The sequence below is a fragment of the Esox lucius genome, chromosome 18, assembly GCF_011004845.1.
Source record: "Esox lucius isolate fEsoLuc1 chromosome 18, fEsoLuc1.pri, whole genome shotgun sequence".
Taxonomy (NCBI): domain Eukaryota; kingdom Metazoa; phylum Chordata; class Actinopteri; order Esociformes; family Esocidae; genus Esox; species Esox lucius.
In genome coordinates this window covers 24,435,746-24,680,462 of record NC_047586.1, presented here as the reverse complement: position 1 = coordinate 24,680,462, position 244,717 = coordinate 24,435,746, and the positions used below count along the sequence as shown (strand labels likewise).

Here is a 244,717-nt window from a genome sequence, read left to right as displayed (position 1 = left end):
AGTGCAGTCAGGCAAGGCAATCATACTCAACACTAATCCCTCAAACGAACGATGCAGGCCAATGGCGCTGCATCGCCACGGGAAACTTATAGGCTAATCCATGAGCAGGATGCAAACTCTGGCCTCGCAATGACATCACTAAGTGTGACGCAGACTTTGCCAATGCTTCATTCAGTGGCCCAAAGGGTGTTATTTTTGTTGCGGAAAGAGCAGTGGGCTGGATTTGACCGCCGGAGCACCCTGGGACACTTAAGTGTCACGTTTTGAAACCGTAAGATATGTTGAGCAGAGATAGACATGGATCTCCCAAGCGTAGAGCAGAACAGACCAGGAGGGATCAGGTGGAGATCTGTAAACAACCATTACTTCCGCTTCAGCGTTTCGGTTTGTCTGCTACCCACCATTCACTGTCTACCTCCGGTGAGTGTGTGCGAGTGTTTATGTGTGTGCGCCACCTGGTGTGAGTGTGCCAACAGACAGTTCACAGGTGCCCACGTCACTCCTGCATAAAAGACAGCCCCACCCCCCAAAGCTTATGAGGATCATCCTTTATTGACTACTTGTACTAATGAAGTGAAAACAAATCTGTCCGGGTGTCCCTGAGCAAGGCAGATAACCCAAATTGCTCCACAGGTCGCTGCTTTGAATGGGAATGTGTTCCCAGTCAATCTACTCTGGATAAATAAAAATATAAAAAAATAAAATAAATGTCAAGCAGTGAAAATGAATTAAGAATTTTGGATTGCATCTGCTTCCCATAGTCAAGCATGGTGCAAATCAAATCAACAGTGATCACAATCAGTGGCATTGGACCAGGGGAAAGGGGTACTAATTAAGCATATAGGGCCATAAAGTGTAGAGGGGCCCTCGAAAATGTTCAAAAATTAATCTTGAATAAAGAGGGGCCCTCAGAAACCACAGGGCTCAGAATTTTGTGCTACACCCTTGATCACAACGGATAATGGATGAAACGTTGGGTGGGGTGTTTGAATATTAATGTGCTGTGTGGGCAACAACGGGAACAAGGTTACATGGCTGGCAGGCATTCTGCCAGTCTCACGGTGCCTGTCCTGATGCTACAGCTGCATTTTATCACCAGGTGCTGTTCACCCTGCCCTCGCTGTGTGCGCGCGTCCGTCTCATACAACGTGAGACGGGTGCGTGTGAGACGGGTGAGTGAGATGGAACGAGGGATCCTGTGATACAGGTGGGACAGAAAATAAGGCAAAAAGACATCCCCTCCAAAAAAAAAGCAGAGAGGTGGATTGAACGAGAGATTAAGAGATCTTGCCTCTGTGGCAGGCGCAGAGGAGCGGTATAATGACAGTCCGCGGTGACGCTTCAATGAAATATCCGGGTGCTGAAATGCGCAGAAGCACCGCTGCAACTGCGTTTCCGCGTTGACTGAATAGAAAAAGGGGAGGGGAGGAAGAACGGAGAGCGAGCAGCGGAGACGCAGTGGGACACGGAGTCCGAGAAAATTACACCGACGCACCACAGCCACACAATAAATAGAGAATTGACTCAAAAATTGCGCGTCAACGAGCCCGACCCAAACGGGGCACGGCTGAAACCCTTTTTACCATGGAGACAGCTGTGAAAACACAATTTAAAATGTGAAATTTACGGAGGAAACCTCAATAGAGCGAGAGAGTGGCTTTACCCCATTATCTTGAGCGGGTGATCTCAGTTGGTTGGTCCGTCGTCATTGCAGTGTTTCTGGGGTAAAATGAAGAAGTTTAACATCAGGAAGGTGCTAGACGGCCTAAAGGAGCAGGCGTCTTCCTCGGCTTCGTCTGTCCAGTCGGGCGCCCCGGAGAACAATTTGATGCAGGAGACCCTCCAATCCGAGAATTTTCAGCTCTGCAAGGTGGGCGAGTCATATCAATTGAATTTAATTATGCAGCTTTATACAACATACGTCTTTAAATTAGGTGTTGTGGCGTGTGTGGACAGTTTTTTTCCCTCATCGCATTTTGGCTGTCCTTTCTCTCAATATTGATGCAGGACCAAGTTAACGCGCGGCCAACTGTTATCGATAGCGTAGCCTCCAGTGTTACAGTTATCTGATGAACGTTTACCCACTGCATTGGCCAGGTCTTTTTCGTTAAGATCTGTTTTGACCATTTAATGTTGGTTCATATGCTTTACTCTTTCTATTCCCATGGTTTGGTACCACAGCCTGCAAAATGCGCATATGGCGAATGCGCTTTAGAGGTGCCAAAATATAATATAGACTTCCAGTCATGGTTTTACGTTTTTTTCGACCAGGCCTATGTGTATCCCAGTATTTGCTATACATTTATTACAATAAATAAAATCAAAGCCTACACGATATAGCCTGTCCCTGTGGCTAAAATGTACTGCTTAAATCGGCTCCTGGACTTCGCCTAAACTGTCACACGAAGAGGTTGGGCTATAACAACCAGTTTCTTGCATAATCTTCTCAATTTGTATTTGCTTGTCAATCGCTGGGTGCCTGGCCTGTTGATACATTATTAAGAATCTGCCTCCTTTAAACAAACTCCTTTTAGTTCACACACCCGAAAGTGGTGTGAAAGTAGTTACTGACTCACCTTCCTCATTGGCCGAAGAATGCATACACACTCAAATTTGATTCACACGCATTTTCCTATAAAACGGACCAACCATTTAGGCCGTGGGATGGCAAAGCAACATTATTTCATAGTTTATACTAACTTTATAGTGAAATTGATAACTATTAAATTGTCGCCGATTTCTTGCTTTTTAGTTCTGCACACGCGTGAGCTCGAATGTTAGTATAATTAAATTGTCATGTTTGGGCCAGGCTACGATGCCCTTAACGCGAGATTAAATTCAACAGGCGTATAGGCTATTTTATTACACGTGGTAATGTAATTCTTATGCAGCCACAGCGTCAAGTTCACAATACGTTAGCCCCTTCACATGTCAGATGACACAGCCTATGGTTGTTGCGTCTTTTATGGCAATGGCACTTTGGGGATAGCGTACTGTAGGTTTTTACGTGGCACCGTGTAACGCGCTTTAACATTAGTGAATGCTCTTGGGCAAGCTTAATATAATTTGAGCTATCATTTATACAAATATTAGCAGCCTATACGCCAACGTTTTTATTTGTAACGCGTTCTCATTGTTTAATTTAAATATATATTTTAGACGCTCTTTATCAAAAGCAAATTACCGTGAGCGCATGCATTTTTCGTTTCAACATTTGCGCGTAGTTAGACCTGTGTCATAGTTGGAATGGTTGGATAGAACCACAACGTAAAATACAATATGCTGCATGTCTCCAATAATTTCGGTGAAAATACGTCTTGCAGGTTTGATCGAGCCAGGTCCTTGGGTGTCATAATTTGTTTGGCCTTCCAGGCGCATTTGGTCAAAATAAATTATCCAAAAGGTGTCAGGGCAGGTGTCAGCTATAGTTGAGCGGGTCTTACATAATTTGCTTTAGCCCTCTGCTCTTCCTTAAAGCAAACTGTCGTCGACTGACTGATACAATACGCTCCTTATTGCAGCTTATTGTGGTTGACTTCTCATGCGCCAAAGTGATGGCTTTTATTGCGGCGTTTTATTACTGTGTTTTATTTCTACAGTAGCATGTAATCACGACTAACTGCTATGTAGGAGGCGCAATCTAACGAGATGGTGTTGTTGCTAGAGTCTGAAAACGGGCTCATGCACACCCTTTGTATGATTGAACTCAACCGTTTTGATAGTCTGTGTCTGTGGGCTGTGGAGGACCAGCATTGGACAACCTGCCTCCATGTACAGGTGCCGCATGGGTTCAAATTAGGCGCAATGTTCTTTTAGCAGAAACACACTCTTCTCACTTTCTCAGTCCAGGCAAGCACTACAATGTCTTAAAGATGTTTACAAAATGAACATCCCAAAGTTACTATTTCCAGCGCAAATGCCATTGCACTCATTGTCCTATATAATTTATTTATTATGCATGTCATTTAAAATTATTCTCCATTATTCTCATTATTTTCCATTATTCTCCACGCTTTAAGTAAGTATTGTGATAGCTAATACTTATGCAGACACAAAACTACTCTATTGTGAGAAGATGAAAATTCCTTCTAACCCTGATTCTTACCTCATTTCCTGACTGCCCTACTCTGATGCCCTCTCATTGGATGTCCAGACTGTCCGTCATGGCTTCCCCTACCAGCCGTCGGCAATGGCCCATGACCCTGTCCAGAAGATCCTGGCCATTGGAACCCAGAGCGGGGCCCTCCGACTGTATCCTTTCTGCTGTGTTCAGTTCATTGATCTGTTGTTGTTTTCCTGGGAGAGGCTCTGGATGGGGTAGCTCTCAGGCCTGAACAGCAGCAGGTAGGTGGATGAATGGATGTATATGGACTGACAGCTGGATGTGTTTGGATACATGGAAAGATGGATGGAAATACTGCTGCACGGAAGAGCGGTGACGATTCTGTGATTATTTATGTCCGTTCTATCCATGCGTAATAACATGTGTTACAGTATAATTGCATGTTCTATTGTAAACTCCCCCCAAAAAAGGCTTGTTTGGTCTCATTCTCTGATAAGGAGCTAGCAGGCTGTTTACAGGGACAACAGCTTGCTGTGCTTCACAACACAGACCATTGGAATGGCACCACAGGGAGCCATAGCTACAGAGAGCATCCACCCGCTAGCTCGCCTCTCGCATGCCTGCATCAAGCCCCTTTACTGTTCCAATGGGTCTTCTCCTGGAGAAGCAGCTAATTATGGAGGGACCAAGGTGGGGGCGGCAACATCGCTCTGTCTTTCTGGTCATCACTCTCTCTGTCTTCTGTCCCTCCCTTCCTGTCCTATGTCTGTCTGTGTCTGTCTGCCAGTCTGTACCTCCCTGCTTTCTGTCTGTCTCTCCCTGCCTTCTCTCTGTCTGTCCCTCCCTACTGCCTGTCTGTCTCTCCCTGCCTTCTGTCTGTCTGTCTGTCTCTTCCTGCCTTCTGTCTGTCTGTCCCTCCCTGCTATCTGTATTTATGTCTCACCCAGCTGTCTGTCTTACTGTCTATCCCTACTGTCTTTCTTCCTGTCTTTCCCTGCTGTCTGTCTTTTTGTCTATCCATACTGTCTGTCTTTTTGTCTATCCATACTGTCTGTCATTCTGTCCATCCCTAATGTCTGTCTTCTTGTTTATCCATACTGTCTGTCTTCCTGTAAATGCATGCTGTCTGTCTTTTTTCCCTGCCAGCTGTCTGTCCTGTTTGCCCTCCTTGGCCTTCTTATGGCCTCCTTCTATCTCTGTCCTTCTCCCTGCCTGCTGTCCAGCTGTCTGTCTGTATTTCCCTGATGTCTGTTTTCCACCTGTCTGAATGAAAAGCTGGGGCTGTAAATCTTGTCATTTCTGTAGGTGCAGGATGACAGTGCCCATATGATACGCATCCAAGGTCAGTGTTGCAAACTATTGATTAGATTGGTGTCAGTCATGATAGAATCATAGAGTTGTTGACCTGCGGGCTAACCTGGTCAATTTAAACTGATGTGTGCTTTATTTGACCACCTTCTATGAAGTTGAAGTGCCAGTGAACGGTTCAGGCTTTGGTCATTCTTCCTCCTCACAGACGTTGCCACAGCTTTGAGTTTGAGAAAGTATCAATTCATTCAGATTGTCTCTTTGCACGATCCCATGCAGATATGCTCTTATCTGTCAAGGTAAGTGGGGGACTGCTGTGCTTTTTCAGTCTCAAATCATTTCTTAAGGTGACAACTCGGCTTGCCTTTGCCTAATCTGTTGGCGAAGATGAGGAAGATTTTGTTTGGTGTCGTGTTATGGGCGTTTGTTGTAGCTGTTTTGTAGCCCTGTTTGCAGTGTGTCTGTAGTGTTCTCCTGTTGCAGTAGTTTTAGGCTCTGTGGCATCTAGCCTGGTTGGAACTCCTGATTTCATTCATCAAAGGTTCAGTGATTGGTTGACTGATTGAATTAGGTGTGCTAGTTTAGGGTTCAAACCAAAAGGTCAAATGTATAGGGGGCCCCAGCAGAGGTTTTGGAAAGCCTGCCTTAGCTCTAATTCTGTAGATATCTTTTTATGTATATCTCTGTAGATCTCTTTTTATGTCTCTCGTTTTATGTATGCAGCTCTACCTCTGTCATCTAGTTCTATGTATGTTATGTAGCTGCAGGCCGCTCTGTCTGTTCTGTAGCTCTATATCTGTCCATTAGTTTTACATTTGCAGATCTTTGTCTGTCCTGCAGTTCTATATCTGTCCTTTAGTTTTACATTTGCAGCTCTATGTCTGTCCTTTAGTTCTATGTTTATAGATCTATGTCTGTCTTGTAGTTCTGATTGTATTTCTATGTCTCTCCTGGAGCTCCATGTGGGTCGCTCAATGCCTCCTCTGTAGTTCTACGTTTTTGGAGCTCTATGTGTACCGTTTAGCTCTGTGTGTCGGTTGCTATCAGTCTGCCTTTGGCGAGGCTGCTGGCGGCGCTCTCCTCTCCTTTCCCCCCTCAGAGGATTACAGGATGTGGCAGATCAAGGGCCTTAGCCTGGCAGCGGGTGGAGCCCAGCGTGTTGCTGAACTACAGCCGGGGAAGAGGAGAGGACAGGAGAGGGTCCCCATGTCTGCCAGCCTAACTGAATGGCTGTGATCCTGAAAACTGTCCTGTGTGTCATGCCGGCCAGGGTTAGCATGCGCTGCCTACATTCCCTTTGGTGTTGTCCAAATGAACGAGTGGCTGTGGGATGACAGGGAGGGACACACACAGAGACAGACACGCGTAGACACACACACGGAAAGAAGCCTAGTTTTAACTTGGTGGACATATCTTGGGATATTTTCCTCATCCTAATTGTGCCTACATTGTGACCATAGCATTAAAATGTTTGTCCACTTTTCCTACATTTTGAACAGATATCTGAGCTCTTCACAATTTATTCCATGGACATCTTTCAAATAAATATGTATTCATTTACGTATTGATGCTTTGTTACTCGTCAACGATTTTAGCAGACAGGTTAGTGACATTTGATATGGTTTCAATGTGTCAATCTTTTGTAAGATATCCAGATGCAATGTGTGTCTACCTACATCACAATCATATCCCTACGTTTTCAAATTTTCTGCCCAATTTGGTCACATGTGGACCGGAAGGACAAAGGACTAAGAGAGAGAGAGAGAGAGAGAAAGAAAGCAAGAGAAGGATGGAGGAGGAAAGTACAACAGAGTGGGAGGTCTTCTGTCTTTCTGTTTGTTTGTCTGTCTGTTGATGTCATGCTCCACCTAGCTGCTCAGCTCGTGTTCATATTGATCTCTGTGTTGTAATGTGCTGAGGCAGATATGCCTTACTACACACACACACACACACCCACACACTCTGTTGTGTTTCAGTTGTTTGGGACAAACCTGCATAAGCATGGCTCTGCAGCAATATTTATTTGTTCTCAAAATACGTACCGAGCAATTGAAAGATGCCTCAGCAGTTTAGCTGTATTAAAAGGTCTTGCTCATTGGTGTGTGATAGGAAAACGATAGAGAGAAGGAACTATGTTCCTAATCCTGAAGGCAGAACGACCATATTACAGATGGGATGAGAGCTATAGCCTCACCTTGGGAACCCCTTTGAGCAGAGTTGTGTGATAACATTAGAAATCCATATTGCAATAAATGGCCTGGATCGCTACTATAACTATGAATAGAAGAATGCATTTTAACATCGGTATTCCCTAGTGTATTATCATTTCAACTACCACTATTTTTGATTGCTGTAGCTGTCAATTGGCTTGCCAGTAATCTCCCATATCAGCATACCTGTTTGAATTCGGTTGTCAGATTTCTCTAGTAGCATTGCTTTTTATAGTGAGAAAGGACATTACAAAATGCCTGTGAAAAGTGATCTTCCCAGCTCTACGAATGACCCACAAAATCTGATGCAAGCTAACACCTCACTGACAGTACCTCATGCTTTAACGTAATCACTGCTCAAGCATGACCGGGTCAATGAAATGTTTCCAGCGGCCTCTGTGCTTCCCATTCATCCGCACTAGATCCGAAATGGCACCATGAAGGAGAAATTTGTTTCAACAGTATCGAACCAAAGCCTGTTGTCTGTCAGCGTGTGTGTGTGTGTGTGTGTGGGTGTTTTGCGTGGCCTGTGGGTGTTCTTTTGCAGCAGTGCCTGGCGACACTAGAGAGATGACTCCTTCACAGCCAGGGCGGGCAAGCAGGGAAAATGGCAGCCCTATAACTCAGCGCTGCTCGCACACCTCTGATCTGCTCCAGCCGGCCAGACACGGATCAATGGATCAAATTGTTGCTCGGCACAACGACAGATTAGCTCATCGCCTGGGCAGAAGGTGTTGGGGGAAAATGCATGCAGGGTTAGGGTTAGGTGTGGGCATGGGTTAGGGTTAGGGTTAGGTGTGGGCATGGGTTAGGGTTAGGGTTAGGTGTGGGCATGGGTTAGGGTTAGGGTTAGGTGTGGGCATGGGTTAGGGTTAGGGTTAGGTGTGGGCATGGGTTAGGGTTAGGGTTAGGTGTGGGCATGGGTTAGGGTTAGGGTTAGGTGTGGGCATGGGTTAGGGTTAGGGTTAGGTGTGGGCATGGGTTAGGGTTAGGGTTAGGTGTGGGCATGGGTTAGGTGTGGGCATGGGCTGACACACACACACACACACACTGTCAGAGCGTACATGCCACATCTGTACACGCCAATGAATTGATTACACTTTGGCAGAGTTGATTGTTTAGCAAATGACCCGTCTGTAGTTTGACTATTACAATGCAAATAGTATCTCACAGTCCCTCCCTTGACCCCTTTCGGGGAAAGATCGGTTGTAAAGATCAGTCTGTAGATCTCTTAGAGAATACAGCAGCTCTGTTAGAGACACATGACACAGTTTACTTCACAGAGGAGAGAAGCAGCATTTTCCAGGTCAGAAGCCACTGCATTTATTTATTTATTCATTTGTTTATTCATTCTTGTTTTTGCAATCAGATTTTCTATGGCATCCCTCCCTGGCCAGCATCTCTGGTCTTCCCTGACCTGGCGTCTCTGGTTGAGAGCTAACCATTTTAGATGGCTCTTCACCATACAGAGCTGGCCTGGGGGTGGGTGTATGTGTTTGTGTGTGTGTTTGTTAGGACTTACGTAATGTGCTGTAGCTGCAGGGAAGGCAAGTCTGAATAAGACAGCGACAGTGTCATTAAAGTAGCCTTGCTGCTGCTGTTTGTGTTTTAGTTTGATGTGTGTGTGTGTTTGATGTGTAGGCCTATGCATATATTTGCAAGTCTTTTGTATGCGCAAGCATTATGTGCTTCTATGTATGTCAATGGTGAGCGATTGCTATAGTTTATCTGCTCTTTACGACATTCAATGATGCAGGTAAAGGCTTTTTGGTAGCTCTGTTAGCGACGGTGTCGATGACCTCCAGGTGATCCGGCCAAGTCCCCGAGGGAGAACGTTCTGGAAAGAGAACAGGCGTCTAAGGAACAGCAGTGGTACTTATTTTACTCTGTCAACTGGGACGTTAGAGATTCGGGAAGAGGGTGATTGGAAAATGAAAGCAGATTTGAGGCATGGGTTTTTGTGTTGACGCGTGTTCACGCACAGGTATCGGCATTGCGCGTTTGTGAGCGTCTGCCTGCGTTTCTGTTTGTGTGATGGTAGATGGCTTGTTTTAACCAGATGGCGTGTCTCGATGATTAACAGCGTTTCGGATAGGGAGAACGGTGGAGCTAAGGAGACGTGCCACGTAAGCCTAGATGCCAACTGCCATATACATTTGACTCAAGCCGGCCTGGCTACAGCCCAGCCCTTTGTCGTGTAGCCAGTGCAACATTAATGTGTTGTAGAATAGCTTAGGATTGTGAGCAATTTTCTTAAACGTTTCTGTTAATAACAGTCTTGGAAATCTGTTTCTGTTCATGTGTTTGAAAAAGGACAAATAAGCACTCCGTATTGATCATTTTTGGTTAACCCGAAGTCTCTTAGACATGAAACACTTGCGATGGCTTGTTAGAGTTAGGAAAGGTTGTCATAGAAATCCGAAGTGTGTGACGTCTTTCCAAATCCTATTAAATATTATACTGTACAGTTGCCTCTTGCTTTTACTCTCCTTGTTCGTGGTCCCCCCCCAAATGACTACTCCTTATCTCTCTGTTGCTAAGCCTCTGTCCTGCATGGAATCAGATGGGCAGTAATTATGTTAATGTATTTGAAATACATAGTTCAATTACCTTTGAGCAATTTCTCATTTGAATTTCATCTTCAGAAACCATAATTCAATGTCATTTTGTTACATGATTCGTTTGAGTAGTTGAGCAGTAATTTGTATTTTTATAATCATTTCTGTATCCTTGTTTTAAAACCGGTCAATGTTTTGTTGTTGCTTTACAGCCAAAATTAATTTCAAAAGTGATGCTTTGGCCAGCGTCTGGAAAATTAAGTGTCAATGTGAAAAAATGTCAGTCCTTTAAGGTAGATTTAAAACAAATGTGTAACTAAAACGTTTCTATTAATAGTAGACAGTGTTGTTATTGTTGTTAAATGGGGTATGGGTTCATGTATTTTTTTTTATCAATTTATTTTGACATGTTGGTCTTTGGGATATTTTTGTAGTGATTTGTCATAGTGTTATGTAATTGTACTCTATTTTCAAAATCTGTGTGTGTGCGTGTGTGCGTGTGTGCGTGTGTGCGTGTGTGCGTGTGTGCGTGCCATTCTTCACAGGTCAGGAGAAAGGGCACATGTGATTCACCGATTTCGCTAATGGAGAAGTTTTAGCCAGAGATGTAACATTGTGTTCACTCAGCAAATGCTGCCCCCCCCCCCCACCACCATCTCCTCATTCCTCATCAACTGTAAGCGAGTTGCCGCAATAAAAAGGCTAAGCGGTTTCTCTATAAACTTGGATACCACTGTTATTGGATGTAACACATCTTAACGCATCTAGATGGCCTAGTCAATGCCTAACAGGTGTTAAAGGAGTGGTGTATCATAATAGAAATGGTGGGGACAGTTTATCAGGCTGACAGTGTGGAAACTGTAAAATGGATCGATCCACAATTCAGGACTGGAGTGGCACACATTGGTCCTGCCGATCAGAGTCTGTGATCCAATCCAGGTTAAGTGTCCAGGATTGGAACTGAATCAAAATCCCAATGAGGAATTCCAGGTGTGATTAGCTAGGAGAAATTTAAATGGAGTTGACCCTACCGGATATTGATTTGCTGACCCTCCATCATGCAATACTGTCTTTCACTCCCTCTGCTAGCTTTCTCTCACTCGCTCTCTATCTCTGTCTCTCTGTCTCTCTGTCTCTCTCTCTTTGGTTCTGCCACTGCAGATGGTTGTGTTGGTTGTGTGTTTGCCAGATGAGGTTAGAGCCATGCTTTGCTGTGTCCCGGTACCAGCAGGGCCTCATAGACACAGAGAGAATAGAAATAAAGTAATAAAATACACACACACGTAGAAAACATGAAGGCTAGCAATGCAGACACATGTTGAACCTACCTACAGTGTACAAATAGGGACATCACAATTTATTGAAAAAAATAAAATCCTACACCTAATTTAACCTTAAGAGGGAGAGAAAACTTATTAATTTATTGCAGCTTTTTTTTATTTAAACATGCTTGTGTCTGTCCTCATTACAGTATGTAGTGGAACCTACACATTAGGTTTTTGTCATTTAGCAGACGAACATATCCAGTGGGACTAACACACGCACACCGACATACACCCCCCCCCCGTCGTTACATTAAGGGGGGACAAGCCAGCGGGATGTCTAAAGGCTGCAGAGCGGTTGACAGAGTGCCATTCAGTCAGTAGATCGTTCCATCAAAGGAGGTCTAGGGTCCATTGATCCAGCTCAACACCCGCACGCTTCAAAGAAAGCCCTCCAGTGATGCGTGCCGAGGTCGATGGATGCCCCCTAGCGAGGCACCCTTAGGGGGCACATATCTGAAGATGTCCCCCCTCTCTCCCACCAATTACCTCCTGGTCTCCATGATAGCCCGGGAATAGCTAATGCCGGAGATGGAAGGTGTGTCATTATACAGGCTAATATAAGCCTGATAAGTGAAAGCCACAGCCAGGTAAGACTTACTGCAGAAAAATGCACCAGTAGTTTTTCCTAGAAAGAGGTGTTTGGCTACATTTTGTTCAGGGGTTAATCAGCTTTCGGAGGCAACCATGTTACACCAGGGATTTGAACCAACAACCTTTTGGCTATTGTCTCTACCCTGTAAGGCCTTCTTCCTGCACTATGTGCCTGACTCATAGATAACAAACCCCCCAATGGCAGTTCTTAGCATTCATGGTAAACATTCTTAATCATCATGCCATAGTTGTGTTATATAAATGTCACATTGTAGCTAATGAATTATCCTAATGTCACAGTTTTACCATTAAAGAGAGCAAATAAGGAGTGGCAGTTAGAGGCTGGGGTCTGTTTAGATGCTAGTTCTATTTATTAGAATTTTCAGATTGTTTAGCTTTAGTGTAGTGGATGGTGAACACATGTTAACGCATATTAGCCAACTTTTCGTGCATTAATAGAGTTTCATAAATATTATGTATAGTAGTGGTTCTCAAATCTCTCCTCTGACCAGCTGACGTTTCACAGTTTTTTTACAGGACTAAACTAGCTCTTCTGAATCATCTAATTTAGGACCATTTTAATCAGGTGTCCTAACCCTAACCCAGCTCTGGAATAGATCAAATACAAAGAACAGCTTTTGGACCGCAGTGAGAGGTTTGAGAACCCCCCATTTTGCACCCCCACTCACCTTTTGCTAATCTTATCCTGTCATTTTGCAACTGTTAGCATTCACCCACATACTGACTCTTTTCAAACTTGACATCCCCACCTTTTTTCCTCCGTGAAAGCGTGATGACATGAGAGAGCGCTAACAAAAAGCTTTATACTAGGAGTCGAGTCATTTGATTTGGTGCTGATTTTGGTAGTGTTGGGTTCAGGTTAAGATAGCAACATGCAGGCTCCATCTCATCTCCCAAAGTAATGTGATGTTTCTTGGCTGTCCCAAAGAGCAACCCTTTGAAGGAACCTTTTTAGTTCCAGGTAGACCCCTTTTGGATTCAGTGTAAAACTCTTTACAAAAAAAATTCTATTTGGAACCAAAAATATGGTTATCCTCTGGGGACAGCTGATGAACCCTACAGTAACCTGTCTTTGTCTGACCCCATCGTTGGGTTCTGTGTAGGGATCGGCTCAGGGGATATGGTTGTTAATTACAGGGTTTTGTTCACTCACCTAATGCAATGACCTTGATCTGACCTCTGGCTCTTCATCCACCTTCAGCACTAATAGCATAGCTTTCTCCTACACGTTCACTGTGTGCGTGTGTATCTGTGCGTGTGTGTGGGCGTGTGTGTCATTTTCTGTCTGTCTCTCTCTCCTCTCCCTCTGCCACTCCAGTCGCCTCTCAATGCCCTTTCTCAATCACTTTATCTGTTTTATTGTTCTTCTCTCATTTCTCCTCCCACTCCTTTTCACATTCTTGCTCTCTTTTTTCCTCTTTCCCCCATCATTCTGTCCTTTTCTTTGGATTGCTGTAGAACGATCAAGACGTTGACACACCGAGGCGATGCATGCGTAAATGTGTGTGTGTGTGCGGGAGGGGGGTTGCAGCTTGAGCGCGTGATGCCAGCTCCCCCGCCCACACTGGTGCTCGCCAGCCTGCTGTTCCTGGAAAGCCAGCAGCCAGCCACTCGTGCCAACCGCTAACAGTACTGTAACGGTGTAGCGGACGAACGCTTGCATGCGCCACACAGCAAATCACTAAGCAAATCACATTGCACGTCCCCAGCACCGCCTCCCGGCCGTGATGTATAGTGTATTCTTGGAGTGCCCGCCTGCAGGGTGATAAGCTTCTTTTGGAAAACAGAGAGAACCACACGGGCAGCTATGCTGGGTAACATTAACTATAACTGGGTTCACAGCATGGGTAGGCCCATTGAAACAACAGCCATGGATTCGGACTCTGCAGACTACCAGCTTTTTATAGCTGTCAATTCTCCCCATTTTATGGTGTTAATATAACAGTCTTGTTGGGTAAATGAGTGCGCATTACTGTAGTGTTACGGGTACTATAATGTCGATTTATGGATTCACTGTCGCGGTAACCTTACCAATATGGCCGTCAATCTGTCATAAGGGGGTAATAGACATCCTTTTACATGCTTCTGTTACCCGACCCGATCAAAAGGCTGTCACTTTAACAGAGACGGGCTTTGGAGCTCTAAAGCTAATTGTCGTCGATGGCCGTTTGTTCTGCGAGCTAGCGTGGACACCTGAAGGACGGGGTATGTATATTAATGTCAAAGATGTGACCTCGCTCACTCTCTGTCTGCCAGGGGCCTTGGCTCGGGCTTTATGGATGACACATACACCCACACAAGCAACACAGGCAGACGGACGAACACACAAGCACACACCGGCCAAAGACCTTGTTACTTTTAAATGTGTTTCCAGACCTTGTCTGTCATACTAATGTGCCAGTGGTCTGTAGCCAGGTCTCTCTGCTACACTGCATCTGCCAATTCCCGGCTATATTCCTCTACTTGTAAAAGTAGAGGCTGTACTTTCAGCATTGCTAGGGATGCTTGTTTCTACGGATGGTACATTCGCTAAAGTAAGAGGTACAGCCTCTCAAGCAGAGTAGCTAGCACAACAATGGCCATTTACCGTTTCACCATTTCAAATCAGATTCAGTGTTAAAATTTGACAAAAATGCACAGCTATGACATACAGTTGGAAACATTCAGTTTTATACGAGCAATAAAAAAGAGTGTAAACACGGCTCTAAGACGAATCAATAAATGTTCCTTTTTTGTGGTTACCAGTTAAATGAGATTTTCACACATGGCTCAGTGTGAGTGATCCCAGATTTGGTAGGAAACTGGTGGAGATTCTCTACTCACCCTTGCTACACTGTGACCGGGAATTGTGATCACAATCGAAGCTTGGCGTCTGCTAGTCACATGGCGTCTTCCCCATTTGGTTGCATGGCACAGCTTTATCATTTGGCTTTCATCTTCAGTTCACTCTCTTTCAATAGCACGAAAATTGTTCCTGTTAGCTAGACAGGAGCTTTTATAGCCTGCTCTTTCTTAAGCTATACTGTTTTGGTGTAGCTGGGTTCGCCTTTTATATAACATCTTCTAAAAACACAACAGTTTATTAATAAAACATGTTCTCTTCCTTCTTACAGGCCCTAAATAGAAGTACAGTAGAAGTGAGAGTGTTGTTGATCCTGCCTTAATGTTCTAAAAAAACGATTCTTTCAAATTAAGCAAAAAGGCATAAACTATTTCAATGAATTGCTGTAATCAGCATTCTGCTATTGCAGTAAAAGCATGTTCCTGCAAACTTCATCGGGATGTCCCCGGGAAGGTCAGAGGGTTGCGCCATAGTTCCCTATGTGCTGAATTTCCTCGCTGCTTTGGTAGAAATATAGCCATGATGGGAATACCGGGTTTGAGCTCAATAGATTAAGACTTTCGTAAGGAGCAGAGATGAAACAGGTTTGATGTTCCATTGGACCAGGTTTAAAAAAGGTTAAGGTGTGTTTAAATATAGAACTCAAGGAAGTTTACGTTGTGTAGTGTGTTTGGATATAGGATTGAAGCAAGTTTAAGTTGTGTAGTGTGCTTGGATATAATATCTAAGTAAGGTCAAGGTGTGTAGTGAGTTTAGAATTAGAATCTATGCAAGGTTGAAGTGTGTGGTGAGTTTTGGATATAGGATCTGAGCATGGTTGAAGTGTGTAGTGAGTTTTGGATATAGGATCTAAGCACGGTTAAGTTGTGCAAGGCACTGAGATATAGAGTTCCATTGTAAGGAAAGTGTTTGGTCTGGATTTCCGAGTTTTTGGTAGATATGTTTTGATGTATGGCAGAACCTGCAATTCTTTCCTCCAGTGTTTGAAGCTGAGAAAGCTTCATGGTGCCTGTCCAATACTGGAAATACCAAATCGTTTTACATCCCCCCTTTATTATTCTTGGTATTTTCTCTCTTTCCTTTGGTATTACTTATTTTTCCCTTCTGTGTTAGCCCTGCTTAGATTTTTGGTTATCACTCTTTTCTTATCCTCCTCTTTCCATCTTTCTCTGATCGAGTTACTCCACTTGCACGTCTCTCATCCTTTGCGGATGATGAAGGATCCCTATCACTCTGACTGTGCTCCTCCAGTAACTCCATTTGATCCCCGGGATCTGCCAATCACATTGGCTGATGCTAAACTGTTCCGTAGCGCCTGTCTCCGTGACAGACTGTATGGCGGCATTAAGAAAAGGTTGGAATTTGCTCCGTCAGAAACCTCCAATCATCCTAATCTGTACCTCAACCCCAAGAGCATCGGCGTCAAAGGAACTGTTCCCTTCCAGATAATCAGCCTTTGTACGCTGAAACAGAAAACTGAAACGGAATACGTTGACTGCTGTTTTGTGAGGCCAAGGAATGAAACAGAGGTCGGTCCGCCATTGGCTGTTGAAGACGGTGTCATGCTGTCATTGGTGCCTAAGAGAAACACATGTTGGACACAATAATGGGATGATTCAGGCTTCAGTGTCTAAAGTCAGGGCCCGGGGATGTTTGTGCTTTCCGTTTGATTATGTTAGATTGAGCTAGGATGCAGATTATCTGAACGAGGGAGTGGCAAATAGAGACATGGCACAAGAGGACATTAAGGGAATACTAGTGTGTGCTTAGTAGCAGGGAGGGACGGAACAACTGGAGGTTTAAACAAATTGTTGTAAAACACAACAACTGGAATCAGAAAGACAGAAATACAGTGAATATGCAGTGTATTGTCACCCCTATTGCAATGACATCCAGTTGCACAGTTATGACCAGCGGCTTTAGGAGAGGCGAAGATAAACACGACACACCAAGCCATGCTTTACGATGTTGCTAGTTAACCCATACTAAGCTGAACCAATGAAAACCCTTTCCTACGAACAACCGGCTTGCAGGTGCCGTCAGATGGAGAAGAGTCCTGGCTTTCCAGAATACACACAATTGCAAATTACATAATTGATTTTGATTTGTTGCTAGCACTACTATTCTACAGCAGTAGAGGTGCTATGGGGGGGTCAAATGATCCAAGGGCAGTGAGATGACCACAGTCAACATAAAGCTAGAATTAACAGTAGGGATAACCAGTAGTAGTAGAAATTAACCAGGAGAATCTGAGACATGCTTGGTCTCGGTCCAGGCTTTGAGGTAGACTGTGGTTTGTATTGTCCTCTGTGAGCGTAGGACCACTCACCTGGCCAATTGGCAGGGGTGATTGTAGGATTACAAGACACTGGGTCTTATCCTGGACCTGGCGCAAACGAAGGTCTCGATGTCCAATGCTTAAGCCCCAGGAGGAAAGGCCTAGCAATCCCAGCGCTCGCGCTCCAATGCCCACACTCCTTAGCCCAGTTAAAAGGCTGAGCTTCCCCCCTTCTGTTTTGGGGCCTGGAATGAGGGGGAATGGAGGAAGAGGAGGAAAGCACAGAGAAGTGTCCCAGCGTGGAGAGCAGTTGGTGTCAGTCACAGTCACACCTTGGTGAGTCAGAGTCGTGGGCGGGGTTTCTGTCTTTTGGCTTTCCAAACTTCGCCCCCACCCAGTCCTCTATCAGCAGGGATGGAGGTACTTCTGGCCCTTGGGTGTAAGGGAGGGCGAGCACTAGCATTTACCTGTCTAAGAGTTCACCTCAGCAGGGCAGAGCGGCTCTCACACCTTCCCTCTCACCTTCCCTCCACCATATGCCAGATGCTGGAACTAAAGATAACTATGTGAAGGAAGGAACATTAACTATCTGAACAAATCCCACTTGACTGAAGCATTTCTCTCCCAATTTACAAGATTAGATTGAAAGATTATCTCATTTTCAAGTTATTATTAATAGGAAGGATTGGCACTGCACAGATTCTTTGAAAATAGGACATTTGCAATTTTTCATTTCAAGATTGGTGCCTTTTAACCACAATGCCAGCTAGGCCGGTCCAATTCTGATGACATTCATTAAAGTTCTAATCTCTCAGTGTGAGATAGGATCCTTATTCATCCGTATTATCCATGAAACATGCTGGTCAGTCTTCACACACGGGTGAAGGATGGACCCATGCTGTGAAAATGCTCAGCTAGCCATGCCACGAAGCTGCCATTATGGCTCATTTGGGGTATATTGCCCTGATTTCTCTTCCTGTCTTGCACTTGGCAACGCTTTTACTTTCACATTAGGAGAGGAGGCATTGATTGCTGATATGGAACATCCAGAAACATTGAACGCCACAAGCTGCACAGGACTACATGGTGCTGCCAGGCAGCTTACAATAATATTACCTCTTTCTTACCTCTTTCTTTCTACCTGGTTGAATGTATGAATGAATGAATACCCTTCGAGTATTGCCTGCTAGCTATAGGCTGCTATAGAGTGGGGGGGGATCTCATTTTCAAGGTCATCTGTTCTTAGAGCAGATAGTCTGCCCACTGTTGACGAGTTGCTGGGATCACAAAGGAGATGGGTCAAATACATTAACAATGAAAACAATCTTATTCATGTTTCTTTAGATGGAAACCCATAGCAGCGTATTTTAATGCTTTAGAAGACAGATTACATCAATAAGTTTATGTGAGGTAAATAAATTGACACGTGAGGTAAATATAGGTTTATGTGCCAGGTAAATGAGTTGACGGGGACGACTGCGGTCTCTCTCTTTTAAATGAAGGATTTTTGTCTCTTAGCGGGTAGTCCTCTGTGGAGCGATCAATGGCTGGGCTCTGGTGCTCACTTTCAAAAACTGTTGCTGCAGTGCAATGCATATTTAATGGGGGATGCCATTGTAATGCGCGGTGTGTGTGTGCGTATATGAAGGTGTGTGTGCATAGATAATGTTTTCCTTAATGCAGATAGCCCTCTCTAGAATAGATCGGTGTGTGTTTATTTAATATTTTGGAACTGCGTATTTGGTGGCAACAGTATCTGTGTATTTGAGGGGAGAAGCCAACTGATAAGAACTCTCTCTCTCTGTCTTTCACTGTGTGAGGAGGATTCTGCGCTCTCCTGCTACACGGCCATCTGTGTCGTTTGTTTACCTGGCCCTGTCGGTACTCCTCACCACCTGGCGGGAACGTGGCCCTGGGAGTATACACGTGTTTGTGTGTGCGCGTGTGCAGTGTTTCACCATGTGTGACCCAACCACCCTGCGTGCTCCGACATATGATTCCACAACCTACTGTGTTGATATATGTGACATGATGTGTGCGTGTACGCGAGTACAACAATTCCTATCAAAGTGAGGGCCGATTTGTTAACTCCATTTTAGTGAGGACCTTCTGGGGAAGTGAGGAGTTTTTGGCCAGTCTTCAGTCATAAAAGACATTTTTCTTTTAGGCTTGGGGCTAAGGTTAGGGTAAGGTTTAGAGTTAGGGTAAGGTTTTTGGGGCTAGGTTAGGATAATTGTTAGTGTTATGGTTGGCGGTCTTCACTTAGGAAAACTTTTTTTGTGTCTGTGCATTTTAATTCAAATGTATTTATATGTATTTCTCACATGCTTAACTAACAAATGGTTTAGACTAACAGTGAAATGCCTTTTCAAAAATGCAGTTTGGAATGCATGAAATCATTGTTCTTTTGCCCAATTTCTGTGAAATCTAAATTTGTGATTAAAGCCCTACCTCATTGCCACAACTCCCTGTGTACTCCAAAGCACATTCAAAGCCGTTCTGATGGTATCATGCTGCTTGCTCAATCTGGAAGTTTAATCCGTAATCTTTATACTCCAGAGGGAACACAGTCATCAGTCTTCTACCTTGACTGAGCTCACAGGTGCCCAAATGCCAGAGTCTATAGAGTGTTACAAGGCAAAGCAACCATATTTGAGTCCAAACCCCCAAACACAGATGGTGCTGGGCTAATCCTGGAACACAATGTCACAGCTAACTGGCAGGCTGTGACTTTACTCCTGCCCCATTCAGGAGTCCAAATAAAGATAATATTAATGTTGTTACTACGTAACCGTGTAACACAAGGTTGTGATTGAATTATATCATTGCAACACCTCAATCTAGTGCTGACCTGGCTCCATGTGAAATCAACCTGTTTAAAGTTAGCCAAAATAGTGGAATTATCATTTGACCTTTAAAATAAAAGCCCACCAATGGAAGTTGTGCAAACAATTATAAACAGCGCATCATGAAACATTTGGGACTAGATAATGTTTAACAAGATAGTCAGAAAACAATAGAAATGTGGAATGATTACACTCTTAAATTTTTTTAAAATCTTCCACTGTTTGAATTTTAATTTGAAGGCCTGGAGAGCTACAGTGAGGAGAACAAGTATTTGATACACTGCCGATTTTGCAGGTTTTCCTACTTACAAACCATGTAGAAGTCTATAATTTTTATCAGAGGTACTCTTCAACTGTGAGTGACGGAATTTAGAACAAAAATCCAGAAAATCACATTGTATGATTTTTAAGTAATTAATTTGCATTTTATTACAGTGTCCTGTAAGTGAGGAGGCCCATACATCTTTTCAGTAGGCCTATGATTCCTAGTGATGGCCCTCTTTGGAGAAATTCTCGACCTTAAACCACACCTCCAAGACAGAGTTTGCTGCTGCATTGAACAAACTCTACAACACACTAAATCAGACACAACCCATCGAACATATTCACAGTGACACAATGAATATTTACGTAATAATATACAACCCTGTTTCCAAAACAGTTGGGATGCTGCATAACATTTTTATAAAAACAGAATGCAATGATGTGATTCTCATTTAAACCCTGTATTCAATAGAAAAAGACAACATGTAAAATGTTGAAACTGTGACATTTTATTGTTTCTTGGAAAATATATGCCCACTTTCTGTGTAATGCTAAAAAACGAAACCTGGTGGAATATTACACAACTAATTAGGTCAATTGGCAACTGGTCAGTAACTTGATTGGGTGTTTACAAGATCAATCCAGAGATGATGGATCAGTCAGAATTGAGGATGGGGAGGGGTTCACCAATCTATGAAAGACTGCGCCGGCAAATATTGCAATAAATTAAGAATAATGTTTCTCAATGTAAAATTGCAAAGAGTTTGGGGATCTCATCATCTACGGTACATAATATCATTAAAAGATTCAGAGAATTCAGAGTAGTCTCTGTATGCAAGGGACAAGGCCGAAACCCAATACATGATGGCCATGATCTTTGGGCCCTCAGACGGCACTGCATTAAAAACAAACACGATTCTGTAGTGGACATAACTGCATGGGCTCATGAACATTTTCGAAAATCATTGTCTGTGAACACAGTATGTCGCTGCATTCACAATGCATGTTAAAAGACTACCATACAAAGAAGAAACCATATATAAACCAAGTTATGCAGTCTGATTATTTTTAGGAATCATGGACGCTGTGTTCTCTGGAATAAAAAGCAGAGGGACCATCCGGCTTCTTATGAGCGCACAGTTCAATAACCAGCATTCGTGATGGTATGGGGGTGCATTAGTGCACATGGCATGGTTGACTTGCACATCTGTGAAGGAACCATTAATGCTTAACAATACATACAGGTTTTGGAGCAACATATGCATATGCTTGGAGCAACAATGTCTTTTTCAGGGAAGTTCTTGCTTATTTTAGCAAGACAATGCCAAACCACATTCTATTAAAACAGTATGGCTCCGTAGTTACAAAGTCTGGGTGCAAAATTGTCCTGCTTACAGTCCAGACCTATCACCAGTTGAAAACATTCGGGTGCGTTATGAAATTGAAATGAAATTGTTGAGCAGCCGAAATCGTACATCAAGCAAAAATGAAAAATTTTGAAAATTTGAAATGGGCTTGTATTTTTCCAAAAGCAACATTTCTCAGTTTCAACATTTGATATGTTGTCTTTGTATTATTTTCAATTAAATATAGGGATAAATTATTTGCATATTATCCCAATTTACTGGAAAGAAACGGGGTTATACAACATACACCGATCAGCCATAACATTATGACCACCTGCCTATTATTGTGTAGGTCCCCCTTTTGCCACCAAAACAGCCCTGATCTGTCGAGGCATGGACTCCACTAGACCTCTGAAGGTGTGCTGTGCTATCGGGCATCACAACGTTATCAGCAGATCCTGTAAGTCCTGTAAGTCGTGAGCTGGGGCCTCCATGGATTGGACCTGTTTGTCCAGCACATCCCACAGATGCTCAATTGGTATGATATCTGGAGAATTTGGAGGCCAATTCAACACATTGAACTCATTGTTGTGAAAGATTTTTGCTTTGGGGCAGGGCGCATTACACTGCTGAAAGAGGCCAATGCCATCACGATATGCCGTTGCCATGAAAGGGTGCACATGGTCTGCAACAATGCTCAGGTAGGTGGTACGTGTCAAAGAAACATCCACATAAATGGCAGGACCCAAGGTTTCCCAGCAGAACATTGCCCAAAGCATCACACTGCCTCCGCTGGCTTGCCTCCTTCCCATAGTGCATCCTGGTGCCATGTGCAACGCACACAGACCCAGCCATCTACATGATGTAAAAGGAAGCATGATTCATCAGACCAGGCCACTTTCTTCCATTGCTCTGTGGTCCAATTCATTTTTATATTCTCACATGCCCATTCTAGGTGATTTCTGCAGTGCACAGGGGTCAGCATGAGCACACTGACTGGTCTGCGGCTACACAGCCTAATATGCAACAAACTTTGATGCACTGTGTGTTCTGACACCTTTCTATCAGTACCAGCATTAACCATTTCAGCAGTTTGACCTACAGTAGAATCGGAACAACGGGCCAGCCTTCGCTCCCCATGTGCATCGATGAGCCTTGGTCACTCATGACCTTGTCACCGGTTCTCAGTTTTTCCTTCCTTTGACTACTTTTGATAGGTACTGAGCACTGCAGACTGGGAACACCCCACAAGCGCTGTAGTTTTGGAGATGCTCTGACCCAGTCGTCTAGCCATCACAATTTGGCTCTTGTCAGAGGCACTCAGATCCTTACCCTTGTCCATGTTTCCGCCTTCTGACACATCAACTTTGAGGAGAGAATGTTCACTTGCTACCTAATATATACTACCCACTGACAGGTGCTATGATAATGAGATTATCAATGGTATTCACTTCACCTATCAGTGGTCTTAATGTTATGGCTAACTGGTGTATGTGTCTTTAATGCTTGGATGCTAAACCATCAATGATCCAATGTGATTCATCTACACGGTTTGACACCATGGGAGCAGCAGTGTAATAATTAGAGCATCTAACCAGTAACCAAAAACTTTCTAATTCAAATCCCTTAGCCAGCAAGGTAAAAGATAAGTTGTTCTGTTCCAGAGCAAGGTAATTAACCGTAAATTCTCTAAGGACGGTTGGGGAAGGGTCGGGAAGGGTTGGGATTAAATGAGGAACAGAAATCTCAGTTGGAACATGTGTGTGAACTGACAAATATCCCCTTTTCCTTTTGGGATGTTGTCTGTTCTTGTTACATCATTTGTGTAAGCGACGTGGAAGTGAACAAGTCGTTTGTGTTTGGACTTTTCCCTCAGACCACTTCCTGGTCCCTGGTGTGGAGTACACATCCGCACCCCCTGCCTACTGCTCTGGTTACACTGATGTGAGGGTTGATGTGATGTGACGGCTTGGGCAGTGGACACACTGTGAGTCATGTAGAATAAGCTGCCAGCTCTAGGCTACTCCCCACCCCCACCCGTGGTCCTCTAAGTTCATGAGCGAACAGCAAAGTGGCAGGTTTTGCCCTCCCCCTTCACTCGGTCTCCCCCCCAGGACAGCAAGCCAATCGAACTGTCAGGACAGAGTTTTCTTTTTGCCAGGCCAGGGTATGAGGAAGGGGCATTCTGGGAATTTTGTTGGGCTTGGGGGAATGCAGGGTGTAGGGCCCGGGCACACACTCGGACCGATACCGTATGCATGCATTCACACGCACTCAAACACACACACTCACAGATTAGGAGAAAATCCTGGTGGCAGTATTGACTTTAAAAGAACTGTTAACACTATGAAAGAGTTAGATGGCTGACAAAACAGTAGCCATAGAGGCAAAGAGAGAGGGTGGAGGAAAAGGTAAGGAGAGGAAAGGGATGTTTTTTTTTAACATTTGTACTTCTTATAATGTTCACTGGCCACCCCTCAGAGCCTGGGTCCTCTCTAGGTTTTTTCCTGGGTTTTGACCCTTTTAGGAATGTTTTTCCCAGCCACTGTGCATCAACCCTGTTGTTGCTTGCTCAATGGGGTTTCAGGCTGGATGTTTTGTAAAAGCACTTTGTGAAAACTGCTGATGTAAAATGGGCTTTATAAAATAAATTTTGATTGATTGATTGAAGGAGAGGGGGAGAGCTAGGTAAAGGGAAGTGTGTGTGAGTGTGTATAACAGTCAGCCAGAGTGAAAGAAAGATGAGTGGAAGAGAGAAAGTGACTTTGTGCATGTAAAAGAGAGAGAGGGATTACTAGCAGACAGAGCTAGAGGGGGTTTGGTCTCTGTGCTCTAGACTGGCCTGTCAGAGCTGACCACATTTACCCATGACTTATAGGCTCTTCTCACATCATACACACAGACACAAACAAACAAACAAAAACCAAACAGAGACACATACAAACACACACAAGGCAAGTGCAATCCTCTTGTCTAGTGTAACCACAGTGAAGGATATGCTACATGTGCTTACTTCACCTCCAGATGATTGGCTGTGGCAGGAAGGGGCGGGTCATATCTTTGTTGGCGTGTGTGTAATGTCTAAGGCCTCTTTTATACTCCCCATGGTGCTCAAACATCGCTGTTAGCGCCGCACGGTAGTGACAATGGAGAATGGCGTAACAAAAGTCCCGCAAAGTACATCTGTCCAGAAAAGCACTGGGGGTTGAACGCAGTCCTTTGGTTCCTAAGCCAGACATCTAACCCTAATTGCTATCAAGTCATTGCCATAAGTAAGAATGTGTTCTTGGTATACTTGCCTGGTAAAATACAAAAAAAACAACATGGAAATCAATAAAATCAATAAAAGCTAATTTTGTCTTAGAAGTTTGTGAGATTAGTAGCTTGCTAACAGATTAGTCATCTTTTCTTTGCAGGAGCTGTTTGCTTTACGAACTGTGTTTTCCCCAGCAATTGTATTTGAAACATTTTTAATAGCCTGAATAAGTGGCATGCCATTCTGGCTAAAAGGAAATGTATAAAGTGGCAACAATGTTGCGTAGCCTTCAGGCCCAACCAATAGCCTAACAAGTGTGAGGTAAACATTTACGTTTCCCTATGTTTTCACATTACATTTTCTAAGTGAAATTTTAAGTGAAATTCAATTTTTTTGGTAGTGCTAGTGGGGTAAATAGTTTTTCATGCCATGAGAGGATCTGTCTGAAATATACTGGCAGCTAGAATGTGCAAATGCTAATTAGCAATGGTATCCACAAGTTCATCTGACTGGATTTAGATAAAGGCCCTCATTCGCAAAATCCTGAACTATCCTCTCAATGACACTGTATCTTCAATTCAACATCATCTAATGTCTCTCTTGTAGCACCTCAGTAAACTCACACACATTTACACACATGCATGTGGAGGAGCGTCGTGGAAACGTGTGAGGTGTTTTGACCATGCAAGGGTGTGTCGTTTAATTGTATCAATGTTTTTATGCGTGTGTGTTTCTAATTGTGTGCTCTCTATTAAAGCCCTATATAGGCAGTAGGACTTCCTCTCCAGGGTATTTAGAGTACTGATTATTGTCTCACTTAATCCATTCTAATGGATCACCTGAGTTAATCCACACACACACACACGTGCACACACACACGCGCAAACACACAATTCCTTTCTCTCTTCCTCTTTCTTTGTGGTTCTTAGAATCTGTTGTGCTAACATCAGAACCCCTGGTATATACAGCCTAAACAAATGAAACATTAATAAAAAAGCAGATAAATCCCATCATTCATAGGATCATGTATAAAATGCTGGGCAGGACAGTTACTCATTATTTTGGCTACTATGGCTAGAAGAGATCTCAGTGATTTTGAAAACATGGTCACAGGCGGTGTTTAAGTCATGTCATGATAGGAAGCAAAACATGAGGAAACATGCACCAATCTTTGACGGTCCTGCACTTGCTTCGGAGTTTCTGCGATGAGATAAGGCTGAAGTCTAGAATTGGAGATCATGATATTGGGAGAGGAGAAAAACAAGGTAAACAATTGGGTATAAAATAATTTGAAATTAGATGAGAATGTGGGGTGATTGTTTCTGCATTTTTAGCAGGAGCTATACTGACAAATACTGCTCACCTTTATGATATTTCAGAATATGCCAAAATTGTCACAAGATCTCACTGACATTGACCACTTGAGGTTTCTGGTGTTTTTATACCGCCATCAAAACACCAACTAATGTAATGCTGTCGCATCACTCCAGTAAAGTTCTGGATGCTTCTAGTGTCCATGCTAAAGCTCTTCTGGCAGCTTGGTTTTTGTGCTTATCTTTGGAATGCTGGATTTCTGAGAGTTGCTTTCCTGATGAGCAACATTGGTTCTTCTTTGTTGTTGTGTTTGTTTGCGCGCGTGTGTGTGTGTGTGTGTGTGTGTGTGTGGGGGGGGGGGGGGGGGGGCAGAGCGGGCTCAGTTGTGATTGTTGGCTGACGGATGCTTTCTACAAGCCCTTCTGTCTGTTCCAAACAAATGGGTTTCAAGGTGCACTTGTCTGATAAAACCAAATCCATCCCTCCCCCACAAAAAACCCTTGTCTCTACAGCTGTCTACCACTAAACAGTGATACTAGTCACTATTTCAAATGGCTGACCAGTATCACATTTTAGTGGTAAACCACTGTTGTCTTCATATACCGTGTTTGTCTTTGTCGGATACTTGTGTAAGGTTACAAGCTGACTTACAGGAGGGGAATAGGATATCATTTCTGAATCATTTTTATATAGTATTCACACTGTTAGTAGAACGGTTTTGAAGTGTTTCTCGCCTCATCGTAGTGGGTTGTTGTGGGAGCAGGTCTAGCACCAGTCATAGCTGAGTCATCCAGCCTGCCTAGCTTTTTCCTCTCTCTCTTTAGCTCTCTCTGTCTGTCCTTGAAACATGCCTTATGTTGTGTCGGAAGGGAGCGCTGAAAGGGATTATGGGTCAGCGGCCGCCCCCCTCCTGTGGCGCTACCTGTGGAAGAAAGTGTTTGATGCCAGGGCTAGGGAGACGAAAGGAAAGGAGAGGGAGAAAAAGACGGGGGGTGGGGGGAGAAGGAGAGGGGGATTTAGCAGAGGACACAGACCTGCTGTCTGCTGTCTGCGCTGTACAAGATTACTCTGTATGCCGGCAACCTTCATCTGTTACTTTGATTCTTACTGTTCCTGGGGAAAAGCACATGATACGGCGTCGTGGTGTATGGACAGTGTACAGGGCTGGGGGTAGTAAATGATGCAATGTGGGGGGGGGATTGGAGCTAGAGGGTCTCGTCACAAATAGTCCTAGTCCTCCTTTCACTTGACATGACTTAGTTCATGCGTTCCACAATGTGCAGCCGTGGACATGCTGTACATGTGGGGAAACCTTTCAGATGAGCTTTATTTGGTTTTAGGTTACTTAGTTCTTTTGTTTCCAGTTTGGCTTGTTTGTAGAAGCATATCTACAGATGCCCGAAAAATGGGACCCAAAAAACTATTATATCTCGAAAAACAAAGGGTTATACTTGGAAACAAATCAAGTTCCCCATTGGGAGTTTTTGTGAAAACTTTTGGAACTCTGGGTTTTTTTCAAGTGTCTGATATGCTGGATAACCTAGGCAAGTGGATGCAGGAATATGCAGTATGGCTGCTTTGTCTCCCCTGTACTAATAAAAGGCTCTGCTCCTTCTCTTCCTGTCCTTCTCTTTTGCCTTCTCCTCCCTATCTTATTCTGCTCCTACTCATGATATTTCTGCCCCTGCACCTCCTCTTCATCCTGCCTGTCCTCCAGTTGAATAGAGTTAAATATTAACCCAGTTAAATGCATGTGCTGGCTGCCCGTTTGCTACATGCATTATTTAGCATCCAGGCAGAGAGCCAGTCACATTCATTTAGTCAAACTGAGTCCTGTGTCTCTCTATCCCTCCATTGCTTTCTTTTTTCACCCCACCCTTCTCTATTTTGTTCTGTCATTTTTTGGTGTTCTTTTGCCTTTCTTTGTCTCCTTTTCCCCTCCTGACTGACTCTCTTGTTTTTCCGGTGAGCCTTCGCTTCCTTTTTTCTTTCTCGCTCGGGCGCACGGTGTGAAAACAGACGAGGATATAAAAGGGTTGTCTGGGATAAGATGTGTGCATAATTGAACAGCACCTCCGCACAGTAAGCGTTTCATCGGGACGGTATTTACACTCGTCTCCTCGCTGCTAGTCGTCGATCCATAACGGCATGCCTTCGTGTTTAAATATTGCGATCGATCCAATGTTCAGACGAGTTCGTCGCTCACTCCTTCTCCGCTACAGTTAGTCCCTTCAGGCTTTAGCGCTGGGCAGGCAGGTATTATCACATTGCTCCATTCTATCCGAAGGCTGGGCCCGGTCGGGTTTTTGATTGATTGCATTTATTTGCTGCAAGTGAGTTCATTCGATATGGGAAATCCAACAGGCGCTGCAGAGGGAGGAGGTGGGAAAGTCTCTTAATAACTAAGAGACTTTGTTGAGCTTCACAATACATTTCAAATACTTTTGGATGATTTGGATATGATGCTTGAGAAATGCTAACATGCAGCTCTGGTAAAAATTTAGAGACCACTGCACCTTTTTCTTTCCAAAAAATTTGAAAAGGAAAGTTTTGAGTGAGGAACAGAAGTGTTCAATTTGCAGTGGTCTCTTAATTTTAACCCTTCTGTTCCTCACTCAAAACCTTCCTTTTCGACTTTTTTGGGAAGGAAAGAAAAAGGTGCAGTGGTCTCATAATTTTTTCCGATGGAGCATTACATTATTTGAGTAAACTATCTTTTACATGGTAGAAAAAATATATTGCTTTTTTGCAAAAAAAGCTATTTCCCAAGCAAGAATGTTTATAGGACCTTCTGGGGGTAGACTGACAGGATGAAAAAACTGAAATCTAACAGCTAATAGCTGAGAGGAGTGAAACTTGTTTTTTATTGGTCTATGAACTTTAGTGTCCATTCAACTGAAAATGTACCTATGCAAAATCCTGCTGAACAGAACTACTGATGAAGAATGTAGGTTACTGCAACCAGTAACTAATATTAAGGGCTAAGAGTGCATTTTTTCACACTTGATGTTTATTTGATCTGCAGGTGCAAAACACATGCCCTTTAATAGATCACAGCAAAACCTTCGCGTAAATCTAGTGGGACCAACTTCATAGTGGGTGTCAGCTGTTGATGTGTTGGAGGATTGCATGTTATAGGCTGAGCATTCTACTGTTGTTCCTGGGAAATCTAGTGAAGTGTACTGTGACATGCACAGTTTGAGGTGAACGCGAGATGTTGCTTTGTTGCACAGGTTAGACTGCGTCTAAAGCAAAGCTGGTCGTGTGTTCAAGATGTTACTGAGGCAGGAAGAAAAAGCCAGCGACCAGCGCTGTACCATACTATCTACCGTTACGGTGCCGAGATTCCAATTACTTGCCCGCATTATAAATCACATGTGTCAGTGGAGGTTATGTATACAGCTACCGTATGAACACCACTCTCTGTGTGTATTCGTGACCTTGCTCTGACTGACCATTGTGACCAACGCATACACATTTTGTGTGTGCTTGAGTTTGTGCGCACAAGCGCATGGGCGTGTATATATAATGTTTGTGTTCGATGTTAAAGAGGGCATTATGAGTGCCATAGTGATTATTGTCTTTTCTCACATGGGATCAGGTTAAGAAGCTTTTCTCTCAGATAGAGGGAGACCAGGAGTTCACTGCTGCAGTAGATCAGGACTATTTAACTATCTTCTTGAGGGGCCAGATTCTTCAAATATTTATTTACAGGAGTTCTAGGTATCTTCTGCGTGGGATTGCTCTTCCTGTAACCGGTTTAAGAAGAAAACACAAACATTTTATTGTTATTAAACAGCTTTATAAAATGCCTAGAAGTGACTCATATTTTCAAGTGGTTAAAAAGAAATTCAGTGTATCAACAGTAATAGCGTATCTTAGAACTCAGACAACACAGGACTCTTCTATAGTAATGATGACTGACTATATTGGAATTGTTCAATGTAGGGACATTTAGGTTTCACTTTGGGCTCAATCAGAGAAGAAAATTACCAATTTATTTTCGGAAAGCAGTCCGTTTTGGAATAATGACAATAGTTTTTTAATCCCATCCTCTTAATCAATAAAGAGATTTAAAATGTCAGTCAAAAAACAAACCTCTGCTATGAACTCACTTCATTTTTTGGCTTTCTTTGGGTTTGTTATCTTGTCAACTATTGGTATCTAATGCACATACATTGAACTAAAATAGTATTTTGAGAATGGTTTTGTTGGCTCGGTATTCCAGCACTTTAAATGTGAAATGATACAATGACTGGTGGTAAAGGGCAGCGTTTCAGCTTTAATTTCAGGGCATTTTCATTCATATTGGATAAACCATTAAGAAATGACAGCACCTTTTGTACATATTCTCTCCATTTTAAGAAACTTTAAGTATTTAGAGAGAGATTAACATTATGTACAATAAAGTAGTCGTTTTAAATAATCAGTTACATAACCTTTCATTTCTGGAAGTCTGCGATTCATAGACATTCATGCAGGTTAATCTTTGTCTCAACTGTCCATAAGGCTGTTCCAGAACTCTGCAGGGACTTTTAGGTCTTTAAGGCTTTCAAGTGGGTTGGATCTTTTGGTGTTCCCTCTGAGGTTCGGCCCGTGTACTCTTCTACATATGGTAGTCTTTGACACATCTATGCCTACTTCTTGTAGATCCTGATCTAATGCACTGTTATGTTATTTTCTTCACCATTGGAAGTATTCTTTGGTCATACACTATGGGCTAATGGAGATTTCCATTGAGTTTGCTATTTCTTGTATTCTAGGACTCGGCTTAATCTGGGTCTGTGAAACTGGCCCTGTATTGTTTGCCATTACTCACCAGATCCTTAATGTTTTGGCTGTGTCTCTGATTAATCCAGGTTTACCTGCCTTGACATGCATTGAGATTTCTTTAATCCTTATGTTATCAGGCACCAGCAACAGACTGCAAAAGCAAGAGTAGAATCAAGACCAGACATTGACATATTTTTTGTTGCTCTAACGATGCCAACAGCACAGTCTGCCCTTTAACTCCATAGTCATTGTATAGTTTCAAATCATCAAGTGCTGGAATACAGAGCAAAAAAAAAAAAACTCAATGTGTGGATATTATAATTTTTGGGAATTCACTACAGGCTGATCTCTTGCGAGCATTATCCTTGCTTAGCCACCAAAGATCATGTAAACATAGATCATGATTCTCAGTGGAAATGGCTTGTATCAGGCTACAAAACAAATTAAATATTGATCTGATTTATAATAATCATAACTGAGGGCATAGTCAAAAAACATGTTTCTTATATCTGGTGAACCAATAGGTGGGCAGACAGACAGACCCTGTCCATTTTAGCAGCTCAGATTGACTGTAACTAAACATTAAGTGATTTTGATTAACAGCATTAAAAATCTTTATCACCTTTAGTCACTTAGTATATATAACACAACCAGAATTATAGTTAATATATATACACATAACCAGAATGATACTTAGTATATATATATGCATAACCAGCATTATTCTTAGTATATATAATACATAACCAGCATTATACTTTATATACACATAACCAGAATTATACTAAGTATACATACACATAACCAGAATTATTCTTAGTATATATACGAATAACCAGAATTATACTTAGTATATATAACACATAACCAGAATTATACTTAGTATAAATACGAATAACCAGAATTATACTTAGTATATATACACATAACCAGAATTATACTTAGTATATATACGAATAACCAGGATTATACTTAGTATATATACACATAACCAGAATTATACTTAGTATATATAACACATAACCAGCATTATACTTAGTATATATACACATAACCAGAATTATACTTAGTATATATAACACATAACCAGAATTATACTTAGTATATATACACATAACTAGCATTATACTTAGTATATATACGCATAACCAGAATTATACTTAGTATATATACACATAACCAGCATTATACTTCGTATATATACACATAACCAGAATTATACTTAGTATATATACACATAACCAGCATTATACTTAGTATATATATATAATACATAACCAGAATTATACTTAGTATATATACACATAACCAGCTTTACTTGGTGTAAAGGTGCTGCTTGTAGTAAGATTGCACCCTGGGACTTACATCTATGCAAAGTTGACATACAATTGTAGACAATTGGCAGTGGGCATACAGACAAATTAAGTACTCCCTCTGTAAAGTTTCCATTTTCTTTGACATTTTTGGAAATATGGATATGTCATCTTCATTTCTACACCTGATAGATAAAGATAATGTAATATAACAAATTAAAAGATTATACTTTGCAATAAAAAATCAACAGAAATGCAATTTCATAGTGTGATGAATAAATGAACACCACTAGCTTTAAAAGCTGGTGTTGCCCCCTTAACTTCTTGTAGACAACTCTTGTAACTGTCTGTCAGTCTTTAATATCGACTTGGAATTATGTTGGGCCACTTTTCTCAACAGAACTGCTTTAACTGTATCATATTCAAGAGCTTTATTGGTCCACTTCAAGTCCTCTTATTCTGATAGTATTGAGATCTAGGCTTTCACTTTGCCATCATTTATCCAACTTTTTTTAAGCATTCTGTTGTAGCTTTTCTTGTATGTTTTGGATTATTGTTCTACTGAAATATCCATGTTTGGTTCAGCTTCAGCTTTCTGCCAGATGGCCTCACATTGTCACATTTTTTTTTTTATGCATGCATTTACAGATGTACAGGTCCTAAATATGCAATGCTATCTAGATGCAATGAGATGGGCAGAGTTTTGAGTGTGAGACAGTGCAGCTAGCTACGTTTGGAGGTGGCTTGAGCATAGCCTTCTGAGACAGATGGCTGGTTGATAGGAACATCAATGGAAAATAAACTGGTCAGGTGGCAGGATTTTTTGGTCATGATTGACCTGTACTGGCTGCCTGCCTCCTTCTGCTGGCATCACAGGATGACAGATTCTCCCATTGGGGAATATTGAACAAGGACACTTTTTGGCATCAACAGTTCCATTTTTCAACTGCCTCCCTTCATCACTCTCTTTGTCTCCTCGCTCTCTGTTTCTGTCCTCTCTCTGTCTGCCTCCCTCGCTCCTTCTTCATACTTTACTTCCTATTGCACTCTCTCACTTAGTCCTTGGCTCTGTAATTCTTGACCAGCCTTCCTCCCATCCTCTCTCTCTCATCACTGGGACATGTGTCTGACTCTCCCTGGCAGAGTGACGTTTGACTGAACATGTTTGACGTCAGTCCTGGACCAGCGTCAGACCTCCACGCTCACAGCCTCGCTTTCTCATTCTTACATTGCCCTCTCCCTCACAATCTTTTTCTGTCTTTCTCTCTCATTCCCTCTTGTTCTTTCCCTCTCTGGCTGTCATTATCCTACTCAGTTCTCTCTGGCTGATTTTTTTATTTTCATCTAGATATATAGATATTTTTTTTCGGTTGTCTGCATTTTTTCCCTCACTCTTGTTCCCTCTCTTCCTGTGCTCCATCTCTCTCTAAAATGTTCTCTCTAACCACTGGCTTAAACGCACACACCTATGCATTGATGACCTCACACACACACACTCTGTCTCTTTCTCTCTCACACACCCACACACGCACACACCTATGCATTGATGACCTCACACACACACACTCTGTCTCTCTCTCTCTCACACACACACACACACACATACACTCACATGCACACACATTCACTCCTCCATAGGGTGGTATATTTCTGAAACAAACAAACCATCTGGAAAATGCATCTTACTTCGTAAATAAAAGCCTGCTCGCAATTTGATTACATCCACTGGGGCCAACCCTGTCCTGTCCTTTGGTTTGTATTGACAGGGAGTGACCACGACTTGTCCCCAGGTTGGCATAGTCTCTGCAAGCGGGGCCGAGTTCCAGCTCTCCTGACAAGTTCACTTGGTTTGATGTACTATGCATGTGCTTGGGCCTTCATAAGAGTCCCTTCTGGCTAGCAACACTTAAATGTGGGGGACTATGTGGAACCATGGAAAAGTAGATCTGTTTACTTTAAGGGGCCAAAATTGCTTTTTAAAGTTTCATTGGACATGACAAGATGAGGCGTTGACCCAGTTTTTCTTCCTTCCCACTTTGCCTCTATCCATCTCTCTCTACCTCCATCTTGCTCGCTCTTTCTCTCTCACTCCTTCTATTTCTTTTTCTCCCTCCCTCTTTCTTTCCTGCAGCCAGTCGGTCTATCATGTAAATGATGGTGACAAGGACAGTGTCAAACTGTGGAAAGATAACACAAAGAAGCATGTGCCTGGATTTTGGGTTCAACCTCAGGTTTTGCAGTGGTCATCCTAGGTTAAACAATATGACTTTTATCCCTAACCAGAGTGGATCCCCTGATCGCTTGAGGCAATTGTACAATTCATATTGATTTTAATAGACAATGATCTGATGATGCAACACCATGTATGTTTAGCTTTGTTATCGTTTTCTGACCAAACCTCTCTATGGTAAATCTGAGGGAATGCTTTCAGGGGAAAACCCTTAATCCTCCATTTAACCAATGTTAAATGTCCAATATTCCCAGAAGGACCTGTATCTAATATATACGCATTATGAATAAGCATGTATGCCAAAGGTTTCTGTATACCATATTATTATAAACCAAGTGTATGAATCACCCTTAGCCGTGGTTTATTGGTCATATGACACCCCGCCTTATTGGTCATTTTATAATACATATAGTACTATTTCCTTTCTTTAACCAGGATTTGATGTTGTACAGCAAATCCATGCAGCAGTTTGTCTGTTTATGGATAATATTATTGTGGGGCACATGCCTACCTTTAAAGATCATAGCAAAGAAGTTGAAGAAGACCAGACTTACATACTGCTTTTTCTTTTAGGCCTGGAAGATTGCGAAACAACCTCTGAATCTTTGTTCCATTTGAATCACTTCCGGTTCCTGTCCGAGACTAAGACATGCATATCTTTTCACTCTACAAGGCAGGGGTCACTCTATCTCTCTGTCTCCCTCAGTCTCCTCCCATTTTCCATCCTTCTCTCAAGTTTTTTTGAGAAAGTCCATATGAGAGGGAAAAGTGTGGATATGGTAATCTTGTATGTCCTTTGTGCACGTATGATTTAGGCCTAAATGATTGTTAATAGTGAACCAGATAGATAATGCGTGCCCACGTGTGTGTTTGTGCACGTATGATTTAGGCCTAAATGATTGTTAATAGTGAACCAGATAGATAATGCGTGCCCACGTGTGTGTTTGTGCACGCTCATATGATGTTCTATTGCATGCTGTTTTTTATAGTCCTGATCAGTCTATACAATTCTATTCTTGTCCCTAGGAGCCAAAAGGAAGATCATAGCAGGCTATTTTTGCAGCAGGCATTAGCAGCTCTGTTTGCTTGGTTCTCTCTTCTCTCACTCAAAGGACGAGGAATGGCGTCATCTCTCTTGCTGTCGTGAGTTACGGCTAACTGATTCCCCCATGAAAGGTTCCATCCCAGCATCTCATCTCTTCCCATCTTCCTCTCTTTCATTTGGTCGACACCCGTCCCACTCTGTCCCTCTCTCTCTTTCTCCCTCTCTCTCTCTGTCTCTTTCCATCTCTGTGTATCTGTTTGGCCGTCTCATTCCCTGTCTTTGTCTCCCTCTCTGTCTCTTTCCGTTTCCTGTCGCTCTGTCTCACTCTTTCACTCTCTACTGCCATGACCTCAGTTTAAGGTCATAAGAAGATGTTGTTCTGTTGTGTTGTTTGTTTTCTCTACAGCTCTAGATTATCTTCCTGTGCCATTAATTCAAATGTTTATATTAATAAACCGAGGATTTCAGCCCTGAATGCTAATTGACTAAAATCAGTGGGATACAACGTGAGGCCGTAAACCACAGGTATGAATACTATTCACTTTTCTAATTGCCTTGATAACATATTTAAAATGGCAATACGGTGCCTAGGGTGTTAGGTGTTGCATGGGCATAAGAACATCCCTTTATACCACACCTCCTTTGGCCTTATAGCATAAATACCGTATATTCTTTTTTTTATTGTGCCATATCTCCATGTTCCCCATAACCACATCATATTACCTAAAAGCAACTCTTAGAGGGTAGAAAAGTAGCGTATTATATTATGAAGTATGAATTAACTCCAAAAGTTATTAAAGATTAAGAGACCACTGCACCTTTTTCTTTCCTTTCCAAAATAGTCTGTTATTGAAATTTTGATCTAAGGTCCATTTGAGAAATGTCTGTCTTTCTATTGCCTGGTATGTAAAATCTTTACTTTGATTGTGACACACATGTCTGTATAATATCAGAGGATTATTGGGTACTCTGACCATGTTCCTCTGCCTAGACCAAGAAGGGTATCAGTCCTTTGCTCCTTAGGAGAGGGAGATCTGGTATTTGCCTAGGGGGCATCATTGACTGGTATCGACAGATTATAAGGTTACTCATTAATCTCTGCATCTGTATAACTCATCAGGGCATCTATCGTCTGTCCGGATTCTGTTAGACCTCTTAGTTGAAGAAGTTACCCATGTGGGGAAGGACAGCCTGCCCCTTGTGTGAAGGCTAGGTATTGACAGATCAAAGGTAATGTGTTTTATTGACAAGAAAGATGGGCAGCATCTTACTACACCCCTTTTTCCACAAAAGTACTGATGATTGGTCATGTATTAAGTTAGAGACTCCTCATATGATTATTCGGTAAGCATTTGACGCGTCCCTCTATTTGCAAAAAAACTATTAAATTGTGGAAGAGAATTTTGTCTCTGTCCTTACTCCTTCTAGAGCTGTATATATATGTGTGTGTGTGTAGGTATTTATTTTTGTCTTGCCTTCCACTAGAATTGAAATAATGGTGACAGCTTTAATTTCAGGATTTGTCCATTTATACAGTACATTTTGAACCTTATTTTAGGATGCCTAAATAAATTCAAACAAATGTACAGTAAAGTAGTCCTCTTTAATAGTTGGTTGTGTATCTGTTGTATGAGATATTTTCCTGAATTCTGTGACCCATAGACATCCCATAGACATCCCATAGACATCAGCAGCCACTGGGTATTTGTTCTGGTGATGCTCTGCCAAGCCTTTGCTGCAGTCATATTCAGTTTCTGCCATTTTTGGGCTCTTTGGGACTTTTTTGTCATCAGTCTTCTGCATGTGAAATGCATTCTAAATTGGATTCAGATGTGGTGATTGACTTGGCAAGTCAAGACCTTTTCACTTTTTGGCCCTGAAAAACGTCTTGGTGGCTTTTGCAGTGTGTTTGGGGTTATCAGCCTACTGCACGATGAAGCACTGTCAAATGAATTTGGAGGCATTTGGTTGTATCTGAGCAAAGAATATGTCTTGGTACTCAAATGTATCTTGCTAATGCCATAAACAGTAATTTCATCAATATGTGAGTGAGTCAGTTTCAGTATATTGTAGATGGAACCATCTGACATCTCCATACCTACTGTATCTCCTGATTACATTTTTACCGTTATTTGATGCTAAGAACAGATTTTTATTTAGTGACCTGGGTGCAATTAGAATTAACGGTCAAGCTCAACATTGGTACGCATAATGTTGGCTGTCTCTGATGTAATTATTGCGCCTCATAATTGCCAGCTTGACTTGCAGTCAACACACTTCTTTGGTCTTCATCTTGTCAGAGACCAGTGAAAGATTGTAAATGCAAATGCAAAGCCTAGACATTGACATGCACTGAGGATGCAAACAAATACACCTGCCTGATCAGAAGCCAATTGTGAAAATACATTTGGTACCCTTGCATTTACTGTGTACCAAACCTTGCTGTACAGTAGTTAATAAATGGTTCAATTAACATGGATGAAAATACCCTCAAATTCAAGCTAGCAGTGTCTTAAAGTCTTTCACTCGGATGCTTTTAGAGTTAACTGTATTTTTAAGGGGAAACAATTATTTCTCCTCATTCCAGTGTTTGTAAATGACAGAAATGAAAAGCCAAACGCATGTTGTTCTGTTCGCTATTAGTTGATCTAATGACTGAAACAGGTGCATAGTGTCTTAAGTGTCTCTGCACAGCAGGAAATGTAAAAAAAAAATTTAGTTATCCCCTCCCACCTCCATCTCCATTGGTTGATTCCTTGACGGGGGCCTATCAGGTTTGGTCGTCCAGGTGTGGAGTGCTACTGCCAACATGAGAGCGGAGCCGCGGTGATCTCTCTACAGTTCCTCATAAACGAGGTGAGTGATAAGGATGGGAGCACACATCTCACCCACCACCAGAACTCCTCCAATGATACCATGCCTCACTTGCCCTTTACCCATCTAAACCTCTGTCGATGTACCTCCCTGTCCACCCATCCAAAACCTCTCACCGTGGTTTCTATAGATGACAATGCTATTACAAACACGTGTGTGCATTCTCTTGCCTACATTCGCTGCCTACTGTGTAAAAACATTGTTTTCACCTTCCCTACCACAGGGGGCGCTGGTGAGTGCTTTGGCTGATGACAGCGTGCACCTGTGGAACCTGAGGCAGAAGCGGCCCGCCATCCTCCACTCACTGAAATTCAACAGAGAGAGGTGAGGTTTATAGCCTTCTTATTTTTTTCTGCGTTTAGTGCAGCATGCAGCAGTTTATAACTGTGAGAGACAGTTTGTTTATTTGGTTTCTTTATTTGGATCCCCATTACATCCTGCCGGAGAAGATTTTCTTGTTGAGGGTTATTCCAAAAAGCCGGATTAGTAAGTTAGCGATGTCTGTCAAAGCAGAATACAATAACAACTCTGGATGTCTGGTTCTAGAAAAATAACTTGACATTTAGCATGGTAAAAAAAACTGAGGAACAAACGCTCATAATCAAAGCTACTTCCTACTAGGTTCTCAACTCAAACATATTCTGTCCGGGGTAATGACAGGGCTCCTCTGCCAATCAGAGTCTTGTCCACCGCTGTCATGTGCATTGGTGGAAAATTCCATCCATTGACATCAAACTTTAAATAGTTTGGATTATTTAAAAAAGGACATTTTTTAAATGTAAATTTTTCTGTACAGTCAGTTTTCTTTGTTGGCAGTTTACCCAAAGTGGTTTACCAATGACAACGCCTCTGTTACTAAATAAACTGGACGTTGCAAGTTCATTGTACTGCAGGCCATGCTGATTCTGTGTTTGGAAAGGCCACCATGGACAGAGAGGTAGGAAGAGTCTGTCTCACGTTCAAGAGATTGAATATCTTTTGTGACATTTTCTGGTCATCAAGCTGTGACAGAATTGAAGGGACAGTCGGCTGCGGTCAGTTGAATGCCAGATTTGCTAGTGTCAAATTTATAAACCTTGGCAGAATGTGAATTATGATAAATAGCCAAAATCATGTTGCAGATATTCCAAACGTCATGAGGGATGTGTAGACGGGACACATCTCCCCCTTCTTAGACTATCAAGAACAATAGAAGACAACTACAGGTGAAAAGAAAACATTTTCACCTTGCGAACATAGTTTGTTTTTGAATACGGTTTCAAAACCAAAACATTTTCTAAACTCTATGATCAGTAGCCAGGGGAAACCGTTGGTTACAGTTTGTGCTAGTCCAGGGGCTACTTGCTGGGCCAGGAGCTATCTAGTTACCATCAAATCTACCTAACTAAGAACTGAATGCCCATACCCACAGCAGTTTCTTGAAGTTCTTGATGTGCTTGATTTGGATTCAGTCTGCAGCCAAGGTTCATTCTGCTCTTATGGGCTCTCTACTATAAAACATACTGTGGCTCTTGTCATAAAAAGCACTAAATGAATGAAATAAATTATTGTTTGTGCGGAACGGAACACAACTTGGAACACAGCTTGTGTTCAGTTATAGCCCTGATCCATAACATTACCGTTGTTGCAGTAAATGTGCTCTATAATGTGACAACATTGACACTAATCACCCCTCTGTGTCTGCTAGACCTATCAGATGAATTGGAATAGTGTCATTTCATGCATTTTACCAGTTCATTCATTACTTTTGCAGTAATTGGCTGTGTTACTTTGGTGAATACAGTATGTGTTTGCTCAAAGATTGGGGTCACAGCCAGGGATAAACAAATAATGACAACGACCTCTGACCTGTATGGGTAAGGTGCCTTGCTCAAGGGCACGCCGATATGTTTGATCCAGCAACCTTTCGGAATCTTTCCCAAACACTAACCACTAGGCATGCAGTCGCCATTCAAGGGGGGAACTCATTTTGCAATTTAAAATATTTAGGACAATTACAATTTCCACATGTTTTCTGTCTAGTTGTAGACGTTTGGCACCTGCCAAATCGGCCCCACCTGGAGTATTTGGAAAGAGAATGGTCTGATGGATATTGAAGGCGCATCATAATGGTTTATGTATAAAGGGTATCTGTCAGCTGTTATCCGCCCCAGGGTAAAGGAAGTGACACATACACCTGCGGTCCATCCTTCATCCTCTTTCCATCAATTCTTACCCTGTACCTTCTTTCCAACCCATTGACTAGATTATTCCGGTCAATTGCTCGCTGATTTCCAGCCCTAACTGGGGTGTAGATGTGACCACACACAAGCACACCCACAGACTCATGCCATTAGGTGAAACAATGCCAAAAATACATATTCCTATTATGGTTGATTCATTCCATTATTAGAAAGCATTTAGACTCAAGTCAAGTGGTAAATTGATGGAGTGCAACCTCATCTCAAGTGAGTGGGTTCTACTGTCTGCTCCAATGATGGAAGCAGGGCTTACCCCTCAGAGCCAATAACGGTGTTCTTTCTATGATTCATCCAACTGATAAGCGAAGGGGTTAACCGTCAGAGCCAATCAGAAACATTGCAGCTGATGTGAAGGACAGGTGGCCGGTGGCATCTTCAGTCTGTGACCGTGTGTGACATTTAGCGAACCCTGACCCCTAGCACTGACCCCGGGAGACAACAAAACAATGTCGCACAGAACCAAGGGGAGGAATATTTCAAATGACAATAAAACTCCAAGTATCTTCCTTTTCACAGGTACAGCTTCTAACGTAGCTTACCATGAATGTGTCTCCCAGGTGTGTAGGCAGGATGAACAATGCCAATGAGTGTACTGCAGGTCAAGATGGAGACAGCGAACATGATTATCCGCGCCTTCCCTCCCTTCCTGCTTCCCTCAGTTTGTCTTCCCACAGCGTTTCCTGTTAAATACAGCAACACTTTTGCCTCGCTGTGTGAAGACAGGGTGGCCATTTTAACTGTCAACAAAACTGAGAAAGATCTCACCAGGATTGTCACAACATTCTAGAACACTCTGAACAGGCTGTGAGACCAAACCAAACCAATTCCTTATTTACTCCTGCAACTCTCTTGGTCACCAAAACTGTGAAGGAACTGTTTGATATTCTGTGCGACTGAAAGGCTTGGGATGTTGTTGAAAAGGTGCAGCTGAGTCCATTTAGAGCACCTCCAAGTGCTACAATTTTGGCAGAGATTTTATTTTCTGTTATATTCATTTGAAACATATTGCTACAGTCTATTGTATTTGGTGACAAAAGATATTAAAAGATTTGTGATTTGTATTTTTAAATACTTCAAATGTTTCTATAGTGGCATACAATTTTGTAGTAAGAAAATCTAATTGAGAAAGTACAAAATGACTTCATGCAGTTACAATACTTGATTTTGTATTTCAGTTTGATATCTTGTAACACATTTTATCTTTTGTCAATCTGTGGTTGTAGCAATGCCTGAAAACACAGAAGACAGTCTATGGTTACAGTATTACCATAATCAAAATGTAGCTGGCTCCAAGAACAGAGCATCCAATGTATGAGATATGTTGGAGCCCTTGATGTCTTTCTTCTCTGCAGTAAATTTGGTATTGATTACCCCAAAGACTTTTTCTAGATTGCCATAAAAGATCTAACTGTGCTGAAATCAGTGGGTTGGGCCAAATTTCATTTCAAAATATTCATGTTTGACATTATAATATTATTGGTTCAAGATTATACAATAATATTTTTTGTACATCCCTTATTGTGATGTCACCACAAACAACTCCAATGATAACAGTCTCAGACTGAATGTATGTAGCAAAGGCGATAAGGCAGGGCGATAGGGCAGGGCGATAGGGCAGTGCAATAGGGCAGTGCAATAGGGCAGGGCGATAGGGCAGTGCAATAGGGCAGGGCAATAGGGCAGTCCGATAGGGCAGGGCGATAGGGCAGGGCGATAAGGCAGTGCTATAGGGCAGTGCTATAGGGCAGGGCTATAGGGCAGGGCGATATGGCAGTCCGATAGTGCACGGCGATAGGGCAGTGAAAGATTTCAATTAAAAGAATCAGCCAAGTAGGTTGGTGCCTGCTCAGCTAAGGTACAAAGTCCGATAGTTATTGTGTGTTAGCCTCACCCGATTTTATAATGCAAGAAATGGACAATGTCCCCCAAGCTCTTAAGCATATGCTCACCACCTCTTTCCTCGTATCCTTTCAGCGCTGATCAGAAAGCAGTAGATGTGTTGCAGCAGAAGCGACTGAGTCAGTGTGTTGAGGAGAGGGGGCTAGAAGAGGGGAGATGAGATGAGAAATATTGCCAAGTCACTGTGGCTTGGGGGGACTCTGTCGCCTCCTAGCTGCAGATACAGGCTTTCCTTTTTTATGCATTTCTTTTATTTTTTTTACTTTCCCAGTTAGGTAATGACAATGTGATGCCCACACAGACATACACACCCACAAACACATCCCCAACTAGAAGATGTACTGTATATTGGAGGAAAGATTAATGTGTAACTAAAATGTGGTTGCCCACATATGTTTGGCTTCTGGGTCAATTTCCTACCTGGAACTGTCATTTATGTCTCATATTATGACTCAATTAGCCCACATCTCAGGGAGCGGCTTATTATTAATTCATCCTTCACCTGCAAGTGTGCGCGCACGCACAAACACATGCGCGCACACACACACACACACACACCTCTGTATGGGAATGTATATGTGTGTGCTTGTGTGGTGCACTTTCACAAAAAATTTAACTTCAACTGGATGTCTGCCAAGTGGCTATCATGTTTCCTCTAATTTCCTTTGCTGTTTTTTCATTCTTTCTTTCATGGGAGGAAATGAAGTGGGGGACACTGAGATTGAATGACTTATTTCAAAGGAGGACAGGGGCAATTCTTTTTGATTTGTGTTCCCCTTTTCCAGACTTAATTCCCTACTGTTGTTTCATCACAGGAAATGATATCACACAGTTGGTAACCAGTGACACGTGAATACACAGAAAGTGCAGTGGGTGCATGTTTCATTTATTCTCTCTCATTCAGTTAATTAAATATCAACCCGTTTGCCACAGTAAGATATTTGATCAATGCTGAGGAAATGTGTTCAGCCTGAGGCCTTGATGCTTGTCACATGAGCAGTGACCAATTAAAAAAGGAGTAGCGATTTTAATTTGTTGAAGGTATTCCTGGAAAAGCGACTTCTGTTGAAGATATGATGGTTCCGGTGAGGTGTGAAAGAACTCATGTCCAATTATTTTTGTACTTTTCCTTGTCTAACCTAACCTCTTACCGTGAGTTGTTCTCATGTCAAGCGTGTGCCGTTGAAACACTTGATTAGTTGTCATACTTGCACTTACATATGCACGCACACACACACACATACAAACAAATAAGCACATCTGTTAATCCAGATGGGTCTATGGCATAACACATTAAATCAATTACCTCCTAGCTACAAGCTATTTGATAATGCTACTAGCTGTCAGAACTAAATATGCATGTATGTGTCTGTGGTCTGCAGTGTGTGTTTATTAACGTGTGTGTGGGTGTTACCAAGTGTGTATGGATGACTGGACGTTTGGGTTTCGGTATGTGTATTGGGTGAATGCGATGGTTTGCATGCTTTATGATTGTAGTTTTTGTGTGTTTTTGTGCGCGCGCTCGTGTGATGCATGTCAAACAGCCTGACTGACGCCTCTTCTGAAAGCCATGAATAAATGGATGATACTGCAGAGCAGCGGAGCGGACACAGGAACCAGCTCTATCCAGGTGTGTGTGTGTGAGCGTGGGTAGTGTTAGACAGTATCCCTTGCTTCTCTGTACAGCCCTGTAGCCAGAGAGGTATGACAGGGGAGAGAGAAAGAGAGGTAGAGGGAGAACAACATAAAGAGAGATGGAATGGGGGGCAGAGATGGAGGAGCCAATCCCCCTTGGGGAACAAGTAAAAAAGAAATCTGAAAGATAGACATGAGAGAGACAGAGTGAGCGGAAGATTGGAGAAGAGGAAAATGAGAGAGAGAGAGAGATGTGTGTACAGCAGGGCAACATGACCGTGTTTGTGCGTGGGTGTATGTATGCGTCTCTGTGTGTCCAGTCCAACAGAACCAGATGAAAAATGATGTGTTCTTGAGCTGTGTGTCATGCGTCACCAGGGAACGACAGGGATGAGCAGATCCTATGGGACAGGAGCGCTTTAGGGGCTCTTAGACCCAGCTCTGAAGCCAACAGAGCAGAACGAGACTGTGCCTGACAGTGAGGGGAGAGACGGAGCGAGAGATGGGGGGAGGGAGTGTGAGGGAGAGAGAGAGAGAGAGAGAGAGAGAGAGAGAAAGCAACAGGAGCGAGAAGGAGAAAGAAAGAGAGGGAGACAGAGAGAATGGGAGGGAGGGATGAGGGGTGACGTGGAAGATGCGGGACATGGATGATGATGGATGATCCAGGCATGACCGGATGAGCCATGCATGCAGCTCCTGGTTCTCATGTAGAAACCGGCTGAAGGGGGCATTTTTGAAGGGCACTTTTTGATCCGATCTAGGCTTGAATCCTAAACAGCGGTTAACCATCCCTGGTCCCCAGGCTGTTGGGGACAGCTCATATAAGCCCTGGATATCAGCCATTCAACGGTGGCCTTAAAGGGAAGGGCGACTTAGCTGGAGTGACCATTCTATGGGTGTGACCTTACTGAGGAAAGTATTTATCATCCCTCAATTTGAGCGACTCACATGACCGCAAGGCTGGACTTCCAATCGAGACAGAGCAGTGAGGCGTCAAGGTAGCCTACAGGTTAGAACATCTGACCAGTAAGAGAAGGGTCACTCCTCCCAGTCTTAATTTCTTGCAAACAAAAGCCACGTATGACTCAGGGGTTAACTAAGTCTTTAAGTCTCACCACGAGACACCGGACCACAAGCTTACTCTACAGCGATGCTTAGTTCCCCTCCCTGCTCCCCTCTCTCCTCCTCCCCTCTCCCCTCCTCCCCTCTCTCCTCCTCCCCTTTCACCTCCTCCCCTCTCTCCTCCTCCCCTCTCTCCTCCTCCCCTCTCTCCCTTCTTCCCTGAGGGAGCGCGGTTCTGGTCGGATGACCAGTTCGACCTACGTTGGCCTATGTTTTATTCATGAAGCACCATTAGGACTTGAGAAGGGCTTGTTTTAAAAGATAGTGCTGATTCCAGATAAAACATTTATAGTGAGGTTGGAGGAGGGTCAGGCCACAGGTAGAGACTGATGTAGGTTTCAAAAGGCTTTTGACCATTCATTAAACTTCCTCCAGAGAGACGGATGGCTGGCTAAAGGACAAGTGGAATGACTGGACAAATTGATGAAGGAAGTAAGCAGAAACTGATTGTTTAAACAAGGGGGAAAGGAAGAGCACTATTGTCCTTTTCTCAAAACCAGAATGACCTTTAATCTCTAAATTAATGAACACATACTTTGAATTTCTCTTTGTATAATGATGTTGTTAATGGATATAAGGTCAGAATCAAAAAATCTATGCAGTTGACTTGCGGTTATACTTTGTTTACAATGGGTGAAGGACATAAGATAATTTGATGCACATTTAAAGTACCTGTATATTATATTTTAAAGATATTTTACTCTATGATCTATTGATGGACAGGGGTAAGTACAGCAGTCTTTTTTTGGGCTGAAAGAGCAGTGTGCTGGATTCAAACCCATGCTGCTGCACTACATGTGCGCCAGAGGGGGCGGCTTAGACCGCTGCACCCCCCCAGGCCACCAGTATCAGCAGATTGTATGTTCTGGCTGGGAGTTGAGTACAGTTTTGGAGGTGTCTTGATGTGGTGAGACTTAAGTAGTCTTATATTTCTCTATGGGACAGATGGCCAGTTGCTCAGGGCCACCGCATGAGAAAAGAAACTCTGTGGTATCAGTCCGGTAATTAGGAGCTCAATAAAGTTTAAAACACCTCCACTGTCCGTGTCTTAAGTCTGAGCTCAGCGTTATTGCGCTCACTATAGAAAACAATGGACTCTGAGGACAATTTTAAACTGCACAGTTGTAAAATGCTAATAGAATTTCACCACCAATTCTTTATTCTGTCTTTCTCGTATCCCTCTCTCTTCCTTCTCTTACTGGAACTACCTTTCTGTGTCTCTGTCTCTCCGTTTGGTGCCTTACCTCCCTCTACCCTCTCTCTGCATGTCTTGCAGGATTACATTTGTCCACCTGCCCTTCCAGAGTAAATGGCTGTACATCGGCACGGAGAAAGGAAACATCCACATCGTCAACGTGGAGTCCTTCACCCTCTCAGGCTATGTCATCATGTGGAACAAAGCCATCGAACTGTGAGTGCCACCACCACGCCCAACACACCCGGGCAACAGATTCGGGGACTGAGATAGAATATACCAACAATAAGAGTATTCCTCAAGATACTTACAAGAAATTACACTACAAGATAACTATCAAACAGAGTCTCAATCATTTCTAGGCTTTATTTTGTAAGGATCCCGTTAGCTATTGTACATGCAACAACTACTCATTTGAAATGATAAGCTGTACCAAGCTAAGCATGAACCATCCCGCTCAACTTTTAATAGCTTAACTTAATTAACATTATTATAATACCATGTAATTTGATTGAAAATACTATGGCAGTCATAATGGCACTGAAGCAGTCATAATCTCAGAGTTGCCGAGGTGAAAAAAAACGTGTTTTTCTCCCAGAAAAAGGCAGTTTACCCTAATAGACCTCCAGATATTCATGAGCAGCTCCCCCGCAAATGTTGTGAATAATCATTTTCAAATGTATGGTCACCAGTGTTTGTTATAAAAAAAAAAAATTCTGATTGTAATTCTGAGCAGAGGTCGAAATTATCATATCAGAACTAAAATTGAGAAGAGGGAAGGACAAGAGGGAATGAGAGGGGAGGTGAGAGTGGGGAGGAAGAAAGAGGGAGAGGGAGAGGGGTGTAAATAGGTGACAGTATGGGTCTCGGCGGGGTAGTCGTTTTTGAACTACTGCCATGGTCTTTTCTTACTAAAGTGACGTGTCAATGCCCATTATATACGCACCAGTGAACACAGAGTGCACTCCTCCGCTTCACTCATTTGTTCCATCTCCCATGTTCCCACTGCCTGAAAGCGAGCCGACTTCCAAATATCAGGCCCCTTAACCCATACGAAGAAGGACGTGTATGAGAGTTACCCACGTCAGTTTGTGATGACAACGGTTTATATTCACACAAAGGCTTTTTGAAATGGAAAGATCTGATGTTGCTTCGGATGGCACTTTCCTCTCTCTCCCTTCTGCCTCTCCTGTCTTATTGTGGGCTGCCGGTACCCCGGGAGATACCTCTTCTGCCTTTATCGCTTGTTTGATGCTGTCATCAGAGGGGGACAGTAAGTGGGCGGCTCGTAGAACAATGGGGACGACACTCTGTATTTTGCCCTTTTAGTGTTGCACTGCATAGAGAGAAATTCACCAGAGTGCGGAGATTTACTGAGTGGAACTGAAGACTGTCAAGCCGGTTACTTGGAAATACTGTAACACAGTATTGGAGCTGCAAAAGTGCATTCCAGTTCTGATGTAGTAATATGGGGAGCAGGGATTTAATTTACCTTCCCAGTGTTTCAATGTTTCTATCAAACAGGACTTAGAAATATTTACTCTGGGGATGTCGTTTTAAAATGCTTGATAATTTTTTATTCAGTTTGTTGAGAAGCAGCAATATTCTAACACATTCTTCTGTGATAGAGAAGTTCTGGGCATTGCCCAACAACTGAGTAGTTTTGCGAATACTACTCATTTCCACTAGAGTTGTCTTCTGAATTAAGGCGAAGAATACCGCCACCAGTTTACTACATTAAGGGTTTGTGACGTACCTGCCAGCATATGAATGTTGCATTTGATTACCACTGATCTCATCCCCAGACTACTGCAGAGTGCATATTAGCCTGGGGCATCCACCATTCAATGTTGGCCTTAGAGAAGTAGCCTTATCATTCCATTTGGAGTAAACATACTAAATATTTCTCATCTCTGGCTTTTAGCAAATCAGGATACTGTGTTTCCATACGGAGTGGTATTTCTGATGTTTGGTTGTAGTTAACAAACACTTGTCCTTGACATCCATTAACAGTATTAGTAAGGCACATGTAACAGAAGAGAAGCCAAAAGCAATTTAGCCTACAGTATCTAATCCAGTTGTCCTTCATTTAGCTAAAATCCCAATTTCAATGACTCGTTGACTACCTTGTTCAGCCCAGAGTTAGTGGACTGTGAAGTCAGCCCTACTGAAAGAGGCTATGATATTGTGCTAGAGTATGGCAAAAAGGCCATGTTTCACACATTGTCCATCTAGGCATTTATGTAGTGTCTTTGTCTGGGAACTTCCATTATCTAGAGAAGAGACTGGCTGCAGATGAGCTCTGTGAAGCCCGATGCACTGTGAAGCCCGGGGAACTCTGAGGCCTTGGGCACTGGGAAGCCTGAGGAACTGTGAAGACTGGGGAACTGTGAGGCCTTGGGCACTGTGAAGCCTGGGGCACTGTGGGTGTGATTCATAACTTCTAGTGATTTCTTTGACTCTTTCTCTGTTTCTGAAAGGTTATAAGTTTAAAAAATTAACACAGCGATATGGGTTTCCCAACCAACACAGAAATGTAATTAGTTTGCAATCTCTGATGAAAGAAGAACCTACATACATTTGTTTGGGGTTTATTGACGACAATAATAATACTATACGCTCTTCCTCCGTCTGTATTAAGTATTCCGTGAATTGATTAATAAGATCACATGCTAGGAATCTAGGCTCTTCTTCCCCGTAATTATTTGTCTTCATTGAATTAAGGATGGTGATCCCCGACAGAGGATGAGTTTACGTATATTTGATTTGATTTAAAGCTACTCATAATAATAGTTGAAGTCATTGCATATTCAAGTGAAAAATTAACAAAAACATCTCAAATTCATTCAAATGAAAACCGTAAAATACCTTTTTGGTAGGTGAACACCCACCTTAGAATTGCAATTGCAAACTAGCTGAGGTATAACCAACAATTTTCCATATGACAAATCAAGCAACTTCAATCTGTGATCAACTGTAGAGACTTTGATTTGTTCAGTATAAAGGCAGCTGTTCATTGAGGACTCCTCTGCTTAGTTGTACAATTCAATGCAAAGAATCCACTATAGGCCACAGTGTACTTTCAAAAGATCTACGAGTTTAAGTTGTGGCGTTAAACTCAGTTAAGACCATTATTAAGATGTGGAAGGCGTATGGCCCCCCCAGACCTTGTGGGGGTGTTTGTGTTCAGTGGGGACTGAAGGATTGAAGGGAAAATGGACAGTGCAAATTAATGTCCGATTCTTGAGGAGAACCTGCAGCCCTCTGCCAGGAAGTTGAAAATGGGAAGATGGCTCTTGTTTCAACATGGCAATGACCCAAAGTACACCGCCAAAGCAACCGTATAGTGGCTAAAGGACAAGAAGGGGAATGTCCTTGAGTGGCTTAGTCAGAGCCATGAAATTACTATCAAACGGTGTTAGTCAATAGCAGATATCTATTAGCTCTTTTTCTTTTTCTTACTCTCTTTCTCCCCCTCTATCCCTTTCCCTCTCAGTCTGTTTCTCCCCCTCTCCCTCTCTCAGTCTATTTCTCCCCCTCTCCCTCTCAGTCTGTTTCTCCCACTCTCCCTCTCAGTCTGTTTCTCCCACTCTCCCTCTCAGTCTGTTTCTCCCACTCTCCCTCTCAGTCTGTTTCTCCCACTCTCCCTCTCAGTCTGTTTCTCCCACTCTCCCTCTCAGTCTGTTTCTCCCCCTCTCCCTCTCTGTCTGTTTCTCCCACTCTCCCTCTCTCAGTCTGTTTCTCCCCCTCTCCCTCTCAGTCTGTTTCTCCCCCTCTCCCTCTCTCAGTCTATTTCTCCCCCTCTCCCTCTCAGTCTGTTTCTCCCCCTCTCCCTCTCTCAGTCTATTTCTCCCACTCTCCCTCTCTCAGTCTGTTTCTCCCACTCTCCCTCTCAGTCTGTTTCTCCCACTCTCCCTCTCAGTCTGTTTCTCCCCCTCTCCCTCTCTGTCTGTTTCTCCCCCTCTCCCTCTCTGTCTGTTTCTCCCCCTCTCCCTCTCAGTCTGTTTCTCCCACTCTCCCTCTCAGTCTGTTTCTCCCCCTCTCCCTCTCAGTCTGTTTCTCCCACTCTCTCTCTCTGTCTGTTTCTCCCACTCTCCCTCTCTGTCTGTTTCTCCCACTCTCCCTCTCAGTCTGTTTCTCCCCCTCTCCCTCTCAGTCTGTTTCTCCCACTCTCTCTCTCTGTCTGTTTCTCCCACTCTCCCTCTCTGTCTGTTTCTCCCACTCTCCCTCTCAGTCTGTTTCTCCCACTCTCCCTCTCTGTCTGTTTCTCCCACTCTCCCTCTCTGTCTGTTTCTCCCCCTCTCCCTCTCAGTCTGTTTCTCCCACTCTCTCTCTCTGTCTGTTTCTCCCACTCTCCCTCTCAGTCTGTTTCTCCCACTCTCCCTCTCAGTCTGTTTCTCCCACTCTCTCTCTCTGTCTGTTTCTCCCACTCTCCCTCTCAGTCTGTTTCTCCCACTCTCCCTCTCAGTCTGTTTCTCCCACTCTCTCTCTCTGTCTGTTTCTCCCACTCTCCCTCTCAGTCTGTTTCTCCCCCTCTCCCTCTCAGTCTGTTTCTCCCCCTCTCCCTCTCAGTCTGTTTCTCCCACTCTCTCTCTCTGTCTGTTTCTCCCACTCTCCCTCTCTGTCTGTTTCTCCCACTCTCCCTCTCAGTCTGTTTCTCCCCCTCTCCCTCTCAGTCTGTTTCTCCCCCTCTCCCTCTCAGTCTGTTTCTCCCACTCTCCCTCTCAGTCTGTTTCTCCCCCTCTCCCTCTCTGTCTATTTCTCCCACTCTCCCTCTCAGTCTGTTTCTCCCACTCTCCCTCTCTGTCTGTTTCTCCCACTCTCCCTCTCTGTCTGTTTCTCCCACTCTCCCTCTCTGTCTGTTTCTCCCACTCTCCCTCTCTCAGTCTGTTTCTCCCACTCTCCCTCTCCGTCTGTTTCTCCCCCTCTCCCTCTCAGTCTGTTTCTCCCACTCTCTCTCTCTGTCTGTTTCTCCCACTCTCCCTCTCTGTCTGTTTCTCCCACTCTCCCTCTCAGTCTGTTTCTCCCCCTCTCCCTCTCAGTCTGTTTCTCCCACTCTCTCTCTCTGTCTGTTTCTCCCACTCTCCCTCTCTGTCTGTTTCTCCCACTCTCCCTCTCAGTCTGTTTCTCCCCCTCTCCCTCTCAGTCTGTTTCTCCCCCTCTCCCTCTCTGTCTATTTCTCCCCCTCTCCCTCTCAGTCTGTTTCTCCCACTCTCTCTCTCTGTCTGTTTCTCCCACTCTCCCTCTCTGTCTGTTTCTCCCACTCTCCCTCTCAGTCTGTTTCTCCCCCTCTCCCTCTCAGTCTGTTTCTCCCACTCTCTCTCTCTGTCTGTTTCTCCCACTCTCCCTCTCTGTCTGTTTCTCCCACTCTCCCTCTCAGTCTGTTTCTCCCCCTCTCCCTCTCAGTCTGTTTCTCCCCCTCTCCCTCTCTGTCTATTTCTCCCACTCTCCCTCTCAGTCTGTTTCTCCCACTCTCCCTCAAAAGTACGGCATCCCAGCTAGGTTGTGGTAAATTGGGTATAGTAAACATCCCTAGGGAAGACTTCTGCTATTTAAAGTCTTTAGTAACAGTACCTCTAGCTCTGGGCCTAGCTTAAAACTACACTGTGTGTTTGTGTGTGTGTGTGAGAGAGAGACTCTTCCCTGTGCTGAGCTACTGTCTTCCAGAAACATTCCTTTCACACAAACACACAGCACTATTACTGTACGTATCACCAAAAGCACAATGGCCAGGTCATGTGTAAATTCAGTGAAGGTGTTTGTGTGTGTGTGTATGAGTCATGGATGTGGTCAGGGAGAAGTGGAATAGAAGCCAGGGACCAGCCTAAGGCCCACTATGTCATGGAGATCCCGTTAACACTGGAGGGTCTCTCTCTCTCTCTCTCTACACAACCTCCACTTTATTTCTCTCTCTTGCTCTTTCTGTGGCCTTTGTTTATCAGCCAGTCTCTTCTCTAAACTTGTGGGGGTCTTCAATCCAAATCTAATGTCTTCACAGGGATAAAAAAAAAAAAACATGGAGCGTTTGCCCTAACGGACATTTTGAAGTACCCCAAAGGCTATTTTAGGCATAGGTGTTTGGGTAAATGGTGAGGTTTACAATTAGGGTTATGCTTTTGGTTAAGATTAAGGATGGGGTTTGGGGGTTTAGGTACATTTTTGGGTGGAGGCTTGGGTAATCTGTTCAGAATCTCTGACACTCCTAGGATCAGCAGGTTCGATAGAAAGTCCCAGAGGATAAAGTAAAGTTAAACGCAATGCCTTCTGGGAGTGCAGGACTATAAAAGGTAAAATAGAGCTTGCATGTTCATATGTTCCACCAAAGTATCTTTATTAACAAGAAACCAGTTCACCCGGCTCATGATTAGAAGGAATGAATGTTGTTGCTCTGGCTAAAATATATTAAACTTTGTAAAACTGAAACAAGGATTGTGGTGATGCCTATAATTGTGTGAAATGTATGATGCAAATCGGCTAGCAATTTCGCCAGTCAAATATCAAGAAATATTGCAGCAGTTTGTCTTTCGAATACACATGAGAAATCCGCAATGGGACTGAGCGCAAAATAGCTTCAGTGACTTCTGATAGTACAGACCGCTGTCAGTCAAAAGGAGATGCAGTTTGACAGATCGTCAGATCCTCCAATCATCACACGGAAGCCCGGAGTCCGGGCCAGTCCACTCCTCATTCAGAGACGCTGAGCGTCCGTGGGCGGGACATAATCGCAGCATTTATCCAATCACCATCTACTTTCGGAGCACTGAAACAAACTGTTCTTAGCAGCCCCATGAAGTCAATGGACGCTCGGCTTCAACAGGGAAGTGACGCTGCAGGATTGTATGAGAAGAAAATCGAGTCAACCGACCTGTAGCTGATTCTGGTTTTAGAGATGAACGTGTTTTAACACATTTTTTGTCAATAAAATGTTTACACAATAGTACATATTTGACCATAATTTTTTTTTACATTAAAAGGGAAGCCGAGCTTCCCTTGAAGTTTTAAAGATATCCACACTGGTATAGATGTGGTGTACCACTTACGAATTGGCTATAAGCTACATACTTTCAGCATACACTTGTGCTCAAAGGTTTGCATACCCTTGGATAATTGGTAATATACAGGTGCTGGTCATAAAATTAGAATATCATCAAAAAGTTTATTTATTTCAGTAATTCCATTCAAAATGTGAAACTTGTATAATTTATACATTCATTCCACACAGACTGATATATTTCAAGTGTTTATTTCTTTTAATTTTGATGATTATACCTGACAACTAATGAAAACCCCAAATTCAGTATTTCAGAAAATTAGAATATTGTGAAAAGGTTCAATATTGAAGACACCTGGTGCCACACTCTAATCAGCTAATTAACCCAAAACACCTGCAAAGGCCTTTAAATGGTCTCTCAGTCTAGTTCTGTAGGCAACACAATCATGGGGAACACTGTTGACCTGACAGCTGTCCAAAAGACAACCATTGACACCTTGCACTAGGAGGGCAAGACACAAAAGGTCATAGCTAAAGAGGCTGGCTGTTCACAGAGCTATGTGTCCAAGCACATTAATAGAGAGGCGAAGGGAAGGAAAAGATGTGGTAGAAAAAAGTATACAAGCAATAGGGATAACCGCACCCTGGAGAGGATGGTCAAACAAAACCCATTCAAAAATGTGGGGGAGATTCACAAAGAGTGGACTGCAGCTGGAGTCAGTGGTTCAAGAACCACCACGCACAGACGTATGCAAGACATGGGTTTCAGCTGTCGCATTCCTTGTGTCAAGCCACTCTTGAACAAGAGAAGCGTCTCGCCTGGGCAAAAGACAAAAAGGACTGGACTGCTGCTGAGTTATGTTCAGAATCCACGTTGCTTGAAGTCCAGTGTAAAGTTTCCACAGTCAGTGATGGTTTGGGGTGCCATGTCATCTGCTGGTGTTGGTCCACAGTGCTTTTTGAGGTCCAAGGTCAACGCAGCCATCTACCAGGACGTTTTGGAGCACTTCATGCTTCCTGCTGCTGACCAACTTTATGGAGATGCAGATTTCCTTTTCCAACAGCACTTGGTACCTGCACACAGTGCCAAAGCTACCAGTACCTGTTTTAAGGACCATGGTATGCCTGTTTTTAACTGGCCAGCAAACTCACCTGACCTTAACCCTATAGAAAATCTATGGAGTATTGTGAAGAGGAAGATGCGATACGCCAGACCCAACAATGCAGAAGAGCTGAAGGCCACTATCAGAGCAACCTGGGCTCTCATAACACCTGAGCAGTGCCACAGACTGATCGACTCCATTCCACGCCGCATTGCTGCAGTAATTCAGGCAAAAGGAGCCCCAACTAAGTATTGAATGCTGTACATGCTCATACTTTCATGTTCATACTTTTCAGTTGGCCAACATTTCTAGAAATCCTTTTTTTGTATTGGTCTTAAGTAATATTCAAATTTTCAGAGATACTGAATTTGGGATTTTCATTAATTGTTAGTTATAATCAACACAATTGAAAGAAATATATATAACATTTGAAATATATCAGTCTGTGTGTAATGAATGAATATAATATACAGCTTTCACATTTTGAATGGAATTACTCAAATAAATAAACTTTTTGATGATATTCTAATTTTATGACCAGCACCTGTATGTACCATTTGTAAAGAAAACATGAGTGAGCAGGCAAAACACCTTTTATTTCTTATGGGACTCATATTCAACTGTAGTTCATAACAGAATGGCACAATCATATAACAAAACAAGGCAACAAAGAAAAACATTGACTGACCCCTGTTCAAAAGTCTGCATACCCTTAGTTTTTATTACAGTGTATTGCCCCCTTTAGCATCAATGACAGCGTGCAGTCTTTTGTAATAGTTGTCTATGAGGCCCCAAACTCTTGCAGGTGGTATAGCTGCCCATTTGTCTTGGCAAAATGCCTCCAGGTCATGCAAAGTCCTTGGTTGTCTTGTATGAACCGCACGTTTGAGATCTCCCCAGAGTGGCTCGATGATATTAAGGTCAGGAGGCCTGTGATGGTCACTCCAGAACCTTCACCTTTTTCTGCTGTAACCTCTGGAGGGTCAACTTGGCTTTGTGCTTAGGGTCATTGTCGTGCTGGAAAGTCTAAGAGCATCCCATGCACATCTTTGTGCAAAATAATGCAAATTGCCAGTATTTTCTGATAACATGCTGCATTCATCTTGCCATTAATTTTGACAATGCTTCACAAGGGGGATGGTATTCTGTTCACTATAGGCCTTGTTGACCCCTCTCCAAATATAGCGCTTACGGTTGTGACCATAAAGCTCTATTTTGGTTTCGTCACTCTAAATTACAGTGTGCCAGAAGCTGTGAGGCATGTCAAGGTGTTGTCAGGCATATTGTAACTAGGTTTTTTGTGGCACTGGCACCATAAAGGCTTCTTTCTGGCAACTCGACCATGCAGCTCATTTTTGTTCAACTATTGTCGTATCGTGCTCCTTGACTTTTTCCAGAGAAGCCTGTATTTCTCCTAAGGTTACCTGTAGGTTTTTCTTTGTATCCCGAATAATTCTTATGGCACTTTTGGCTGGCACTTGGTCTACCTGACCTTGGCTTGGAATCAAGAGATCCCTGAATGTTCCACTTCTTAATAAGTGATGGAACAGAACTGACTGGCATTTGCAATGTTTTGGATGTCTTTTTATATTCCATCTTAATAAAGTTCTATTACCTTGTTGCGCAGGTCTTTTGACAGTTATGTTCTGCTCCCCATGGCTCAGTATCTAGCCTGCTCAGTGCATCCACTTGAGAGTTAACAAACTCATTGATTTTTTATACAAAGACACTAATTGAAATTTAAAAAGCCACAGGTGTGGTAAATTCACCTTTCATTGCCATTTTCACCTGTGTGTCAACTTGTGTGGCCAACCATTCAAATGTAAACTTTTGATCAGGGCCATTTGGGTGATTTCTGTTGTCATTAAGATTTAAAAAGAAGCCAAACAACTATGTAATAATACATGTCTTCATATGATCACTATCCTTAAAAACAATTAAAAAATGTTGTATGATCAGTCATATTTTCAAAATCAATGCCAAAATGTCCCAATTTCTGCCAGAGTATGCAAACGTATGGGCACAACTGTACATAGTAAGTTGCATACTGTTTTTCTGAAGGGTGGAACCAAACACATTACTTAATTGTCTCCGAAGTTACGAAGTGCGCATCCCCCCACGAAATCCCACAGAGCAATATTCAGTGGAAGCCCAGCTGTCATCGGTGGCCTGCTGTGCAGCGTCAGTTAACTTACAAATCTGAAGATATCGATGGGAGGACTATGGTGTGGTACCATGGCCAGTCCTTCAGTATATATTCTTTCTCACGATCTGAAGAGACCAGCCTCTGCTGACAAATCAATATTATGTGAATCCTGGCAGGGTAGAGAAGTATTGGATCGCAATCCAAAGTTGTCAAATCTGTCCATAACTTGATGAAACGCAGTCTACCCTTTGGCCATCTCAGGAGAGAAATCCTCAAAATAGATTTGCTGTGGCTGCAAAACCTTCAGGGAACCTCCAGAATGTGGCACCCAGAGGCCCAGCACGCTGTTTGGAGGTCATAAAAACAGGTTAGGAAGGGCCCCAGAATCTGAGCTTGGACGGATCCCAGAGTAGCAGCGACTATATGGGTGCATTTGAGACGTGGCGTGTACATTATTAGCCAGGACCTCCACAGAGAGACTGGAGATGAAAGTCGTGAGGTGACAGTCATTATATAATGCTACTGGTATGGGTATAACTTTTAGTCTTAAGTCTCGGGGGGCCCTCCAGGTCCAAACCCGTTAGCATCCCACTGTTCCTGCACTTTTACTCTGATATTTGGACTGAACTGAAGTGTACTCAGGCATCTTTTGAATGTCTGCATTTTGCTTGCTACTTGGATAAGATGTATGATTGATTTATTTTAGTGTTTAGCCCAGCAATATCAGTCTTGAATCTGTCAGTAAATAGAGGCATGAGAATGAATAGGATAATTTAAGTTAATAAAGAATATGGTTAAGGTGAAGGTTATTGTTAGGTTTTTCATCCCAATACATTTTTTCATTCAAGATGTGTGTGCGCATGTACGCCCAATATTTCTACCTTTGTGGAATACTGTTCATTTCGTAAACGTGTGTGTGCCCAACTTGGGGCTTTCCAACATGCCCCCCAGCTCAGGTGGAGCCAAGCTCCATCTGACACCAGCAGACTGTCAAGTAGAAAAACAGACAGACAGAATCCCAGAGACAGGTCTACCGATCCCCATCCATAACTCCCAAATACCAGCTCTCTGGAGACTTTGTTCACATCCAGCCTCAAACCTCACTGGGACTACAGATTAAACACCAGGCCTCTTCCTGCACCGTCCAGACCTACGGGCCTGTATGGAGTTGCGCTCTAGGGATCGGCCCAGCTCTGTTACCTGTCCCATCTGTCCGGTGGGGCCCAGCTGTCTAATGAGCCACTTCTCAGAGGGACAGAGGGCTGTGGCAGAACCGACCCACTACTCCACTGTAGGTTTACAGTTGCAGGCATAAAGAAAGAAGCAAAGCATTTGGATGAATGATTATATTGCTCTATCTTTCTCTCCCTCGTCATCTTCCTCTGAGTCCTGCTCTTCTGTTTGTGGGTTGTGATTACCATGCATAACTATCAGGGACTACCCAGCTTGGAACTACCCAGTAACTCAAGCCTGCCAGGCAAGCTAAATGCATTCTATGTTTGCTTTGAGTCAAATAACACCAAACCATGCTCAAGAACACCTACTTTTCTGGACAATGTGGTCTCACTCTCAGTAGCTGATGTAAGACTTCTTTATACAGGTAACTTTTTGTGAGGCCGCAATGCCAGATGGAGTCACAGGACACGTACTACGAACACACCTATACCAGCTGGAAGTTGTCCTCAAGGACATCTTCAACCTCAGTTTCACCCTGTCCGTAATATCGACTTGCTTTAGTGCATGTGACCAAGAATGCTGAGGATACTTGCCTGGATGACTATCGTCCAGTAGCGTTCATATCTGTAGCTGTGAAATGCTTTGAAAAGCTGGTTACGGCTCACCACAGTAACATCACTCGGACACTCTGAACCACTCCAATTCTCACGCAGCACCAACAGAGCTACAGATGACGCAATCTATGTGAGAATGTTGTTCATCGACTACAGGTTGGCTTTCAACACCCTAGCTGTGCCCTCCAAGCTCATATCTATGTTCAGTACCCTGGGACCGATCACCTCACCCTCTGCAACAGGACCCTGGACCTACTGACGGGCCGCTTCGTCCATAGAGAGCATCTTCACAGGAAGCATCTGCACAGCCCTTTATTGTAGATGCTTCAGAAGGTGTCGCGAACTGTGGAGTTCATCGCCAGTGCCAAGCTCCCTGTCATCAAGATCTCTAACATAAGTCTATGACTCCAGCCGGCCAAGCCACGGACTGTTCTGTATACTACTGCATGGTACACAGCACAGCACCTGAAATCTGTAACTTACAGGGCCCTGTCCTGCTTCTACCCCCAAGACGTAACTGGTAAACATGACTGGCAAACTAGTTTCAAATGGCTACAGGGGTTCCAACATTTCACTCCCTCTTGGCACTATCCTTTTAATGTGGACTATACATATGAACACACGCTAGACTCTAACCACACACATGCTTTTTTATGCCACACGAACATAAACTTCACACATAGCTGATGCATCTTATTATTATTTATCCCCTGCTACCCCTGAGTACATGCACATTAACCTAAATTACGTCTTCCTTCCACACTCAGACCCAGTACTTGTTTAACGCACTTTAAATAGCCTATTTCTTATTATTCACGTCATTCTATATTTGTTTTTTCCTATTGTTATTAATTTCACTGTGAACGTCTTGTGTTATTGCTTTCAGTTTTAGCAATTTCTATTTTACGTCTATCTATTTTCATAAATATCCTGCAAAGGGAACGTACATAAGCTTTACGCTGTTATTCTTCAGTACACTAGTTATTAACAAAACGTGTGACATGTGATTTGACTGCTGTTGGGAAGGGGGCTTTGGCTAGGTAAGCAAAGCCTATTTGTTACAACACCCTGCTTGAGTCAGCCATGGAAATCCATTCCTATTCCTAATGATCTGGTTTCTTCAAAGGGAAACACAATTCATGCGGCAGAGCTAATGGACTGAACCACATGAATCTCCAAACACCCTGTCCTCCATCCGTGGTCAGTTCTACTTCCCTAAAGAAGTCATGATATGATGGCGGTTATATTACTTTCATGGAGATCTTCATTCATAACTGGCAGTTAGACATTTGTTTGATTGGTCCCCCAAATCGGAAAGTAATAAATCAAAATAATTTGCTTTGATACTCTGGTTCATGCCGATCCAATCGCCAACTGGGTACAACAGCTCCTTAGTCACCTTAACGACTGCAGTGGCGGAGTCCCAAATATGTTGCAAGTGGTAGTGCAGTGGATCATTTCAGTTTGTGTCGTCAGGCAAGCAATGCAATACGATGCGAGCTGAAGTGAAAACCATCCATATGAAAGTCAGATTCCAATGCAGGGGCTATCCATTATGGCAGGAACATGGGGTGTGGAATGCAGGCCTCTTGCACAGGAACATGTAGCTTGTTTACGCAGATACACAAATCCACACACGCAGGCACAAACACTCTTATATCTCAAACTTTTATATCACCTGCTCTGCACAATCTGGCTATTGTCTACTATTGTCTATACAATGACACTGCATTTCGGAGAGATGGAGACGGTGAAAAGTGTGTGCGCGCTGCGTGTTTTTTCGGGAGGCTGTCTGCACTCGGCCCATCCTGCCTCTGTTGCCATGGTGACTCTTTCTCCAAAACCTGGCTGTCTCCTGTTTACTGGGCTTGCATTTGTGTGTGCACAATCGGTATGTGTGTGTGGATGTGTATGAGCTGGTTTGGTAACAGCGAGACAAAGGCGAGTTAGATTAGATAAATAAACAACTCCAGCTGCAGTACCATGGAGGTAAATAACATTCTGGTTAGGTCTACTAACTATAGAGCATTATAGCCATGGACTACTACAGGTTTTCCTCTCTTCTACCCTCCTTTTCTCTCCTCTTCTCTCACCTTTTCTTTTCTCTCATCTCCTCCTACACTCCGTTTCTCTCCTATCTTCTCCTCCTCTCCTTTTCTTCATCCGTATCCTCACTAAAGGTGTCATTGCAGTTTTTGACCTAGGAGTGAACAAGGTTAGAATGACAGGTGTTAATGTCGTTGCCATGGGCATAGGCAGAGTAGAAATTTAGGTGATGAGAGAGCTCTAAATCTGTACTTGAGAAAGGGATGATGGACTGGGGGGAGACAGGGACATAGAGGAATAGAGACAGTAAGACACATTAAATTACACTCTCACATGGGACTGACAGCCATCCATCTTTCTCCTCAGTCTTTCGAAGAGGACTTCTAAGGTCTTGAGCAGTTGGCCCTATCTGTCCCACGGTTCTGTTTCAAAGGAAATACGTTATTTTAGATGCTCTAAGCTCAGGGTTCATCCTCGGTTCTCACCATAAACCAAAGCTCTCTGTCCTATTTCTGCACACATGTAATATTACTGTACCTTACATGTTGAATTCCTCTAGTAATGCTACCTCATATTTGGATTTGTCTTTGTAGAACAACCTCACTTTAGATTCATCTTGGTAATACTACCTCATTTGGATTCATCTTAGTAATACTACCTAATTTGGATTTCTCTTGATAATACTACCTCATTTGGATTTCTCTTGGTAATGCTAACTCATTTGGATTTATCTTGGTAATGCTACCTCATTTGCATTTATCTTAGTAATACAACTTAATGTCGTAATTCACAGCCCGAACCCCACACAACCCAGGCTTGCATGACAGTAAACATTTAAAAAAAGACATCTATAAAGAATAATATCTACTGGTGCTCTCTCCGTTAGCTGCAAGGATGGCGTGCATTTAGAGCAGCCAGAATTCCCAACAGTGTCCCTGTGGTGTTGAAGGTGCTGCTATTCAGTCACATAAATGTTTACTTTATTGAGTTTCCATGCTATTTTTCATGTGACATTTGCATGCAACAAGAAACTAAACAATCCCAGGTGCACCGGCCTCGAAAGAAACGGTTCTTCTGTTATGTTGTATTAGTATTTGTTGTAGTATTTGTTGACCTTAGATGACTCAAGACTGTGCCAAACAGGTGATACAATAGTTTGTTTCTGAATTAAATCAGGCTAATAATCCTCACAATACTAAATAAAACCAACAATTCATTTTGATCATACAACCCTGTTTCCAAAAAATGTGTGAAGCTGCGTAAAATGCAAATCAAAAGAGAATTCAATGAAGTGCAAATCATTTATCCCTATATTTAATTAAAAATAGTACAAAGGTAACATATCAAATGTTGAAAGAAATTGTATTCTTTTTGGAGAAATATGTGCCCATTTTGAATTTGATGCCAGCAACATGTTTCAGAAAAGTTGGGACAGAGGCCTGTTTATCTGTGTTGCATCCTCCTCTTTTAACAAGACTCTGTAAGCATTTGGGAACTGAGGAGACCAATTGCTGTAGTTTTGAAAGTGAAATGTTTTGCCATTCAGATGGTCCATCTCCTCTAGTCTGGAGGACACGGTGTCCATGATTCCCAAAATTAATTTCACATTTTGATTTGTCAGACTGCAGAACAGTTTTTCATTTCACCTCAGTCCATCTTAAGTGAGCTCGGACCCAGAGAAGGTGGTGGCGGTTCTGGATCTTGTTTATACAGTATATGGTCTTTTCTTTGCATGGTAGATATTTATAACATACTGTGTTCACAGACAATGGTTTTCAGAAGTGTTCCTGAGCCCATGCAGTGATTTCCACTACAGAATCATGTCTGTTTTTAATGCAGTGCCCCAAGATCACGGCCATCCAATATTGGTTTTCGGCCTTGTCCCTTGCAGATTATCTGAATCTTTTAATGATATTATATTCCATAGATTATGAGATCTCCAAACTCTTTGCAATTTTACATTGAGAAATGTTCTTCTTATTGTTGAACTATTGGTCTTTCGCAGAGTGATGAAGCTCTCCCCATCTTCACTTCTGACAGACCCATCCTCTCTGGAATGATCTTTATATACCCAATCATGTTACTGACCTGTTGCCAATTGTCCTAATTAGTTGTGTGGTGTTTCATCGGGTAAACATTTTTAGCATTGCACAACTTTTCCAGTCTTTTGTTGCCTCTGTCCCAACTTTTCTGAATTATGTTGCTGGCATCAAAATTCAAAGTGGGCATATATTTTTCAAGAAACAATTTAATTGTCTCAGTTTCAACATTGGATATGTTGTCTTTGTACTATTTTCTATATTGAACATAAGGTTTAAATGTTTTGCACATCATTGCATTCTGTTTTTATTTACATTTTGCACAGCATCCCAACTTTTTTGAAAACAGGGTTTTACTTGGAAATTATATCATGTACTACTGCAGTTTTAGAAAGGTAGGAAGATATACAGTTGTGCTCAAAAGTTTGCATACCCGTGGATAATTTATAATATATGTACTGTTTGTAAATGTGTAAAGAAAACATGAGTGAGCAGGCAAAACACTTATTTCTTATGGGAGTCACATGTAGGTCATAACAGAATGACACAATCATAAAACAAAACATGGCAACAAGAAAAAAATTAACTGACCCCTGTTCAAAATCTGCATACCCTTAGATCTTAATACTGTGTATTGCCCCCTTTAGCATCAATGACAGCGTGCAGTCTTTTGTAATAGTTGTCTACGAGGCCCTGAATTCTTGCAGGTGGTATAGCTGCCCATTCATCTTGGCAAAATGCCTCCAGGTCATGCAAAGTCTTTGGTCATCTTGCATGAAATGCATATTTGAGATCTCCCCAGAGTGGCTCGATGATATTAAGGTCCGGAGACTGTGATGGCCACTCCAGAACCTTCACCTTTTTCTGCTGTGTGCCAGAAGCTGTGAGGCGTGTCAAGGTGTTGTCGGGCATATTGTAACCAGGCTTTTTTGTGGCATTAGCACAGTAAAGGCTTCTTTCTAGCAACACATTTTTGTCCAAATATCATCGTATTGTGCTCCTTAAAACAACCACACCATCTTTTTCCAGAGAAGCCTATGTTTCTCCTGAGGTTGCCTGTGGGTTTTTCTTTGTATCCCGAACAATTCTTCTGGCAGTTTTGACTGAAATCTTTCTTGGTCTACCTGATCTTGACTTGGTGTCAAGAGATCCCTGAATTTTCCAGTTCCTAATAAGTGATTGAACAGTACTGACTGGCATTGGCAAGGCTTTGGATATCTTTTTATATCCTTTTCCGTCTTTATATACTTCCATTACCTTGTTTTACGCAGGTCCTTTGACAGTTCTTTTCTGCTCCCCATGGCCCAGTATCTAGCCTGCTCAGTGCATCCACGTGAGAACTAACAAACTCATTGACTGTTTATACTCAGACACTAATTGCAATTTAAAAAGCCACAGGTGTGGGAAATTCACCTTCAATTGCAAGTTTCACCTGTGTGTGTCACCTTGTGTGTCAGTAACAAGGCCAAGACAAAATTCAAGGGTATGTAAACTTTAGATCAGGGCCATTTGGGTGATTTCTGTTATCATTATGATTTAAAAAGGAGCCAAACAACTATGCAATAATACATGGCTTTATATGATCACTATCCTAAAATAAAAGACAGTCATTTTCTCAAAATCAATGCCAAAATTTCTGCCAGGGTATGCAAACTTCTGACCACAACTGTAAATAAAGAAAAAAGGGAGTATTATGTTCAACACTGACCAAACCAGCTCTTTATTTTTTTGTCAATTCCATTCAGCGTTGTGGTGTCATGTCCATGAACTATTACACGACAGTTCACCAGGAACAATGCACAAACTAAAGACAGACCATTGACCCAAAATTATGTGTGTGAGTTTCAATAAATAAATTCATAATTATTTACATTTTACAAAAAATTATTTACACAATTATAAAGCCTGGCATATGTAACAGTTTTAGTTTTGTTATTTGTAATTTCCCGGTTTCCACCATTGCTGTCTCATTGTGTTCAACACAAGTGTAAATTGTTAACTTTGACCTCGGACCGGATTTGGGGTCTGGCCTCATCTGAGCTGGCTTGGATCGGGCCGGGCTCGAATTTTCAGGCCAGACCTCACATGTCAGATTTATCTTGGTGATAACACCTCACATTGTTGGATTTCTCTTTGTAACGCTATTTCACACCCAATTTGATCATACACTTTCTTTGTTATCTCTCTTTGTCTCCCACTCTTTCTCAGGTCCTCCAAGGCTCACCCAGGTCCTGTGGTCCACATAAGTGACAACCCAATGGATGAGGGGAAGGTATGATGTGTCCATTACACGTCAATCTTTCTTTGTTAGTTAATGTTGAAGACACATTTCCCCCCACACACACACCTCAAAGACAGATTGACAAGCACTCAGGCAGAGTGACAGACATGACAGGAATATGGGAAGAAGGCAGGCAGGCAGGCAGGCAGGCAGGCAAGCAGGCAGGCAGGCACGCATATCTCAGCCGAAATTGTTGTTTATTTTTGTACAAACCCTCTCATAGTTTTATCATGTCGTTGATAAATACAAAGCAAATGTGAATTCATGTTGCAAAATCTGTTTTTGTTGTCTTGGGCAAGGCAAATAACCCTAATTGCTCTGGGTAGGAAATCTGCTAAATAACCTGCATGTCATTCGAAAATACAGTCCATTCAGATATATTCCTTTGCTCCAGACGTCACATTACTTCCTCTGTCCTCTTTCTCTGGTGTCACTGATAAAAATAATGAAAATGGATGAACTCACTGCTGGAAGTGGCTCTGGATAACAGCAGTGATGTAGTGGGAGCTGTATCCAGGTATACACTACATACCCACTTTTAGTGGAGCTTTTATATGTAGCTATATGTTGTATCCATTAATAAGGTTCATGAAACATACCAGAATATTTAGCTTACAGTGTTAATACATGTTTATCCACATTTTAAAAGCAGCTGTGTGCACAGTGGTTGAGATACATCCAAATGTTATAAATGTATTATTAGCTGATATGCATGCTGCACATGGGAGAGGTATCATGCAAGCTGTTTCTAGACCATGATTTGGATAAAGTCTTTTGCTACTATCATTTTAGATAACATAATTTTGAAAACCAAGGAGAGCACATGTGAGAACATTTTTGTAAGATATTTCCCAGCTTTTCCCCAGAAATCAAGTGGTCTTTTGACATGGTACACCTTGGGGAACATCAATGGTTTTATAACAAAAGTGTGACTGAACCTAAAACCTATTCAATTCTAAATGTACACCTTAATTTATCTATTCCAATTAGTACGCCCTCATTATTTAAACACTTTAGCTAAGGTGCCAAGAAGAGCTTAGTTCCAGAGAATAAATATTAGACAATTATGATTTTCAATTAGATTTTCAACAAAATCCTCATAACAAGGTTTAAAGGAAGCGTAATCTGTGGTTCATGGTGGTCCAGCATTCTAGACCAATGCCTCTGGTTCACATGTCCTACTGCAACATGGGGCTGCTCTATCAGCAAACACATTTGAAAGTCCTTTTAGCAGTGACTTTGCTAATAGCTGTTTCAGTGAGTTAAGAAAACCCTTTTCTGTTGTGTGTGTGTGGTTTTCCCAAATAATCCCTACTATTTTAAGATAAATATGCTAACAGTTCCTCTAGATATTTACAGTTTAGTCATTTTGCAGACCAGCTTATACTAAGTAACTCACAGTTAATGAGTACCTTTTAAGAGGCTAGGTGTAGTAACCATAAAACTTAGTAGTACATAGTAGTACTCAATAGTTGATACATTCTACACAACAAAGTAGCAATTCTGCAAAGTTTGTGCTAGAAGGAAGAAAATACGTTTAAACATTGCAAGCATTTGTTTACAAAGGCAACGGAAGGGGTGACTCTGGAGCGATTTTAGATACTCTGAAAAGGTAGACCTTTAGATGTTATCTGAAAATGGGCAGAGGCTCTGCTATCATAGCTTCAAAGGAAAGCCGGTTCCATCCTTGCGGTGCCAGGACATAGAAGGGCTTTGACTGGGCATATTGGGAACTGTCTTCCCTTAGGAATGAGCCCACCATGAGATTAGAGATGGCTGAACGAAGAGCCCGGGTAGGGATGTAGGGTTTGAGCGTTGCCTGAAGATAGGGAGGGGCTGTTCCTCCCGCTGCTCTGTAGGCAAGTACTATGGTCTTGTCATGAATGTGAGCCTCAACTGGATAAGAACATCTGCTACGTTTAAAAACCAGAAAATTGTGTGTCCTGTTTGCCACTTCCCGCCTGCCGTGTGAATGTTATATAAATATTTTTAGCGTATAATTATTTCTACAACGTGGGCCTTTTGTATCTAGCCCTCTGTCATCTTCTCACTGGGCCAGATCTTACTGTCTGCCTGTCGGTTTTCCCTTTCAGCTTATAATTGGATATGAGTCTGGGATCGTGGTCCTGTGGGATCTGAAATCAAAGAAGGCAGACTCCCGCTACACTTACGACGAGGTAGGAAGCATCTCCCACTATGTGGGTGTACTGTATGTGTGTGTGCATGCTTGTGCTAGTTTTATGTTTACTGGATACGCCTGGTTATGGGTACTGTGTGACTCTCCAACTGCCATATACATTGTTTGCCTTTTTGAGAATGAATTTGGAGTCTTTTTGAGAATGGGTTTGGAGTCTTCTTTGGATGAGATCTTTAGTTGACATGGGTTATGTGTTAACCCTACACCTACACTCTGATACACCACACCAGCACACAACACATTTCTTTTAAAAATCATATACCCACTAACCTCTAGACCTAACCTTCACCCATAAAAAACAAATCCATGTTTATGTTAGGTTTATTTATTTTGATATATTTCACAGGATTTCACCCTTTCGATTTTGCAGTCTGCAGTTCATCATTACTTGCATGTTTTTTTTACCCCAAAGCACATCTTGCCAAGTCTTTCTGATTGTTGTCACAGTGCTCACGGAACCAGGACATTTTTGCTAGGACCAACCTGCTAGAGGTGAACAGGAGGTGAACACATTCACCAACCAACAATCTCCACAGAGTTCAAAGGCATCCGACCAATTGCAAGGAGTCACTAGCCCTTTCCAATGGTTTGTGAAGAGCCTATTTGCTGGACCTCTGGGCATTGAACACCTAACCGCAGATATACTGTGAGACAGTGACTTAGGATAATGTCCCTCAGGGACCCTAAACCTTAACTTACCCGAGCCGAAAATAACCTTTCATGAGTACTGGTGAAAAGACGCGCATAAAGCTCAAAACAAGAATCATGGGAAACAGGAGCTGCAAATGGAACAATGATATCAGAAGTCCTTGAGCTGCACATTCTTCCCAGGCCTAGGCATAACCTGTCTTCCTGTTTGCTACGTGGGAATCGAACATGTGAAATTGTCTCGTCGAGCAGGTGTTATTGACGAAATCCTCATGAGAGGAAAGTCTTACTGGATATATTACAACTCTGTCTCTTAGAGGTCTAAATTAGGAACTTTATTAAACCCTTTTTGTAGTATTTATTTTACTTCACAGGGGATTTCTGTTTTACCTGTTTCCTGGTATATTTTATATTGATTAGAGCTTTTGTTTCATTCTCATATCTGACTAGGCATGCATAACATAACATCGATGAAGAAATGCATTTCATTGTTGTTTCCCTTATGTCAGTATTTGATGGGAAGTACAATCATTGACTCATTTGCATGTGATTGAATGTAGTCATGGATATCGTGCTCATGCTTTACAGAGGTGTGTGGTTTACAGCGGAGTATAATCGGACGAAGATCCAATTTAGATCAGAAATGTGTCAGTCCTTGTGCTTTATATTAAATCCACTGAGGGAACACACCAGAGTTACAGACGTCCATCTTCGCTTTGACCAGCCACTTGTCCCCACAAGGTCATATTTTCCTTGCTTTACTATCCTTAAGGAGAGCTCTTGTTCTGAAAAGTGTATTAAATCCTGCACACTCACTCGCTCTCACTGACACACAGACACCCAAATTGGCCCCTTCATGTTGTGACAAGTTCATCTGTGGTCTGAACCAGACACTGCTGGAGAGGAGAGTCTGTGGGAACGCGCCGCATGTCTCAACACAGGAAATCGAATAGGTCTCAGCATCACTGCGGGATAAACAACAGGGATTTTCTGCACAATGTGTAGACCAAGTGTCAATCTGTAGGAGGGGTTGTAGTGTAATGTTGGGTTTTGTCAGATGAAAACAGCATTGTTATGTGTTTGCTTTGTACCTGTATCCACACTAGGCAAGGATACACACCCTGTGTAATCTCTTTTGGAACCACAGACTTCCCACTGTACTGTAAAATTTCAGCCATTTTCAACCAGAATTTACAGTTAGTAAATCATTACTTGCATGTTTCTCCAAGGCAACGCCCTTTTCCAGCTAATGTTGAACATAATGTATTTGTCGTATCTTAGCCTCAAGCGTCAGAAACCCCGAAGCCCGAAATTTGCCAGAGAAGTTAAAGCGGATTGAGTGGCTTCACAAAGACACACAGAGGCAGAGTCAGGCTTACAGTAATGAGTTTATGTTAATGCCTGTGTCACTATTCACCTCGTTTACAGTGTCGTGGCACAGTAAGCCCCCTGTGATACAAAGACTCCACGAGGACAGCACGACCCTGTGTTCACTGTACCTTAGGAATAGAATGCTCCCACCTTTCTTTTTCTTTTTCTCTCTTCTCTCTCTTTCAGCTGTTCTCTCTTTTCTCTGTCCCTTTAAGTTGTTCTGTCAGTCTCTTTTTATCTTTTGCTCCCTCTTTCATTTGTTGTTTTGTTCTCAGCTTTTCCCTCACTAACTTGTTCCGTTGCCCTGTCTCTCTCTCCTCCCTCTCCCCTGGGTGAAATTATATCTCTTTTCTTGTCTTATTGGTGCTAATGCTTAGGAATCTCCTTGACAGCCGTGTTGTTTTACTCCGGGGAGCAGTTGTCTCTCTGTCCTCTCCAACCCACCAGTAACACCTCCCCAGAGCCCTGTAGTCCTCCAACTGCTGTTTCCGTACTCTGGGGTTCATTACCTCCAGGGGAAACCTCTTGTATTCACATCCCTGGAATTACAGCGCTAATGACGGATTCAGGGTCAGATGTCTTCCTTTGGCCTGAACCGTATAAAAAAGAGTTTTGAGCGCATAGGCTGTAGAATAGATGGTGTTAATCAGGGATTCTAGAGCAGCTACAGATTTTTCGGTCATATTTTATCCGTGAGAAAGTGAACATTATAGCTGTCCCTGGTTTCAAAGGGTGCAGATTACGATTGGATTTTGTACTATGGTGTCATAGCGAGTTGTGTAGTAACGACTTTATTGGTTGTCGAATGGTAATGATGCGTTCAAGGATGGATTCTATTCTATTTAATGTGTCTGGCCAACACATTAAACCAAATAACATTTGGTATGGTTAAAGTACAATTAAGACAGAGTCTTTGGTGTCCACGAGGTATTTTATTGGAGTAACAGTGTTGACTCAGTGACCACAGCATGTGTGTATAAATAATTAACAGATTTAATTCCTAGAGATTGAGGTACAGGCTTCTTAGAAGGCATAGCAAGTTCATTGAACCCGGCAAGTAAACTAGAACCACGGTACATTTGATGTTTTATCAATTTTTTTGATGTTTTATCCATTGCAACTTACACAAGCAAGTAGGGTTAACTACCTTGCTCGAAGACAGAAGACAGCTGTGGTTTGATGCTGTTACAACTAGGCTATGGTACTGCTACAGCTGTGGTTTGATGCTGTTACAACTAGGCTATGGTACTGCTACAGCTGTGGTTTGATGCTGTTACAACAAGGCTATGGTACTACTACAGCTGTGGTTTGATGCTGTTACCACTAGGCTATGGTACTACTACAGCTGTGGTTTGATGCTGTTACAACTAGGCTATGGTACTGCTACAGCTGTGGTTTGATGCTGTTACAACTAGGCTATGGTACTGCTACAGCTGTGGTTTGATGCTCTTACAACGAGGCTATGGTACTACTACAGCTGTGGTTTGATGCTGTTACAACTAGGCTATGGTACTACTACAGCTGTGGTTTGATGCTGTTACAACTAGGCTATGGTACTACTACAGCTGTGGTTTGATGCTGTTACAACTAGGCTATGGTACTACTACAGCTGTGGTTTGATGCTGTTACAACTAGTCAATGGTACTACTACAGCTGTGGTTTGATGCTGTTACAACTAAGCTATGGTACTGCTACAGCTGTGGTTTGATGCATTGACATTTAAGTGTTTGTCGAGGTGTCATCTCAAGAACTGTTCCTTGGAAATAATCTGCTTGTCCAAAGTTAATTCACTGATCTACAGACATATTTGCCACCAAATAATGTTTTGCGCTGTTAGGAATATCCAGGCTCAGACTGCCAAACACACAACCCAACAGTGCTTAATTGATTAATGATAAAGATTGGGTCAATTACAGAATATTGCCTAGAGTTGTGTAACAAAAACAATGGTCCTAAGTATTGGAGATTTGGATTGGAGAATACAACACAGGTAAATAATATAGTAGACAAGGGAATAGATGAGTTAAGGACATTTTCTGATTGGCTGGCGATTTCAAGTGATGTTATTCTGCACAAAACCCTTTTTTCTGTCATCACCTAAACAACTTAAATCAAAGAGGAATCCGGTAGTGCAGCAGGAGATTTGAGTTGGAGTTGTCAGGTAAATAATTGGATGTAGCCCAGTGGCTTCTCTAATCGTGTAGTAAACCTGACTAATTAAGGGAAACGGGCCCTGTCTTGGTCACCCCGAACCCGGCGCGTCTGCAGGGGAATTCTAACACCCTCGAAACGCTGAGTGAGCACTCTTGCTTCCCTCGCGTGTCTCCTCCACTGCTTCGGCTGGTCATGGCTCAGCGCTATCTCTGCAGGTGCCATGACTGTGGGCCCGAGAGGAGGCGGAGACGGAGAGCGCATCAGTCACCTCAGCCCTGCTCTGTCTGACTAAACGCATCAGCCTGATGAATAGCCTGCCTACGCTCGGAGCCTGCCTCCGATTTCTATATCCCTCCCTTTCTCTCAGCCTGCCCTCCATCTATTCCGCTCCTCTTATTCTCCTGCATGCTCTCCTCCCTCCCTCCCCCCACTCTTTGTCTTTGCCATGTCTCATTCCTTCTCCTCCCTTTCTGTCTTCCATTCCATCCCTCTCTTTCTCCCTATCGCTTCTTCCCTTAATTCCTCTCCCTCCTTCCTTCCCTCTGCCATGATTCCCTCCATCCCTCTTTCTCATTCATTCTACCTCCCTCCTTCCCAGTGAGTCAGATGGATAGGACCTTGGTTCCTAAGGAGACTAGGTAGCAGGGTGGGCAGAGCAGTCAGTAGGATATCTCTCCCCATCTGCCTGCTGCTGGCTGCGCTCGTTTGTTTTTCCTCGCACTCCATCCGTCATCCCTCGCTACTCTGCTTGCTGAATAAATATGAGCAGGGCGAGGAGTAAAACGCGCCCACTTGCTCAGCTTTTTCAGCAGTGGGATTGGAATGATCACAGCAGCAATAGAGATTATTGGTTTTTTGGGTGTGTGTAAATAAACGGTGCTGCCCGGTGCATGTGGACAGGGTTGGAAATGAACGCCTACTACCTGCAAAATACGCATAGATTTGGCGCATAGATTTGGCAAAACTATCTTCAAAAAATTCCTCCCAAAACTTGTTAATCCTACAAAATGCAAATCAACTCCAATTAATCAGTCCATATTCTCCCTGACTCTCATGGATTGGACATTCAAACCTGTAGGCCAATGAATTGGCTTGGTTGGCAAAAGTGTAGGCTCTAAATATATCAGTGCGTTGCAAAACAAGTGGTGTTGCGGCGAGCGGTTATAGCTACACACAGATGGAGATAAACATTTGACTTTCTTTCTAGCTAGCTTGATGGCAGTCTCTGTCAAAGCAAAGAAGAAACTTTTGTTTTCTGGTAAGTGGCGACAGGATGGCAAAGGAAATGTGTGGGATTGGCTAGTGTATGATGAACAAACAGAGCAAATGTAGCCTACTGGTCGCACTGTCAGCATTCACGTGTGTGTGTGTGTACATACTGGCCCTCATTTATCAAAAGTGCGTACACCAAATTTCCAGCGTACACCTGGCATACACCCAAAACCACGGTGACTTTGAGATTTATCAATATGGACGTTGGCGTACGGCACTCTCAAATCCTACGCCAGCTCAGGAGGTGGTGTACGCACGTTTTGAGTTAGTGTGGAAATGCGCAGAAAAAAAAATCCTAACGCACTGACAAACTAAAAGATATGATATATTATGACCCACTGTAAAAATAAACTTCAGTGTTTAGTTTTGTGCAACATGGACTTCAATGTTTAATTTGTGTGACTTTACCAAAGCATTTGATTTATATGTATTCCTTCAGATGCGAGCCTGTGCACTTTACATGACGTTTCAGGGTTAGGCCCGGCAGTTGCGCACGGACTGGGTTCAGTAATAAGGCTTTTAATGACTAAAATATAATTCAGACTAACAAAATAATAAAAATGACATTCTTCTTCTTTTAAATAATAATAATAGAAATAATAATAATGACATTCTTCTTCTAAATAACAACAAACGTAATTAATAATAAATATCATAAAATAATAAGACGAATATTACAAATTGTCATGCAATTATTAATGTGAATGAATGGTACTCCACATCACATCATCATCTTTTATTCCGCTTTTTAAACTGCCAAATGAAACAATTTTATTTATTTCTACCTCCCTGGTGATCATCTCAATCTCCACGTCAGAGAAGTTTCTCTTTTTTGCCGTCTTCCGTGTGTCCATGGCGTAACATGAGGGCGTGGGGGAAGTGGAGACTTGACTATATAGGGGCGTGTTATTCTAATGACGGTCGTTTTCAGCCGCGGCATTTATCAAGGGCAGGTATTGCGTACACCTGGATTTTAAAGGTACTCACAGCTTCATAAATCAGGCGGTGAGAGGAGTGTAAGCAAAATCTTACGCCAACATATACACCCGTTTCTACGCAAGAATGATAAATGAGGGCCACTGTGTGTATATAAGGCCTATGCATAAAATCTTTCCGATGAATGCTGACCATAGTGCTAATATATATAAAAGAATGTGTCATTTTTGTTGTCCTTTGAAATACATGTTCAATATATACAAAGACAAAATTATACCCAATTCATATTTCTCAGATTGAAAGGAATACACTGGGGCATCTAAAGAGCATAGACTATTTCAGGCTGGTCTTAGGGGAGACTAAAATGGTACATCTTGATAACCAGATTTGTAAGATATATTAGGTTTACTTAGGGTATGTGACAACCAATTCATAATACTGTTACTTTACTTTAAGGTGCAGACTAGCCACTAGGGCGCGTGGTGAGGGTATAAATAAAGTGGCTCTTTGGAAGGCTGTTATGGTCGAAGACAGTGTACATTTGGACATTTCTAATCCATGGAGAAGCCTTTTTGTTGTCGTTTTCTTCTAACCTTAATCCCAACCTGTGATGCTTAACCCTAACCGACCTTTTTTCATTATCTTCTCTTAACTCTAACCCTACCCTTAACATCAATACCATGATACCTAGCCTTAAATGTAATTTGTAATATATGGTATTAGTATTGTATATTTTTATAATATGATGTTTTCATTTGTAACATAACATTTTTATTTGGGGAAAATTTGCTAATTATTATTTTTTAATAGCGCTTTGTAACTTACTTAACAATGTAACATGTCATTTGATTTTTTTCCATCACAGATTTACACATATTAAGTTATGTAATAGCTTGAGACCAAATTTCATTTTCAATTAGCTCAACAATTTATTTGGTTAATGGGATACTTGACTGTTTTCCTTTCGCGATATGTTAGGTCAAGTAACTAACTGTACTGTCTATTCAGTGGAATGCGATGAGTTGTTTGAAGACCTTTCCAGATGAGGAGCAGTGTTGACAGACTGATGTCGGTCATATTCTTTCCCAGCTAGCAGATATTCTTCCTGCCGACATCTGCCTGAAAATGGGAGATCGTATTTCATTTCGAACGTTGAGTGGAGGTCAGCTGTGCTTGTCAGGGATTGAATGGAATGTTCTCTGTCATGACAGTGGCAGTGGACGGAAGGAATCTTGTAATGCAATGTGAGCTCTGTCCTCTTCTCATCAGAATTATTTCAGCGGCTGACAATTTATGGTTGATTGACAGCGCGTGGTAACATGATGCCTAATTTACTCTCCGCTCGCTATAGTTTGTCATTCAGCTGGCCCCATGGGAGATGTGTGTGTGTGTGTGTGTGTGTGTGTGTGCATGTGTGTGCCTATGGCTTTACTGCAAACACATCTCTCGTGCACACACACTTAAGGTTTGGACAGGTCCTGCCACTTTGTGTTTCGTTCTTCAGCCCTCTGCTTGCCTATTTAACTGGGCAGTGACCTTCACAGGAAGAGGATGACTGGTTCAACATGGCAGGTCCTTCTCTCAGTGCTAGGGCAAGAGTCTCACAAGAGAGCTCCTGAAGCGGTCTCTCGAGCCGGATGGCTACTTCCAATATCTTTGAATGGTTATCGTTGGGATGTCAGTACAAATTCGCATGATAGCATTAAGCAGGAAATTGAAACACATGGCAGTCATTAAAATGGGTTATATCAGACCATATGCTATGGCTTTGACAAAAAATAACTTAAAGTTCTAATTGGTTACCAGTTTCTAACAGAGATGGAGTCAAGACCACAACCCGGAAGACCCAGATCAAGACCCAAACCTTGGAGACCAAGACCCAGCGGGTCAAGACCGTTACAAGACCAAGACCACTTTGAACACAAAAAAACAAGACCGAGACCTTAGACTGTCGAATGTTTCCCAAACATAAAACAAATAGAAAATAATATACGGAAATAAAATATATTTTTTGTAGGTCACAGCATAGCATTGTTTTATAGAAGTAAACATACAATACTAGATGAAACTTCTTTACTGATTATAACAGAAATTATTAGGTTGAAATTAGTTTACTAAGGCTGAAATAAGAAAAAAAAGCTATGTGATTGACACATCCATATATGTTATAGCTTATTTTTACACTGCTGTGCTTAGCTAGCTAGCAAACATGTTAACTAACTGGCTAGGTAGTTAACTAGATGGCTAACATTAACTGCTCAGTCAGGTTTGTTCTGGATACCCATAGTATTGACATCCATAGCTGTGGGTCCTTGTCATGTACTGTAAAGTTTCTGGCCACAATGAAAAGTTTCGTGTCCATCACATCACAATGTTAACGTTGGCCAAATTAGCTAGTATAGCTACCAAGCCTAGTTAACCAAGCCTTTAGCTTGGTAATATATATATGAATATTATATTGAGTTATGTCAGAATTATAACTGAACAAATCATGAACGAATCATGTTTGGTGCCAGTTCACATGCAGTTCAACAACGCATGATAGAATGTGCCAATACAGTACTACAGGTGCGCAAAGTGACAAGCTAGCCTATATGAAAAATCAGTCTCGTTATACAGAGGTGACCAAGACCAAGACCCTAACACTGGAGAACGAGACCAAGACCCAAACCCTGGAGACTCAGACCAAGACCACGTCAATGTGGTCTCGAGCGGTCTCGAGTCCAAGACCGCAAGACCGAGGCTATGTCTCTGGTTTCTAATAGCAATAAGGCTTCCTTTGGTCGGTTTTGGTAATATTCCATGGATAAAGGTTATATCTGGTGGTGCATTGGGCCAAAGATCAAACCTTAACGTGGTATGTGTATATGGGCCACAAAGTCTATACCATACCCCTGTAGACTAAAGCCCTCAGTCTCACTAGGAAAATACACATTGATTTGTTCATCGAGTACACCAATAAAAGAATCCCAATGCTAATTCTCCTGCCAACTCATCACTTCAGTAACTGATTGCCTAGTTTTCTAATGATTAATAGTTTCAAAATGGCACTTCTATTGCCAAATATCTTATTTGAACTTTTTTTTGCTTAGAATGTGATATGATGGTATATTGATCAGGAATATAGTTTTAAAATATAATTTACCACTTTTGTGAAGTCTAATCTGTGACTATGACTCATTGTAAAAACTACACAGTAGGTTCGGGAGACTTGAAGATGGAGATGTGCCCTCAGATGCATGTCTCCCCAAACTGTTGTGCTTCTTCTCCGAATGCTTGCTCAACCAGGAAGTATTTACCAATACATATGCATTGGAAGAGATTACATTCCACATCCATAATTGAGCTTTCAGGCTTTTTAATATACTGCAAGAAGTGGCTATAGTGTGACGGGAAAAGGCAACTCTGTCCAATAATTGTGTTGTTTTGAAAGTGTATATCTGATTGGCTTGAACATCGTTCTAGAGGTGTTATTATTTTAGCATGAGGGACGTTTGGGGTGTATACCAGTGAATGACGCAATCCTGGATACGGTCGTTAGCCAAGGTATTTGGGCCATACTCTACAAAACCCCAGATGTGACTTATTGCTGCTAAACCACAGAATTATAATATTAAACAATGAAAATGTGTTGCCATGCGTGTGGTATAATGTCTCAGCCAATCAGCATTCAGGGTTTAAACCACCTGGTTAATTAATCCTGACAACGCAGAGTATATCAGAAGGCTACAATTTCATGGCTATGAAGTTCATTCTTTCAGCTGCTGTTTAAAATTAGTTCTTTGGTAAAGAATGCAACTCCACGGAAGGTTAGTTCCATTCAACGCACCATGGAACAATCACTCCTTGCCTTACGTCATTTCCCAAAGAACCAAGCCCCTCACTGATTATCCCTTTCCTAATACACTTAATAATAGGCTTAGAAGAGAGCTCTGCTTGTCAATATTGTTCCCATTGAAGGAGGATGTATCTACTGATACATTCCGAATGTAGGATACATGTCCTGTGTTGTCCATAGTTTAACATATTTCCATATCAAAGCAATACATTTTCCCAGAAAGATAATAGATTCAAAATATTGATTCGGACATAGATTTGTTTTTCCCTTCGAAGCCTGCTAATTAGTTTGTTTGTGTACATGTCATTTGGCTGGGCTTTAGTGAGAGCGAAGGAGTGTGACTAAGGATGTCTGGGACGACGTCACACAGCTGTCATTAGGGAAATGCCAGGTCCGTCTCACTGTCTCAGTGTTTACACCGTAATGCATGAAATGCAAATGCGAAGGAGTGTGTTCATACAGTCAGCCCAAATTATATTTTATTGGCAAAAGATCAGATCTAACTGGTCAAAAAACCAATAATTGGTCAAATTCTTTGAGTTGGGCTTCCTCTGTACACTGCTTAATTGGACCGACTGTGTGTGAGTCTCTTTTTTATGTTTGTTTGTTTTATATGTACTATATTTGTGAGTACCTAAAACGCCTTACAAGTGTAGTAAACCCATGGGACATTTAGCAAAGTAAGGAATATTGTCCAGTCCTCTCAAACCAAAAAGACTGCTGTTAGAGTTAATATTAAGGTAAATTGTTAGGGGTTAAGGTTTGGGGTTAAAGTCAGATTTAGGTTTTTTGGTTTTTGTGTAAAGGGATTTTAATTTTTACGGTAATACATTTTTGATCTTTACAAATATAGTAATAACAACATGTGGTTCTGTGTTTGTATGTCTGTGTGTACAACCCTGTTTTCAAAAATGTTGGGACTCTGTGTAAAATCTAAAGAAAAACAGAAAGCAATGATATGCAAATAATTTAAACCCTATATTTAATAGAAAATAGTATGAAGACAACATATTAAATGTTGAAACTCAGAAATGTTATTGTTTCTAAAGCGGAGAAGAACCATCTGACTTGTTAACAGGGCACAGTTCAAAAGCCAGCATCATTGATGGTATGGGGGTTCATTAGTGTACATGGCATGGGTGACTTGCACATCTGTGAAGGCACCATTAATGCTGAACAAATAAATACAGGTTTTGGAACAACATATGCTACCATCCAGAAAATTTATTTTTCAGGGAAGGCCTTGCTTATTTAAGCAAGAAAATGCCAAACCACATTCTGCATGAATTACAACAACATGGCTCCATAGTAAAAGAGTCTGGGTGCTAAACTGGCCTGCCTGCAGTCCAGACCTGTCACCCATTGGAAATATTTGGCGCATTATGAAACGAAAAATACTACAAAGGAGACCCTGAACCGTCAAGCAGCTGAAATCCTATGTATATCAAGCAAGAATGGGAAAACATTTCCTTTTCAAAACTACAGTCTCCACAATTCCCAAATGCTATTGTTAAGGAAAGAGGTGATGCAACACAGTGGTAAACCCAAAATAAGAATCAGAAAGAGTTTTATTGTCAAGTAAGTTTCACAACAAAGAAGGAATTTGTTCTGGCTGTTGGTGCACCAATTTATACAAAAGGAAATAAAAACAAATGAGAACAGTGGACTGAGCATAAAAATAGTAGACTGTGTATTAATTAATTACTAAGAAATAACTAAAAAGTATATGTAAGATGCAAGATTTTGTCCAGTTGAGGGTTGTGTGTGTATATGGGGAGGGGTAATAGATTTTCCAGTTTCGAGTTGTGTTGGGTCATAAGGCCTACTGCAGTAGGAAATAAACTGTTCTTGTGGCAAGATGTTTTAGTCCTTATAGACCTAAGCCTTCTACCAGAGGGTAGAGCACTGAATAGTCAATTTCCAGGGTGAGAAGGTATTAGCCCCAATCATTGCTGATCACCTCTGGGTCCTGGAGATGTGTAGGTCGTGTAGAGATGACCTATTGCAGCCAATCACCCTCTCTGCAGAGCGGATGTTGCACTGCAACCTGTCTGTGTCTTTGGCAGTGGCTGCTGCGTACCAGACAGTGATGGACAAGGTCAAGATGGACTATGATGGCAGTGTAGAAATACACAATGATAGTCATTGGCAGTTTGAACTCCTGCTGCAGGAAGTACATCCTCTGCTGAGCTTTCTTTGTAAGAGAGGTGATGTTTAGCTCCCACTTGAGGTCCTGGGCGATGGTGGTACCCAGAAAGCGAATGGACTCCACATAGTTTACTGGGGAGCCACCCAGGGTGATGGGGGAAGGCCAGCGTGGCTTCTCCTGACGTCTACTATCATCTCCACTGACTTTAGGGTGTTGAGCTCCAAGATGTTCTGACTGCACCAGGACACCAGATGGTCAATTTCCCACCTGTAAGCAGACTCCTCTCCATCAGAAACAAGTTTGATGAGGGTGGTGTCATCCGAAAACCTCAGGATCTTGACAGAGTGATGACTGACGGTGCAGCTGTTGGTGTACAGGGAGAAGAGTGGGGGGACTGGACACTGCCTTGAGGGGAGCCGGTGCTGATGTCTGACATGTGCTTCCACAGCCTCGCATGGTGCCTCCTGTTGGACAAAAAGGCTGTGATCCACCTGCATGTGGACGCGGGCACTCCCAGTTAGGATAGGTTGTCTTGAAACAAAGCAGGAATTATGGTGTTGAATGCAGAACTGAAGTCCACAAACAGGATTCTGGCGTAGGTTCCAGCGGAGTCCAGATGCTTGAGGATCTTCTCACGAACTGCATTGTGGGATTGTTGAGATTGCGAGATTGTTGACGTGCTGTACACTGCTTGCTGTAACCTACCTGGCTACCTGTCAAACTTTTTTCAAATTTACTCTATATAAACTAATTGGTCAAAATTATATTTTAAGAGTTTTACCAACGCAATATTTTTATCTGTTGACCTCTTACCCAACTTTACTACACCGGGACTCTTTTTGGACATAATTAACGGAACTACTCACCCCTGAACACCTGAGGCTAAGTATCATTAAAATGCCTTATCACTGTAATTGTTGTAGCAACAACACAGAAGAGAACTATCGTCTTCAGTTAAAGATTTTTTTGGTGATTTCAATATTCATATGGAAAAGTCCAATGATCCTCTTCAAAAAGCCTTTGAAGCCATAATTGACTCAATGGGTTTTATCCAACATGTCCAACACTTTGCCACAATCACACCTTAGATTTAGTCCTGTCACGAGAAATAGATATTGTAGATCTAATAACTTCCCCCCAAAATCCTGGATTATCGGATCACTGTCTTATTACATTTATCATTAAAACAAGAAATCCACTTGCTCCGCAAACAATGAGTTTCAAAAGCCGTACTATAAATTCTCAGACTACAAATAAATTCCTTGATATTCTTACAGGTTCGCTCATTAACGACGGAGTAAATAAATCTGTAAACGATCAAATCGAGGATCTAAACTCAACACTGCGAAATACATTAGACACAGTTGCACCACAAAAAACTAAAGAAATACGCAACAAGAAACTCCCTGGTACACAGACAATACTAGAGCACTTAAGCAAGCCTCCAGGAAATTGGAGCGAAAGTGGCGCTCCACCAAGTTGGAAGTATTTAGACTAGCCTGAATAGACAGTACACTACAATACCGAAAATCACTCACGTCTGCTCGATCAGCTTATTTCTCCAACCTGATTGAGGTGAACAAAAACAATCCAAAATGTATCTTTGATACAGTTGCAAAGTTAACAAAAAAGCAAAGCTTAGCAAGTGAAGTGGGTCTTCACTTTAGTTGTAATGAATACATGAACTACTTTGATGAAAAGATCATCACCATTAGAAAACAAATAACTGACTCCTCCTTAAATAGTTATGGTCCTCAAAATCTCAGTTGTCCTAAAAATGTCCTGAACCTCCCTGACCAGGTGTCAATGGGGACACTTGAATTTTTTGATACCGTATCGCTCGACACATTTACTACACTTGTAATGAGTTCTAAACCCACAAACTCTCAGCTAGACCCGATTCCAACAAAATTACTTAAGGAGCTATTTCCTGTGGTAGGTCAGCCAATGCTGAACATAATAAATTGCTCCCTTTCCTCCGGATGTGAACCAAACTCACTAAAAATAGCAGAAATTAAGCCTCTTCTAAGAAAATCTAATCTGGATCCCGACATATTAAACAATTATAGGCCAATATCGAACCTCCCGTTCCTCTCAAAAAACTTAGAAAAATGTGTTTCCCAACAACTGAATGTCTTCCTAAAGACAAATAACATTTATGAATTACTCCAGTCCGGTTTCAGATCCCATCATAGTACCGAGACTGCACTCGTGAAGGTAACAAATGACCTTCTAATTGCCTCAGACAAAGGTTCCGCATCCGTCCTGTTGCTTCTTGATCTTAGTGCTGCTTTTGACACTATTGATCACTCCCTTCTCTTAGAGAGACTGGAAACCCATATTGGGCTACGTGAACATTTTCTAGCCTGGTTTAAATCTCATTTATCTGAAAGATATCAGTTTGTTAGTGTGGATGGCATATCCTATGACAAGTCAAAGGTATGCTTTGGTGTTCCTCAAGGCTCGGTTCTGGGCCCATTATTGTTCTCACTATATATGCTCCCTCTGGGCGATGTAATCCAAAATCACAATGTAAACTTTCACTGTTACGCTGATGACACACAGTTATATATTTCAATGAAGCATGGAGAAGCCCCTAAATTAGCTACTTTGGAAGCATGCGTTTCAGATATTAGGAAGTGGATGACAGATCATTTCTTGCTCTTCAACTCTAGGAAAACAGAAATGCTCGTTTTAGGACCCACGAAACAAAGAGCATTGTTAGCAGATCTCACTGTGAACCTCGACGGCTGCATGGTCGTATCCCAAAAAACTGTATAAAACCTTGGCGTTACCCTTGACCCTGACCTCTCCTTTGAAGAACATATAAAATATGTCTCAAGAGTTGCTTATTTTCATCTTCGAAACATTGCAAAAATTTGAAACTTTCTATCAAAAACTGATGCAGAAAAATGTATCCATGCTTTCGCTACTTCTAGGCTAGATTACTGCAATGCTTTTCTCTCTGGTTATCCAGACAAATTAATAAATAAACTTCAATTAGTGCTGCACACGGCTGCTAGAATCCTTACTAGAACAAAAAAATTTGAACACATTACTCCTGTCCTAGCGTCCTTACACTGGCTGCCTGTTAGGGTTAGGGCTGATTTTTAACCTATAAATCAATACATGGACTTGCTCCTACTTACCTTGCTGAAATGATCCAGCCATACATACCTACACGTAACCTACGATCGCAAGATGCAGGCCTTTTAATTGTACCTTGAATTTCTAAACAAACAGCTGGCGGCAGGGCCTTTTCTCAAAGAGCTCCACTACTGTGGAACAATTAAGGTTAGAAATGCAAACTCAGTGCAAACTTTCAAGTGTCTACTAAAAACTAATCTCTAGAGCACGGTTTATAATTAGGTGTAGCCTGGCCCGGGGGCGTGAAGGTGACCAGTAGGCTTGATAATGTCCACCCTTGCTGTCTTGCCAGGTGGGCTCTCGTCACCACTGGGATGCCCTCCCTCCAATGCCTTTCGGGGGAAGAGTCACTGGCTTGTTGTTGACTCTCTGTTGCGCACTTGTGCAATTGGGCTGTACGCTGCTGGCAATACTCGGCCCTCATTCCGGGGGGGTGCGGTTGGTGGGTGTCCCTTTGGTTGATGCCTGGCAATGTGGGTGGATTGATTTCCTGCCTGTTGGGCCCTGTCCGGGGCCTCCCCGGATATATTTGATTGATTGATTGATTGAGGATGAAGTGAAGAGCCATGCTGACCCTGTCGTCCACAGACCTGTTGGCTCTGTAGGCAAACTGCAATGGGTTTAGTAAAGGGTCGGTGATGGTCTTGAGGTGGGACATTACAAGGTACTCAAATGACTTCATAACCACAGAGGTTAGGGCGACGGATCTGTATTTGTTAAGTCCTGTAATCCTTGACTTCTTTGGGACTGGGATGATAATGGAGGATTTAAAGCAGGCCGAAATGCAACGTCTCCAGTGAGGTGTTAAAGATGTCAGTAAACGCAGCAGAAAGCTGATTTGCACAGTGCATTTGGGTGGATGGGGAGACACCATCAGGCCCTGCTGCTTTTCAGGGGTTCTGTCTCTTGAATAGTCTGTTAACATCCCCATCCAGGATTGAAAGTTCCATTGTAGTGGCAGAGGTGGAGATTATTGAAATGGGCAATTGTGAATGGGCCCTGATGGTGGGGGGCTGATGTTGATGGCTGGACACAGGGAGAAGGTATGTTAACACAGGGAGAAGGTATGTTGTCAGGAATGTCCTTTTGTCTTTCAGATATACGGTAGAACTCATTCAGTTCATTGGCAAGTTGCAGGTCATTAATGGAGTGGGGGGATTTAGGTGTGTATTTAATAATCTGTTGGAGGCCTCTCCAAACAGAAGCAGAGTTGATGGATGAGAACTGATGTTTTAATTTCTCTCCATACAGGTGCTTGGCTTCCTTCACTGCTTTACCAAACAGGCTCTCTCTGTACCTGTCTCTGTCCTGGCTCCTGAACGCCTCCTCCTTTTCCAAATGCAACTGTCTGAGTTTAGCTGTGAACCAGGGTTTTTCATTGTTTTAACTCAGCCTAGTCAATCAATCAATCAATCAATCAAAATTTATTTATAAAGCGCTTTTTACAACAGCAGTTGTCACAAAGTGCTTTACAGAGACACCCGGCCTTAAACCCCAAGGAGCAAACAACAGTAGTGTTGAATTTCAGTGGCTAGGAAAAACTCCCTAAGAAGGTCGAATTTTAGGAAGAAACCTAGAGAGGACCCAGGCTCAGAGGGGTGACCAGTCCTCTTCTGGCTGTGCCGGGTGAGATATTAAGAGTCCAATTGGAATAATAAATAAATTTCTCTTGGCTAAATCCAGAGTATATTTGATTTTAGACTAGGTCAGAAGTATGACCAGGTGGACAAGGACAGGAACAGCAACTCTTGAGACATATTTTATATGTTCTTCAAAGGAGAGGTCAGGGTCAAGGGTAATGCCAAGGTTTTTTTACAGTTTTTTGGGATACGACCATGCAGCCGTCGAGGTTCACAGTGAGATCTGCTAACAACGCTATTTGTTTTTTGGGTCCTAAAAGGAGCATTTCTGTTTTATTTGAGTTTAAGAGCAAGAAATTCTCTGTCATCCACTTCCTAATATCTGAAACGCATGCTTCCAAAATAGCTAATTTAGGGGCTTCTCCATGCTTCATTGAAATATATAACTGTGTGTCATCAGCATAACAGTGAAAGTTAATATTGTGATTTCGGATTACATCGCCCAGAGGGAGCATGTATAGTGAGAAAAGTAATGGGCCCAGAACCGAGCCTTGAGGAACTCCAAAGCATACCTTTGACTTGTCAGAGGATATGCCATCCACACTAACGAACTGATATCTTTCAGATAAATAAGATTTAAACCAGGCTAGAACATGTCCACGTAGCCCAATATTGGTTTCCAGTCTCTCTAAGAGAAGGGAGTGATCAATAGTGTCAAAAGCAGCACTAAGATCAAGAAGCAACAGGACGGATGCGGAACCTTTGTCTGAGGCCATTAGAAGGTCATTTGTACCTTCACGAGTGCAGTCTCAGTACTATGATGGGATCTAAAACCAGACTGGAATATTTCATAAATGTTTTTTGTCTTTAGGAAGGCATTCAGTTGTTGGGAAACACATTTTTCTAAGATTTTTGAGAGGAACGGGAGGTTCGATATTGGCCTATAATTGTTTAATATGTCGGGATCCAGATTAGATTTTTTTAGAAGAGGCTTAATTTCCGCTATTTTTTGTGAGTTTGGTACGCATCCGGAGGAAAGGGAGCAATTTATTATGTTCAGCATTGGCTGACCTAGCACAGGAAATAACTCCTTAAGTAATTTTGTAGGAATCGGGTCTAGCTGAGAGTTTGTGGGTTTAGAACTCATTACAAATTTTGTAAATGTGTCGAGCGATACGGTATCAAAAAACTCAAGTGTCCCCATTGACACCTGATCAGGGAGGCTCCGGAAATTTTCCGGACAACCGAGATTTTTAGGACCATAACTATTTAGGGATTCAGTTATTTGTTTTCTAATGGTGACGATCTTTTCATCAAAGTAGTTCATGTATTCATTACAACTAAAGTGAAGACCCACTTCACATGCTAAGCTTTGCTTTTTTGTTAACTTTGCAACTGTATCAAAGAGAAATTTTGGATTGTTTTTGTTCGCCTCAATCAGGTTGGAGAAATAAGCTGAGCGAGCAGACGTGAGTGATTTTCGGTATTGTACTGTACTGTCTATCCAGGCTAGTCTAAATACTTCCAACTTGGTGTAGCTCCACTTTCGCTCCAATTTTCTGGAGGCTTGCTTAAGTGCTCTAGTATTGTCTGTGTACCAAGGAGCAAGTTTCTTGTTGCGTATTTCTTTAGTTTTTAGTGGTGCAACTATGTCTAATGTATTTCGCAGTATTGAGTTTAGATCCTCGATTTGATCGTTTACAGATTTATTTACTCTGTCATTTAAGAGCGAACTAGTAAGAATATCAAGGAATTTATTTGTAATCCGAGAATTTATAGTACGGCTTTTGAAACTCATTGTTTGGGGGGCAAGTGAATTTCTTGTTTTAACGGTAAATGTAATTAGACAGTGATCCGATAATCCAGGATTTTGGGGGTAAATTATTAGATCTACAATATCTATTTCTCGTGACAGGACTAAATCTAAGGTATGATTGTGGCAATGTGTTGGACCTGAGACATGTTGGATGAAACCCATTGAGTCGATTATGGCTTGAAAGGCTTTTTGAAGAGGATCATGGGGGTTTTCCATATGGATATTGAAATCGCCAAAAATTAGAATACTATCTGCCATGACTACAAGGTTAGACAAGAATTCTGGAAACTCATTGAGGAACAATGTGTATGGCCCGGGGGGCCTATAAATAGTAGCTATGTAAAATGATTTATCGGCCTGGTTAACTTTCATGAGTAAAACTTCGAAAGAATGAAACTCTGTGATATGTTTGAGAGTAAGTTTATATTTACTGTCATAAATATTAGCGACACCCCCTCCTTTTCGGGATGCACGAGGGATATGATCACTAGTATAGCCAGGAGGAGAGGCCTCATTTAAGGCAGTGAATTCTTTAGGCTTTAGCCACGTTTCACATAAACCAATAGCATCTAGTTTATGATCAGAGATTAATTCATTTACCGCAACTGCCTTTGGAGCAAGAGATCTAATATTTAGGAGTCCCATTTTGAGATGCGAAGTGATACAATTATTTTTATTTTTGACCGAGGTGGAGGAAGGCTTTATCTTAATAAGGTTGTTTTTGTTAGCACTACCTTGTTTAACTTTTCTCAGCCTGGAACGAGTCACAGTGGCAATAGGTAAAGCTGTACTAACTACTCTGGCTATGCTATTGACAGACTCCACTATGCTAGCAGGCTGGCTAACAGCCTGCAGCCTGACCTGCACCCTATCTCATGTTAAAGCTATAGGAGTGAGACTCCTGTCAATGTTCCTAGACAAAAGAAGAGCACCACTCCAGCTAGGATGGAGTCCGTCGCTCCTCAGCAAATCAAGCCTGGCCCTATTTCTGGGAGAGTCCCAAAAAGAAGGCCAGTTATCTACAAACTCTACCTCCTGCGACGGGCAGAACTCCGTTTTCAGCCAGCGATTGAGTTGCGCAAGTCTGCTGTAGAGCTCGTCACCACCCCTAGCTGGGAGGGGGCCAGCGACAATTACTCGATGCCGACACATCTTTCTAGCTAATTTACACGCTGATGCTATGTTCTGCTTCGTAACCTCTGACTGTTTCATCCTAACATCGTTGGTGCCAACGTGGATAACAATATCTCTGTACTCTCTATACTTGCCAGTTTTAGACTTCGCTAGCACCAACCCCAGATTTGCGGCTACGTCGGTGGCTCTGCCCCCCGGTAAACAATGTACGATCGCCGGCTGATTCTTTAGTCTAATACTGCGTGTGATGGAATCGCCAATGACTAAAGTTTTCAGTTTTTCAAGTCCACCGGTAGAACATGCCTGCCGACCATTCCCCTCCGAAGACGGCTCGGGTCTTGACTCCGACTCCAGTGGGGAAAACCTGTTCAAAGTCTCAGTTGGTTTTAGCAACAATTCAGGTTTAACTGGTCGACGGCATTTCTTCCCAGTGACCAAGAGAAAGTTATTGCCCGGCTGCAGGAGCTGTGCCGGGGGGCTAACAAAACTATCGTTTCTACCTGGTGGCACTGACGCAGATTTTTCTATTTCTACACTAGCATAATCCTTGCCTGGCATTTGCGTCAGAAGCCGAGCCTCTAACTCTGCTATCTTTAACTTAAGACGAACATTCTCCTCCGTGTTGTTGCTACAACAATTACAGTGAAAAGGCATTGTAATGATACTTAGCCTCGGGAGTCCGAGTTGCTATGCAGCTTTCCTCACAAAAGCTGGTATATGATGTCACAGCATCAGTGTATACATCCAGACTATTAGTGGCAGACCTAAACATTTCCCAATCAGGGCATTCCAGACACGCAGGCAGATCTTCTTCTGCTTCACTGCTCCACATCTTTGATGGTTGCACAGCAGGCTTAGAAAGTTTTAGTTTTTGCCTGTATGTGGATGTTAGATGGACCATGACATGGTCTGAGAGTCCTTGTACAGAGCGGGGCACAGTGTGATAGGCATTGTTCATTGTAATGTAGCATTGATCCAAAGTGTTTGCCTCTCTGGTCGGGATTTTAATGAACTGTTTACATTTCGGGAGTTTGTGGCTCAGGTTACCTTTGTTGAAGTCGCCAAGAACAATAACTAAGGAGTCCGGGTATGACTGTTACGCCCGGGGAGAATCTGTTTGGCCAGCTGCCATTGTGTCTCATGCACGTTGGCTGATGGTGGAATGTAAACTCTGACCAGGATAAATTATGAGAATTCCCTCAAAGGAAGGTTTGCAGTTGATACAAAATTATTCCAGGTCAGGAGAACAGCACTGTAGCATGACTGTCACATCTTTGCAATCACAAACTTGCCCCTGTCCCAAATTCTTGAAACGTGTTGCTGGCATCAAATTCAAAATGGGCATGTTTTTTTCTCAAAATAATAATATTTCTCAGTTTCAACATTTGTTATGTTGTCTTTGTACTATTTGCAATGAAATGTAGGGATAAATTATTTGCACATTATTGCATTCTGTTTTTATTAGCATTTTACGCAGCGTCCCAACTTTTTTGGGAAACGGGGTTGTAGTAAATTTGTCATTGTTTGATATGATGACTGCCATGTGTTTCAATTACCTGCTTCATGCCTAATGAACAACAGCGTATGGTCTTCTTTGGGACTGTCAAGCTGAGAAATGCGCTGATATATTTCCACTGCCTGTGTGTTAAATGTTTCAGTATCGGTGTGTGACTCTGTGTGTTTTCTGTATTTTTGTGTACATTAGTTTTAATAATGAGCAATGAAACAGCCGTCAGCCAGTCTGGCCTTTCTGCAATGGTTTAATAATGATGTAGCAGCCATTTCATTGATTTGTTGTCGGACGCTAAATCACTACCCGCCTTCCCAAAATAGAAACAAAGTTGTTTGGATTATGCAAAGCAGAGAAAACACTCTTAATTACAAAATAATGAGACTGCAGTTGTAACTCACCATTATAATTTCACCCCATCTCCCTTAGCTTATCTCTGTAGAAAACCTTATCTTGTCTCTCAATCTCTTTTTCTCTCTTCTGTCTCTCAATTCCGTTAAATTCAAAGGGGCTTTATTGGCATGGAAAACGTTGTTTACAATGCCAAAGCACGTGTAAAATACAGTGAAATTAATACAAATGCAACTATATATAAGAGTAAACACTAGCATATATAACTAAACAGTAACTAATCACGCTGAGAAACATTTAAAAAGGACTGACATGTAGAAGTACTTCCTAGGGACAGTGTTGTAACTATTTGTTGTAACTTCGTCTAAAGATTCAGAGGAAAAAAAAGGTAGTTCATCTTCTCTAGCTACGCAAAATAAGGTGACTCAGTCCAAAATATGAATCAGCGCCATCTAGGGTAATGGAAGATCACAGCAATTACAATACTTTGGCCCTGTGCATCTTAGGTGGGCTACATATTAAGTATCTTTTTTTTTTCTCTGTCAATCTGTAACTCTATCCTTCTCACTTTTTTCTGTATCTCTGTATATTTCTCTTTCTACCAGAGAATCCTCTGTTCTTTCATGTATGAACAAAAAAAGCGTTTAAACATTTTAACATATTGTAGATTCTTCAAAGAAAACATGCTTCACCTTGATGACAGCTTTGCACCCTCTTTGCATTCTCTCAACCGGCTTCATGGGGTAGTCATTTGGAATGAATTTCAATGAACAGGTGTACATTGCTAAAAGTTAATTTGTGGAATTTCTGACCTTAATGTCTTTGAGCCAATCAGTTGCGTTGTGACAAGGTAGGGTTGGTGAACAGAAGACCAACATTCTGTCTGCAATGTTGTAGTCGATGTTATGGCAAAAACGTTTCTTCAAGTGCATTTGCAAAAACCATGAAGTGCCATGATGAAACTGGCTCATTAGGACAGGCACCAAAAAGGAAGTCCCGCTTACCTGTACCTCAGATTGCAGTCCAAATAAATGCTACATAGAGTTCAGTTAAAATGCACACCTCATCATTAACTGTTTAGAGGAGACTTCATAAATCAGGCTATTGAATTGCTGCAAAGAAACCGCTACAGAAGGACACCAATAAGTAGAAGAGACTTGCTTGGGCCAAGAAACATGAAAAATGATATTTGAACCGATGGAAATATGTCCTTCGGTTTAATGAGTCCAAATTCTGCGATTTTTGGTTCAACTATCATATTCTTCTGGAAGTACAGAGCGGGTAAACAGATGATCTCCGCATGTGTGGTTCCCACAGGTTTTCTGGTGACATCGTCTGTGATTTTAAATTCAAGGCAGACTCAACCAGCAAGATTACCACAGCATTCTGCAGCGATAAGTGATTTCATCTGGTTTGTGCTTAGTGGGATTATCCTTTGTTTTTCAACAGGACAAAGACCCCAAACATACCTCCAGCCGGCGTAATGGCTGTTTGACCAAGAAGGAGAGTGATGGAGGGATGTGTCAGATGTCCTGGCCTCCACAATCACCCAGCCTCAACCCAATTGAGATGGTTTGGGATGATTTGGAATGCAGAGTGAAGGAAAAGCAGCCAACAAGCGCTCAGCATATGTGGGAACTCCTTCAAGACTGTTGGAAATGCATTCCAGACAACAACCTCTTGAAGCTGGTTGAGAGAGTGTGAAAAGATGTCTTCAAGGCAAAGGGTGGCTACTTGGAAGAATCTAAAATATAAATGTGTATCGATTTGTTCAACAGTTTTATGGTGACTACGAAGACCATAGCATATGATTCACATAATTTTCATAATCATCAAACCATTCAATGACCCCATGTGCCCTGTGGATGTGGATTACTCTCATCCTGAAAGAGACCCAATAATGAACCCTCTTTCAATGTCACTTATATCCTTTCCTCTTGCCATCTTCACACAAAATCAAGGTCTACTGTTCAGCATTTTTATACATTCCACAGAAGAAATTAGGATGTTAGTTGCTTGACTGTATCATGCAGTACACCTTTATGGAAGCATCTGCATTTGATAAGTTCCTCAACTTGTTTAATCAGGTTTTTCCTTTAATTTGTCACCCGTTTGTATAGATACAGTATATATACAATATACGGTATGTATACTGGAACAGGGCACAGCAAGAATGTGGAAGAATGGGAGTGAATGTGCAGCCTGAGGGTGAATTATTCACCCACAAGCGAAAGGGAAAAACAAAGGAGAACGAAGCTGAAACTGACCAATGGTTAAGTAAACAAGAGAAAAATAGCACGATGTGATGACCTGGACAGGGGAACGGAGCTTGGCGGGCAGTGAGGCAAGGCGGCTCAGTTGGAATCTTCTGCAGAGAGTTAGTGGGTTCCAAATCTCCCCTTACCTCTCTCTTCCTCCATTTAAGAGCCGCCCGTTGGCCCTGAAGAGAAGCAGGTGTGGATGGGTGGTGCCTTGTCTTTCCCTCTGCCTCTAACTGCAGCAGCACAATACATCAATCAATCAATCAAATGTATTTATAAAGCCCTTTTTACATCAGCAGTTGTCAGAAAGTGCTTTTACAAAACAACCAGACTAAAACCCCAAGGGGCCAACAACAACAGTGTTGAATTTCAGTGGCTAGGAAAAACTCCCTTAGAAGGCCGAAATTTAGGAAGAAACCTAGAGAGGACCCAGGCTCAGAGGGGTGACCAGTCATCTTCTGACTGTGCTGGGTGAACATTAAGAGTACAAGTTATAATAATTAAATGTAGGCTGAGTCCAAAGTGTATTAAACCTTGTCCAGGTCAGAAGCATGACCAGATGGACAAGGACAGTGACAACTCGAGGGGTGTGGGTGGAGGGTCAGCAGAGTGTCAGCTGGAATCATCAGGTATCGTCTTGATCTGCAACACAACCAGGAGGAGTTTGGACACGGACAGCAATGAGTCTGTCAAGGTGTGGGCCAAGACCTCATGTCCTCCTAAGTTTAAACAGGGCAAGAGACTGGGAAAATGTTGTAAGTGCTTTCCTTAGATCTACCAGGATTTACAATGGAGAAGGAGAACTGAGTGGAGAAGCAGAACTGAACCTGCTCCCCCGGCACAATAATATAGCAGCGTAAAACCTTGGGGTTGAGACAGGGGGTCCAGTGACATTGCAGCCCTATCCTGGGGGAGGCCCTGGACAGGGCCCAACAGGCAGGAAGTCAATCCACCCACATTGCCAAGCACCAACCTAAGGGACACCCACCAACCGCAACCACCCTGAAATGAGGGCAGAATATTGCCAGTAAAGTTCAACCCAAGTTGCATGATGGGCGCAGCGGGGAGACAAGCCACTGACTCCGCCCCCAAATGGCATTGAAAATACTGTACACTACTTGACCAAAAGTATATGGACACCCCTATTAATTATTGAGTTCAGCTATTTCAACCACACCCATTGCTCACAGGTGCATAAAATCCATGAGAAAACCATGAAATCTCCATAGACAAACATTGGGAAGTACAATGGGTCGTAATGAATAGCTCAATGACTTTACACATGACACTGTTATAGAGTGCCACCTTTGCCACTATTCAATTTGTGAAATTTCTGCCCTGCTAGATCTTGCTAGACTCCTACTAGACCATGCAAACCCACAGAAAGGGTGCTGAAGTGTGAAGAACTTAAAAATTGCCTATCATCTGTTATCTGTATCATTCACCACAGCGTTCCAAATTGCCTCGGGAAGCAATATCAGCACAAGAACTGTATATCAGGAGCTTCACGAAATGGGTTTCTATGGACAAGCAGCTGTACGCAAGCCTCACATCAACACACACAATGCCAATCATCGGCTGGAGTGGTGTAAGGCACGCTGCTGGAATTTGTTCCCTGGAGTGATGAAACACGCTTTACTATCTGGCAGTCTGATGGATAAATCTGGGTGTGGCAGATGCCGGGAGAATGCTGCCTATCAGAATGCACAGTGCCTACTGTAAAGTTTGGTGTGGAGGGATAATGGTCTGTGGCTGTGTTTCAGGGTTTGGGCTTTGTTCCATTGAAGGGTCATCTTAATACTACAGGATACAAATACATTTTAGACAACTGGGTGCTTCCAACTTTGTGGCAACAGTTTGAGAAAGGCCCTTTCCTGTTCCAGCATGACTGTGGCCCTATGCACAAAGCATGGTCCATAAACACATGGTTCAACAAGGTCGGTGTGGAGGATCTCAAGTGGCCTACAAAGAGCCCTGACCTCAACCCCATTGAAAACCCTTGGGATGAATTGGAATGGCAATTGCGATTCAGGCCTTCTCGTCCAATATCAGTGGCTGGAATGGGATGTCCAACAAGCTCACATAGGTGTGATGATCAGATGTCCAAATACTTTTAGTCTTATAGTGTATATACACTGATAAGCCAAAACATTATGACCACTCACAGGTGAAGTGGATAACGTTGATCATATCCTAACAATGACAGTGGTCCTAGGAGAGACCAACCACAAACCAGCGACAGGGTATTGGGCACCCAAGGCTCATCGATGTGCGATCTACAATGGACACGCAAGCATCGGACCTGGACCTTGGAGCAGTGAAAGAAAGCCTGGTCCAATGAGTCCTGTTTTTTTTTTAACATTATTTGGATGGTGTGCACCGTTTACCTGGAGAGGTGATGGCACCAGGGTGCACTGTGGGATGACGACAAGCCAGTTGAGGGAGTGTTCTGCTGGGAAACCCCGGGTCTGGGCATTCATGTGGACGTCAATATAACACATGCCACATGCCTAAACATCAATGCAGTCCAGGAACACCCCTTTGTGGCATTGAAATTCCCTGATGGCAGCGGCCTCTTTTAACAGGATAATGTGCTCTGCCACACTGCACACATCGTTCAGGAAGGGTTTGAGGAAAATGATAAAGAGTTCACGGTGTTGCCCAGGCCTCCATATGTGGGATGTGCTCGACCAACAAGTCCGATTCACGGTGGCTCCACCTCACAACTTACAGGACTTGAAGCATATTAGACGTGGTCATAATGTTTCGTCTCATTAGTGTATATATCACAATAGAGCACCTTGACAGGTACAATTGCACATGCCATTAAAGACATTAGAGTAAGAACAACTACGTCACCCAGAGTCCTAATGAATGATGGCATTGGACTTTTTCTGCAGTGTTCTGTGTTGCCCTCAGTCTTGTCCTCACTCCAGGTCACAGAACTCTTGTAAATGGCAGCCGGCTGGATAATTCCTTTGGCCTCTGCAGCTTGAGAACACATTTTAGACAAAACTCCTCCCATCACTGCTGCTGTGGTTGCGGGGGTAGGTTTTTTGCCCTTAGGTGTACTGACACTCCATAGGAATCGAACACACAACCCTGATGTTGCACTTACAAGCATGAAATCTTGATGCCTGAAATGTTTCTACGCTTAGAAGGCACAGGGCTCTTTTTGAAGTAGCCGTTTAACACGTTAATTTTGACATGTTTCAATTCTATTTTGTGGGCCTCTTGTCAGTTCAGCTCACCTAGGTCACTTGGAAGTAAACTGGGTCCTTTGAGCATCCTAACCTCCAGCATGTTCAGTTCATCAGCAAACTTCCCCCTTTCCGCTTCAGCTGTCAGAGAGCAGCTATTTATCTTGCCTAGCAAGAGAATGGGACCAAGTGTCATCCTTTATGCCAGGCCAAAAGACAAAGCCTCCCACTCTGAAAAAGGTTAGGTGAAAACCTTACATACAATAATTCTGGAAGCAGCATACCCATGGGGGAAACAGGGGCTGTCTCCCTACTGTATCTTTAACACGTCAGAGACTGCAACCGTGTGGTGGACAAGCACTTCAGGACCCGACTGCTAGTGCCTCCAGGATCTGTCATCTCACGCATTCCGATAGATATTAATGAGACAATACATTTTAGGGCGACCTTCCTAACAAATGAACAGCTACACATGTGTCGTTGGCTTGATTTTGTTCGATAGGAAACGGTTGTGGCTTCCTTCCATTCCTCTGGGACAATGGTCGAGTCATGATGTCTGCAACCGGTGTGCTCAGTAGCTCAAAGAACAATTTATAATTCTCCTGCTGATATTGTTTGCTACATGACCTCGCTCAATTATGGAGTTTTTTTTACCCTTTGTATATATTATTTCCTGGTATATTGATTGAGGACACCTCATTTATAGCAACGACCGGAGGAGCTTTGCTCAAGGATAAAATTGCTTTTTCACCTCGCATACTCTTGGATTTGATCTAGAATCGTTTTTATTCCTGGTCAGAAACCCTAAATGCTCTCCAGGTTGTTGCTGCAAATAAGAACGTGTTGTTAGCATACCTACCCGGTGAATTCTTTTTTGGGGGGGAAGCACTGAAGCTGGTTTTTTGCAATGTTTATGCGTTTATACATTTAAAATCATTTTTGTGCTTTATAAATCTATTTTGTTCAGTATAACAGGTTGGCATTTGGACATGATCTATAATCAAAATATGTAATGTAACTCCAAAATGTGTCTTTTTTCATTTCAATGCATGGTAGAAAGTTCATTGACACAGATTGTTGCCACTTAGCTGGGGTAAATCCACCATGTATAAACTGTGAGCCTTGCAGCCTATCCTGTTATTCAACCATAACCATCTGCCAAGTATTGATATGGGCGTGGAAGCAGGGGAATTTTCATGTGAATTCATCGTATGTCCATAGGTGTGACCCTAAATGTGCACAGTATGTATGTACGTGAGAGGTACTGCAACAGTGGCCCTCACCGATTAAGTGTACCTCTGCTTCCTGTCCCTCACTTCCTGCTTCCTGTGATCTCCTAGGCAATCCACTCAGTTGCCTGGCACCACGAGGGCAAGCAATTCATCTGTAGTCACTCGGACGGAACGCTGACCATATGGAACATTAAGGGCCAGGGCAAGCCATTTCAGACAATCACCCCGCACGGTAGGACTGAACGCACATTCACATCATGCTGTCGCTTTTCACACACACTTTGCACACACACTTTTTTTTCAATTAGCATTTCAAAAAAAAAAAAAAATTGTTTGTTGCTTGTTTTTCAAACATAAAAAATCAGGGATCAAGGGTTTGATTTTCTCCCCACTTAAACATTTCCTTCTGTAGGCTGTCCCGAGGCACACACACTCATAGTCACACTGTTTTTACCAAGTCTGCTCTATGAGATATATACCTTCAGTTTTAATCCTTCGCTCTTTCCCACTCACTACTTTCAGCTTTTTACATTTTCTCTATCCTCAAAGAATTGTCTCAACAGAACAAAATAAAGCTGGAGACGAAAAGAATATAAAGAGAGGGATAGGAGAGTGGAAATCCAAGAGAAAGGGAGCAATAGAAAGCCTTTTGAACCCCTTTCTAAAAATGTTGTTGGGCAAAAAGGATTCTATTAGAGCTTGTTTCTCCAAATGCTGCATTCATAATTACTTCAGCTTTTAATGAACAATTATGAAAATGTATGACAGGCTTATGTGAAATTAAAAAATGCTGTAAATTATACAAGTTATGCTTTGATTCTTTCTTTTGTAGTTCATTCCTGTTTGACCAATCATTAGTTGTACTTCAGTTGGTCTTTGTGCATTTAACTAGCCTTTATATAGAAACATACTGTACGTCGCTTACGGTTTTTGAAGGAAAGATCTGAGTCAAAGTTTGACACACACACAAACATTCAAAAATGCATTTCTATTAAACATTTTCCATAACCCCTAAAACTAGAAACTAACCCGAGCCCTAAACTTAAGCCTCAGCCTAACCCCTAACCCTAAATGATAAAAAACACATTATAATCCTAAATGTAACCCCAAGCCTAAAACTCAATGTGAAAATACTGAAATTCCAATTGAATAAATAAAAATGAACATAATTTTTTGTGTATTTATTCTCAAGAAAGTTCCTAACATTCAAATATCATCCTGAATTAAGTGCCTTAAATTTGAGTTGAACTCCAGCCTGCTGGCTAATGCTGCAGCATCAGGAGACCAGGTTGCAGAGATGGGGACAAGTCACACATGGTCAAGTCCAATCAAGTCTCAAGTCTTAACCATCAAGTCTCGAGTCAAGTCTCAAGTCACAGTTCAGATAAATCAAGCAAGTCCAGTCAAGTCAAGGGTTCACCCTAAGCAAGTCAAGTCGAGTCCTTATAAGTTTCAAGTCAAGTCACAGTACTAAAGAGATGAACACACACACACACTGTCCTCTGTTTCTGACGTGCGCTCGGTGCGAAGCTCGATTTCAAAATCAAATATTTTTCTCCTCCGCGGTACAATTTTTTGGGGGGACGAAGCGGAGGGATCTTGAATCAGCCTGAAGGGGTTGTATTCGCTATAACAACCGCCTCGCTATACCTTATCTTTTTCATGGCAACGGTCTGTTATCAAGAAATAACACGCATTCTGCACTGGAATTCAGCCAATCCATGTAATAAGGGCTAATAATAACAACCTTATAAACTAATTATTGTGACTGAAAAACTGCCTAATATGTAATTACGCTGTAATTATTCTTGTCCGTATGAGTAAAAAAAAAAAAAACTCTTCGAAATGTTTAGGTGCTAGTAATCACATCGGCGCCTCCATGTTAGCCTTTCATGCAGTAAAGTTAACTGTTATGGTGTAAGCACAATGCTTTTTAGTTTCCACACGCAGTCCACAAACACTTGAAAAATAATACAGACATTATAGCCTACGTGTAATATACATGCCCGCTCATTTTAAGATGCCCATCCATTTACCAGACGTATTCAGTAATGAAAATGGTCACATTTCTAACAAGAAAAAAAAAAAAACATAATATGCAACCAAGGCCAAATTATGACAAACAAAAGATTAATTCATTACATTAGTAACTTAATCGTTATAGATCTTAGTGAAACTGAATATAAAGAGATTACTTTCTTACCTTTCCTTGTGGTTCTTAAAATAACGAATCAAATTTGACGTTGTTGCATATTTTGCATCTGGCAAATCTTTTTTTATTCACACGGTCCAGTTCAAAGTCCTTGTATCCAAACGATAATATTTGTGGAACTCGACTAACGTTACTGTCTGCCATGTTTGGCGCGGTTTGAATTGTGCAGCGTTAAAGGCACATACGCTGATTAGTGGTGCTGATGTCACAACATATAAAATAATTGTATTGCTGTTTGTTTATTATAAGTTCAAGTCATTGTCGAGTCTTCCACTTCAAGTCAAGTCAAGTCTCAAGTAACTTGTTCTCAAGTCAAAGTCAAGTCAAGTCATTTTCATACTTTAATCAAGCAAGTCACAAGTCCTGAGAATTGTGACTCGAGTCAGACTCGAGTCAAGTCATGTGACTCGAGTCCCCCACCTCTGCCAGGTTGACAGGAATGGGTGAAGGAGGGTGAAGAGGAAAGTAGAGAAAAAGAACAAGGGACTTGGGAAAACAGGAGTGACGTGACGGAAATGACGAAGGAAATCGCAAAGCTAAAGTGGTTTCTCTCTCTCTGTTTTCTATTCCAGGAAAACAGCCTAAGGATGGAAAGAAGCCAGAACCCTGTAAACCCATTCTAAAAGTGGAATACAAGACCACCAGACTGGGGTAAGAACACACACAGACGTCCAGAATAACCATCTCCAGAACCATCCACATGGACTTCCATGTGTTCAAATGTCTGTTCATGTATGTTTCTATGCGCTTGCCTGCGTGTGTGTATAGCGACCCCTTCATGATCCTGTCTGGTGGTCTGTCATATGACACGGTGGGACGGCGGCCATGTCTGACAGTGATGCACGGCAAAAGTACTGCTGTCCTGGAGATGGACTACCCCATCGTTGACTTCCTCACGCTTTGTGAGACGCCATATCCTAACGGTATGTTGCCCTCTGCGCACTAGTGTGTGTCTGTGTTATGTGTGTGTGTGTGTGTGTGTGCGTGAGCGTGCTATGGTATACTTATATAAAAATATCCCAGCAGGCTTCAGTTGGTTTATGGGTGGAATGCGTTTAATTAGCAACTTTGGTGACAAATTTGTTGTTCTGTTCTCAGTGGGTCTAATATAAATAGTATCCTAAGCCTTGAGCAATGTTGACTTTTGACCTTTCTGTTTCATTTTTAAATTAGGTGCTTGTGTGTATTTTCATGCTTGCTATATAATTATTTGTCTACACAAATCCCCATACACCTGTGTGTGTTTGTGTGGAAGCATTTTAATTCGCGACTACGTTGACAGCTTTGCTATTGGGTTCTTGGCCGGACTAATAATATTAAGATGTTTCTTAGTCTGTTTTAACATAAACATTTGACCTTTCTGTTTCATTTCTGTGCTCTAAACACGTAGTGTGTCTGTGTGTATGTATGCGAGAGAGTCAGAGTTTTTGTGTTTTGTTCATGTGTTGAATATGAAATGCTGAGGATTCATTAGACAGTCAAATGTTTCCACATGGTTGTCAGATCAGTTTGCATTATTACAATTATTACCTAACCTTTGTGATATGAAATCCCTTGTCAAAGGCCTTTCATTGAGGATGATGATAATGATAATGATGATGACATCAATAATGATTACTATGTTTTGGTCTAATTATGATTATGTAATAACAGGTGTTGAGGTTGTTTTGAAATTTTTTGGTTTGTTTCAGTTTTGTTTGCTAATGTGTGCTGGTTTCAGTAGAACTTCATTGAGGTGAGAATAGACCTGATTCAATAGGATGATGCTGTGTATCCATGTGTTTTACGTCGGTTAGTAGGAAAAGCTCAGCCCATTAAGTAGTGCATTCACTATCACACTGGAAATGGCTACCATGTCATCTCCAAAAAAACAATGATGCTGTAAATGACATTGTGGTTTGATGCTTGTCCGTTCGGTCTCACATTGATAGGTTGTGGCTGCAGTCGGTTGCTGGTTCGAGTGGTACAGTATTGGGTCTCTTGGGTTTTTAGGTGAGGTACTTGATCGAAGGCTGTGAAACACACTTCCTGTTAGTTGATAGATCATAAAAACGGTGTCAGTTCTGTTAAAAGCATAAAAGAATGACTTAATGATGAAATCTCAGTCCTGATGTAATTTACTCCTTAAAAAAATTAAATATTTTTCAGCAGCATTGCCATAAGCATGTTCAAATGGGTGTCGTGGAGATCTGCATCTCAGTCGCAGCAAATGGCGGGCTAAAGTGATGTGGATATGAAAAGTGCGTGCGCAGCTTGGAGTGTGTGTCTTCTTTGATGTTGGCGTGGGGGGCTTGAGGAAACAGATTAACAGACGATCTGACGATGGTTACATAATGGTGTCCATAGCGACCGACCTGATGTTGGGAAGCTTTGATACTATCTCGTTAAGGCGACCTAAGAGACCCTGAGTTACGCAACGCCCAGCCTGATTCCATAAGCACGGGCTCTGTCTTCTGTGTTTCTGTGAGGCAGTGAAAGAGAGGGTCGATGTTATTGAACATGATTATTTTAAATATTTTGTATTTCAGATAGGGCCAGACGTATTGGATGTTTCATGAGTTCAAGCAGTACACGCACTCCTTCAGAACCAAGAGAGAAAAAAAAAGTATTCCTCAAAAATAAGTTACAAAAAAACTTTCAATTAGAATTATGAAGTGAAAACATCTGCCAATGGCCAGAAAACATTTCACATTTTTCTGTCACAAGACTAATTCTGAAAACAAGTCAAATAAGTCTTATTCAGTTAACTTGATAAGTAAATATTCTTCAAATTAGACAATATGATTTCAAAGTAGACAAACAAGAATATCAAAGAATAGACAAACAAATACAACCCTGGCCTAATGATGGAAATTCTGTGAAGAGTTTGCAATGACATCATGGAGATCAAAGGCAGCAGAGACAATGAGACAGACAGACAGACAGAGAGTGAGACCGACAGAGGGAGACAGGCACGCTTGCAGGCAGCACAGACGGTAGGAAAACAGACAGGCGGTAAGACATATCGACAGACACTTCGAATCAGATCACTTAGTGTCTGAAACATTCCGACAGACAAAAGGAGATAGTGGGAGAAGACGGGGGAGTCGGAGGTAGAAAAAGCACAGGGGACGTTGACTGTGAAGGTCATGGCTGCCCTGGCAATGTGTTTCTATGGGGATGTACAGCCTGTGGCTGCACTGACTCAGAAGAGAAGACACTAAATGCATGTTGTGGGCTTCCAGCTCAGACAATGTTCTCTCTAGTCACCCACACACACACGTCGTCATCTCTCTAACTCAGACCAAAATGCCTATACACTGAATGCATCTCAGCTAGACAATAATGAAAGACCGCTGTGCTGTCTCTTTCTACCGCCTCCAAACTGCTGTTGTTTCTGTACTGCACCATACTGGTTGGCATTTCACGTCTGCTGTATTTTCTCCCCATTCCTCGCTTCGTGTTATTCTGAAGTTGTAAGGATTCGGTAATCAAACATGTCACTTTATCTTCAGTTACTTTAAATATGTTTCTACTGCTTATATATCCCAGAAACTCACAGATAAAAACAACTCACATGAGTTCCTCAGGTTTTATTTTGATTTGTTTTTATCTATGGATAGTTCAAGGAATCAATATCACTGCCCATTGTAGGACTTTCTGTGAATATGCCCTGCATACGATGTTGATGAATAACCATTGTCTTTCCCTTGGTTGTTTGTCTTTGCTACAGATTTTCAGGAACCTTATGCTGTAGTGGTCCTTCTTGAAAAGGATTTAGTGGTGATCGACCTTGCACAAAATGGGTAAGTGTGAACAAAGTAAACATGTTGTATTCATTTAAAAGATTGTGGCCAATGATTCATTCAGATGTCCTGGAAACTCCTGTTTTTTTTTTAAAGAATCACCAACTAGTAATGCTGAATACTGTTCTATAATGTCACAGACAGGTGGTTGTCATGGAAGATCATGCATGGATTCAGTACCTACATTCATTAACATTCTGTTGAATGGATCTTAAAATGTCTCATGCATGGCCCAGAATTATATAGACTATAAACCAAGAGTTAAAAGGGCACTAAATAAAACTCTTGGCTGAAATGTTCCCCTTCCAGTTACCCCATTTTTGAGAACCCCTATCCGTTAACGATCCATGAGTCTCCGGTGACCTGCTGCGAGTACATCGCCGACTGCCCTGTGGACCTCATCCCTGCACTTTACTCTGTTGGCTCCAGACAGAAACGACAGGGTTACAGTAAAAGGGTATGGATCACATTACACCTTTTTAGCTACCAGGCCTAATGTCATGGCAATCTTATCACTATACTGCATCCAGAATTCCGCTCATCTCCCTCATCTCCAGCCTGTTCAATATGCTATATGCTATATTTTGGTGTTTTTATTTCAAAATGACTCATTGTTTCTCCTCACTTCTCTGTTATGATATATTTTTTCTGTACCTTCTACTTTGCATCTTCTTTTCATTAAGTACCCCCCGCCACCGATGTTGGAAATGTCACCGTGTCCTGACCCCTGTCTTCTCTCTTGTCTTTTCCTGCTGTTTTTAAAGCAACGGGTAACGGTGGAAAGCGTTCTCTCTGAAAGATCAGCGTTGAGTCATTCCGCTGACCTTTTTATTTGCTATGGCATTTCACACAACCTAAAAAACAACAACATACATATGGCTCTTTAGCCGTGCGCGTACAACCAGGCGTTACTCATCCCTTCCCTCAGTCGCGTCCATCACAGCCGTAAGGTTTCCTCTTTCTCTCAGACTAATGACGTCCTGTAAGCCCGGTGAGAAGCCGATTGACATGATGTCGTCCCATGTCATGCTGTTTGGTGCAACGTGTGAGATACTGTAGCCGGAGTCTATCTGTACACGATCTTATCAGTGATTTCCGGGTGTATCAATCTCAATGACGACCATATCTTGTTCTGTCTTGTCTGTGTATGTGTTTTTCAGGAGTGGCCCATCAGTGGTGGTAACTGGGGCCTCGGCACGCAGAGCTACCCAGAAATCATCATCACCGGGTAAGAAAACAACTCCATTTAAAGAGATTGTTAGAGATTTTGGCAATGAGGCCCTTTATCTACATCCCCAATTTGATAAACTTGTGGATACCAATTTTGTTCATCTGAAAGAAGCGACAGACTGTGTTGCTAGCCAGTGGTAACTAATGTCAGAGCAGTGATTCTGAAAATGTTATATTTTCTTCGAAATGCCCGTAGAGACACAGATATGGTATCCACAGTTGTATAGAACTCTAATAAGATAACAGCCTCATTGCCAACATCCTGAATTATCAGAATGAAACAAATTGCTTAGCTGTGATGGGAGGAATACAACTCTGAGATAAAAATACAAAAGATACTTGAACTTTTGCAAAGTGACATCAAAGCAGGGACTTGGCAAGAGGGGTCTCTTTGGAGTCAACTCCTAGACACCTGGGTCCCGATTTCTTTCTTTCTCTCTGAAGCTCCAGCATAGAAAAGCATATTTCCCTCCCTCTCTTTCTGGGTGTATCTCTCATTGCTTTTCTCCTCTCTCTCATTCTCTCTCTCTGTCTATTGGTTTCTCCGCTTTACTCTCTTCCAGAGATATAAAAAGTACTAAAAAACAAGAGAGGAGTTGGACAAAGTGGTGTCTCAGAGTACGCATTATACAGGACAATCCCAGAATGCCTTGTACCATTGAGACACCGGGGTTAAGGTCTCTCTGTACAGTTGTGTAGAGCTGAATGTGGGATATCGCCAGAGGCGGATTTGAACTGAATTATTACCGACGAGAGAGTGCGTGTCTGCAGAAAAAGTCCTAATTATTTTCTCTCTGTTTCTCTTCCACCTCTTTCCTGCCTTCGCTTGTCTTCCCTTTGTGATTCACAGGCATGCTGACGGGACCGTAAAGTTCTGGGACGCTTCCGCAAGTAAGCGCCTTCAAACTTCCTCCTCTGTAATATCTCTTTAAAAAGTTATTTACCGTCAACGCGGAGCCAACGCGGATCTCAGTTTCACAACGCTGTGTCTCCGGCATGTAACTCGCCTGTCTGCTCCTAGTCATGCTCCAGGTGCTGTACAAGCTCAAGACAGCCAAGGTGTTCGAGAAGAGCCGGAACAATAAGGAGGACAAGCAGAACACTGAGATTGTGGACGAGGACCCGTTCGCCATTCAGATCATGGCCTGGTGTCCTGAGAGCAGGATTCTTTGCCTGGCTGGCGTGTCGGCCAACGTCATCATCTACCGCTTCAGCAAGCAGGACATCACCACCGAGGTCGTGCAGGTGGGTGATGGCGTGCCTGTCTTGGTGTTGCGGCCCGGCAGAACGGAGGATACGACGACCTACGTGCGGTGTAGCGTGAAAGCTATTTCCTCTAATATCTGTTTTGCACAATTCTGATCGTTAACCGGGTGGTTTCGAAACCCTGAATGCTGATCGGCTGAAAGATGTGACAAATGAGACTGTATGTTATGGGTGTGACATGACATTGCTCTAATTGCACTGGTAACCGGGTTATAACAGCAATATGGTACCACAGCTGAAGGCTGGAACTCTGCACGCCATATATCCCTGTGAATTATGACTTAAATATAGTCTGCTTTAGACAACTCCTGTCTCCCTTACTGAGTGGGGAGTCATTAATGGTTAAAGTATGCTTACTGTGTCCAGAAGGCTGTTTCCAGAGACAGCACATTGTTTACGCCTTCACTCTAGACGCCTCCCAATGCCTCATTAGACAGGTCTCCAGCCAGTAAAAACACAAGATGGTTCCCAGGACAACCAGCGCGCAGTAAACAACCTAGTCAGGCCATTATTTGTTGTGGCAGTGATGCAATGAGAGGTGAAGGGATGAGAGTCGCTGGAATGCAGATAATGACGTGAAGCTAATGCAGCCTTAGGTCAGCAGGCGTGTGTTTGTTCGGCTCTGATGCAATGGGTCTGGTACGTGCCTGGTCCAGATCAGAGATGTGTCCTTTGGGGAGATTTGCAAGCAGAGTTGTGAATCTCTTAATTGCAAGTGGAGCTTCTTTTCTTATGGGGTGGGTCTTCACCCCTAACCACAGACAGACAGAGAGAAACAGACAGAGAGAGAGACAAAGACTGAGAAAAAGATTGAGACATACAGAAACAGAGAGAAGAGAGACATTGAGAAACAGACTGAGACAGACAGACGAGGAGACAAAGAAATAGAGAGAGAGAGGATTACATGCACAGGGCAATAGTGGTAATTCCATTCCCATCATGCACTGCTTTGACGATTGGTGCCGTGTGTGGGTGGGTCAGAGTCGGGGTTGGGGCACAGTCAAGTAGCCTGAAGCGGGACTTAGAAGAAACCCTGGGATATCTCAGCTTCAGAACAACTCCTTGACCCTCCAAATACCCACCCACGTATGCACACTCAAAACACACACTCTCACCAGAAGGCAAAGCCACTCCATTGGCACACCGAGACCATCGTTCTCGCTAACGAGTCTCTCGCTCCCTAAGATTCGCTGTTTCAATAGATGGAAAGAAAACCTATTTGTTCTGCTCAGAAGCCGCTTTAGTCATACTGAAATAATAGTGTCTACTTTCATAATTGAATTGGAGCTTGTGGGTGTGTTTCCCAGCTACTGGAGGTGCGTCTGCAGTACGAGGTGAATGACGTGGAGTCCCCACTAGATGGGGGAGGGGGGGATCGGGATCCGCCCACCCCCGGAGCAGCTTCACCCAGCCCCCAGACCGCTGGGCCACCGACACACCCCTCCACCAGCAGCAACTCCTCCGACGGGGTGCGAGACAACGTGCCCTGCCTCAAGTATGCAACGTTAACCCCCACCCCCCAACCTCCCGTCAGGTCACATTTACATACGTCTAGCACGCACTCGAACGCATTCAGTGTACTCTTAAGGTCCCCTGAATGCAACCTGAGGTAACCAGAGCTGTCTGTTACTCTCATCACATAATCCCTAATCTGGCTCCCTCTCTCGCTCTCCACAGGGTGCGTAGTACACCTCTGAAGCAATCCCCAGGTTACCAAGTAGAGTTGGTGGTTCAGCTCGTGTGGGTGAGCGGAGAGCCTCCTCAACAGATCACCAGCCTAGCCCTCAACTCCGCTTACGGCCTGTGAGTACAAGGCGGTGAACACTGAAACTCGGAAGAGATCGTGTTTTTAACGATTCTCAATTAATTGCAAAGAAAGATGCTGTCTTTCGGAAACATATGAAATGCTGACAAAGTTGATTTATGAATTTAGTGCCTTCATTTTGAATTGACTTTGAACCTGGTGCAAACCAAGCGAGGACAGCGTAAAAGTAAAATCTGTTTCAGGAGTGCTTTAAGTTGAACTCCTCAATACTCCTCCATTCAATGTCTCAAACGTATGGTTGTAAGCTCTGGGTTTTGGCCTGTGATATGATATGATTTCCAGCCGAGCTGGAATGGTTTCAAGCCGTGTCAACACGATTTATGTCCACTGGGAAATTCTGGCTGAGACTTCTCCTGCCTTGCTTTCTATCAGAACTACCTATACCTAATCTTAACCCAAACTAATCTCATCTCCCTTTTCATATCACCCTTTTCCTCTTGCTCGCATCTCCTTTCGTTCTCTCTCTCTTTTTCTCTTTCTTTGCTTCCACACACTCTCTTCTCCCTCCTCTTTCCAACAGGATTGTGTTTGGAAACAGCAATGGTTTGGCGGTTGTGGACTACCTCCAGAAGACAGTGTTGTTGAACCTGGGGACAGTGGAGCTATATGGGTCTAACGATCCCTACCAGAGACAGCCTCGCTCTCCACGAAAGACACGTCAGCCATCTGGAGGTAATGGTAGGTTTGGTGGAAACTTCACCGATGTTACCACCAAACAAGTTGACGTAGGCTCGTACTACTGCTATATGGCATTTTGTGGTTTAATTAAGCCTAAAGTCACGAGGTGGTGTGACCTATGCACAAAATACCACGGCTAAGACTGTTCCAAGATACGACACAATGCATGTGAACGCCATGAAATTATAAATGGTTTAACAACATAATAAGAAAATGTATGTTTTGTCATACCCATTTTATACAACTTTCAGCCAATCACCATTCAGATCTTGAAACACCTGGTTTATAATCATTTACAGTACATGGCTTATTTCAGGGGTATCAAACATACGCCTTGCAGGGAGGAGACTGGCATAAAGTTAATACAATTAAAAATAGGCAGGTAACCTAGCAATTAGAGCATCTGACCAGTAACCAAAAGGTTGCTAGATCAAATTCCTGGGCCACAAGGGGATTTATCTGTCGTTCTGTCCCTGAGCAAGGCAGTTAAAACGTATTGCTCCCCATGTCATTTCTGTAAATGGGAACGTTTTCTCATTTATTTTCAGGCAATATAGCGGCACAAAACTTCCAAACACAAATCAACAACTCAGACTATGAGTAGAGAAAGAAGAGAAAGATGTAACACATTCTGACACCAAACATTTTTCAGTGTGTCCCTTAGACCTTGTGAAAGGGCAAATGCATCCCAAGGTGCTAAACTAATCTGACACCCCTGGTTTATGTAATCTTAATTAAAAACTGGGTAGTTAAGATGATAGTTAAGGGTAGCTAAAAGTTTATTATTTAAGACAATATACAGTACCATGGTGATGACACAGTTACTTATTCAGGGTCCCATCTTGTATATCATGCCAGGGTTGTGGGTTTGATTCCCAAAGGGAATTGTTTATGGCACATTTCCAAAATATGGTACCCTGGCTATCAGCTGTTCACCACACCACATCTGGCGTTATTGGTTAATTTATTAACAGCACTTATAGGCACAGCTTTATGTTGTTTTTTACAGGTTAAGGGGGTGGATTTCATCCTGTATCATACGTGTGAACATGCAGGCAGTCCAAGAATAGCAGTGGTGATGACAAGATTCTATGAGCTTCACTGTCTCCATTTCTCTGTCGCTGTTTGTTTGTAAATGCCTAATAGGATTCTGGATAATATGTAGACTGTTCTTTTGATAACACTGAATGCCTACATCATGTTTGTTCTGGGGTGGCTGTTTTAAAATCCAGAGACTAGGAAGCATTAATTTCTGATATCAATGTTGGGTTCTTCTGGCATAGACAGACAACTTGTGAGGCAGACGTGCTAGAATTTCCCAATAGAAAAGCACGGTGTTAAAGCATAGTATAATTCACATTTCTGTGTGAATTCAGCCGGGGCCCCACAAAGTTCCATTTTCTGCCTTTCGGTGGTGATGTGGGCAGTGATGTAATTCCTCCCCCGGAGGAATTTGTCATTAATAGTCACTGTTGCCGAGGGTCTGGAATTCGAGACTACAGTGGTGGCTGGTGTGCACACACACACACACACACACACACACACACACACACACACACATACACACACATAAACGGCGTCCCTCCTACTCACACCCTGTCACTGCAGCACTTTGGTGTTACTGACAGGCAGCAGCATTGCTGCGTTGTGACCTACTGCCACCTGCTGTTTGACCACAGTGTTACAGTCCCCAGCATCGTCAGATCAATTCCAAGCAAAGATGTTTGTGCGAAGCATCTGGTGTGATGTACATTGGACAGCGGCAGGCTTGCAGAATGTGCGGAATGTTAGCAATAGATTTCATGAGCCAGTCTGTCTGACTTCAGCCTGTCTGTCTGTCCTGCCCACATGAATTGAGTCTGTTTGGAGCTTGCTTGGTCTTCTGGCTCGATACACGGGAAGTCTGGGAAATGGTACAGCACCAGGGCATTGACTTGGCCAGTAGTCTATTTAGTCTGTTTCAACTCTAGTTGGCTTCATTACTTTGGCAGACATGACAAACGCCAGTGTACCCAATAAAACCTCGATACAATGACGCGTGTTGCACAGCTACAATTGTGCTCATAAGTTTGCATACCCTGGCAGAAATAGTGAAATGTTGGCATTGATTTTGAAAATATGACTGAACATGCAAAAAAACTTCTTTTATATAAGGATAGTGATCATATAAAGCCATGTATTATCACATAGTTGTTTGGCTCCTTTTTAAATCATAATGATAACAGAAATAGCCCAAATGGCCCTGATCAAAAGTTTACATACCCTTGAATGTTTGGCCTTGTTACAGACACACACAGGTGAAAATGGCAATTAATGGTGAATTTCCCACACCTGTGTATAAATTGTCAATGAGATTGTTAGCTCTCACGTGGATGCACTGAGCAGGCTCGATAGTGAGCCATGGGGAGCAGAACATAACTGTCAAGTAATGGAACTTAATAAAGATAGGAAAGGATATAAAAAGATGTCAAAAGCCTTGTAAAAACCAGTCAGTACGGTTCAATCACGAAAATTCAGGGATCTCTTGATACCAAGCCAAGGTCTGGTAAACCAAGAAATATTTCAGCCAAAACTGCCAGAATAATTTTTCGGGGAAGAAAGAAAACCCACGGTAACCTCAGGAGAAATACAGGCTGCTCTGGGAAAAAAAAGGTGTGGTTGTTTCAAGGAGCACAATGTGACTATACGTGAACAGAAATGAGCTGCATGGTCGAGTTGCCAGAAAGAAGCCTTTTCTGTGACAATGCCACAAAAAAGCCTGGTTACAAAATGCCCAACAACACATTGACATGCCTCACAGCTTCTCACATTTTTCTACATGAAAGCTGTGCATGGGGCGTTCTTGGACTTTCCAGTATGACAATGATCCTAAGCACAAGGCCAAGTTGACCCTCCAGTGGTTACAGCAGAAAAAGGTGAAGGTTCTGGAGTGGCGATCACAGTATCCTGACCTTAATATCATCGAGTCACTCTGGGGAGATCTATAATGTGCAGTTCATGCAAGACCACCAAAGACTTTGCGTGACCTGGAGGACAAATGGGCAGCTATACCACCTGCAAGAGTTCGGGGCCTCATAGACAACTATTACAAAAGACTGCACGCTGTCATTGATGCTAAAGGGGGCAATACACAGTATTAAGAACTAAGGGTATGCAGACTTTTGAACAGGGGTCAGTTTCTTTCTTTGTTGTCATGTTTTGTTTTATGATTGTGCCATTCTGTTGTGACCTACAGTTGAATGTGAATCCCATAAGAAATAAAAGACGTGTTTTGCCAACTCACTCATGTTTTCTTTATAAATGGTACATATATTACCAATTCTCCAAGGGTATGCAAACTTTTGAGAACATCTGTAAGTGGAAAGGCAGACTACATACAGTAGTCTGCAGTATTATGATAATGAATATAATTTCGTTCTTTGCCTGTCTCTTCTGATGCAGGTCTGTGCGACATCAACGAGTGTTCTGCCTCGGAAGATCGTTGCAAATCCCCCACTTCAGGTAAACTGTCTTTCAGCATGTTGGAGTTACCGGTACACATCATACAAAACCTACTGACATTACCTACAATCCATTATTAACTAATAAGTGGCTTGTGGATGAAATGCATGCTTCACTTGAAGAATAATGTGACTTAACCTGAATATTTCGAATCCCTATGAAAAACCGATACTTCAAATGTGTATGCAATTCTATCAGAAAGATGGCTTTTTAAGATTTCTCATATCTGGATGTGGGAATGTTTTATAATTCCTTGATTCAGAAAATTGTATTTCACACAAACATTGTTGAAGGGTCAACTTTAAAACTACAGGGTTTTGTGTTTAAATAGTTCTTCTTTGTAGATCTCACTTGTGAATGGACGCTTCATTCCCCTACTTTCAAGGAATAGTCAATAATTTTATTTTTTTCATCAAAACCTGAGACAGTGAACAGCAGAGTCAAATAGGATTCTAAATTGGCTAGGCAGTTAAGGACCATAAAACTCACAGAGTCAGTGAAGAAGTACCCTGTAGTCGGTCCAAAACAGAAATGTATTGATTTTCACTAAATAGGATATTAGTTTATAAGGAGGGTTAGTTTATATGGAACTTCACAATCTAGCACATCCTCAATAATCCCATTAAAAGGAGAACAATTTTTTTTTTATTTATGTTCCTGCCTATGGCTTTCCAATATATTATTTTGTTTTCTACAATTTTGTTTTTCAAAACTAATATTTCATAGAAATTCTATGGAACCCGATGAAGTGATTTTCGTTCCAGAGGCTTTTACTCATCTAATCCTGGGGCAATTTCAGATCTAGGAATTCTATGAAACTAAAAAAGGTTTGTGTGTGAGCTCAAAAATGGGATCTGGTCATGCAGCCAGAAGATGCAGATTCAATTATAGATTGTTCACAACCATAATGTTTATTTATTAACAGTATGGTCCTGTACAGGTAATCAACAAGCAATCACATTTTTCACACACCAAGCAACGTCCTTTTCAGATTTCAACCAACAATGTGTTGTCCCATTCAGAGTTACTGTGTCCCCCAATAGCTCTGCCCTGGACAAATACTTTTCGGTTCACTAAATTAGCCTTTGAGGTGAAGAGGCATACTAATAACAGATGCAACCCAGTTACATGTCATTACTGGGAGCTTGACATTAACACTGAGACACTGGGGCTAAAACACAGGGGTTGAGCAGCTTTTTAAAAGGTCACCCAGAAAAAGTAGTAGTCCAAAGACTAAAGCAGCTCGCTGTGTTCCAGGTGTTCAGCCAAATACCAAACCACCTCCGTCTGATGTGTTTTTGCTGCCCCAGTTCATCTGCTATTCATAAGGATGGCATATCTGGTCTCCAGTCTTGACTTGAGCATATGTCTCCTCCTAATTGAGATTCTTAGAATCGTTGGAAGAGTCAACAAGGCTTTAAAGCTTAGTGCCGCTAGGAAAGTAATTAGTCTGGGCAAAAATGTACACTATTGCTGACACATTTTCAGCATGCACCCAGGAAAATTGAAGAAAACTGCTAGCAACTGTTAACAATGGAAACGAGTTAGAAGACATAGTCCTCCTAGAAACTGACATATTTTGAGGGGACAGTGATTGCTAGGCAGTGTATCAAAGAACCAGGATGTCTCTAACTGCACGTCTATTCACTTCCTCCCAAAAGTGTTGGCGTATAACCATCCACAATTCTACAATGGAGGTGGGGGTAGAGGAGGTAAGAGTGGCCAAAGACTTCAACCTTGGAGTAATTTGGGCAGGGATAGCACACTGCATATGATAAGTTGTCCGCCACTGTTTTGTTCAAGCAACCTGTCTGTCTCTTGTTTCATAGTCACTTCAGTGACACTGAATCACTGTTTGTCATAGAACCAAAGGAAACTAATATACAGACGCACACACTTAGAATGATATATCCCAGACCTCCATTGCATGCTACGTGTTTGTAGCACGAATCTCACCTCGTCAAATGTGCCTGTTGGAAGTGACCTTATCAGCCTTGACAATTGTTCCACCTTCACCCCAGCTCCTGATTGGCTGTCTGTCTGTAGTTATGGCATCACACTCAGCAGTAGTTGCAGCTAAACCGTTGTTGTCCCAGTCTGTCAACTGTCTGTCCGAAACTGGTGACTTAGTAGCAAGGTTTATTTTTAAGGAAATGGTCCGTTTGCTGTTTTTGCTTTTAGGACAAATTATTGTGAGGTATCTTGGATTTATTTGTTACCAAAATCACAAGGTGTCTATAACATTAGTTAAAAACAATAGGAATTTTCAAACAAAGTCAAATATGTCACAACCAAAAGCTTAGGAGGCTCCAATACTTAACATCATTCTGAATACAATGATAACTGTGCTTTGTAGACCTAATCAGAGATATATCTTCTCTGCTTGTACTGTGTTGTCCTTCTACTGTCTTTTTCCATTCAGCTTATTTTCTGCTCACTTCCTGTTTCCTTCCTATCCTTGGTGCATGCTATTGTGGCATGGGGTTCTGAATGAATTTGTGTCTTACGATTCCTCTGTTCCAGGAAACTGTGCGGCGTACGACAGCTCACTGCCTTAGTCTGTCCAAGCATGCCTTTGTGATTCAACAGGCTTGTCTTCCTCAGATGCCCTAATGATTCCTTCCTGTTTCATTCTATAGCTGTTTGACACCCCTGAAGCACAATGAAGCAATCCTCACCAGTTATGCCAAAGCCATAACTTTTGTAAAAGCTTATGTGTATAGTAATGCTATAAGGGCAACTCTCAGCCCAGTCCTAGCTGCAATCTCCAAACTCCTAGCTCCTAGCTAGCTTTGCATGGCCTGTCGTGTTAGCTTAGGTGTGTGTTTGTAAAGAGGGATGTTCTCTTTTTTCCAGCAAAGATGTCACGGAAATTAAGCTTGCCTACTGAGTTAAAGCCAGACTTGGGTAAGCCTTAACTTCGTGTTTACAATTTTGTTTTTCCTTAATATTTTTATTCTCTCAAAACTGGGCTTCACTTTATCCCCAAGTCCAAATGGTTGCCCAATATGAACGTGTCAAGGGAAAAAGTTTCATAGTTAGGTGACTCTTTATGTATAAAAACATACGTAATATCTAAGTTCTTTACAATGTGAGAGTAATTATAAGATCTTAAGGTTGGCAAAGAGCCACGTTGATGGCCTTACAACTACTAAAACTATAGTAGCATCTTATGGATTTCTTCAGTAATTGGCATTCATCTTTTGGCAGTCTGTCAGTTAATTCCTGAGCCAAACCTTTTGACAAGAAGTCAAAAGGACAGACATACTTTCAATTGTTTTTAGAGAGCTTCCCAAATGTTCTGCTACTGCACTTTTTGGTTGGATATTTTAATGTACTGCTATGCTAATTACCTGGCACTGTCGCACAGTAGAGCTTTCTTTGTGTGTGTGTTCGGCAGCTTTCTCTTTTCTGTTTCTCCGCTTTTTTCTTTTGGGATTGGTCCTTTCCAAAAGTTCTAATGTTTTCTTTTAGGTGACCGACAGACAACTACAGAAAGAAACAACCTTTGATTTCTTTTGTAATATGCAGTTGGCCTAAAACCAAAAGTACAATTGCCTACCCTTCATTAGGATGCCCAAATCGGGAATTCTGCGGTGTTAATACACTGTTTATACAGTTACAGTGTTATTTATCATCCCAACATATTGACTTAATCATTGGCAACTTGCAAGGAGTAGCAAATAAACTGTATTAGCTCATTATATGGCTCTTTTTTAGGATTCTCTTGATGAATGTGTTGTTTTTAATGACGAATAAATTAAGTACAAGGTTATTAAGGTTTTATTTCTCCCATGGGTCTCTTACCAACGTGCCAAATCTTCATGTGCCAACAACCAACTTTTAAATTTTATGAGTTCCATCTGTCCCACAGATCAAACTTGTTTTAAATGTATTGTGACCCATGCAACTGGGTCTCAAACTCTTAGTTTGCCACATAAGACCTTTTTCCCACACTTCTATCTAGTTTAATAAGACAGTGCGTCAACTCATCCACAGATAGTTATTTCACAGTTGGCATAATCTTTGACTCTACATTTCAAAGAGGATTTTAGTCATGTTTAAAATGATTTTGCTCAGGAGTGTAATTGGTGTTTTAGCTTTGTGCTTTAATGACGTTTCAACCACAGTGTTGTATGTCAGATTCCAGCTATACAGTTGATGTTTACAGCCTCCGTGCCCTTTGTTTGTGAGGTGTGTGTGTCATCTCAGTGTGTACGGGTGCTTTACCTTTTTTTGCCATCTCCTCTACTGTCCTCCTATCTGTATGTCCTCCACGGGGCGCCAACCCACTAGACCACCGGGACAACTCCTTCAGCCGCTCGCGCTCCTCCTCTGTCACTTCCATTGACAAGGAGGTGCGCGAGGCCATTACTTCCTTCCACTTCTGTGAGACGTTCGCCCGGAAGGGAGACAGCGCTGTTGCACCCTGCCTGTTTGTGGGCACCTCCCTGGGCACAGTGCTTGCTGTGGCCCTCAACCTGCCCCCTGCTGGGGAACAGAGGCTACTACAGCCCGTCATCGTGTTGCCAAGTGGTGGGTGTTTTGGCTTAAGTGTGGATGGCTTGGTGTATGTGTGAGAATTATTATCAAAAAACAAATATTCTAAGGCATTCTAAGATCTATCTGTTTGCATTGATTCTACACAAACACTTCACTTCTCTACATATCGAAACATTGATTGTGCCTTTACACATGAGCATCTGCCATCTCCATCTGAACCCAGGCACCGTGGCGCGTCTGAAAGGAAGCATCCTAAGGATGTCCTTCCTCGACAACACAGGGACCTTCCTCCCCCCCTCCTTCGAACCTTGGTACGAGCCCAACGCCACAGGGGCTGACGGCGAGGAGCGAGACAAGGCCCGTAAACGTCGACCGGTGTCCGTGTCGCCGTCCACCTCCCAAGAGCTGCAAGAAAGCCAGTACGCGGTGGTGGTCTCCGAGAAGCAGGCTAAGGTCATAGCGCTGCCCTCCCAGAACTGCATCTTCAAACACAGCATCACAGAGACGTCGTTCGTCCTGAGGGCCGACGTGGTCCAGATGAATATAGGCAACTGCGTGGCCTGCTTTTGTGCTAACGGACACATCATGGCCCTCAGGTGAGTCAGTGAGTCAATAGGTTAGCATACACTAGAGGGTATTAATCTACCGTGCATGAAGTAATGTATGCTGCTCTGGAGAAGTGCTTCTGCTAAATGAACAGCTTTGATAACATGTTTGATAACATTGTATTAATTTCATTCAAGACCTTTAATTGAGCCTGTCTTTCCTAATTGTAAGGATCCACCAGCTGTCTATTTACCACCTATATATATATCTCCCAAAAGTGAGTACACCCCTCACATTTTTGTAAATATTTGATTATATCTTTTCATTTAAAAACACTGAGGAAATGACACTTTGCTACAATGTAAAGTAGTGAGTGTACAGCTTGTATAACAGTGTAAATTTGTTGTCCCTTCAAAATAACACATCACACAGCCATTAATGTCTAATGCGCTGGCAACAAAAGTGAGTACACACCCAATTAGCCATTTTCCCTCCCCGGTGTCATGTGACTCGTTAGTGTTACAAGGTGTCAGGTGTGAATGGGGAGCAGGTGTTTAATTTGCTGTTATGGCTCTCACACTCCCTCATACTGGTCACTGGAAGTTCAACATGGCACCTCATAGCAAAGAACTCTCTGAGGATCTGAAAAAAAGAATTGTTGCTCTACATAAAGATGGCCTAGGCTATAAGTAGATTGCCAAGACCCTGAAACTGAGCTGCTGCATGGTGGCCAAAACCATACAGCAGTTTAACAGGACAGGTTCCACTCAGAACAGGCCTCGCCATGGTCGAACAAAGAAGTTGAGTGCATTTGCTCAACGTCATATCCAGAGGTTGTCTTTTGGAAATAGACGTATGAGTGCTGCCAGCATTGCTGCAGAGGTTGAAGGGGTGGGTTGTCAGCCTGTCAGTGCTCAGACCATACGCCGCACAGTGCATCAAATTGGTCTGCATGGCAGTCGTCCCAGAAGGAAGCCTCTTCTAAAGATGATGCACAAGCAGACTAAGGACATGGATTACTGGAAGATAAACTTATTTGGTTCAGATGGTGTCAAGTGTGTGTGGCGGCAACCAGGTGAGGAGTAAAAAGACAAGTGTGTCTTGCTTACAGTCAATCATGGTGGTGGGAGTGTCATGGTCTGGGGCTGCATGTCTCCAGACCTTAACCCTATTGATCATCTGTGGGGCATCCTCAAAAGGAATGTGGAGGAGCGTAAGGTCTCTAACATCCACCAGCTCTGTGATGTCATCATGGAGAAGTGGAACAGGACTCCAGTGGCAACCTGTGAAGCTCTGGTGAACTCCATGCCCAAGAGGCTTAAGGCAGTGCTGGAAAATAATGGTGGCCACACAAAATATTGACACTTTGGGGCCAATTTGGACATTTTCACTCAGGGGTGTACTCACTTTTGTTGCCAGTGGTTTAGACGTTAATGGCTGTGTGTTGTGTTATTTTGATGGGACAGCAAATGTACACTGTTATACAAGCTGTACACTCACTACTTTACATTGTAGCATAGTGTCATTTCCTCAGTGTTGTCACATTAAAAGGTATAATCAAATATTTGCATAAATGTGAGGGGTGTACTCACTTTTGTGAGATACTGTATCAATAAAAACCTCATTGAATTCTAGGGAAAAAGTCAAAGTTTCAACATTAACCTTTTTTAGTAATGTGATTTTTGTTGCGAATATCTCCCATTCTCTCTTTACTCTCTGTCACTCTCTCTGCAGTCTGCCGGGGCTGAGACCGTTGCTGGATGTAAATTATCTGCCTCTGACGGACATGAGGATAGCCCGGACCTTCTGCTTCACCAACCTGGGCCAGGCCATGTACCTCACCTCCCCCACAGAGATACAGAGGATCACGTACAGTCAGGAGACCTGCGAGAACCTGCAGGTCAGGATCACAAGAAAAAGGCAACACAATAACATCAGGCACTTTCACTGAATGTCACAGATGATGCTAGCATTCAATGTTCTTCCAGGGCAAACCACGCCATGGGTTTAGTGAGGGGAGAGGTCTGTTGGTGGTAGGATTAGGTATAACTGTATAACTGGTATAACACACACAGATGACCTTTCAGAAATGACATCAAAAAGGCGACAGGGTACTCTACTGTTTGGGTCGCAACCAGAATGTTTGCTTGGTTGGATACCTGAGCCGGCATGGCAGAAAATCTGTTGTTCAGCCCAGGAGCTATGGGGTTAACTCTAACTGCTAATTTGTTGTTCTGGGATTGTGTTCTCAGTCATGAGTGTACGACTGTCTGGTGGTCATTCAAAATGTTTGGCATGGCAATATGAGCGTGAGGAGCAAAACCATACTGACCAGAATAGTTAACACAGCCTGTAAAATATAACAACCTGACCAAAATACAGCCAGTAAAATAAAACAACCTACCCAGAATACAGCCAGTAAAATATAACAACCTGACCAGAATACAGCCTGTAAAATAAAACAACCTACCCAGAATACAGCCAGTAGAATGAAACAAACTGACCAGAATAGTTAACACATTCAGTAAAAACGAATTGCCTGATCGCAGTTACTGCTGAGTAGCCTTTCACAAAGCAACCATTAGGAAGGCCCTGTCTGTCATCAGTGACCCCTCCAACCCATTGCACCCCCAGTCTGGCTAGCATTTTAGAATGCCCGTGGTCCAAAACATTCATACGTCCCTATTTGTCCACTTTATGAAATGTATTATTTAGTTTTATATACTGTAAACATTCTATTTTGTAATAGGCTTGTGGTCGGCTGTGAATGTGTATACAAATGTTCTCTATATTTTAACCAAATTATATGATTGTGCTGTTTGATGGATTGATGGTAAAAATTTTAACAGGGTATCTGCAGGTTTTAACAATTTAAATATAAGACTTTTTTTTTAATGCCTCTTTTTAAGACCAATTTTACAACAACAACCCACGCCCAAAATACAGAGGGACCCCAATTACTTACATTAAGGGACCTTTTGTCAATGTGTTGATTAACATAAAAAATATACAGCAAGGTTGAAACTGCAGTATTGCCAGGGATCACACCACACACAGATACACACACACACATACACCACACACACCACACACACACTTATCATGCCAAGGGTCTTAAATGTGTGGCCTTAATCTCCAACTTTTTTTATTTCACCCATTTCCTCCTTGTCCTCCTCTGGGTTTTGGGGTTGCTTATGAGCTGAGCCAACAAGGTGCCAGACTTTCCCTCTGCTTGCTCAGCAAACCTGTCTGCATCCTTTTTTAGGCTGTCAAATATCTCGAGCTGAGTTTTCTTCCTTTTCTTCAGCTCACCTATGTGGTCCTCTGCAGTTTTTCCTTTCTGACCTTGCACAGAGCTCCCCTTCATCCTTATCCAGTTGTGCTCTGTATTTTCTGTATTTTCTGCTAACCTCTACCCAGTAGAGGTCAGCAGCTCCTCGATGAGAGGGACATTGAGAACCCCCTCAAAGACTGATTTAATCACACACCAGTGTCTGGATGATGACTGTGCCCTCTTGCATATTACTGGTCTCCACCTCCTTGTTGATAGAGAGGCCTTTCTCAACAGTTGCCTGTCTATGGGACAAGAAAAGAAGCTTAGAGAAATTCCAGAGCTCAGGGTGGGATTGACGGAAGAAGCAATGTAGTGGAAGGAGAGGAAGTGCTCTCTTTTTACCTCAAGTGATAAGAAGTTCCTAAACTGATAATCACCTCACCTGTAACAAAACAGGTTAAAAAACAGTATTGTATTGATATGTAGCCCCGTTTTTCAAAAGCGTTGTGACACTGTGTAAAATGCAATGAAAACAGAATGCAATTATGTGCAAATAATGTATCCCTATTTTTAATAGAAAATAGTACAAAGACAACATATCCAAAGTTATTATTTTTGGAAAAACACATGCGTGTTTTGTATTTGATGCCAGCAACAAGTTTCAGAAAAGTTGGGATAGGGGCATGTTTTCTACTATGTTGAATCACCTCTTGTTTTAACAATACTGGGAACTGAGGAGACCAATTGCTGTAGTATATGAAGTTAAATATTTTCCCATTCTTGCAAGATGTTGGATTTCAGCTGCTCAACATTGACTTTGTTGTTTCATAATGCACCACATTTTCAATGGATGACTGGTCTGGACTGCAGGCAGGCCAGTTTAGCACCCAGACTCTTTTTACGAAACCATGCTTTTGTAATATGTGCAGAATGTGGTTTGGTGTTGTCTTGCTGAAATAAGCAAGGCCTTCCCTGAAAAAGACGTTGTCTGGATGGCAGCATGTTGCTGTATATACACTCACCTAAAGGATTATTAGGAACACCTGTTCAATTTCTCATTAATGCAATTATTTAATCAACCAATCACATGGCAGTTGCTTCAGTGCATTTAGGGGTGTGGTCCTGGTCAAGAAGGGCCGGTCTGAGTATTTCACAATCTGCTCAGTTACTGGGATTTTCACGCACAACCATTTCTAGGGTTTACAAAGAATGGTGTGAAAAGGGAAAAACATCCAGTATGCGGCAGTCCTGTGGGCGAAAATGCCTTGCTAGAGGTCAGAGGAGAATGGGCCAACTGATTCAAGCGGATAGAAGAGCAACTTTGACTGAAATAACCACTCGTTACAACCGAGGTATTCAGCACAGCATTTGTGAAGCCACAACACGCACAACCTTGAGGCGAATGGGCTACAACAGCAGAAGACCCCACCGGGTACCACTCATCTCCACTACAAATAGGAAAAAGAGGTCACCAAAATTGGACAGTTGAAGACTAGAAGAATGTTGCCTGGTCTGATGAGTCTCGATTTCTGTTGAGACATTCAGATGGTAGAGACAGAATTTGGCCTAAACAGAATGAGAACATGGATCCATCATGCCTTGTTACCATTGTGCAGGCTGGTGGTGGTGGTGTAATGGTGTGGGGGATGTTTTCTTGGCACACTTTAGGCCCCTTAGTGCCAATTGGGCATCGTTTAAATGCCACAGCCTACTTGAGCATTGTTTCTGACCATGTCCATCCCTTTATGACCACCATGTACCCATCCTCTGATGGTTACTTCCAGCAGGATAATGCACCATGTCACAAAGCTCAAATCATTTTAAATTGGTTTATTGAACATGACAATGAGTTCACTACTGCCCCCACAGTCACCAGATCTCACCCCAATAGAGCATCTTTGGGATGTGGTGGAACGGGAGCTTCGTGCCCTGGATGTGCATCCCACAAATCTCCATCAACTGCAAGATGCTATCCTATCAATATGGGCCAACATTTCTAAAGAATGCTTTCAGCACCTTGTTGAATCAATGCCACGTAGAATTAAGGCAGTTCTGAAGGCGAAAGGGGGTCAAACACAGTATTAGTATGGTGTTCCTAATAATCCCTTAGGTGAGTGTATATTGTTCAACATTAATGGTGCCTTCACAGATGTGCAAATCACCCATGCCATGTGCACTAATGCACCAACATACCATGACGGATGCTGGCTTTTGAACTGTGTGCTGATAAGAAGCCTGATGGTCCCTCTCCTCACGGCGTCCATGATTCCCAAAAATTATTTCAAAATGTCATTCTTCAGACCATAGGACAGTTTTGCACTTCGTCTCAATCCATCTTAAATGAGCTCAGGTCCAGAGGTGGCAGTGGTTCTGAATCTGGTTTCTTATTTGCATTTGTGGATGCATTGTCACAGACAATGGTTGGAAGTGTTCCTGAGCCCATGCAGTGTTTTCCACCACAGAATTGTGTTTGTTTTTAATGTGGTGCTGTCTGAGGGCCTGACGATCATGGCCATCCAATTGGTTTTCGTCCTTGTCCCTTTTGTACAGAGATTTCTCTGAATCTTTTAATGATTGTATGTACCGTAGATGATGAGACAGGTCAGTAACATGATTGGGTATTCATACACTGAACAAAATTATAAACGCAACACTTTTGCTTTTTGCCCCCATTTATCATGAGCTGAACTCAAAGATCTAAGAATTTCTCTAAGTACACAAAAGGCCTATTTCTCTCAAATATTTTTCACAAATCTGTCTAAATCTGTGTTACTGAGCACCTCTCCTTTGCCATCCACATCACAGGTGTGTCATATCAAGATGCTGTTTGGACATTATGATTATTGCACTGGTGTGCCTTAGGCTGGCCACAATAAAAGGTCACTCTAGATGCAGTTCCATCACACAGCACAATGCCACAGATATCGCAAGTTTTGAGGAGTTTCAGCATGCAATTGACATGCTGACTGCAGGAATGTCCACAAGAGCTGTGAATTGAATGTTCATTTCTCTACCATATACCAAAGGCGTTTCAGAGAATTTGGCAGTACATCCAACCGGCCTCACAACCGTAGACCACGGGTAACAACACCAGCCCAGGACCTCCACATCCAGCATCTTCACCTCCAAGATCATCTGAGACCAGCCACCCGGACAGCTACTGCAACATTTGGTTTGCATAAACAAAGAATTTCTGCACAAACTGTCAGAAACCGTCTCAGGGAAGCTCATCTGCATGCTTGTTGTCCTCATCGGGGTCTCGACCTGACTGCATTTCGTAGTCGTAACTGACTTGAGTGGGCAAATGCTCACAATCAATGGCGTCTGGCACTTTGGAGAGGTGTTCTCTTCACGGATGAATCCCGGTTTTCACTGTACAGGGCAGATGGCAGACAGTGTGTATGGCGTCGTGTGGGTGAGCGGTTTGCTGATGTCAACGTTGTGGATCGAGTGGCCCATGGTGGCGGTGGGGTTATAGTATGGGCAGGCATGTGTTATGGACAATGAACACAGGTGTATTTTATTGATGGGATCCTGAGGCCCATTGTTGTGCCATTCATCCATGACCATCACCTCATGTTGCAGCATGATAATGCACGACAGCATGTTGCAAGGATCTGTACACAATTCCTGGAAGCTGAAAACATCGCAGTTCTGGCATAGCAAGCATACTCACTGGACATGTCACCCATTGAGCATGTTTGGGATGCTCTGGATCGGCGTACACGACAGCGTGTTCCAGGTCCTGCCAATATCCAACAACTTCGCACAGCCATTGAAGAGGAGTGGACCAACATTCCACAGGCCACAATCAACAACCTGATCAACTCTATGCGAAGGAGATGTGTTGCACTGTGTGAGGCAATTGGTGGTCACACCAGATACTGACTGTTTTTCGGACCCCCCAGGACTCCCCAAATACTGTTAAACTGCACATTTTAGAGTGGCCTTTTATTGTAGCCAGCCTAAGGCACACCTGTGCAATAATCATGCTGTCTAATCAGCATCTTGATATGCCACACCTGTGAGGTGGATGGATTATCTCGGCAAAGGAGTAGTGCTCACTAACACAGATTTAGACAGATTTATGAACAATATTTGAGAGAAATAGGCCTTTTGTGTACATAGAGAAAGTCTTAGATCTTTGAGTTGAGCTCATGATAAATGGAGGCAAAAACAAGTGTTGCGTTTATAATTTTGTTCAGTGTATGAATACCCAATCATGTTACTGACCTGTTGCCACCTCACCTTATTACTTGTTGTGTGATATTCACCAGGTTTAGTTTTTAAGCATTACATAACCTTTCCAGTCGTTTGTTGCCTTTGTCCCAACTTTTTCTTCAAAAAACAATAAAATGTCAACAATTCATACATTGTTTTATAGTATTTTCTATTAAATTCTATTACATTTTCTATTATTCACTGCTCCAACTTTTTTGGAAACATTGTTGTACATAGATGATTAATCATTATGGTAAATCAGACAAACTTTAATAGGTGTTTTTACTGTGTATACCACATCAAATACTTTTCTGATTCACTCATATAAAAAACTATTCATTCTATTCTACTGTAAATAACTAATCCTACCAGCAGAGACACATCCTGACAACAGCTTGTCTAGCAGAAATGTCTGTACAGTATAAGACTCATCCTTCCCTGACACCAGTCTGGTCAGAGAACATGACAGCGGGGTCCAAACACACCATCTGTCTTATGTTGGGGTGTTTTAGGGGTCTCTTTTCCAGCACCTTCTTCAGAATGTTTGAAACACCCTTCACGCAGGCCCTCCTAAACTCTTGGACCTCCAACGCTTTTTTTGCTCTGGACTTCCTGACCGAGGGACAATGGGCTGTAAATTGGACTGAATTAAATTAGAAAATCATCTGCTGCCTACATCCTGACCATAATTTGATAGAAAGTAATATTTTAATGGAAAGGTATACTTCTAAATTCTCATGCTACCTTGAGGACTGACTCAGCACCAAAGCCTATGTCAGCATCTTTGGGCCAGAGCCAGTTGTTTCGGCCTGCAACATCCAGTCTTATCAGCTGCAGTTTAATGATTTCCTGGAGGAGCTCTCTCTTAACAAATCGCATAAGCACTCTGCCAACAGGAAAACTTGAATAACTGTAATATAAGTGTGATTTTAACCACAGTCATGACTAAATATTATAGACAATTATTTGTGAGGGATAAATATAATTAATTTGAAACACAAGTCTCTCAAGCGGGACGCATGTTGGAACCAACCCCTGTAAAGGCATGTATAGACATAGTGTATCTAGAATAGTTGGAACTGCAACCATAATAAGCTTCATATTAACGGTCATATTATCAGTGATAGGCATTTAAATCAAAAAGCAATTTCAATATCTGCACTGCTACACTATAAATCATTACCACAACCAAGTCATTGCAGAGGAATGGCATCATTGGCTCATCAGTCTGGTACTTGGTCAAAAAGGGACTGAAAGTCCTGCTGACTGCCACAAACAACTGAAAATGAGCTGATCTTGCTGGGCTTTGTCTATGGTGTCAAAAAACATGTTCCAGGATTTGGGTGTTTCTTATTTCTCACCACATCCACAGACTTCACCAGTGATGGCCATAATTCTATTGCCCTCCCTACCACAGGCTGGTTCTCAAACCACAGGTGGCCACATAATGGTAATGGTATGACTGAGGATTTGGTGAGATCGGTGAAGTCCACCCTTCTTGCTGGCACAATGTGGAAAATAATGTGTATGGCCCTGAGAATCTTCTCCATCTGCCACATGGAGAAGCCACATTTGAAAGCATTGTGTAGAGTTTCAGCTCCCCACAAGAACCAGCCGAGCACCATCACAGTGCTAACCTGCTCTTGCTGCAGGAGCTCAAAACATTTCCCACTGACACTGGGTCCATCCATGGAGATGGGGTTAAAGTTCTGCAGTTCCAGCTGCTCTGCACACCTGAAAATGACAGGAGAATATTATGTATGATATGTTTATGCTCCGTTGGTTCAATGTAAACCATCTTCTAATATCCATCCATCTTCTTCCGCTTCATCCGGGGCCGGGTCGCGGGGGCAGCAGTCTAAGCAGAGATGCCCAGACTTCCCTCTCCCCAGACCCTTCCTCCAGCTCTTCCGGGGGGACACTGAGGCGTTCCCAGGCCAGCCGGGAGACATAGTCCCTCCAGCGTGTCCTAGGTCTTCCCCTGGGTCTCCTCCCGGTGGGACGGGACCGGAACACCTTCCCAGGAAGGCGTTCCGGACGCATCCGGAACAGATGCCCAAGCCACCTCAGCTGACCCCTCTCGATGTGGAGGAGCAGCGGCTCTACTCTGAGCTCCTCCCGGGTGACCAAGCTTCTCACCCTATCTCTAAGGGATCGCCCAGCCACCCTGCGGAGAAAGCTCATTTCGGTTTGCCTGTATCCGGGATCTTGTCCTTTCGGTCATGACCCAAAGCTCATGACCATAGGTGAGTGTAGGAACGTAGATTGACTGGTAAATCGAGAGCTTCGCCTTGCGGCTGAGCTCTTTCTTCACCATGACAGACCAGTACATCGACCGCATTACGGCAGAAGCTTCACCGATCCGTCTGTCATTCTCCCGTTCCATCCTTCCCTCACTCGTGAACAAGACCCCTAGATACTTAAACTTCTCCACTTGAGGCAGGCACTCTCCACCAACCTGAAGTGGGCAAGCCACCCTTTTCCGACTGAGGACCATGGCCTTGGATTTGGAGGTACTGATTCTCATCCCCACTGCTTCACACTCGGCTGCAAACCGTCAAAGTGCATGCTGAAGGTCCTGGTTTGAATGGGCCAACACGACAACATCATCCGCAAAGAGCAGAAATTGTGTGGTCTCCAAACCTGACACCCTCCGGCCCCTGGCTGCGCCTAGAAATTCTGTCCATAACAATTACTTCTAATATGTCATGTAAATAACATTTACAAAATTTCAGTAAATCGACTCATTGCTTACTTTGAAATGTTGCAGAAAATTATGAACTGTTGCATGTCCCATGAACTGCAACCCCAGGTACCTTGACTAAATGTGATCCCGCTCCCTAAAGCGTACGTGTCAGTCCAATTCTTTCTTTTTTTTTGTTTAAGTATTTTGTCAAATATCAGAACAAATTGTTGCCATTGTTTACAACGCAGGTGATCTCTTTTTTCTTTTTTTTTGTCAAAATGATTTCTGAGTCTGAAAACATCACCTGAAAGACCTGTCCAACTGCTTCCTTGGCATTTTAGGACTGATATCTTGCCACATAGTTTAGACTCCATAACAACTCTTTTAGTGTGGCCGTGGAGCCAAACTTTGTTCGGAAATCGACAGCAGTCATTAGAGCAGCTAACAATAACGTAACTGGCTGTATTTTTTGGAACGGATGTCTATGGTACATAGGGCTTTCTTACATAACATCAGTGAGAATAAAATGCTAGATAGCCTTATCTTAGTTTCTATAATCATTTTCATAGCATTCAAATTTACAAAGGCATGTTCGAGACGTATCCTGCAGTTTTGTGATCAATCGTGAGAATATTGAGGGATATGTGTGCGATATGTGTGATACAGTTCCGACAGAATTGTGGTCACACTTGCAAAACACCAGTGGGTGCTCTTTTGGAAATGTGGCACACTCTACCTTGGAAGGAAGCGTCTCAAGCTACACAACAAAATAATCTAGCGACTTGTTCGTTATGTCTCGTGAAAATGTTCAGGCTGGATGAACAGAAAGTAAGATATGCTGTTGACATGGCTTCTTTTAACCATGCACCTTCTGACAAACAAACATCAATATGCAACCACTGACGTGTATTTGTGTGTGTGTTTCAGGAGATGCTAGGAGAACTCTTCACACCAGTGGAGACCCCGGAGGCTCCCAACCGAGGTTTCTTCAAGGGCCTTTTTGGGGGAGGGGCAACTTCCCTGGACAGAGAAGAACTATGTGAGTGATGCATACATCAAATGTACATACAAGGAATTCCAAAAGTATTTGAACATTGACACTTTTTTGCTATCTAAGACCCTATAATGTTGGCACTGTTAAGAATCACAGAATCCAGACATGAACATGAAAACATGATTATAATTCCTGTAATACTAATAATAATTACCACCGCATTTTGCCTACTCTATAAAACTGCCACAATTCTGGAAGAACATTGAGCAGTCTAGTTGACTCATATCATAACTGGTCCCTTCCATTATCCACTGTGAAAGCCGGTTAAGGATCATACAAATGTTTGGATAAAGGGCCAAACTAGGCCAAAGCATGCCTCTCAAAGTAAGATACATTTCAACTGCCAGCTCAAGCCTCTCTTTCACTCAAACAGTGTAAACCTCTTGATCTAAACAACACTGCTTTTATGTTACAGCAGCATTTTATAGACTATATTTGTGGCGTTAGGGTAAAGGTGCAGGCGTCCAAATTTCACTTCATCCATATAGTTAGGTGGTTGGTAATGGCTTATTTGGAATTACAGGCCTGTGTGGGTGAAAAAGAAAACAATTAACCCACACACCAATACTGCCTAGATCCATTTTTCATGGGTTTTATAGGGCCCTAGGTGTAATGTTGAAATCAAAGCAGGATACATTGGCTATTCCAACACTAGCTGTGTATTCCAACACTAGCTGTGTATTCCAACTCTAGCTGTGTATTCCAACACTAGCTGTGTATTCCAACACTAGCTTTGTATTCCAACACTAGCTGGGTATTACAACACTAGCTTTGTATTCCAACACTAGCTGTGTATTCCAACACTAGCTGTGTATTCCAACACTAGCTGTGTATTCCAACACTAGCTTTGTATTCCAACACTAGCTGTGTATTCCAACACTAGCTTTGTATTTCAACTCTAGCTGTGTATTCCAACACTAGCTGTGTATTCCAACAGTAGCTGTGTATTCCAACTCTAGCTGTGTATTCCAACACTAGCTGTGTATTCCAACACTAGCTGTTTATTCCAACACTAGCTATGTATTCCGACTCTAGCTGTGTATTCCGACACTAGCTGTGTATTCCAACAGTAGCTGTGTATTCCAACAGTAGCTGAGCATTCCAACACTAGCTTTGTATTCCAACACTAGCTGTGTATTCCCACACTAGCTGTGTAATCCAACACTAGCTTTGTATTCCAACACTAGCTGTGTATTCCAACACTAGCTGTGTATTCCAGCACTAGCCGTGTATTCCAACAGTAGCTGTGCATTCCAACACTAGCTTTGTATTCCAACACTAGCTGTGTATTCCAACACTAGCTGTGTATTCCAGCACTAGCCGTGTATTCCAACAGTAGCTGTGCATTCCAACACTAGCTTTGTATTCCAACACTAGCTGTGTATTCCAACACTATCTGTGTATTCCAACCCTATCTGTGTATTCCAACACTAGCTTTGTATTCCAACACTAGCTGTGTAATCCAAAACTAGCTTTGTATTCCAACACTAGCTGTGTAATCCAAAAGTAGCTTTGTATTCCAACACTAGCTGTTCATTCCAACACTAGCTGTGTATTCCAAAACTAGCTGTGAATTCCAACACTAGCTGTGTATTCCAACACTAGCTGTGTATTCCAACAGTAGCTGTGTATTCCAACACTAGCTGTGTATTCCAACAGTAGCTGTGTATTCCAACACTAGCTTTGTATTCCAACACTAGCTGTGTATTCCAACACTAGCTGTGTATTCCAACTCTAGCTGTGTATTCCAACACTAACTTTGTATTCCAACACTAGCTGTGTATTCCAACTCTAGCTGTGTATTCCAACACTAGCTGTGTATTCCAACACTAGCTGTGTATTCCAACAGTAGCTGTGTATTCCAACACTAGCGTTGTATTCCAACACTAGCTGTGTATTCCAACACTAGCTGTGTATTCTAACTGTAGCTGTGTATTCCAACACTAACTTTGTATTCCAACACTAACTTTGTATTCCAACACTAGCTGTGTATTCCAACTCTAGCTGTGTATTCCAACACTAGCTTTGTATTCCAACACTAGCTTTGTATTCCAACACTAGCTGTCTATTCCAACACTAGCTGTGTATTCCAATAATTTGGATTTTAAATGACACAATGACTGTGGGATTAACTTGCAGACTGTCAGCTGTAACGGTATTTTGACTGTATTTTCATTGATATTGGATGAATCATTGAAAACATACAGAATTTTTGTGTATTTTCCCCCCATTTGTCATGTACCATATGTATTTGGACAAATTAACATTATATACAATAAAGTATTAATGTACACTCACCTAAAGGATTATTAGGAACACAATTTCTCATGAATGCAATTATCTAATCAACCAATCACATGGCAGTTGCTTCAATGCATTTAGGGTGTGGTCCTGGTCAAGACAATCTCCTGAACTCCAAACTGAATGTCAGAATGGGAAAGAAAGGTGATTTAAGCAATTTTGAGCGTGGCATGGTTGTTGGTGCCAGACGGGCCGGTCTGAGTATTTCACAATCTGCTCAGTTACTGGGATTTTCACGCACAACCATTTCTAGCCACTCGTTACCATAAATGCATTTTATAAAATTAAACTTTGTGACACATTAGATGAATTTTGTTTAATAACAAACGAATGTTACCTAAATGCTCTATTTGGTAAAAGGTCTAATGGCATTTGGAAGTTATGCGATAAGGCTTAATGTATTGTACCATCTCTGTCCATCTTCACCTTGCTCAACATTTTAGTGTTCTTGTTGAGCCACAATGCAATTGGAGACATAGCCTACCTCAATCCCATTTTCAAGAAAATTCCCCCTTCTGTCTCCATGGCTCTAGTTGGCGAGACGCAGGCCGGTAAGGCATCCCGTGGCCTTGCCCAGCACATACCAGGTCCACAGGGTCTGGAGGGCATGAAGGGGGCGGCCTCTGGTGTGGTGGCAGATCTGGCGCGAGCACGGATAGCGCTCGATGAGAGGGGGCAGAAACTGGGCGAGCTGGACGAAAGAACAGCCGCCATGCTGGCCAGCGCGGACTCCTTTGGGAAACACGCCCATGACGTAAGAGAGAGATCCAGGTGTTACGTTGTGAGACAAAATATAACAGTGTCTAGGAGCAACTTTAACCTTACTGCTGTGTCATGTAGTTTCTAGCCCCTAGAGGGAGACAAAGAAAGCAAGATTTCTGTAACACTGCTGTTGCATTTCTACCTTCTCTCCCCACAGATGATGCTCAAGTGTAAAGACAAAAAGTGGTACCAGTTCTGATCCGAGAGGGGGTGAGGTGGAAGGGGGGGAGAGCAGAGTTAAAAGGACACAGCTGCACCCGGACTCTACATGCCCCCTCCTCCACCTCTCCATCCATCTCTCCTTCCATCACTTCTTCCTTTGCTGGACATTTGGGAAACTCTTAACCCTAGCACAATGTTGTATACTGTATTTACCTTGGTCAAAAGGTTTCAACTGTGGAATGGACTGGGGAGAATGACAAACAGAGAGAAAAAAGGTTTCCTCTTTATTTCTTATTGTTTGTTATTTCATTGATTCCCTTTCTGGCCTGCCAATTGGACAGAGGTCTGGGGTTCACTCACCGCCATTGTACCATCGTCTCTTGCTCCAACCATTCAGGGGCCTGTATACTAAAGAGCAAAACAGACACAACTAAGAAAAAGAAAATCAACAACGAAGAAACTACTACAAAAAAAACAAAAAATTTAAAAAGAGGAAAAAAAATTATATATATATATATACATAATTATATATACATAAATCTATATAAATGATCAACGCTGTATTCACTTCCGACTGTCAAGTGCAAGCCAACAAGGGGACAAGTTGGGAGACTGGTGGTGGGAGGGGCAAAGGAAGCTCTACTCTAAGTCACAGGACGTGATGTCACAGTGACAGTCGCCTCTATGCAGAGTTGCAGGACAAGAAAAGTGAGTCATTCTAACTGGATCCCCTCTCCTTGCTCCAACAAGACTCCTCGTCATATGGATTCAACGTTTTTGTATTGTTCCAAACTCTATTACAACATTTTTCATTTATCTAACTTTCTGTTCATTGTTTTGTTTTATGCTCAGTCAGTTCTACTTGAAAACATGTTTTAATTCTTTCTTAATTGTTGTGAATTTATGTGAATGGTGATTCTGTTTGATTATGCCATGTTTGCCAGTATGTGGCTTTGTCAACCTCCCATTAATGAATCCTTATTAAAAAGGGCTGGATTTAAATTGAGGGCATGGATAAAAAAGACATAGATGTATCATTCCGATCAGGCCATTAATTATGTTTCATATCAGGTGTCCCATGCATACATCAGAAATCTAGAAGCAAGACTGTCACGTCTTTGGTCATTTCCTGTAGTCTTTCATTTGACTATTTGCTTTTTCGTTGTTGACCTCATCACGCCATTTACATCTACTACAGTTTAGGCTGAATAAGGACATTGTATGAATGATGTCAGTGTTACAGTAGTCCTATATGCCGCTGGTCTATACAATCCTATGAGATTGGTTTGAAGGAGTGAAGCTGTATGGACACGTGACCTGGAGGTGCATGTGAACTTGAAGATTACTATACACATGAGGGAACAAACCTGTTGATGTGTGTTCATATTTGCAGGACTGTGTACATTTGAGCAAAGTCATGTCTTTAAAGACCAGAACCGATTTTGTTTTCCTTAAGAATTGTCCTTTAAATAACTTTGTAGGTTTGAGAGGTCTGTTTATCCACATTTTGTTTATTGAAGTGGAAGATACGCTGCTATACATGTGGTTGTGTCAATATGTTTCTGTGCCCATCTCAGTGGTAAAATCACTCATTTGTATCGCATTCAGTGTTCTGCCAGGCTTCTCCACCATCCTGTTGTAAATAGGTAAATAGTTTGACAATCTAAGATCAATTGGAAAGTGTTTGAAGTTGCTAAAGCAAGCGACACAAGGACATCTGCCATATTTTTTCTGACGCCAAAGAGTTACTTTAGCTTTCATTTTGTTGTTTTATTGCTCACCTTGCCATTCCAGGAGTGAATGATGGAAATACAATAGACCAAGGCCTATCTGGGGCTTTGGGAGCTGTGCATTCTGACACAGTAACTGGGCTGTGTTCCATTCTGAAGATGACCGTATGACCATGTGGATTCATCCTGACAAGGGTTGGCAGGTTAGGTTGGATCACAATGGGTCCAAGGTCAGCAGTTATGGAACCATTTTTACAGAATTGAAAGCAGCCATTGTATTAAAAACATTGTGCCCTTCATAAACGTTCTGACGTTCTAACATGGTATTTGGCTTAAACATTTTAACAGCCAACACACACATGCACCATAAAAAGACCACAGGACGCTGCTTTGACAAGCAGTCGATTTAATGTTCATCTTTGTGGTCTTTTACTGTTTTTAGTTGTAGATTGTTCTTTGCTGTTTTGTGCATTGACAACGTTCTTTTTCAAATATCTGATTTCCATAATCAGTCTGGGTCCAATTGGTTTTGTGCTATCACCAAGAAAATACTGAAAGAAGAGAACAGGAACTACTCAGTAACCACGGTAACGAGAGGACTTCTGCATCAACAGGATGATGTAACCTCTGTGTTAATGTGACTTCTTCATTGACCGGCCTCGCATGCTCTGTGTTTCAGTCTGCACACATCATGCTTCAACTCTCCCTCGCTCATCTTCGAACGCATTCTTGTCCTCCTTGCTCCAGGTTCTAAGTGGCTACTTTTTGGTGACATTAACTAACTGGTTGAGTCTCCTCTGTGTTCTAGAAAGCATTGTTGTGTGGATGTCGGTAAGTAGCATTACTTCAATCTTCCAAGAAGAAGAAAAAAAAACTTCAGGAAGTAAAAAAACCTAGTCTGATTGAGGTCCTCTACCTGTTATAGATCATTTGTTTTTCTGTTTCATTTTTCTATTAGTTTTCTCTTGTCTTTGAGTGAGCTATTTCTTGTCCACACAATCAGTATGCAGTATCCCTACCTGGTATGATTCATATTCATTTATAAGAGGGAGTCTGTTCGCCATAATCCCATTTATGTCCTGGATTTAACAATTATCAGTGGGTTGCAGTACTTTCTCATTGTAGCCAATTTTCTTGTACAGTTTTATGCAAATTTCACATGGATGTTTATGACTATCTGCTGCCACAAACAATTTAGAAATTCTGTAGATAGAAATTACTGTGCAACGGAAAATAAAAGTGGAAAAAATGTACCCTTTATTCTCCTGGTTTCCTTGTGAAACTTACTGTGAATTCAGTGTAATTTATTGCTGAGATGTTCTGCTTCATTTATCCAGTTATTGCAATTAGACAACAAATTCTAATAAAATATTGTACATATCATAGAAATTGTAAATAATGGAAATAAAACATCCTATTAAGTATGGTACTACAAAGTAACCAGTTACAGTAAAATGGGGTCTGTGATTTCTGCAATCGGATTTCAAGCTTGACCTGTTCCAAAAGCTGTTCATTTGCAAATGACCCTTCACCACTAATCACGCTAGGGCTCAACGTAAAAAAATTGGCCACTGGCCCCAAAAACATTTTTACTCTCCTTCGTTCCAATAGTTGTAATTTATCAGTGTTACAACAAAGAAACGAATACTTTTGTTACTTAACATGATTAATCATTTATGAAATGCATTCTGGGTATATAAAACAAAATATTTGTATATTTATTTCGTGACATTTCTAATTATAAAAATGAATAAAAAGATAAGTCAAAAAAGCATTTGAATTTCAAACAAAACACTGACTTTCAAACAGAACACTAGCTCACTCACCCCATGGAACAAGGTGACAGGCTGGTCCGAGTTACTAGGTATGCCGTTGTTATGCCGTTCAATCACCCAGTGGGCATCTGCATTTTAATTCCTGATACAACCAAGGGCCCTGAAGACGGATTGCCAGCCACCTGCTTAGCTGTCAGGCTGACCAGGCCTTGTTTGCCAAAGTGCCATTGTAAAAAGAGCCACATTTGTCTGCTCTAGCCAGGTAAATTAGGACAGACGACAGTGCATCTGAGTTCCATTGACTTCGAAACAGGTACATCATTTTTTTCACTGAGGTAAACATTTTCGCTTTCGTAGTTATCCTTCACTGCCTTCTTCAGTTGAGTTTTTAAATGTTTTATTGAAAAACAATACCAGACAGCCACGTGTCACATCAAGGTGATATTGTGCATGTGCCAGATAACGAAACAACTGGAGGATGTCGAGTTTATAATGCCATTATTATTTTAAAATCTCACCAACAAAATCGGTTGCCCGATCGGGACAGTGACTTGCTAGTTTGATTAGTCCCGACATGACTTTTTACTGGCCAGGGGCCATGGGATTTTTGTTATTATCAAGCCCTGCACTCACTCAAGTAGTACGACCTGACAAATAAATATTGTCAGGCGAGAAGGACACTAGCTCGAGCGGCAGTATTTCATGGCCTAACTGTGAAACACTGTATGTTGCAAACATAGCCCAGGGGTTTCACAAAAGGGTCTTAATGGGAGTGGCAAATGCTATTGGTGAAACAAAACCTCATCAAATCTCTGCTAAACTTTAAAGAAAACATGTGGGAGACACAAGATGTGGAAGTAGGACTATGATCTGATGAGACCAAAATAATGCATTTTAGCCTTAACGCTAAGCACTATGTTTGGTGCAAACCTAACACTGTTGTAAAGCATGGTTGTGGAAGCATCATGCTATGGGGATGCTTCTGAAGAGAGAGGGCAGAATGAATGCAGTAAAGAATAGATAAATCCTGGAAGAAAACCTGCTTGGAGTCCACGAGACCTGAAAACATACAGCCAATGCCTCACTGGAGGGTCTTAAAAACAAAATGTTCAATTTTGTGGATGAGTCAAAGCCTGGCTCTCAATCCAGTTTACATTATTTGGAAAGAGTTAAACATTGCTGTTTCAATCCAACTTGAGAAAGCTTGTGCAATTTTGCCACAAGGAATGGGCAGAAATTGTTGTGTGAAGCAGATCTGCGCTTATCCAAATAAACTCAGCTGTAACTGCGGTCAAAGGTGCCTCTACCAAATTGACTAAAGGTGGGTAATATTTATGCAATTAATTATTTTCTTTTTTGCATTTGTAATTAATTTGCAACAAATTGTAGATTTTATATTTTAGTTTGACATTACCTTTTTGTGTTGATCAGTGGCAAAAACTGTTTCAATTTGTAACAATAAAATGTGGAAAAGTCAAAGGGGTGAATAGTTTTGAGAGCCACTGTGAATAGTTTTGAGAGCCAATGTAAAGTGCCTGGTGATTTCCTGGGCAGAGGCTACTGCATAGTTAAATGTACATTAGCCACCAGAAAATGATACAGGATGGAGGGAAAAGTATCCCATCCAAATGTATATTACAACAACACTATTGATTTGCGGAGGCCAAAGCCATTAAGTTGTTATGCAGCTCAAAGCTGACATTTATGCCTCATTTTCCATTGGTGCTTTACCCCAGTTAGGAGCCCTTGTTTGTCCATGATTGGCCCAGACTTAAGGGGCATTATCACAAATTGATAATGTGCCACTAGATGGCAGCAGATTGTCACAAATAGTACATTCGTTTGAATCCAAGCAGGGTCACATGGACGCTAGAACATTTGGATGGTCCTGGAAACCATTTTCATAGCAGTATAGATGTTGGAGACTTTCCAATAGCTGGTTAACATTGTCTGTGTGCAATGTTTTGTTTTGTGAAGTAAAGGGGTCATTGGTGCCCCTTAAATGTAGTAGCCTGCAAGTGTATGGTTTGTCAAAGAGAGTTTATCCCAAACATGGGGAAAACGGTAGGTGTATATGTACAGTAGTAGACCGGTATATGTCTATATAAGTATTTGATACACATCCGATTTTGCAGGTTTTCCTACTTACAAAGCATGTAGAGGTCTGTAATTTTAGGTACACTTCAACTGTGAGAGACTGAATCTAAAATCCAGAAAATCACATTGTATGATTTTTTAATAATTAATTTGCATTTTATTGCATAACATAAGTATTTGATCACCTACCAACCAGTAAAAATTCTGGCTCTCACAGACCTGTTCGTTTTTCTTTAAGAAGCCCTCCTGTTCTCCACTCATTTCCTGTATTAACTGCACCTGTTTGAACTTGTTACCTGTATAAAAGACACCTGTCCACACACTCAATCAAACAGACTCCAACCTCTCCACAATGGCCAAGACCAGAGAGCTCTGTAAGGACATCAGGGATAAAATTGTAGACCAGCACAAGGCTGGGATGGGCTACAGGACAATAGGCAAGCAGCTTGGTGAGAAAGCAACAACTGTTGGCGCAATTATTAGAAAATGGAAGTAGTTGACGGTCAATCTCCCTCGGTCTGGGGCTCCATGCAAGATCTCACCTCATGGGGCATCAATGATCATGAGGAAGGTGAGGGATCAGCCCAGAACTACACGGCAGGACCTGGTCAATGACCTGAAGAGAGCTGGGACCACAGTCTCCATTGGTAACACACTACGACGTCATGGATTAAAATCCTGCGGCGCACGCAAGGTCCCCCTGCTTAAGCCAGCGCATGTCCAGGCCAGTCTGAAGTTTGCCAGTGACCATCTGGATGATCCAGAGGAGGAATGGGAGAAGGTCATGTGGTCTGATGAGACAAAAATAGAGCTTTTTGGCCTAAACTCCACTCACCGTGTTTGGAGGAAGAAGAAGGATGAGTTCAACCCCAAGAACACCATCCCAACCGTGAAGCATGGAGGTGGAAACATCATTCTTTGGGGATGCTTTTCTGCAAAGGTGACAGGATGACTGCACCGTATTGAGGGGAGGATGGATGGGGCATTGAAGATGGGTCATGGCTGGGTCTTCCAGCATGACAACGACCCGAAACACACAGCCAGGGCAACTAAGGAGTGGCTCCGTAAGAAGCATCTCAAGGTCCTGGAGTGGCCTAGCCAGTCTCCAGACCTGAACCCAATACTTATGTCATGCAATAAAATGCATGCATAGATTCAGTCTCTCACAGTTGAAGAGTACCTATGATAAAAATTACAGACTTCTACATGCTTTGTAAGTGGGAAAAACTGCAAAATCGGCAGTGTATCAAATACTTGTTCTCCCCACTGTAGATCCAGAAGAAAAAACTATTTCATTACTTCTAACTAGTTTAAAAATATGTTTTGTTTGACTAAAACAATACAAGACAAAATTATTTCACTGACTAAATTCTTGACTGACTTTCCTGGACAGGGATTTTTGGAGAGAGCTTTCAGCTCAGTTGTTATTATAAGTAAGGTTTTGAGTGAGGAACAGAAGGGTTAAAATGAAGAGACCACGGCAAATTGAATGCTTCTGTTCCTCTCTCAAAACTTTCCTTTTCAACTTTTTTGTAAAGGAAAGAAAAAGGTGCAGTGGTCTCTTAATTTTTCCCGGAGCTGTATATATTATATATCTGACTCTGAATACTAGCAGGAAGATTTCTTTTTAGGGGTATAGAGCCTTACTTGTTCTAACCATAATATACAAATTATGCATTCACCAAATTGAACCTTGCCGGCAGCTAAAGGGATCCGATGGTAATTCCGTTAATCCCCAACCCTTGCCCAGAATATCGGGAGGCAATGTTTACTTTGTGTATTATAAAATAGCAATCGGAAGTATTACTTACAATCTGTCTTGTCTCCATGGGTTGAACTGGGTAACTTGATGGAATTGCATTCGCCTTTAGTCCAATTCTAAGTGAACGTGGGTCATGATGCTCTGTAAAGTGTTTCTCGCAATCTTTGTATGTATTGCTGGCGAAGTTGCGCCATTGGGAGAGGCAAAGGTATTATCCCAATTGCAGAGAGGGTAGAATTTATTTTCCAACCAAAAACCCAGAGAGCAGGCAAACTGCATGGTCAATACGTGATCAGGCAGAAGTTGATCCAAACAAAGGAAATCCAGAAGTTCAAAATGTATTTATCAATGCACCAAATAACAGTCATCCTGCACAAATGAAATTCTTGTGACATGGCACACAACATTACATGGCACATTGAATAGAGCAATAATATACTGTACATAACTATGTAAAGCAGCAGGCAAAATCCAAAATACAAGTGTGTATGTCAAAAAGGCTCAGGCGAAGGTACAGACTAGGATAAGCTACATTTATCCCACTTGTAACATACACTATACTTAATATGTGTAAATTTTTTGGCCCTCTTTTATTTGCCTAAACTGCACATTTAGTATTGTAATATATGTAATATTGCCCCTTGTACTGCAGTTGCCTTCATTGCACATCTATACATTCCACTTGTGATATATGTATACTTGTACATTTCTGCCCTCTTCTATTTGCACTTCTGGTTTGATACTAACTGCATTTCGTTGTACTGTACTTGTACTTGTTCAATGACAAAGTTGAATTTAATCTAATCTTGGGATTTGGAAGCTATATGTCATCCTGATGATGTGTTTGAGAGATGGAACTGTGAAAAGACTATACCGATATGGCAACAAGTGAAACCTCAAATCTCCTCTCCCACGTCCCTTATACCTTTCTTATGACCACAGCATTTTCCAAGCTAATAACGCCTATTATAGACTGGGATAGACCTGATTATTGCATTGTTTGAAAAAATTACTCTGTGTCTTCAGGAATGAAATGAACTTACCAAATAAATAAATATGAACTATCCCTTTAAAGAGAATGAACTGTTCTTCGGCCCAATTTCACAAAAGCTTCCAATTCTTCAGAAAGCCTTGATTTCCCATCACTACTAATGGCAACAACATTTTCTTTTAGGACATGCAAGATGATTGCATTACTGTTGTAGAGTGCTCGCTTTTCTTCTCTCTGTCGCATTAATGGCAAGCTATGTTCTCATGCAAGTCGATGTCCTGAAGTTGTTAAATCTTGGATCCAACACCTAAAAATATGGAGAACGTATTTCCGCTTTTCATAGGACGGGCAAAAAGGTTTTCTGGCCAATGACATTCAAGTTCCAAGGTCCTGGAATCCTGGTTAAGATACATGGCATAAAGACTCTGTCAGGTACCTGGGGCCTCATGCATTAATCGTGCGTACACACAAATATGTAGCATAAACCATGCATACGCCAGTTTTAACGCGAAAGTTGGCATTTATAAATGTTTAACTTAATGGGAAAGTGTCCCTATCTCTACACACATTTCAACCCATGCGTTTGCACAAGCTAGCGGTTGAAGAAATGCCATGCTATTTTGGAAAAGCTGGTAGAGGAATGTCAACTGAAACACATGGGAAAGATCATATCAATAGAAATATGAATATCCCACAGGAATGCGAAAACTGTTTCCAGCAACATCGTAGACTTATAGGCTACGGGTGTATCAAGCGCCAAAACCCTACAGCCTGTAGCTGATCCAAAAAACTATTAGAACTAATAGGTTGTAAAACGTAGCCTTTCAGTCCGCATATACAGTTTGAAAACAAGACGAACAATAGCCCCATGTGCATGTGCATAAACCAACACATTCAACATTGCTTTTTTTAACATACACTTCCATTATGCCGATTTGTTTAAAGATGCTTACTTTTAGGACATAGAGGTTCTTTGTGTTTTTGAATGAGCTACAGAGTTATCACACATGTTGGCTTACAATTGGTAATTTGATACAATTTACAATACATTTCATTAATTACTTTTATTTAAATTCTCACAGAATGAAAATGAATATAACAAAATAGGTACGCTTATTCACCAAAAATTGAATAAAACAGCCAATCGGCCTACTCAAGTTATAGGCTTTGCCATGCAGCACTGAATGAGAAATGCATTTCTCTAAAATGGAACAATCATTTTAACACAAGGTCTTTCCAAGAGTCATTGATCTTCTATAAAACTTCTGAAATGCTCTATACTTTCTTGGCCACATTCTGTAGGCTATTTCTTTTAACAGATTTTGCGTTTGCAAGACAGCTTCGTATGTACCACCACCAGGGTTGGGTAGGTTACTTTTTAAATGTAATCTGTTACAGTTACAAGTTACCTGTCCACATTTGTAATCAGAAACGCAAGTTTTTGATTACTCAAACTCAGTAACGTTATCTGATTACTTTGAATTACTTTTAGATTACTTTCATTTTAAGAGGAATTGGAAAACAAATAGGAATAGCCTATAACCAACTAAACACCTTTTGCGGGATAAATCAATGTTAGAGCTTACATAGCTGGCCAAATACAGAATTTACATTTTACCTTATGGGTTGTGTAGGCAACAGTGCCTTTGGAAATGGGTTTCTAAAACATTGCTTTCTGCTTTAATATGATTGGGCTACATCTCTACATTACACGCTAAAGTTCTGTCAGATATTCAGTCATTCCAATTAATCCAATAAACTTTGATCTTCCAGAATCTGACTTTTTGACTGAACATAACCCAAAATCGAATAATGCTTAAGCCTGTTCTGTTATTTGTGTTTTATTCATGTTTTTAATTGCGTCAAAACATTGTTGAAAAATAAATGTCAATTACTCGAAAAGGGTATTGACATTGTTGTATACAAAAATTCAGATATCCGTATTTTTTTGCGCATAAACTAAATCTGCAGTAGTCTGATGATTTTCTCAATCAACCAACATTGTCAAAATGTTGCAGGAACCCCCCGGCACACAAATGGACGTTTGCAATCATGAACACCCGCATAAAAATAAGATTTACCTGCGCGAACGTAACCTGCTATTATTATGGCCTCCAGTGATGGATTTTCAAAACGCAAATGAAAGAAATAAATTGTGATTATAAACCTGCACTCTTAACTTAAAGTAAATGACGTCAGCAGCCAATGGTAACCAATGAACACAATTTTCAGAGATGCAAAGCAAGCAGGATCACATGGCCTACTTGTATGGACAGAGTTGATGTGGCCGTGTCAAATGCAAATAATCCTCCTTTGGCAGAGTGCTTCCCAACACACATTTTCTCCTCAAATGTCGTGGTAAATTCCATATGTTTTATCTTGAAGGCAGCGCCATGTTACAGCTATCTAACAAAGTTGCCTAATCTATTAAACTATTCCTGTTTAGGTTCTTCGGTGCAACTCCTCCTGGCTGTGTTGTTCGGTGCATTTGACAAATAAACCTTGAAACTTGAAAAAGATATAACACCAGGTAGGCATATTGACTATCTTTGTTCTAAGAATTATGCTTCGAGTAGATAACTAAATAACATTTTATATGACTCGGCTAATATTATCGAAGATATACTCTGTTTTTACAAGCCATCCAGCCAACCAAAACTGGAGAAATTAAAACTAGCGCTTCCTCCATAACAAAACTAGTTATGCGCATCCAACTTTGAACATGATGATCACACACACAACGGAGGCGCACAATTCATATTCAGGTTCAAATAATGTTTTTATAACATTAAATAATAAACTCAAACATACAACATGTCATAATTATTTCGCGCAACTATTATTTTTCAATTGAAGTAATCCAAAAGTAATCATATTTTTTTTCCCAAAGTATCTGTAATCTGATTACAATAATAAATTCAATATAAGGCAATTTTATTTTAAGTTCACATTATGGGAAATGTATTTTCTTGTAAGTTTTTTCTTACTGGTCTCCACCTTGCTTCATGTATCAACTGAAATTACATTGTCAATAGGGCTAATTTGGATACTTTATATGGGTAATTGTAGGCGTTCTTTGGGCGGAGACTGTAAGCTTGTTCACATACACAGAAGTACAGTATGGGTCTGATTTTTCACCGAAAGCATGTGTATGTGTTGCGTACGCCAACTTGATGAATACCAATCATTTTGTGCGCACACGAATCGTAGGATTTCCACATATGCCAGAATTTCGTCAGAAGCATTTAGTCAGAAGGCCCCAGGAGATTTTAGGGGCTAGGTAGTCACGGCTGCAACACTGAGGGCTTCTCATAATATAGTCAGAATTTAACAAAATTAACAAATTCGAATGCAAATATTCAAGCTTGATACATGGTACAATTAAAATTGTATGCATTGTGTAACCTAGGGTGGAACAACGGTCTGGGCCACTGTGTCTGGTGCATATCTATTGCTTGCAGCATGTGGGTGCATATCTATTGCTTGCAGCATGTGTTTCTTTTTGACACAATGGCTTGTATGATTAAGCACAAGCATGCCTGAATAAAAAAAAAAAAAGATTGTTCCAGCATTCACTGTAAATTAGGCATATGTCACTGCAAATGTTTATTGCGCTATAAGCACTGAACTTCCGGAATAAATCAAACCCTAGTCATGCCTCACAGCCCCAGTCTGATTAAAACCACTCCAGCGCCTGTCATAATTACACACACAAGACCTCAATTTGTGTTTATTACCGCTGTATTTCAAAACCAGTCATTAGAGCAAATTGAAATCGGTCACACAGGCAAAGGGCTTGGAGGTCATCCATCTTGTGTCAAATGACCCTGGTGTGTTTTCTGTCTCCCTCCTCTCAACTACTATCTCCATATGCATTGGAGTGGATGTCTCATCTCAAGGGCAAAGAGACGAGACATCCAAGGGCGTTGAATCGTGTTGGTATGTAACTAAGTTTTGTATTGTAACTTTATTACTTGATTGGAATACATTTTATTACTTTGGAATATAGATATGGAATATATTACTACTGTAAACCTGCATGATCAGTCCTATTTTCAAAATCAATGCCAAAATTTCGCAATTGATGCCAGGGTAGGCAAACTTATGAGCACAACTGTATCTTTTCAATGCATACTACTTTAACTATTGAGAAAGCAAACACATATTTTCAGTTGATAGAACTTAAACAGGGCTTCTGATTTGAGTTATATTTGCTTAAAGAAATGTTGTTATATACTAACACTAACAAGACAGTAAATGTATTAATCACATTTACACTAATGCTGCTGAGCTATTGTCTAAAGCTATATCTATTTCTAAAAGTTACAAAGGCTGGGCCTGAAATTATATATAAAAGACTGTACAAGGGTTTTTGTCATGATTCATACATGGATGATGTTAGAAGGATCAGTTTGTCATTAAGCAGAGAGACCCAGATAGTGCACCTAATGTTTAAATGGAATTGCTGGCTCCAGTTATGGATAAGTATGCACCTGTAAGAAGGCTGACTGTTAGACCTGCTAGAGTTCCTTCGGTTAGTGATGAATTAAAAGAATGCATGGGTCAAAGAGATCAATCAATCAATCAATCAATTTATTTATAAAGCGCTTTTTACAACAGCAGTTGTCACAAAGTGCTTTACAGAGACACCCGGCCTTAAACCCCAAGGAGCAAACAACAGTAGTGTTGAATTTCAGTGGCTAGGAAAAACTCCCTAAGAAGGTCGAATTTTAGGAAGAAACCTAGAGAGGACCCAGGCTCAGAGGGGTGACCAGTCCTCTTCTGGCTGTGCCGGGTGAGATATTAAGAGTCCAATTGGAATAATAAATAAATTTCTCTTGGCTAAATCCAGAGTATATTTGATTTTAGACTAGGTCAGAAGTATGACCAGGTGGACAAGGACAGGAACAGCAACGGTCCCCCCAAACCAGGTAATCCGCAGGTGTGGACCAGGACCTCATCTCCTTCTAAAATTTAAAATTGGAGGAAACTGAGAAAAGTTAGTAGTACATCCCTCATGTCCCCCAGCACAATAATATAGCAGCGTAACACCTTGGAAACTGAGACGGGGGGGTCCGGTGACACTGTGGCCCTACCCGGGGGAGGCCCCGGACAGGGCCCAACAGGCAGGAAATCAATCCAACCACATTGCCAGGCATCAACCAAAGGGACACCCACCAACCGCAACCGCAAGAGATGATGCAAGAAGAGTGGCAAAGGGGTCTTGCTGCTTATCTAATTGGCAAGAATATTGTAAATATACACAGATCACCTATAACATTATGACCACTGACAGGCGAAGTGAATAACACTGATTATCTCATTATTTTTCTTTTCAAATGGCTGAATACATTGGCATATACACGGCTCATACAAAATTAAGGGAACACTTAAATCACACATCGGGTCTTGATTAATGAAATATATGAAAGATCAACGTCTTTACTGTACATTGGGTAATTAATTGAGAACAAAATTAAGTAACAACGTTTAATGGAAAACAAAATCACCAAGTGATTGAGTCTGGATTCAACCTCATACCAAACATTTTTGATCCTAGGGGATCTTCTCCCAGATCTGGATCAGGGGCATCAGTGAGTTCCGGGATAGTCTGTGGGGCTACTTGGTGGTGTCGGAGGCATTGATCCATGAGTCCCAGGGGTTCTCAGTTGGATTCAGGTCTGAGGAATTTGAGGGCCAGTCAATGGCATCAATGCCTTGTCATCCAGGAACTGCCTACACACGCTGGCCACATGAGTCTGGGCATTGACCTGCACCAGGAGGAAACCAGGGCCCACTGCACCAGTGTAAGGTCTGACGATGGGTCTGAGGATTTCATCACGGTACCTAACAGCAGTCAGGGTACCGTTGATTATCCCAACTATAAGTACATGGCTTATCCACAGTGAGGAGAACAAGTATTTGATACACTGCCGGTTTTGCAGGTTTTCCTACGTACAAAGCATTTAGAGGTCTGTCATTTTTATCATAGGTACACTTCAACTGTGAGAGACGGAATCTAAAACAAAAATCCAGAAAATCACATTGTATGATTTAAAAAAAAAAATGTGCATGACATACCAACCAGTAAGAATTCCGTCTCTCACAGACCTGTTAGTTTTCTACACTCCATCAAACAGACTCCAACCTCTCCACAATGGCCAAGACCAGAGAGCTCTGTAAGGACATCAGGGATAAAACTGTAGACCTGCACAAGCCTGGGATGGGCTACAGGACAATAGGCAAGCAGCTTGGTGAGAAGGCAACAACTGTTGGTGCAATTATTAGAAAATGGAAGAAGTTCAAGATGAAGGTCCATCTCCCTCGGTCTGGGGCTCCATGCAAGATCTCACCTCATGGGGCATCAATGATCACAAGGAAGGTGAGGGATCAGCCCAGAACTACACAGCAGGACCTGGTCAATGACCTGAAGACAACTGGGACCACAGTCTCAAAGAAAACCGTAAGTAAGAACTACAGGAAACGTATGATCTCTATAATTGCAAACAAAGGTTTCTGTACCAATTATTAAGTTTTGCTTTTCTGATGTATCAAATACTTATATCATGCAATAAAATGCAAATTAATTACTTAAAAATCATACAATGTAATTTTCTGGATTTTTTGGATTTCCTATGATAAAAATTTCAGACTTCTACATGCTTTGTATATGTATATACACTGTATATACAGTTGCATCATTGCATCATCTTCCGCTTATCCGGGGCCGGGTCGCGGGGGCAGCAGTCTAAGCAGGGATGCCCAGACTTCCCTCTCCCCAGACACTTCCTCCAGCTCTTCCGGGGGGACACCGAGGCGTTCCCAGGCCAGCCGGGAGACATAGTCCCTCCAGCGTGTCCTAGGTCTTCCCCGGGGTCTCCTCCCGGTGGGACGGGACCGGAACACCTTCCCAGGAAGGCGTTCCGGAGGCATCCGAAACAGATGCCCAAGCCACCTCAGCTGACCCCTCTCGATGTGGAGGAGCAGCGGCTCTACTCTGAGCTCCTCCCGGGTGACCGAGCTTCTCACCCTATCTCTAAGGGATCGCCCAGCCACCCTGCGGAGAAAGCTCATTTCGGCCGCCTGTATCCGGGATCTTGTCCTTTCGGTCATGACCCAAAGCTCATGACCATAGGTGAGAGTAGGAACGTAGATTGACCGGTAAATCGGTGAATACCCTCAAATTAAAGCTGGGAGAAAACTTTTCAGGTCCAAGTGTATATACATTTGTGCTCATAAGTTTGCATACCCTGGCAGTTGTTAAATGTTGTCATTGATTTTGAAAATATGACTGACCATGCAAAATAATATATTTTTTAAGTAAAGTGATCATGTGAAGCCATTTATTATCATAGTTGTTTGGCTTCTTTTTAAATCATAATGATAAAAGAAATCACCCAAATGGCCCTGATCAAAAGTTTACATAAACTTGAATGTTTGGCCTTGTTACAGCCACACAATGTGACACACGGCTGAAAATGGCACAAAAAAAGTCAGTACTGTTCAATCACTTATTAAGAAGTGGAAAATTCGGGGACCTCTTGACACCAAGACAAGGTCAGGTAGACCAAGAAAGATATCAGCCAAAACTGCCAGAAGAAATGTTCGGGATACAAAGAAAAATCCACATGTAACCTCAGGAGAAATACAGGCTGCCCTGGAAAAAGACAGTGTGGTCGTTTCAAGGAGCACAATACAATGATACTTGAAAAATAATTAGCTGCATGGTCGAGTTACCAAAAAATCCTGGTTACAATATACCCGACAACATCTTGACATGCCTTAGCCTCTGGCACACTAATTTGAAGTGATGAGACCAAAATAGAGCTTTATGGTCACAACCATAAGCGCTATGTTTGAAGAGGGGTCAACAAGGCCTTTAGTGAACAGAATACTATCCCCACTGTGAAGCTCACTGATGTTTTCGGGGTGTGTGAGCTCTAAAGGTATGGGGAACCTTTTGAAAAGTTATGGCAAGATGAATGCAGCATGTTATTAGAAAATACTGGCAGACAATTTGTATTCTTCTGCATGAAAGCTTGCGCATGGGACACTCTTGGACTTTCTAGCATGACAATGACCCTAAGCACAAGGCCAAGTTGACCCTCCAGTGGTTACAGCAGAAAAAGGTGAAGGTTCAGGAGTGGCCATCACAGTCTCCTGACCTTAATATCATCGAGACAACTATTTCAAACAACTGCATGCTGTCATTGACGCAAAAGGGGCAATACACAGTATTAAGAACTAAAGGTTTTGCAGAATTTTTAACAGAGGTCAGTTGATTTTTTTTCTTTGTTTGCATGTTTTGCTTTATGAGTGCCACTCTGTTATCAATGTGAATCCCATAATAAATAAAATACATGTTTTGCTTGCTCACTCATGTTTTCTTTACAAATGATATATATGTATTACCAATTCTCCAAGGGTAGGCAAACTTTTGAGCACAACTGTATGTATAAAACAAGCCGTTAATCCTAGATACAATGCACTTACGCATGCAGACTGTATATTTCAAAAATACATCTTGGAATGTTCTGAGTAACTTGACAGGCTTATGGTTTGGTTTTATTCCAACTTTTTCGGCAGAATTTCATCTTTGGAAATATGATTAAACTGTTTGCAAATGGTTATATGAAAACAATAATAATATCGTAATATTGAATTACGATACATAGAATCATCAATCACTACATCATCATTAAAACATAGTCACTACAAAGATGAACTTAGGGAAGCTAAAACTGTCCGAATAGAGTTGCTCGACTAGGCCTTCGGTGCACCACCCTGAGAACTGATAAAAACTAAATGCATGACCGACTCATGTGGTTGAAGGTTGAAGAGAGTTTAAAAGCACCACTTCTGTGTTTCATAAAAAAAAATTAAGTATTGAAAACCCCAGACTGTTTATAAAGGCAGCTTACATTTAGTTCTGTAAGGTGAGAAGCTCAGTCATCCGTGAGGAACTTGGAGTAGAGCCGCTGCTCCTTTGCATCGAAAGGAGCCAGTTGAGGTGGTTCAGGCATCTGGTAAGGAGGTGTTCCAGTCACATCCAGCTGGGAGGAGACCTCGGGGTAGGCCCAGGACTAGGTGGAAAAATTATATTTCGACACTGGCCTGGGAGTGCCTCGGGATCCCCCCAGTCAGAGCTGGCAAATGTGGCTCGGGAAAGGGAAGTTTGGGGTCCCCTGCTGGAGCTGCTGCCCCTGCGACCCGATACCAAATAAGCGGATGAAGATGAGATTATTGATGAAGGTGTAAGAAGCTTATTGATGGTTATAGGAAGTGATTTATTTAAGTTATATTTTCCAAAGGGTGTGCAACCAAATATTAAGTTAATAGTGCCAATAGTGCCAATAATTGCACACAAAAGGTTTTGTGTGCAATTATGTCCACTTAACTTTTTTTCCTTCTTTCTTTTGTTTTGTTCCAATATACACAAAGGGAATAAACATGTGTATATCAAAACATGTGTTAATGCAATACTTTTCTGTGAGAAATACTTGATTTTCTGGAAAAAAAGTATGACTAGTTTAAAAAAACAAGTGAAGCAAAATTTCATGGCTGTTCATATTGGACATTAGTGTGCATTATATATTTCTTTTTAATTGTATTTGTTGTTTTATGTGCTGATGATTCTTTCATTCGTTTTCTTTTGTTATGTGTTTTGAAGAGTAGCTGATGTTTTTTTTGAATCAGCTAATGGGGATCCTAATAAAATCAAATTAATCAAGCCACGCCTACAATATAATTTCCTAATATGCATTGCCCTTTCATGTGTACTCTACAGTTACCACATATGACTGTATTTGTTAATGACAGAGACATGGTTATTGAACATATTAATTTGCTATCATTTCAATTCCTTGACAACTGTTATAAAATATTCAACTGTGAATACTTAGCATAACCCATAAATCCTGATTTTGATGTCTTGCAACACCCCTAGCCCCTGGACTCTTCATTTCAGATGTCCTGAAAATACACTGTGCTTTCACATTCAAATGTTTGCACGCTGGATAGAAAGTCATGCTTAAAAAAGTTTTTCTGACTTTAAGAAAGTTCCCAGATTTCCAAAAAGTTTCTTCTGAGATTGCTGGATAACCTGGGAACATTACCAGAATTTCGCAAAGCTTCCCACAAGGCATGTTCTTACAAAGGAATATATAATTCCTATTAGAATCCTTCTTAAGTGTTGGCAGGAAAATATTTGTTTTATCACACGATTGGATTACATTAGACAAATGTCTGTTTGATGTTTGTGTGGCTAAGATGAATTAATCAGTCAGTGTACATGCAAAAAATTATTAGCCAATTCCAAAATAACAACCTGAAGCAGAGCATGCTTTGAAACATTTTCATTTTAAACTTAAAGAAACTAGTCAAACTTAGTCATTAGGAACATTTCTCGAACACAGTAGAACCATTGGAATAAAAAATACATTAGGGTTTACTGTGTATGAAAAAGGACTATTTTTCCTTTTTTGTCACTGGATATCTAAAAGAAAACCACAATTGTGCATCAGACAATTGTGGTTTTCTTTCAGATATCCAGTCATGGACAATCTTAATGCTACAAAAGAAAAATCTATGTTCCTGTTTCCACCATACTTATTGTTATCAAAAAGTTAATGGCCCATTCCACTGCAGCCAATTTCCCAAGAGAACTTGGTGGAAGCTTGAAGCGAAGGTCTGTTCAAATGGAGAACACACCTTGATCAACTGTCACAGTTTTCACCTTCTAGGATTCCCACAAAATCCTTCACCAACAGTGAATCAGGGTTGTATGGTAGGAGACCCTCTGCTGAGAGCCAGAGGGACAGCAGTAAGGAAGCACCCCACTAGCTTCCAACTGAACCTTGCAATCACCTCAAGGCCATGTTGCTTGCCTACAAAGCAGCAAAGATGCCCCTTCCTACCTTCAGAGAGTGCTCAAACCCTACATCCCAATTCAACCAATTCTGGGCTTTTGGCCATCCCACTGATATGATCTGCCCAGTCTTCTTTGTCCTTGCATCTCAACCAGTTTTGCCATGAGGCCAGGAAAGCAGAATCTCTGCCAATTTTCAGAAACATTTGAAACAATGAATATCTAAAATAATTCCAACCACCCCCACAACTAAAGCTTAAGGTTGCTATTTGTATTGTCTTCTTTCCAGTACTGATAACTAATTAAGTAGAGTGCACTTACTACTAATGAGTGTGCTAATTCCACCCAACTTAAATTTAAAATGCATGCATTAGCTGTATGTCACTCTAGATGAGAGCATCCGCACAATTACTAAACTACAAACCTGTGTATGGCATCATGACATCAGGGGAATTCCAAGGCATTTTCAAGCACAATGTCAAACCCAGTGTCAGAAAGTGTCTTTCCGTGACTGAAAATGTGATTAATTCCCTCTGCGAAATGTGTGTGCTACACTTGTAGCATGTCAGTGGGCAAACTAGCGCGTCAATGGGCGAAGTAGCATCATAATAGCAGGTAAGCTGTGTATTGAGGAAGAGAACAGCTTATTACAATGGTTAGAATTGGAATAGAAACATATTTTAATACCTCTACTTAATTAATATGCCTCATTAATGTAATTCTTACAACCTGCAATGCTAGCTAGCAAACCAGCCTGCTAGAAGTAGGCAGCAACCAGTCAGCTAACGTACCTAGCTATTTAATATTGACTCCAGAGGCACCAACTATCTCGGCCACCTGTCTCCGCACTGGATTTTTTTGTTTGTGTCTCTGTAGGAAAATTGCATGCAATCATACAGCTCAGTGTTATTAAAGGTTTTAATCCTTTTTAAAAAGGACTGCAAATGCTGACAATGGAACTTTATTATTGTGGAACTTAAGTTCTGTTCTTTTAATTTTACGGACAGCATTTCACAACCACCTATGCAAAATCCCTTGATTGGTTAGTCCCCAGCAATAGGGGCGGGTGATTTGCATTAAGTTGGAAAATCTGAACTTTTTCTTCGCTTCTCACAGATCACACGCATCGCCCAACTTGCTCATCATGCTTCCCTTCATTGAAATGAATTGAGCCATTGCCCCCATCGTGAATAATGTGAATGTACTATAACAGAAGGAGCAAGTGACAAGACTGAATGATGTCTAATATCTGGAAACATATATTTTTATGAATTTATACTGTAGGGCTTTTTTTTATTAAATACATTACCATTAGGGTGTATGGACGGCATGTCAGTATAAATATGTGCCATTGGTATGAATTTGCCAATAAAGTATGTGCCGGGGTATTCAGTTAGAACATGGATTTTGGCGTTGTTACAAAACGCTATGTTTTCACAAAAACGTTGGCTAAAGTAGAGCAAAACACCTATTTGCTGTAACACTGCAGACATGGGGGCAAGATATCTGCGCTGGTTGAACGGAAGACATTTAATGAAATAAATTGAAACAAAAACTAAATTACAAGGCAGAACAGATGTTGCACATGGGCCATCGCAAAACAAAGACTGACAAGATACACTTGGAAAGGAAGAACTTAAATAGGGACACTGAATAGAAGGAGGGTTCCGTGGGCAACCAAGAACAGCCAGCACCAAAAACAGACACACTGCGGAAGGGCTGGCAGAGAGACGCAGCTCTGGAATCGACGACCAGGCAGTGGGGCATCGCTCTTCTCCTCCAAACAACCGCTGGGGCAGGTGGTCCTCTTCATACTCCTGGATCCGCATCCGTGGGGGTCCCGTGCTGAAGCCGGTAAGTTGTATCGTCCTAAACCCGCGGGCACCCCTCATGACCGGTGAACCCGGTTACTGGTGTCCTCCTATAGCAGATGTTGGGGCAGAGTGTCGTTCCCCATCCTCCTTGTTCCTCCAAAGTGGGGGTCACAAGCTGGAAAGCCATAGCGTCCTTAAGTCACTTGGCTTGTCTCCTGAGTTCTCAGTTTCCACTGCTGCGACCTTTGTAGTGGTTGTCTTTGTGTAACACTGCAAACATGAGTGGCAGGATACATGCGCTGAGAGAATGGAGGTCAAGGATGTTTAATAAAACAACATAGGTGAAACAAAACCCAAACTAAATCAGAAGACAGAACAGACATTACACATGGGCCAAAGCAAAACAGACCGACAAGATACACTAGGAAAGGAAGAACTTATTGTAAATAGGTATGGTGATCAGAAACACAGATGAGGGTAATAACAAGAAACATGTCCGTGCTCAAAATGTGGGAGAGAGGGATTGGATCTCTGAAGAACCACAAGCTGTTCTATACTTTACCAGATACTTGAAGTAATGTTGCAATACTTAAATATTCTTAATGCTGCTATCTTAAAACCTTTAGTGATCTGTTAATTTTATTTGGCCTAATAAAAAGCATACTAAAGTGACAGCAAAATATAAACCCAATAGTTCTCGTAAAAATAAGTAGTTACCATCATCGAGTCTTGCACTCATTAAATGTGTATTTTATTACAATCAGAGTGGTGAACCCCTCCCCAACCTCACTTCTGACAGACCCATTCTCTGTGGAATTATCTTTTAATACCCAATCAAACCTGTTGCCAATTGACCTAATTTGTTGTGTGATATTCCACCAGGTTGAGTTTTTTAGCATTTTGTGTCTTTTGTAGCCTCTTTTTGAAACTTTTTTCTGGCATCAAATTCAAAGTGAGCATATATTTTTCAAGAAACAATATAATGACTCACTTTCAACATTTGATATGTTGTCTTTGTACTATTTTCTATTGAATATAGGGTTTAAATTATTTGCACATCATTGCTTTCTGTTTTTATTTACATATTTAACTTTTTTGGAAATGGAATAATATATTGAACATCTGTGGGCGGGTAGGAAGAGGGCAGTTTAATATTTGGATATTGACTGAAACCTGTGTTGATTGAAAACCTTATCCTGTTTTTTGTAATGATCTGTGATAGGTGTGAAGCACTTCTTGCTCTAAACAAAGTTCTTGGCTTGGTTCTGCTGTCTGTGAGGAAATAAGATGGGTATCGGTTTAACGTGCTGCCACAAATGGATTAGTCATTCTCCTCTCAACAACTCTACCCTTCTGTCTTTGTGTCCTATCTATCTTGTTATATTTTAAGTTGACTTTTCAACAGCCATATTTATTTTCTTGGCCTCATTTAGTACAGTAGGCTACTCTGCTCAATATAAGAGAACAGATATCACAAGGCCCACTTAAGCCCCTCAATTATATATTTTTTGGAAATGAGCAACCTTTTGTTTATACCAGTCATTTTACTTCTAGATGAACCTGTAATTAAGGTAAATTCAACTTCTAAGTAGGATATTTCAGTTCTTGTTCAATCCATGACTATCACCGTTTTACCGGGAATTTCGCTTCAACAAAGCGTCTGCGCCATTTGTCCCCCGGGAACTTCTGCTCCTTTACAGCCCAATCAAAAACTCTTATCTACCCTGCCTTCAATGCCACTAAATAATAAAATGTCATATAATGTGGGGCTCTGACAAGACAGATCTCCTTTTTTCTTTTTAAACTCCTTTCTTTTGCTTTTCTATTTTTCCCCCTTGCTCCTCATGACACAGAATTCCTGCTGGGCGGACATGATGGGGGTCATTCATACCTCTGAGTCACCTTGGCAACCACTCACAGTGACACATCATCTACTGTGCTGGGCTTAACTGTTTGCTGTGTGTCATGGCAACAGTAAGAAAAACAAAACAAATCATCTCCCCTCTTATCAGCTACTCTCTTCTAACTACTCTAACCAATCCAACAACATCATAGCACACACTCACACAGGTGCTAATTGTTTGAAAAAACATCTGAAAAAATTAGACCATTTTGTTTTGATAAACAAACCATTAGAAGCATAAGAATACATGGGCTGTGTTTAGACAAGCAGCCTAATTAGCCTTTGACTAATCACATATTGTCAGCGGCTGGGTTGTGGAAGGACACAGGAGCAGAGTCTAATAAACGTGGGTAATCCATGTTTAATAGAAAAGACTCAAATAAAACAACACGCAACCAGTGCCATGGGTTGTCAAATACACAGACAAAACCAAAAATGAACCACACTGGCAAAGTAAAACAAGGAACTTAAATAGGGTCCCCAATTGGAGGCAACGACTGACACCTGCCTCCAATTGGGGAGATCAAAAGGATTGGAGGTGGCTAGATGTGCCACCTCCTGTCCTGTCCTGACTATGCCCTGAGCCCAGCGCAGAGATGGCTAGGGGCATAGCCAGGACATGACACATATGGTCTTATTCAGTGCACATACAAAAATGCACAACCACAAAAGCCTGATATTGCTCACAGATTACAGTCCCGTTGAGAGTGGTAAAATTGGCCAGCACCTTCCAGATTCTAGGTGTTGGTAATTGAATACGGTTGCCTTGCCTTGTCTTGCTTTAGTGCATTGTCACATCCAGAGGCATTGCTAGGATCATAATACATTCGGGGCTTAGCCCACCCTCCCGCCCTTCCCGGGAGAGAAAGTGCAGCGTTTTGAATGTACACATGGAAAATGTCGATGTACATGCTAGCGGCCTACACGCCTACATTGTCATAATGCGCAATCTGAATTATAGATCAATAGATCAGGGGCTATTTTTTTAATTAGGGGACCAAGTACCGTAGGTACGGTACCCTATTGTTTGTGTTGGTTTTATTATTATTATTATTATTCTTTTTCTCCGGGCCCATTTTCAGAGGCCCATAACTTGGCCATATGTGGCTCAATTTGCATGAAACTTTGCATACTCGGCCATTACTATACCTATACACTCCATGGTGGCACTGTAGCACTTAGTCAAATGTTGAAGGTTTGAGCATGCATATCTCATGACCCGTATGTCATAGAGTCATGCAGCCAAGTTCCATACATGCCCCTTCTCATGTTGACCAAATAAGTCTCGGGGTCTTTCAAATTCGCCCATTGGATTTTCCTCCATTTTGAATTTGGTGAAAAAAACGTTAACAACATCTCCTCTGAGACCGCTGAACGGATTTGCATGCCGTTTGGTGTGAATGACCTCTGAACCATTATCTTTAAAAGTTATATAAATGTGTCTGTCAGGAATGGACAGAAAAAGTCCCATACAGAAATACCTCTTGGGGGCGCTATAACCATCACCGATGTTTCTCACGATTTTGCTGTTAACAAAAACAAACTTAAACGACATCCCCTCTGAAACCGCTGAACAGAGTTGGTTGACAATCAGTGTAAAGGGCCACTGGAACAATGTCTTTAAAAGTTATATAAGAAAAGTTGATATCTCAAACAATATGGCCTCCATTTTAACTTTTGTGAAAAACTCGTTAACGACATCTCCTCGGAAACCGCTTAACGGATTTGCACACCGTTCGCTGAGATGGACCCTGGGACCAGTATCTTTAATTAAATTCTTCAAACGATGCATGCGTAATAGGCAAATTACTTTTACATGGGTGTGGTACTTTGTCAGGCTATATATCCTGTCAGGAATATCCGAGACTTACGCCCTTTAACATAGCACTAAACATCACGTCCATGGATGGACCTGTGCAGTATTGACCAAAAAGACCTTAAGGGGGCGCTACAACAACACTGACAACTTAGAGCATTTATGAATTGTAAAATACACACTCTAAGGACATCTCTTCGGAGACCTCTGAACAGATTTGCACGCCATTTGCTGAGAAGGACCCTGGGACCAGTATGTTTAATTGAATTATTTGGAATTTTGATATCTCAATCGATTTGACCGCAATAAGTGAATTAAGTTAAATCACCTAAACACCACCTACTCTGATATCATTGAACGGATTGGCATGCTGTTTGCTTGTGAAGGTTCTTTGGACAATGATATTTAAATGTTTTGTATGAAAAATGTATATCTCAAACAATATGGCAGCATTCAGTCCCCAAATGTTTGTGTTATTCTCTTTCTCTATTTTGGACTATTATTTTGAAGGAACTCTTATTTTGAAGGAAGAGCTGATGTAATAAGTGTGTTAATCTGCTAGCATGTTGAGTTGGAGTTGGTGGTTCTATCAGCAGTTACGGAGGGAAATTTTTTATAGCTATGGGAGGAGCCGTGGCAGTGCCTGTGAGTCAATGCGGAATGGGTGGGGTGTTGGAAACATGGCAGCATTCAGTTAACTTTTTGTTTATATTGGACTATTATTTTGAAGGAACTCTTATTTTAGGAAGAGCAAATGTTAATTGTTTGTAAATCTCCTTGAACAGTAAGTTGGTCTTGGCAGTTGAAATTCCTGCTGCCATAAGCTAGATTCCAGTGCAAACCATCTTAAGGTTTAGGCTATGGATGATAAATGCCTGTGTAAATTCTAACCCTATTGAAATTATTATTCAAAAGAAGTCAATTTTTTCCTTTTATTTTCCCCTTGTAAAGAATACCTTTATTTTAATATTCGTCAAATTTTTTGTTAAAAAAACACTAATATTTGAGGGTATTCTGGGTAATATGTTTGACTAAAAGCATTTGTTTCTGTTTTTAAAAAAAACAGTCTGTGTCCAGTGAGGTTAGTTTCTTGTTAAATGTTACACAAATCATATATTATTGTACACAAATATACTGTATGTTTTTAGCAGATCTTTTTTCTAATTTCTCTTGGTAAGACTTCCCTTTTGCAGCCAGTCAGGTTTTTTGCCATGTGACTTCCTGTCAATTAATAATCAATGACCTTGTAACGTCCAATCCCATTGACAGCTTAAATTGTTCGTTAGGTCACACCTGCTCCCTTTTACAAGGTGGTAATATTTCGTAAGATTATGAGCTTTCCTAGAGTACACAACACTGTGTATTCAAATTGTAAGTAGGCCTGTTGGATTTGTGGGTACGTTTAAAATGAAGCTTGTAATGGGGATATTAGCCTATTTGGTAAATTGTTGTTGTATATTTTGGAAACGTTTATAAATAGAATAGACTTAATTGTTGCAATATTTCCTGTCAAAAGTGATCTGATGTAGCCTGTACACTGGAAATGGAAGCTGTTAAACTATTGGAAAGCCACATTTTTTAAAACGGTATCTTACGAAGGCGGCCATTTCACTAGGGACTTTATTGTCACCTCTTCCAAATTAGGACAACGTGCTTCAGCACCTGCAGTAATTTCAGAGTGGCAGGTGTTGAGAATTTTACATGTATCAGAATTTCTGAAGAAGGACGAGGCTCCGGTCCAAATGGAAATTTAGCACAAAGATTTATTAATATGAATTGATAAGTCAAAATACATGAAATACACTGCAGCGGTCAAATATTTGCTCAACCCTCGAGCTTCCACAAAATATTCGCCCCGAATCAAGATCGAACATTGGTTTTAATACTCCCGCCACAGGGGCGGTTACTTTTCATTCTCGTGAGTAAAACCCATCCTTATTGGCTCTTCGTTGGCATGGTGACATGTTGGACGAATCTCTTGGTTTTCGCCATCCAATGAGGAAGGACATGCTCTCACTCTCGGTCATAGATCAACAGGTTCTTTGCATACAGGTGTGAAATCTTAATCAGGTTACAGTAATTTACATTCTATTGTCCTAACCTAGACTAGAACATCAGGGGGCTGGAGACCGAAAGTCTCTTTGTGCTGTATAGGGGGCAGTTTCATTTGTATGTTAATTGTGGGGTTTTAATCCTGTCTCTCTATCTGAGCCAGGTGTAAAGTCTGAGTGAGTATGGCTGAGTGTAATGTATTGGGTTTTAAACTTTGATGGTTATTGTATTCAATCATATTTCCCTAACCTGGCTGCAGCATACAATTTAATAAAACAAAAACATAAGAATACATGGTTATTAAATCAGCATTATTTAAACTACATTTATCTCAACACAGGCAGGCCAAGGCAACAAAAAAATACTCAAACACTGACATCTCGCCTCTTTGTTACATAATCGTTTCTGGTACGGGTATGTGCAGCTAGACTTCTTTCCAACAGAAGCTGCTTGCGCGTGAGTTTTCCTGAAGCGAAGCATTATATCGCATAGTAAGGTGAGTTTGATTGAGCTAGTTAGCAACCTAATTTCTCACAATGTTGTGCATAAGCATGGAAAGCATACATTGCCCGCTCTCTCATTGATATAGCGAGTTCGTTCCTGTTTCAAACAAGGCAGATAACGACCAAATATCTTACTACTATTTTGTATGCGTTATTGTAGCTAGCTAATTTACTAATTGAGCTACATGAAGTTCGCTAGCTAGTTGTTTAGTGCTGTGCTGGAGAGCTACACTATAGACAACAAACAAAGCTGTTTTAAGACCGGCTATAGATCACTCATCTAGTATCAGTAAAGATTAAGAGATTGACGACCGATATTAGGAGAGTTATCAGAGGGTTTTTCAGCTATCTACCAAATTCTTTATTAAAACATTCTGTCAAGCTGTAATGATGTTTTACATGTTTCACTGTCATGGTAATTCAGCCTACATGACTTTGTGCACCATGTCTCAGCAGGATGTTCAGTTGTGTACAATATTAGAATTCAGGAACTTTACAAAAACTTTTCACCCTCACAAAAGTACCAATCCTGTTATTTTACTAACTTAAATGTCAAAGTTGCTTGGCTACTTTTAAAATAATGTTTAACATTATCTTTGCAATAGTGTTTTCCTTTTTCAGTGTGTACATTTGCTAGGTGAATTCTGAAAGACACTAAGGGACGTTATTCATCCTTAATTCTAAAATGCTTGTTTGGTATTAGAAAATAATTTTAAATTACATTAAACCCAGCTGAAAACTATTTGGTTTATTTATATTAAACTTTGTCTGTTATTAAGTTGTCACTGTATGTAATGCACTGGCACGTGTTAAGGTAGGTATTAGGTTACAAATGGCAGAAAGGAATTAAATGAAGCTAAAGATGTGAAGTGTCTGTTTCTGAAATTAGACATTCTGATGTACTTATTCTTTTGTTTAGTTGTACATTTGCTCCTTCCACATCTTTCATTCCTCAAAACATTGATTGACTGGCTGGTTTCTACAGTGAGCTGTTTCTTTTTTGCACTTTTTGACCTAATATTGACCTCAACACATACAAGTCTACTCCAGACGGTGGCAACACAAAAACTCAGACTATAAAAAGCTTAATTTATCAAAGAAAATAGATTTTAGGTAATTAAGTGATGTTCTAATACCACATTAGCAATTTGGCATGATCACTCAATGATAAGGTGTTGGAGTAAAGGTTCTTGGAAATGAGGCCTATACTTTGATCAGTTGAATACCACGTTGGTGAATGAAAGTAAAGATGTCCTTTCAAAACAGCAACATTTGTAAATTATTTCAAACTTTTGAACCGCAGTGTATAACTTTTATTGTCCTGTTAGATTTCAGATCAGTCCCATGGCTAAAATAAAGGTTTCCATAAAATGTATTTCAAAATGACTAACAATATTATTTGTTTTATAGATGCCACGCAAACCTGGATTTATGCAGTGTTTTGTGTGTGTCTTTGGGTGTGGAGCCTGTCCTTGGAGTGAAATTTGTAGTTAAGTTCTGTTTGATTCCCAACTGAGCCAAATGTTGTGTCCTAGGGCATGGCACTCCCCCCTAATTTATTCCAGGAAAATGTACCTGTACTTATTGTAAGTCGCTCTGGATAATAGCGTCTACTAAATCTATACTTGTACATACTTTTTATATTAATGCATTTGATTTGTGTGTAAACACATTGTTGATTTTATTTACAAACTTCAAAGTGGAGTAAAACTAAAATGGAAATTGTTTCCTTTATTAGAAACTTGCTAAATTAGCAATAAAATGATTTGACATAACTACTCAATTCTGGTAATGGTGTGATTGTTATTAATGTACAAAAGTAATGTCTTATTACCTGCATAATCTAGCTTGGTTAGTCTTAATATTATTTGTAACCTTTCAAATGGTAATTTCCATTTTCAATGTGTAGCTTAGAACAATTAAGCTTTTCACTATATAAGATTTCTGTGAGTGTGACATTCATCTATCTTTTATTACACTGATGCTGAGAATGTTTTGTTGTTATAACCTAAGCTACTCTGCAAACAAAGTCAATTGACAGTGTGTCATTGGGGTTTCAACAGTATGCCAAAATCCTATTCTGTTCCAGTTCCCTGTTAATGTTCTGGCAAAAAACTGTCCATCCTTCTTCTTCCGCTTATCTGGGGCCGGGTCGCGGGGGCAGCAGTCTAAGCAGAGATGCCCAGATGCTCTTCCGGGGGGACACAGAGGCGTTCCCAGGCCAGCCGGGAGACATAGTCCCTCCAGCGTGTCCTAGGTCTTCCCCGGGGTCTCCTCCTGGTGGGACGGGCCCGGAACACCTTCCCGGGAAGGCTTCCAGGAGGCATCCGGAACAGATGCCCAAGCCACCTCAGCTGACCCAAAGCTCATGACCATAGGTGAGAGTAGGAATGTAGATTGACCGGTAAATCAAGAGCATCGCCTTGCGGCTCAGCTCTTTCTTCACCACGACAGACAGATACATTGACCGCATTACTGCAGAAGCTGCACCAATCCGTCTGTCAATCTCCCGTTCCATCCTTCCCTCACTCGTGAACAAGACCCCTAGATACTTAAACACCTCCACTTGAGGCAAGAACTCTCTACCAACCTGAAGTGGGCAAGCCACCCTTTTCCGACTGAGGACCATGGCCTCGGAATTGGAGGTACTGATTTTCATTCCAACCGCTTCAAACTTGGCTGCAAACCATCCCAGTGCATGTGGAAGCTCCTGGTTTGAAGGGGCCAACACGACAACATAATCCGCAAAGAGCAGAGACGAAATTGTGTGGTCCCCAAACCTGACACCCTCCGGCCCCTGGCTGCGCCTAGAAATTCTGTCCATAAAAATTACGAACAGAACCGGCGACAAAGGGCAGCCCTGCCGGAGTCCAACATGCACCAGGAACAAGTCCGACTTACTGCCGGCAATGCGGACCAAGCTCCTGCTTCGGTCGTACAGGGACCTGACAGCCCTTAGCAAAGGACCCAGGACCCCATACTCCCGAAGCACCCTCCACAGGATGCCGCAAGGGACACAGTCGAATGCCTTCTCCAAATCCACAAAACACATGTGGATTGGTTGGGCAAACTCCCATGAACCCCCTGTAGAGGGTATAGAGCTGGTCCAGTGGTCCACGGCCCAGACGAAAACCACACTGTTCCTCCTGAATCCGAGGTTCTACTATCGGCCGTATTCTCCTCTCCAGTACCCTGGCATAGACTTTCCTGGGGAGGCTGAGAAGTGTGATCCCCCTGTAGTTGGAACACACCTTCCTGTCCCCCTTCTTAAAAAGAAGGACCACCACCCCGGTCTGCCATCCCAGAGGCACTGTCCCCAACCGCCACGCGATGCTGCAGAGGCATGTCATCCAAGACAGCCACACAACATCCAGAGACTTGAGGTACTCAGGGCGGATCTCATCCACCCCCGGTGCCTTGCCACCGAGGAGTTTCTTGACTACCTCAGTGACTTCAGCCCGGGTGATGGACGAGTCCACCTCTGAACCCTCATCCTCTGCTTCCTCAATGGAAGACGTGACGGCGGGATTGAGGAGATCCTCGAAGTACTCCTTCCACCGCCCGACGACATCCCCAGTTGAGGTCAACAGCTGCCCACCGCCACTGTAAACAGCGTTGATAGGGCACTGTTTCTCTCTCCTGAGGCGCCGGACGGTTTGCCAGAATCTCTTCGAGGCCAGCCGATAGTCCTTCTCCATGGCCTCACCGAACTCCTCCCAGGCCCGAGTTTTTATCTCCACAACCACCCGGGCTGCAGTCTGCTTGACCTGCCGGTACCCGTCAGCTGCCTCAGGAGTCCCACAAGCCAACCAGGCCTGATAGGACTCCTTCTTCAGCTTGACGGCATCCCTTACTTCCGGTGTCCACCACCGGGTTCGGAGATTGCCGCCTCGACAAGCACAGGAGGCGGCCACAGCTCCGAGCGGCCACTTTGACAATGGAGGTGGAGAACATGGTCAACTCTGACTCAATATCTCCAGCCTCCCTCGGGATCCAGTCGAAGCTCTGCCGGAGGTGGGAGTTAAAGATCTCTCTGACAGGAGACTCGGCCAGACGTTCCCAGCAGACCCTTACAGTACGCTTGGGTCTGCCGAGTATGTCCAGCTTCCTCCCCCGCCATCGGATCCAACTCACCACCAGATGGTGATCAGTTGACTGCTCCGCCCCTCTCTTTACCCGAGTGTCCAAGACATACGGCTGCAGGTAAGATGAAACGACAACAAAGTAGATCATCGACCTACGGCCTAGGGTGTCCTGGTGCCACGTGCACAGATGGACACCCTTATGCTTGAACATGGTGTTCGTTATGGACGAACTGTGACTAGCACAGAAGTCCAATAACTAAACACCGCTCGGGTTCAGATCAGGGGGGCCGTTCCTCCCAATCACGGCCCTCCAGGTGTCACTGTCGTTGCCCACATGGGCGTTGAAGTCCCCCAGTAGAAAGATGGAGTCCCCAGTCGGAGCACTTTCCAGCACCCCTCCCAGAGACTCCAAGAAGGTTGGGTACTCTGCGTTGCTGTTCGGCCCGTAGGCACAAACAACAGTGAGAGTCCTATCCCCGACCCGTAGGCGCAGGGAAATGACCCTCTCGTTCACCGGGGTAAACTCCAACACATGGCGGCAGAGCTGGGGAGCTATGAGCAAACCCACATGCAAAAAACTGTCCTTTCTGCAAATTAAAATGGTGTAAAGGTACCCAGATTAATATAGTAAAGCGTCAAGAAACACAACTTCTGGTGCAGTGGACATGCCAATCAGCCTCATGGTGGCACAAGCCTGTGAAGTTTGACTTTTTGAATGTTCACCACACCCATCCCTTTTGAACTGGTCTTGGAAATCAGTCCATAGGTGTATCTCCTCACTATGAACATTTTTGCCACTGAGACCCATAAATTGTCATAATGGATTTTCAGCCATCTTAGTTATTTTGAAAAACACTTAAAACACTACTCATATGGCAGCAAATGACCAATCTTGATGAAGTTTGACATTTGGTATCTATGTATGAAAATCTTCAATTGTTGTATAAACGAGTATGTAAAAAAACTACATGGGATCACAATTGGACAGGAAAAACATCCAACATTTGCTTAATGTTTGTACACGTGTGCAGTTTTTTACCCTACATACCATATTGCATAATTTTCTTGCTAACTAAATGCTGAAACCCACTAAATGCTGCTTGCAGCTTTAATTGAAGTTGCAAATGTAAAGACAATTGTAACATATACATTCAGTAACATATGCATTCCAAGGGTCTTCAAAGTTTCCTTTTATCATTACCTTGTCCCCTTAATCGCTGCTTGCAGCTATATTTATTATTTATTGTGGTCAATTTGAGATCCGGGGCTATTCATAAAAGATCTGGGGCTATAGCCCCGGACGCCCAGGGCTAACGACGCTACTGGTCTCATCTCCTTATTGTTGCTTGGTCACCTGCGAACTAGGGCTGTCATGACATCAGAGTTTCACTACACGATTATCGTGGCCAAAAGAAATCATGATAACAAAATTATCACGATATCTATAGAAAGTTTCAAGAAAGTAATAATGCCATCATTGCATCATTGCATCATCTTCCGCTTATCCGGGGCCGGGTCGCGGGGGCAGCAGTCTAAGCAGGGATGCCCAGACTTCCCTCTCCCCAGACACTTCCTCCAGCTCTTCCGGGGGGACACCGAGGCGTTCCCAGGCCAGCCGGGAGACATAGTCCCTCCAGCGTGTCCTAGGTCTTCCCCGGGGTCTCTTCCCGGTGGGACGGGACCGGAACACCTTCCCAGGAAGGCGTTCCGGAGGCATCCGAAACAGATGCCCAAGCCACCTCAGCTGACCCCTCTCGATGTGGAGGAGCAGCGGCTCTACTCTGAGCTCCTCCCGGGTGACCGAGCTTCTCACCCTATCTCTAAGGGATCGCCCAGCCACCCTGCGGAGAAAGCTCATTTCGGCCGCCTGTATCCGGGATCTTGTCCTTTCGGTCATGACCCAAAGCTCATGACCATAGGTGAGAGTAGGAACGTAGATTGACCGGTAAATCGAGAGCTTCGCCTTGCGGCTCAGCTCTTTCTTCACCACGACAGACCGATACATCGACCGCATTACTGCAGAAGCTGCACCGATCCGTCTGTCAATCTCCCGTTCCATCCTTCCCTCACTCGTGAACAGGACCCCTAGATACTTAAACTCCTCCACTTGAGGCAGGCACTCTCCACCAACCTGAAGTGGGCAAGCCACCCTTTTCCGACTGAGGACCATGGCCTCGGATTTGGAGGTACTGATTTTCATCCCCACCGCTTCACACTCGGCTGCAAACCGTCCAAGTGCATGCCGAAGGTCCTGGCTTGAAGGGGCCAACACGACAACATCATCCGCAAAGAGCAGAGACGAAATCGTGTGGTCCCCAAACCTGACACCCTCCGGCCCCTGGCTGCGCCTAGAAATTCTGTCCATAAAAATTACGAACAGAACCGGTGACAAAGGGCAGCCCTGCCGGAGTCCAACATGCACAGGGAACAAGTCTGACTTACTGCCGGCAATGCAGACCAAGCTCCTGCTTCGGTCGTACAGGGACCTGACAGCCCTTAGCAAAGGACCCAGGACCCCATATTCCCGAAGCACTCTCCACAGGATGCCGCGAGGGACACAGTCGAATGCCTTCTCCAAATCCACAAAACACATGTGGACTGGTTGGGCAAACTCCCATGAACCCTCCATCACCCTGTAGAGGGTATAGAGCTGGTCCAGTGTTCCACGGCCTGGACGAAAACCACACTGTTCCTCCTGAATCCGAGGTTCTACTATCGGCCGTATTCTCCTCTCCAGAACCCTGGCATAGACTTTCCCGGGGAGGCTGAGAAGTGTGATCCCCCTATAGTTGGAACACACCCTCCGGTCTGCCATCCCAGAGGCACTGTCCCCGACTGCCACGCGATGTTGCACAGGCGTGTCAGCCAAGACAGCCCCACAACATCCAGAGACTTGAGGTACTCAGGGCGGATCTCATCCACCCCCGGTGCCTTGCCACCGAGGAGTTTCTTAACCACCTCGGTGACTTCAGCCCGGGTGATGGACGAGTCCACCTCTGAGCCTTCATCCTCTGCTTCCTCAATGGAAGACGTGACGGCGGGATTGAGGAGATCCTCGAAGTACTCCTTCCACCGCCCGACGACATCCCCAGTTGAGGTCAACAGCTGCCCACCTCTACTGTAAACAGCGTTGGTAGGGCACTGTTTCCCTCTCCTGAGGCGCCGGATGGTTTGCCAGAATCTCTTCGAGGCCAGCCGATAGTCCTTCTCCATGGCCTCACCGAACTCCTCCCAGGCCCGAGTTTTTGCCTCCACAACCACCCGGGCTGCAGTCCGCTTGGCCTGTCGGTACCCGTCAGCTGCCTCTGGAGTCCCACAAGCCAACCAGGCCTGATAGGACTCCTTCTTCAGCTTGACAGCATCCCTTACTTCCGGTGTCCACCACCGGGTTCGGGGATTGCCGCCTCGACAGGCACCGGAGACCTTACGGCCACAGCTCCGAGCGGCCGCTTCAACAATGGCGGTGGAGAACATGGTCCACTCGGACTCAATATCTCCAACCTCCCTCGGGATCCAGTCAAAGCTCTGCCGGAGGTGGGAGTTAAAGATCTCTCTGACAGGAGACTCGGCCAGACGTTCCCAGCAGACCCTTACAGTACGCTTGGGCCTGCCGAGTCTGTCCAGCTTCCTCCCCCGCCATCGGATCCAACTCACAACCAGGTGGTGATCAGTTGACAGCTCCGCCCCTCTCTTCACCCGAGTGTCCAAGACATATGGCCGCAGGTCAGATGAAACGACAACAAAGTCGATCATCGACCTGCGGCCTAGGGTGTCCTGGTGCCACGTGCACTGATGGACACCCTTATGCTTGAACATGGTGTTCGTTATGGACAAACTGTGACTAGCACAGAAAACCAATAACTGAACACCGCTCGGGTTCAGATCAGGGGGGCCGTTCCTCCCAATCACGCCCCTCCAGGTATCACTGTCGTTGCCCACGTGGGCGTTGAAGTCCCCCAGTAGAACGATAGAGTCCCCAGTCGGAGCACTTTCCAGCACCCCTCCCAGAGACTCCAAGAAGGTCGGGTACTCTGCACTGCCGTTCGGCCCGTAGGCACAAACAACAGTGAGAGACCTATCCCCGACCCGTAGGCGCAGGGAAACGACCCTCTCGTTCACCGGGGTAAACTCCAACACATGGCGGCAGAGCTGGGGAGCTATAAGCAAACCCACACCAGCCCGCCGCCTCTCACCATGGGCAACTCCAGAGTGGTGAAGAGTCCATCCTCTCTCAAGGAGTGTGGTTCCAGAGCCCAAGCCGTGCGTAGAGGTGATCCCGACTACCTCTAGTCGGAACCTCTCAACCTCACGCACCATCTCAGGCTCCTTCCCCGCCAGCGAGGTGACATTCCACGTCCCTAGAGCTAGTTTCCGTGTCCGGGGATCGGGTTGTCTAGGCCCCCGCCTTCGACTGCCGCCCGATCCTCTCTGCACCGGCCCCTTATGGTCCCTCCTGTGGGTGGTGAGCCCACGGGAGGGCGGCCCCATGTCGCTCGTTCGGGCTTGGCCTGGCCGGGCCCCATGGGGAAAGGCCCGGCCACCAGGCGCTCGCGAACGAGCCCCAACCCCGGGCCTGGCTCCAGGGTGGGGCCCCGGCTGCGCCATGCCGGGCGACGTCACAGGACACACAATTTTCTTCTTCATTAAGGGGTTTTTGAACCGCTCTTAGTCTGACCCATCGCCTAGGACCTGTTTGCCTTGGGAGACCCTACCAGGGGCATATAGCCCCAGACAACATAGCTCCTAGGGTCACTCGGGTACTCAAACCCCTCCACCACGTTAAGGTGGCAGTTCAAGGAGAGGTAATAAAATTATCACGATATCTATAGAAAGTTTCAAGAAAGTAATAATGCCATCAGTTCTCATTAATCTAACTTGGTTTATTGTGTGTTTTGTCTCTTTTGGCAAATTAATTAAACTCAAAATGCAAGTGTAAGGAGGTGGACAGAGAGTCTGTAACTGTACAAATAAAAAAAAATCAATATAGTATTTTTTAATTGTTATAGTCAACACCGCTATATCATGACACCCCTACTGTTCAGTCGAGGTAGAAAGCCATGGATTGCATTCCTTCTGGCGCATAAGGATTCAGATTTCCTGATTAAGTAAGCAGTTATATAAGAACTATAACAGCATCACAACATTGATTGTTTTATTTCCCTGGGAGTTTCTGTGATCAAGCTTGGCCTTAATCCAGAATGGGATATAATATATTTGGGTATAAAATGGGTACAAAGAAGTATGAATACTCCCGCATGCAGATGGCGAGACCTAGAAAATGAAGGGAGACACTGCAGACAGAGACAGATGGAAACAAAGAGAGGGTCAGACAGAGATGATGTTCCTCTGGACTGGTATTATAGTGGCATTCCTGTCAAAAAAGTGTAAATCTTAAACCTTCCATTAAAAAGATTACATTTTTTTTCACCAAGGGGATTTGTGGTTTATGGGTCTGTAAGAAAACCACAGCTCCACCAGGACTATAAATGCTCTACTGTACTGTATTGGCTTTTAGTTCAGTTGATCATAAAACATCTTTGCCCTTTCCACAAAGAAAATTAAATCACTAATAAAAGGAGAGAACATTTCTCGATCATTAATTACACATGCAAATTGTTTACAATAATTTACCATTTTGTCAGCAAGCTTTAATGTTGGTTCATGATCTTTCCACCCAACATAAATAAATAATCAGGGAGACACACAGGAACCACATAAATGGAGAGGCGTTGCCGAGTATTGATGTTAGTTCTCAGTCATTAACTAAGGGCCGACTGGGGCTTGTTCACTGAAGACACTAGACAGGTAAGCTCAGTTTTAATGAATAAAGGGTACAAAAGTAATGGGTCTGTTTATGTGCAGTAATGGCTCATTGGTCAAATCCTTTGAGATACGAATGGGGTTTGATAAACAAACTAAAGTGTTCTTTAACTTTTTCAACTGACCAGGCTTTTATAAGAGGCCCAGATGAGATTGTGTAACCTCACAGTTCCATATTTTAGTAGCCTTCTTGTCAGAGGATAGGAAAATGCATGTTTTGTAAAACAAAGCTCCTGGAATTCTACAAAATTGCTATAACTTACACCATGCTAATATGATATTGTATTCTAATAAGAATGACTAACAAAATGAATGAGGACCCATTGGCACCCTTCATTGCTTCCAGATACTTTTCGATTCCAATCACCCCTCCTCACCCTCTTAGTCAGGGAGGTGCCAATGGTTCCTGTCATATTACATACATCCAGCACAGTGATGTCAATGTCCAACAGGAGTAAAGCACCTCCGTTGCCCCTTTGTTTTTATAATGGGCATTAACATGGAGTTGATCCCCATTTTGTTTCTAAAACAGCCTCCCCTCTTCTGTGAAGACTTTCCACTAGATGTTGGAACATTGCTACTGGGATTTGTTTCCTTTCAGCCACAAGAGCATTAATGAGGTCGGCACTGATGTTGGGCAGTTAGGTCTGGTTTGCAGTTGGCATTCTAATTCATCCCAAAGGTTTTCCCAAAGATTTCCATTCACTGGAAATAAGGCGCCTAGTAGGACCTATGCAAAACAGACCCAAATCATCAAAGTGTAAAATTGGCGCTATACATTTGGACAGGTTGTGTATTTCATCACTTCCTAGAACGCGTTTCTACAGCTCCATAGTCCAGTGTTGGCACGCTTTAAACCACTCCAGCCAATGCTGGGAATTGTGCATGGCAATTAAGATGTGTGGCTGCTCGACTGTGGGGAACCCATTCCATGAAGATCCTGACAAACAGCTATAGTATTAACGTTGCTTCCAAATAGTGACAAGGTAGTGAGTGCTGCAATTGAGAACATGATTTTTGGGAGCTTCTCACTTCAGCACTCGGTGGTCCTGTTCTGTAAGCTTGTATTGCCTTTCACGTCATGGCTGAGCTATTGTTGCTTTTGCTACTAGATGTTTCCAGTTCACAATAACAGCAGCACTTATAGTCGACCGGGGTAGCTCTAACAGAGCAGAAATTTGACAAATTACTTTTTTGAAAGATGGCATCCTAAAGATGGAGCTCTTCACATCATTTCACTGTCAATGTTTGTCTGTGTAAATTGCCTAGCTGTGTGCTCAATATTATTTACTTGTCAGAAATGGATGTGTCCAAAACCCCTCATTTGAAAGAGTGTCCACATATAGTGCATCTGGAAAGTATTCACTTTTTCCTCATTTTGTTACATTACAGCCTTAATCTAAACTGGATTACACAGGAGAATTGTTCTCCTCATCAATCTACACACAATACCTCGTAATGAAGGTACACCATTGGATTTACAACTACTGAGTTGAAAAGTATCATCGACTGCCACCTGCCCTCCATCGAGGTCCTGTATGACTCTTGGGCAAGAAACCATAGAAAAGGTAATTGCGGATTCCTCCCACACTTGTCACCTATTGCTCTATAAAATGATCTTCCAGTAGGCGGACGGCAGGTGGACAGTTAAGATTAATGAGGATTATTCTGAACCATGGCCACACTAGAATATTTGAAATGAAATACATTAAAATAATTCTAAATTAATTCATGCATTAGTCCTGATCGGAACTCACATCTTCGTCATCATCGTTATTGTCTTTGGAGTCATCATCTTCATGGTCTGACTTGTCTGTCTCCATGGCTTCAGCAAAAGTCTCAACGTCTCGCCTTTGTTATCTGCCTCCACAGCTTCAGTTGGCAGGCCAAAATGATTCATTAGCACCACATTGGTCATGGTTATCGTTAGTCTGAATACGAAATCTCAATAAAAAGAATGTCCTCTTCACATACCCAAAATGTAACTTGGTGAAATGGTTCTGCTAGTGGTAGACAGGATATTAGGATGGTTATTGTTAGGGTCAGAACACGAAATGTCATTAATCACACTGAGCTTTACATCAAATTACAGATTCCGGGGGATATGGAAAGAGACATTTCTGCTTTTGCATGTTAAGAAGTCAAAACTCCAGCTCAACTATTTCTCTACAGTACATTAACTGGATATGTGCAACAGGGCAGACGAGGAGGGGGGGGGGGGGGGTCCAGATACTGTTTGAATGCTTTCCACAGCGTCTTCCACTTCCTCTGCTTTTTCAGTAGCTCTCTTTATACTCCCTCTGAGGAGGTCCTGATGGGCTGCAGCTATTCAGGATGGGGATGGCCCTGTGAAGAATTGATAACCTGCCGGCCTTCTTTTCTGAGGGCGTTGGTGTGCCACAGTAAATATAAAGAATCTCCCCTAGTTATTGTTTTATAATTCTTGACATCAATAATAACACATTTTAGGTGTTCCTTTGATCCACAGATGATCCAGAGTTAGTGATTTGGTGTTCTTAAAAGCTTAGATTTTGAAGACCACTTCTTCTGAGGCCTCTGACTAAAACTCAATATTAGGATGTAAAGCGTAGCAAAACCTGTCTCATCATGGCAATCCAATCAAAGTGACCTTTAAAGACTGGCCACTGATTACTCAGCCACCTGTAATGGTTGGTTGGGAACCTGAGAGTACACTGCAACACAAGTTACAACACTTAGTTAAGATCGATACAAGGTAGTGTTTCTTGATGACCATATAAGGTCAACATTGCACAAAGCATACAAAACAACTTTATGTGACCTGCAAGCCTGTATCTTATGCCTAAGGGCTGACTCCATCACTAATGAGTTTACCTGTAAGCATCTTCAGCTTCAATTCTGGGTAAATTCACACTTCCTTCCTGTTGCTAAGCACCAGGTTATTCTGTTTGGTTTGTTCCAAGATTTTAATATTGGGTTGACGTGTCAAATACAGCATGGGAGCCTCTTTGTCTTTCAGCCTTTTAAGAAATAGTTGAGAAAATGTTATTATTATGAATAACAAGAGGTTGCAACTCTGCTATCCTGTGTAGGCTCCAACCTGGCTCCAACACTGTTGAGCTTGCATGGGCCTTTAGGGTGTAAGGGGCAGTAGAAAATGCCCTCTGTGCTAATTAGGATGGTATAATCAACCTTAGGGTGAAATGCCATATTTTTAGGTCACCTCAATGTTAATGGACCACAGCCCAAGTTTCTGTGTTGTTGAACCTAGACTGTAATTGACTTCTGATAAATAATTGTGTCATCAATGGCGACTGCCACTGTTTGGAAAAAAGCAGATGGGACCTGATAAATTGGAGATTTTCAACAAACAAGCTAGATGACAGAGGGAAGCAATATACTTGTAACTTTCACAGACTTGGTATGAAATAATCATTGCTGTGTGGCTGCACTATTCAGAACATTGAGTTCCCCCTAAACAGCAAAACTAACTTTAGCAAAGCTAGCATGACAATACAGCTGAACAGTTGGCTAACATACATTAATAAACACAACCTGGTCTGGAGGAATGGGTACATCAGAAGTTATAGACTGTCAAATTCTTCTGAAACTAAAGAATCAGACAATCCAGGAGGGTATTTACAGTACTGTGGATTTTGTGGGATATTCCGGAAACTGCATTTAATGAAAGACATGAAATGAGCTCCAGGACTACATTAACACAACAATGAAAATTAATTCTATTCAGTTTAAAGTTCGCTTCTTTTTGTGAGTTATTAGCATTTTTGCACTCAAGTTGTGATGCAAGAGGTACTCCCATGTTTCTATTTTGACCAACTTTTTCAGCTACTCTAACTCGATTGACAGTGAAGTAGCTGGCAATTATTTGAACATAATTTCTAAAACAAGTTCACTTCTCATCTGTAATCAAAACCTAGCTAGTTGGCTACATTTATGTTAGCAATGCGTCTACTAAGGTTTGCCAGCCATGGATTTTGAGAAGAGGTATTGTCCTGTGTTTTTGTCAAGAGGCTCAGAGTTGACTTATTGACACTGCTATGTTGCACATTATTGAAATTATGTGATGACATTTTACACATAATAACATTTTATAATCATTAATACAAGAACAAACCAAACTTCAAGTACTCACCAGAGCCTCCCTGATTCAAGGCTGGCACCATGTTTTGTGTATTTCCTTCTCCCAAACAATCACATACATAACTCAAATGTTCTCTAATTCTACATTAGCATTTACATTTCAGGTGTATTGTGCATACACTCCATTCATGGGTGACTTCAGAACTTCAAAATGGCTTCTATCGATACTCTGAGGTCACATTCTGCCAAGATTGATTAGACTATTTATCCAGCTAATGGTGTATACATGTCTGTTGAAATAAAATAATTTGACACTGTCACTACCACTCAGCCAATTAGGTTGACACAACTGTCGACCTTGAAAAAAGTGAGAGGGAAAGTGTTTGTGTGTTGCTTTGCAAAATTCAGTTTTGTTCCATGACAGACTTGTCTTCCCTGGTTGTCTGACCTTACAAGGACCCCTGTCACTGTGAGGCATGATAAAGAAATACACTACCTTTCAAAGGTTTGGGGTCAGTTAGATATTTTCAAAAGAAAGGCAGATTTTCTGTCCATTAAAATAACATCAAATAAAAAAAATACAGTGTAAACATTATTAATGTTGTAAATAACTATTGTAGCTGGAAACAGCTGATTATTAATGGAATTTTGACATAAGCATACAGAGACCCATTATCAGCAACCACCCGTCCTGTGTTCCAATGGCACCTTTTTTGCTAATCTTAGTTTATCATTTTAAAAGGCTAATTGATCATTAGAAAACCCCTTTGCAATTATGTTAGCACAGCTGTAAACTGTTGTGCTGATTAAAGAAGCAATTATACTGTCCTTCTTCTAAAACTCGTTGGTCTATACTTGTTCTGATAAATGAAGGCCATTCCATAAAAGAAATTGCCAAGAACCTGAAGATCTCATAAAATGATGTGTACTACTTCACAGAACAGCGCAAACTGGCCTGACCAGAATAGAAAGAGAAGTGGGAGGGCCCGATGCACAACTGAGCAAGAAGACAAATACATTAGTGTTTAGTTTAAGAAACAGTGACCTCACAGGTCTGCAACTGGCAGCTTCATTAAATAGTACCCACAAAACACCAGTCTCAAGAGTGAAAAGGTGACTTTGGGATGCTGGCCTTCTAGGCAAAGTTGTAAAGAAAAAGCCTTATCTCAGACCGGCCAATAAAAAGAAAATATTAAACAAGGTGTAAGAACACAGACACTGGACAGAGGAACATTGGAAGTATTAAGGCCCAGATGAATGAAAGTTTCAGATGTTCTGATCATAAATAAGAACATTCGTGAGATGGTCAAGCATGGTGTAGCATCTGTCAAGCATGGTGGAGGCAATGTGATGGTCTGGGGGTGCTTTGGTGGTGGTGAGGTAGGAGATTTGTGTAGGGTTAAAGGGATCTTGAAGAGGGAAGGCTATCACTCAATTTTGCAGTGCCATGCCATACCCCATGGACTTGATTGGAGCTAATTTCCTCCTACAATAGGACAATAACCAAAAACAGCTCCAAACTATGCAAGAATAATTTAGGGAAGAAGCCGTCAGCTTTTATTCTGTCTATAAGGGAATGACCAGCGCAGTCACCAGATCTCATGCCTATTGAGCTGTTTTGGGAGCAGCTTGACCGTATGGTACGTACGAAGTGCCCATCAAGCCAATACAACTTGTGTTAGGTGTTTCAGGAAGCATAAGGTGAAACCTCTTCAGATTACCTCAACAAATTAACAGCTAGAATGCCAAATGTCTGCAAGGCTGTAATTATTTTTATCAAAGAATCCTCTATTTGCAGCCAAGTTTGAAGGACACAATTATTATTTGAATTAAGAATCACTACTTGTCAATTACTATATTTTCTATTCATTTTGCTATAATTCCTATTCAAACTAATTTCATGAAAGTTTTCATAGAAAACCGGGAGATTTCTAAGTGTCCCCAAACAAATGGTATTGTACATGTTTTAATTGTGGTTTTGTTGTATTATATTTTAACTTATAATAAGGCAAGACAGTTGAGCTATGTTTGAGAGGCATTTATACGGTGGCCCACGGGTACACAACAACTTAGCGATGCAAACAAAAGTTGAAATCACAACAACATAAACACACCACACAACAACATTAACAAAAATGTAAGATTTATAAAAACGCTGCATTTCCGAAAACTGACTTACAGTGTTGTTTTCATTATTAGCTAGCTATCATGAAAACTTATCAGACTCCTTTTTTTGCAATGAGTAAGTTTACATTTCTGCCCTGAGAAGGAGGTAGTAATGAACATTGATGGTGGTACCTCAAAAAAGTTTGGTTCCAACCCAGGGTTGGCTAGGTTACTTTTTAAATGTAATCTGTTACAGTTACAAGTTACCTGTCCACATTTGTAATCAGTAACGTAACTTTTTGATTACTGAAACTCAGTAACGTAATCTGATTTCTTTTAACTACTTTCAGATTACTTTCATTTTAAGGAGCATTGGAAAAAAAATAGGAATAGCCTATAACCAACAGGACACCTTTTGTGGGATTAATCAATGTTAGAGTTTACATAGCTGGCCAAATACAGAATTCGCATTTTACCTTACGGGTTGTGTACGCTACAGTGCCTTTGGAAATGGGTTTCAAAACCATTGCTTTCTATTCAATATGATTGGGCTACATCTCTACATCACACGCTAAAGGTGTGTCAGATATTCAGTCATTCCAATTAATCCAATAAACCAATGGACAGAGTTGATGTGGTAGTGTCAAATGCAAATAATCATTCTTTACCAGCCATCCAACCAACCAAAACCAGAGAAATTTAAACAAGTGCTTCCTCCATCACTCAACTGGTTATGCACGTCCACCTTTGCGCGTATATTGATCACACACACAACTGAGGCTCGCAATTCATATTTTGGTTAAAATAATATTTTTATAACATTAAATAATAAACTCAAACATTCAACGTCTGTCATAATTATTTCGTGCACCGATTCTTTTTCAATTGAAGAAATCCAAAAGTAATAATATTCTTTTTTAAAAACGTCTGAAATCCGATTACAATATTTTTGTTGGTAACGGCACGGATTTAAGTTACAGTTTTTTGTAATCTGTTACATGTAACAGATTACTTCCCAGTGAGCAATTGATGGCGGCCTGCCGGCGTTTTGCTGCTGGCGGGCCGCAGGAGGCTATAATGTCCTACAGCCAGCGGGCCACCAGCTTTTGCCGCTTTTCCCCTGATCTCAACTTTTATAAGCTAATTTGCATCTCAGGCGGATTTCCACCAGCAGCCCGACTGCTTTACGCTGGTGGTTAGCCGCCGAAGAGAGGGCGTGCACTGTGATCTGCTGTATCTGCTTATGTTGCCATTTTCTTCCAGAAGAGATGCTATTGTACCCCTTTTATTATTTTACTGATTATTTGTATTAACTTTATTTTATTATTGTTAAATCTTAGTGTAAAAAAATTTGGTAAACATTGGTAGTTTGTAAATAAAATAGACTTTGACTTTTGCAATATTGCTTGTGTCATGGACCTTTGTGTAGACATGTACAGTAAACACATAGAAACAGCCGTCTCTCGCCATTGCTTACCATAATTTTTCCCTGAACTAATGGCCATTTTCCGCATGGTACCAGTTCAATCGCTTCATGGGCGACAGTTCTTTACTGTGTTTAAACACTGGCATGTCCGTAGATGGCATCTTGGGAAATCGGACTGAGAATGATTGAACGCCGAGTCACCTACATAGCTATGGTGAGTTCTGTTCTATTATAAATAACAAGCGTTAAGTGTTGTAAGGTTACTGAGTAAGAACGTAATGACTGTTTTGTATTAAACAATGACTGTTTGAGATGTTATATTAACTATATACGTGTAGTGCTAACGCAAGCCGGAGCAAAAGACAGACTCATCCCGATGGTTCCCACCGTACCGTCTAATGTGGTTATGTATCCCGGGGGCATTCACTTTGGCTAATAGGAATGTCACTTCATAGTCATACATTGCTCACCCATTGAAATAAAACCAAACTTTCTCGACACAGTTTTGAACATTGCTAGTGAGCAAATGTATAAACAGATAAATTAACTGCAACTAATCCAGCTAAATCCTATTTTAATTCCCCAAACTGTTAGTGAATGGATTGGCATATCAGAAGCTGAAGACCACCCACTTACATTGATTGACATATCCCTTGTGATCAATACGGCATTAAACGCTGAAATATTTCATTAAATGATGAAATACACAGGGAATTTGTGAAATAGGTCACACTATTATGAAAAAGGCAATGATATTATGAAATACATCTTATGATGAAAACAATATTTGGAAATTTGTATTTTTATGAAATATCATACCATTATTTTTAAAATGGGCATTATATAAAAGATTTAGACTTAAAATGTGCGACTTAAAATTACAGATATATATATAATTATTTATATATTTCATTATTTCATTTTGACCCGTTTGGTCCTCAATATTTTGCCTCAAAATTGTTCACTGAATATGCACAATTAATTTGTGATAGTTAGTCATGATAGCATCCAGATAAACGTAGAAAGGTTTTAGAAACATATCTATTTCTACCTGCAATAAAAATTACTCCATGTATTTAAAAGAACGGACTTAAAAGTTTAAATGTAACATTTCTTGGCAACTGTGTATATACTTTTTACAACTTAAAACTTTGTTTTCTATTCCCAGGAGTGTGCGAGACCTTGACTTGCATAAGATGATGTTAGTGTTAATTGGAGGTTCTTCAAGATGGTGCAGCAGGAACAGAAAGAACAGTTTGGAGGTGCCCAGCTTGCTGTGGTTGGCAGCTGTGGCCTTCATATTCTCCACAATGCTTTCAAATGTGGATTTACAATGTGGCAGACAGAGAAGCCTCTCAGGGCATTGCACACCATTTTCCATAATTTACCTGCCAGTAGAGAAGACCTCTGATTTCTGACCCAGTCAACAGTCTTTGCTGTGCCATTTTGTGGCCACCGTTGAGTGGAGAACTTGCCAATGGTTGGGAGGGCGCTAGCCATCTGGCCGATGATGAAGAATGTCAATGCCGTCACCACAAAGAGGCTCCCTAACCCTGGTACTTCCTCCTATGACACAATTGCAGAAGCAGTAATAGATCCTCTTATCCTTGCCAAGTTGCATTTCTTCATGGCATTCCCATGGAACTTCACACCCTTTCTTACCAAGAACCAAACAGATGATCCTGTGATCTGGCTGAGCTGCTGAAGGTAAGGATTGTCTTATTGCACTGTGTATTTAAATGTAAACATGTTATACTAATGAGTAGCCTATAGTACCGTACTACATTAGTGGCTTATGAATGAATGTTTATTTTTTTTCATAGTGAATTGATATTAGCGTGTGCAACTTTTTTTGCTGAGGTGATTCATTAAGAGAGAACTTCTCCATGGGCTCCTACCTCTGCAAATGGTCTGGCTCGATGTCACTGACAAGAAGTGTAGGGTCTGCCAAATGAATGTTGACATTGGCATCGGAGCAGAGGCTGTTATAAAAGTATGTGTGTTATGATCAGGTTATGGAATCATTTTTGTTCCCTAAAATGTTGTTTAGCCCCATTCTCCTCCCTGTCAAGAACTCCAGCAGCAGAGTAGTGTAACGATACCAGACAGAGGGAGGTGTTGTGGCTCCAGTTGCGGTGTGTGCCGCTTTATTTGATAACGGGGTCCAGCTGAAGCGTAGTCAGAAGTACAGGCTGGGGTCATACACAAGAAGGCACAGATACACACTAAGGCACAAGAGGGCTTGGCAGGTCTCCGGGTCACAGGCAGTCAGAAGGTCAAAACACAATAGTCCAACAGACAGGCAAAAGTACAGATAGGGGCTAGACCGGGAATCGGAGACAAAGGTAGATCGTGCAGAAGCAGGTCGGTACACAAAATCCAAAAACTTTAGCAAATCCGAAAAGGGTTAGTAATAATGCAGCGAACAAACAATCAATTATTCACAGTTGGAAGGCTGGTTGTGGAAGTACTAAATACTGGGAGAAAACAAAGGAAGCAGGTAATTGACAAAGATGATCAGTATTCAGGTGATTGTGAGGCGAGAATAGTAATGCGTTCAGGTGGAGTGGAAGGTTGAGGTCTAGGAGGTGCGCCGGTTCCCGGTGAGGAGTGACGTGAACAGGGCACAGACCTTACAAGTTGTCACAGCATAGGAGAGCTTTCTGTCCTTGAGTTCAGAAAGAATTGCATCGAGGGTCTATCCAGCATGGTGAGGAAAGTTCAGGAGGAGAGTCCTTTGAAATACCCCACTGTGAGTAAGATGGCCTACCTTAACCCAGCCATCATCTACTCAGATCCAGACTGGTGCAAGGGCAAGATGAAGTGTCTAGTGCAAAGGTTTCTCCAACACAAGCAGTAGTCAGGTGGTATCTCTGCAAGTACATATTACATTAGAAATCAGTTTAATGAGTTTGAAATTCGGTATCCAATGTCAGAAACGATATCGGTATAAACAAACAAGGAAACATTTAAACGACTCAAACTAAACACGGTAGTGAAAAGTATATATGCAATATAATTTTAAATTGTACTTTTCTGTCACATTTTCTACAGGTCATGTGATTTTCCAACAATTTGGACAGTTTATTTCCCTGGAGACATCTAGCCCATGCAGATGAGGCTAGACGTATTCTTGTATTCCTTTCTCAGCCAGCCATACCTTGACTTCTGGGGTTTTTACCAAAAACATCTACTCTTGTTGCATGGACAAGCTACTGAGAGAGGGTTTTCCATCAACAAAGAAAAGTAGGGAAAGGCCATGCTTGAGGTGTCTGAAAGTTTGGCCCGAGATACAGACAGGTTTGCAGAACAAGCCAAGGGAAAGGCCAGCAGTCTGATGGCACAGAACATCTCCAAGTCCAACACACTGTGTTGCTCCTGTATATTTAATTTAATTTAAATTGCACCAATGAGTTTGAATAGAAATAATTGCAGTATATCAGTGTTGAATCTGAGCATTAACAATTACAATATGTACGTTTCATTGGAAGTGAATGTGCCTAGATAATGAGAACAACAGAAACCTCTCTGTTTAGATTATCTCTCTGTAGGTTGTGCTCTAATGACCACAAGAATGTTCACATTGACCATTTGGCATGGGGGTTACTGTCTTGGAAACCTGATCTTTGCTAGGTAGACACACCCTTCAATGTATATATGAGCTTGTAACCAACATTACAGTGAGATGATAATGGAACATTCACTGAATGACATCTGTGCTGCAATTTTCCAATAAACGTCTCCCTTGATTTGATACAGGTTCTGCATTATTTGACCACTATACGAAAACCGCCGATTTCTAACAACAGTAAAGTTTTATTTTAGGCTTGAAGCTTGTAGCCAGTGAAGTTTTTGTCTATTCTGAACAAATCCTAATGCCTACTTTGTTCTGTCCGTGGCGACAATCAAACGCTGGTCGCCTACATGGCAGTCCGCATCTCTAACCACTACACTATTTAACAACTATTTTAACACTCACTCACCCAGAGTCATTTGCTCTCCTTGGCTGGCTCTGTTTACGCTTTCAAGCAATTTTTTTATTTTATTATATTAATTAATGATTTGTCATATCAAAGTTATCTGGAGAAATTCATAGTTTACTTACCTTTTTTACCACTACATCACTATGACCATGACTATGACCATTTGCAAGTATACATCACGTGATACCTGGCTGTGGAGAGTTGCCCAGCCTAGGTGTATAAGCTATATTTTGTTGTGGTGCTATAAATTGCATTATTTTATTGACACAAGATAATAGTTATTCCTTGCCCATTTCTAATCTCCTTGTGGAAGGGTTTGCATAATTATGAAAAGTCACAATTATTTCTTTTATCTGAGAATCAAGAACAGTTTGACTAACTTTGTTCCTTGGGTCATCTGTACAATCTACACCTGTCACACTTACTGTTTACTAACGGTGAACAGAACAGGGGCCTCATGTATCAATCGTGCGTACGCACAAATGTGTGTAAACCATCCATACGCCAGATTTGACGCAAAAGTTGCCATTTATCAATGTTGAACCTGACGGGAAAGTGTACGCATCTCTAGGCAAATTTAAACCAATGCATATGAACAGCCTAGCGGTTAAATTGGAGAAATACCATGCTATTTCGGAAAAGCTGGTAGAGGAATGTCAGATGATACACATGGAAAACATTTTATCAATAGAAATATGAATAGCCTACAGGAATGCGCAAACTGTGTCCTGCAACATCGTAGGGTTATAGGCTACGGGTGTAGCAAGCGCCAAAACCCTACAGCCTGTAGCTGATCCAGAAACGATATCTGTAATTAATTTGCAATAAAATGCAAATTAATTACTTAAAAATCATACAATATGATTTTCTGGATTTTTGTTTTAGATTCCGTCACTCACATTTGAAGTGTACCTATGATAAAAATGACATACTTCTACATGCTTTGTAAGTGGGAAAACCTACAAAATCGGCAGTGTATCGAATTCTTGTTCTCCCCACTGTATGGGTAATTGTAGGCGTTCTTTGGGTGGAGACCATAAGCTCATTAACGTACACAGAAGTATGGTATGGGTCTGATTTATCAACGGAAGCATGCATATGTGTTGGGTATATCAGCTTGATGAATCCCAATCGTTTTGTGCACACATTAATCGTAGGATTTCCACATACGCCAGAATTTAGTTAGAGACATACACAAGATTGATACATGAGGCCCCATTCCCTGATGACCTGAGGTCTAGAGGGTTCATACTGAGGTGTCTGAGGTGTAACTTGGCCCTGTACCATTCAGTGATTTATAGACGAGTAGCAGTATCTTAAAATAATTTCTATGAGATACAGGTAGCCAGTGCAGAGACCTATGAATTGGTGTAATGTGTTCAGCTTTCTTAGTTTTTGTTAGAACTCGAACAGCAGCATTCATGTCAGCATGTCTAGGTAATTACTGACTGTCAGTCACTTGTCTTTGCCACCAAAGACATTTATTTCAGTTTTATCTATTAAGTTGAAGAAGGTTCTGCCAAATCCAATCATTGATTTATACAAGACACTGGCTGAGTGAGCCTTTAGGACCATAGTGACTAGATGAGAGCACTATTTAAATATGGGTGTCATCTGCATAATGATAGTAATTTTGTTGCTTTGCTTTAGCTCTTCCAAAGTAATAGACATAACCATGTAACTATTTCCTAGCTGTATAGATCATGTCACATTGTCAAGTTAGCATTCAGCCTGTACAGAATTATGACGGAACCATCTTACATGAGCCTTGGGCTGTTGATATCGTCACTCAAACACTGACTGTACCAAATCATAAATTCACTGACCAACCACCGATCACAACTAAGTTATCTAATCTGGTTTACCCAGCTAACATTAGGACACCCTGAGGGGTTGGCTAGGGTCAACAGAGAAGGCTGAATTGTTGAATTAACATGAATACAGTAGTGTTTTCACACACTGCAGTTGTAGACTGGAATCTGAAATGGAGTTCCTCAGTTGAGGATGGCAGAATAGCCCTTGAAAGTATTTTTGGGCTATAGTATCCAGTATCAGTATCAAGAATCTCATGTCAGTGCCTGGGCCTACAGCACAATAATGTCCTGTTGTGTCATCATGGTTTCCTCATTCCTTCACACTCATATGGTAAGATAGAAAGGGATTTTCTTTAATTACTAACGTGTGCACACACCCAGCTCCACTGTGTAAACAGTTGGTAGGCATGCATGTAAAACACCCAGGCGCCAACAATATCACTTAAGTAAAAAGCAAAATAAAGATTATTTCCAACACAGTACATTGTTTATTGAGATAATGAGAGGCTTAATGGATTCCCCTGCCACTAAAAGTCTGCTGGCCTTAATGTATGTTTAATCAATGCAAACAGATCGTTTCTAACATTTGTTCTCCTTTATTAATTAACAGGGTATGGTACATGTATACCAAAGGTCAACAAAGACCTTCTGTTTCTTTGATATTGGCCAACATATGTGTAAACTGAGTTTTGTTTACCGTTATTCTCAGATAATGAGACTTCTCCAAAGCAAAGGAAATAATCCTATAACAACATCCCTGATATTTGAGCCCCTCACAAAAGCCTTGCTGAAGTTATTTACCGTTGGTGGATATCATCTGAAGGGTCGTTGACTGCAACGTCCTTGGGAGGCTGTAGAACCATAAGCCAAATCTTGACTACAAGGGCTCTACTGAGGGACATAAATACTCATGATCCTTATCCAGACCACAGGGAACCCTTGTCTAGCAGGAAGAGACGGGTTATCATTGCTTCTCAATGTAAACAGAGACTCATCTGAGTAGACTTTAAAGGCCCATTTATACGTTTCCACTGGGAACAATTGGAGAGGCTAATCGCGGTATTTCCTCAAGAAGGCTATACCATTAGTAATAATTGAGCGCTGTAGAGGTTTGCTGTTCAGTAGTATACATGTGTTGAGTAAGGGTCTCATTAAAGGTGTGTAGGATAAGGCCAATCCCCTTGCCCGGAAAAAAGGCATGTAAAATAATTATATACAGTGCTTTACAGTGTATTCAGACCCCTTTACTTTTTCCAAATGTTGTTGTGTTATAGACTTAATTGATAATAAGAATGATTCATAAGTATTCAGATGCCTTATAGAAGGGGCTTTGGCAGCAATCACAGCATAAAATCTTCTTGGGTATGTCTCTACCAGCTTTACATATAGTGGGGAGAACAAGTATTTGATACACTGCCGACTTTGCAGGTTTTCCTACTTACAAAGCATGTAGAGCTCTATAATTTTTATCATAGGTACACTTGAACTGTGAGAGACTGAATCTAAAACAAAAATCCAGAAAATCACATTGTATGATTTTTTTATAATTAATTTTCATTTTATTGCATGACATAAGTATCAGATCACCTACCATCCAGTAAGAATTCCGGCTCTCATCTGTTCGTTTTTCTTTAAGAAGCCCTCCTGTTCTCCACTCATTACCTGCATTAACTACACCGGTTTGAACTCGTTACCTGTATAAAAGACACCTGTCCACACACTCAATAAAACAGACTCCAACCTCTCCACAATGGCCAAGAACAGAGAGCTGTGTAAGGATGTCAGGGACAAAATTGTAGACCTGCACAAGGCTGGGATGGGCTATAGGACAATAGGCAAGCAGCTTGGTGAGAAGGCAACATGGAAGAAGTTCAAGATGAAGGTCAATCTCCCTCGGTCTGCGGCTCCATGCAAGATCTCACCTCGTGGGGCCAACAACCTCCTTCCCTCAGTAAGAGCATTGAAGATGGGTCGTGGCTGGGTCTTCCAGCATGACAACGACCCGAAACACACAGTCAGGGCAACTAAGGAGTGGCTCCGTAAGAAACATCTCAAGGTCCTGGAGTGGCCTAGCCAATCTCCAGACCTGAACCCAATAGAAAATCTTTGGAGGGCGCTGAAAGTCCGTATTGCCCAGCGACAGCCCCGAACCCTGAAGGATCTGGAGAAAGTCTGTATGGCGGAGTGGGCCAAAATCCCTGCTGCAGTGTGTGCAAACCTGGTCAAGAACTACAGGAAACGTATGATCTCTGTAATTGCAAACAAAGGTTTCTGTACCAAATATTAAATTCTGCTTTTCTGATATATCAAATACTTATGTCATGCAATAAAATGCAAATTTATTACTTAAAAATCATACAATGTGATTTTCTGGATTTTTGTTATAGATTCCGTCACTCACAGTTGAAAACTCTGTTGCGCACTTGTGCAATTGGGCTGTACGCTGCTAGCAATACTCTGCCCACTTTCAGGGGGGTTGCGGTTGGTGGGTGTCAATTTGGTTGATGCCTGGCAATGTGGGTGGATTGATTTCCTGTCTGTTGGTTAGGGCTTCCCCCGGTTAGGGCCACAGTGTCACCGGACCCCCCCGTCTCAGTTCCAAGGTGTTACGCTGCTATATTATTATGCTGGGGGATATGAGGAATGCACTACTAAATTTTTTTCAGTCTCCTCCAGTTTAAAATTTTAGGAGGAGATGAGGTCCTGGTCCACACCTGCGGATTACCTGGTTTGGGGGGCCCGTTGCTGTCCCTGTCCTTGTCCACATGGTCATACTTCTGACCTAGTCTAAAATCAAATAGACTCTGGATTTAGCCCAGAGAAATGTATTTATTATTCCAATTGGACTCTTAATATCTCACCCGGCAGAGCCAGAAGAGGACTGGTCACCCCTCTGAGCCTGGGTCCTCTCTAGGTTTCTTCCTACAATTCGACCTTCTTAGGGAGTTTTTCCTAGCCACTGAAATTCAACACTACTGTTGTTTGCTCCTTGGGTTTAAGGCCGGGTGTCTCTGTTAAGCACTTTGTGACAACTGCTGTTGTAAAAAGAGCTTTATAAATAAATTTGATATGAAATATATTTGATATGATACGAAGAGTACCTATGATAAAAATTACAGACTTCTACATGCTTTGTAATTGGGAAACCCTGCAAAATCGGCAGTGTATCAAATACTTTTTGACTGTACCTGGATTGGGGAAGTTCCTCCCATTCTTCATTACAGATCCCCTTATGGTCTGTCAGATAGGCTGTGGAGTATCAGTGATGTTCAGCGGGTTTCAAGTCCGGGATTTGGGTGGGCCACTGAAGGACATTTACAGATTTGTCCAGAAGAAACTCTAACGTTGTCTTAGCTGTGTGCTGTGGCCAATAAATCTTTGCGTCCGTCTCAAGTCCTTTGCATTCTGGATCAGGATTTCTATGCCCTTCTGTATATTTTTTTCAACCTTCCCTTAATTCTGACCAGTCTCCCAGTCCTTGCCGCTGAGAAGGATCCCTATAGCATGATGCTCACGCAAGCACTGTACTTCATTCCTTTGCCAAAATTGAAGTGATTATATACTGCACAATTACCAGTGTAATAAAAAATTGTTGCTGTGCGTCATTGCCTTTGTTTGATTTCACAGTAGTATCATTACTAATGTTAATCTAAATCCAACAAATCAACAAAGTCCAATGTGTTATCTGCCCTCAACAGAGGCCCCTGACCGTCATGTCCTGGCATGGTAGGCTGCCGTGCCAGTGAGATCCAACTCCCTCTCTTCCTCCTTTGGACCACAAACACGTTTCTCATTATTGCCTTTACCTGTGTTCCTGATCACGGTCCCTGTTTAAGTTCTTGCTTTCCTAGTGGAAGAACTTAAATCTTGTCAATCTTTTTTTGGTCCCATCCAGTCTAATTTTGTTCTGTTTTGACTGGAGATTGAGTTTCTGTTTTGTAATGTCTTAGTACTTTTATTAAACGTTCTTCATTCTCTCTGCGCATGTGTTCTGACTCATTGTGACAGTGTTACATCAACCCACCTAACAAAATGATTCTGGCCAGTCAAGGATGACCTGCTACACTGCTCTACTTCAGCCTAGATAGCCAATGAAGGCCTGCTGTTTAGAGTATCTGAGGTTTGGGAGGCCTACAAAAATGCTTTGCTCTGGGAGAGCTGTGGCTGTAAACAGAGATTAGGTGCCCCATGTTTTGTCCCTTTCACTGTGTTGTGGTGACACTGTCGCCAGTCCAAAGCATAGAGGATATGGAGACACCAGAGAGGAGCAAAGGGGAAATGTCTTGTATGTATTCAAGTTTTATGCGTATAGAGAAATCTCTCATTTATACATTTCTCTTTTATAAACATTTTCCACATGCAAATTGCTTCATGCTCAAGCAAATGTTGTGCCCATTTTTTACTTAAAGTAAGTTCCTCTTCAGCTTTAGTTATTTTGGGGTCTACAACTCACTTTAAATAAAAGCCTTTAAATCAGGGATGTCCAATGTATCTGGGTGTCTTGAATAATACATTAAGCAAAATCTCTAGTAGTAACATTGTTTGCATGTTTTTGTCCTATAAAGCTGTGTTGAGGACTCAGAGCGGTGTCCTTTTACTGTAAAGGATGCCACTATTTCCCAGGGCTGATGTGCCACTTGTAACATGTCCTCCATTAAAAAATCAGTGGCAGTAGAACCCTGCATGTGCATGTGGAGAGAAGCACTCTGTGATTTACACACAACCTTCTGTTTATATTAAAATGGTTGGGAGTTATCTGGTGCCATTTACTATGCTTTCTGGAGGGCTGGATGACATTTTGTCTGTATTAGGGCTACAATCCAGCAGAACCAGGAGTGAGGGGAGCCATTAAAACCATGGATGCTCACCTCAGTACTTTAAAAGACCTTTAGTGCTAGGCTGTCTGAAATTGATGTTGGGATTCTGGAGAAGCCTGAGAGTAATGGGTCACCATTAGGCTTTACGACCATTACTGGAGAGGTTGGGTTTGGATGTCCCCATTTATCTGGCACCTGGCTCACCCTGTTTCCATTCAAACATGGATCTTGACTAGAATAGCCTTTCCAAAAGGATAAGGGGAATTCATTTTTAGATCCTTTTTTTTGTTTCTCCAGGAAATGCTGGATGGCGAAAGCCCAGCATTCACTCACATTTTGCCTGAAAAAACAATTAAAACAGAACTGAGTGAAAGTTAGGTCTCCTGCACTTTCCAAATGTTATCTGTTTTGCTTGTTCAAGCTAATGTTGGTAAATAAATGTTTTTTAACCATGTTGAAAGCCCAGTCCACCAGACTCAGGCTGGTAGCGGCCCCAAATGATCACCATCATCATCAAGAAGCTGTCTGTTACATCTCACCCAAGACATATTCATGAAGTGTTTACAGCCCTGTTTATACCTGGAGCTACCATTAGTTATTCGTTCTGATCTTGTCCACAAACCAATTGTTCCACCAAGTGTAGACAGTTAAATTACTCATTGTGAACAGTGCTTATTAGTGTAACCAGTCCAGATCATGTCAAAATCTGGATCAGAACAAAGGATGCATTTTAAGTGAAGGTATGAACAGGGTTTATATTTGCTCTTACTGGGTGAGCAGCTAATTAGCATGTCTGGGTTGAAAATTGTTCTGTTGTCCCGCAACAGCAATTTGGTCTCGTAATATAATCACAGAATGAACAAACTCAGATACTCATGCTTGTAGAGACAGGAGAACAAAAACATGAGAGAGTAAACAAGATCAATAGATGCAAAATAAAAAAACGAAAATGTCTAAATGTTAAGGCTTAGTTCTGCTTCCTCATTTCATTTTCCTCACCATGCAAAATGCATGTAATTTCAGGTCGTCTAGCTGGCAGATAATTAGTTAATGTATGGTTTGAGGAATTGAGGTGTTCTGGAAAATAAATAGACTAACTGTGGGTTAACTGTATTATGTTTCTGGAGCATGGCACTTTGGTGAAAAAATATTCCACCCCTGGAATTTCCGCAGAGATTCAATGGTCTCATTTTGGAACTTTAAACGGCTGTTACCAACTGCTAGCGTTTCCTTGGCAACTGTGTGATTGGGGAAAGGGGATTTGACTGGTGACTGTTAGATTAGAGAGACAGTGAGCCTTGCCTCAGGGCTATATGTCAACTTTATGGAGGACACAGTAGATGTGGGCTAGTGACTCTAAAATTATAAAATAATAGGCAATTTAAGTCATCAGTGATTAAACACTTAACTTGCAGGGGTTCCCAGGAATCAACACCACTATTCTGGTGTTGCAATCAATGAGCTGACAGCTAGTTTCAAAAAAAGTACTCAGAGAACAAAACACAATCACAATGTCCATCCACAAGTATCCACATTTTGCCGCATATAGCTACCAGTTCATGAAATTTTGCACACATTTGTCAAATGTTCTTATATGTGCACATCGGTCAAATGTCCATATTTGTAAATGCCAATCAAAAAAGCACCTCTGTCCTTAACCATTATAAAGCCTCTTTCTCTCCTGTAAGCCCTGTGTATGTGCTTGTGAGGGATTCGGAAATGCAAGCAAAACACAGCGCGATGTCCCCATTGTTTGGCTGCAAGATGACAGAGCCACATGTCCTCTCACTGGAGATATGTTTGGTGCTTTTGGTTTCCGGCCATTCACAATTAATGACAGTGAGAGGAAGGGGGCAAAAAAAACAGAAGTGCGTCAAGAGCAATCAGGGATACAGGTAGATGGAGGTCAAACCTGTTTTGGGTGGAGGTCAACCAGATTTCAGATGTGTAGATAAAGATTTGTTCTGAGGCACTTCAAGTTTCAAACATTTGGTAATGTATCCAGTGAGTCTCCCCTCCCAATGTCCCTGGCAAACAGAAAATCTATTAGCAACCTTTCAGTAACTGGGCAGATGCTCTAACCTCAAAGCTAGCCCTGTCGGCCCCTTTCACTGCCTGGTATGTGTGGATACCTGTGAGTTAACTCATAAATATTGACAGTAGTCCTAGACTGTATGTCTCCGAGTCCTACTGGAACATTTCCCTGTCTCTGCCTGCCTGCTTTACGAGGCAAACTGCAGAGTTTTGCTAAGAGTATCTTCTTTGTAGTTGACACACTGAGTGCAGGAGTAATTTTTTCTTAGCAAATTTCTGTTCATTGGAAAAAAAACAGGCGACGGGTTCACATCGAGCCTGTTGGTAAAGTGCGGCCACATGGCAGTCATGACAACCTTTGGCTTTTATTTTCACACACGTGCATGCACACGAATTCCCAAATGAAGTTACACCTAAGGTAATGAATATTTATCTGCGAGTCTAAACTGCATCCCTGGAGTAATGACTGTGTTTTGAATGACTGTGTGAGTCCCAGTGTGAAATCTCTCTCCTTGTTGACTAATGTCTTCCTCTCTGTGGGATGGACAGTAAAAAGCCAGCACACTTACATCAATGCTAACACACACAGGCAGAGAGAGGATGAGATACACTGGGCTTTTGATCCAAAGTACTGCTATTCATGGAAGGGGACATTAGACTCTTCACAGCACCATAGATTCTTTCAGTCACTCTCACTGTCCCTACCCCGAGACATTCAGGTCCCATTCACCCATATTAATTCTCAGCAACCATAGTTCAGGCCCAATAAACCAGGTGTACCTTAACCAGTGCTTAGATTAGATATAGTATTAAACTACAGTAGACTCCTCATCAACTCTGTGAGAAAATAGACTTTGTCAAACCAGGAACAAATCTTTTCGTTGAATAAAGACATTCCTACAATTTTCATAGTGCTTTTTCAACAAGAATGCAAGTACAAAGGTGTGTAAATAAATGGAGTACGGTTTTGTTTCCCGGATCTAGCAGATAATCACTATTCTGTGTCTGTTTTACTTCTTTAGTAGGCATCTAGCCAGCAACTTACAAGGACTTTTTGATGCTGAAATGTGTACCAGGTGGCCAGACTGCAGTCTCCGTGTGGATTGCTATGTCGTTTTAATACGTGCTTCTTCACAAAAAAAAAACATTGGCCATGATTGGCATACAACAATGGCGATTACCGATTGTTTTGAAGACCACCACTACTCTTTACAATAGTGGTGTATATAAAGGCATCTTATAAATCTCTCCGGTAGCTCTTGTCCTCACTCTGTCTGATCTAAAGCAGTGTTGATACTTTTAGGGCCAAAAAAACTGAGAAGTTTATTACTGCCACATTTTAGTCAGCTAGGAGATAACCATCATGGTGCATGCATATATTTTAGACTGTCCCCTGTGATAAAGGAAAACATGAGTGAGCAGGCAAAACACATGAGTGAGTTGGCAAAACACGTCTTTTATTTCTTATGGGATTGACATTCAACTGTAGGTCACAACAGAATGGCACAATAATAAAACAAAACATGGCAACAAAGAAAAATAATGAACTGACCCCTGTTCAAAAGTCTGTATACCCTTAGTTCTTAATACTGTGTATTGCCCTCTTTAGCATCAATGACAGCATGCAGTCTTTTGTAATAGTTGTCTATGAGGCCCAGAATTCTTGCAGGTGGTATAGCTGCCCATTCATCTTGGCAAAATGCCTCCAGGTCACACAAGGTCTTTGGTCATCTTGCATGAACCGTACGCTTGAGATTTCCCCAGAGTGACTTGATGATATTAAGGTCAGGAGACTGTGATGGCCACTCCAGAACCTTCACCTTTTTCTGCTTTAACCACTGGAGGGTCATCTTGGCCATTGTTGTGTTGGAAAGTCCTGGAGCATCCCATGCACAGCTTTCATGCAGAAGATTCTCCCTGAAGTTGTAGCCATGTGTTTGAATGTTTCAAAGATCTAAACTGCATCTCATACAGGCCCGTAACTGCTATTGTTGAGGACACAGAGGACATGTTTTGTATAATTGATGATTATCATCTAGTTGTATGAAGCCTTTTTGGGAAAAATGAATTTTTCAAATGAAAATGTATTTGAGAGTTTTTCTATTTACCTCTAGAAGAAACCACCAGAAGAAGTCTCCCTTTTGAGGGAGTGTCTTAATAACAGCAGGGGGCTCCTGCTCCTTGTATTGTAGAGGTGAACAGGAATCTACTGCTTATTGGGAGAGCTGAGTTAGCAAACCCACCTATAGTAACATGTACCCGCTGTCATGTGTGAGCTTTCACCAAGTTGTCTGGGCATCCAACATTCTATGATTACCAATGCAAACCTTGCATTCCAAAGGTTACAACATGGTGGCAACTATTCCTTGTACGTACATTCAGCAAAGACTAGTGGTGTCATCTGTACAGTCATCTGTACATTCTAAGTTTGAACCTTGCCAACGTAAAATCAGAACAACTGTAATGACACTACTATGTGTTGGTCTCTGTACTTGTACTCTTTTGGCATGATACATGTTCCCGTATATATGATTAAACCAGAAATAATTAATTGTTATGCTAATGATTGAAGACTTTTTACTTGATAAATTGTGAAACATTTTCCATCTTCCACAATTCGCTGTCATGATCCTGTGCTGTGAAGTGAAGTCAGGCAAATAGGTAGTGATGTTGGTTTCATAAAATCTTAGTTTGTTCACGCACAGACACCATATTGCTCAGTTTGGCTATGTTCAAAAGATACAGCCAAACAAAGCTATACTTTCAGAAGGGAAGAGACGCAAAGGAGGAAAGACAGAAAATAAAGAAATTGATCAGTGATGGAGGAGAGAAAGAATGAGAGTTGATTCACAGAAGAGAAAGAGCATATTTAAAATGCCTAGACATTTCAGTCATGCTCACTTTCCTAGGTCAATGGACTGCTAAGTTCAGCAAATACTTGTTTGGTGGGAACTGCTTCTATATGTTAAGTGTTTAATGTGGGAATTTGTGCAAAAGGGCCTTATTGACATAAAGTAGGTGTGAAATATTAGTATACTTGTGTGTTCACATCATTGTCAGAATTAGACATTCGAATAGATTATAAGAACAGATTTTAATAATATATAAATGCTCTCCCTGGCAATTTTTTATTCCAAAGTTATACAATGCACATCTCATATATGTAATACAACATATTTATAATTTTAAAGAATCCAGTCGGGGTGTCCAGAATGGAGACATGGAGGAAGGGATAGGCAGTTTGCACAGATGTTATACCCTTTTTGACCTTCCATAGATCCATCCTAAATTGTCAGTGTTTTTCTTGGGAGCGTTTTATATTCATTCAAGTGATCGAAGATCAGAAGACATTCTCTTGGTATGAATTAAACATTGCCCTCCACATCTACCACCTCTTAGTCTGTGCCAGGCTCTCTCTCTGTCTCCTGTGTGTGTGTTTGGGCGTGGCTCCGGGTTCCTGTGATCCAGTTCCCGGATTTCACTACATCTCCACACATCTACACCTGCGGTTCATCTCCTCATCGGCTTGCTGTTAAATACCCTGGTTTGCCATCCACTCATCACCAGATTGTTGTTGTTTACTACCTGGTAATTTAGTTTGCAGTCGCTCTATACGTATATATAAAGTGTTCTATTATCTATGGCTCTATACCTCTAATCAGAATGGTCCAGTTCAGTTATTCTTCCTAGTTACTCAAGTAGTTGCTGTTCTTAACTTTTGTTCTCCTGTGTCCAGAGACCTTCCACTCCTGAATACCATCTTGTCCGCCAGCCTGCCTGCCAGCCAACCTGCTCTGCCCGCGTTGCCTGACTACCTCGTCTGTCTCGGCCGTGCTGCCTGCCTTGCCCTGCCTGCCAGTCCTGCCCTTGCCCTTCTGGCCTTGCCACCGTCCTTCAACCCCCAACCCTTCATTAAACACCCTTGCATTCATTTGTTTGTGCCTGGTGTCGTGCACTTGGGTCCACTAGTGCAGCTCCCTGTAACAAGCGCGGCTATTTTAAGTAAAATATTTCACAATGTTTACAGTATTAACTGTCTAAGTTCATATTATTTATGTCTTCTATGTGGCATGTTGTCAAATTGTACCAAACAGCTATCTAATGTTCAAGTCAAAAACAAGATTAGCTATTAGAAGTCAAACTCACCTAATGTTTGTTGTGATTTTAGAAAATAGGTGATTACTCCAGAATACATCACCAAAGGTAACATTTGGAAACTTGACATATATAGAAGGCATTGAAACCTGTTTTCACAGTATGCCATGTTAGAAACATGGTATTGCACAGCAATTTTTAGGTGTTTGGTGTCTGGATTTGTTCTTTAAAAATCTCAGTTCAACAAGAACTAAAGAATAAAAAAATTGGTCTGATGTTCAAGTTCCAGGTTGAAACCTGTTAAAATGTTTCATTTGTATTGGGTTGGTCAGTATATCCAATGCAAAAAGACACTATCATATAACATTTGGTATATCCACTTTCCTCCGTCCCTTCCTCCCTGTGAATATCCACCACCCACATCCTCTTTCCTTTCATCATCTCCATCGCTTCTACATTCTCCCTGCCTCCCTACCCTGCCAAATTAGAAAGACGAAAGTAGAAATATTTTACTGGTACTGTGTCAGTAGTTACCATAATCAATCTCAAATATAACCCTACAATCTCCAAAGATCAGCCCACCAATATTGTATCCTGTTATTATTTCCATTTGAGATTCCACCATCGTGTTTCACAGGGTCTTGAAGCATACTATCTATATCATAGCAGGTCTTACTGACCCAAAAATAAATTAATACTTTTCCCAAGAGCAACACAGTGTTTTCTATTGCCTGACATAGTGTACCATGCAGGTCCACTTGAACCCTGATGTTATGATTTGACAGCTATTGCTAGATATTATTTTCTAAAGCACTTTTTACATCAGCAGTTTTCATTAAGTGCTTATTGATTCAGAGATTCAGTTTCTTTGTGTGAAACTGTTCAGTTTGGATTGTTCCTGAGTATTCCTATTGTAGTATTCTATCAATTAATCAAGCTTTATTTATTATGCACATTTCATACATAAATTTAACACACTGGGCATTTGGGCTGGGTAAAAAATAAATCAGATTAATTGGGATTCTTGTTTGGACAATCTGAAATCGATTCTTAAAATCCAGAATTCGATGTTAGAATTCAGTGCATTTTGTTTCTGGAGGTGTTAAATAAGTGGGAAGTTAAAGAGGAAGAACCAGCAATCATGACGGACATTGCTGCTAATATGAGTGGTCCTGTGGCATTGAGAGAGCTGCTTCACGTTGGATGTTTCGCACACATTAAAACCTGCCCTTTCAGGCTACTCTGAAACTTCCAGCGATTGTTTTGTTGCTTGGTCACCACAGTACTACAGCCAGCTATGAAACAGAAGTTGCAAGACCTGCATTTACACAAGCTGCTGATTGACATGGAATAGATGGAATAATTTGCTGGAGATCCTATAAAGGTTCTTGGAGCAGCAGCCAGCAATTTCAGAAGCTCTGCTGTCACTAGTGATGTGCAGTTCAAAAATGAGTCATTCTGTTTGAATGACTATTTACTGAATTGAGAGTAACAATTTGTGTCTCATTCAACAGTATCGTTCAGTGGAACTGTTTGCGGCAGATATCTACAACATTTGTTTGATATGTGGTCCTCCAGCTAAGTGCACTGACCAAAGACTGTTTCGCAGAGAAAAATAGATCAAGCCAGGCATAATACATGTTTAAAACTGATAATATGATGCAGAAAAGGGCAGAGGAGCAGGGGGACATGTTGCCTCAATGTTAGAAGCAGATACACCGATTAGCCATAATATTATGACCACTGACAGGTGAATAACACTGATAATCTTGTTAACATGGCACCTGTCAGTGGGATATATTAGGCAGCAATTGAACATTCTGTCCTCAGCATTGATGTGTGAGAAGCAGGAAAAATGACCATGTTCATGCTGGTACTGATAGAAAGGTGTCAGAACACACAGTGCATTGCAGTTGGTTGCGTATGGGGCTGCGTAGCCGTAAACCAGTCAAGATGACCATGCTGACCCTTGTACCACTGCCAAAAGTGCCTACAATGGGCACGTGAGTATCAGAACTGGACCACAGAGCAATGGAAGAAGGTGGCCTGGTCTGATGAATCATGTTTTCTTTCACATCATGTGGATGGCCGTGTGCATCGCTTACCTGAAGTACACATGAAGAACACATGGCACCAGGATGCACTATGGGAAGAAGGCAAGCCGGTGGAGGCAGTGTGATGCTTTGGGCAATGTTCTGCTGGGAAGCCTTTGGTCCAACCGAAGTATTGTTGCAGACCATGTGCTCCCTTTTATGGCAACAGTATTCCCTAATGGCATTGACTTCTTTCAGCCAGATAATGTGCCCTACCACAAAGCAAAACTAGTTCGGTAATGGTTTGAGGAACACAATAACAAATAAAAGGTGTTGACTTGGCCTCCAAATTCCCCAGATCTCAATCCAATTGAGCATATGTGGGATGTGCTGGACAAACAAGCCCAATCCATGGAGGCCCCACCTCGCAATTTACAGGACTTGAAGGATCTGTTACTAACGTCTTGGTTCTAGATACCACAGCACACATTCAGAGGTCTAGTGGAATCCATACAAGTTAGCCCTACAATAATAAGAACACTTTGCAAACATTCTAGATATAAAGTCTTCATATCATATTGGGCCTAGTCGTCCATTTAGAACAGTGGGTTGCCTGTGCACATCATAGCCTTCATTGTCAGAGAATCTCTCTTATAAACAATATTGGTTTTGTAAATATGACTATATCATAATGAAATCAAAATTGTCAGACCAGTGCAGAAACCCATCACTTATGGGCTTCACATAAAATTATTAAAATAAAAACATTACAAATTAAAAATGTATGAAATATCAAAAAGGTTTGTAACAAATTAATAAAAATAACTAAAAAAAACCTAGGAAAAAGCTATGTAAAAAAAAGCTGTGTTTTAAGATCCATTTAAAAAATGCACTAGTTTTGGTACTCAGGTTTTCTGGTGGTCCATTCCAAAGTCTTGGAGCACAGACGTTTAAAGCTGTCTCTCTATCTTTTGGTACCCAGCTTTGGAATAGTTAAAAGACAAGTGCTGGAGGAGCTGAGGGACCAACCAGGTTCATCATTTAAAAGCTCATACATGGACTGAACTGCAAAAATAATGTGGTGATGTATAAGCTAAAAGAATAATATGTTCTTCAATTCTGAAACTCACAGGTAACCAGTGAAGAGATTTTAAGACTGGCTTAATATAAGCTCTCCGTCAGGTTTTGATCAGTACCCGTGTTGCAGCATTTTGTATGTTTTGCAGTTGACCAATGGCTTTCTTGGGTAAACAAGACAACACAGAATTACAGTAGTCAAGACTGCTGACATGAGGCTGACTTGAGGAGAGCTTTTAAACAAGTGAACCATCAGAAGTCAACAGAGCCAGATGGCCTTACAGATCATGTCCTCACCTCCACTGCACTGACCCTAAGCACCAGAGCCACCCAGGGCTGCATACTCAGTCTCCTCCTACTCCCTGTTCATGCACAACTGTGTTGCCACACACAGATCCAACACCATCCTTAAATTTGTGAACGACACCACCATCCTGGATCTCGTCTCCAACAATGATGAGACCGCTTACAGAAAGGAGGTAAAGAACCTGGCTACATGGTGCCAGGCGAAAGACCTCTCTCTCAACATCTGCAAGATTAAGGAGATGATCATGGACTTCAAGAAGCGGCAGAGGGGGGTCATGCCCCCATACACATCGATGGAGCTGAGGTGGAGAGAGTCTCTGACTTCAGGTTCCTCGGTGTGTTCATCAAAGATGACCTCATTTGTTCCAAGCAAGAAAACTTGGCAGTGAAAACTGCCCAAAAGTGATTATACTGCCAGAGGAGACTCAAGAAATTTGGGATGTCTGTTAAAAACTCTCACTGACTTCTACAGGTGCAACATTGAAAGCAGTACTGACTGGTATGGCAGTGTCATAACTTGGGCTGTAGTGTTGCGGGAGCAAGGAACCAGGTGCAGGCAGAGGTAGTCGGTGTAGCTCTTTTTTAATGAAAGAAACAAACACCGAGCACAACAAAACACACGAAAGCAAATGGCTGACTAAAGCAGCAAAACAACAGTACACAAAGCTCTAAAGAAACTTACGTTTTAACAGCAACACTAACAAAGCCATCCACAGACGACAACAACAATGATCCACAATGTGGGGAGCAGAGGGTAAACATTTAAACACATACAAACAATATAAATTGGGACCTGGTGTGAAAGATTGAAAACGTGTGACAGTCCGGGATGTGTTCGTGAGTGATGGGAAACTGAAAATGTATGGCACGGTGGCGCTGCTGCTCACCGCACCATGACAGGCAGCTACTCCACTGCCGATCGCAATCCCTCCAGAAAGTGGTGAAGTCTTCGTACCGCGTCATCAGCTGCCATCTTCCCTCCATGCAAGGCATCTACCACACATGACGCCTTAGGAAAGCATCCTCATCCTAGACTAAAGCCACACAGGCTATGGTCTGTTCATACCGCTGCCGTCTGGTAGATGCTACCGGAGCATCGGGGCACGCACTTCCAGACTCACAAACAGTTTTTTTCCCCCAGGCCTTAAGGCTTCTCAGCCAGCAACACTGATATATGATGTACATATATATATGATGTCCAAATGCTCTGATGTTTTTCCATGTACATTAGAATATTCTTATAGGCACATTACGCTCATATTGTATCAATAATATTCAATACTTCTTCTGAGGATTTTGTAAATGTCTCATGACTGTTTTTGTTATTTTTCATATCAAATGTAATCTTACATTTGTGATCCATATTATACTAGTGAAATTGATTTTAATTCTGTGTCTTAGAATATACTTTTGAACAAACCAGCTATATAACAGTTGTTATAAGAACATTCTGTGAGAGGATACATTTTGATGATTCATCAGTCAGACTAGTTGGAGTTGGATTAACTAGCCTGAGAATCACAACTAGTATTGGGTAGCCACTCTTATCAACTAGGGACACATTCCAATATTTACTTCCTGACAACATACTTTAAGACAGAGTGATCTACTCATGGCTCACGATTGGGTGATTAAGGCATGACCTTAGAACCTGTATAGAGACTAGAGAAGCATCTGTGTAGTATTGACATATCAGTGGTGGCATGTGATCAGACACAGAGGGTGGAGGTTAGACTTGTTAGATAGGCCCTAAGCCAAGAGTAGACACACCCATGGTCAGTGGAGAAGTCAGGGGGAGGTAACTTAGAGTTGGTTCATGTTTCATTACAAAATAATTCCCAAACAGTATTTCATTGTCATACACTTTTACTTGCACAGAAGTTGTACACTGATGTCATACACTGAAGACTTTGTGTAACAACTGTTGTATCACCGACAAACGTATAGAATACATACTCTCTAGTAGATTATATTGGTTTCCTGAATAGTTTATTCATAGTTTATAGTCTATTTTGATTAATTACATTTCTGGGAGAGTTCACCAATGAACCTAAAGTAGTGAACAAAGTTTTGACCGCATCACTACCCATATTGTTCATATTCCCCATTCTACTCTTTTTAATATTGCTGCTAGTTTACATTGCTATGTATATTATTGTCATTTTTTGCTTTATACACTGCTAAGAGAAATTAAGAAAACAATCATCACAGTATAACACCAAGTCAATTTAACTTCAGGGATAAACATTTGTCCAGTAAGGAAGCATAAGCGATTGTGAATCAATGTCACCTGTTCTGGTGCAAATGAAAGTGACAACAGGTGCATTGGAGAGGCAACAGAAAGACAACCCCAAAAAAGGGAATGATTTTGCAGGTGGTGGCCATAGACACTTGCTCTCTCCTTTTCTTTCTGGTCTGATCCTTTTCTAGTTTTGTATTTAGCTTGTGTCCTTAGCATGAGGCGGTACCTGAAGCCCATTCAGGTTGCACAGGCAGTCCGGCTTCTCCAGGATGGCACATCCATACGTGCCGTCGCAAGAAGGTTTAGTCTCCCAGTAGTTTCAGGAGCATGGAGAAGATACCAGGAGCTGGGTCGTTACACAAGCAAGGTTGAACAGAGCCGTAGAAGGGCATCAACACAGCAACAGTACCGGTATCTGCTCCTTTGTGTGAGGAGGAACAGGAGGCAACTGGCATGCACAGCCTATCCGTGCCTTAGGTTGATATTTGTCATGTTAACCATTATCAGAACCCCCTGCTGATTGCTGGCAACAGTCACTCCAAAGGCAGTATTTCAACAACATAATGCTAAATAAAACAAGTTCAGCAAGCTGTTCATTTGGGATGATCTAGACATACCTAGTTAGTCTAGCGTAGTAGCTAATTGTTTATGTTATTACCCAAAGCCAGCTAGCTAGCTAGAGAGGATAGAATTGAGCTAGCTTTGTTAATGGCACCTTTTATCACAATACTGTTTCCCACAATTGTTTGGGGGCTAATGTGAAACTGACAGTTCTACTCAATGCATCCTCAATGAAAGGTGATAAAGACTTGGTCTTGAGTGCATTACTAACACTTAGAAACAAGAATTAGTATGCTAAACTTTAATGTTACCAAATATAGACGTTTTACAATGTTAACTACTTAGATAACATTGATGGGAGTCCACTGAATTTTAGCTAGCAAATGTATGTATCGCTGGATATTTTTGACTATTGACAACATTGCTATTCAAAATACAGGATTGTGACTGAATTATTGTTGTCAAATCTGGTTTCTGGAGGAAATCCATTTGAGAAACACCCTTCTACAGTCCATTATACTATATCTTCATTCTAAATGTTAAGTATAGTAAAAAAAGTGTTTTTGAAAAACTTTTACAAGAAAAATTTCAAACCTCCTACCCTTGGTTCATTTTATCGTTATAATAATCATATTTCCAGCTGCCACCCCAGTGGTTTTCCCAGTGAATGTTCGCTAATTCAGATAGCTAGCTAGAGTTAATGTTAGTTTTTTTTTACCTTAAATTCATTAGAGAATGTTGGTAAGACTATTCAGTTGTTTGGGGAATAACATAACTTATAAAATAATTTTGACAAGTGTGCTGAACGAACCATTCAGTCTGCCTCAAGAAACCAGGAATGGGCCTATATTTTATTGACATCTTAGTGTGTAAATGACATCTTAGCCCTGCTTGTAAAAGTCAATGAAAATGCTTTTCCTTTCCCATCCCCTTTTGTAATTAATAGTTAGCCTGCATTTTCTTTATCGATTAGTATTATATGTATTAAAGCAAACAGCATGCTAGAGAAGTGCTCATTGAATACGTTTTGTGCATGAATGCTAGGTGTAATTACTCGCTATTTGTGTTTAGGCTATAATGTGGCTCAGCTGTTATTATTGTTTAGTATCAACATCAGCAGCATTTTTATTAATATAATGTAACACCCATGGTCACCTACACCTCGTCTCTCTTCAGATACAATTTTGAAATACTTGAATCAACCCCTGCAAATCCTGGGCCACCTGCAGACACCTTTTCTACCTCAGCACAGTCCAGTGGAGCAGCATCAAGTGCTCCTGTCCCCTCTACCTCAGCACAGTCCAGTGATGCTCCTGTCCCCTCTACCTCAGCACAGTCCAGCGATGCTCCTGTCCCCTCTACCTTAGCACAGTCCAACAATGGCCCTGTCCCCTCTACCTCAGCATAGTCCAGTGATACAGCATCAGGCATCTACAAAAAGGCTTCACCAATAGACCCTACTGACTGGCCATCTGTTTTAACTGATAAGGTAAGAACAGAGTTTGTTCTCAGAGGACCATATCAAATAAAAGGCTTCAGGTTTCAGGATGCAGAACAGTGCTAGATTAGGCATATTGCACTGAGGTTTCTATAATATAGTTAGTTTTTTGTGCAATGCTCTTATTTATTCGTTTTATGTCACTTTTTTGATGCAAGAAAGGCAAGGTGAGTAAGGTTGTAGAACAAAGCTACATTATGCATATTGGACTAAGGTTTCTGTAATACAGTTTTTCCGTGCAATACTCTTATTTATATAGTATTCATAATTTATTTATGTCACTTGTTTTTTAATACTGTTTTTTTGTTTCTATAATAAAGAAAATCTCAAAGATATGAAGCTATGCAGTGTGTGAGTGTATGGACACACTGATCAGTGATGGAATTGGATGCAATGCAAGGGGCACCAGCTAAAATCATGCCTAGGTCATCCTGTACCAAAAAACCTGTTGAATTTACAGTAAACAGTAAAGGTTTATATAGCAGTGAACGTTAGCACATGAATAAATGGTAACGGAATGAGTGGTACTCAAATCCTATTTTTGACCTACTGTATATCCAATTCCAGTCAGATTTATTTCCTGTCTTCTGAACAGGCAGAAACATAATGAAAATGGTTATGTGCAATACTCATCCCAAAACATATTTATAGGTGGTTCTGATTGGGATGCAATCTTTGTGTGACATGTTATCCAGTTTATTTGGAGCAAAATGCTTTTTCTATTACTCCATATTCAACGTGTTGTCCAATGTCACTTATCGACAAAGAAGACCTCATGTCTTGCAACTGTGACAAATACCATTGCGGATTTAGTGACTTCTAAATGATGTTTGAACATTCAGTATTGTGCATTGTGGGATTGTTGACGTGCTGTATGCTGCTTGCTGTTACCTACCTGGCTACCTGCCAAACTTTTTCGAATGTGCTCTATATAAAAGAATTGGTTAAATTCTACTTTAAGAGTTTACCAATGCAATATTTTTATCTGTTGACCTTTTACCCAACATTTCTACACCGGGACTCTTTTTGGACATAATTAACGGAACTACTCACCCCTGAACACCCGACGCTAAGTATCATTACAATGCCTTATCACTGTAATTGTTGTTGCTACAACATGGAGGAGAACTATCGTCTTCAGGTAAAGATAGCAGAGTTAGAGGCTCGGCTTCTGACGCAAATGTCTGGCAAGGATTATGCTAGTGTAGAAATGGAAAAAACTGCGTATGTGCCACCAGGAAGAAACAACAGTGTTTCTTGGCACATCTCCTGCAAGAACATTCTCTTGGTCACTGGGAAGAAATGGCATCGACCATTTAAACCTGTGTCGCTGCTAGAGCCGAATGAGAGGTTTTCCCCACTGGAGTCGGAGTCAAGGCCCGAACCGTCTTCGGAGGGGAATGATCGTTAGGCATTTTCTACCAGTGGCCTGGAAAAACTGAACTTTAGTCACCGGCGATTCCATTACTGCGGTATTTGACTAAAGAATCAGCCGGCAATCGTACACTGTTTACCGGGGGGGCAGAGCCACCGACGTTGCCGCAAATCTGGTGTTGGTGCTAGCGAAGTCTAAAACTGGAAAGTGTAGAGAGTACAGAGATATCACGTTGGCACCAACGACGTTAGGATGAAACAGTCACAGGATACGAAGCAGAACATATCGTCAGCGTGTAAACTAGTTAGAAAGATGTGTCGATATCGAGTAATTGTCTCTGCCCCCACCCAACTAGGGGTAGTGACAAGCTCTACAGCAGACTTTCGCAACTCAATCACTGTCTGAAAACAGAGTTCTGTCCGTCGCAGGAGGTAGAGTTTATAGATATCTGGCTCTCTTTTTAGGAATGAGTTCTTAACCCACAAATTGTCAGCTAGACCCGATTCCAACAAAATTACTTAAGGAGCTATTTCCTGTGCTAGGTCAGCCAATGTTGAACATAATAAATTGCTGTACTTGGTGTACCAAACTTACAAGAAAAAAGCGGAAATTAAGAACAAAGAAATGCTGAACAACAAACAATAGATAAGATGTGGTGGCCACTACTGATAGGCCCCACACACCCTGTCCTCACCCCCTACTAGGAACTGTCCATATGACTGTCATGATAGACCCATGGACCATAGGGGAGGTTGGAACGTAGAGTATCATGTAGGATAAACCTTTCTTATTGGAGGATAATTGACTGTGTTATGGTTGGTTATGACCACTGGCGACCTCCTATGTATCCAAGCATAAAAGACTGTGTTAACTGCAGTAATTGGAGAGAAATGGAAAGAACTATGGAAGGTTAACATCTTGGACTCATGCTAAATAAAGATGGCTCTCCTCTGACTTCTGGTTGCATACAATTTGTGCATGGGTCAGAAATTGACAGAATCTAAAATAACCTATAAATCAATACATGTACTTACCTACTTACCTTGCTGAAATGATCCAGCCATACATAACTACACATAACCTTTGATCGAAAGATGCAGGGCATTTAATTGTACCTAGAATCTCTAAACAAACAGCCGGAGGCAGGGCCTCTCATAGAGCTCCACTACTGTGGAATGATTTGCAAATGAAGGTTAGAAATGCAAACTGTCTGCTAAAGACTCATCTCTACAGCATGGTCTATGATTAGGTGTAGCCTGGCCCGGGGGCGTGAAGGTGACCAGAAAGACTTGATACTCGCCACCCTTGCTGTCTTGCCAGGTGAGCTCTCATCGCCACTCGGATGCCCTCCCTCCAATGCTATTCGGGGTGGAGTCACTGGCTTGTTGTTCTCTCTCTGTTGCGCTCTTGGGCTGTACTCCGCTGGCAATACTCAGCCCTCATTCAGGGTGGTTGGGGTTGGTGGGTGTCCCTGGTTGATGCTTGGCAATGTGGGTGGATTAATTTGTCCTGGGTTCTCCCCCAGATATGGTTACAGTGTCACCAGATCCCCCCGTCTCAGCCCCACAGTCTTACGCTGCTATGTTATTGTGCAGGGGGAGTAGGGTCAGTTCTCCTTCCACTTCCACTATAAATCCTTGTATTTTCAAAATGTTCCCTGTTTCCTGCCGTTTTAAACTTAGGAAGACATGAGGTCCTGGCCCACACCTGAGGAGTACCTGGCTTGAAAGACCCGTTGCTGTCCCTGTCCAAACTCCTCCTGGTTGTGTTGCCGATCAAGACGATGCCTGACGATTTCAGCTGCCACTGTGCTGACACCTCCCCCTCCCCAGTGTTGTCCCTGTCCTTGTCCATCTGGTCATGCTTCAGTCCTGGACTATGTTTAAATAGACTCTGGACTCAGCCCACATGCATTTATTAATTATTACAATTTGTACTCTTAATATGTTCACCCGGCACAACTAGAAGAGGACTGGTCACCCCTCTGAGCCTGGGTCCTCTCTAGGTTTCTTCCTAAATTTCAGCCTTCCTAGGGAGTTTTTCCTGGCTACTGAAATTCAACACTACTGTTGTTTGCTTTAAGGCCAGGTGTTTTGTAAAAGCACTTTGTGACAACTGCTGATGTTAAAGGGGCTTTATAAATAAATGTGATTGATTGATATTTCAAATCGAACAAAAATAAAAAGGATTTTTAGCATTATGACTTGCAGTGTGAACAAAATGTTGTCTCTTTGCCGTCTCTCTTTAAACAGGCCAGTTTGTCATTTGGAGCCTGAACAGGTCCTTAATATGATGAAGAGCCTACATGAATCAAAACTCAATTAGAAATGTAGGTGACATGATACAGTATATCTAATTAATTCAACCAACAATGGCCTTTTTCTGTATGTGTGCTGCACTTGGCGCTCACATTCAACGTGTCAGTTTTTATTGTGTGTGGGTATGAAATATGACCTTGTTTTAACATCTAGGAGAGGATTCTCAATTCAATATGCATGAATGCTGCGATGGCAAAACAAAATCTGTAATTGTAATTAGGGTAGCTGCAATTAATATTCTGTGATTGGTTTGGGGGGGTTACAGAAAAAATATCAACCAATTGGCATATCTGCCTGCTGATGAAATGTCCGGTAATGTCTGTGTTTACTGGAGCTAAAAGGTGAAATTACACTTCCAACCACAATGGGTGATTTGGAAAAGGGTTTAAAGCTCAATCTGTCACTCCATGCTATTGATCAGTTAATCATGACGATACTAGATGTCGAGAGACACAGTGAAAGTCAACGTGACGATCATTTTCATTGTCTAATGTAGGGTTAATTCCCGTCAAAGGTAGAAGCCTCACTCCTAGTGACACCCACAAAGTCCTAGCAACACTCATGCAGTCCTAGCAACACTCATGCAGTCATAGCAACACCCATGCAGTCTTAGCAACACCCATGCAAAGACAAACATTCACAACAGCTTTGCAACTTGAGTCTATCTTTGGCCACAGATTTGTTTGCCTATCAGATAATGCTGTAAGCCAATTGCAATAACACACCCTGATTCCAAAATAAGTCTATCTTTTTCTCCTGTTTCTTCTCTTCCCCTAAAACTCTCTCTAGATAAGGAGAAAATGGCATTATAAATTGATGTGGCCATCTGAATCCGCTCAGAGACCACCAGTGATTACTATTTCTTTTCTTTTTGGACTCTTAGCCAACAGCTGAAATGAAGTCTAATCTTCAACTGCAGCACAGATAAAATGGGAGCAATTACACTGCAGTTGTAGCTTCACTTTGCGGCACCAAAAATTAAGACCTGAATTTAAAGGATTAATGTAATTCCCAAGATAAATCTCATGGTTTATCAGCTATTTAATGACAACAATCCCTTTTGAAATTAAAATCAGTTCAACTGCGTCAGTAGTAAAGTAAATGAAAAGTCAAGTATTTTTGACCCAGGGTTAAAGGCTAAGGTTAAAGGTTAGTGGTAAATCGGCTAGTTAATTAACCATGCATGTATGTCTGCTTGATCACTGACTTATATGTCAACATTCTCAAGCTGTTAATTTTGGTCAGCTGGGTCTCTAAAAGCTCTTTAGCTGTTCTGTTGGATGTCAGCATTTTTAAGTGGAGATCGGGGATGCTCTGGAAAATTTTGTGGCTGCAAGGTTGTGACCAGGGTCATAAGTAGAGCAGGATTTCATCTGTGTAATGGCCTGGAATGGTTTTAAAACCACTGTCACCTTTTGGGACCACTCTGGGAAATGTGATTTTTGTGCAATGAGGCGCTTGTGTGTGTGCGAGCTGATGCACCATTTCCGGAATAGAATTTAACACGCACACACACCCCGTCCATCAGACACACACCCATATGCCTGTGGGATTAAAGTGGGAATATCAAAGCTGTGTCCTACACATACTAACATGACTAACTCTCTCCTGGGAGTTCGGTTTTGATCATGAGAGAGCATGTCTTGTTCAATGACTGCAGCTACAGGTTCTCCATTTTGGCTGGCAATCTCATAGTGTTTCTGCCCTCACCATGCTATTTCTTTTTTAATTAAAATGGTTTTTAAAGGGGTCTCAGAAGCAGGTGGTCGTGAGAAACATAGGATGGGAAAATGTACTTTGACAGATAGACAGCAGGCCATGGTGTTGAAAGGAAACATAAGAATTTAATGAGAATCATTACCATGTTATTCTATTTAAGAACTTATCTAGGAAAAGGCTTCAGAGAAGCGATTAAAACATGGCTTTCATGTTTCCCTTCCACAATCAGCTCCACGTCCTGTCGAAACATTTAGATGGAGTAATCCCTGGCTCTGGTATGCAATGCAAGAGGTGTGAGGTGTTTGATATAAGAACAATCACTTGGCAGTAAGAACTAATCTTTATATTTGGTGATTACATTAATACATTTGATTCTTGAGTCACAGAAAAAACATGAACTGGCTTCAAATCAAAAGTGTTTTTCAAGAGAAATGCTTAAAAAAGTCAAGGCATAAACTGTACCCTGTCTTTCATAGCTATCCCTGAACACATTCAAATCTGTTATGTTAGTTAACATGTTTTGAAGCTACTGCAGCTCAAGTCTAAATGAACAAACATATCACAGGGACTACGTAGACTATTTTACGTAAATCAATGGCACCCAATTTGGTATGATGTGTTACATTACATTAGGTTACATTATAGTGTGCTACCAAAACGTATAAAACACTACGAATTGGCCCAAAAACGTAATATATGCTACGAACACTGTTAAAACGCAGAATATTTTACGAATGCCAGACAAACATATAATATGTCACGAACGGCACAAAAACATGTTAACTAACATCTAGGAGAGAATTCTCATAACAAATTTGAACAAAATATCCAAGCCATGTTTCAAACCAGCAACATTCAGATCTCAAGGCAGGCATCCTACCCACTGCGCTACACATGGATTAAAGATATGGTGGACGAGTAATGGTCATACCTAGGTCGCTAAAATATATAATAAACTGTCATTTTAATGTGACAGTTTAACGTTAGGTATCACAGCACTGTACACTTCTGAATTCCTTGCTTACTAGGCTTGAGTCAGTTAGCATTGTACTCACGAATCCAACACGAAGCAGGTATACAGCCCAAGGGTAATGCTTACGAATTCGGCTATTAAAGATTTACATAAAATAGTCTACGTAGACCCCTGAGATCAGGTTGCAATGAAACATAATGAGACTAAATTTCCCTGCTGCTGAAAACTAACTGTTCTGCAGCAGTCTGAAATGAATGAAAACAGGAATTGTCTTTATGTGTCTTTTTACCCACAAGTGAAGTCATACTGCTCTGAACAATTTAGTTGTTGAAATGTGTGCTTGTGGGTGTGTGTAAATCGATTACCATTTTTAACCCATCAGTGTGACAAACGTTCACCTATCCCTAATTGGGAGAGTTCTGTTGTTGATTAGCTGATTGGGAGTGACAGTCCAGTACTTGCTGCAGCTGTCTCAGGTCTGCGCGCGCGCGCGCGCGTGAGTGTAGGGGGGGAATTAGGTCTTACACAACGAATTGGGACCTTTTGCCGGTCCCAGTGAGGCAAAAGTCAATTTCCGGCTCAGGGTTTAGGGTCAAACTTACAATTGATTTTATAGTTAGAATTGGGGTTTCTTTAAGGTCCAGGCGTTGTTGGTTAAGTTTAGGGTTAAGGTTAGGCATTACATCTAGGTAAAGTTTAGGCATAAATGTTACTTTAATGAGGTTAAGGTTAGGGTTAGGTTTAGATTAGGGTTAGGGTTAAGTTTAGGGCAAGGGAGCATGCAATTTCTATTTTCTGGTCCCCATGAGGGTAGCTGTACAAACTTGTGTGTGTGTGTGTGAGAGAAGGGTATAAAGTGTTAGATGCATTTACGTTTAAGTTATTTAGCAGATTCTCTAATCTAGAGTAAGTTACAGTAGTGAGTACATGGCATACATTCTGGTGCTTCTTGGGAATCAAACCCAGGACCATGGCACTGCAAATGACACGCTGTACCATTTCAACTACACATAAATCCACATCAACTTTTCTTATAGACACAGACATGATGACAAAAAACTCACTGAAACAGTATACACAGTGAAATACCCCCTTTTAAATACAACTGCAATTCTTCCCTTGTGTCTGCTGTCTATTTAGTACCAAATCCTTTCTCTCTAATTTGTTGATATGATCTGGACTGCCTGTTTGTCACACCAAACTGATTTCTGCTCACAGTGTGTTCCCACAGAGCCTTCTCGGCCCCAACCATCACCAGCCATACCATACATGGAATGTACAAATGAGTGGTCCCACTTGGACCGCATCCAGGTTCTATTCTGAACATGAGCCTGTATATTGATCTTGTCTCTCTGGCTACCTGGCAAAGGCACTGATAATGCTAAGCTGCATGTGATTGCATGTGTGTGTGTCTGAGAGCTAACAGCCCTGAAGGCTTGTTTATGTCAAAGCTGTATTTCATATTTACATGTGTTTCTGACTGAAGGTCAATGGAAAGAGTGATTTTTTTTTCAATCCGGGATAGTGAACAGTAAAGCTTTTATTAGCAATATTCCCGTTTTAGCAGAAATCGGAAATTGCTTTTTATAGCCCGCCTTTTGATAACCTAAGTTCTATTGCAGCCCAGGTTTGAATTAATTATAAGTGCTCTGCTCTATGATTCTAATTTTAACTGTAATTTACCACAATTTATTTTTTAATTCAAGGAACTCATTTTTGCATCTTTAATCAATGAATACTATCTTTCATCTAGTGAAAATGAAAGGAACTGAAATAGAAAGAAGGATAGTATCATGAAGAGGAGAGAGATAGAGCTAGGGGGATTATCTGTGTAATATATTACACTGCATTTACATCTGAATGTGACATGAGTGTAGCCTTGTCGAATTCCATGAATATCTGGTTAGGGTTGTTCGTCATGCTCAGCTGTCTCCAGGGTTACGTATTTTTAGAGTTTATTCATATCCGAATGTAACCATAAACCTGCTGTCACACACATGCATGCACACTAACATGTTTTTGTATCTTACCACAGGCCAGTACAGGCCAGGAATACATCTCTTTTCTTCTTGTTTTGATTTAAATCTGTGGAGATTGAGTGTCAGCAGATGATTAACTACGGACCACAACATGCTGCTGTTTTGTCACATTCTCCCTTTTGTAATATAATTAAAAAAACATATATCAAACCATACACTATGCTGCTCCCCTAAAACTTCTATTTATGATAATAAAACATCCACCATGGCTCCAAACACATGCTCAGTGTCTGCTCCCTGTGTTCTTTTTACAATACACATTGGCCCCTTTATGAGGTACAGTACAACTATATAGTAAGTGTAGGACCCCCTTTTGCCTCCAGAACAGCGGCTCGATTTTAAAAAGCTGCTGAAAATATTCCTTTGGGACTACTGTCCATGCTGACTTGATAGCATCACACAGTCCCTGCTTTTTGGCCACACTTGCTGTGAGACATCCATTTCACCTTATCACAAAAGTGCTGGGGATTGTGCCCTGTAGGCCATTGGAGTAAACCGAAGTCATTATCATGTTCATGGAACCAGCTTAAGATGATGCATGGTTTGTGACGTGGCATATTGTCCTGCTGGATTAATCTTTTGAAAACAGGCAGAATGTTGCCATAAAGAGATGCATGTCATCAGCAAGAGTCCACAGTAGCTCATCTTACTGCTATTAGCTGACTGGAGTAGCATGGTTTTCTGCTGCATTTGCCCATCCACTTCAAGGTTTAAATGCTGTGTGTTAAATGATGCCATTCTGCACACCACTGTTGTAATGAGTGGTTATTTTAATATCTTGTGGCCTTTTTGTGAGCTTGAATTTATGGACCAGAGGAGACACACCCTTCGGTCTTCTACGTTGATTGAGCTTAAAGGTCCCAATCCACCACAGGAAGTCATTAGCGTGTAAGATAAACTAGCCAATTTAACCGTCATCTGCGGGAACCCTGGGATAATCCGTGAACAATATTCAAACCCTGGTCTCACAATGATGCAGCTAACTGTGAGGTAGTGACTCGGTTTACAATTCCCTCCCCTAATCATTGATTCTGTTTGGTTTTTTGTATTTAAGTATGTTGAAGTGTATGTTTAGTTTACAACAGAACACAGGAAGTCACGTTCAGTCAAAGCGCGACAGTAATTAACCAATGGGCTGTGACGTGTATTCCTGGTTGAGATGTCTATAAAGTAGAGGTTAACCGGACGTTTCCATGAGATTGAGATGAGATCGAGTTTATAAGACAGTGTAATGGGTCTGTATCCCCATGAATAACTGATTTCTAACAGTTTGCTGCCGCGATCGGATCGAGAAGTTTTAAGGTGCTCATTTTGCAATCGTGAGGAAGAATTAGTTTACTGGTTGCTGAGAAAAACTGAACAGTGTGTCGTAACACTACCCCTTATAACAAACTATAAAGATTGCATGAGCATTTGGTAGTCGAACAAGACAAGTTACTCCCTGACTACGCCACGAATAAAATTGTGCAACTCTCTAGGGGTGGATACATTTGAGAGAAGCGTTGCAAGTAAAATAATGCATTTGGAATGCGTAACTATGATAGTGCCAATAGAACGAAAATAATAATTAATAACGATGCCTGGAATCTAAATTGACAGAAAGTAAAATAATGTTTTCTGGCTAAACAAAATGGATTCTGAGGAAGTCAGAAGAATGGAGGACCAATGGAGAGTGGTACATCTGAAGAGAAAAAACTAAAGAAAGTTAAGATGGCTGAGAGAGGACAACAGGAAAGGAGACAAAGGACAATCAAAATGGACGTAGATGCTTTTTGTTTATCCATCTGGCATCTCTCACAAGATGGAATGTCTGTCATGGGACTCCGGAATCATGGGCAATACAAGGGAACTCTTGTTTAAGAGTTCTTAAATGTTTATTTCTGTCACGGCTTCAGAGGGAACAATTTCCAAAATGTATCGTACCTAAACATTAAATGAGTCTGGAACTTACCAAGGAAACCTGATTACTTTCCTCGTTAATAGCCAGGTTTATTTAATTGAATATTAAATCCAGTTTGAAAAGCCCTTTGATGGTAAATTGCATGTTTTAATAGATATTCAAGAAATAGCCTGATTTGTTGTGCTTTGTCATGTTCACTATGTAATTTTGAGCCAAAACATTTATTGCGTTGATAACGTTTTATTCTGTGAGGCCTTCACTAAGGGGGGGGGTGTCTCATGACAATGTGGTTAGGCCTTTACCAGGCCCACCTCATCATCATCATTTGCTGCCGCGTGCTGAGCTGTTAGCTAGTGGGGAAATCTCAACCAAAAGATATATTTAAGATGATTTTCTAATCTGGTAAAATAGTCTCATGGTTTTCTTACAAACGGTTAAAATATTGTTTACTCTCTCCTTCACTGTAAAACCTAATAGGTTCAGAATACTAAAAACTTTGGTGGAAATTGATTACATCAAAATATTAAAGTCAACTAACTTAATTTTGTTAAGTAAGTAATTAAAGGTAATTATTTCCCAATATGCATTGCCCTTAAATTAACTCTAGAGTTACCACCCATGACTGTATTAATCCCTGAGACATGGTTATTGAACACATTTATTCCTTTTTGTCAATTCCTTGCCAACAGTTGGTGGGGCCAACAATTCCTTGCCTACACCACGAGTTCATTTCAGATGCTGTCAAAATATGCTGTGAAATGTTTGATTGAAATCCTAGCACAGTGGCTTGAAAGTCATGTTTAAAAAAACATAGCTTTCCCAGAATTTCCCAGATTTTCAAAATTAAGTCTACACTTCTGCTAAGATTTCTGGAAATCAAGGTAACTTGATACAATGGAGTATCAAATGCTGCAATAAATTATTTAATTACTCTCACCCTTGATGACCGGGTATGCAATCATTATTTCAACCACTATACGAAACGGCAGATATACTTCTAACAAGTATAACCTCCAGAATCGTGTCTGTTTTTAATGCAGTGCCATCTGAGGGCCCACAGATCACACCCAATCATTATTGGTTTTAGGCCTTGTCTCTTGCGTATAGAGATTTCTCTGGATTCTCTGAATCTTTTAACGATATTATGTACTGTAGATAAGGTGAGCCCCAAACGCTTGCAATTTTATGTTGAGAAATGTAATTGTTAGATTGGTGCACTTTTTGCCTGCGCAGTCTTTCACAGAGTGGTGAAGACCTCCCCATCTTTACTTCTGAAAGACTCATCCTCTGTGGGATGCTCTTTTATACTCATGTTACTGACCTGTTGCCAATTAATCTAATTAGTTGTGAGATGTTCCACCAGTCTTTTATTGCCCGTCCCAACTGTAAAGAAACATGTTGCTGGTATCAGTGCATATATTTTCCAAGAAACAATACAATTTCTAATGTTGTCTTTGTAGTATTTTCTATTGAATATAGGGTTTAAATGATTTGCACATCATTGCATTCTGTTTTTCTTAACATTTTACACAGCATCCAAACTCCTCTCCTTGAACTGCCACCTTAACGTGGTGGAGGGGTTTGAGTACCCGAGTGACCCTAGGAGCTATGTTGTCTGGGGCTATATGCCCCTGGTAGGGTCTCCCAAGGCAAACAGGTCCTAGGCGACGGGTCAGACTAAGAGCGGTTCAAAAACCCCTTAATGATGAAAGAAATCGTGTGTTCTGTGACGTCGCCCGGCATGGCGCAGCCGGGGCCCCACCCTGGAGCCAGGCCCGGGGTTGGGGCTCGTTCGCGAGCGCCTGGTGGCCGGGCCTTTCCCCATGGGGCCCGGCCGGGCCCAGCCCGAACGAGCGACATGGGGCCGACCTCCCGTGGGCTCACCACCCACAAGAGGGACCATAAGGGGCCGGTGCAGAGAGGATCGGGTGGCAGTCGAAGGCGGGGGCCTAGACAACCCGATCCCTGGACACGGAAACTAGCTCTAGGGATGTGGAATGTCACCTCGCTGGCGGGGAAGGAGCCTGAGATCGTGCGTGAGGTTGAGAGGTTCCGACTAGAGGTAGTCGGGATCACCTCTACGCACGGCTTGGGCTCTGGAACCACACTCCTTGAGAGAGGATGGACTCTTCACCACTCTGGAGTTGGCCATGGTGTGAGGCGGCGGGCTGGTGTGGGTTTGCTTATAGCTCCCCAGCTCTGCCACCATGTGTTGGAGTTTACCCCGGTGAACGAGAGGGTCGTTTCCCTGCGCCTACGGGTCGGGGATAGGTCTCTCACTGTTGTTTGTGCCTACGGGCCGAACGGCAGTGCAGAGTACCCGACCTTCTTGGAGTCTCTGGGAGGGGTGCTGGAAAGTGCTCCGACTGGGGACTCTATCGTTCTACTGGGGGACTTCAACGCCCACGTGGGCAACGACAGTGACACCTGGAGGGGCGTGATTGGGAGGAACGGCCCCCCTGATCTGAACCCGAGCGGTGTTCAGTTATTGGACTTCTGTGCTAGTCACAGTTTGTCCATAACGAACACCATGTTCAAGCATAAGGGTGTCCATCAGTGCACGTGGCACCAGGACACCCTAGGCCGCAGGTCGATGATCGACTTTGTTGTCGTTTCATCTGACCCGCGGCCACATGTCTTGGACACTCGGGTGAAGAGAGGGGCGGAGCTGTCAACTGATCACCACCTGGTTGTGAGTTGGATCCGATGGCGGGGGAGGAAGCTGGACAGACTCGGCAGGCCAAAGCGTACTGTAAGGGTCTGCTGGGAACGTCTGGCCGAGTCTCCTGTCAGAGAGATTTTTAACTCCCACCTCCGGCAGCTTTGACTGGATCCCGAGGGAGGCTGGAGATATTGAGTCCGAGTGGACCATGTTCTCCACCGCCATTGTCGAAGCGGCCGCTCAGAGCTGTGGCCGTAAGGTCTCTGGACTCGTCCATGCAGTCGATGTATCGGTCTGTCGTGGTGAAGAAAGAGCTGAGCCGCAAGGCGAAGCTCTCGATTTACCAGTCAATCTACGTTCCTACTCTCACCTATGGTCATGAGCTTTGGGTCATGACCGAAAGGACAAGATCCCGGATACAGGCGGCCGAAATGAGCTTTCTCCGCAGGGTGGCTGGGCGATCCCTTAGAGATAGGGTGAGAAGCTCGGTCACCCGGGAGGAGCTCAGAGTAGAGCCGCTGCTCCTCCACATCGAGAGGGGTCAGCTGAGGTGGCTTGGGCATCTGTTTCGGATGCCTCCGGAACGCCTTCCTGGGAAGGTGTTCCGGTCCTGTCCCACCGGGAGGAGACCCCGGGGAAGACCTAGGACACGCTGGAGGGACTATGTCTCCCAGCTGGCCTGGGAACGCCTCGGTGTCCCCCCGGAAGAGCTGGAGGAAGTGTCTGGGGAGAGGGAAGTCTGGGCTTCCCAGCTTAGACTGCTGCCCCCGCGACCCGGCCCCGGATAAGCGGTAGATGATGACATGACAGCATCCAAACTTTTTTGTAAACAGGGTTGTAAATGAATTACAGATATAAAACAGAGAATACATTTTTCCGTAAGTATTCTCCCCATTTGCAATGAAACACCTATGAAGTGATGTAAATACAGTACTTGAATTGAGTTCACTTTTGTGCAATCAAGGTGTTGTTTTCAGATTTAATACAACTGTCTCTGGTAGGACACGGTTAGTACAATTCATAAAAACGACAGCGATTTTGCAACGTTCCAAGCAAATTCAGAATAAGGTTTTTCAAATGCACCAATCAGGTGTAGGATATAAGATTTCCAAGGCATTGGGTATCTCCAGGAGCATAGAAAAGTTAATTATTCAGAAGCTGCGAGAATATGGGAAACTGGTAATCTTTCTAGGACCTTTCTCAAAAACACAGTATCTGGGCAAGAAGGACGCTAGTCAAGGAGGCTACCAAGAGGTCTATGACAACTCTAAAGACTTTTCTTGGTTTACAACTTGAACTGGATGACCCTGTGCATACCGCAAAAATAGCCAGGGTGCTTCACTAAAGTACCCTTTATGGAAGAGTTGAAAAAAGAAAGAAACTCACATCAAATCTCTGCAAGATTTTGCCAGAAGGCATCTGGAAGACTAAGTCCAAGTGAAAGAATAGCCCAGGGTCTAGTGGGTCCAAAACAGCTTCAGCTGGACAATGACCCCAAACATATAGACAAAAGCCACACCGGAGTAATTGAAAAACGAAAAGGTCCCCATCCAACCTGACAAAGCTTGAGCAATTTTGCAATGATGAAGGGGCAAAAATTCCTCTGTCCAGAAGTGCAAAGCTGGTGGAGACTCAACCCTGCTACTGGAGGCACCCAGGCCAGCATGTTTTAGATCTCTCCCTGTTCTGTCACACCTGATTCAAATGATCAGCTCATTATCAAGTCCTTGATGAGCTACATCAGGTATGTCAGGGCAGGGAGAGATCTAAAACATGCAGGACGGGGTGCCTCCAGGAGCAGGCTTAAGAAACACTGAAATAGACTCATGGCTGTATTGGTGCCTCTACCACAATTATTAAAGCCACAGAAACCATTTAAAGTGTATAATTTTCCATGAATGGCTGACCTATTAATTTGGCTAGCAGTGTCTGAAAGATAAATAAATGCTGTTGACAGTTGTGCTGCTGCTATTGTCTGAATGACTAGCTATAGCGACTCTCAAATGTATTCACCCCCTTTGGACCATTTTATATGTTACAACACAAAATCAAAATAGATTTGAGTTAGGAGTTTTTGCCACGGATTAACATAAAACGTCCATAATGATAATGACAAAGGGAAAAATAAAACTATAAATTGTTCTAAATTAATTACAAAACAGAATATAATTGATTGAATAGGTATTCAAGTCCTTTAGTCAATATTTGGTGGAAACACCTTTGACAAAAATGTAATTTTAACTATGTCACACGCTTTGCCTATCTAGACACAACCATTTTTGCCCATTCTTAATTGCAAAATTGCTCAAACTGCGTCAGGTTGGATGGAGACAAAATTGTAAGTATTTTCAAATATTCTCTATTGGACGGAAATCTGGGTTTGACTGGGCCACTACAAAACATAGACCATTTTTTAAGACACAAATGTCTATTCAATATTTAATTGTGTTACAACATGGGTGAATACTTTTTTGAGCAACTGTAAATACACTGATCAGCCATATCATTATGACCACTGTCAGGTGAAGTGAATGAAACTGATAATCTCGTTATCTTGGCACCTGTAAGTGGGTCTTGGTGAACATGTAAGTTAAAATATTGAAAACAATGGATAAATAGATAGGGAAATTAATCTGAGTTTAATCTGAGGCACATAGCAGTTGTGCTAATACATTTAATACAATGAAGCTGTGTTTCTAAAGTGGTTTATAGCCTAGCTATGGTTTTACAAATTTGGTTATTTGAGGGTTAAAAATAGATATTTAACACTCAATCCGCTATGTGTATTATTGGCCCTAACATGCTGTAAAGAATGCTGAAGAGAGACATAGGCCAATTCATGAAATTCATTCTTAATCATGCTTTTGAAAGACCCAACACCACACAATACACCAAGTAATGTAATCCACATGAAAAATATCACCCCACTGGGGATTTTAAAGTGATGCCACAAATGGTAAAATAAGTATTCATTTTTATAAACTGATTATTATGACACTGATACTATAGACCAATCATGCCATAACATTATGACCACTGACAAGTGAATAAGTGAATAACACTGATAATCTCATTTTTAACTGCATCTGTCAGTGGGTGGGATATATTAGGCAGCAAGTCCTCAATGTTGATGTGATAGAAGCAGGAAAAATGGGCAAGTGTAAGGATCTGAGTGGCTTTGACAAGGGCCAAATTGTGATGGCTAGAAAACTGGTTCAGAGCATCTCCTAAACTACAGCCCTTGTGGGGTGTTCCCGGTCTGCAGTGAGAGGTACCTATCAAAAAGTGGTCCAAGGAAGGAAAAGCGCTGAACCGGCGACTGGGTCATGGGCGGCTAAGGTTCACTCTACATGTGGAGTAGAAGCTGGCCCGTGTGCTCCGATCCAACAGACCAGCTACTGTAGCTCAAATTGCAAAAAGTTAATGCTGCTACTGATAGAAAGGTGTCAAAACACACAGGGCATCGCAGTTTGTTGCGTATGGGTCTGCGTAGCCAGAGACCCGACAGGGTGTCCATGCTGACCCCTGCCCATGTTGACCACTGCTGAAAGCGCCTACAATGGGCACGTGAGCATCAGAACTGGACCACAGAACAATGGAAGATGGTGGCCTGGTAATGAATTGCATTTCCTTTTACATGATGTGGATGGCCAGGGGTGTGTGCATTGCCTACCTGGAGAACACATGGCACCGGGACGCGTTATGGGAAGGAGGCAAGATAGCTTGAGGCAGTGTGATGCTTTCTGCTGGGAAACCTTGGGTTCTGCTATTCTTGTGTATGTTACTTTGACACGTACCACCTACCTGAGCATTGTTGCAGACCATGTGTACCCTTTCATGGCAACGGTATTCCCTGATGCCATTTGCCTCTTTCAGCAGGATAATGAGACCTGCCACAAAACAAAAATGGTTCAGGAATGGTTTGAGGAACACAACAACAAGTTCAAGGTGTTGACTTGGCCTCCAAATTTCCCAGATCTCAATCCAAACGAGCATCTGTGGGATGTGCTGGACAAACAAGTCTGATTCTTGGAGGCCCCACATCGCAACTTACAGGACTCAAAGGATCTGCTCCTAACATCTTGGTGCCAGATACCATAGCATACTTTCAGAGTTCTAGTGGAGTCCATGCCTCGACAGGTCAGGGCTGCTTTGGCGGCAAAATGGGGACCTACACAATATTAGGCAGGTGATCATAATGTTATGGCTGATCGATGTACATCTACACTGTGTTTTATTACCAGCAAACACTACTTTGTCATATAAGTGAACACACACGACCACAGTTTCAAAGTTAGAGAGAAATAGAGTGGGATGCCATTTTAAATTCTCTGAATAAATGTCAGGCTTCTCTTTTGGAAATCGCATAGAAATTACCCAGGCTGTTACATTTATTTGCGCGATAGTCCTACAGTTTGGAAAGCCTTTGCTTGTGTTCTTCCTCTTAATAAGAGTGGGAACACTCATAACCTTGACAGCTATCAGACAATTTCTAAAATAGTGAATGTTGTCTACCTAAGATTGTAGAAGCTTTGGTGAATGTTCAGCTTCACTTCTTTCTCTCTGAGAATTTCATTTTAAATGAATATCAAGGAGTTGGCCAGGGCATAGCACTGGGACTGAGACCTCATTGGTTGTAAAAGGACATTGCTTTAGATGAAAAACATAATTGTTTATACATTCTATTAGACAGGTTATAGACCTGTCTAAGGCATTTAACATAGTTGATCATTCAATTTTACTAAACAAGCTGATCTGTTTAGATTTGGTAAATTATACTTATTTGTGGTTTTTCAACTTTTCAGTGGCTTGTAGATAAGATGGGTCTAAGGACATGTTTACATTACGAGAAAGGGAATAAAACCCTAGACAGACTTATCATGGTTTGCATAAACTTTTAGGTATGGTTTGCATGTTTGAGTTGTACCACGGCAGATCTTACCGGGCACTCGCGAGAAAATCGAGCGATATGGGTGAGCACTGCTTAAAAACAATTACAAGACAATTGTAATTCCGTGGAACATATTCAGAATGTAATCATATGCTGATGATACAGTCCTGCACAGTCCTAATGTTTTCTAAATTTTCCTTTCTGATTTTAATCATAACAAAAATCACTCTAAGATCTTAGTCCTCAATAAGTCCTAAAAACAGACATTTATTTTCTTTTGGTAATAAAATAAAATATAAAATGAAATCATATGATTTCATTTAAAACACGTTGCGGTAAAAGTAAATAAGATGAAGGTCAATATTGGATGTTTTTACAGACAGACAGTCAGTCTTTTAATGGTAGAAAACAAATGGTCCAAGCAACTTGTCTGTTTTACATTAAAGGGATATAATTGATTTGCACACAGCAGCTTCTCCTCTTAAACCATTGGATGTTTTAGCCTTTGATTTATGTCCTTCTGGTGAGAGCAGTAGGACTCTTTGTCTGTTTCGTACAAAGGTGGAAAGGGCCTCTGTCGTTAAGATGAGAGCAGCATTGTATTCTGTTTATTTATAATGCACTCCTGCGGAAACGTTCCGCATAGCTATTATGGTTAAAACAATAAAACAGTAGGAGAACAAAATATTGAATTCTACTAAGTATGCCAAAAGTAGCTTTTGAACAAGGTACAACCACTTTTAATTTGTTTGCCCCACTGTAGTGGAATAAGCTGATAATTGAGTCTTTCAGCTAATTCAAAGTTGGAATTTGATTGAATGCAAATGTTATTGCTTTTGATTTGTTCGTGTGTTTTTGTGTTTGTGTGCACGCTAATACGTTTTAAAATGTTTGGTAAGGATTTTTCAAAAGAGAACATGTTCTCAGTGTTTTTGCTGACTGAACAAATCCACTCATATTAAACAAAAATATATCTCCTTTCTCAAAACTATACTCTGTATATCTAGAATTTACAGTCAAGGCCAAAAGTATTGGTACCCTTTCTTGAGATAAATCACAACTGATTTTTAAAATATGTAGAAATTAACCAAATATTTTGTGTTGCAATAATACATTTTTCTGAGAATATTAATTTATATTACAAAACTTTGGTTTTTGTCCTTCGGTGTCACCCAGCTACTGTTTTCAGATCTCTCCAATCGTTTTCAATATGATTAAGATCCAAACGAAATTGCTGGTGACATCAGGACAGTCAAGCATATTGACTTGTCTTGTCATTAACCATTGCTGGGTGCTTTTTGAAGTGTGTTTGGGGTCACTGTCCTTTTTGGTCTCCATCAAAGGTTATGGGTTAAATATTGCTTTCCATAATGTCTTGAGATGCCATGCACACATTCACGGCACCAAGTGACAGAGGGGGCAAAGCAACCCAAAAAATCACTAAACCACTGTAGGCAAGGTGTTCTTGTCTTTGAAGTCGTAATTGTATTTTCTGTAAACATGGAGATTGTGTCCTTCATTTCATTTGGTCTCATTTGTACACATTCTCCCAGAAGGACTGTGGGTGTGTTTTGGCCAATTACTGTTGGACTCGCTTACTCGTCACTTTCTCACCAGTGAGTCGCCTGCCGTACAACCCTATTTTATTGAGTTGGCGATGGATGTTGTGAATTGAAACACAGTTGTTGTAATTTTTGTCTGAAGGTCAGCTTGAATCTGTTTAAGGCAATTGATGAAGTGCTGTCTACACCATTTGCGCTATCCTTTGGCCTGATCATCAATACATGTTTCTCTTGCAGCTATGTCAAGGGAGATACAGTGGCACATGCCTTGAACATTTCGATAACAGTATGTACGGAGGAAACAGGAACATCAAGGTCTCTGCAGATTTTGTACTTGGCTATAATCTTGTTTGATTTCAGACAATTCTCCTAGCAGACTCAAGAAAGTGGATTACAAAATATGTTTTTTCGGTAGTACATCTGATGGTGTTTTGGTTATTAATATTAAACTGCTCGCTGAACCAGGAACTCCAAAATCCTAACGCACCGGAATTAGTGCATGTTTCTGGTTTCTACCACAACCAAACTCACAGACGTCCAAGCCACCCGCCACAGGGCATCGTCAGAGGGTGAGAAGGCAAAGCAACCATATTAAATGACAAAACCACGAAGGTTCTGGCCACTTGCACCACCCTACGTGGTACCACTGGACTAATACAAGAGCAGGATTCAAATGCCGGTCTGGCAAAGACTCAGTAAACTGCAACATTAAACTGCTGCACCATTCACGGGGCCCATGCAGTTTTAGCCCTGAATCCATCATTGACCGTTAATAGTACACCAGAGTCACTTCCATAGGTCTCTCTTCCCCCATCTCTCAGAAACACACAGACACCCTGAATAACACCTCTTAAAAATACAATGCCACCTTACTGCAATCTAGTCCAGCCTGATCATTTAGACAAGAACTGACATTCTTGATTAATATCAACACATTGTCTGATTGATTTAGAGAGGCTCTGCAGAGGCAAGTCTGACCTTCAACGTGGACCAGGGAGTGTTAAATTGGAGGGTGTTTACTGCTGCGCAACATCTAAACTTTCAGGAACAGAGAGTCAAGACTTTAACCCTTCCTTATAAAGGAGTTGGTGAAAAAACTGAAGTAATATGTATATTTGTTGGGAAATAATCAAGCAGAAATGTTACTACATTACACCTGAGAAATGTTGACTTTAGGTACTGCATAGTTAAATTGTCTTGCATTTTTCTTTTTTTAACAATAATGTTTATTTTACCAATGATTTACCAATAGTTCTACTACACATTCCTTTATCTTTCATAGTGTTGGATCTTGGCATCACTCTTTTTTTGTCTGTTCTGTATTAGCAGCTGAATGTAGCATGGCCTTTGTTGGTGGATTGCTGCTGTCAGCAGAAAATGTTAACCATGTTGCTGATGTTTGCATTGTTACATTGCCATTCTGTCTGTCTGTCAAGACTCTCAGTTGAATGAGGGGGGGGGGTCCGGTAAAGCTTGCTGTGTAGATTTTAGTGCTTAAAGTGGGAATCAGCAGTTAAGACAATGGCAAAGCATTTTCACCTGCACTCACCGCATTGTCCTGCCCATCTGTAGTTTCTGCATATTGCTCATGGATTCAAACTGGAGCAGTGTAACCACAATTCCTAGACAGAGCTATGGATGCGAGGACTGACCACCCATGAATGATATCAAATTATATTTATAAACCTTGTTATGTTTGTTAACATAATATTTGGTTACAAACATCAGATCAAAGTAGTAGACATTTTTGATTTGGATTAGGTACAAGCGTTCAACTAAGCTCAGAAGACATTTTACAATTTAGATTATTCAAATTCAATGGAACAGTCATTAATGTAGTTCCAAAATATATGTTCCCCTTATACACTGGAAGTAAGATGCATTGTTCACAATTTGTTAACTTATTTAAATCCTCAGATGGAATATGGAATTCTATACAAATACATGGTCACTTTGCCTTGACACTCTTTTTTTTTTCATTATTTATTTTTGAATAAAATAGTTTTACTGGAATCTCCACTGTATGCTGACATAATTAATATAAGCTGCAGACCTGCCTGTCAGGGCTGACTTCCAACAATGGATTCTAATCACAGCCATGCACTTAATGGCCAACCCACCATTTAAATAGTCCTTGATGTTGCCTGGGTAACCAGCTCTCTCACAGCAGCATTTAATGGGTAATCCATTAATCAACATGAGGTTTAGGTTTTAGTCAGCATTTCCTGTTCCTGCGTATAGAAGCATCGAGGTCGATCTGTTACTGGGGGCAGCTGAACCTGATCATTCAAATGCTTGGCTGTCTGCCATGTTATTTTGTCTGGTCATTTATAGTAGGTTGTTTGGTGTCTATCAATTGTTGACATCTATCAGATATTAACGTCAGTTGACTGTTGATGTCTATTGGTTGTTGACATGTGCTGTTTGTGGCCTAGGGAACCAAAATGCCTGTATACACACTCGCAAAATGTTTTTCCACAGAACACAGTGACCTGTTGAGATGATTTGAGCTGTCAGGTTCCTCAACCTTCATCCACATACCAACCAACACTTTGATCACACAATACCACTTAATCTTTTTTCTCTGGTCAATAAGCCCTCCGATACACTAACTAGCACAGCCTGCTCCGAAACTCCGTCCATCCAAGTGGTTTAAACAGACAATCTGTCATTCAGATTCACACTGAGGGGAGACCCTTCTAGGTGTAAGCCTCCAAACCCAATTCCATCTGCACATGGATTGGAAGATTTATACTGTCACTGCAGAATTGTATTCCTGTAGCCTTAATGCACCAGAGCTGCGTGAGATACAATGAATCAGTCAGCGAACTGGAACAGGACATTCATGCATACATAAATGTGCTTAGACACAAACACAGACATATTCCTGGATTTGCATTTTTCAGAACCTGCTGCTAATTTAGAACCTCTTAGGTCCTAATAGTTCCTGCTACAGTGAACCCAAAAGATTTTCCATGGTACTCCTCTCTTTACCTTTTTTCCCCATTGTCCATCCATCCATCCTTCCATCCATCCATCCATCCATCACCCTGTACCCTCCCCTGTCTACTTTCTTACCATTTTCCTGTTAGTCATTGAGGGCATTTCAGTTCAGCTCTGCCAACTATCGTAACCCAGCATCATTACAGTTTAATCAGCAGTGACTGACACATCCCACAGCTGCCCCACCTTTATTTTGCTCTTAGAACAGGCTTTTTAGGGTCGTGGGCTCCAAGAGGAGTAGCTTGCAGCCTGACCAGGAACAATGGAATATCTGAGATGATGAATCCCAATAGAAATTTGGGAATGATGATGATACCAAGCACAATACAAAAACAATAAAAGGCTTGGCCCTCAGTGAATTAGAAGATTTGTTGTGGTGTCTACTTTGGTTAAAGCAGATAGTTTGACAGACAAACAGTAACAACACCCTGACCAAATGATACAGATGGACCCGTGTGGTCATCTTACAGTGGACTTTGAAGGTGCGTAACATCTTACAGCTTGCTCACTGGAGTTCAAGGCTAGGTATCTGAATAAGCACTTTGTCACAACTGCTTTATAAACTGTTTCTATCCTTTGATTCACTTCTGTGGGCCTATTTGATCCAGAAGTTGCTGCTGATTTTGCCAAGAATCCCAACACTAAAGTGAAGCCAGCTGTGTTTGGAATTACTAAGAATGCTAAATTCCACATGTGTTTTCAGGACACTTTAATTGGAAGCTGACTGCTTACTGTGTGGATAAGGGAGTCTTAGAAATAAGGGTTGCTTTTGACTGTAAAAAGAGAGACAACTATTACTATCATTTCCAGTTCTACCTATAGGCAATAAGAGGGAAGAGAAAGGTGGACAGTAAGATCCAAACCCCTCCACATTATAATTGGTCCATTGCAAGGACATCAAGGCAGAGCTGAGCTGAAAGAACTTGATCCTGTTGAATGACGGCGGCGACACCGGCTCCTTGATTACAGCATGAGCGTCGCACAGGGATTAAGCTTTATTAACCACCTCAGTCAGTTTCTCAACGCTAATGCATCGCTCACCGCCACTCACCACCACTCACCACCGGCATTTGTCACAACCTTCGTTAACAGCCATGAATGCATTTCGTCAGAGATGAACGGGCATCCTGAGTTGCACATTCGGTTGAAATGACAGAGTGAGAGTCTGTGTCATACATTGAGAAATACACCATTAGTCAGAAAGAGGAGCAACGAGACACAGACACACAGGTGCACGTGTCTGTACGCAAGCACAGCCCATTTGTGGCTCTTCAACATTTTGACACAGTCCCAGATTTTGCCCCTGCTGCGCTGGATATTTAGACCTGTTTTGTCAGTGTTGACAGTCATATGGGAAGACATAATAACTGCTGATTCCCTGCTCTGATTGCAGTCTTTGCTTTGCACAGGGCTCTATGCTAATCAAAGCAATTAGGTAACAACATTCGCTTGTTAATTTATGCTGCCGAGGCATTCTGAAATGAGGTACAATGACAGTGATAGCCAATTAGAGATGTGGCGTGCTATAGAGATGAGTAGACAGACAGTGCTTCATCATCTCTCATGCTTTTTAACAATCTAATTTGCATTGTCATTTAGAACATCCCCTCATGAGAATTGTAAATGGGAATGTTGATTTGGATTGATTAAAAAAACTTTGTAGCTGAACGCTTGCTTGTTTATCCCTATAATTTTTGTAGACATAGTGTCAATATGAAAACCAATGCAAAGGCTTTTATATATGAAGCAAATAAAATTCAAAACATGTTATGAGGAGCACATTGTGCTATATATGCTGTAGGGATTGATGTGATCATATATTTTATTTTAGAGTCTTTTTAGCATGAGTTGTGGGGTAGGGTATCGGACAATTGTAGGCAATGTAATAATTATTTCCAGCACTCTGGCATGGTGAAACCATAGCCGCCAAAGCAAAAAAAAACTAATCCTGACATTAACATTTTGTTGGGCATATGAATTGCATATTTTGATATCTAGATAATCTGTCGAGTTACAACACGTTTTAAGGTAATTGTGCTCCTGGCGCTATTGAATTCATGTGTGACTTAAAGGTGCCCTAAAATATAATAATAACCCTTTAATAATAAACCCGATAATAACCCTCACATTCCATCAGTTAACGTAAAAAATAGTTTCTGGACTGACACTATTCCCAATGCCATGGTTGCAAGTAAAACTTAGAAGGCCGGGACCTTCGTAGGCGTGTACTTTCTTGAAAGTGTGTGAGGTTAAGACCAATGACAAGCTTTGTTTGGGTTCATGTAGCCTACACTGAATGCTCCAGAAACTAAAATATATTGAAGCAATGCGAGCATAAGACAAACAAGGGTACATTTTGCATTTGATGGCGAGAGATTGTTTGTACAGTGATGCAGAGTTGGCTACCTTTCTACTTGACAAGTTGGTCACCTCAATTAGCTAGTTGGCTATATACAGGTGCTGGTCATAAAATTAGAATATTATGAAAAAGTTGATTTATTTCAGTAATTCCATTCAAAAAGTGAAACTTTTTATACATATTAATTATGTATATTGTATATTATATTAATTCATAACACACGGTCTGATGTATTTCAAATGTTTATTTATTTTAATTTTGATGATTACAACTGACAACTAATGAAAGTCCCAAATTCAGTATCTCAGAAAATTTGAATATTACTTAAGACCAAAAGAAATGTTGGCCAACTGAAAAGTATGAACATGAAAAGTATGAGCATGTACAGCACTCAATACTTAGTTGGGGCTCCTTTTGCCTGAATTTCTGCAGCAATGCGTTGTGGCATGGAGTTGATCAGTCTGTGGCACTGCTCAGGTGTTATGAGAGCCCAGGTTGCTCGGATAGTGGCCTTCAGCTCTTCTGGATTGTTGGGTCTGGCGTATCGCATCTTCCTCTTCAAAAAGATTTTCTATAGGGTTAAGGTCAGGCGAGTTTGCTGGCCAATTAAGAACAGGGATACCATGGTCCTTAAACCAGGTACTGGTAGCTTTGGCACTGTGTGCAGGTGCCAAGTCCTGTTGGAAAATGAAATCTGCATCTCCATAAAGTTGGTCAGCAGCAGGAAGCATGAAGTGCTCTAAAACTTCCTGGTACACGGCTGCGTTGACCTTGGACCTCAGAACACACAGTGGACCAACACCAGCAGATGACATGGCACCCCTAACCATCACTGACTGTAGAAACTTTACATTGGACTTCAAGCAACGTGGATTCTGTGCCTCTCCTCTCTTCCTCCAGACTCTGGGACCTTGATTTCCAAAGGAAATGCAAAATGTACTTTCATCAGAGAACATAACTCAGCAGCAGTCCAGTCCTTTTGGTCTTTAGCCCAGGCGAGACACTTCTGACGCTGTCTTGTTCAAGAGTGGCTTGACACAAGGAATGCGACAGCTGAAACCCATGTCTTGCATACGTCTGTGCGTGGTGGTTCTTGAAGCACTGACTCCAGCTGCAGTCCACTCTTTGTGAATCTCCCCCACATTTTTGAATGGGTTTTGTTTCACAATCCTCTCCAGGGTGCGTTTATCCCTATTGCTTGTACACTTTTTTCTACCACATCTTTTCCTTTCCCTTCGCCTCTCTATTAATATGCTTGGACACAGAGCTCTGTGAACAGCCAGCCTCTTTAGCTATGACCTTTTGGGTTTTACCCTCCTTGTGCAAGGTGTCAATGGTCGTCTTTTGGACAGCTGTCAAGTCAGCAGTCTTCCCCATGATTGTGTGGCCTACAGAACTAGACTGAGAGACCATTTAAAGGCCTTTGCAGGTGTTTTGGGTTAATTAGAGTGTGGCACCAGGTGTCTTCAATATTGAACCTTTTCACAATATTCTAATTTTCTGAGATATTGAATTTGGGGTTTTCATTAGTTGTCAGTTATAATCATCAAAACTGAAAGAAATAAACACTTGAAATATATCAGTCTGTGTGGAATGAATGTATCCATGGAATTACTGAAATACATCCACTTTTTGATGATATTCTAATTTTATGACCAGCACCTGTAATCTATGTGTAAGTTAGTAGATTAATAATGGCGGAGAAACAAATATACTACATAGAAAATAATTCAAGGTGCTTGTTTATTGTATTCATAAGATACAGCACCAGATACAGCATAAGATACTGCATAGGATACAACAAAATTTTCCTGAAGCCAGCGTTTCTGTTTTTTCATGGTGGTTTTCAATGTTAGTTTGAGTTTAAACTGCAACTGCTAGCAACAACGTCAAATTACTACAGGACAGTCAGATTCTAGCCTGCTAAGTAGTGGCAGCACACAGACCGACGCTGTCAGTGCGGTTGTCTCTGTTACCACGGTAACCTCCTTTCAGGTGCAGCTGAACATTTCCGATTTGTGATCTTTTTTGCTTGCTCAGGTGAGGTCACACAATTTTCTATGAATTCAGCAGCAAGTCAAAAAGTTGACATGATGCCCTGCTTTGAAAAATTAAGTGCATTTAAGGCTGCAAACAAAGTCAGTGCACTAAACAATATTCAGAAACACAGCTAATTTAAGAAATTACTTCTTAGCCAATTATGTCAAGGCATACAGCAGACAGACACATCCGGGAACACATTCCCGCCCCTTTTTGGGGGACAACAAATTTGTTTCGCCATAGACATTCATGTTAAATAGCAGTACAAAACAACACTAAGCCTGCCATAGAATGCAAAAGAAACATAGCAAAGATTAATTTGGTCCATCTTAAATCATGTCCATTCAGTTTCCTGGCATCAAACTGGTGCAATAACCCCACTCTCTACCCGGACATCTATTTTTAACCTGTTGAGTCTCCAGGTAAGCAAATTACCAGTGAAATAGTTGAATTTTCATTCCTTCTCTACAAACCCATATGGAAATGTTATATATGGCACTGTAAGTAACTTATATAACTCTGGCAAAAAATTTGACCACTGCACCTTTTTCTTTCCATTCCAAAAAAGTTGAAAAGGATGGTTTAGAGTGAAGAACAGAAGGTTTAAAATCAAAAGACCACTGCAAATTGAATGCTGTTCCTCACTCACAATTTTCCTTTTCAACATTTTTGCATTCATCTTGCCGTCAGTGTTCACAGTGGGATGGAATTCTGATCACTGTAGGCCTTGTTGACCCCTCTCCAAACATAGTGCTTATGGGTGTGACAATAAAGCTCTATTTTGGTCTTGTCACTCCAAATTATAGTGTGCCAGAAGCTGTGAGGTGTGTCAAGGTGTTGTCGGGCATATTGTAACCAGGCTTTTTTGTGGCATTGGCGCAGTAAAGGCTTCTTTCTCGCAACTCGGCCATGCAGCTAATTTTTGTTCAAGTATCGTTGTATTGGGCTGCTTGAAACAACCACACCGTCTTTTTCCAGAGCAGCCTGTATTTTTCCTGAGGTTACCTGTGGGTTTTTCTTTGTATCCTGAACAATTCTTCAGGGAGATTTGGCAAAAATATTTCTTGGTCTACCTGACCTTGGCTTGGTGTCAAGAGATCATAGAATTTTCTACTTCTTAATAAGTGTACTGGCTGGCGTTTGCAAGGCTTTGGATACCTTTTTATATCCTATTCCATCTTTATAAAGTTCCATTACCTTGTTATGCCGGTCTTTTGACTGTACTTTTCTTCTCCACATGGCCCAGTATCTAGCCTGCTCAGTGCATCCATGTGAGGGCTAACAAACTCACTGACTATTTATACACAGACTCTAATTGCAATTTAAAAAGCCACAGATGTGGGAAATTCACCTTTAATTGCCATTTTCACCTGTGTGTATCACCTTGTGTGTCTGTATCAAGGCCAAACATTCAAGGGTATTTAAACTTGATCAGGGCCATTTGGGTGATTTTGGCTCATTTTGAAATCATTATGATATAAAAAGGAACCAGAAAATGATGTGATAATAAATAGCTTAATATGATCACTATCCTTAAATAAAATACTTTTGAGCAAAACTGTATATAGATTTCTGTAAGGGAATATTATTCAAGCTAGCAATAGCAATGTGCTCTGACAACTGACCTAACCAGCTATGTTTGCCCTGCTGGTGTTTAACACCGGTTGGTCTGCAGCTAATACGTTAGTAGGTGACATTGGCAGCAGTACAGCATGACAACAAAATTAATATGTGCAAAATGGAATGGCAAGAGAGACAACCAACCAACTACACAGCAACCCTTTGGCATAACAAGCGTTATTAATTTAAGCAGGCCGGTTTGTCTTGTTTATGCTGTTGTAGTCTACGTGGGATGCAGGTTTGTTTTCCCCCTCCACAGGTCTTGGAGATGAAAGCCTACTCTGGATTACGTATTACCAGTCCAAGGTATTGTATAATGTACTATTACAGAAAGGGAATGTGCATTCATTATATAATTTATTCATTTTCCATTCATTATCAGTCTTATTTTGGAGTGTTTTATTATTAAATTATATAGAAATATAACATATTCTTGAATTTGTATTTATTTCATGCCAGGGTACACAGGTACACAAATGACAAACATTCGTATCGGCTTCAGCAGACAGGGTCAGAGGGTCTACCATGAAGTTCAATTAAAAGTTTGCCAGTAGATGAGGGGTTGTGATTTTCCTGATCATGGAATTGTTAATATCCCCAGACAGGTCTGGAAAAATAGTCATATTTTTCCCCAATGTATCTTCTGCACCCATGTACAAATCGCTATGTTTTGGTGGGATATTGTGATAGCACGCTAGCTATTTAAATGAACATTGCATTTACTGTATTTTTGTAGCCTATTATCTACTTTGCTTCTCTTTGCTGTTATGAAGTGTCTGACTAAGGCTAGACTGAATGTAATCCCCAAGTGTTTGCTTACATTATCAAATCCCAGAAATAGCAGAGCCACCCCAAGCAATATTTTTATTAGATATTTACTCAACCAAGTGAGGTGACTGCCACTCCAAATAATAAGGCAACTTCGAAAAGGCTGTTGTATCAGGCTCATTGTTTTTTTTGAAGCAGTCCTAGTATACTGTTACAGATTAAACATCATTTTAAAATAAAGAACTTATGAACATTGTATTTGGAAGAAGCAATGTCTAAACAAATCACGTTAATTGGATTATTGGAGCAGGAAATGTCTGTTTAGAATTGAATACATGTCTGTTTGAGGTTGGAGTAGAAATCTTCAGCCAGGTTTGCTTTAAAGCAGGCATCTGCCAGGTAGCTTGAGGGCACTTTTGGGAACAGCTGTATGTTCACTCTGTTTCCTCTCATGGGGACCATGGCTTGGCATCTATTCACGTATTCTCTTTCGCCTCTTTCGCCTCTTTCTATTTCTTTATTCTTACTCTACCTCTCTCACTCTTTCTCAGCAGGGAAGGTTTCAAGTTCAATACATTTTTGCTCAATACAATGGTTAGTCTAGCTGGAATTCTTCTCTGAGTTGGTTAGAGGTTGAATAAACAACTGTCTGGGAATCGTGTAATAAAAATGGTTGTCATACACTTGATTGTCATACACTAATTGGGTGTTTCTCAGCAACTGTATATCTCTTATCTAATAGACTTTCATTTAATGAATTAAAGGGATAGTTGAAATACATTTCGAAACTATTGCATTGGTTTCCCTTTCCTGTAAGCAAACTCATGAAACAAGTTATGACAGCAATTCATTATTTGATTTAGCTTCCTTTACAATGTCTGAAAGTGTTTTGCTGCAGTGTTATTTGTCCTCAGGAGGCAGCAGCCCCACCCTCAAAAATCCCTGAATTGACAAGGTTCACTTAACCTTTTATTACCTTTGTGGAATCTGAGCATTAACAATTATAATGTGAATGTATGTTTCAATGGAAGTGCCTAGATGATGAGAACAACATAAACCTCTCTGTTTAGAAGAGAAGAGATTGAAAAGAGAAGAGATTGAGCCTGTAACAGCATGAGCTAAGACTATCAAATGCTCCAATAAATAATTGAATTACTCTCTCCCTTGACAACCGGGTATTCGATAATTATTTCAACCACTATACGAAACAGACGATTTCTAACAGTTTGGTGCTGCGAACGGATGGACAAGTTTTAACGATTCTACTGAACTTCGGCTGGAGAGCTTAGGGGCTCGATTTGCAATCGCGAGGAAGAAGTCGTTTTTCCCGGTTACTGGTTGGTGAGAACAATTGAACAGTGAGTCGTAAAACTACGCCATATAAAGAACTGTCAATATTGTAAATAATAAAATTTTGTAAAATATGTCTAGGGGTGGTGAAATTGGAGAAAAGACCAGGTTAGTCCCTGACTAGGCCACGAATAAAATAGTGTAAAAATCTTCAGGGGTGGCTAAATTGGAGAAGTGCTGATCTTTATTTTGTTGACAATGCTAATTGTTTTAGGCAACTTTTACAAGTAAAATATAATTCTGTCCAGTTCTTGTGTAATTTTGAGTCAAACGTATTTAGTGCGTTTGACGTATAATTTTTAACCCCCTCAAGGGGGTTCTCACGACAATGTAGATAGGCCTTAACTGTCAGGGCTGAGGCAAAAATTAGGAGCAGGAGACGTGGAGTCATTTAGAAACACTGTTTAGTTTAGTATAAATGCGGAAGCACTGACTTGTGCTCACAAACGGTGAGACAATAACACACAAAGACAGGGGAAGCAGAGGGAACATATATACTGGTTGGAATGATTAGAATGAGGACCAGGTGTGCTAAACAAGACAACAGGTGAAATGAATAAATGAGGTGGGCGGTGGTGTTAGAAGTCCGGTGACGTCGATCACTGGAGCCTGCCTGCTCCAGGGGGAGGAGAGGCAGCAGAGGGCGCAGTCGTCACATTAGCTAAGGTCTGAGCTGGTCGCTAGCACAAGTGGGTACATCTGAAACCTAGTTATTAACTGGAAATTGGCACAGTGATTTTCTAATCTGGTAAAATAGTCTCATGGTTGTCTTACAAAAGGTTAAAGTATTTTCTCTCTCCTTATATATTATATAAATGGCAGAATGAAAAATCCACATGGTGATAGTCTAACGTTAAAGAGACACGCTGTGTTCTATGAGGATTGCATTTGAATCCTAAATAGTCATAGCCTATGAAGAGGGTTAAACAGCCAAGCGAGTTTATTCCCCACAAAATGAAATGACCTATTTTTAAAATGCTAAATTGAGTTTGGTCACATAATATAGTTTCTCTTATTTGTATTCACCCACGATAACTGGGATAATACTTGTGTTTTTAAAGCCAACGCCTGATACTCGTTAATGGAGTTTAAATCCTAAAATGGTAAATTGACTAATGAACAAATAGGGTATCGTTGTAACATTGTTTAAGGCCTACATTGAGTTTCCTTTGGATTACTTATTGTACCTTGATTCTAGCGATGTCATACACCTGTTTTCTGTCTACATTGCCATTCTTAAGAGTTTTCTTAATTTCCACCCTAATGTTGAGTTGTTGTGTAGATAATGATAAGTAGGGAGATTGACCGTCATCTTGAACTTCTTCCATTTTCTAATAAGTGCGCCAACAGTTGTTGCCTTCTCACTATGCTGCTTGCCTATTGTCCTGTAGCCCATCCCAGCCTTGTGCAGGTCTACAATTTTATCACTGATGTCCTTACACAGCTCTCTGGTCTTGGCCATTGTGGAGAGGTTGGAGTCTGATTGAGGGTGTGGACAGGTGTCTTTTATACAGGTAACGAGTTCAAACAGGTGCAGTTCATACAGGTAATGAGAGGAGAACAGGAGGGCTTCTTAAAGTATAACTAACAGGTCTGTGAGAGCCGGAATTCTTACTGGTTGATGATCAAATACTTATGTCATGCAATAAAATGCAAATTATTTATTTAAAAATCATACAATGTGATTTTCTGGATTTCCGGCTCTTGAAGTGTACCTATGATAAAAATTACAGACCTCTACATGCTTTGTAAGTACGAAAACCTGCAAAATCGGCAGTGTATCAAATACTTGTTCTCCCCACTGTATGAAGGTTTGTTTCTCGCAAGACAGGTGGGAAACTCTGTAAGTTGACAATCCCAATATTCGACTTTGGCGTATTTTGTGATGATGCTTAATGATCTACATTATGACGGCTATCATGGTATGTCAACAGGATATGCATTAGTCTTTTGTATGATATTGTTGCATGGATCATGATACGGACAAGGGGATTTTTGACTGTTCAAAGGGGAAATGTTTTAATCATGATGTCATGTTGAGTCTGATTTTCTGCTGAACACCATTAACACTGATAGTAGCCTGTTGATGTCAAAATGTTTCTCCACCCTTATAATCTGAGGTGGGGACGGGATTGATGACTGTTATACATTGAGTTATGTGTCGGAGTGGGGAGTGTCAATTGTCTTGTTTACATTCATTTTCATTTGAGGAACTATAAGACCTGATTGGTTAGATACTCCTTTTGTTGCTTCGTCTTAGTCATTTGTAACATATGTGTATGGGCCTTTTCATTTCAGTAGGAATTTAATTGAATTGTACTATATTTTATCAAACATGTAATGTTTTTCTTTAAATGTTTGATAGGGGGGAGTGTGGAATCTGAGCATTAACAATTACAATGTGAATGTACGTTTCATTGTAGGTGAATGTGCCTAGATAATGAGAACAACAGAAACATCTCTGTTTTGATTATCTCTCTGTAGGTTGCGCTCTGATAACCCCAGGAATGTTCACATTGACCATTTGGCATGGGGGTTACTGTCTTGGAAACCTGATCTTTGCTAGGTAGACACACGCTTCAATGTATATATCAGCTTGTAACCAACATTACAGAAGAGAAGAGATTGAGCCTGTAACAGCATGAGCTAAAATATCAAATCATGCAATAAATAACTGAATTACTCTCTCCCTTGACAACTGGGTATTCAATAATTATTTCAACCACTATACGAAACGGCCGATTTCTAACACTTTTATATGTTTAGTTTCAGAGTGTATGAAAATGTGTTCGGCTATAATAACCTCGTCATCTAAAACAGTTTTTAAGGCGCTTGCTGTGGTTCCTGTCCAAAAGACAACAGGAAAAGATCTGTGTGGTACTGTGTACTGTGTATGCATGGGGCTAAGTGAACAGGAGTACAGCGGGGAGATAGAGAAATTGTTCACTTTCTAAATGTATAATGGATAAAAACTGTCTATCCTTTTTCCATCAATCTACATACAATACCCTATAATGAAAAAGTGAAAACTTTTTTTTCTCACTTGAAATTGAGCTCAGTTGCATCATCTTTCCTTTCCTTTGATAATTTTTGAGAACTCTAGAACTTGATTGGAGTCCACTTCTGGCAAATTCAATTGATTGGATTTGAATTGGTTTAGAAAGGCAAACATGTGTCTGTATACAGTGGATATAAAAAGTCTACACACCCCTGTTAAAATGCCAGGTTCTTGTGATGTAAACAAATGAGACAAAGATATGTCATGTCAGAACTTTTTCCACTTGTGACTTATAACGTGAACAATTCAATTGAAAAACAAACTGAAATCTTTGAGGGGGAAAATTCACAATAACCTGGTTGCATAAGTGTGCACACCCTTAAACAAATACTTTGTTGAAGCACATTTAGATTTTATTACAGCACTTTTTGGGTAAGAGTCTATTAGCATTGCACATCTAGATGTGGTAATATTTGCCCACTCTTTGCAAAAGTGCTCCAAATCTGTCAGATTGCGAGGACATTTCCTGTGCACAGCCCTCTTCAGATCACCCCACAGATGTTCAATTGGATTGAGGTCTGGGCTCTGGCTGGGCCATTACAAAATGTTAATCTTCTTCTGGTGAAGCCATGCTTTTGTGGATTTGGACATGTGCTTTGGGTCGTTGTCGTGCTGAAAGATGTACTTCATCTTCAGCTTTGTAACGGATGCCTAAAGGTTTTGTGCCAAAATTGCCTGGTATTTGGAACTGTTCATAATTCCCTCCACCCTGACTAAGGCCCCGGTTCCAGCTGAAGAAAGCATGATGCTGCCACCACCATGCTTCACTGTGGGTATGGTGTTCTTTGGGTGATGTGCAGTGTTGTTTTTGTGACAAACATATCTTTTGGAATTATGGCCAAAAAGTTAAACCTTGGTTTCATCTGACCATAACACATTTTCCCATGTGCTTTTGGGAGACTTGATGGGTTTTTTTATAGCAAACTTCAGCCTGGCTTGGATGTTTTTCTTTGTAAGAAAATGCTTCCGTCTTGCCACCCTATCCCATTGTCCATTCATATGAAGAATACAGGAGATTGTTGTCACATGTAGCACACAGCCAGTACTTGCCAGAAATTCCTGCAGTTCCTTTAATGTTGCTTTAGTCCTCTTGGAAGCCAACCTAACCAGTTTTCTTCTGGTCTTTTCATAAATTTTAGAGGGACGTCCAGTTATTTGTAAAGTCTCTGTTGCACAATTTTTTCTCCACTTGATGATGACTGTCTTCACTGTGTTCCATGGTGTATCTAATGCTTTGGAAATTATTTTGTACCCTTCTCCTGACTGATATCTTTCAACAATGAGATCCTTCTGATGCTTTGGAAGCTCTCTGCGGTCCATGGCTTTTGCTCTGAGATGCAACAAAGAAAAACTAGAACAGCTGAACTTTATTTGTGAATAATCAGAGTCACTTTAAATGATGGCAGGTGTGTAATAACTTCTATTTCACATGAGTTTGAATGTGATTGGTTAATTCTGAACACAGCCACATCCCCAGTTATAAGAGGGTGCGGTGTGCACACTTATGCAACCAGGTTATTGTTTTTATTTTTCATGTTTATTTTAGTTTGTTTTTCAATTGAATTGTTCACATTATAGATCAAATTAAAAGTGGAAAAATGTTCTGACATGATTTATCTTTGTCTCATTATTTTTCCTCACAACAACCTGCCATTTTTACAGGGGTGTGTAGACTTTTTATATCCACTGTAATGTTGTAGGTTTCACAGTGCGTGTCAGAGAAAAAAACAAGCCAAGAGGTCAAAGGAAATCTTTGTAGAGATCCAAGTTATAATTATGTTGAGGCATATATCTGGGGAAGGTTATAAAAATCTTCTATAGCATTTAATGGTCCCAGGAGCACAATTTGCAATGAAATGTGTAATGGAATAAGTCTGGATGCCCCCATACTCGTCCTAGAGCTGGCCATCTGGTCATACTATGTAACTGTGCATGAAGTGCCTCGGCCACTTTTAACAGAGCTTCAGAGTTTCTTTGCAGAGATCAGAAAACTTGCCAGAAGGGCAACCATCTTAATGGTAGAGTGGCTGAGCTGAAGCAACTCATGAGTAAAAGGCATATGAAATGTGACATGAAGGACTCTGAAATCATGCCAAGTGGTACGTTTGTCAAAAACAAGATACCACTAACCAACCTGGCATAAACCATCCCTACGGTGAAGCATGGTGGTCGAAGCGTTGTGCTATAATGATTCTTCACAGCAGCATGGACTGGGAGAGCTCAGGATTCAGGTAAAAATGAACTGAGCAAAATATAGTGAGGTGCTTATAGAAAAACTTGATGCAGAGTGCACAGGAACTCAGACTGGGGTGAAGATTAATCTTTCAGCATGAGAATAACCTGAGGCTTCAGGACTAGTCTGTGAATGTCCTTGAGTGGCCCAGAGAAACCATGGATTTGAACTCAGGCTTTTCGGTTTTTCGTAGACTTAAATAGTCTATGCATCATAAAGCAGCAAAACTTGATATTGGTTATTTTTGCATTTCACCATTCATTTATTGCTTACATAATTTTAGAATCACAATAAAAAAGGTCTGTGTTTTAGTTTAAGCTTACCCCTACTTGGCATTTTGATAAAAGTTTAAAACGCATCTGGACAACATTCATGTTTGTCAACATATTTGCTACTATTAAATACAAAAAAATATATTTGCTTATATTTAGCCAACAATGATACATGTCAACTTGACCTAAAGATATTTACAGTTATCAAAACAGCAATGTTCTGAAAGCCTACACAAAAAGCCTATCTCTCAAAAATTCCTTTCAAAAGGTTTAGAAAAAGCTGTTTCCCAGCAAGTCAAAACCTTCCTGAAGACAAATAATATTAACAAAATCCTGCAGTTCAGTTTCAGACTCAATCAGGACTGAGACTGCACTTGCGTTGGTGGTGTATTGCCTTCTAATGGCATCAGACCAAGATTCTGCATCCATCCTATTGCTTCTTACTGCTTCCTTCGACAGCGTTGTTCACGTTGTTCACCCCTCTGAGCCTGGTTCCTATCTAGGTTTCTTCTTATATTTCGGCCTTCTTAGGGAGTTTTCCTAGCCACTGAAATTCAACACTATTGTTGTTTGCTCCTTTGGGTTTAAGGCCGGGTGTTTTGTAAAAGCACGTTGTGACAACTGCTGATGTAACAAGGGGTTTATAAATAAATGTGATTGATTAGGTTGAACGATACATTTATTTTTCAGTTTGACAGCATTTTGGCATACCAATAGACTACAACGGTGTAAGACAGAGACATGTTGATAAAACAAACTGTATGTTGCAACAGCCTGAAAAGAAGTAGCCTACGCAACTTCTTTCATCTCAAACATGTTGACAAACTATGCCAACATCACTCCAGTATAGATATCCGAGCAACATGGAAATGCAAAGAAACAACACAACATTGAGTCCTCAATGCTGTAAGGCCAGTATTCAAAAGAATGACTGTAAGACAACAACTCTGTAAACAAGACTTCTTTATTAACCTTCGAGGAGAAACACAATTGATCCCACATCATGCTAAACTGTTCTACCTGGTCCTCCTTTCCTTTACCTCGCAAAACCGATCCACCTTTTCAATATAAGAGTCCACACAATACCTCCAGGCAACCCTTAGCATGTGTATGCTCACAGACATGCGACCACACTGTTGAGAATAGCAGATTTCAGCACTTTCTACATCCAGGTTACGAATGTCAGTACGTTTTTTGTGCAGTACCAAAAACGTATCATGACCCCGAAAATTGCAATACCTACATACTGTGTGTCATGCAAACTGCATAGATGGTACAATTGCTTTAAAGTTTTTCTGCAAGTATGCTCTAACAGCTCAAGGGCTGAAGGATACTCACATTCTCCTGTGGCTATCTGAGGTCAATGTGCGTTAATGGTAGACATTAAGACATGGTTTGTGGAGTATTGGTGCCGTCTCATCTGCCAGGGTTGAACCACCAAAACCACCATTTTGTGTCAGCAGAATCTCAGTTCCAAACCAACTGTTTGTTTTCAATACTGTTTGAAACCACCAGATACCTCTTAACTTCTCTTCTGTCCATAATTCCTGCCCCGAGAGAATGTTTAGGAATAGGGAGGATTGGCATTCCGGGTTTGGCTTGTGTCTGTCTGTGATGAATGCTTGATCCAGAGAGAGTTTAGTCTCCAAGATCATGTTACTTGGAATAGGAAGTGATTCCTGACGCTGTCCTGGAATGAACCCTTTTAACCTGACCAATTGGCATAGTAGTTTCATTAAGTTTTGGCTCTGTTTAAAATGAGATGCGATCTGTTTACAGAAACACTCCAACTACCCTCTTGGAATTGGGAATGCATAGGATGATGCAGAATAATAATTTTCTATTTGTTGGTTTATTGTTTGATTATCTATCTCAATTCCTCAGTCCATCTGTATAAGCTTTTGTAATGACTTCCAATCGTATTGGTTTTTTTTCTTTTGCAAATACTCAATTTGGAATAGTTTTTGTCTATGTTGAGAGAGATAACAGTTGGTTGTGGGTGTATGAGAGAGTGGTTAAGTCCTTTCTGCTTCCTTCTAGACCAGCCAATTAAAACCCTCAGAATGAAATGTTCCGACATCAGGGGACAATCATGGCCCACTGATAGAACAAAGCCATAATTATGTTTTGTATTTGTTTGTATTTTTGGACTTCCTCCATTGTCCAGAGAGACAGATTCCCATAATCCTCTTGTGACATGAGGGATAAGGAAAGCAGACAGAGATGGCTGTGAGATATGCCAATAGGCTAATCCCAAGACTCCCTAAAAACAAGATTCCAATGTCCAGATGATTATTACAGCCTATATTTTGGGGATTAGGAAATAAGGCAATAAACAATAAATTGGAAGAGGAAGACTTTATGCCATGCTGTATTTGGATACATCTTAATATCTTGTAAAGACATAGAGGTTCAAGACAAAATTGTGATTGCATTAGTAATTGTGAATTTGCAATGCATTAACTAACATTTGTGCATGAAACAAGTCCTCAACATTTAGTGTGGGCTGATGGACATTTTTTTTATGTATGATTGTTTTTTTAAAAGCCTCCTACTCGTACCTGACATTCAACCATATTAATGTTGGATCACTTCAGGGAAATGTTAAGATAAACACGTACTACTTGCCTGCTATCTGTAGTGAGATGAGTCATGGTTATGAAAGGGCACTTAGTTGAGCTGCATCAGATGTGAATGGGTGTGTCTCCATTGCTTATGTAGTGTGCCACTTTTGTCCAGAGCTATAGTCAAAAGTAGTGCACTATGTAGGACATGCATTTGGGATTCAGCCAATATCAATGTGTCAGTTAAAATGCATTAAAAAAAAAACTGTCCCAAAGCTGATAATCTGGTGTGAGGATAGACACCTCCTAATGCGATAATGTTAGCACATTCAATGCTATAATAAGGATTTACTAATGCAGCACACAGTTATGCAATGAGTGTGAACGTTCTTTTCTGTATATATTTCACTAAAGTTAAATGAAACTAATAACCTAGCACAGGGCCATAGCCAGAGTTCAGAAACTAGTGAAGTCTAGATTTATTTTTGTTATAAGAGAGCTTATTTATGCAAATTCATACCACAAATTACACCTAAACACAACCAAAGTTATAGACTACAGTCACACAAACTCATTATCTATAATGAAAGACCTGTTGGCCCTCTGTTCTTTCTGTCCTCATGGTCACATGTTTCCCTGGTTTCTTCTGTTTCGTTTTTTTTGTTTAAAAATAATTCTGCAGGAATCTTTTTGGCATTCTTCTTCTCTCACTGTTCTGTGTGACTAGTTTTCTGTGAGAGGAGGGATCAGGGAGGTTGATTAGACCTTAATTGATTGCATCACAGCATGTTGCTTGAAAATAATTTACTAAGGGTTTGGATGAATTGAGTCCTTCACATGTTAACAAGAGATGTCACTAGAGATTCATGGTGTCTGGCCCTATTCCCCAGTCAAAATATATTTTCATTTTGTGTATTTTTAGAGAAACACTGTGTGTAAAATGTGTCTCATAGCATGTTAGACAATGATCTATCCAAATAAAGAAATTAAGTCCAATCTGTCCCCCATCCACTCAACACCAACAAAAGGCACAACAATGTCTGTACTATGTTGCCAAAAAACTATAGTAAATGAACATCTACATATTCAGATAAATCAGGTTCAGAAAAAATTCTAAACTGATTTAATTAGTCTATTAATCTCGCAATGAATTAATTAAAATATATAATTAAAAAGAAACATTTAATAACCGGATCTCCCTTTCTCTGATCAGAATACATTGAAATACACTGAACAAAATTATAAATTCAACACTTTATTTTTGTTCCCATTTATCATGAGCTGAACTCAAAGATCTAAGACTTTCTCTATGAACACAAAAGGCCTATTTCTCCCAAATATTGTTCACAAATCTGTCTAAATCTGTGTTAGTGAGCACCTCTCCTTTGCACACTTCACAGGTGTGGCATATCAAAATGCTGATTAGACAGCATGATTATTGTACAGGTGTGCCACAATAAAAGGCCACTCTAAAATGTGCAGTTTCACTGTATTGGGAGGGTCCGGGGGGTCCATACAGTTCATAGACACAATTTGTGGTGGGAGTAAACTTAGTAAGAAAGGTTAGTATGGTGTCCAGGCACTGGGTGAGCATGTAGTTTTGTGCCGTAGTGGTTAAAGACAGTGCCTCTCATGCGGGAGACCCAGGTTTGAATCCGGTAAGAGCAACAGTATTTATTCATTTTAATTCCAGGCCAGCTTAACTAGGCTTGCTTGGTTCCTTTTTCTAGTTTTTCTAGATATACATTTTTGTTTTATAATTACTGAGGACCAGACTTCCGTGACCTCATGGTTAGCTACTACCTGGATGCAATTGTGTATGAGAAAGAAGCAAGAGACTACGTAACAAACATGCTACAACAAGTTACTCAGATGCTCAGATTCAGTAAATACAGAGGGCCTGTGTCCAGATTCTTTAGGCAGAATCCAGATCAGCATTACAACTGGAGAAATTGTGGTCCGGTCCAAACAACCAGGTGGAAATAACATTTCCATGCACATTAACATCAAAGGGACACCAACTGACAGCTAACCACCCTTAGACAAGGATGCGTTCTTATAACAGGTCAACCTAACCAGTAAATAAAGATTGATTAACTATTTTTGCATGGTGTTTCAGTAACTAAGTTACTATTGTCACAAAACCTTTACAAACCTTTTGCTTATACTATTACCAAATTACACCTTTTTACACATCCATGTGCTTTTACTGAAAGAAGTACATGTACTAATGGACGTACTTATGTTCTACTTAGACTTTATATTATGTCAAACGAGATTTAATTTACAAACTGCTGGTACTACTAGATGCTGAGATGCTGAACAAGCAGTTAATTGGATTTCCTCTCAAGAAGAGGATATTTTGTACTGTTCATTACATGCAGACAACGTATTGCCTTTCTTCTCACAAGATTTGGAACTATTGAACAAAGAAACACTTGCACATGACAGCTTTTTTTTTAAATGCAGGTGTTCTCAAACTTTGGAACTCAATGCGTGATTCAGATCTTGCCGCAGCATCTGGATTGGTTAAGTTCAAGACTTTGACTTGGCCAATCCAAAACAACAAATCTTCTTTCCCCTGAGCCATTGGTTGGTAGATTTGCTTGAATGCTTTTGGCTGTTTTGTTGTTGGAAGGCCCATTTTCAGCCCAACTTAAGCTCATGGACTGATTGCCTGATCTGTTAAAGAATCGTCTGGTATAACTCATATTTCATGGTTCCCTTGATGATGTGCAGCTGATCCTTTCCTAAGGAGGTAAAGCAGCCACAGATCTTGACGTTCCCACCACAATGCTTGACTTTTGGCATAAGGTTCTTTTGGTGGTAGGTAATGTTAGGTTTTCCCTAAACAGTTTATTTTAGCTAGACAGCATTTTATTCAAAAAATGTTTCACCTGCACGAATTTGTCTAACAAATATACTACACACACTATTTCCTCTAAACCAGCATGTGGAATTCATAACTATAAACCTATTATGTCAGTTAAAAAAGAATAGTTCTGGTTATATAAAGATTTCATTGTGAACACTACAAAATTGCACAAAGGGCTTTCAATCAGCATGTATGTTTAGATTTTTTTTTAGCATTTCATAATTATAATGTAGAAGGTTAGAATGCAAAACATAAAATGTATAGAAGAAATCCACTGAGACTCAAGTAAAATACAAACCCACTCTGAAATGGTCTCTGGACAGTTATTCTGCCTCTTGCCTGTGAGGTTGTAAATAATACTCCTTCGGTTAAACTCCTCTGCTCCACTCTTTATACGAAGTCCTGGAAAATATCTAATCTACATACTGTAAGTGTACAGACCATCTATTCAGTACTTTGTAGAAGTTGACTTGCACACCTGGATTTGAGCAGTTTCTCCCATTGTCCCTTGTAGATCCTAAAAGTTGAATCTTCACCCCAGTCTGAGGTCCTGTGCTCTCTGGATCAAGGTTTCTTGAAGTATGTCTATTTTGTTCTGTTCATCAGTCCCTAAATCTGTCCCAGTCTTTCAGTCTTTGCTGTAAAAAGCATCCCCGTGGCATGATGCCCCCATCACCATGCTTCACTGTAGGGATGGTGTTGGCCAGGTGATGAGCAGTACCCTATTTTCTCCAGATGCAATGCTTGGCATTCAAGTCTAATAGTTTGAATTTGGACTCATCAAACCAGAGACTCATTTTTCTCAGGCTGTCAGTGCCTTTGGCAAACTCTAGGTGGCATGTCATATGCCTTTTCCTCAGGAGACTTTTCTGGCTAGCAACTTTACCATTAACACCTGATTGATGGTGCTGCAGAAATGGTTCTGGCAGGCTCCCCCCTCTCTTAAACTCTGAAGCTCTATTAGAGTGAGCACTGGGTTCTCGGTCACATCCCTGACCAATGCCCTTCTTAGTGGGTTACTTTATTTGTCCAGGAGGCAATACAGTATAAGAGTCTTGGTGGTTCCAAACCTCTTTCATTTAATGTTGCTTCTGGAAACTTTCAGTGCTTAAGCAATTTTTTTTATAATCTTCCCCTGATCTATGGACTTCATGACTTGGTATTTACTCTGACATGAACTTGAAGTGTGGGACCTTGTATATACATGTTTTTGCCTTCCGAAAACATGTGTAATCAAGAGTGACATGGCAAAGGGTCTGAATGTAAATTATACTTTAGTTTTATAATTCCAATATTTTTTTCAAATGTCTAATGTGTCATTTTTACTGTCATTATAGTGTAATGTGTGTAGATTAATTGCATAAATTAAGTCTATAGCAGAACTAAATGTGGAAACTAAAGGTCTGAATACTTTTTGAAGGCACTGTATATACTTTGTGATGAAAATAGAGGTGGATTGATTAGTTTATCCATACCATCTGTTAGTAGATTATGCCAATACCTTGCCAAACACAAATGCCACTATAATTTCTCCAAAACACAACATTCTGTGATGGTGAGGTGATGGACAGCTCCGTTATCTCCCACTTTTCCCACATTCCCATTGTTCATGAACTCACCCCGGACTCCTTCATTTGTCATGTCTCCAATTGTCTCACACCAGGTCCCAATTAAGTCATTAGTATGTGTCTAAATGTTTCTTCTCTGCACCCCTCACTTGTCGGTCATTGCTCCATGTCTCTGTTTGTGTTCATGTACGTGGTGAGTGGTTTGTTTTGGTTCGGTTCGTACCTTTTTCTTTTCATTCAGTTTTGTTTGAGTGCTCTGTGTTTAGTTTCTATTACATGACATCGACTGCCACTCTGCCTGCGCCTGGTTCCTCCTCTCCGCCACTACACCAACCATGACACATTCATATTTAGATCTGACAGAACAGTCAGTCTTCCGATGATGTAATTGGATGAACTCTTCTGGCACAACATTTCAAAGATATTGCTGTGGTGTATAATTATGACCGAAACAATTCCAGTCACTCATGCTGTAATTATTAGACACAAAATATTGTCTTTTTAACACTAAACCTAACTCTAAAGCTGAGAAATTGCACACAAAAAGACAAAATGTACTATTCTTACAGGGATTTTTTTTTAACTCAAAAGTATAGTATAACAAGGACACACGCACCCGACAAACACACACACCTGCTACTGGCCCTCACACAGGAAGTTGAACTCTAATGTTTTCCATTTGTTCTTCAACACTCCCATTTCCTGTGTCTTGGGAACTTCGCCAACACACTGACCAGTTGCTAACTGGCTTTACTTCTGCATGTGAATATTTAATGCTTTTGAGCATGCACGTGTCTTTGAATGTTGTCTTAAGAGCTGTAATGGAATACAACACATTTCACAACAGCCTAATCGTCCCAGCGTCTTGATGCTGCAAATATTGTGCTATTGGAATTGACTTACTCCAAATAGGTACTGTCTTTACAATGGCAAGCTTAAGAAAGGGCAACATTTAATATTTTGTGAGCAAATTAATTAGCACAATGAATTTGTATTTTCACACAACAAGCACATTTGTGTCTGATAGAAAAGGAAGATTTTGAAGGACAAAGTAGTTGGTTTAAATATCAGAAGGCTTTTACCCTGACTGAATTGAACCGTAATGGAACCTTGGTTAATGTAGAATAAAAACTAATCAGGGAGCTGTAAGCCCTTTGCATGCTTGCACATTAACTCATACACTATGCCAGACTCAAACATACAGTAGCTAGGTGGCAGAATTTCCCAGATTAATTATGTTATAGTAGTCGGTCTGTTGGACGTGATACTCTACTTTTCTATTGTATGTTGGCCATATTGAATCCAGCAGCTTTTTGAAACTGTTTCCATTCAGTCAGCATTACTCAATAAAGAATCTGGGACTGGAGGAAAAGATTGAGTGCAGACATGGAGAGTGAAAATTTGAGCGAAAGAAAGAGGCAAAGTAAGGGAGTGAGAGGGATATGGGGACAACAAATGCTTTTATGGGCTTTTTCTCAGTAATAGGACAGCTATCTCTTCACCTGGAGAGGTCATATGCTGAGAGGGCGGGCAGTGACACCTCAGTAAAGTGCCCTTAAAGGTGGTCCTGTGAAGTAGTCCTTCATATGTACTGTTAAAAGTTACTGTCCTCCATAGTGGTATAGTGGTAAGCAATCATTGCATCTCAAGTGCCAGGTCGGGATATCAAAATGCAGCAGACGGGACACATATTGCCAACCAGAAAAGGGAAGAAAATGTCCATTATATTTTGCTTTATTTTTTATTTAGTTTTAGGCCATTAAGAACATTTATTATGTTCGATGTACAAAATCAAAACACTTTTCACACTTACAGATCAGTATTTGGTGCACTGCATTTTAAGAGTAACTAAAGACCCAGATAGGAAAGAAAAGCTGACTACATCAGGAACTATTCTACTATTCTAAGTCTGTCGCCTCTCTCATCACATTATTCAGCTGTGGCATGCAACTACATAACTAGCATGACAAGACAGGAGCTTGTCCTACATTACTTAACACAGTATTTATATCATTTGCACTACATCCACATGGCTAAAACCAACCCCCTTTACCCACCCAAACCATGTCTGGAGCCTTTTGGATGACAGTAGAAACACGAAATGTCAGGGGTGGCCTGCCCACTCAACCATAGTGTGCGAAGAAAGGTTCCTTTTCCACATCGATGTCAATTCAGAGACCAAAAAAGAATCATACCAGATATGATTAGTTTGACTAAGCTTTATGCTTTTACTTCTCACATGGATATTGATTGAGACATTTTGATTGGTTTTCACGAATTGCATTGTGGGATTGTTGATGTGCTGTACGCTGCCTGCTGTTACCTAACTGGCTACCTGCCAAACTTTTTTTCGAATTTACCCTATATAAACTAATTGGTCAAAATTCTATTTTAAGAGTTTTACCAACTCAATATTTTTATCTGTGGACCTCTTACCCAACTTTACTACACCGGGACTATTTTTGGACATAATAAACAGAACTACTCACCCCTGAACACCCGACGCTAAGTATCATTACAATGCCTTATCACTGT

The 244,717-nt window shown here is 41.6% G+C and overlaps 1 protein-coding gene across 6 annotated transcripts; it reads left to right on the top strand.

Moving 5' to 3' along the window:
* The first annotated feature begins 1,214 nt into the window (after nt 1–1,214).
* On the top strand, nt 1,215–132,729 carry stxbp5a (syntaxin binding protein 5a (tomosyn)). 6 transcript variants are annotated; one of them, XM_010863927.4, is made up of 27 exons: nt 1,216–1,870; nt 4,154–4,251; nt 38,358–38,439; nt 38,681–38,781; nt 46,630–46,764; nt 64,872–64,935; nt 67,038–67,121; nt 95,849–95,972; nt 98,525–98,603; nt 98,721–98,875; nt 101,665–101,737; nt 102,047–102,194; nt 102,898–102,965; nt 103,818–103,858; nt 103,989–104,212; nt 105,541–105,728; nt 105,911–106,036; nt 106,579–106,736; nt 110,178–110,237; nt 111,899–111,949; nt 113,094–113,144; nt 114,492–114,773; nt 114,964–115,336; nt 117,021–117,186; nt 126,395–126,506; nt 129,356–129,576; nt 129,742–132,729. In XM_010863927.4, exons 1-27 carry the CDS (start codon nt 1,730–1,732, stop codon nt 129,781–129,783), a joined length of 3,447 nt encoding a protein of 1,148 aa, XP_010862229.2. In that variant the 5' UTR covers nt 1,216–1,729; the 3' UTR covers nt 129,784–132,729. The 6 variants fall into 6 exon arrangements, with proteins under 6 accessions (XP_019911934.2, XP_010862229.2, XP_010862231.2 ...); XM_010863928.3 differs by having other exon boundaries at nt 1,217–1,870; nt 106,579–106,730; XM_010863929.4 differs by lacking the exon at nt 111,899–111,949.
* Nucleotides 132,730–244,717: the final 111,988 nt, after the last annotated feature.

What these genes read in the sequence shown, in the direction of transcription:
- stxbp5a (XM_010863927.4), top strand. Translation starts at nt 1,730, where the DNA reads ATGAAGAAGTTTAACATCAGGAAGGTGCTAGACGGCCTAAAGGAGCAG. An exon ending in TGAGTTAAAGCCAGACTTGG is followed by an intron (nt 113,145 to 114,491) that starts GTAAGCCTTAAC and finishes TCTCCTCTACTG; the next exon opens with TCCTCCTATCTGTATGTCCT. An exon ending in GGACACATCATGGCCCTCAG is followed by an intron (nt 115,337 to 117,020) that starts GTGAGTCAGTGA and finishes CTCTCTCTGCAG; the next exon opens with TCTGCCGGGGCTGAGACCGT.